General features: G+C 31.8%; 36 protein-coding genes, 3 long non-coding RNA genes and 2 other non-coding genes across 65 annotated transcripts; 19 read left to right on the top strand and 22 right to left on the bottom strand.

The window, feature by feature from the left end:
- Positions 1-14395: 14395 nt before the first annotated feature.
- GH9C2 (glycosyl hydrolase 9C2) lies at positions 14396-19284 on the top strand. The gene is made up of 9 exons (XM_028063446.2): positions 14396-14736; positions 14836-15048; positions 15209-15409; positions 16971-17060; positions 17215-17379; positions 17474-17758; positions 17889-18237; positions 18332-18403; positions 18485-19284. The coding sequence occupies exons 1-9, from the start codon at positions 14539-14541 to the stop codon at positions 18781-18783; spliced, it is 1872 nt and encodes a 623-aa protein (XP_027919247.1). The 5' UTR covers positions 14396-14538; the 3' UTR covers positions 18784-19284.
- A 1145-nt stretch (positions 19285-20429) lies between these two features.
- Positions 20430-26543, top strand: LOC114177662 (Leucine-rich repeat (LRR) family protein). Of its 6 annotated transcripts, XM_028063101.2 has the most exons (10): positions 20430-20762; positions 20844-20998; positions 21086-21303; positions 21856-22459; positions 24040-24543; positions 24629-24787; positions 24909-25033; positions 25152-25304; positions 25394-25659; positions 26310-26543. In XM_028063101.2, the coding sequence occupies exons 1-6, from the start codon at positions 20587-20589 to the stop codon at positions 24739-24741; spliced, it is 1770 nt and encodes a 589-aa protein (XP_027918902.1). In that variant the 5' UTR covers positions 20430-20586; the 3' UTR covers positions 24742-24787; positions 24909-25033; positions 25152-25304; positions 25394-25659; positions 26310-26543. The 6 variants fall into 6 exon arrangements, with proteins under 6 accessions (XP_027918902.1, XP_027918904.1, XP_027918901.1 ...); XM_028063103.2 differs by having other exon boundaries at positions 24629-24744; positions 25152-25659; XM_028063100.2 differs by having other exon boundaries at positions 25152-25659.
- Positions 26544-27560: 1017 nt separating this feature from the next.
- Positions 27561-34010, bottom strand: LOC114177661 (long chain acyl-CoA synthetase 4-like). Its single transcript, XM_028063098.2, has 19 exons — positions 33770-34010; positions 33178-33241; positions 32999-33088; positions 32715-32771; positions 32322-32370; positions 31883-31959; positions 31728-31767; positions 31548-31642; positions 31068-31235; positions 30834-30944; positions 30611-30698; positions 30366-30432; positions 30045-30120; positions 29829-29946; positions 28896-29141; positions 28667-28806; positions 28273-28455; positions 28055-28174; positions 27561-27863 (listed from the first exon to the last, which is right to left on the bottom strand). The coding sequence occupies exons 1-19, from the start codon at positions 33919-33921 to the stop codon at positions 27807-27809; spliced, it is 1998 nt and encodes a 665-aa protein (XP_027918899.1). The 5' UTR covers positions 33922-34010; the 3' UTR covers positions 27561-27806.
- Positions 34011-38101: 4091 nt separating this feature from the next.
- Positions 38102-47591, bottom strand: LOC114177663 (nucleoside diphosphate kinase III, chloroplastic/mitochondrial). 4 transcript variants are annotated; one of them, XM_085670668.1, is made up of 15 exons: positions 47442-47591; positions 46017-46364; positions 45807-45915; positions 45636-45718; positions 45151-45214; positions 44927-45044; positions 43486-43640; positions 43266-43311; positions 40646-40735; positions 40188-40328; positions 39413-39450; positions 39261-39311; positions 38758-38925; positions 38546-38658; positions 38102-38439 (listed from the first exon to the last, which is right to left on the bottom strand). In XM_085670668.1, the coding sequence occupies exons 2-15, from the start codon at positions 46139-46141 to the stop codon at positions 38316-38318; spliced, it is 1425 nt and encodes a 474-aa protein (XP_085526794.1). In that variant the 5' UTR covers positions 46142-46364; positions 47442-47591; the 3' UTR covers positions 38102-38315. The 4 variants fall into 4 exon arrangements, with proteins under 4 accessions (XP_085526794.1, XP_027918908.1, XP_027918909.1 ...); XM_028063107.2 differs by lacking the exons at positions 38102-38439; positions 38546-38658; positions 38758-38925; ... (2 more) ...; positions 40188-40328; positions 40646-40735 and adding an exon at positions 47026-47115 and having other exon boundaries at positions 43080-43311; positions 47442-47579; XM_028063108.2 differs by lacking the exons at positions 38102-38439; positions 38546-38658; positions 38758-38925; ... (3 more) ...; positions 40646-40735; positions 47442-47591 and adding an exon at positions 47360-47380 and having other exon boundaries at positions 43080-43311.
- A 2188-nt stretch (positions 47592-49779) lies between these two features.
- On the bottom strand, positions 49780-51966 carry LOC114178567 (uncharacterized). Its single transcript, XM_028064561.2, has 3 exons — positions 51806-51966; positions 50426-50577; positions 49780-49966 (listed from the first exon to the last, which is right to left on the bottom strand). The coding sequence occupies exons 1-3, from the start codon at positions 51873-51875 to the stop codon at positions 49949-49951; spliced, it is 240 nt and encodes a 79-aa protein (XP_027920362.1). The 5' UTR covers positions 51876-51966; the 3' UTR covers positions 49780-49948.
- Positions 51967-55460: 3494 nt separating this feature from the next.
- On the top strand, positions 55461-55937 carry LOC146887421 (uncharacterized). The gene has a single exon (XM_085670573.1). It carries the CDS (start codon positions 55542-55544, stop codon positions 55890-55892), a length of 351 nt encoding a protein of 116 aa, XP_085526699.1. The 5' UTR covers positions 55461-55541; the 3' UTR covers positions 55893-55937.
- A 1820-nt stretch (positions 55938-57757) lies between these two features.
- LOC114178565 (RING-H2 finger protein ATL20-like) lies at positions 57758-60460 on the top strand. The gene is made up of 2 exons (XM_028064560.2): positions 57758-58915; positions 59901-60460. The coding sequence occupies exons 1-2, from the start codon at positions 58159-58161 to the stop codon at positions 60359-60361; spliced, it is 1218 nt and encodes a 405-aa protein (XP_027920361.1). The 5' UTR covers positions 57758-58158; the 3' UTR covers positions 60362-60460.
- A 2276-nt stretch (positions 60461-62736) lies between these two features.
- TRNAA-CGC (transfer RNA alanine (anticodon CGC)) lies at positions 62737-62809 on the top strand. Its single transcript has one exon. It is a non-coding gene; the product is annotated as a tRNA-Ala (tRNA).
- Positions 62810-62967: 158 nt separating this feature from the next.
- Positions 62968-68853, top strand: LOC114174933 (Pentatricopeptide repeat (PPR) superfamily protein). Its single transcript, XM_028059666.2, has 12 exons — positions 62968-63498; positions 63580-63740; positions 63889-63966; positions 64731-64810; positions 65084-65168; positions 65696-66112; positions 66557-66664; positions 67358-67425; positions 67579-67666; positions 67799-67870; positions 67960-68013; positions 68356-68853. Exons 1-12 carry the CDS (start codon positions 63045-63047, stop codon positions 68434-68436), a joined length of 1746 nt encoding a protein of 581 aa, XP_027915467.1. The 5' UTR covers positions 62968-63044; the 3' UTR covers positions 68437-68853.
- A 10589-nt stretch (positions 68854-79442) lies between these two features.
- On the bottom strand, positions 79443-80006 carry LOC146887420 (uncharacterized). The gene is made up of 2 exons (XR_014993332.1): positions 79872-80006; positions 79443-79774 (listed from the first exon to the last, which is right to left on the bottom strand). It is a non-coding gene; the product is annotated as an uncharacterized LOC146887420 (long non-coding RNA).
- Positions 79888-84552, top strand: LOC114176233 (UDP-glucose 4-epimerase GEPI48-like). Its single transcript, XM_028061193.2, has 9 exons — positions 79888-80209; positions 80776-80825; positions 80971-81106; positions 81629-81730; positions 81915-82142; positions 82615-82693; positions 82982-83064; positions 83716-83807; positions 84119-84552. Exons 1-9 carry the CDS (start codon positions 80030-80032, stop codon positions 84213-84215), a joined length of 1047 nt encoding a protein of 348 aa, XP_027916994.1. The 5' UTR covers positions 79888-80029; the 3' UTR covers positions 84216-84552.
- Positions 84553-86204: 1652 nt separating this feature from the next.
- On the bottom strand, positions 86205-86988 carry LOC146887419 (uncharacterized). Its single transcript, XM_085670279.1, has one exon. The coding sequence runs from the start codon at positions 86692-86694 to the stop codon at positions 86344-86346; it is 351 nt and encodes a 116-aa protein (XP_085526405.1). The 5' UTR covers positions 86695-86988; the 3' UTR covers positions 86205-86343.
- A 6188-nt stretch (positions 86989-93176) lies between these two features.
- Positions 93177-100611, top strand: LOC114178066 (dynamin-related protein 5A). Of its 2 annotated transcripts, XM_028063755.2 has the most exons (16): positions 93180-93492; positions 93578-93641; positions 93725-93832; positions 94005-94106; positions 94201-94251; positions 94360-94421; positions 94690-94780; positions 96471-96535; positions 97022-97216; positions 97301-97420; positions 97653-97723; positions 97829-98054; positions 98385-98435; positions 99466-99694; positions 99806-99945; positions 100290-100611. In XM_028063755.2, the coding sequence occupies exons 1-16, from the start codon at positions 93364-93366 to the stop codon at positions 100416-100418; spliced, it is 1833 nt and encodes a 610-aa protein (XP_027919556.1). In that variant the 5' UTR covers positions 93180-93363; the 3' UTR covers positions 100419-100611. The 2 variants fall into 2 exon arrangements, with proteins under 2 accessions (XP_085527370.1, XP_027919556.1); XM_085671244.1 differs by having other exon boundaries at positions 93177-93492; positions 97653-98054.
- A 1646-nt stretch (positions 100612-102257) lies between these two features.
- LOC114176390 (GDSL esterase/lipase At4g10955) lies at positions 102258-104534 on the top strand. 2 transcript variants are annotated; one of them, XM_028061432.2, is made up of 3 exons: positions 102258-102342; positions 102633-102722; positions 103409-104534. In XM_028061432.2, exons 2-3 carry the CDS (start codon positions 102661-102663, stop codon positions 104376-104378), a joined length of 1032 nt encoding a protein of 343 aa, XP_027917233.1. In that variant the 5' UTR covers positions 102258-102342; positions 102633-102660; the 3' UTR covers positions 104379-104534. The 2 variants fall into 2 exon arrangements, with proteins under 2 accessions (XP_027917233.1, XP_027917232.1); XM_028061431.2 differs by lacking the exon at positions 102258-102342 and having other exon boundaries at positions 102349-102722.
- Positions 104535-106412: 1878 nt separating this feature from the next.
- On the bottom strand, positions 106413-107343 carry LOC114178281 (uncharacterized). The gene has a single exon (XM_028064100.2). It carries the CDS (start codon positions 107300-107302, stop codon positions 106574-106576), a length of 729 nt encoding a protein of 242 aa, XP_027919901.2. The 5' UTR covers positions 107303-107343; the 3' UTR covers positions 106413-106573.
- Positions 107344-109560: 2217 nt separating this feature from the next.
- On the bottom strand, positions 109561-112663 carry LOC114176095 (phosphatidylinositol 4-kinase gamma 4). The gene is made up of 2 exons (XM_028061020.2): positions 110821-112663; positions 109561-110407 (listed from the first exon to the last, which is right to left on the bottom strand). The coding sequence occupies exons 1-2, from the start codon at positions 112153-112155 to the stop codon at positions 110030-110032; spliced, it is 1713 nt and encodes a 570-aa protein (XP_027916821.1). The 5' UTR covers positions 112156-112663; the 3' UTR covers positions 109561-110029.
- Positions 112664-114581: 1918 nt separating this feature from the next.
- Positions 114582-116979, top strand: LOC114178269 (uncharacterized). Its single transcript, XM_028064083.2, has 4 exons — positions 114582-115505; positions 115679-115902; positions 115972-116103; positions 116316-116979. The coding sequence occupies exons 1-4, from the start codon at positions 114582-114584 to the stop codon at positions 116977-116979; spliced, it is 1944 nt and encodes a 647-aa protein (XP_027919884.2).
- A 4241-nt stretch (positions 116980-121220) lies between these two features.
- On the bottom strand, positions 121221-124390 carry CBL8 (calcineurin B-like protein 8). 2 transcript variants are annotated; one of them, XM_028062334.2, is made up of 9 exons: positions 124274-124390; positions 123620-123773; positions 123032-123105; positions 122827-122886; positions 122420-122528; positions 122231-122283; positions 122027-122107; positions 121815-121927; positions 121221-121408 (listed from the first exon to the last, which is right to left on the bottom strand). In XM_028062334.2, the coding sequence occupies exons 2-9, from the start codon at positions 123735-123737 to the stop codon at positions 121354-121356; spliced, it is 663 nt and encodes a 220-aa protein (XP_027918135.1). In that variant the 5' UTR covers positions 123738-123773; positions 124274-124390; the 3' UTR covers positions 121221-121353. The 2 variants fall into 2 exon arrangements, with proteins under 2 accessions (XP_027918135.1, XP_085526859.1); XM_085670733.1 differs by lacking the exon at positions 122027-122107.
- Positions 124391-128009: 3619 nt separating this feature from the next.
- On the top strand, positions 128010-144864 carry LOC114176821 (RING/U-box protein). Of its 8 annotated transcripts, XR_003603052.2 has the most exons (18): positions 128011-128417; positions 128675-128760; positions 130684-130774; positions 131001-131050; positions 131318-131390; positions 132982-133091; positions 134027-134092; positions 134470-134981; positions 135077-135157; positions 135294-135369; positions 136860-138117; positions 138222-138296; positions 138855-139916; positions 140065-140288; positions 141371-141520; positions 143009-143101; positions 143209-143278; positions 144579-144864. XR_003603052.2 is itself a non-coding variant. In XM_028061997.2 (15 exons), exons 1-14 carry the CDS (start codon positions 128349-128351, stop codon positions 140278-140280), a joined length of 3813 nt encoding a protein of 1270 aa, XP_027917798.1. In that variant the 5' UTR covers positions 128010-128348; the 3' UTR covers positions 140281-140288; positions 141371-141983. The 8 variants fall into 8 exon arrangements, 4 of the variants coding, with proteins under 4 accessions (XP_027917798.1, XP_027917797.1, XP_027917799.1 ...); XR_003603051.2 differs by lacking the exons at positions 143009-143101; positions 143209-143278; positions 144579-144864 and adding an exon at positions 142197-142407; XR_003603053.2 differs by lacking the exons at positions 143009-143101; positions 143209-143278; positions 144579-144864 and adding an exon at positions 142163-142407.
- Positions 144865-145374: 510 nt separating this feature from the next.
- On the top strand, positions 145375-150665 carry LOC146887418 (uncharacterized). Its single transcript, XM_085670519.1, has 3 exons — positions 145375-146547; positions 146615-147842; positions 150135-150665. Exons 2-3 carry the CDS (start codon positions 147299-147301, stop codon positions 150494-150496), a joined length of 906 nt encoding a protein of 301 aa, XP_085526645.1. The 5' UTR covers positions 145375-146547; positions 146615-147298; the 3' UTR covers positions 150497-150665.
- Positions 150666-151797: 1132 nt separating this feature from the next.
- FTSHI1 (FtsH extracellular protease family) lies at positions 151798-159470 on the top strand. The gene is made up of 15 exons (XM_085671489.1): positions 151798-152617; positions 152713-152800; positions 153338-153772; positions 153879-153932; positions 154064-154129; positions 154882-154977; positions 155061-155189; positions 155823-155875; positions 156742-156937; positions 157486-157600; positions 157667-157941; positions 158380-158457; positions 158543-158661; positions 158743-158992; positions 159059-159470. The coding sequence occupies exons 1-15, from the start codon at positions 151986-151988 to the stop codon at positions 159239-159241; spliced, it is 2769 nt and encodes a 922-aa protein (XP_085527615.1). The 5' UTR covers positions 151798-151985; the 3' UTR covers positions 159242-159470.
- Positions 159471-164155: 4685 nt separating this feature from the next.
- Positions 164156-168748, top strand: LOC114178607 (Nuclear transport factor 2 (NTF2) family protein). The gene is made up of 3 exons (XM_028064614.2): positions 164156-164903; positions 167163-167359; positions 168004-168748. Exons 1-3 carry the CDS (start codon positions 164484-164486, stop codon positions 168254-168256), a joined length of 870 nt encoding a protein of 289 aa, XP_027920415.1. The 5' UTR covers positions 164156-164483; the 3' UTR covers positions 168257-168748.
- Positions 168749-169125: 377 nt separating this feature from the next.
- Positions 169126-171946, top strand: LOC114178609 (uncharacterized). 2 transcript variants are annotated; one of them, XM_028064615.2, is made up of 3 exons: positions 169126-169453; positions 169544-169813; positions 171699-171946. In XM_028064615.2, exons 1-3 carry the CDS (start codon positions 169245-169247, stop codon positions 171733-171735), a joined length of 516 nt encoding a protein of 171 aa, XP_027920416.1. In that variant the 5' UTR covers positions 169126-169244; the 3' UTR covers positions 171736-171946. The 2 variants fall into 2 exon arrangements, with proteins under 2 accessions (XP_027920416.1, XP_027920417.1); XM_028064616.2 differs by having other exon boundaries at positions 169139-169453; positions 169574-169813.
- Positions 171947-173465: 1519 nt separating this feature from the next.
- On the top strand, positions 173466-175878 carry KELP (transcriptional coactivator p15 (PC4) family protein (KELP)). Its single transcript, XM_028061519.2, has 3 exons — positions 173466-173947; positions 174044-174149; positions 175541-175878. Exons 1-3 carry the CDS (start codon positions 173648-173650, stop codon positions 175627-175629), a joined length of 495 nt encoding a protein of 164 aa, XP_027917320.1. The 5' UTR covers positions 173466-173647; the 3' UTR covers positions 175630-175878.
- Positions 175879-176834: 956 nt separating this feature from the next.
- On the bottom strand, positions 176835-177743 carry LOC114179206 (uncharacterized). Its single transcript, XM_028065456.2, has one exon. It carries the CDS (start codon positions 177614-177616, stop codon positions 177002-177004), a length of 615 nt encoding a protein of 204 aa, XP_027921257.1. The 5' UTR covers positions 177617-177743; the 3' UTR covers positions 176835-177001.
- Positions 177744-180289: 2546 nt separating this feature from the next.
- Positions 180290-181718, top strand: LOC114176431 (Glutaredoxin family protein). The gene has a single exon (XM_028061474.2). It carries the CDS (start codon positions 180368-180370, stop codon positions 181403-181405), a length of 1038 nt encoding a protein of 345 aa, XP_027917275.1. The 5' UTR covers positions 180290-180367; the 3' UTR covers positions 181406-181718.
- A 199-nt stretch (positions 181719-181917) lies between these two features.
- TRNAC-GCA (transfer RNA cysteine (anticodon GCA)) lies at positions 181918-181989 on the bottom strand. The gene has a single exon. It is a non-coding gene; the product is annotated as a tRNA-Cys (tRNA).
- Positions 181990-185625: 3636 nt separating this feature from the next.
- Positions 185626-188308, bottom strand: LOC114177799 (DCD (Development and Cell Death) domain protein). Its single transcript, XM_028063337.2, has 5 exons — positions 187490-188308; positions 187058-187158; positions 186805-186888; positions 186183-186293; positions 185626-186091 (listed from the first exon to the last, which is right to left on the bottom strand). The coding sequence occupies exons 1-5, from the start codon at positions 188127-188129 to the stop codon at positions 186020-186022; spliced, it is 1008 nt and encodes a 335-aa protein (XP_027919138.1). The 5' UTR covers positions 188130-188308; the 3' UTR covers positions 185626-186019.
- Positions 188309-193313: 5005 nt separating this feature from the next.
- On the top strand, positions 193314-196975 carry LOC114176177 (3-oxoacyl-[acyl-carrier-protein] synthase I, chloroplastic-like). The gene is made up of 8 exons (XM_028061125.2): positions 193314-193897; positions 194694-195052; positions 195250-195681; positions 195779-195952; positions 196076-196189; positions 196306-196407; positions 196518-196584; positions 196667-196975. Exons 1-8 carry the CDS (start codon positions 193726-193728, stop codon positions 196732-196734), a joined length of 1488 nt encoding a protein of 495 aa, XP_027916926.1. The 5' UTR covers positions 193314-193725; the 3' UTR covers positions 196735-196975.
- Positions 196976-202047: 5072 nt separating this feature from the next.
- LOC114177442 (RING/U-box superfamily protein) lies at positions 202048-204387 on the bottom strand. The gene is made up of 3 exons (XM_028062780.2): positions 203838-204387; positions 203463-203548; positions 202048-202477 (listed from the first exon to the last, which is right to left on the bottom strand). Exons 1-3 carry the CDS (start codon positions 204066-204068, stop codon positions 202159-202161), a joined length of 636 nt encoding a protein of 211 aa, XP_027918581.1. The 5' UTR covers positions 204069-204387; the 3' UTR covers positions 202048-202158.
- A 1774-nt stretch (positions 204388-206161) lies between these two features.
- LOC114176088 (Translation elongation factor EF1B/ribosomal protein S6 family protein) lies at positions 206162-207935 on the bottom strand. The gene is made up of 2 exons (XM_028061001.2): positions 207424-207935; positions 206162-206612 (listed from the first exon to the last, which is right to left on the bottom strand). Exons 1-2 carry the CDS (start codon positions 207826-207828, stop codon positions 206373-206375), a joined length of 645 nt encoding a protein of 214 aa, XP_027916802.1. The 5' UTR covers positions 207829-207935; the 3' UTR covers positions 206162-206372.
- A 1006-nt stretch (positions 207936-208941) lies between these two features.
- LOC114177400 (DDE family endonuclease) lies at positions 208942-215428 on the bottom strand. 5 transcript variants are annotated; one of them, XM_085671450.1, is made up of 13 exons: positions 215210-215428; positions 214882-215077; positions 214709-214795; positions 214301-214375; positions 213985-214082; positions 213251-213494; positions 212462-212580; positions 211897-212131; positions 211161-211277; positions 210718-210780; positions 210474-210647; positions 210269-210321; positions 208942-209348 (listed from the first exon to the last, which is right to left on the bottom strand). In XM_085671450.1, the coding sequence occupies exons 1-13, from the start codon at positions 215312-215314 to the stop codon at positions 209208-209210; spliced, it is 1707 nt and encodes a 568-aa protein (XP_085527576.1). In that variant the 5' UTR covers positions 215315-215428; the 3' UTR covers positions 208942-209207. The 5 variants fall into 5 exon arrangements, with proteins under 5 accessions (XP_085527576.1, XP_027918527.1, XP_085527575.1 ...); XM_028062726.2 differs by having other exon boundaries at positions 212462-212559; positions 215210-215427; XM_085671449.1 differs by having other exon boundaries at positions 210269-210324; positions 215210-215426.
- A 1723-nt stretch (positions 215429-217151) lies between these two features.
- LOC114175686 (proline dehydrogenase 2, mitochondrial-like) lies at positions 217152-219597 on the bottom strand. The gene is made up of 4 exons (XM_028060468.2): positions 219037-219597; positions 218309-218954; positions 217975-218215; positions 217152-217191 (listed from the first exon to the last, which is right to left on the bottom strand). The coding sequence occupies exons 1-4, from the start codon at positions 219544-219546 to the stop codon at positions 217152-217154; spliced, it is 1437 nt and encodes a 478-aa protein (XP_027916269.2). The 5' UTR covers positions 219547-219597.
- Positions 219598-220665: 1068 nt separating this feature from the next.
- Positions 220666-223577, bottom strand: LOC114175982 (uncharacterized). The gene is made up of 3 exons (XR_003602950.2): positions 223439-223577; positions 223247-223318; positions 220666-220910 (listed from the first exon to the last, which is right to left on the bottom strand). It is a non-coding gene; the product is annotated as an uncharacterized LOC114175982 (long non-coding RNA).
- Positions 223578-224793: 1216 nt separating this feature from the next.
- On the bottom strand, positions 224794-227393 carry LOC114177265 (bidirectional sugar transporter SWEET4). The gene is made up of 5 exons (XM_028062538.2): positions 227137-227393; positions 226996-227032; positions 225560-225938; positions 225172-225291; positions 224794-225092 (listed from the first exon to the last, which is right to left on the bottom strand). Exons 1-5 carry the CDS (start codon positions 227177-227179, stop codon positions 224937-224939), a joined length of 735 nt encoding a protein of 244 aa, XP_027918339.1. The 5' UTR covers positions 227180-227393; the 3' UTR covers positions 224794-224936.
- An 8963-nt stretch (positions 227394-236356) lies between these two features.
- KLCR1 (Tetratricopeptide repeat (TPR)-like superfamily protein) lies at positions 236357-239790 on the bottom strand. The gene is made up of 3 exons (XM_028062994.2): positions 238925-239790; positions 237593-238501; positions 236357-236857 (listed from the first exon to the last, which is right to left on the bottom strand). Exons 1-3 carry the CDS (start codon positions 239557-239559, stop codon positions 236623-236625), a joined length of 1779 nt encoding a protein of 592 aa, XP_027918795.1. The 5' UTR covers positions 239560-239790; the 3' UTR covers positions 236357-236622.
- Positions 239791-244526: 4736 nt separating this feature from the next.
- LOC146887417 (uncharacterized) lies at positions 244527-245682 on the bottom strand. Its single transcript, XR_014993336.1, has 3 exons — positions 245491-245682; positions 245328-245383; positions 244527-244980 (listed from the first exon to the last, which is right to left on the bottom strand). It is a non-coding gene; the product is annotated as an uncharacterized LOC146887417 (long non-coding RNA).
- A 4198-nt stretch (positions 245683-249880) lies between these two features.
- On the bottom strand, positions 249881-252785 carry LOC114179228 (beta-amylase 3, chloroplastic-like). The gene is made up of 4 exons (XM_028065491.2): positions 252125-252785; positions 251311-251521; positions 251079-251192; positions 249881-250953 (listed from the first exon to the last, which is right to left on the bottom strand). The coding sequence occupies exons 1-4, from the start codon at positions 252643-252645 to the stop codon at positions 250150-250152; spliced, it is 1650 nt and encodes a 549-aa protein (XP_027921292.2). The 5' UTR covers positions 252646-252785; the 3' UTR covers positions 249881-250149.
- Positions 252786-256703: 3918 nt separating this feature from the next.
- LOC114175170 (importin subunit beta-1-like) lies at positions 256704-261133 on the bottom strand. Its single transcript, XM_028059939.2, has 3 exons — positions 260942-261133; positions 257535-259948; positions 256704-257425 (listed from the first exon to the last, which is right to left on the bottom strand). Exons 2-3 carry the CDS (start codon positions 259946-259948, stop codon positions 257227-257229), a joined length of 2613 nt encoding a protein of 870 aa, XP_027915740.1. The 5' UTR covers positions 260942-261133; the 3' UTR covers positions 256704-257226.
- Positions 261134-265858: 4725 nt separating this feature from the next.
- LOC114177248 (luminal-binding protein 5) lies at positions 265859-269596 on the top strand. Its single transcript, XM_028062522.2, has 8 exons — positions 265859-266100; positions 266857-267124; positions 267204-267418; positions 267525-267767; positions 267883-268362; positions 268453-268607; positions 268723-268805; positions 268901-269596. Exons 1-8 carry the CDS (start codon positions 266046-266048, stop codon positions 269403-269405), a joined length of 2004 nt encoding a protein of 667 aa, XP_027918323.1. The 5' UTR covers positions 265859-266045; the 3' UTR covers positions 269406-269596.
- Positions 269597-271357: 1761 nt separating this feature from the next.
- On the bottom strand, positions 271358-278264 carry LOC114179041 (carbon-nitrogen hydrolase family protein). Of its 2 annotated transcripts, XM_028065236.2 has the most exons (13): positions 277834-278262; positions 277416-277721; positions 276453-276676; positions 276180-276283; positions 275943-276077; positions 275640-275808; positions 275098-275233; positions 274296-274434; positions 273860-274036; positions 273372-273539; positions 272414-272509; positions 271881-272009; positions 271358-271767 (listed from the first exon to the last, which is right to left on the bottom strand). In XM_028065236.2, exons 1-13 carry the CDS (start codon positions 278025-278027, stop codon positions 271549-271551), a joined length of 2196 nt encoding a protein of 731 aa, XP_027921037.2. In that variant the 5' UTR covers positions 278028-278262; the 3' UTR covers positions 271358-271548. The 2 variants fall into 2 exon arrangements, with proteins under 2 accessions (XP_027921037.2, XP_027921038.2); XM_028065237.2 differs by lacking the exons at positions 271358-271767; positions 271881-272009; positions 272414-272509 and adding an exon at positions 272562-273142 and having other exon boundaries at positions 277834-278264.
- Between the last annotated feature and the right edge of the window lie 4180 nt (positions 278265-282444).

The raw sequence follows: 282444 nt of genomic DNA, 5'->3' as shown, positions 1-282444 counted from the left end.
TTTGTTGTATATTTTTTTTAATTATGCTAATTATCTTCGACGACCTCCCAAATGACCTAAAATTAGTGTCGAGATGGATGGGGAAACCCAGTCGAATAAAAATAATTGGATTGGAATTACATGTAAATTTATATTTAAAAAAAGTTTAAATGTTTATATATAGCAAATTTAAATAGTTGTATTGAATTCTAAATATTTTTCAAAAATTAAAGTCAGTTTGATATCAATTTTAAAATAAATTTTCTATAATCAATTTTAAATTCAAAATAGTTTAATATTACTTTTTTGAACAAAATTAGAATACAAATTTTTGAAATCATCCATACTTACTCAAATGTGCAATTAACTAATAATCTAAAAAACAAATCATATTTAAATATCTGTTACAGTTTAAAAAATGATTTAATATACGGCAATGTTTGGTACAAATCCTAGAATGTTAATAACGTTACTTCCTGATGAGAGTAAATAATATATTAATTAAAAGTTTATAATGAAAAGATATTCATTGCATATTTCAGTATAAGGGTGTACAAATAAATATAAAATTAACATATGTATTTACTATAAATATCAAGATAATTTTAGTTGGACTAACCTAACAACTTAAATATAATATAAACGGATTCACTTTTCTTTTTAAATATAATATAACTTACACAATTTGTTTGAAGCCCAAATGTTGCTCTCCTATCTTCTCTGGGCCAGTCCAAGTCCATAGTCTATACACTTTACGGGGGCTTTTCACTTGGGCTTGATCCATTTTGTAATTGCCCAAGTTAGGCTCCATTCCTAATATATATGTGTTTATGATTTTGATATTTTGAAATATATTAAAAGTTGAAAAAGATGATTGTGATGTAGAAGATGTAACATTAATGATGATATTTAAACAGAAACATGGAGCATGGGAGAGGATATGAGAGGGGACGAGGGAGCACGTGCACAGCCAGGGAGTGAGGTCGCATGAGACCCAACCATCACGTGGTGGGTCCCACCTCACATTGGAAGAAACGCACGAGCACTCACATGATTGGGCCACGATTATCATGTCCCCTCAAATCGCGGCCACCAAATCACCGTTGATCGCGATCACACTCTCCTCCATCAGCCCCGCCCTTTTGACGTTAATTGCGGATCAACGGACGGCTACGATTTCCCAACGAAAACTACATCATCACGCATTCTATTCTCCGTCTTACGATCTAATCACCGTTTTAACCTCTCCTCTCTACACGTAATTCATCATCACAATTACTGATTAAAGAGGGATTAAGAAACAGTTTAAAATGACACTGTTAGATTGTTTCATCTTTTTTTTATAATATAATTTTACACGTAATTCATCATTAATTAACGATATTATTTAATAAATGGGATTTCTAATAAAAAATAAATAAAACAAAAAACAATTAAAAATGTGTATTTAAAACTCCCCTTTAACTAGGACCATGTCCAAACTGCGATGATAATGAATTCACTAAAATGAATGTACGTGAAATCCCCTTTAAAACGTGGTTTTATTTTGTTTTGGTGGCACGATATGGGGGTTGTTTGGTTCTCTATTTAAGGCATACTTAGTTTTTTTTAGTGTTTGGTTTTGATTTTGCCACATGATGCAAGGGAATTATGTTAGGTTTGGGAACTTTTGGTTTTGTGGGCAGTGTCATGTTAATTTTGGTTGAGTTGGAAAATCGAGTATAAGTAATAATTGATTAATTTTCATTTAATATAGATTATTTATTTTTTTAATTAATTTTAAAGATTAAATTCATACTGATTTTATGTTAGAAAATCAATTTTAATTAATTTTACATTATTTTTATGCAAAATCACTTTGACAAAAAATCGTTCATAAATTTAAAGTGCTTATTATGTATTTTATGAATTTGAGTGGCTAGTTCGTTGATGATGGATGAGATATGTTTGAGACACATGTGATTGCACTTATTCATATCATTAATTTGTTGGGTTTCATTGTTAGCTAATTCCAAGACCTCTGATTTTGATAAATTTATGTAGTTCGTGATTATCGTATTCTCATCCTATGTAACATGTAATCATATTTTATTAACTTTTGTTTGTAAATTTAAAAACCTAATTGTGTGTCATGAAGTGAAAGTAAAATCATAAATATATAGTTTATCAATTGATTATATGATTCATTCTTTATATTTTTGTTTCACATATTTTTTCTTGATCAAAATAAAAACGTAGGATTTCATAGTATTTTTATGTTTATATTTGTACTAAAGATATTACCTTTTATTTTATTTTATTTTTCAAAATAGTTTTATATTTTTTAAAAAACTTAATGTGGTTATTTATAACATTTGAGTCTATTGTCCGATTCATAAAAATCAAATTGACTATAAATAATAAATATAGAACCAATATTAAATCATTACTACAAATATAGAAATTAAAAACGTTATTAAGTCAGGGATCATAATGGAGTGAGGAAATGCGAGTTTGAATATTTTATTCTCATTCTGGAAGGAGAAGTAAGAGATCATCTTGATTTTCATGTTTAAGTGTACAATTTTCATTTTTATGGTAAAAAATACAATAAATATTAAATAAAAAATATTATATTATCAAGTAAGTTACAAATAAATAATTACATTTTCTTGACTAGATAAATAAATTATAATTGTATAAATATTAAATAAAAATATTAAATAATAGTTAGATAAAGATTAAATTAGTTGTTTGATTTAGTAAAATAGTATAAGTAAACTTTTTTTTTCTTAATAATGTCTTTTTTTAAAAGATTAATGTAAAAGATCATTTATTTAGTATTGTATCAGCGACTTTAAAGACATGTCACATATTAATTCATATTTTTTTTAATTGAAAAAAGAAATTATCTACTTATTAAATTATTGTTATCACACATGAAATTATTAATGGGACCTAATACTAGATCAGTTGTCTTATATTCAATTTACTATTTATATTTGTTTTTTCTATCAAATTTAGTCTCAATTTTTTAAATATAAAACAATGTTAATTTTTTTCAAATTAATACTATTTATTTTTTTATATAAATATTATATTAATATTTTAATTAAAATTGATATTTTTATTAAATATTTATAAAATATTTTTAAACTAACCCTAACTATATTATTGGATTCAATTTAAATAAACCAACTTTAAACATGTTTTTATTTGTTACAAATTTGAAATTTTAAACATAAAATAGTTATATATATATATATATATATATATATATATATATATATATATATATATATATTCAAAATTTTGAGGAAGAAATTTAACAATTTAAGTAAAAAAATCTAAACGTTTATCTAAAAATAATTTTAAAAATATTTAGCAAAAATATTAATTTTAATAAAATTATCATATAGAAAGGTGAAATTGGTCGAGAGAAACATAATTGAAGGAAGATAAGTTATTCAACTATAAAGAAAAAATTAAGAAACATAAAAGACGGAGTGTTTAATCTTATTGAACCCAGTCTCATATTATTCGACAGAACATGCAAACATAGCTGTGTATTGGATTCTTAAAAAATATATCAAATTCCAATTTAAATTCCAACAATTTGGATTAACATTGAATTTCAATTCATATTTCAAGAAAAACTTACTTGATATGTCATAGATTCAAATTTAAGTAATTGGAATGGATTTTAAATCTAAAATCATATTTTCCAAAGAAAATAGTTAAAATGTTGGTAAATCAATTTGATATCAAGTTTGAAGTTTGTAGTTTTTTAGATAAGTTTTAAATATCAAATAATTCAAAATTGTTAAATATTCTCTGTAAATATCTACTAGAATATTTTATATTTTAAAGGTGAAATTAATCATCAATCCTAAAAACAAATCAATCTTTGTAATAATAGGTGTATAATATATTTTATGCAGTATACGTTTTCTCTGAAACTAGATACAATATTTAATATATGTCTTAAATTTATGGATGCAATATTTTTATTTAGTAAGGAGCAAATGTTGTATGTATCATGAGAAGTAAAAACAACGAATATCAATTATTACATTTTACTAAAAAAAATTATAAATAAATATAAAACTACGAACATTAATATGTTTTTAATTAGATTGATTAACAAATCATCTATACGTTTCTTTGAAAATATATTATACACCTATTATTAATTGGAAAAAGAAATACAACACGTGACCTCGTTTGAATAATACATACATACACACATAATTATTTTTATTCATATTAGTTTTTTTTATCTTCTTAATACTAGTAATTATACAATTAAATTAAATACACATAAAACATATATATTTCAAATCGTATTTTATTAATATTTGTTTAAACAGATTATATTTATTTATTCATATAAAAATGTTCATACTGAGTTTTATTAAAAAAAAATTATGAGTGATTGTGCAAAAGAAAAGTGGTAGTGGCAAGTTGATGAGAGTTTACAAAAATGGAGGTTGATTGCATAAAAGAGAAGAAGATGGAGCCAAAGTTGGATTAGGGTTAGTGGGGGAACCTTTGGACGTTAAGATTTTGGTGTCGGCTTTTGCAGATTCACTTTTCCAACTACAATCAATTTTTTTCCATTATTTCGTTCCTTTTAAACATTTCTTTATTTCTTCATCAATTTCTTAAACCTCATTCTTCCCCCACAAACCCACAAACTAAATGCTAATACTTCATGCTTCAAATGTTATGTCAAAATCTCAATCACATTGCTTGTCCTTTGTATTTCAAATTCTAAAAAAGTTCATGCTCATGACAATGTGTCAAGTTCATGCTCACTTTCATTATAAAACACTTCTAATAAAGCATCCTTAATATTGGGCTTTTCATAAAACATGGTTGTTTTGAATCAAAATTTATAAAATAGGGTAAGTAGATTTTACTTTTTCTTTTTCTTCGTATTTTTCTTTTTCTTCGTATCAAGAAGAATGTTGTCATTAAAATAAACAATATTTAAAGTAAGATTGTCGTAAGCATAACTGAATTTCCTTTTATAGTTAACGTTTGTGATATAAAAGTTAATAAAAAAATATATATAATTAAAATTGTTCATATACATAACTATCTCAGTTTTATGATATTCAAATTTGATTAAAATGATTAAATTCACGTTCAAAATAATCTTATTTTATAAATAAACCGGTATAAAGGACTAAAAGGACTAATTTTAATTTGACTAAAAGAACAGTGTAAAAGGATTAAATTCACGTTCAAAACAGTTCCCAACAATACTCCTAACAACTTCACTTTGAATATCATTATTAGCCTTGATGACTTTGTCCTAATCTGGAAAAAAAATATATTCATCCTATTTTATAAATTCACGTTCAAAACAATCCTCTTTTATAAATAAACTTCGATATCAAAAGCACTGGGTAAGATGATATACCTTTTCATAAATTTTGACTTCGTAAACTTCTATCCAAATTAGAATTTAAAATATAGAAGGAATAAAAGAATCTTAATCTATGCCACCATAGAAAAACAAAATTATTCTATGATACTATCTGGTTATACATTTTCGATAAAGAGACTTTCTTCTTATAATATTTTATTCCTAAAATTAAAAAAATTTACACAAATTTTTCTTACATAGTACAACACCTGTATACTTTGTGAACACCTGTATACTTTAGGAACTGCATGCACAACAACTAATTTACATGTTTTGCAGACAAACGCACACATCATCAACAAACAACATCAGACAATTTTGCCAAACCTCATATGTCGTTAGTATCTTCCTTCAAGTAAAAGAAAATTCACATTTTTCTTCTCAAATACAACTAATTTTATTTCATTGATATGAGAGATTAGTAAGATTTAATACGTTTAATGAAAAAAAATCACTTACTCAACGGAAAAAAGTTGTATTTAAATTAAGAAATCTACTAAGCATGCACTACCATTTATGCTAAGAACAGTACAAAATCTAAGGTCCCCTCCCAAATTTAGAATTCACTCAGCTAATTTGTTTCATCATCTTTTCCAAAGTGGGTTTTGCTTTGACGTCTGTTTGATTCTCTCCCATTAATTTATCAGATTTTCTTTCCTTTTAAATCACTTAGGATAAATTTATATATTTTTTTTCACAATTTTAAATTTCAAAATAACGTGTGATATTGGTTTTCAAAGATTCGCACACCACCAGAAACACTTTTCTAAATGTTACTTCTACTCATTGAGAAGGTACTTCTCAGCATTGTTGAAGTGCTTTTATTCGTATTTTTTACTATATATAATTATTTTTTATCCCTTACTTTTTTCACACATTTTAAAATATATATTATGTGTATATAGGAAGAAAAAAATTATATACTACTTAATCATTTGGCATGCACGTTCAACCAAGTTCTATCATTAAGGTAATAATCATAAACATAATCATACTAATAAGCAAGTTAAGAAACGACAGAGCAACTTATCATCACTTACAATAATGGAGGGAACATTATTCACGTAACTGGTCCAGTATTCAGACCCAAAAAATAACAATAGAATAAAACTAAATTCATTTTATAATTTAAGAGGTGGAACCATACACGTATGCAATTTTATTTTATATGAATACCCTATGACCTAAACAGACAAAAAATGAAATTTAGTTTACCCGGAATGTGTTACCAATATATAACTTTTTCAATTAAATAAAAAAATAATTATATACATCTAATAACTTTATTAATTGTAAATAATTATCTTAAAAATCCTAATATTATACTCTTTTATTTTGACGTATAATGTTTGTACATTGATTATATGATTTGTATTGCGGGTTGCACAATTGTCCCATAGCATAAGCTAGGTAGGCCAAGTTACAAGTCAAGTGATATTTCTAGTAGGACAACTCTTTAAGGGGAGATGGTTGAATGTGACATCAATTATCCCGGAGGCCAAGTGGACCGAATCACAATCAAATCGTGACGTTTGGATTGTTACACTCTTAAGTGAAAAAAGTTACATCCTAATTGAAGGATATATAGCTTCTGACCTAGTGATAATGGTCAATCCTAACAATTGGGTATTAGAGTTAAGGTCGTGAGTTTGATTCTTAATGAACAATTATTAAAGAAAATATTGTTGTATGTGGTATCAATTGTCCATGATTTCGACTAAGTGACACTTATTTTTTATGTCTATTTTACTCATAATCAAAACAAAAAAAATTGTTCAATAGAATGATCCCATAAATGGGTATGTTTGATTATTCCAGTGGGAGAAAAATAGTCAAAGTGAACAATATTTACCTAATCATTTTAGTTTCTTTCACAAGTAAAGTGTACCTTGTAATAATAAATATCTATCAACTTGTTTTACAAATAATTTATTATATAATTATTCAACGAGAGAATCTAATTCACTTGAGTTTATTAAATACAATATGTAGAGCTGTGTGTTTAAATAAACAACTATAAAATCTGTTTCTTTTTGTTTTTTTTTATTGTGTTGAAGACAAAATGACCCTTATAAACAAATATCTGTCAACTTAATTTTACAATCTATGATTTAGTTAACAGATTACAAAACTATCCATTAACGTAATTTTTTATGAATTTAGTAAGAAAAATGTTAACAATATTTAACTTATGATCAGTTGAAATTTATTGAAAACTTTATAATAATAAAAAATGAATAAAGTAAACTTACGTAAGTGTAAAAATCACTGTAAATTTATTATTTCTAGTGCATTTAGTTTAACACGTATGCTTACTATTCTCATTTAAACATTTTTGTGCTGAAATATATTAAAAATTTCAGAATGATGATTTCAATCCTTATTTAACCTGTGTTTCACTTGTAATTTTGGGTAAATTATAACGATAACGTGATAAAAAAATGACTTTCTAGCTCCCTGAATATATGAAGCATTCCCAATTTAGTCTTTAAGGAAAAAAAATATAATTCAGTCTTGAATATGTAAATAATATCACAATCACATCATGGAAAATAATTTTGTGAGCTAAATTTTATCTAAAGCTTTAATTTAGAGATCAATTTGATACTAAATCAGTGAATATTTTATCATTTACTTATAATATTTAATGGCTAAATAATCTTATTTCGTTATATATTTAGAGACTAAATCAAATGTGTTGTTTCTAGTTTCTTAATAATTCAATTAACAAAATCTCGTATCGAAGAACCGCGATTATATATATATATATATATATATATATATATATATATATATATATATATATATATATATATATATATATATATATATATATATATATATATATATATATATATATATATATTATAGAGTATGCTACTCACATTTTTTAATATACAAATCATTTACAATATATTTTCTATGTATAAGTTTTGATATTACATATAAATTCATATATTATGAAATATACGATGTACTTAAAATAACACCCCAAAAAATATTATCTATACAATAATAATCTTTTTCATTTGAAATTTAGTAGAAATTAATTCCAAACATCCTAAAATTCATCGAAAGGATTTTGATAAAAATGCTCTTTCGTATACTCAAACCTTTAAAGAATAAACCGTCTATCATACACTTACTCAAGAGGCATTATTATGGATCAAATATACCTTAAAATTTTATAATTATATATAATATTTAATTGATGATTTATTTTTTATATTTAGTTTTATAATTTATTTTTGTTTTTTATATATTTTTTATTCAATTGAGTTTTAATATTTTTTAATAGAGATATTTGGTTGTTTCATTAAATAATAAGTGTAACATATTAAAAGTAAAAAAATATTATGTGTTCAATCGTTTGAATGGTATTACATGTGGAAATCTAAAATTATGATTTATGAAATAAAAAGATCACAAAATTAAATTTGAACTCACGAAACTTTTCAAATACAATAATATCACTCTAAATTAAAAATGAAATTGAGTCTTTTTAGAAAAAAATAATAAGGATCATATTTGATAAACAAAATTTATTGAACTAGCCTTTAAACTATTTTTCTTTTAAGAAATTCTAACAAAAAATAATATGCTTTAAATAAATTGTTTTAATGTAAAAAAAAGAGAGAGATTTTATGGGATAAAAGAACGGAAGAAAAAAATTATAATTTTAGGAAAAATAAGAAGAGTTTTGATTAATGATAGAACCTTTTTAAACGTGTGGGGAGATTCATAAGGAAGGTTACTTCATTGTTTGGAAGGTAAGAGGATAAATGGGTCCCTTGTCTCCATAAAACCTCCCAACTTCTATCACTATTGTCTTCATATCGATTTTAGATCTTCTTGGACCCCCCCCCTTTTTTTTTTACACTTTTTATATAAATTTATTTTATTATATTGTTTATAGTTTTTTTTCTCTCTTACTAATTCAGATTGATTTATATTTGTTAATGTCTTGATTAGTACAATAAATAAATGTACTAGAGGACAATATATGGTTATAAGAGTGTGGTTAGTTAATCATCTACGAAATAAAGATATTTTAGTGAAAGTATATTGATTTGTGATGGAAATTTAAGATAGAGATAATAATTGTGATGGTAGTTTATAAATGCTGAAAAAGTTGTTTGTTCTCACACTTTAACCTTTATTATGCTGAAGGCCTCATTCAATTCAACCTTATATTACACGCCTCATAGCCTAAACACACAATAATTAATCATTAAGTTAATTCATCCACTCTTACTATTGTCTATAGTGAATGTTGTATTACTAATAATGAAGTATCTATAGAGAGATTTAGATAAATGAAACAAATGTTAAATTTTCATAAAATATATCTTCAAAATTTGGGTAGGTAAAAGTAGTTTTCTACACATGGTACTTCCACTTTTCACCTATATATGTAGATGCACCTACTCTTCCATGAACTCATGAGCTTTATATGCTCTGTTATGATCTGAAACTTTGAAGAAAACCAGAACAAGCCAAATACTCTGTTTTGCACCACATTTTCCCCTGCACTTGCCAACTAATCCCTCGCTAATATTGTCTTCAACTTAAAAACTACAACTACAACAAGGACATGATTCCGTGCACGTTGATCCAAAAGTTTTAGTTATGGTGCATAAAATTGTTGTTCATGTTATCAATCGGTCAACAACATAGAAAATTCTGGCTAGCCTCCATTATTATAAGTTCATAGACAGCACAGAAATAATACTAATACGCGACATCGAATCGTAAAATTTGTTAATTTGCCACTCTTGTTTAGACATTGTAGTGCATGTGTCACATATTAAGAATACAAGTGTGAGTTTAAGTATCACATTGGTTAAAAATAAGAGTGAAAAAATAGAGCATTATATAAGGATAAAGACCCATAAATCTATTGTTTTAAGATGTTGGATTGAGAGTTGTGTCAATGTCTTATGTAGTTGGACTCAAGTTTCATTAGTGTTGTATCTTCCTAGTGAAACCTCTCCATGTATAAACCTAACATCACACTATTACGATGTAATGTAAGTCTGTTCGAAAACATGTTATGATAACTAAATGTAAATCTCTCATGACATTAATAGTTCGTTTTGCATTGAGTTGGAGAAGCTCTTATCTAAATACCAAACATGTCTGAGAATTATAGACATCGATTCAAAACTCCATCGAGTACATTTTTGGGTGTTTGACCTAAACCTAAAGGTATATATATATCAAAGTATTCGCAATAAACTATGAATCTAGTTAGCAAAATTAAAATTTACTTTGAAAGGAATTTCAACAAAGAAAATGTATAAGAAGTGCAATGTTAACGCATTTGATTGTCCAAGTAGCTAACCTAGGCTTTTTCACCTATATATTTTGACTTTTGATGATATATAATTTCTGTAAGATCCAATACAGAAGAAGTCAGTGTAAAACAGCATGGGTACGTGAAAGACAGCAATATTTAAAAAATAAAAAAGAAAAAATATTTGGCGTGGTATTGTGCAAAGGCAAGTGCCAAAATTTTCAAAAGGTGACCTAACACACTAAACAAAAGGTAAAGAATGAAATACTCTAAGCCATAATTTGGGGACACAATGTTAGGGTATGAACCAGCAGAGAATTTTCAACCATCAAAAGAAGGAAGAATCTCTTCCTCCGGTTCACGAACTCAACTGAGTACTATGTATGAACACTTCAACGTGCAGCCACATAAAATTCAAACGTAAATCCTTGTTTGGTAAGGTTACTTTAGATGGAGAACCAGGTAACTAAAGTAACTGATTATGTTATGATTCTCAAACCCAGTTTAATGATAACTTGATTGGAAAAAGGTAGTTGTACGGAATAAACAGTAACTGCACTATCTTTCACACTCAACTAACAAAACTAATACAATGCATGAAATTATGCATTTCTCTTGGTCACATTATTAGTTTTTTTCAAGGATTTTAAAAATTAATTTTGGAAAGAGTAATAATAAAAAATTTTAAAAAAATGAAATCCCGATGAAACAGCATGGTCTTACTTGTTGCCTTGGACAACGGGCACTCAGCGGTGGGAAGTGTCTCGGCTCAGTCATTCCGGAAACTTGCCTCTTTGACTTACCTGTGACGTGTCCAATTTCTTTTTTTCTTATGTTAATTCAAACTTTTTAAAAAGTAGTAATAAATAAAAAATAAAGAGTGAGAAAAAAAAAAAAAGGTTAGAGAGAGAATGAGTGTGTGAAAGAGAGATTTTATATCATTTTCGGCGGAAGCCGTTGATTGCGGTTGGGAATAAAGCGCTCTGACATTGGGACAACACTTTTTTTTTTTGTGTGTGTTCTGTTTTGACTACAAAACTTTCCTTCTCCATTTCTTTTATGAATCAAATTACTACTAACAACTTTGGTTAACTTCTTCTTCTGATATTAAAAGAATATCAAATTTCAAAGTATGCATTTATCAAGAAAAGCAATCTCAGTGCCCACTGATTCAGCTCATCTCTTACGACGATAAAGTAAGTTTAAAGTAAAAAATTATTCTTTTAAACTCAAGTTGATTTGACAGAAAATCCATTTTGTTTATATGTAACTCGTAAATTCTCAAAACAAACCCAGTGATTACAATAACATCTGACACAGCTGCATTAAATCTGTTTACATCCCAGTTCTCTGTTCTTCACAATATTGGATGAGGGTTTTATAAAATATAAAATATACATTTTACCGAATATAGTAACAGAAAAAAAGGAGATGATGTTACTCGTGTGGAACATAATTATTGTTGTTTCTTTAGGCTGTGTTAACTTGGGATACTGTCGGTGGGAAGTTCAGATACGAAAAATAAATGACCATAAGTGTGGGTTGTCGGGTTGTCGGGCATCCGAATCCGGGGTACAGGGCTCCTCTGCCATGAGAAACCATATGAACAACTGATGAAGCTTCTTCATCGTTGCGTTGTGTGTCAATAATTTCTTTCACACAGTTGGTTTCGGTTGTACTGCAACTCAACAACTGCTTCAATTTTTGTTGTTAGTTGCTATGCAAGTACCTATTCCATGTGATTCAACTCTACCATTAATTCTCCACACACACCGTCATATTTCGACTCTCAATGCAACCACGTTTTTCTCAAGCACTGTACTAAAATGTAATATCAGATTATGGAAATTAATTATCATATGCATGTGTCAGGAACTTGATTTATGTGTTTTTTTTTTTTTCTCTTGTGAGTTTAGTAATGTATTAGTGAGGGAAGAAACAATTAAGAAAGGAGTAATAATGAATAAGACACGTAAATTACGGAAGTGTTGTTTTTCCACGCATGGAAGAAGGAACAATCAAATGGAAAGAACATGGGGTTTTTCCATTGAAACCGAACTTGATAACGCTGGGAAATGGAAATCATTACCAGTCAAACGTTGTTGAAACTTTTGCAGTAACTAAACCAATGCGCACCCACCACGTAAATCCTAGCTCATGTGCTCTTTCTGAGGACCATGTCAAACAAAGTTTTGTGTTATTCACCATCACCACAAATGTTACCATTAAAGTATTTGAGAAGGATTTGGAAATTGAAATATTGTAATCATCAATAGATTTGGAAATTTTGACTCTTAAATTGTATGCAAAATCTTATGTACAAAACAAATCTTCACGAGAACAAGTGTACTCTAAAACTTTATTATTTCTAGTTGAACTTACTATACAGTTTATAAAAGAATGTGCCTATGGAAGATTTTATTTACGACATGGTTTATAAAATAAGTAGTTGTATTTTCTACCAACACATATTTGGTTGGTCGGATTCAAAAATGTCTCAATTGCTAGGTTATTAGCAAGTATTATTATTATTGTGTACTATGAGGCATGTGGTGTGTGAACCTGTGATATGACTTTGAAATAAGCTTCCTCTAATCACTCTAATTTGTTCGCCATAAAACATTTCTTTTGACTGTTTCATTGTTGCTTGCCAGCATTTTAATCGCACAACATTTTCTATAAATGTTTTAAATAATTTGACTAGAAAATTGTCTTAAATTAGAAAAAAAAAAATGATGCCAGAGTCACAATTTATCACACACCATTATAGCCCAATCTAACAATCTCCCCTCAGTAAGTCAAACTATGATGTCTTTTGTGAAGTTACATGGGTTAACATGTTTTGTTATATTATACAGAGGTTGTGTTTTATTTTCTACCCAAATAAAGAACTATTGCTAATTTTTTTTTTAGGTTGAGAATGCGGTGTCAACTGCTTCGTTAAAAGCAAGTATTATTATTGGGTGTACTTTGAGACCTGTGTGGTGTGAATATCTGATGTGACTTTGAAAATGGGCACCTTCCTTCAATCACTCTAATATTTTCTCATAAAACAAACACTTTCTTTTAATTAAAATGTTTAATTGTAATCAATACTTCAATAACTCAACATTGTTACAGTAAGATGTTTTATTGAATTAAACTTACCCAAATGTTTACTTTTAAAACATTGTTATATTATATTATATTATATTTTCTCGTATGTATAATTTAAGTAGAAATGTTCTTAAAATTTGAAAAACATATAACATATTCTTTTTGGGTATAAAAGGACATGACAACTTTTATCTTTCACACAAACAGAGTCACTGATAACGAGGAATAACTGATATCAGGTCACAATTAACACATACCCATATTCTCACTGAATAAAACTGAGTAAATGAAAGGGTTTTCTATTTTTTTGTCCATATTTTATGACAGTAATTTCATTTGAAGCAGATACTTTTAAACCTCACCGACCTCCATCCTGTAAGGCCACATGCCATTGTCCCATTCTCATTTCTCATCACATCAAGGAACGTCTGCATTGCAATTTGCAGCCACTTCAAAATCCAAAAAACAGAATAAAAATAATACCTTTATACCAAATAGTAACTAAATTACACTTTTTATTTTTATTTTTATTGAATCACTGTCAATTTCTGGGTTCTTGATACCTTCCTTTTTCCCTCTCCTCCATAATATATAGCCCCTTCACCTCTCCACTTTCCAATCCCCGTACTCCCTCTCCCTCTCTCTTCTTCAAACTCTTTTCTTTTCCCAAGGATTCCCTCCTAACTTGGTGGGATTATCCGAAGCTTCAGTTGCTTCCACTCACCCACATTGCCATTTTCTCTTTCACTCCCACATGGAGAACCTTATTTGCATGTTCTCTCTCCTTCTTCTTCTTCTGGCTCCTCCTTTTGCCTCTGCTGGCCATGACTATGCTCAAGCTCTCAGCAAGAGCCTTCTCTTCTTTGAAGCTCAGAGATCTGGCTACCTTCCCCACAACCAGAGAGTCACATGGAGAGCACATTCTGGTCTGCAAGATGGCAAAGCCAGCGGGGTAACTTCAAAACATAAAAAAAGCTTAATCCTTTTTATCTTGGTTTTCGGTTTTTCTTGGAAAGTTCTGGTTTTTATTGTTTCTGCAACAAAATTGCAGGTGGATCTAGTTGGAGGGTACTATGATGCAGGGGACAATGTGAAGTTCGGATTACCCATGGCGTTCACCGTTACGATGATGTCGTGGAGCATAATTGAATACGGCAAACAGATGGCTGCGAGCGGTGAGCTTGGCCACGCCATGGAAGCAGTTAAGTGGGGTACAGACTACTTCATCAAAGCACACCCTCAGGCCAATGTTCTCTATGGAGAGGTATTGTTTTTAATTATTTTAATTGTTAAGGTTATTTTTCTCTTTTTATTAGGAGTTGAATTTTAATGTTACATCAAGGAATAATTGATTTACCACGACATCTTTTTCACGGTATTATAATTAAAAAATATTGGTGATGTTATGGCTTTTTGACTATTAGGTGGGAGACGGAAACACTGACCATTACTGCTGGCAAAGGCCAGAGGATATGACAACGGACCGTCACGCTTACAAGATCGATCCGAGCAATCCCGGGTCGGATCTTGCCGGAGAAACTGCCGCAGCTATGGCCGCTGCATCCATTGTTTTCCGCCGCTCTAACCCTGCTTATTCCCATGAACTTCTCACTCACGCCTACCAGGTTCACACTCTACCAACTAAATTTTATTTAATGTTATTTAGTTATTGTTGTGTGATGATGTAATGAGTGCATTGTAATGTAGAGGTAGAGAAACGGTGAAACGTGGTGCGCATGAGTTGTTGTTGAGAGCAGCGCTAGTTAGTGTGTAGTGAAGTGAAGCGGTTGGAGTTAATAGGCAGTTACACTTTTATGACTCTTTTGTCAGAGTCGTTATTGCGACCAAGTTGGGCCGCGTAGGTTAGGGCGGCTTTTGCACCAAAAAGTTACTAAAATTAAATCACAACATTGTTCCTTTATTTTCCTAATAACTCTACCTATTAATTAAATCTATCACACTTGGTATATGAAAAATATTTTTATTTCACGACTTCTTTTCTAAACCGACACTAGTTTTTTCTTTTTTTTGGAAAAAATATAAATATTATTTTAATGTTAGAAGGCATCTCCTAATTCTTTTGTTTTAAAAAAGCAATGGAATGAATATAGTATCTAGAATTTGTGTGTCCCACGAAAATGCTTTTTGTACACTTGTTAATTTTTTTTTCCACAGCTTTTTCTTCAGTCGTCCTTAATTTTCCTTTGTTGAGCTATTATTTTTTTTCTTATAATAACTAAAGAAGTGTGAACGGATTATTTTTTATGACAAAAGTAAAATTTGTTCATAGATGTTCACCTAAGTGATCCTTTCGATGCATTCCCATTTTATAGATAATATTTTTATTTTATTTTTTTTGGTTACCATATTGAGAATTAATAGTCAAGACTGTGGTCCAAAAATAAATTTGGTTGTTATGTCTAAATGGGAAGATGGAGAAGAAAGAAGAGTGGGGAGGTATCTAATGGGTTGGCCAAGGGACAGTCTTACCCATGTGTAGAATTGATCTTTGTGGAGGATCCTAACCTTCCCTTCAAAATGCTTTCACATCACACAAAAATCAAACTTTGTTATTGCTATTATACCCTCTCACGTGGTCACACTGTCGGTGCTATTTTTGGCTCAAATAACACTTTGGTACTTGTTTGGTGTGTATTTACTTTACCACCCAGGGGTCGTTCAGCAACCATCACTCTTATCGGGTCTTAAAATAAAAATAAACAAATCCGTATGTGTACCGGTTTTCTATACTGGTACTAGTTCTATTGGACCTCTATTTTCTGCTGCCTTTTACTTTACTCTTTCACCAACTTCTCGATTCCGTTTCTGTTTGCTGTCACTGTTCCTGATAGGTGAAAAATATGTTACATTTAATTATTCATTTATTAGAGTTAGAGTGATGAAGAGAGAAAGATGCTTCTGGTATTATGATCTTAAGTAAAAATAAAAAATATGCCATTTGGGTCACAGATCTGAATCTTATGACCCTCTGGTATCTGCTATTTTAGTTGTCTCTAATAAATGAGGATAAGCAATAGGTTGATTTAATAAATGTTTCACCAACTTAGGGTAAGGTCAATTAATTAATTCATTGAATGAGAATAGTGGAAGTTGATCCACTTTACTCCATTTCCACCAGGATCTGCTAAACTCACTCTCCTTGGATTTTGTTTTGTTCATTTTCAGTTGTTCGATTTTGCTGACAAATACAGAGGCAAATATGACAGCAGCATTACCGTTGCCCAGAAGTATTACAGATCAATCAGTGGCTACAATGTATGTTTATCAGTTTTAACTGTGTTCTCTCATCTGTATTAAATAACATGAAAGTGTAATTATTGGCTTGAATTAAAATTGAAACAAACAAGTAATTGGAAATAGGAGCAAACAAAGGTATTGGTTGATTGAGTGTTGGTCATTGTGGTTGCAGGATGAATTGCTTTGGGCTGCTGCTTGGTTGTATCAAGCATCTAACAATGAGTATTACTTGGATTACCTTGGAAGAAACGGTGATTCCATGGGTGGAACTGGTTGGACCATGACTGAATTTGGTTGGGATGTTAAGTATGCTGGGGTTCAGACATTGGTTGCCAAGGTAATAATAATACCATTAATTTTATTCTTAGACTTATCGTACAAAAACATCATTGGCAGCTAGCTAAGGAGCTTTGGTTGTTTTTTTCTTGCAGTTCTTGATGCAGGGCAAAGCTGGCCATCATGCACCAGTTTTCGAGAGATATCAGCAGAAGGCTGAATCTTTCATGTGTTCGTGCCTTGGAAAGGGTTCTCGCAATGTTCAGAAGACTCCTGGTGGCCTCATTTTCCGCCAGAGATGGAACAACATGCAGTTTGTCACAAGTGCCTCATTTTTAGCCACTGTCTATTCTGACTACCTTACTTCATCTGCTAGGAACTTGAGATGCAATTCAGGCAATGTTGCCCCTGCTGAACTTCTCTCCCTTGCAAAGTCTCAGGTAATTCCACCTCCTGCATTCCATTTCGTAGCTATATAAGAACTGGATGGATTTCTTAACCTACTTTCAATTCAACTTTGATGTTTCATGAATGAGTGTGATCTCAATGCTTGACATGTTTAATCTTCAGGTGGACTACCTTCTTGGAAACAACCCAAGAGCAACTAGTTACATGGTGGGCTATGGAAACAACTTCCCACAAAGGGTTCATCACCGAGGTTCATCCATTGTTTCAATCAAGGTTAACCCTTCATTTGTCAGCTGCCGTGGAGGTTATAATACTTGGTTTAGCAGCAAAAGGAGTGACCCCAACCTACTCACCGGTGCTCTTGTTGGTGGACCTGATGCGTATGATGACTTTGCTGATGAAAGAGATAACTATGAGCAGACAGAGCCAGCAACCTATAACAATGCTCCTCTCATTGGTATTCTAGCACGTCTGAATGGAGGTCATGGTGTCTATAACCAGCTTCTTCCAGGTATTGCCATCAATAATCTTGCTTTATATTATACCCTTTTCTGTTAACACTCTCGGTGATAATGTAGTAATCGGCTTTGGTTTCTTCCTTGCAGTTGTTCCTGCTCCTAACCCTGTTGTTATCAAGCCTCGACCATCCCCAAATACCAAGACAACTCCATCTCCAGGTACTGTTTGGCTAGTCACTTCACCAATTCACTTGCACACTGTATGTTGGGATCAACATCTAACGGGAATTTCTTTTTCAGCTTCATGGTCAGGCCCAATTTCTATTGAACAGAAAATGACCACCTCATGGGTTGCCAATGGAAAAACTTACTACAGATACTCAACAGTGGTGACAAACAAATCTAACAAGAGTCTCAATTCTCTCAATCTTTCAATCTCCAAGCTTTATGGTCCAATCTGGGGTCTCACAAAGTCTGGTGATTCCTACACATTCCCATCATGGCTCAGCTCACTAGCAGCAGGCAAAAGCCTTGAATTTGTCTACATCCATTCTACTTCACCAGCTGATGTCTCTGTGGCTAACTACGTGTTGGCCTGAGAGGATTGACCTTGGTTTGAAGTGAAATGGGAATGCTTTACTGCTTTGTTGTGTAAGACTGTGTAGCCATACAAATGTGCAGTGAGGAGAGGGTCTCTACGTTTTTACTTTTCTATTTTGGTGTCAAATCTTCTTCTTCTTCTTCTTCTCTTGTGTATTTTGCATTTCAGTAGGTTAGATCAAAGTAGGTAGATTATATAAGATGGAAGGACCGGAGCAGAAAGGAGTGAAGAGACAAAAATGGCAGAGCTCATCCTCTTTCTCTCCGCTTTACAACTTATATACAGTGAGTGATACAAGACAGACAACGAAACAGGCTTGTTGAGAAGTTTAAAAATAAAAATGAACTTCTCAATATTTGAGAGAAGAGTCATCACTTGTATTTTTCAACAGCTTTGGATGTCTTTTCTGTGTTTGATGTTGTAAGCTTTGCAGCATTTTGTACTCTCTACAAAGAAACAGTTTGTGCTATATATATTATTATGTCCTTGTGCTATCAAATTATAACTAGCATATTTGGCTATTTCAAAGCTTGTGATTTTTAATTCAATGGTCGAAAACTAACAAATACTGTTGTGTGATTCTAAATTTTAACTGTATATTATACTCAGCTATGTTAAATGTCAGTGTCACATTCAAAGCCCTCAAAATGAGAGGCCAATAAGAATTCTTGTGAGTGAACAATAATCACGCACATCTTATCTAATATCACACTCACAGTAAGGTTCTTCATTCCTTATGCAATCCAGGGATAGATTTAATTAGTGATCAATTATGAGGAAAAAAGGCACTTTTAAATAAAGATTGGTCTTTCAAAACCTTAGTGCTTGTTCGGTGAATTATGGATACAAGTTGACTAGATCTGATGCAGGATTAAATATACAGTTAAAAGGAGAGAAATCGAAACTTGAAAATTACAAGAACAGTTGAAAACCGATTTGTAACATATAATGACTAGAACATAACAACTTGAGGATTTAATAGAAAACCTGGCCGAAGTTTCATTAACTAGGAAACTTCTTTCTGTTCTCCGGAAGATGCTCTGATCTGAAGAAAATGTGAGGGACCATCTTTTATTGTAAGCCCATGTGAGCTTCAGAGACAGACACAAGAGACAACAGCTAAGCTTTTGTGTAATACGTAAAATAAAACAATCATAAAATTAGTAATGAAACGATTGAAATCTGAAAAATGTTTATGTAGTTCGTTAACGACATGAAGAGGGAAGACACATATGAAGATTTTTACGAATAACGTGTGCTTGCCAGTGAATTTAAAGGGAATAGTTAATTTCTTTTCTTGAATTATTAAGAACTTCGTCTATATTTAATATTAAAATTTTGAAAAAAGTGATTTCTATACTTTATTTCTAAATTATGATGGTCGTCTGACTTCACAAGAAATTAGTTTTTATTAAGAAAAATGAGTTCAGAAAATTGTCAAATCAATTAAGCTTGGCAATTTCAATTAATGTTGAACGCAATAGTTAATTTTTTTTTCCTAATAATTTTATTTGGTTCTGCTGTCAGCAGGCTGCAGATGAAAAGAAAACATGGGCTTTATAAACCGACACTGGTTCGGCCCGAAAGGCACGATGAGGCCCAACAGAGTGTTTTTTTTTTTCCTTCTTCTGGGAACTGGGAAAAGAAGAGAAGAAGAACGAAGCTTCGTCTTCAACATCCTGATCTCGTTCTGGTCAAATCGAAATCAAAGTGAAACTGGCGTAGTTTCAGTTCATTTCATTTCTATAATTTTGTATCTGCCTCCAACTTCAGAAGACAGAGAAGAGAGAGCGAACGGAGGATGAAGAGGGAAAGCGAGTTGGTTGGACTCTGCATAGAGGCAGCATGTGAGAGTAGAGAAAGCGTCGAAAAATGGCGGATGCAGAGGCGCAGTCTCGATCGCTTACCTTCTCCTGTCGCCGACGCTCTCCTCCGCCGCCTCATCGCCCGTCGTCTCCTCTACCCTTCCCTCCTCGAGTACCCTTACTCTCTCTATCCCTCATTTTCAACACAATCATGTTCCATTCACGTTTCTAATTTTTTTTCCTTTCTCGTTAGGGTTTTCAAACACAGCGCCGAAGAGGTTGACGTGAGGGACAACGGCTCCGTGGACGCGGAGTGGATGGCGTATTTGGGAGCTTTTCGTCACTTGCGCTACTTGAATCTCGCGGACTGTCATCGAATTACCACTTCAGCTCTTTGGCCAATTACAGGTGTCGTATCTATCTTCATTCTTCACACTTATTCTTACTGTCACTTTTTACGAGATGGCTCAGTGCGTCGTGCTTAATTGGTTTTAGGAATGACTACACTTCAGGAGTTGGATCTTTCTAGATGCTTCAAGGTCAATGATTCCGGGATCAGCCATCTTCTCTCCGTTCCTAATCTGGAGAAGCTGCGTATTTCAGAAACTGGCGTCACTGCCAAAGGAGTCAAGCTTCTTGCCTCTCTTCAAAACTTGTCTCTTCTTGACTTAGGTGGCTTGCCCGTAGATGACGTGTCGTTAACTTCGTTACAGGTATTTATTTTGCCCTTTGATGCTAGTGTATTCGATAATCAGCGCTATACCAGTCAGTGATTTTTACTCCATCAATTTATGTGGAAATTGTTGTTTTTTTCTTTGTAATTGTATAATTTTTATGGAATTTGTTATGCTGCTAGATGAACATGATAATTAGGCACACTTCAAGAGTTGGATTTTGTTAGATGGTGTAACTGTGACAATTCTGACGCTACTGTTAAAATCTTAAGAGTTTGCGTTCAGTTTAGCACTATTTTTCCATGATCTGGATTTTGGTTGTAGCTGTATGCAACATTTTGTTGGATGTCAGATGCTTGGAACACGCTTTTTTTCCGAATGACTTGCTTGAATTCGCTATTAGACATGTTTGTTTGTTTCAGTCGGGGGCCCACTGTATTGGCTTTCTGGAGTGTGCATGTGTTGACGTGTGTACACACTTTTGTGTGTTTGTTTGAGTTTGTGTTCTGTTCTCAAGTTGTAAAAACGTTCTTATAAATGTGTGTATATATTTGTTATGACCTTTACTGTTTCACTTCACCCTCCTCCTAGGTACTGAAAAGGCTACAATATATTGATCTTTGGGGTAGTAAAATATCAAATAAAGGTGCAGCTGTTCTCAATATGTTCCCAAAGTTGACCCATCTAAATCTTGCTTGGACTAGTGTCACAAAGTTGCCTACACTATCATCTCTTGAATTCCTGGACATGAGCAACTGTACTATTGATTCTATACTTGAAGACGATAAATCTCCTTTGGTAAAGCTTATTTTCTCTGGGGCTACATTCCTGAATGAAGCTGGAGCCTTCTCGTATGCAAATACAAATCTGGTATCCTTTTTGGATGTAGCCCATACCAGCCTGCATAAATTCTTCTTCTTAAGTAAAATGAAAGTAATAGAACACCTCAATCTCAGCTCATGCATGATGGGGGACGATTCAGTTGAGATGGTTGCATGTATTGGTGGTAATTTGAAAAGTCTGAATCTAAGTGGTACCAGGGTTAGTTCTGCTGGATTAGGAATTTTAGCTGGACATGTTCCCAATCTTGAAATTCTATCATTATCTAAGACACCAGTGGATGACACTGGCATCTCATTTATCAGTATGATGCCTTCATTAAAGGATGTTGACCTGAGCAATACAAACATTAAAGGTATTTGTTCAGTTGACATAGTTCTTACTAATATGATTTATAAATTTGTGTGCATCAACTGTGGTGGCAGATATAGGTTCTACACTGGTTAAATCCTACCATTTTTGCAGCCTGTTGATTGATCCCTTTTACTTTACCATTTGGCTGCTCCTTACCAGGAAACTTCTTTGCAAGTCTAACCTGTCTTTTTTAATTTATCATTCGTTTCCTTTACTGTATTTTTGGGAAGAACAAAGGGATTCGTGCTTGCAGTATGTAACCATCGCATAAGGCTGAAGATTCTTTCTTCTGCTTTAGTATGTTTTGGATGAACATTTATTTATTTTCTGATCTTGAAGTTGATTTGAAACCCTACTAAAAGTAAATCATATATTATGCCAGATATTCAACAAATCCTGTTTGGCTTCATCAATGTGTGTGGGACAACTGCTCAGTTTCCAATATTTTGTTCTTTAATCAAGTTACCTTCTAGAATAATGTGTCTTTTGTTGGTGCACTGCACACTAGATTTAAATAGCTATTTTATGTCCTAGAAATCAAGGGTTGATATTATTAAGGAGCCATTTGTTTGAGAAAATGTCCTAGAAATCGTATCTTTAATTACTTTGTTTTCATTTTACTTTCTATTTTTGGAAGTTTGTGTAAAGGAAGCAGTGTAAACAAAAAACCAATAAAAGGTTTTTCACAAATTTCTATAGAAACCTTTGAAAACAGGTTACAAGTTGAAAATACGGTTCCATTTTCATAATTAAACGTGAAAACAGAAAAACATTTTTTAAACCAAATGCTCCCTAAGAAGGTACGACTCTAGCAACAAGATGCATTTCGTATTAAGAAAATTAAGTGCTTGACTTATGCGGAATGATTTTACTCTATATTCTAATTCCAATGTCATACTGAGTCTGGAATATTTATTGGACTGTAAATGTGGGGTTTGGTAGTAGTAAAGCTTTGGCCAAAAGTGGCTATTCGGATAAGACCTCCCTTGTAATGGTGCAATTGGAATAGCTTCCCATTATTTGCTAGGTCTTAAGTTGTGGAGGGAAAATGTTGGGAGATGTATGGTTATTTGATACATAGAGAATATGTGACTTTGTTTTCACTATATTTCTGGTTTTTAGAGATTTTTAAAATAAACAGTGAAAATAAACAATATCGTTTTCATAATTTCCTAAACAAATATTTTAAAACGGGAAATAGAATGAAACTGATTTGACATTTTTGTAATTATTTGTGGAATCACAGAACTCAAAGCAAAAGTATTTCTTAAACTGAAATTGCCCTTAATTTCTCAAATAGAAAATGTCCTCAATTTGCTATATTTGGTAATGGCTTAAATAATTGTTCACTTTGTTTCCAAGACTTCATTTTTACTGATTAAGCATTTTTAGTTAATGCTATAGTGGATCATTTCGATATAGCAAATTGTGATTTTCTTGTTTATTTGTCCATTTTACTGTATGAAATGTCTACATTTTGATTGTATTATTGCGCCTCTCTCATTTCGTTTATATCTTCATTTTGTGCTTCTAGTTTTAAAGTTTTTGTCTTTCAGCTTACTAACTGTATTTACAACTTAGGTTTTCTACACCAAGGAAAGGTTGATGTGGACTCCTCACTATCCCTGATGGCTTTGCAAAATCTTAAATTAGAAAGGTTGAATTTGGAGCATACGCAAGTTAGGGATGAAGCTTTATACCCCTTGTCAAGCTTACTAGAGCTGAGATATCTATCACTTAAAAGTGCTTCACTTGCAGACGTCTCACTTTACTATTTATCGTCAATTCCAAAATTGACAAATCTTAGTGTTTGTGATGCGGTATTGACAAATTATGGGATTGATATATTTAAGGCTCCTGAAACCCTGAAACTGTTGGACCTCAGAGGTTGTTGGCTCTTAACTGAAGACAGTATCTTGTCATTCTGTAGACATCATCCACAAGTTGAAGTCCTACATGAACTTGGTACTGTATATCCTTTTAATCAAAATGGTCCTAATCATTCCTCTCCATCACGATCAACTTCTAGGACTGTGCAAATGGCTAAGAAGAAAGATCCAGTTCCGGTATTACCATATCTTGCAGGTAATTGCTATTTACCTTCTAATCTTTAAGTTTGTAGCTTTATATGACTATCTAATTTGATTTGTTTTCATTTATTTTTACATAGATCAAAGATTAAAGTATAGCAGGGATGAGTTACTTGCATTGCAGTTTGCATCCTTTCCTCTTGCATCTAGTAGTGAGAGTGGGAATTCAATATTTGAGAAACAATTGGACTGAATGGTGAAATCTCCTTTTATATAATTGTTTGCACTAATGCCATTTGGTAATTTTTGTTCATTTTTCTTAGTCGTTGCCAATTTTATATTATTACATGCTTTGATTTTATTTTATATTATGATATCCTACTATTTATGCTGGGTATGCGCATCTTTGTTGCTTTTCAGGCAAGGGTATGTGATATGATTAGAGAGAATTAATAGCCCAAGTCCGATGTAGTTCAATTGTTCATACTTCGAATGCACATGGTCAAAGAAGAATCATGTTTCTGTTAGACAAATCGAGTGTGATGGTGAGCCTTGGTTCCAACTTACCGTGGCTTACATGTAGATATGCAGCGTGGATTAAGAAAGGTTTAGTGATATTATTGTGTGTTTTGGCTGACACGTACCTTTTTTATTGAGGTGCAGCTGTGGACACGTGGGATGTTGTGAAGGATTGCTTCTACTTAGTAGTTTCCGCAGGCTCCCAAGTATAGGAGAGTGTAGTCATCAGGATAGTGTTGCTTCAGATAGATCATTAACACACTTCAGCACTAGATCAGTCCAAGACCCTTTGTGATGGTTTGTATTAATTTTGATTTCTCTGAAGGGTAGTCAATTTCAAGGTTTCTTTCTCCTGTTTGTGTTTGATTTCTCATTTAAATATGTAGAAGCAGCGTGTTCTCTCAGTGTCTGGTATTCCTAGGTAGGGTACTCGGATAGAAGTACTATATACTATGGGAGTTAGGTTGATGAGAAGGAACTATACAGAGAAACTGGTACTTAAGTTTGTGTTTTCATCGTACTCAGCCAACCACAGTTCACAAGTATATCGACAAGACTGATGATACCCGTTATGTGTAAAATTCTATGCTTCTATTATCAACCAGATCGAGGACAGGCGGCGAATGGTAGGAAGGGATCAAACGATACTATTGTAAGTTATACCATTTTCAATAACGCAATCGCTTTTTTTTATAGAATGTAATTTTTATAATTTTACTGTTGAGTTAAAATTACAGATTATCATATGATTCTGTGCTAAAATTTTGTAGAAATGAACAGCAATGTTTGTGTGTGTTAATTTTGATAGATATAATAAATAGTGTGTTAAATATTTTTATATTGACATAATTTTTTAAACATGATCTAGATAGGAACAATCTAATTGAGTTTTAAGAGTAGGATATCTAGTTAAAAGTTATTGAAGGTGTCATACTTAGCGTATAGTATATACTGGTGTCGTAACTGGTCTAGTTTATTTATATAATGACGAAAAATTATTATATTTCTTAAAAGTAATTTAAAATCACTTAAAGATTGTGTAATAAGATAAATCACTTGAGTTTTACGAAAATAAATATTTCACTTTGAAATTATTATATTATTGATTTTAAGGATAATTTGTTGACACAGATTTTCAAAGTAAATTTGTATACAAGTCTTTTTTGCCAATTCTTCTGAGATAAATATTAGCAATGAAGTGGAATGCCTGTGACCATAAGCTCAACATATACCGTTCTCGTGGTAGTCCACACTTCTATCTTTTTTTTAGTCTTAATGATACTTTTTTATTTTTTGCTGCAGCACTTGTGGATAGATATTGCATCAACACAAAAATGAATTGAATGAAATGGAATTTACAGACATGAAGTAGGAGTTTCCACGAAAATAGGAAACACAAGGTCAGGCGACTAAACCATCTCTATGTACAGTAGAGGAGACTTCGACCATTTTTACCATTTGATGAAAATTTAAGTTCAGAATTACAGTTGTAGCTAGTTTTTTTATTTATTTACTCAATGGGTAATTAATTTGCTAGTTATAATGTTTTTATATGTAATTTTTATACACGATGAACCCTAAAATTTTATCTTATTATCAAACACAAACATTGTAACCAGAAAAACAAGATAATATGTACAAATAAACACAAATCAACAAGAAATTAAAATATATGGGAGATGAAGAAAGCCATAGCTCTTAGAGGAATTGATTAGCTGAGCACATTGAACAAGAGCCAACGCAAACTGTAAGTAGTATCGACTTAAGTAAAGTTTTTAAAATTCTTACATAATGATTAATTTGAAAATTATTTTTTAATTCTTATAAAAACTAGTCTTTGGTTATAATAGTAATCTTATTATAACGCTGAACTATAAACAAAATGATTACATGTGTAAATTCAATATCAGGCAATAATAAAATAGTTGTACGGTACACAATAATAATGTATTGATTATTTTAATATTTATTGTTTTTTAATATTCTTTTAGAATGAAAAATATATATTAAAATATATATAAAGGTAGCATATAATCTATACACATCAATTGATACGACAAATAACCAAGTTTTGCAAAGCATACTAATACTTTTAAGTTTTTTTTTTTTTTACTCGAGTTACTTTTAATCAAATTTATCAGACATAACATTTTATGATTCGATCATTGAATTTACTTATTGTATTGAGTATAATAAATTTAGTTGATGATATGTTGATTTATTCATATTCATTATTTTGCATGTATTTTTTTTTTTTTAATTTGTGAATGCGTCTTATTTTAAATTTATATAAGATGTCACTTGAATATAATTTATACTACAATGGTAAAATATAACAAAATTCATTCATATCGTTGATGCTAAAAATCATACTATTAAATTAGAGATAATGTTCACACTAGAAGTTTAACAACATGACATAAATTCAGAATGGATAATTAAAATAAAAAACTTCAAAATGGATAATTAAAGTCAATGATTTATTTATCTTTTTTCTTTTAATATAAAATTAAAATATGCTCAATATTGTGTGATAGGACTCAATATGGAAAATTTTCATATTGAAAAAATCTAGTTTAATATTGTATTAGAGAAGCAATAACTATTATTCATGGTTAACAAGACAATAATTTAACAATTTCAAATATAAATTTATCTATCTAAACATATTTTTGCAACTATCCATGCATATTATTTGCAATCTATATGAATAATAATCTACACCACGAAAAGGGAAAGCAAGTGCAATCACATGAATAAACTAAATCGTCTTCGTCACGTTGGCTCCTAAAGCATATCTCAGGCACTGGATTTGTTGCTTGCGTTCAGTGCTTTATACATTTCGTCAATGGTATTCTGTGCACGAAAAATTATAGTCAATACTAAAACAAAAACCTAAAAGCATTAGCTCTGATAAACATAACAAAGTGAGAAATTAAACTCTTGTTTAGTCGTTGATAAACATAACAAAGTGAGAAGAAAAGAAAACCATTATGCATTCCATTTGAAGTTCTATGAAACTAAATTAAATCCATGAGAATTTGTACCTGATAGTATTTAAGCAGTTCTGGTCTTTTCTTCTTAAATGTCGGAGTCATAAGGCCACGTTCCATGTCAAATGGAACTGGGTCAAGATGAACACTTTTAATAAACTCAAAACCTTTTAACTGACAAAAAACAAATAATATCAGGATCGAATAATGCTTCAACAAATGTATGTACCAACAAACACATACATAGAATAAAGAATAGGAAATCAATAGACCTTCTTTTCCTTTGCAATCTTGGCGAGCTCTCCAATTACGTAAGTTTTTGTTCTAGAATCTTCACAGAGAGAATCAAAGTCTGCGGTTATACGATTTTCTTCGGCCCATTTTTCAATTGCTTGCTTGTTGGTGTTAACAATAGCAACTAAGTATGACTCAAAACTATTTCCATAAATCCATATCTGAGATAAAGCCGCGAAAGAATTAACATCTATGTGATTCTATATTCATGGAATGAAAAGAAACTGAAATAAAACTTCTATTTCTATATTTACACTAAACTAAACCTTTTAATATCATCATTCACAAATCCTGATGCTACAACAAATCAACAACAGTTTTTCAACACTTTTTTGGGAAAATGGTTTAACAAAAAGTGTTCAGAGGACATACAGAATCAACGACAGAAGCTTGAACATAAATGTTCTCCAGGTGTTCAACGGCAACATATTCTCCTTGTGAAAGCTTGAATATATTTTTTTTCCTATCAATAATTTTCATGGCTCCATTAGGTTGCCACTCTCCAATATCACCTGTTTAAATAGATCATTCATGAATAAAATGTGGCCATGCAACTCATATAGTAGCAAATATTAATTATCTGAAACAGGGACAAAAGAACCTGTGTGGAACCAGCCATTGGTCATAACCTCTGTGGTTAGGTCTTCACGTTTGTAGTACCCTTTGAACACAGTACTTCCCCTCACACATATTTCTCCTCTTGGTGGGTCTCCAAGCGCATCGTATCCCATTTCAGGAATAGATTCTAGGCACACATCCACATATGGTACAGGAGGCCCCACGGTGCCAAGCATGTCCTTTTCGTTCGGTAATGACACAAAGGTTCCCGCACAGGTTTCAGTTAGACCTATTTTTTTCAGCAGAAACGCATTAATATGTCCATGCTCTCACAACACATGCAGTCATGTAAACAGAAGACTAAATGCATCAATACTTGACATCAGAGTAACTTTCACAGTATTTATTCATAAATTTATGTCTACATTTGAATTAACAACATATGTTTTTCCTAAAGCTATAAGTGTTGTGAATAAGTGGGTATTACAAAGTCATTGTAGTATTAGTAGCACATGCTCTCAAGAGGTTTATATATCAATACACTGCTTACACTCCCAAAATAGGTGACAAAAAAGTGGGTCTTGTAAACATGAAGCTCTGGACCTTATTTAATAAGATAATCTCTTTTACCTTGATTGAAGTTAACCTATACTATTGAATTTGATCTTGAATTGCAAGTTAGGCTATTATTTTACATTATGTACACTATTCTTTACTATATGACTTGTGCATTTTGCAATTGATAATTCCACTTCGAGAAGTTTTGACTCTAGATTTGAGGACTGGACAAAGTTTGCTCCATTGATTATTACATTTTATTTTCCATTTGTTGATTAAAGAGGAACTATCTTCCTCCAATTTCCATGTATGTTTTATACTCTTCATCCAAATGAACTTTTTATTTTGTAAAAAATATTCAGAAAAATATAGTTTGTCACGAACAAGATCAATTGAAAGAAATCAAATAAAAGCATACCATATCCTTGTAGGATATGAGCACAAGTCACCACCCGCAGATAACCTTCAACATGTTTAGATAGAGGTGCTGCTCCAGACAAAATAATACGTACCCTTCCCCCTAAACCTTGCTTTACCTGATCAAGTTACAAAAATATAATATATTAATCAGAAATTTGGTTGCACTTGTTCATAAAAAAGGAGTGTGGAGTTAAACTTAATATTGTTACATCACCTTATTAAATACAATTTTATCAAATAGTGGAGATGCTTCCTCATGATTTCGCCCTTTACCTAAGCTATGCATCTTGCTACAAAAAGAAAAAAAAAAAGAGAATATTTATCATAATATTATGATTTAATACAACTTGCCAAAAAAAAAAATATTTATCATAATCTTATAATTTATGGCGCAAGTGATCACAGTAATTTTGATATTCAACCTAATGAAAATCCAAATGAGCTTTTCTGTGTGAAATGATTTAGGATAGGAACAGTCGTACATGTCATGTTTTGTTCAAGATAGCAGTGACATACAAAAAACATAGTTACTTACTATGAGTAGGCGAAATTGAACACTGTCTGTTTCATAAAGCCCCCTGTAGAAATCTTCTGATTCAAACCTGTTTATCAAATTGAGTATAGGAAATACTGTTCAAAAAGATTAACAGGAGAAAAAGGAATTAACGAAAAAGACTACTCCAATAACTAACAAATAATTTAGAAAGTATGTCCTTCCTGAATTCTACAACACATGATTTTAGAAGGATCACTAAATTGTTAACTACGGGAAAAACTTACCACTGTACACTCTATCAAGCACACGAGGAACTGCAACGAAAATGGTTGGCTTTAGCTCCGCAATGTCTTCTAGTAACAATTTGACATCCTGCAACCATTGCACAAATCGTGTTTACATATTGTCAAAGGCAAAGTTTGACTTTTCTCAGCATAAAGTTAAATCCAAAGCTCAACAATCATATCAAGCCTTCATTCAGTGATGAAATATTTGACATGTACTCACTCCACGCCAGAAACCTATTGAGGCACCATGCATTATCATTGCCTCCTCAATGACCCTGTCAAAGATATGTGCAAGAGGAAGGTATGATAGGTATACATCTTTGTCACTCAACTGCAAGCAGGAAAACGGATTACAGTTAGTAAGGACAAAGAAAGGATACATAAAAATATTGATTATCCTTTTAAATGAAGACATTTTTAGAGAACTCAAATTAAAAGGCCAACACTAGCTTACTTTCTCATGGCAACTGATCAGAACTTTATCAATCCCAGCTAAAAGTGTAATAATGCTTTCATTGGATATCAATACACCCTTAGGGTCACCAGTAGTTCCGCTGGTATACATTATTGTACATACATCACTTTTCTTTTTCTCAGGAAGCTCAAAAGTCTGATCATGACCCTGCTCTAGACATCAAAAATTTGCATGAGGATTGAGAAATACAACCGCTAAATATTCCTTGGCCTATGCAAGTGCACCTACATTTTTTGAACTGGATTTTACATTTACAAGAAAATATTCCTTGTTTTATCATTCAAAATAGTGACAGACACAGGAATATAATATTTTTGACTGTGTTTTAACAGTAATTCCAGATACTCCTTCTATAACTACTTGGCATTATCTGCAATCACTCTTGCATGCTATTTTCAATGAAATTTTACAGCTAAATAGTAAGAGAAAGATTAACTATGCGTCAAATGAGTAACGCACCACTTTCAAAAAGTCCTCCCATGAATACATGGTCAATCCAAACTGTTCAACTTGTTGCCTTTGTTCAGGGGTAACATCTCCAAAACTCACAATTGCTACAAATTAATAAATAAAGGTAATCATTTCTTTCCAAATATGTGAATATTTTAAGAATGAAAGTAGACAATCAATAAAACACACTCTTGACGAAGTTTGCTGCGTTTGGAAATGCCTTCAACAGCTGAAAAGTTTCAACAACAAGTATAAATTAGGCTGGCTAGCAATAGAAATTTTGATTAGACAATTCTTAATCCCTCGTAGCAATAATATAATAGATAATTTGAATAGGCATAAACCTCGGGTATCTTCTTTTCTTCAACAAAAGCAATTGAGACCTCTGCATGGCTTATAATAAATTCCACAGCCCCAGAACCTAATAAGTCATACATGTGTATCAAGCGTCAAAACCCATTACAATTACCATTTGAAAAATTCTAGATGATGGCAAATGTTTATGGTTAAAGAATCTATGGATATGGATTATTGATGTGTGTTCAATGATCAATGGGACATTCTAGTTTTCAATATAAACACTTCATCCCTAAAGGGCTGTTGTGTGAATAGTTGTGGATACAAACAGCTACTCATGTTCCTCCACCCAATAGTTAAATTGTTTTGATGATTTATCTTTGACAGTACTAAATTGGTGTACTAATACTAAAACAAATGTCAGTAACTGGATGAGTCAATGCATCATCATTGTGAAGAAACATGTTAAAGAAGCCTTGCACATACCCAAGGTATCATATAAAGGAACACAGTAAAGTCCATGAGCATTGCAGGCCTGCAATTATGTTGCAATGTGTCAGAAAATATTGCAAAGATATAAGCAAGTTTAGCAGCACTATAAACGGCACCTTGTAATTTAGAACACTAAATATTATAAACAGAAGAAAGTCGTGTTTCAATAAAGAAAAAATTGGCTTTTTCTCCTTCATATTCAAAATCATAATAAACCAACTACAGTAATCATATCAACAATACAATAAAAAGTATTCAATGAAGCAAACAAACAAATATCAAAGTACAAAGTCAATAGAAATCTCTCCATAAAAGTATTAGTAGAAAGAGAAATTTATATGGAGAAAAACACAACATAGAAGTAAAAAAAGTCAAAATAAATTGTACCTGCATGCTCATAATCCATTTTGGGCTATTGGCACCATAAATACCACATTTTACTCCCTGAAAATAGGCATGGTGTAAAGGTACTCAGTTGAGTAAAATAATAAAATATTCAAAGACTTCATGACCAAGCTATTAAAGACATAAAAGTGCATTATCAAACACATAAATATTGATCTCACATAAGTAAATAAGATAAATAGTTAGCTACACTGGTGAGAATCCAAAATATTAGAGTAAAGCATTAAAACAGTAAAACAAGTTAAAGCAAAACATATGTTACTCACCTCCCCATAACCACAAGCACGAATGGAATTTCCAACCTTGACCACCATGTCGTAAACCTCTTGGTAAGTTTGCCACTTATACTTGCCAGGCTACAAAAGAGTGTGACAGAAGTGATAACACATTTTCACAGACAAAAACAATAACAATGACAAAAGTGAAACAGAAAGACAGAGCTTACCTTCCCATCCACAATTTCACGAACACCAAGCATTGTCTTTGTAGGATATTTCTCCACCGACATCCTATACAAACACAAACAATTAAAAAATTAAAATAATCTCTCACTAAATGTAAGTCTCATCCCCTCCAACCAAAGTTGTATACATTAGAGAAAACTCCTCCATTCACCAATTGCTGTAGAAACATAGTACTGTAAAGATCTTTACGCAGTCAGTAAATTAAAAATCAAACTAAATATAATTATTACAAAACCAACAGATTTACTATATATTACATATATTACAATTTATCTTTCTTTCATGCTATCTTCTTTTTAACCTTAAAAAAACAAGCCATTGAAACATATGGGGAGTTGATTGTTGTTCTATTGTTTTAATGAATATCCTCCTCCAAATGTCACCTAAACGCTAATGTGACACATTGTTACACCGTGCTAGAAGGGACTACACTAGTCCTTTTCACTAGATTCAAATCCGAACTGGTATATGTATGTTAAATTATGCATAATTAAAGTGAAATAATAAAGTTAGTTAATTATGATTATGGACATTGTCTATGAAAAAAAAAGTTGCAATGGGATTTGTGTATACCTAAAAATATCCCAGCATGTATCAAGACCTTGTATGGCAGGAGGAGTTGGATCATTGCAGAAAACGCTACGATAGACAGGACCCATTGATGGCTTTTCTTCTGTGCCCTCTTTGGCTTTCTCCACTTCTACGATTAACCTTTTTTCTGCCATCCCTCAATCAACAAAGAGATGGTCTCTTCTCTCTTCTCTCTTCTCTTTTCTCTTTTCTCTTTTCTCTTTTCTCTCTTCAGCCTTCTCAATTTCTAACCTTAATTAAAACATGTTATTGGTCAACCATTTCAGATCACTACACACTTTTTTCTCGGTTACCTAGCTAGTTAGTTATTCATTTTCATCTATTTTCTCTTATTTAACCTTTTTTTTTATTTCTCAAGTAAGCTGAGTTTTAGTTTTTTTTTTTTACATTAATTGCAGAAAAGAAATTCACTGCAATGCGAAATAACTTTTACGTTTGAATGTGTTAGGTGAAAAGTGTTCTTTAAATGATCTATTATATTTTAATTATCTAAAGGAGTCCTTTTAATAACAAAAATATAAGTTATGAAGTTAACTACACAGTAATTAATTTTATGTATCTGGATTAATCAAATGCTGAAAATAAAATAAAAAACTATAATCCAGACAAACAATATCGTCCAAACTGTCCTTAAATATCAATTGTATGCATAATTTGTGAGTAGTGTTGTTTAATTTTGTCCTTTAATATAACTTTATAAAGAACTGTTATTTATAATTTAAATATTTTTATTTGCAGTATTACATGTCTCCTTTTATTAGATATTTAAACCGCTCCCACCATTATATAATACTTATTTTTTTATTCCATATATATTTGATTATTTATTGTATGTGTACCCAAAAACAATTTCCCATTTCATTAAATATTCTCTTGCAATCAAAGGATCTCAAATGTAATGAGAAATTACACTTATTTTTCCAATGAAATGAAACTCAACAATTATAGCTTTTATAAAATCACATTTACACTTTTTTTTAATTGTAAACATACGTTTATTTTCCTCCTATTTTTACTAAATAATGTTTATATATTTTATGTTTTTAATAAAGTGAGATCCATTTATTGCAGGATTAAATATGTTTTTATCCTTCAACTTTTAATGAAAATTATAATTAGTCCTTCCTGAAACCAATTTAATCTCTTCTCGGCTTTGTAAATGCATGAATTTAGTCATTTTGACCAAATTTTAATAAATTTATTTGACGTTTCAAGCATATCTCAGTATAGTATTTTAGTTTACACCATTTGACACATGTTCACTTCAATATTATTTGAAAAACGCGTTTGAAACATCAAATAAACTTTAAAAAAAAATGGTTTAAAGGTCTAAATCTATGCATTTATAAAGATAAGGCCTAAATTGGTTCAAAGTTTTCAGAAAAGACTAATTCTAATTTTCACTAAAAGTTGAAGGAGCAAAAACATATTTAATCCTTTATTTTACTTTTTTTTATAAAGTATGAAATTTTTATTTTAAAAATACTTCAATGTTTACATTTTAGAATTTTAATTTTCATAATTTTAATAACTTTTTAACAAATATGATATTTTTAAATAAAATAAAAAAGTGAATATCAATTTTCTAAAATTATAAAAAAGAGAAGGTAACTATCATTGTTACAAATAGAGGAATGATAAATATTTATTTTGAAATAATAAGTGCGTAAATTTGATTTTATAAATTATTTTAAAATTAGAAGAAATAAGAGTGTTAATACACAAACTAACGAAAAGGTAAATGTACTTTTTTTTCTTTTTATTCACAATTATTTTACAGAACTAAAATTAATAAAATGTTCTTTTGGATGGAATTAACAAAGAAAAATCACAATTTCATACAAATTCAAAAGAATTTAGACACTAACTACTTTAAAACTACTATTGTTATTTTTCAGTTTTGATCTTTTGGACAGCATAAAAAAAAGATTTTCAAACATTATTAAACATCTATCAACATAAAGTGAAATATAATCTAAATTTATCTTCAAAATTTATCAAGCCTAATTTAAAAAAAAAAAATCGTCAAAATCAATAATTTGACCATATTCGAAGAATGAATTAAGTGATAATCCATAAACTGTCTTAATTTTATTGCTGAATATTTATATCATTAAACATTTGTCAGACAAAAACTATATGGTAATTCTATAAATATATTCATTAATGATAACATAGATGATTTTTTTTCATTAATCAATAAATAAATTTTACATGAACAAAGTACAAATTAACGTATATAATCAAAATTAAATTAAATTACATTAAATACGAAAAAATTAAAATAATAGTAAAAAAATCTTTATAATATGTCTTTTCCCTATTCAAGGAAAATCTTAAAAGTATTAACATATCACCATGAACTTACAAATGAATATGACTTTATTCACGTTTTAAAAAAAATTGTTTGAAAAATTAATGTGTTAATAAAAAAAACTGATATTTTATATGATAACTTGTCTTTTAAGTATTATACAGTTTACAGATTAGTCATTGTATTATTGTATACAAGATGCTCTAATTAAATTGGGTTTTTTCTTTTTTCGTTTCGAGGAATTGTAATCTGAATACACATAGAATCTAAATTGATGAGTTTTTTTTTTTCAATATACTTGTTCTTCACTACTTAACATTAATAATTCTTTGGTAAACTAAAAAACAGTGGAATAGGATGATATTCTCACTATATTAATGAAACATGTTTTACATGTAAAATTTTATTCAGAGAATCATGTCAAATTGTCATTATTATTATGTAAATATAATCAGAAATCAACCTACAGATAATATTTGAATCTTATGCATATCGTTGTCTTACTCCAAATACTGATAAAGTTTGATTACGTCATAATTCAATATGAATATGTAAAATTTCGTACCTTTAATTAAAAGGATATTAGAAATGTTTATAAGCAAAAAATAAATAAAAATTCTTAACTAATAATAATAAATTAACATTTGAAAATAAATTTGTCTTGAAATTGAACTTTTTGCATACTGAAGAGGCCTAATTATTTGCTTAGATTTCTGGAGCAATACAAAGACAGATGATAAAACTCAAGTCATTTAGTGAAGTTACTTATGTTATAAAGAGTAAAATTTACTTAAAACATGTGATTAATCATAGACAATCCTTATATTCAATCAGATTAGTAGATTACACCAATTAAAACTAAATTTGCATGCAAAGGCTGTTTTGTCATTATGATGTAATTATGAAATAAAAAAATTGTGCATATTTTCAAAAGATGTAATTTCATTATGAATCACAAAAATTGTACAAATTTATAAAAGAATTGACAAGCTGTGAAATTAGCACGATTTTAAGAGGAAAATTTGTCATTTTAAAGTGATTTTTCTCTTAATGAACTAACGTCGTACAAAATTATGAGGATTTTTATGACAACTTCAATTTTATTTATTTTGTTACAGAATTGAAGTCATTAAATCATAGTACAAACTTATTTCGAAATCGTATCATCTTGACACCTTGTTCACGTCATTTGTTTTTTAAAAGTTATATCATTCTTGAAATTTTATTCTAAACTACACTACAATAGTAAAAAAACTGCATACAAAAGCAACTGCATTAAAAATTTATCTTCAGTGTAACCACGTTCCACCTCATTATGTAGTTGATTTAAGTGACGATGTGTTTCTAGAAGAGAAGATTTCTTTAAACAATATTAATTATAGCATCTTTAGTAAAATCTTATGATATTCTATGTTAACAGTAATTTTTTATCTCATTATACAATACTTTATAAAATTTCATCTAAAATTTACTTTAATAGTAAATCTCACTTTGAGCTCTTAAATAACTCTTTATTAATGTATACACGACCTTATTATAATTTAACTTTTAAGATGTAAGAGTAGAAAAAACATCCTCTAAGGACCATAAAAATATAGAAGATATTTTTGGAGATCTCCAGTTTTTTTTACAAGAACTCATCGTCCATACCACAGATCTTTAAGGTTATTTTAATTAAAAGCCTATATATATATATATATATATATATATATATATATATATATATATATATATATATTGATGCAAACTTTTATTTTAATGTTTATCATTAAAAAAATTAATAAATATTTTGTATTATATACATATATAACCTTATGTCCCTATTTTGAGCATAATAATGTTAAAAACAACTAAATTAAGAAATTAAAAGTAATTTCCTAAAAAATACACTGGTTCAATTAATAATACAACTTATTAATAGATTTTTAAAAGAAATTATTTATGAATTCATTAAAGATTTAAAGTCTCACACATGTTTTCTATTATGAGATGAACAAGTCTTTTAAAGAAAAGCCAATTGACCCATTTAGAACTATTGGCATAATTAATGTCACACATCTAATAAAATAATGCAATTCCTATTAAAATACAATAACGCTACGGATCTCAATCGCGCTTATTTGTGGCTTCTAGAGTTCAGTATAGCCGCTGAAAAATGACTTATTCCAAAAAACTCACTGAGCTTATAGAAAACCCAAGGCATGAGGGAAAAAATCAATTGGCACCATAAATCCACTTCTCTGCATTGCTAGTGAAACTAACTAACTCCTCTGGCTTAAACCACAACTTAATCTCATCCTTCGCAGTTTCGGGACCATCACTCCCATGAATGATATTTCTGTAGGCACAGGAAAGTTATAATCAAATTTGTGATGACCAAATAATGTACAAAAAAATTAAAGAGAAACAAAACTAGCACATTTATTTGCAGAACAAATAGTTACCTTCCAACAACAACAGCAAGATCACCCCTAATTGTTCCAGGTTCTGATTTTTGAGGATCTGTGGCTCCAATCAGCTTTCTGCCATAGGTAATAACTCCCTGTCCTTCCCACACCTGTAACATGAAATTTGGGGAAACAAAAAAATAAAAAACTAAGAACACTGATTTGTTTGATTCCTGCCATCAGAGGTTGAGTCATTTCTATTTTCTAACCATTGCAATAACAGGGCCAGAGCTTAGGAAATCACACAGCCCATCGAAGAAGGGTCTTTCTTTCAGGTCGTGATAGTGCTGTTTGGCAAAATCCTTTGAAGGAATCACTACTTTAATTCCCACAAGCTTGTACCCCTTCCGCTCAAAACGAGATATAATCTCAGAAATCTGAAAGGAAGAAAAACAAATATGGTGAGCAAAACCTGAACTAAGGTCAGAGAGGAAAGTGTGGAAGATATTATTAGATAGTCCTAAATTATCACGAATTCATGTTTCGACTAATGTGCGTGTGACACATTTAAATTAACGAATATAGAAAAAAGAATTCATAACATTTTAATAGAAATTAAGTAAAGATTAGTTGAGACTGTATTTCCATACTCGTCATCATTTCTCAAAGTGGGGACAATATTGCGACCCGTGCGGACAAAGTTGCACTTACTTGTTCACAGTGTTTCAGAAACAAATGATAAAGAAGTGCAAGAAATGAAATTTCACTTTACCAGCCCTCTCTGCACTCCATCAGGCTTGATGGCAATGAAAGTGCGCTCCAGCTGTGTAAGAAAAAAGTAGACACGTTATAATCGTGTCAGGGAAAACAGCACGCAACCAACGGTATCAGCGAAAAAGGTCGTTAAAGAAATGTCAGGTGTACCTCAGCTGCGTGCACCTCCTGATCTTGGAACATGTAAGCTTCACGACACAACGGAAGAAAAAGCAAATAGAATAAAATCAGTAGCAGAATACCAAGTTAAAGGAAGCCCGCACTAATGTTAAGATCACATCGACTAATTCAAAGCACAGAAGCAAACCGTTAAAACTTTGTTCAAACTCTAAAGCTAACAACAAGGTCTTAAAAAACTAGGATATTAAAATAATGTAGAGTGTGTATTACAATCAAAGAATGTCTTAGGAGGATTGATACACACGGAGAACGAAATAAAAAAAAATGGTAAATGTTTATTCACAGTTTTTCCAATTGATTAATCTATCACAGTGTTAAGTTTCAGTTCATGGCGGAGATCGAGGAATGTGTCAAAAATTGGTTAAATCTGAAAAGAATACGCAGGGATTTATTACTTCAAAGACAAGATTAAAGTTTTGAAATATTTTACAATGTAAGGGAATTAGAAGTCTATCACATCCAAAAACTTAACTTGATCTCACACAATTGTATTATATATATTTTTAAAATAATTACATTGTCTGTTGTATCAGATTCACATTTTTGTATATGTACATCTTAGATCTAAACCATCTATATTAATTGTATAGTGTAGATCTACTCACTGAAGACAAATATATATGATATAAACGACAGTGGCCCATTTGTAGCAATTAAAATATGTATCGGTTTGTCACTTTGCGATCACGAACACACAGTAGTCAAAAAGTAAATGCATTGTTTCAACAGTAATCGCTGACCAAACCTGCAGCGGGAAGAGCAATGGCTCCTGAAATCCATGATGATGCGGATCCACTTCCAGAACCACCCCTCCCATGGCTCGAGGACCAAAAAGGCACTTTGCTGCTCAATGAAACAGCCGCAGCAGCCCCAACCGCACGTCCTTCTGTAAAAGCGAATATTCATTTTTCGTCTCCGCGAAACACAAAAACATCTAAATTCAACCCATTCACATTTCCAATCGGTTCCTCACGAAAACCATAACAAAGTACACATGACAAAACAAAGTACACATTTCCAATCCAAAAAAAAAAACAGATGTTCGCGCAAATTATATAAAGAAATTAAAAAGAAAGCAGAGAATCATGGAGGTTTAATTTTAGCGCCACGATATACTGGTTAGGGTGTAAGAAAGGTTTAAATAAAAAAATTACAAAAAAAAATAGAGAATGATGATGAGAAAAAAGGATAGGAGGTAGTTACGAGAGTGAAAACGAGAGGCTTTGGAAGCAGAAAGAAGGGACCTCGCGGCTCTTGAAGCAGATTTGCAAACCTGTGAGGCCATCTTCTTGGCTTCGTTCGACTAGATTGTTCTCAGTGGCAGAGCAGAACAAGAGAACACAAGAATGCAACGGTGAAGAACGATCAAGGATTATCGCTTCTTTTATTTCGCCTACCTTTGCTATTTGGTCCCTGCTTTTTTCTTTCTTTTAACTTTTGGGTAGTTTTTGGTTGGATGTGTAAATTGGAAATGAGTGGTGTGTATGTGAGCACGTAGTGAAGGTTATGGTTAATTAAGTAACTTTACTACTGCGGTCAAACATGTTTGAGTCCACGTGCTAGGAATCGGATCCTCCCCCTATATATGTGCGCTTTCCTGCATTGGCCACTTCTTATTCTCACCTAACTACACTCACTTCTAAAATATTAGTTAAACAAACCGCATAAATTTTTACTTTTTTTTTATTTGGATTAACTAAATTTTAGGTTGATATTTTTATTAAATTATTCAAAAGGATTATACTTTTTCAACTTAATTTTTGTAGTTTACTTACTTTTAATTAGGTGAGAAGACTATATTATGTTGGTTACTTATCTTTATACATTAATAAATATGAAAGTATTTTTTATCAATATAAAATGACAAGCCAGTGACATGTTAAATAACTAGATTGTTACATGGGATTTCCTTATATCATCATATTTATTGATAAAGAAATTTTCATAAGATTGAATTAAAAAATATAAAAAATAAGCATCTTTTCCTACTATTCTCCAATTTAACTTTTCGGTGCATGAATCTCAACCGCTAATATACATTAAACTTAGATAAAGGCAGAAAAAATAATTAAAAAATGGATGGTGAGAGATTGAACTGCACATCCTAAAGTTATTTTCTATCCGCAGGGGATAGATATCCGCATTTATGTTACAGAATAACATTATTAACAGCAGATGAGACAGAGATTTTATTATGTAGAATGCACAATAGCAAAAGGAAATGATGGTTGAAAAGGATGATGAAGTAAGAATAAGATTGATGAATGATTGATTAGTTTAAAGGGTGAGAAAAGAGGGAACAATCCTCTTTTATAGATTCTTGTGTTCCTGGAAAATCATTACGAAACCCCCTCTCTTGTCAAATACTTTACGTGGTACTGTTTCATTTGGACAAAACGAACCGATTCCATTCCCTTTCTGGTGGAGCAAATATAAATGGTAATGTGTATCCAAAAAGAAACAAAAAAAGTTTCTTAGATGAGGCTGTTAAAGTTTGGTGGTTATGATTAGCATGTTAGATAAATTATTTGTGAATAATAAACCCACCAAAAGGGAAGGCACGGATCAATGTAACAACGCTTGTGAAGATAACAAATAAATTTAATGAATCCGCCACCTCTCAAGTCTCGATTGCAATTAAGGAAATTTAAGTTACAAAATACCTGGGGTCACCTTTTGAAATGTCTGAGTATAGTAGTTTTAACTACATAAATAGACTCACTTCATTTGGTTCAGTGTAACGGAGATGGAAAATTAAAAAGTTGTGGAACCCTCTCAATCAATTTCACTCTCAAGATTGTCCACCAAAACGTGGAAATTTTTCTTCAATACGGCTATGTTAGGCCAAAAAATGTATTTAAAATTTATTTTAACCTCAATCAATTAAGTAACTTAACTACCTGTCTGTCTATTTTATTAATCAAAATAATAAAAATAATACTAATGATAATATTAAATAAATACTTCCCTTATTTCTTTACGATCAAAAAAATATCTTTTTTTTTTCACTCATTTCTCACATCTTTTTTCACTGTCCATTTTTTTTTCTTACCAAACTAAATCGGAGAATGAACAAGTTCCGATGTGAAACACGAGCCATAAATATCTCTCCATTATAGCTAAAATTGGCGCTCCTTTAGTATTTGATTTTCACTTCTATTCCTATAATGACTTTTGGATAAGTCTCTCTAGTTTAGTATTTTAGGTCAAATAGAGCTTAATTCATACTCATTCTAAATACATTCACCCTAATCTTGACATTCACATTTTTCTAGATTATTATTTCAAGAATGAAAATCGTTTTGTAACCCAACTATCAACTATTTTATGCCTACAATATTATTTACAGCTTATAAAATCTCCCGAGGAAGATAATGAAAGTTGGACACTAACAACTCATAATGCAGTTGGTGAACAACAGAGATCGCAAGAGTATAACCACCAATCTTCATGCAGAGTTTTTATCCTTCTTTAAACCTCAAGATGCCAAAATAGTCACTATTCAGGTATAAGCATTCAATTTTATGCTTTTCTTCATAAAGATGTACCAACTCTAGTTTACACACATATAGAAAGGTCATTAAAATTGCAAGGTTTAAACCTAATGGATAGTTAAAGTCCTGGTTTGAGCCAAAAGTCACAAATAAATCACTAGTTTTTATTAAGTTACTTTCAAGATATCATCGTCATTTACAAAGTAGCCAAGATTTACAAAGCCACTTAAACTCACCAAACAAGGTGTACTTATATTACATCTCAGTCGAACCATTGGGAACTGAAGTATCAGATTCCAGTTTGCAGTCAGCTTTACAAAATGTATCACATTCCAACTTGCATTCGCTTTGTAAAGCTGATAACCAAGAGTCCACCTGAAAGAAGAAAATTGGAGCCAAACTACATCATTGACACGGTGACATTTGACTGACTTTAGATGGTGATCAAAATTATCAAGGATGAAAATTGCTTAATATCGGTTCAGAGTGTAAAACTAAAATACAATAATAACTATAAATAAGAATCAAATTATCTTAACGTGAACACACCTGTATCTTAGAACTGCTTGAGCATTCATATCGCAATCCATGACGAGTTAAAATATAAAAGGCATACTGAATTTCATCATCTTCTTGCTTAAAACATGGTAAACTTCCTACTTCAATGATATCAGATAGAAGGGTTGAGTCCTGGGGGCTTAGATCTGCAATGGTTTCCCTTCATCAGAAAGCATGTATTGATGCATTGTAAATGAAAGTCAATCATTTAAAAGCTTGAGAATAATTTATGTTTGATTGAGCTAACCATGTGCAGTTGTTCTTTTTCAAAGACAGGTTAAAACACAAATATAAGGCCTTTTCGAAATAGCTTAGTCATATGGGAGAGCTAGTTCTAAGCATGACATAAGGGTCTCCTTGACAAAGCTAAGAGCAAAGTCCCCGCTGCTGCTCCTGTTACTCTATTTAAATTAGGGTGGGTCTACGGCTTGTCCATCCTTTGACATAAAAGGGAATTTTTTAAATAATGATAAAGAGAATTCTTGGAGCTTCCAATAGCTCAAGCTTTTGGAGAGTTGATTCTTGACAGGTTGAAATCCAATCAAACATCATCTAGACGTCTTTAACTATATGGTGACGAAGCCTAAATACGAGCTTCTGATTTAAAAGAACACAATGGTCAATAACAAACTTCAAGATAGTAGAAGAGGTACTATCCAATGGAGAATGAATTTTTCCCTAACCGAGGAATTGATTGTAAAAGTTATTGAAAAGGCATTCCACACGTTGATTAAGAGGTTTCCAACACTTCCATTTCTCATCCACCCACATTTTAAAAGGCACAAATGTAATTTATCTGTAGAAAAAAATTGTGAAGCCCGGTAAATTTTGATGTTCTCATTACTCATATCATGCATTTAACTGAAAAATGAAAATAAGCTCATATTTGGTTGATAAAATCATTTGAAGACATGGATGTTCCAATGGAATATTCGTTCTCGGGTGGTGTTTCTTTATTTACATCTATGTTTCGGTACAATGAAACGGACATTCCATCACTTTTGTGACGAGATACCATTCCTACAGGCAGTCAAATCAAAAGAGTTATCCTGACTAAAACAGTTGAATTCCGGCATCATATGTATGTGAGCAAATTCATGTGACTAATATCAAGTATAATAACAAATACGATGACAAACAGAAAATTGCCGTTATCTATAGATTCTATATCCTACCGCTGGATCCATTTTCATGCATTCTAGCACTACCATAAATCGTTTAGGAGTAAACAAGAATATTCAAAAAGGAATAAAACATCTGCAAATGAATTGACATTTCTTTATATACTCAAAAAATAGATGGTGCGGGAGAACAATATGAAACAAAGAGCAGAGCTTTACTGCTCAGATTTAGCTGCATTAATATTAAAGCAAAGTAATTCTTGAAAATGAGAGCTACAACAAGCACGAAGGAACATGAATTACTGCATTACCTGTACACAACAGATATAAAAATATACATTCTCCGTGGAGAACAACAAAACGAGGAAGCCGGTCATCTACTTCTGTATCATCTATCGGTGCAGGTTCTCCTGGTAGTGCTGCCCATCTCTTTACAAGAAAGTGCAAAAGCAAATGAGTTCAGTTTGTCATGTGAAATAAATAATGAAGCTCAAACTAAAAAAACATAAACTGGTGTAGGGCTGGCAGTTAGTACAGTTCGAATGTATAAATATCCAGATAAACGAGCAGACCGCAAAACTTCATCAATATGTTCCAACCTGTGTTAATTGTTAAACAAAATTAATTTAATAAATCATTATACAAGAAAGCACAGCAGCCCAGCTCTTCTAAACCAATCAAGAATTCCCCACAGAAAGGGGAGGAATAGGTAGATAGGTATTAAACAGTTAACTTCTTTATTTTCTCAATGCAGCTATTTCAACTACAAATAAGACTAAAGAGTAACTGTGTCTAGCACACCAGGAAGAATCACTTGTGAGGAGTGAAATGAATAACAACGAAAGAAAAAGGATGTCCTCATTTTATTCTTAATACTCCAAAAAGTCACACGTATCTAGATTTTAATACTTATGCCAGCATCTACACTCTGCTGTGCAGCTTCTATGAATGAGATCAAGGCACCTAGAGGATACAAGAATTGTGACCGAAAGAATTCTGCTAATTAGTCACATCACTCACTGAGCTTTCAAGTGAGCTTCCCTCTCCTCTATATCAGCAAGTTCTGTTCGAAGTGATTCTACTTCCGCAGCTGTTAGCTCAACCTGCACAATATAAATTTAATTGGTAGGATATAATAGAACCTTGACCGATGACAAAATATGCACAGCATGAAAGCTTCTCAAACCACACCTTTTCCTGACCTCCAGTACTGGAACCCCATGACAGTCGCCGAGGAGAAAACAAGTTCAACATGAAAGCTGTCCTTAATTTCCTTCGAGTCCGTTGATGGCGTGAGGACCTAAACTAAGCTAGATTGAGTGACTCAAATAAATTGAAAGTCTCTTAATAACTGTTTCTAGTATTGCTTTCTTCTATTCATTTTTAACCAGGGAACCATACCTTGAAGATTGATCAGTTCCAGGCTCTGTAATAGATGATGTTCTGCTCTCAGGGGATTCTAAACTTGACGTTGGAACTTGAAAGTGATCAGGGATGATTTTTAGTTTCGGAGGACCATCATCCATTAAATTTACCTTCAACAAGAAGAAAGGACGGCAATCCTATTTTGAGGAGGACAGCATAAGCAGGGTTTATCCTCAAATAATAACCACACCAAGAGGTTAAATCGGCACAAAATTCATCACTTCCTTAGCTGATTCATAAGTTCTAATCAGTTTTTGACTTTCGCCCAGTATGCAGCCAAAGGTCATTTCAGGAAATAATAGGAATATGACATGGGTGCCAGCCCTGAAATGTACAAAAACAAAAGTTCAGCGACACACAAAACATCGACATCCAATCTTTACCACCACCACCAACCCCCCCCCCCCCCCCCCCCCCCCCAAAAAAAAAAAACATCTTGGACTAACACTGGCTAACAAGAAAACAACATAAGCAAATCTTTAGAACATCCAAAACAAGCAGTCCCAGAATAGTTGTGGTTAAACTACTACAACTGAAGAGAAAAGCCTGTTACTTTGCCTTCAATTAGAGTGGTGTGGAATACAAAATCCATTCGTCCAGAAAGATCGTTAGGAAAATGCAGACTACCAATCACATGGGACCATGGGACCAAAAACTCAAGCAAAACAGGCAAGTTCTAGAGAAGATATAAAACTGACTAGTCACGGCATTGGTTTTCCAGCTGCCATAACAAACCAAAGGTATCCCTTTTCCATTATTTCCCCCCTCTCGAGGTAAAAGAAGCAACTTTTTTACGCAGATCAAATTATAAAACATACTGAAAGAATAGCTCCAGCTTAGTATTTCACTATGGTTATGTATTACTCCAAAGTCCAAAGCGAACAGCATGCTGAATACTTAATTACAATGCTTCTTTAAAAGCAAAAAACCGATAACTCAAAAAGACTCGGATGCTCATCTAAATAGTGTGAGGAAAAGACTTCACCTATACAAACACTCCACGTGATCAACAAAAGTCTTCACCCACATTCATCAACTTAAACAACGGAACTCAGTCGAAAAAGTTCGGTAGTAGCTACAAAATACGGAACCAGAAACGTCTGAAAACAAAGAACAATAATAATACACTTCGAACCACGAATCAAGCAGAAACTCAGAACTACTAAACTAGATCAACACATGTTGCTGATATACCAACCCTAATACTCCAGACAAAGCGAAGATCGAAAGAAAACACACAACTTGAGAATAAATAAATAAAATAAAATAAAACAATGGGTCAAAGAAATAGAACATGTGGCACGACAGCTACAGCTTACAAGTTAGAAGTGCCAGAGTATATAGTAAACGACCTATTATTAAAAGTGAAATTTTGTATGAATAGAGTTTGAAGTAATATACCAGAGAAGGGTTTTGGTTCTTGGGGATGGACACTTTCCTCGCTGGAATGGAAAGAAACAGAAAGCGGCTCGAAGCCCAAGAAAATGGTGTTTGTTTCGTACAGAGAGCTACCGTTTGCTGTTGCGGTTATCGCGAAAAGACACTTTTGCCCATCAGTTTTCCCCACCCGCAATTCTTCACATATTAAGAAAATAATATAAAGTTTTAAAAGTTATTAGCTGTTTAAGTATCGTGATTATTAATTATTAATGTGTGTAAGTCATCTTCCATCATTGCAAAAAATAAATAATCAATATATTTTATTGAATTACAGAAGTTATCGTAAATTAATTGATAATAATTTGGTTAAAATATAATTAGGGTAAAATACAAAATGAAGTGAAAATTATAAAAAAAAAAATATGAATAACATTGTTGGGTTAATTGTAGAGTTTAGCGTTAAAAATTGGTTACAAACTCTTAATTTAGTTCATACACATGTAAATTTATTTAAGCAATCTATATGTGTATCTGACATTATCTATGTGATGATATATGTCATTACGATAATATTAATTGAGCTTTCGTACATGTATTCCATACTTAATTTAGTTTATAAAAGTGATGTAAATTCTTCATATTAATATATAATGTAGCACATCATTTGATTTTATATAAATTAACTTAACAATGCATTACACATGAATAGGTAAATCAAAAAATCAACTATAAACATATACTAAATAAAAAATGTGTAAGAGATGTCATGATGAAATGATGAAGGGGCGAAACTAATAATATTTACGTATATCAACTACTTTAAAAGCTTTTATGCAAGAAATAAATTAATAATTTGTAACATTTATATAAATTAAATTATTTTTGGAAAAACAAAAAGAGTGTTATATATATAGGATGGGAGTAATAAAAGAGTATCGTATAAACAGAAATATAAATTTTTTATTTTAGAATAAGAAGCATATTGTTATTTTGTTGCATAAATAATTGTTTATGCTATTTAGGTTTGAGGATATGATTCCATTAAAATGTCAAATATATTTTTGTATGATAAGTACAGTAATAGTTATTAATAAAAAAAAATCAATGAGTAACATTATGATTAATTTTCAGTTTATTAAAAATATTTTTTATCAGAATTTCAATAATTGATTTTCTAGTCAACCCTTGTAAGCACAATTTATCTTTTCCAGGAATTCTATCACCTTTGAGTCAAATCTTAAATTTGATATCAGTGGTGAGCTACTTTTTAAAAAAAATAAATGGCAATAAATTCAAATATTTCATAATAAATCCAACTGTTCGTGCTACATAAGCGGTAGTGGTGACAGTTTCTATAACTGACCCATAAGCATAAAACTCTGCTTGAATTTCTAACGGGTTATCCCTTATTTCTTGGTAATTAGGTAAATAAATGTTTTAAAGTTAAATTTAACAAACTCGAATAGGATATAAAACTGCACTCTACCAAGGAAAAAAAAAACTGCACACTCTGCCAAAATACATGTTTATGCTTACAAACATGTAGGAGATTCTATATCACTTTAACGATAGTGTGCCGAAATGCAGTGTTCTTATCAAATGTAACCTTCCCTAATTTAGATGGATGAAGAGGTGACAAAACGGATTTGGACTTTAAAGTTTGAGTTAAATCCCAATCTAATCATGGTCAAATACCGGTTTAGCGCACAAAAACCAGACTTCCACAGGGCTTGGACTTCATTTTCTAGGCCTCAGTTAAATTTGGGCTTTATGGCCCAGCCCAACAGGTCCGCCTACATTGAGCCAGGTTTTCGTTTTGCTACCGCTAAATGAAATGTAACAGTGGCAGATCAGTGTGAAAAAACATGGCTGCCTGTGGAGGTGAGTTCAGAGACTGCTTTGGTAATTGGTCATTTGGTTTTCAACGAAAAATAAGGTACACTCATACCCTAATGACGAGCCTTTGGGGGATTTTGATGGGCAATGGTAGGATGACATACGTACATTCATTTGACACGGTTTTTATAATGGGAGAGTGAAAAATAATGTGTCAAATGAATGTAGAATGTAGAAGTGTGTCAAAGTATATTTTTTCAAATTTGAAAGCTTTGAAAGTTGCATGGCACAAGGGAATCAAACAACTATATATTGAATGTGATTCAGACCTAGCAGTTCAGCTTTCCACTCATGGCTGCAACCAGCAACATCCTCGATGGAATATGGTCCATAACAAACACTCTTCTTCTCTTACTCTGCACATTTCCTTGCTAATTAAATGTATAACAAGCAACTGAGGCACCATGTGCCTAGGTAAATTGGCTAGTTATAGAAGTAATAGCATGGACAACACGGTTCTCAATTTCAAAGTTCAAACCTGGTCATTTTCCATTATTGACAATTTGAATCAGTAAACTGTGGACAGAAAACTCGAACAACAAAAAGGAAAAGGAAGCATCGTCAGAAGTTTGATGAATCAGAGTCACAGAAAGAAGTCCAAGATACAGGTGCGTTTTCCAGAACAGTTTTCATTAGAAGCAACCACCCAACTGCCAAAAGTCCACAACTTTAAATTAGTAATAGAAATAAACCAAGGGGCAAAAAAACTTGATTTGACTCCCAGTTATCAAGTAGTGATCAGTCAATTAAGCCAATACTTAGCAAGGCTAAAACCAAAGATGATTAGTATTTACAAAATATAAGTATAAAAGAAAAACACGGGAATATTCTGGGAGGAAGACTTCCTCCATGAAAATATTCACTTTTTGTACAGGTATGTAGGTTCCAGTGTGGGAACCATGCACACCCAACGGTTGGACTTCTCCTGGAGGAAGTTGTTAAGAAGCCTAACTAGTAGCAAAGTTCAATAGTTAGTTGCTCATGCAAGGCTAAGCAGGGTCCTAACCCAGTAAAACTTTGTCTCAGAAAATGTATTTCTTATGAAAAAAAGTAACAAGTTTAATCAGAAAAGGCGAAAAACCCAGCACCAAGAAGGAGATTTTCCATACCAAAACTGCTTCAATTTCTTCTTTGGACACTGGAGTTCTTCTGGGCTGAAGAGAGGCCTTCCCTCCCACTGCTGCGGAAGCATTTGAACTTGAAAAGAATGACAAATTAGCATCAGTAGCTGGAGATGCAGCTTGAGTCTCAGATGCAGAACCTGCAATGAAATTTTTCAATAGAATTGGTAATTTTACTCACAGTCAATCGACAGATAATTGAGAAAAAAATTCTGTCACTCGTCTAGAGGATCCAACTAGTACCAATAACAACCATAATTTTCAAAATACATCCGCTGCCCCAAACGGACCCAGTGGAACAAAAAATAGTTCAAAAACCAGATATGAACCCATCACGATCTCGAAGCAAATTTCCAAATTCTTTAACTATTTATTACAAATTTTCATCTTATAAAATACATAATATGATCTTTCTATGTTAATGTAAAATTTTAGTTAGAGTAAATAGTCTAAATATATGGAAGATGTAGAGAAGTTTTACAATGCGATAATTACGAAGGTTGGGCATGATAAGTTTCTTGATTTTATGATAATTACTTTAAAAGTCATATCAACCGTGAATTTTCATTGGTTGACGCAATGTAAAACCTTTTACAATAACAACATAAATATTTAGTTATCACTAATTCGACTACACTTTCAATCACGACCAAACAGGTATTCCAATTTTAAAAACATTTACCAAAACAACAACCACTTAGCCATATCCCATTGGATTGATCAGCTAGCGACACGGATCAAAATAGACTCCAACAAAAACCATATTTTCAATAAATCCATTTTGTACCCTCTCATCAATCACAACATAATCATCAAAATGAAAACCTAGATTGAACAAAAAAAACGCCAAAAAAATTAATTAAAGCATATTAATCCTTCCTAATATTGAATTTTCAACAAGTAAATGGTCTAATTTGGGACTTCAAACACAAGACTTCTTGAAGGGCAAGCGAGACACCTTAGAATCGTTGATGGGATGCAGATAGAAACACCATTTCGTAAACCATGAATCCTTATGTGCAATTAAAAAAAGTAATACTAATAGCCCCTTAAGCCGAAGTGAACGAAGTCCACTAAAACCATAGAGCTTGTATAGAATAATCGGCACAAAACAATATAGCATCACCCTACAATTTGAATATGGGAGTAGTTCAAGCTCACAAAATCAGCTTGGGAGATGAAGAGTAGATCTCACTTATACATATTACTTTGCCCTTGACTCTAATCAACTTTAGTATTTGACTTCATTCCGATTTTAGGCTCAGATTATTCATTGGTTGTGGCGGAAAATGGCAAGAAAGTGAATGAGAAACTCACAGAGAGTGGAAAACGGAGAAAAATTGAAGAGGAGAGAAAGTGTATACCGACCAGAAGCGTTGGCGCGTCTGTTGGGAAACTTTATGCGAGGGATTCGTTTCAACGCCTGAGTTCCACCCATCGTTCACGCTGAGCTGCTACAAACTCACTTTCTGATTCTCAATTCTCCGTTGTCTCGCCACACATGTAAAGCATGTCAATTGTCCACCCTCCATGTTTGGGCCTCACTATTTACACCCAATATCCAATCAACATTCTATAACTCATTTGCACTCTCTTTTTTTCTCTTCACACCCTCCCCACTTGATTTGTAAGGTGTTGTATTCGAATATGCAACCAATGACTATATGCTTATTCTCTGCTGAATACTATTTGTCCAATTTTTCTTTACTTTGTTTTTTCGCAGAGAAAACTTGATATATTTTTTTCCTTCTTATTTACTGTTTTTCATGTATATTTATTAATTTAATTTTTAGGTGGTTGACTAAAAACATGTCTAAAGCCTGTTTTCAAAAAAAGAAGAAGATCGTGGTAGTGTTATAATTAAAATAAAAATATGTAAAAATTTGGTAAGTAATTAGCCAAAGAAAAGAAAAAAACATTTTTTTTTTGTGTTAGAAATTATATACAATAACAATAAGCCACAATTTAACTGTACAAGACCATAATACAAAACAATAATGACAAACAGCTACCTCTATGTAAAGAAATACTGAAATTGGAAAAGATAATCGTATCGTTGTTACAGTTGAGATTAATAAAAATCGAAATGGAAATTTAAAATTTCACCTAAAACTATTTTATGAAAATTGCTTTCATACATAAAACAAAAAAACATATAAAATAATCAAAAAAATAATTCATTGAAATTTACAGACTTTCAATAATAAATAAGTATAATATTAAATGAATAATCTAAAAACAATAATCTAAAATTCATAATCATAAAAATATAGTATGGATATTTAATATCTATAACTATATATAAAGGGGATTCCCTCTTTTGTGTCCATATTTCAAAATATCAATTTTATCCTTTAAATATAATAATTTATTAAATTTTTAAAAATTGACTGTTATTTTTATAATTTTTTATAAATTCGGCTATTTTTTCTTTTTCTCTTCTTCTTTATTTATCAATGATTATTTTTTTCATCTGTTCTGACATATTTTTCTTTATTTTTAATAAATATAATTTTAATTTATATAACAACTTAATAATATTACATTATTATCACCTACTAATATAATATTACACATATTTAAAAAATATATGCACACAGGCACAAGCACGATAGCGCCTCGTGTCTGTGTTTATGCTAGTAAATGTAATTTGGATAGATTATTTTGAAATGTTAATATAAAAAAGTTAGTTTAAGATAGGTACTAATATTTGTATATTCATCGGATACACTTGCCTATATTGTAACCTAACTTTTCTTACAATAGTAGATTAACTTAGTTTATAAACATTTGCATTTTCTTTTCTTTTTTTCTAAATCTTTTGAAGATAAGAAATAAAGCAAAAATTAATTATATTTTACAACTATTTGTGAAAATTCAAAAAATCCAAAGTAAACGTGGTCTTAAAAATTTTAGAATGCTTTAAATCTTAACAAAACTTTCGCTTATAAGGGTTTCAGAAAGCTTATTATAGGCACAATAACATATATAGTTAACTCAAATTGATAGTAACAGAAGTGCATAACAAAAGCCAAGTATTAATTGGAAACATAATCACATGACTAATTCCAACTTAGTCTAATTTTAATCAAAAGCGCGTTGCATAATTTCTCTACGACCAGTTCTTCCAAACACTTTCTAAGATGCCATCATATAATATTCATCGTAGACCAAATAAGAAACCAATGGAAAAAGAGTGAATATGATTTATTTTTTATTTCAAGTACAAAACAGAAATTAATCCCAATGGTAAATTAAAAATAAAAAGTTTTTCAATTTCAACACGCCATTTCTTGAATTGTTTGACCAAGAAGAAGAAAAGGTATGGTGAAATAGTTTAATTTTCTCTGGATGCTGGTCAAAATAAATCGAGTAAAAGGCTTGATTTATTTCTGCCTTTAAACATTTTTGGATTTTAATTTTTAGTTTTTGATCAAAAATTTAATTGTATGTTTCCCCAAAAAGCCAACAATCAAATTATGTGTTTTTTCTTTTAAACTTATGGAAAAAACTTGTGGAAAAATATAAAATATTAATACAAATTTTATATTAAAATAAGAAAATAATTAAAATAAGAAAATAATTAAAATAAAAATATTGAAATAAAAAAAAATCGTATACTTATCATAAGTCTAAAAGTAAAAATAATTTGGAATGATATACGTTAAGTTGAAGAAAACTTTTAGTGGATAATATTTACCATAAGTCTAAAAGTAAAAATAAAAAAAAAATTAAAAGTATGAAAGAAATTGAATGAATATCAAGAGTCGAAATTTTAATACTAAGGAATGAAAAATTATGAGAAAAATATACTGGCATCCCATTCAAGAAAAATAAATAAAAAAGTGAGTGATAAATCATAAAATTGATGGCTATAAACAAATTATCTTAATAAAATCAAATAAAAAAATTTATAATTCAGAAGTCTGTAAAATAATTCTACCACATATATATATATATATATATATATATATATATATATATATATATTATTACATGTGTAACTTTCCTAATTGCAGTTTACTTGAAAAAAAGAAGACTAAACGTTACATTTGACATCTTCATGATTATATCATAAATCCTAATTTTCTTTTATAAACGTAATTTCGTAGCAATATATTAATAACATTCGACTAGTTTATAAATCCTAAAAGCATACTTTATTGAAAAATACACTTAATTGTTTAACTAAACTATTATGTCATTAATGTAGAGAATAAAACCAAAATATGGAGAACAAAATTAGCGGGTGAGATCCATAAAAATTAAAACATAATTGACAAACTTTAACAAATAACTATTTACAAATAAAACCTTAGAACTTTATTATTTTATCTTTGTAACTTTCATAAAAAAATAAAAAATTATTCTATTTGATAACTTTTTCAATTTCATTAAAAATTTATTTGTCAAAAAATTATTTTTCGAAGTAAAATAATGTTTAGGTCACTTTCTAAATCTTTACACAAGTTTTTGGAAATATATTCCACATGTCAATTAAGCAACATGAAAAATAATATTAAAGCCATCATCTCACATGTATACAAAATTATTTTTAACAACGTGATAATTTTCTTTTATAATCTAAAATAATATTTTTAAGTAACTTTCTATTTTTTATTTTTTTATTTATTTATATTTTAGAATCATTTAGAATATATCATTTCAGGTGATAAAAAAATTGTCAATTAATTGTTAAAATATCAGTGTTATATATATATATATATATATATATATATATATATATATATATATATATATATATATATATATATATATATCATTTCAACCATGAAAATAGTGTTTAGAGTTTCACCACAGAAGCAAAACTTGCATGGTTTAAGGAGAATAACAACAAAGGTTATGGGTCAATGACTTGGATCTTGACTAATAGATTTCTAATCACGACTACTTTCATCTCTGGGTCTCTCATTGGCTAAGAAAATTTCCAAGGAAACTAACCTTTTACTATTTTGCATGCCCGTTTGACGCTTCAAACTTGTGCAAGACCAATCCTAAATCATTGCTATAAATTCACTCTTCCATGCCCCTTTTGCTCAGCACTTAACACAGTTTGTTCCTTCGTAAAACTGATTAACTGAGAATGATTCGCACCATGTTTGCATGCTTCGGAGGAAAAGTGTCACATAAAAAGGCAAAAGTGGAGGCAGTGGAAGTGAGAAAAGGAGTTTACAGAGATGAGTCGAGAGAAAAAGAAAGAGTGAAGAAAAGTGTGCGGTTTGCAGAGGTAGAAGCTACGATAATGGGAGAAGAAAATGAAAATGAAAAGGTGGTGGGAGAAAAAGAAGGGGTGAGAGTGAGGGTTAGATTGACAAAGGAAGAAGCTGCAAGGTTGCTCTCTAAATGCAACGAAGGACCTCTTCAGTTCAAGGACATTGCGCATCAACTTCTCTTCGTCCCTGTTGATCGTCTCTGCATTCAAGAATCTCTCTAGCACTCACTGTACCTTCTGCAAATTTTTTCATCTCTTCATCACTGCAATCCTTCTCCTTCCACTGTAATTAATTAATTACTACAATTTTGTTTTTGTAAAAAATGGTTGTATATGTTAATATAATTTTTTTTTTTTGCGTGATTTTCATGTCTACAAAACGAAACACACTCATGAACAGGATCGGATCAGACAGCCGATCCGTGATTTATAACCCTATTCGTAATAAAAAAATTAATTAGTTTATATAAAATTATAAAAATAAAATATAAATTAAATTAAAATTAATATAATCTAATCTAATTAAATATAAATTAAATTTAACTTAATAAAATATAAATTAAATTTTAATTTTTTATGAACAACAAATATTCGTTGATATGAATAATATAATACATATAAACCAGACCTATTTATAAATAAATATTAAAATACATGTATCAATTATTTATCATGAATTTTATTTATAAATATCTGTCACAGACATGGATACTTTTGCAGCATTTTCTCGTGAACAACTTAACTTAATTTATAGAATATCAAAAATTGGTCACCTTATTTGTTTCATGTAATAAATCAGTAAATCAATAATAAAAAAGTAAAACAGTAATAATATAAATAATAAGCAATTCTCATATGATTATTAATATTTGCATAATAATAAATTTATATCTGCACAATACTAGAGTATAAATAGAGTTTACTTAATAAGTATGTACTTTTCAAAGAATTATTATTGCATGATTTTGATGTTTAGGAAACTAAAAATACGATCTTTTTTCAGTAAATTACACTTTCAAGCCATAAAAAGGAGGTTTCATGGGTTCCACATTTCTTACACCATTTCTTCGTGGGCTTTTTCTTGGCCTACTTCTATAATTTTTAACTGCAACCCCACAATTTTAAAATAATAATTTTATCTTTCTAAAAGGGAACTTCCGGAATAATCTTGAAAATTTTCAAAAATATGATTTCTGTAAATTTTTAAAATAAGATTTTCAAAACAGGTTTTTAGGAGGAAGCTTTTCATAACACATTAAATATATTTCAGAACGAGCTTTTCAGAACAATTTTTTTGACATATAAATCAAACCTTTTGAAACAAGTTTTCAAAATATAATTTCTGAAACGAACTTTTCAAAATATACTTTCTGAAACGAACTTTTCGAAATGAACTTTTTAAACAAATTTTTCAAAATACATGAAATGTATCCCAAAACACAAATGGTAGTTTCAAAATGAGTTTTTTATTTTTCAAAACGATTTCTCCCTCTTATTCTTCCTCTCAATGAGTGAATGCATTACAGAGAAGAAATGCAGTAAAACGGTGGAGCAGACAAAGATGTTAGTGACAAAGGCGGTGATGGTATGGTGACATGGAAAGTATTGTAGTCTTTTTCTATTCTATTAAGGAGGTGAAGTTAGTAGTAATGAGGTAGCATGAGGAAAAAGTCTATCGTCATTGTCGATATTTCTTGCACCATTCATTTCCTTCCTACGTCTTACCATTTTATTTAATTCCACTTTTACCTTAAGAATTTTATTACAAACTTAGTGTAATAAAGAAAATATTACACTAGAGAAATATTAACATTATTCGACCGTTCCTTTATTATTATTATTGAATTTAAAGAAGTTGGTGGAAGTGTGTGCCTAATAGGATTAGACCGATCCTTTAATTAGCTTAACTTTACTAGTGAAAAGGATCAATCAGACGAGTTGCCGTGTCAATTTTGGTGAATGCGAAGGGGATTCATGTTTCTTTTATAGACCATAAAAACATTATAAATTCAGTCCTTTTTTTCGATTTTGTGTGTGTAGTTTAAGTCGCAAGCAATTTGAACTTTTTTAACTCTCATCTTTCTAACCAACATGGAAATACTGATTTTCTTTCCCTTTTTTACAACTAAGACTGAACTTTGCCGTGAAAGTTTTTCCACACGACCATAGGAAACTGAAGGAAGCAGTGAATCCCGCTGCCACTTCAGCTGCATTCTTTGTTCTTTATATTTCTGTTTTGTCTCTTGCAATCGGTCATTTGTGGAACAGTTCAATGGGAGTGCCACGCGAGTGCCCTGAATTGACCATTGTTGACAATTACGTAAAAAAAAATTGACTTGGGAGGTTCCATTTTCTACTTCCCTCTCTTGGTGACTTGTTGGGAATGCACTCACCATTAAAGAAACCCCCCACACCCACCCTACCCTTTCCCAACTCAAAACACAACACTTTTCACTCTTAATTATCTCCCTCTCACCCTCTCAAATCAATGGCTACCTCACTCATACTATGTTCTTTCTGTCTCCTCCTTTTCCATCTCCAAACCACAAGAGCCAACAACAACCAACACCCTAACTGTGACACCTTCAGATGCGGCGGTGTAGACATTCTCTTCCCTTTCGGTTTGAAACAATCCAACCAAGATCCTCGCTGCAGCTATTTCCCAGTTCCAAGCTTCCAACTTTCTTGCATCAACCGCACACAAACAGTTATAGACATCCCAGGTTTCGGGAACCTCGTCGTCAAAAACATCGACTACGACTCCCAAAGCATCCAAGTCAACGACCCCAATGGATGTCTCCCAAAACGGTTCTTACACAACTGGAACCTTTCGGGTTCACCTTTTATTTTGAACCCCAGGATTTATGGATCGTCTCCCTTCAACCTCACTTTCATGCGTTGCCCCTCAAACGTCACGGGCTCGTCTCAGTTCCCTCCGTTAATGCCGATTTCGTGCCTTAGCGACAACAACCGAAACTATTCGGTGATAGCTTCGTGGTCGCAACCTATTGTGTCGTCAACGATGATGCCGGAACTGTGTCAAGTAATGTCTCATTCTCTTGTTCCTCTCCCTGTGTTGGACATGCCCATGTGGCCCTTCTGGCCCGATCTCAACACAGACATTGAATTGGTGTGGACCGAACCCAGGTGCGGCGATTGTGCACTCAGTGGTCAAGTTTGTGGGTTCTCTGATAAAAAAAATCAAAGTCTTCGAGTTGGGTGCTTCCCTGGGGACTCCGGCAAAGGTATGGTTTTGATTGATTACTTTGCTCTTCAATTTTCGTTTCGTGGTTGTGTTTGATTCACAACAACATGCGACACGTTGACGCTATAGTTTAGTTGGTTGAGGTTGTTTGTCAAATTTGTAGTTTGGTAGGTAAAGGGTCGATTGATTGAGAAATGAATAAATAAGCAATCAAGCAACTCTTTGTCAACTTCGGGTTTAATGCCGCCATCTTCAGAAATGGATGGCTGTGGTGGAAGTTGACAATATACGCGAAAGAGAAATAACGTCTTCTTATTTCGGAGAACATAGCTTAATTATTTCAAATGTTTCTTCTGAGGAAGAACAAACACATTGTTTATGTGGGATTCAGTAGAAAGATTAAATTTTCACAGCATGATGATAAACTATTTTATAGAACAAACCGTGTCGGAAATAAAAATGAAATTCAGTGAGAGCGACTGGATTTATTTTGTTGCCAAATTTCAAACGACTGAATTTATTTTGCTGCCGAACTTTGAATAAAGAATTTTTTTTCTCGAGGAAACCAGAACCAGTTTGATCACAGTGTAGGGTTCTTTGACTTTCGATTTATGAAAATGGATTATTGGCTCATAATTTCCATTAAAAAACAAATTGGAACACTAAGCATGATTGATGATGAGTTGAAAATATGACAATCAGGTAGGAAAGAATTAGAGATGAGTTGGTTTCTTTCAAGGCGTGAGTCATGCACTCCAACTATATATATCTTAGATTATAAAATAATATTAGGAAATTGTCAAGGTTCAGTTCGAGTATGTTCCACAAAGGAAGCAAGCCTTATGAATTGACATCTATAATTAAAAATAATTATATAGTATTAGTCAGCAATAGCCTATATTTTTCTGAATTCTTAAATCGATTTTTATTATTCAATTTTAATTAATACTTGTATGTAAATAGTAGAAGGTGAATAGAGATATAAAAGAAGGTTTATAAAATATTACTTAATTTGATGTACACAGGTCTTTCGAGGAGTGCAAAATACGGGTTAACCATTGGAGTGGGAATACCAGGTCTGTTATGCTTAATCGGGATTTCGTGCTTTGTCTGCGGCAAGTTTAGGAGGCTGAGCCACCGTCGACGTGGCACGCATCTTCCCATGAGCATTTCCCTGCAACCCGTTCCTTTTGCGGCGGGTCTTGACGGTGCCACCATTGAAAAGTACCCGAAAACTCTGATCGGAGAGAGTGGTCGGTTATTGAAGCCCAGCGACAACACCTGCTCAATCTGCCTCTCAGAATATGAACCCAAAGAGACGCTAAGGAGCATTCCGGAATGTGACCACTATTTTCACGCAGATTGCATCGACGAGTGGCTCAGGTTGAACGCCACCTGCCCCCTCTGCCGGAAATCCCCGGAAACATCCACGGCTTCCTTTTCTTCTTCCTCTCCCGCTTCCTCCTCCTTCTCCTCTCCACAATAGACACCCTTTGCTTCTCAATAAATTGTTACCAAAACCTTTTTCAATTCATTTTTTTTCTTTGAAAAAAGAGTTATTCAAAATCACAATTTGTTTTTTCAATTCTATTTTGTTACTGTTGTTTAACCACGACTTTGAACCAGGCCATGCCGCCGGTCAACGCATAATACAGAGAAAAAATATTGAATTTTCCTAATATTCAAAATGAAGGGTTAAATACGTTTCTTTCCTAATCGTAATCAGTTTTTTTTTCCTTAATTTTTACTTAATTTAGTTCTTAATTTTGAAATTAGAAAAATGTGTCGATTTAATTTTTTTTAACTAAATTTTATTAAATTTTTTTATTTTTCAAATATATTTTATAATAAATTTAACATTTAAATTATTAACATATTTTATCATTTCAATATTAGTTAAAAAATATTAAAAAACAAGGTTGAAATATAAATTTAACAAAATTTACTTAAAAAATTAAATTTATATAATTTTAAAATTGAAAAATTAAATTAAATCAGTAATCTTTAAAAATCGAGAATAAAAACATAATTAATCTAAAATAAATAATCACGACAAAACTTCGATGGTTTTCAACAGAATTTTTTTTTATTATTGCTGTAAAGTTAGGATGAAAGATTTCTTTTAGTTTTATTATGTGCCGGCTTGTATGTTAAACCATTTTGATAATGTTTTATTAGACACCGGAAAGTTTGTATAAATTTGACCGTTAAGTTTAGGTAATTCATCGTAGTCATTCTACTTTCCACAACATTTTTTAATTTTCGATCTATACTTATTAAATGTTTAAATTTTTTATTTTTTTTAAGATGTTTTCTTTTGAATAGATTGGTAGAAATAACAGATATTACTATGGTTGATATGTTAGTAAGTTTTAAGTGCAAACGCAAATAAGCCAACAAGCAGACCAACGATATCACTTAATAAGTGTCTCTTGATACATATATATATATAAGCACCCTATTTTTTATTCAACACCTATCCAGTATTAGTAAAATAACATTTTTACTTTAAAATATATAATAATTTAAAATTAATTAACTAAGAAAGAATAAAAAGTATTTTTTTATTAGGTGTTAGAAAGGGATATGAAGATTGATAGGTGTAAATTAACATTTTTCCTTTCATTTATTTGTCATGAGAAAATTGCCGCAACAAGAGTTTTGTTTTTCTTTTTTTTCCTTTTGGTAAATCATGGTTCTTTTTTATAGCTTTATAGCTTTATGGGATTTTAGATTTGTAAATTGATGTTTTGGTGGAGTGATTGATTTTGGGGTTTTCGGTAATCAGATACTATTATTTTAATACATACAAAACTTTTATTTACACCTTATATTTACTATTTTACTTTTTAATTTCTTAATATTTTTACAAATACAAAGGTTGTTTTTTTATTAATCAAAATATTTCTAAAATTAAATTGTCAAATGATACAAGTAGTGTAAAAAATCATTTTTTTTCTATAAATATAGTTAATAGCTGCATTTTCTAGATAGTTACCCTCACTTTAGGAACTCCTAAAAAATGAAATATTTTCTCAGTTAAATATATTTTTGATTTTTTAATTTTTAGTAAATTTTGAAAGTTTAGACCAATTTAGTCTTTCATTTATTGAAATACATAATTTTAGTCTTTTAATCAAATTTTATTAGGTTTATTTGATGTTTCGTATGCATTTCAAAAGTGTATATGAGTTGTTTATACTGTTAGACATATTCTTGCTGTAATGTTGAGTCAAATACTATTATGAAACGCACTTAAAATGTTAAATAAATTTAACAAAATTTGATTAAAATGATTAAATTTACGTATTTTGAAAAACAAATGACTAAATTGATAAAAATTTCAAAATAAACTAATTTTAAAATTTACTGAAAATGTAAATGTAGAGACGAATAACATATTTCATATTTCACCTGTATCAAAATTGTAGCAAATACAATGAATTCAAATTACTTAGTAAATAACCAATTCAGTAACAATAAAATAATCTCATAAGATTAACTAAAAAAAAGTTACAACTTAAAGAATATACAAGGAATCAAGTCAAACCAGCTTGCAAATAACACCACAAAGAAGTAACATACCAAAACCAATAGATTAAAGAAAAATATTTACCTTGAATTTCTATGTTAGTAAAAAGAGTCTCATCAATCATATGTCAGTCTTCTTTCATTAGATAATTAAATGAAGAAAATAAAAATATTAAATTAATTTAAAATAAAATATGATTAAATTAAAAGAAAAATTATGATGGTAGAATAAATAAAAATGCAGGACGAAGTAATTTATTCAGCCAATTTCAACAATTCAGTTATCATATTAAATAATATGACAATACATTATACATAACAGTCAAAATCGGGGATGTAGCTCATATGGTAGAGCGCTCGCTTCGCATGCGGGAGGCACGGGGTTCGATTCCCCGCATCTCCACATTTTTATGTTTATTTTCTTCACAATCCAAACCATTAGTGTTCTGATTATTTAAAATCTCGAAGCAAATCAACGGCCACAACGTACTAAGTTATCCAGTACATCGCAGACTACTCTGGAATTGGATTCACCCCTCTCTCTTAACCACCTCTCATTCCTAATCTTCCTTTCCCTCCCACAACAAACAATGTAAGAGCCATTCCCTGGCGCCACTGCCACCATTTCACAGCTTCGCATGCTTTCTGACGTTTCTGCTATGACTCTAAATCTCTGCACTCCATGCTTCTCTCGCGTACTCCATCACCCTTCTTCTTCTCTCCCCAAACTCTCCGAAACCTGCGTCAACCACGCCGCCAACACCAACTCGCCTTCTCCCTCTCTATTTTTCACCACTCCCTCTCTTTCCAACCTTTCGCGATTCCTTAATTCCAAAGCCTCCGTCAGCGAGAGCCACAATGAAACCTCCGACGATACCGCCAACATACTCGACCAACAGCTCCTCCTCCAAGTCGCTGCCAACGCCAAAGACGCCGACGAGGCCTTGCAGATTATCGCCGACAATTCCTCCCGGAACGGCGGCTTCGTTTCCACCTCTGACTGCTGCTCCGTCATATCCGCTGCGCTTAACCGCAACAATCCTGAACTCGCTCTTTCCATCTTCTACGCCATGCGCGCCAGTTTACATCCAGGTTATTTCTCTCTTCAGTTCGCGCTCGTTGTGTTAATCATCATTACGATTTGGTGACGCTGTGTTTGTGTGGTGTGCTTAGTTGACGATAGTGGCCCTCTGGCTGCGAGATGGAAGTGGTCGCGGCCAAATGCAAATGTTTATGCACTGTTGATTCAGGGTTTAGCGGCGGTGTTAAGGGTTTCTGACGCTCTTAGAGTGATTAAGTATATTTGTGAGGTCGGCGTTTCACCTGGTGAGGAGGTACCGTTCGAATTAATGACATTGCAGTGAATTGGATCGTCATGTGTATATGTTGTGGTGGATTTGGCTTTTAGATATGTCGTGGTCAATGTTGTTGCAGGATTGGACTTGTTTTTGACCCCAATGTTAACGGTCTTGATTGTTGCAGGTACGTTTTGGGAAGGTAGTGAAATGTCCTAGTTGTCGGATTGCTGTTGGTGTTGCACAGCCACAACAAGGTATTCAGGTATTCCTCCCATGCCCGTGCCGAACTTTAATTCTATTATTACTACTTTGATTTTTTTATGTAGTTTATTTCTCCTTCTCTGTGGATATCTTTTAATTTAATGGAACCATGAGTCATCGGGAAATGGTGTAAGCTTATCCTTCATCGATATCCATCTAGTGAGCAATTAACTGTGTACCCTTCCCTCTTGCTTTCGAACTTATTCCCTTGGGCATTATGGATCAAATAGTAACTCAACTACACCATTGCCAAGCTTTTATTCCATTCTTGGAATGCTAATATCGACACAAAATTTATTATAAGAGCACCTTGTAAACAAGATATATTAATGTTGAATTTTGCCGATTGGAAGCTTATTTTGAAAAAGATGTCTGGAGCTCTGTGGGCTCTAGCTCTATTCCATCACTAACTCTTTCATTTTGCTTCAATGTTTCTGGGTGTAATTTCTGACACGAGTATTGCTGATTTGTTTTTTTTTTTTTGTCTTATTCACAATTCCTTGATGGGTTGTTGACAATGAAGGTTAATCTTCTGGCGTGTACAAAACTAGAAATGACTTTTGTTGTTGTTAAGTGTGAAGTAATTTCCTGCTGTTGTCCATTGTTGAGATTCATAAAGCCATCCTTCTTATTGGTTATCTGCAACACCTTGTTTTTAATGAAACTCTGGATAAGTCTCTCATGATATTCTCAGACGTATTTACCTTTGTGAATTAATTGTGATTGTACGATAGTTTTAACTCAACTCAAACATTTGTACTGCAGATAGTATCATGTTCCAAGTGTCGCTACCAATACGAACTTGTTTCAGGTGACATAGTCAGTATTGAATCAGAAGAAATCAGGTTGGTTAGGCATATCATTCTATTCTTTTCTTACATCTGTTCACTTAACATAAAAAACATATTTAATGTTTGATTTTTGAATTTCCATAAATCCATAGATTTTCCGTTTTCCATGGGAAGCACCATACATAAGTTCTTCCAGTGTTGCTCTCCCCTCCCCCAGTTTATTTTTCTGTAACCAACGTTTGTCCTTTTGTTGATACATAATGAATGTGTATGGTGTTGATCATGGAGTATTCACTTTTTCTAAGGATCTCCTCCTGCCGAACGCAGCATGGACATATCGGCGTGGGAAAGGGGGTTAAGATACGTGAAACTGAGGAAGCAAAACATTCCCTCTGCTGTTCACTCTATTGTGGTAGGCACTCTACACTCACCTTCAACATGTGATAGTTAGGTTGTCTAATAGTTGTTGTTGGGACTCTATATAACTTGTACTGAAGTTGGTTAGTTGGCTGCCTGTGAACAAGGAATACCTTCTTAATGCATTAACCTTTTTTGATATCTACTTTTTTATTTCTGCAAATCATGCCCATCCTTATAGGGCTTTAACTCATTTAATATTTTTTTTTTTGTGTTTATATAGTGTATTCAATGTTGAAAGCCCGTTGGCAATTTCTATTTTTGTTTTGTGAGATTTGATTACCAGTTCTGGTTTCAGCTTGTTGATTTGTTGTACAGGTGAATACCTTTTAGCAGGTTATGTTTTCTTATAGATTTTGAGAGACTGGTGCTTAGTTTCTAAGTGTGTTTTTCCTTTTAATATTAATTTGTTACTGAAATCACCTCATGTCAATTACTGGTATCTTTACCTTATGGTTCATCTTTTTGAAGTCTCATACATATAACCTCTTGATATCTATCTTTCTTTCTCTTTCTGTTTAGGTGCGGACCCCTTCTGGTATGGCTCGCACTCATAGATTTGCAACTGAAACAGTTGATCTGCCAGCCCAAGAAGGAGAAAGGGTAACTGTTGCTGTGGCAGCTCCATCAAATGTATATAGAAAGGTGGGCCCCTTTAAATTCAGTCCAAGGAACCCTGATTTCTATCCCGGGGAAGCTATGTGCATAACAAAGCACAAAGATGGGCGGGAATCACTACTGTTAAGAGCCCCAAGAAAAGAAAATTCATCATTGCTGAAACCCTCATTCCTTTTTCCACTTATCGCTTTGTTGGCCACCGGGGATGCTGCCTCTGGACTTATTGACCCTGGCCTTCCCCAGTTACTATCAGTTGTTGCAGTTTCAACCCTTGTTGTTGGGTCTACGTTGAACACCGTTGTTCTTCCCCAGTTTAATCAGGTACTTTATTCATTATTTTTTTCTACGTTGAGGGAGGCTCATATATCTTTCCTCAACCCAATAAATTTTAATTCTCAAAAGTATCAATTTTCTGCTGGCGATACCATATAATTTTCTTTCTCCCATAAAAAAGTAACTTGAAAGAGATAGTTGTTTTTCAGTTGGTACTATAATATCTGTGATTTAAATTTCCTATTCATGGCCAAAAATAAAAAATGAAACTCTTGTTTTACAATGATTAAGAGGTTGTACTTTGTTTTATTACTGCAAATCCTTTCTTTGAGAATGCAAGAAATAGGAAAAAGTTAAGACTCTTAAAAATTATAATTCCTTTCCTACCCTATTATGACTAGCTGGCCCCTTGATTTATTGCTCACAATAAATCAATTATGAACGTTCTCAGGAAAGATTTAATAAGTAATCTGCTTTTATTCCTGGTTTCAGCTTCCACAGAAGTCAGTAGATGCAGTTGCGATCAAGCAACGACTATTATCTCAATATGATGTTCTTCTGTCTCGCATCAATGACCTCAAAGAAGCAGCTGAAAAAGAGGTTTGCTACTTCATGATTTGTGATTAGCAGGATGAACCGACCTTTATTTATTTTGAAGAGCAAAGGGATTCCAGCACTTATAATCACAACAATCTTTTGGAGAAACTGTCAAGTTCACATTCAAAGGAGGGAAAGCTGCATTGTACTTTGCCTCAAACATGAGCTTTCGTACTAGCAAATTCCCCCTTGGATTAAGTTTTCGTTTAATAAATGTTGCATTGTTTAAAACGAAAATTGAGAACTTTTACAGAATATTGTCTTTTAACTGACAACTAAAATATATTAATAGTAGATAATATTGATATCTAAGCCACTTGGAACCGTCCTTCATTGTCTTATAAATATTGCTCTATATACTTTCCATAATAAGAAGAAAGAAAGGAATGGCAGTGTGATATGATAGATATCTAACTCTGATTGGCATAAAAGTCTTGTGCAAAATGCTGCTTCGAGGAAAAGTCAGCGTGATTTAAAAGAATGCAAGAGAATGATAATTGATTGGAACATTTAGATTATATACTAGTAACTTCAGATGTTAGTATATTCTGAAAATCATTCGTACAAAGTTCCTTTGTTGTACTGTACATCTCATCCCAGAATGAGAGAGTAGCATAATAGTTTACTTTCCCTCCTGCTTCCTTGAAAATGTACCTGTAGCTTGAGTTATATAAATTTGATTTTTTACTTTTGTAGATTTGGATGCTAGCTCGAATGTGCCAACTTGAGAACAAAATTTCAGCTGTTGGAGAACCTGCTTATCGGTAAATTGCTATAGCATCACACATCTCTGATTGTAGAAATATTTGTTCACCCCCATGATCGATTTTGTTAAGGTCCCTTGAGATTATTTTTTGTGTCTTCACTCCTTTTTGTTCTAGTCTATAGTTGCCATTTATCTTTTTGTTTATGTCCAGGAATCGGAGAAGTAAAGTCAAGAGGGTGCGAGAGAGTCTGCAAAACTCCCTTAGAGGACGGATTGAACTGATTGACAGCTATGCTAGGGTATGTTTTCTTAAGAAGTTCGATATAATATCTGCTCTCCTGAGAATTACAAAAAAGCAAGTTCTTGTTGTTGCTTTTGTAATACTCAATGCAGTAAATGTATGTAATACTGTGATAGTACTCTTTGGTCAGATTTCCTCAATGATTGAAATCGAAGTGGAGATGGAGACTGATGTTCTTGCTGCTGAAACTGCTAGTAATATGGTAAAACTACTTAAACATATGTTCGTTTTGGGTGATGACATCTTAGTATAACAAGTTTTTTTACTTAGCTGAGGGTCCATGTATTGCAGGACAGTATCTCAGAACAGATAGAACAAATCATGGAGCTTGAAAATTTGGAGGAGGTTTGTTTTCTATTCCTCCCAGAATTATTATGAACTTCTTAGACTAGGAAGTAGAAAGCCTTGCAGTGATATCATTTCTATCGTAGATTTTTCTTTCTTCTAATATCTAGCGCAGCAATTAAGATGTCATTGTCCCTCGTTCCTGTGATTTGGATTAAAGGCCTCAGACATGTTGACCTGTATGGGAGATGAAAAACGTTACATATCTGTTGTGCCAATCTAATCTAGACTTAAAAGTGGGTTGGTCCTAATCAGGACATTTAATGTGATAGTAACAATTTGGTCCTTGTAGCATTGGGGGTCTTGGCTTTGTTTTGTAACAGTTTTTACTTTTCAACGCAGGGATGGAAAATTCAAGCAGAAGCCAATGATGAGGCTGAAAGACTTCTTAGTTCCCAGCCCATGCCTCTGGACGAAGTTTGACGCTGTATTGACGCATCTGATTTGTGTGCTGTATCATTGGTACAGCTTCAACGTCCAGCTCAATGATCTTTTCTTGACTGGGCAAAATATCAGCATCCACTCACCAGTGTCTTTCAGCAGACAAGTATTGAAATTTTGTATCTTATAACAAGCACCATTTTGTCACCGGAAGGATTGCATTGTATATGGGAATCTCTGGCATCTAATGCAAATATTTGGTGCAATTGAAAGCCGCTCTCACAGTTCTCGAAATCAAAGGGAGATGACTACCCAACGTGGTGTAAATTCATTGTTAATCATGGTTTTATTTTAAGGAACGTGTATATCTTGTATGAAATCATTATCTTTATTTGTTATTTTTGGTACTGGTTTTTGTTGATCGATTTCAAGTCAGGATTGGATGGCCAACATTTCTAACCGGTTATTGTCCATACTCTCCGAATTTATATTGTCTTTTAAAATCTTTTTTGAATTTCACATAGGTGGAATGTGATTATGATTGACAAAGGAGGGGTTTTAAGAGAGCAGTTTTTTTTTAATTTTTTTTTAATTTTTTTTTAATTTAATGATTATGATGTTAACTTTTAATTTTTATATTAAAAGAAATGAAGAACAAGGACGCATGATCAACTTTTTGGAGTAACATTTAATTAAAAAAGTCATATTGTATTGATTATTTTGCTTTTAAGTTTTATATTTAATAAATAGGGAAAGTCAAATAGTCAAAATGTTTTCGGTATATGTTTTGCTACGAGGATGCATGCTTTTTGTGGACGTGTACTTTAATTTGTAACAATCACCAATTCAACACTAATCGTATAATATTTTCTTTTAAAATATAAAATAATTAAGATATATAATTGTAGAAATAAAAATGTTATTCTTTTTATTAGGTGTTTTATAAGTATAGAAAAATTGAGGAGTGTATTTAACATTTTCCTTGTTATCCTTCTTGAAAAAGGGTAGAGGACGTAACTTGAAAGTAAAAGTTGATAATAAAAATAACATTATTTTATGATGTTGTCTCATAACAAAATTCATATTATAATCAAATATGATAGTTATCATATCTTATCGTATAATACCTTCAGCACTAAAGAGTTGAGGAGAGTTTTTTCATAAATACTGGTGAGCTAGTAAAATAAAAAGAAAATTAAATATTTTTTAATAGACTGATCTATAAATTTCTTTCATGAATTTTTAATTTTTTAACTTGTATATTTTAATTATAAAAAAATGATTTCCTTTTTTTTCTTTGGGTACTTAGGAAAGAACTGGTCCAAATAAATTGTTAGCCTGAAACTCGAACCCATCATAAAACAGCAGAAAATTAAAGATGCTGTAAACTTTATGAATCAAGCAGTACATAAAAAGGTGGAGGACACTTAGCAAACAGATTTATTTGCTTCCACATGAATACAAAGTATCCTCAGCTGCATGCATCACTGTTAGGAAGGTTTGATAAGTGGATATACTAAACTTACGGAACCAAAGACACAAAATTAAGTCAGGTTTTATAAAAAAAGAAATCTTAGTAGTTCCAGTCAAACGTAGCTTAATTGAAGAAGATCAAATGATTGATATCAGTATGTTAATGGTGTTTACAAATACGTTATGGTGTTTTGCAAATAATTTTTATTTTATGTTTATGGATAGATTTTATAAAAAAGTACTTAAAGGATAAACTTTCAAAAAGTAATTAAAACTAACTATTTTTAGAAAAAGTTAAATTGTGTTTTATGTAACATCCCAATTTATAGAATTACCTTGTTAACTAAAGCATTACATATTTCATATCAAATATAAACAAATATAAGTATATAATATGTATTTACAATGAGAACTCAAGTTAATAATTACCGTTCGATATTATATAATAAATCAAAGAAGAAATAAGCACACTTGCTGGCTCAATTGACTCTAATAGGTGTAATAATTCCAATTGTTCATACTAATATGCTCATTCTCAATTATTCCACAAATCAAACATCACTTTAACATAATATATGCCATGTTCTATAACAACTTCTCATTACAAAATTCACTTAGCAAGGTTCTTCACAAATTTAAATCCAATCAAGTAAAATCATGCTACTTAAATACCAAATTTAAATCAATAATGTTGAACACATTAAACTAAACCAAGCAATTTACGAACAAACAATTCAATCATTCTATCATGATTAACATACACATAGGTGAACAAGATAAATAAAATTGTACAAAATATTATTAGTTTCCTTTTACGTGGACAAGATAAATCAAATTACCACACGAGGATATAACTATCTATACACACATCAGATCACAAATTTAAATATATTATAATGATTACAACTAAATAGATATTCAATTTGAGTTATTTTGAATCATATAAATAAATCTTACAAGTACATGTGCTTCAAAATGTTAAACTAACTCAAATAAAACAGAAAATAAACTTATTCCGTTTTAAATTCTAATGGGTCAGAAATATAAATCTCTCTACTATTAAAAATAAATATATTTAACTGTTACAAAATAAATTATATCTCATCATATTATACATCAAATGCTACCTCACACAACCACAACTAATTCTTTTTATAAGAAATTACACACACACACACAAAAAGTTTTGAATTTTATAATAACTCAATGATTTGTCCATCTTAAAATTTCATATAGTACAGGAAAAAAAATTGAGTCTTTTTTCTTCTGAAAAATTAATCTATAAATATAAAAGACAAAACAAAATGGTAATTGGAATGGAGATATTTTCATAATGAAATCGTTAGTGAAATGATGATTTTCGATAATGAAGCCGTGGTATTAAAGATGAATTACTAGTTTTGTTTATTTTTTCTCCAAAATCATCGAAACCAATAAATAAATAATTGCAACATTTTAATGCAAAAATTGAGAAAATATCTCCTCTTAATGAACTTTTGAAAAAAAAAAACAAAAAACTAACAAGTAAAAATCACTTGGTTTGGTTTTTTAGTGCCTTTTCCTTGCAGAGTAATGCTAACTATAAACTCGTTAATAATGTTATGTTAATTATTTTGTGACCCTTCATGTGAGGGTAGAATAGGACTCTCCAAAATTAAAATATTATGAAAGGCTTCGTCAAAATTCCATACAATGATTGTTGACATGATTCCATGTGATATGAGTCTTCTTTACTACTATCCGTTAGAAAAAAACAACTATTCTACATATTTTTTAACAAAATATTATATCAAAATAAAATAATAATTTATTTTGTTTTATATTCCTTTTAGGTTGTTTTGTTCCTGCTTTTGTTTTGCTCTCCAAAGGCTGCATTGAGAAGGACTACTTCAGATTCCGATCCTTCTTCTATCTACCAAAACACCAATCAAGGACCATAGAAGGTCCTACGATCATAAACCTAAAAGCTTCAACTTTATTTAGATTACAATAACATTTTGAAACTGTACTTTATTTTACTATTATTTGATATTATTTCTCATAATTATTATCTTTTAAATATAAAAATTAATTTTTATTAAAACTATTTTATTTTTGTAAAAGTTTTCAAATAGTATCAAACAATTTATTTTCCTTACCAAAAGGCTTTATAACTTTATGTTGTAGTAGGCAAATAAAAAAAAGACACTTGTTCTAAGATAATCGTAGTGGGTGTCATTTCCAACAAAATATAGTCATGCACTAACTTTGTTAAAAGGCTTAAATTTACATTTGTTTCTTATTTTTGTTATTTTTATTTTTGTTTTGTGTTCAATTAGGTTCTCATTTTCGTCAATTTTTTGTTAATTTGGTCCTTTTTACAAACTGTGTTTAAACCGTTAACGTTTTTGAACAGTACATGCCACGTGTCAGCTTTTGTTTTTTTGTTTTATTTTTATTTTTTTAAAAATTAATTTTAAAAAAATTGTCCATGTGTCAAGTCATATTGTACCACATGTCAATGTCATTGTCACATGGCACAATTGTTAATTGACATGTCGATAATTTTTTGAAATTAAAAAAAAAAACAGTAGCTGACACGTGGTACTACTACTACTGTTCAAAAACATTAACTATTTAAACAACGTTAGCAAAAATAACCAAATTAACCAAAATTTGACGAAAATAAAAACCTAATTGAACATAAAACGAAAATAAGAATCAAATTAAATAAAAACAACGAAAATACAAATAAAATATATATTTAATCTTGTTCAAATCTGACAAAATCTAAACTATAAAAAGTATCATTAATCATTGTTTTGTTGATTATTTAAGATTATTATTATTATTTGTTTAATAATAAATTATACATCACATTAAATTTGTGTTTGTTAGGCTATCACCAAATTTGGCAGCTCAAAATTTGTCTCCTTCGCCTTTTCTTGTGATGGAATGTGTTGGGATGAGTATCATAATCATCAACTTGACATGTTGATTGCTATTGATATACACAAGTTTTGCTCCATAAAATAAAAGCATGATATATTCCTTAAAAAGTAATAGAATGTAAAAAAATAAAATATATTTATGTATATTTTAAATTGTCGTGAAATTTTAAAAAATGATGAGTATAAAAATTGTATAGTTTAATAAAAATGACTATATAACCTTAGTTTTTAGTTTTTATTTTTAGAATTGTGCCATTTTCCATACAAATTATTGAAATGATCAAAGTTTTATAAATATGGAAAGGTTGTATTTGAATGATATAAACTTATTGCGAGAAAATCGAACACGAATGATACAACTTTAGCTCCAATAATACATACAATTCAAATAAAAAAATGTTTAAATATTAATTTAGTTTCTATATTTTTTGAGTTCATTCATTGTAGTTTTTTGTTAATAACGTTTCAATTTTTTGTCTACGTTAAGATTGTGTCTTGTGTTACTAATAGTGTCATAGATGCAATGTCTTATGTTTAATTAAGTTCTTATATTTATTTTATAGTTTATTTCAGTTCCATTTCTTTTAAATATAAACAACTTTATTCAATCCAAGTGTTAGTTTCACATGTGCGGTGTTTTATATTCAATTAAATTCTTATATTTATTATTAATTTATTTCAATTTTATTTTTTTAAATATAAAATAATTTTATTTTCTCCAAATTAAGACAAAATTTAATTTATATATAAATGTTATATTGCTATTTTTATTAAAATAAAACAATTTTGTCAATCTCTGAATTAAAATCAAATTTATTTTTTATTAAAATTCACTACATTATTACAATATAATTATTATATTTATTTATGTAATTCTTCATTATGTAAAAGAAAAGTTAGAGTTAATATATAATTAGAAGAAATTTTTTTCATTGTTTTTAATCTAACTCCAATCTTATTTTCTACGTGTAGAAAAAATCATAATTATACTTTAATAATATAGTTAGAACCAATTTAAAAATTATTTTAAAAATATTTAATAAAAATATAAATTTTTATATTTGGTTTGAGATGTAAGCCTGCAAAATGTTGTTAAAGGTTGTTTCTATTTTATATAAAAATACAAACATGTTGATTTGAAGTATGAAACTTGCAACCTCTAAAGTCAATATCTAAAGTTCAAGGTAGACATTGATTACTGAATAAAATAGCATAACGTACGCACAGATAAAGGTATTAGAGAATGGGTATGCATAAATTTTAGTAAATTATAATAAAAGCAACCCATTATTTTTGTTAAAAAAACTTCTTCATTCTTTAAAACTTAAACATAAGAAATATTTCGATCTTGTTTATAATTTAACCTTTCTTTATTTTTTTGGTATAAGGACGTGAAAAGAAACATATATATGCTCGTTTTTTAGTTTCTATCATTTGATTTATTTGTTAGGAGATAATGCAAGAAAAAGTATAATAAGATTATACAAGATATCGGTAATATATTTGTCACATCAACACCTAATAAAACTTATCTAATAATGATACCAACTAAAAGTATATTTATAATAAACGCACCTACCGTTATTAAAACTTGATTCATTCCAAGATAAAGCATGATAAGATAAAATATAACAAATATTTATAATATTTAATGCTGGATAAACACTAAATTGTGTATATATAAGTTAACGTAAAATAAGTCTTGAGTATGAATTTTAGATATATAGTATATAATTATATTAACACTCCCTCTTTCTCTACATAATTATATATTTTACAATATAAAAGATACGCTAAATTAATGACTTGAATATAATTCCGATTATGGTCACCAGGAATAACTCTAAATTCATAAATATTTTAAAAAAAAATTATAAACAAAAATTATGACTATTGATGATTATTTCTTTATTCGTAAAAAAAATCACATAGTTCATATTGGAGTTAGTGAAGATAGTTCTGGTTGCAAAACTTTCCCTTTTTGCATTTTGTTTTCTTTCAATATACGAATGAGTTTATTGGGCATATTAAATAAATATTTGAGTGTAAATTATATACTTTATTTTTACATTTTTTACATTAGAAGGAAAGGAAAAGAGTCACAATCTGACGATATGATTTGTAGAGTATCCAGAAACATTGCACATCCCATCACATGTTCATGCCGTGAACACTTTGCCATACTTTTTTTTAAAATAAAATTTAAGAATATTTCATTCTCGTTCTGATATTGGGGTTTCCTAATTGAGTTAAATATGTTACGATCCTTAACCTTAGGAAGTTAATTTCTATTCTGGTGTTCTTAATTCTTGCTTCGGTAAAAGATTAAGTATTTTTTTATTAAAGATACAAATTTAAAAAACCCTCCTGATTTAATGTAAAATAAAGTGTACTAAGATTAGGAAATGGTTTCTCTTCATCTTGAGAGTTAAAATTTAATTTATAGAAAAAGTGTTTCGGGTGGAAGGACTAAGCGCCTACTAAGAACCACTTCAAATTTACTCTTTTCTTCTCTAAGTATCCTCTCTTCACAACCTGTAATAGCTTCCTTACCAAGAAATCTTCCTCCTCGCTCGATCTGTTCAACAGACGATCGGGGTACCTGTCTAAAAGGCTCTGATGCTTAAGTCAGTTGATGGACCGATCGGTGTATAGGTATAACTGCAGTAATAAATGCGAATTAAAGATGCTCACCAACCTACCTTTGGGCCTTATTTATAGTTTCCGGTGTGGGCCTGTGATTAGGGTTCCTTAATCACGGCCCAATGATCTTCTAATCAAAATTACTGACTTGTTTAATGTTAATTAATCCAGCTGATTGGCCTCGTTTGGCCGATTGACCGATGGTCGCTTGACTAGGCTGGTTATCTCCTGAGTTTAACAACCTTAGGTGAATAATTAATCTATATGGTCGATCGAATGATGGTCATACGTAAGGCACTACGCGAATCACCTATGAGACTGATTGACCGATGGATCTCCATGGGTTGATGCGTGATCGACCTGGGGACCGATCGACCGATGGTCCCTTACGAGGTAACGCGTGGTTCGTCTGTGGGACCGATCGACCGATGGTCCTTTACGAGGTAACGAGTGATTCGTTTGTGGGACCGAGCGACCGATGGTCCCTTTTGGGGTAGCGTGTGATTTATTTGTGGGGTCGATCGATCGATGGTACTTTATAGTTCATCTGTGGGGTCGTTCGACCGATGGTCCTGTTTTACAGGCAAACCCTCCCAGCCTTGTTCGATGGACCGGAGGACTGTGCGTTGTCGATGGCCCGATAAGACATACGGTACACAAAGTATTTGAAAAATAATAATCAACTAATAAAATATCTCATCACCCCTATACAATAATATCTTTTAATAAAATTTAATAAAATATCAACTAGTGGTAAGATAGATTTAAGTCCAATTTTTGGGACCATAAATTTTAGGTTGAGTTTGAGATGTCTTATCTATCTTTCGAAATCACACAACCCAGATTGTACAATTCTTTTTAAATTTTCAGCCTAATTTAGTCTCTCAGCATAAAAAATATATGAATTTAATCTTTTTAACTAAATTTTATTAAGTTTGTTTGACATTTTAAACACATTTTAGGATAACATTTGAATTGTTTATACCGTTTGATACATTTTCGTTTTAATGTTAGATGAGAAATGGAATTGAAATATCAAATAAACTTGACAAAAATTGGTTAAAAAAATTAAATTCACGTATTTATAAAAATATAAGTATAAAAAACTAAATTTGTCCAAAATCTCAAATGAAACTAATTTCAATTTTTACTTGATTTAATTTGATCTGGGTTTTTTTACTATGTCTTTACATACACTGATTTTAATATATTTTACAATATTGAAATCAATGTAAATTTATATATTTGAAAAATATAATACAAGAAAAATATACAAAAATCAATAATTGAAATTCAAATCAGACACTCTTAAATACTTTTAAATATACAAACTATATATTTTAGATTTATATCAAATCATTTATATTGTGGTACAAGACCATTTTGAACCGGAGATAATTTATGTTGAAAATATTAAAATGCAATTCAAGATACTGGAAATGATAGATTTAAAAAATATATATATAAGGAGTTCCAGCTCATAAAATAATTTTTACTAAAGATAATTACTCTATCGTATATAAATAAATATTTTGGGTTATATGATATAAAAATCTACAAAATAGTTTAAAAATATAAGTGAATTCAAGTGAACAATAAAGGTTTTATTACAAAAGAAAAATACAAAATAATTTAAGAGCATAGGTGATATATTTATGAATAATAAATATTTTATTATAAATGGAAATTTTAGAAATAGAAAAAGTGAGGTTTTCAAATTTTATTTTAGAATTATTATCATGTTTATAAAATTTTTTCCTAAATTTTTTAGAAATTTGTTTATCTTTTTATATATTACAATTGTCATAAAAATCGTAGTGGAGAATAAAATAACGTTGGTAAAATAATTTGATTTCACTAATATTTGAAGTCACATGGATAGAAAGACACGTGATGAAATTCGAAAGAGATTCTTATAACCTAGTCTAAGATGTGAAAATATGTTGGTAAGTCATAGAAATTTACCAAGTCATATATGAGTTTCTACGAATAACTTTGTTGTGACAATAACTCGTAAAGGTAAATATGACATGAATATTCGATTCTATTTCAATACATGAATTTTCTTGTAAAGTTAAATATTCATGATATATTAATGTCAATAATTTATAACAGGACAAATAATTAATTAGACCGAGAGATTATACACTTGATTTTTATTAAATGTAAAATAAATGATTATGAATAATATTACGTGTGTGTTTTGAATAATCAGTAATAATGTAAATTTGATAAGAAATGATAAACATTTTCTGCAGCTAAAAGTTATATTAAATAAAGTATATATATCATACTTAAAATTGATTATTTTAAGTATATATATCATAATTAAAATTCATGGTAAATAAGAACTCTCAAATATATAAATTACATTTACAATTCGTGATAAGTATTTCATATTTTATGACAATGTTATTTTTAACTCTTGATAGCTCTTACAAATATGTTACAATTCAATTTTATTAACAATGATTAAATAATATATTGAAAAAAAAAATTTAACAGGCCAAAAAAGAAATCTAGTCAATCCCATCGAAAAAAGAAATTCCAAAAATATTATAGTTGAATGATAATTTAAAAAAAAAATGTCATTGATTAAATATTGTTTATATATACAATACTAGTAGTCCATTTATTTTCTCAATTTTAAAAATATGTGAATTTAAATATTTTAACTTGATTTTGTTAAGTTTATTTACATTTTAATTTAAACGTATTTTATGATATTATAGAAATTGTTTATACTGTTTAATATATTATTGCTATAGTGTTAGCGAAAAACATATTTAAAATATTTAATAAATTTAATAAACTTTGATTAAAAAAATTAAATACACATATTTTTAAAGTTGAAAGATTAAATTAGACTAAAATTTAAAAAATTAACTAATTATAATTTTTAATTATTAAAAAATAGAAACATAATTAACCATTATTTTCACAAGTAAAAAATAATAGTTATCCTATTTTAAGTCCATCGTTTCATTTTTTTTTTTATTCCTTCTCGTCGGCTTAATGATTTGGTCCACCAATATAAATGTATTCCAATATAATTCAAAGCAATTTAAATTGAATTAATTTTCAATTTTAGTCATAATTTAGTTTTTGTTTGAAAAATTATTAAAAATGATAAACATATATTGAAAACAATGTTAGAGATCAAATGTATAAACAATTATATAATCAGTAGTAGTACAAGTCTTCACAAATTATATTATATTTTGTTTTACATAACTTAACAATTATATTTATTCAAATAGTTACTGAAAAACATGCGTTTAATTAAATACGATATGCCGTAGTTTTGACTTTCACAAAAAAATATATATAAAGATGAGTGATATATTACCGATAACTTTATTACATTTACAACTATTTTTTGGTATACACATTTTCATTTCTTAACCAACTTTTTAATTTTCGATGATTTAAAATATTAATAAAATTTAAAAAACATTCTTATTGTATAATTATAAACAATGAATAACTATTACGTTATTTTTTAACTGTTAGTTTTATGTATTTTATTATAATTTCTTTTGTTATGTTTTGAAAAGGACCTTATCGATTATTTGATTAGACTCATAAAAGCATCATGACAAATACTAAAGACTATATAATGCATTAACTCTAACAAAATCCTATACTTGTAAATAAATCGTACGTTCACTCTTAATTTACTATTTTTTTTAAAGGATTAATTTATAAATATCATCAATGCTATTAAACTCAATTTCTCATTCTTGTAAGGCCAACTATTAGTATAACTATTTTAAAGTTCATTCAGAGGTTGAGTCTCTAGTTAACACAGTAATTTTGATCTATTAACTAAATAAGTTGAATTAGAATCAAAATTTAAAGTAATTAAATAGTGGAGTTAATGCTAAGTAAAGTAGAAAAATTGAAGCCATTAAATAATGGAGTTGAACCTAAGTTAAGCGTACCTCCACTATTTTCGAAGCAAAAAAAGTCAAATATGAATGCTTATGGAAATAATCCTGATTTTTGTAATACAAGGAAAAAATCGCATTAGCTAATAATCATGTTTTATTACACAGAAAATCCATCTTTAATACAAACAACATAAAAAAAAATTACACTTTCAAAACGATATTAATCAGTTATTCGTTAAAGCACAATAATGGTGAAAATGGAAAGAATATTATCTTATTTGGAAAATAGTTAGCATAATCCCATAATTAAATTTTAAACTCATGGCCACTGAAGGAGAATAGTATGAAATGCGAAATTGTAGTGATTGGAGTGGGAGGAACAGGAAGCAGCAAAGACAAAATCCGAAGCAAAGACACAGTGGAGAGATCCACGTGGATGACCTGGAAATCCGCAGTATAAAAATTTGGAGAAAAAAAAATGGTGAAATTTTTGCAAAAAAAAAAACTCTTATAAATTTGTTGTGAACGTGTTACTCACAGAATTCTCGCCTTCACCGAAAAAGTCCTGGCGCGTAACAAACTCGTAACTTTTGCACTGCCATAACTCACCCTTTTCTCTCGCTATTAAGTTTACTCATTCTCTTGTATTCTTCTGTGTGTGTGTTTTTTTTTTCTCTCCTGTGAAACACTTTCGTTATGGCAACTATTATGGTTAGCGGTGGTGCCGGGTACATTGGCAGCCACACCGTCCTCCAGCTCCTCCACGCCGGTTACAAAGTATTGGCCGTCGACAACTTCGACAACTCCTCCCCAGTCGCCGTATCCAGAGTCAAGGAGCTCGCCGGAAATTTGGCAAAGAACTTTTCCTTTGTCGAGGTACCGGGCTTCGACCGTTTTATCTTCTATTTCAAACACAAAATCCCAATTAGGATTGTTGCATGGTCCTCGGAAAATGATGTTTGTGGTGTTTTCGTTGTTGATTTCGATTTCACGTTTTTATTTTTTCGATTTTTTGTCCCTGTATTGAGTTTGTGTGATTTTTGAGTTTTTCACCGAGCCTGTAAATTGTGGTGGGCCCCACTTACTTGTAAAAGAAAAAGTGTTGTGATGCGCTTTATTCCATAGTTTAGTAAATACTAAACAAACAGACGGTGACAAGTTCGAATTATGCTGATCTGTGTTTCATGACAATTTGGAACTAAATGTCTGTTTCACAATTAGTGCGACAAGTACACACTGTACTTTTGATGTGATGTGATTTGTGTTTAATTGTGATTTGTTGTATTGTTTTCCATGATTCCAATTTTATTAACTATAAGAATTGTATTCTCGATTTGTGTCTGTTTTGGTGCAGGCTCTTGTTTTTGTTTATCAGACGTTCTTATTTATTGATACTTTATTGTCGTGCTGATTGGCTCTAAGTTTTATTTTTCCTGCTGCAGTTAGACTTGCGGAACAAAGATGCGCTGGATAAAGTTTTTGCAAAACAAAAGTAAGTATTGCGCATAAATTTTTGTGATTGAGAAAAGGAAAATAGTGATTGCTCATTTTCTGTCGGTGCTTCACGTTCTATTGTAGTTCTATTCGGTAACTGATTGGTAAATAAAAGTTGTTTGCTATGTATCTTTTTCCTGCAGGTTTGATGCTGTCATACATTTTGCTGGGCTGAAAGCAGTCGGTGAAAGTGTGCACAAACCACTAATATACTTTGACAACAACTTGATTGGGACAATAATTCTATTTCAAGTCATGGCTGCCCATGGATGCAAGAAGGTATGCTCATTTTAGTTTTCATCTTATTGCTGATAAAACAAAAAAAAAAAAATTAGTTTTGATCTGTTGGGTCTGTTTTGATTGGCTTCAACTGCATGGACAAATGTAGCTATATTGATGAATAGTCACACTTCCATCGCATCAATCTGTGAGACCAGAATCAGCGGAAGTGTTCCCCATTAAAGACTGATGACTAGTAGACTCCTTTACAACCATACATTCCATCAACACTTATTTTTCCTTATTTCTGTTTCTATCAGATCATATCACCTGTTTAACCCCTCTGTTTCCTATCTAGGGTTAACTACATATCAATGTTCACCAATCCTCTTCCACACTAAATTACAGTTGTTTGTTAAAAAAATATTAATTAGAAGCAACATCTTAAGATGGAGTCTGAACCTTTTTCTTTTTATGGTCCCCTGCTATCTTGAAGTTTCTTGTGGAATTTGTTGCGCATATATTTTATTGATGCTGCAATCTGAATATTCGACTGATTTTATATTTCTTGAATGATGTCAGCTTGTGTTCTCATCTTCAGCAACTGTATATGGCTGGCCAAAGGAGGTTCCATGTACCGAAGAATTCCCTTTGAAAACGACAAACCCATATGGAAGGACCAAGGTATGACTAGGAGATTGTTAGACAGTAAAACTGAGGATGCTCTAATGATGGCTGCTTGCAAAATGAAAAAAAGAAGTGGTTTTTTATTTTAATTTTTAAAATTTTGAGTATTACTGATAGCAATGTACTATTGTTTTATCTTGGAAACTGACAATGATATCTGATGAGGGATTTGTTTTTTCAGCTTATCATCGAAGAGATGTGTCGTGATCTCCACGGTTCGGATTCAGATTGGAAAATTATACTGTTGAGATACTTTAATCCAGTTGGTGCGCATCCTAGTGGTTTTATTGGTGAGGACCCTCGTGGAATTCCGAACAATCTCATGCCCTTTGTTCAACAAGTGGCAGTTGGCAGACTCCCTGCACTGACAGTTTTTGGAAACGATTATAAAACATGTGACGGCACTGGAGTATGTTATCACTTTTTTGAATTGGTTTAGTGAATTTTTTCCTTGAAAGATTGCATGCAATCTTCACCCCCACTCCCTCCTATAAAAATTTGAGAAGAGATACAAGTGACCTTAGACAAGTCCACAGGCCATATTGCTCAAATAATAAGATAAAACTTCCATAGAAATATTCCCATTAATTTGATTGTCATGGGTAAAGAGACAAAGGGCTTATTAGAGATGTGATTAAGAACTAACAGACATTTCTAACAACCTAACTCACTAATAAATTCCATCTAGTTAATACAACTAACAGTTGATTAATATCCTGTAATGATACACCTTTTCCCGTTGGCTTGGAATGTTTTAATGATTTTGGATATCCTGAGCTTTCATAGTCTCAGTTTGCCAAATTCTTACAAGCATTCATTTTCATTTCCAAAAGCTGCCTTTGTTTTGTTCAAGGATATTACATAATAAATTTTTTTTTCAGGTTCGCGATTTCATTCATGTTGTTGACTTAGCAGATGGGCACATTGCTGCTTTGCGTAAACTGGATGATCCTAAAATAGGTATTATTCCCAATTTACTAGTGTGTTCAATTTGGTAAACCCTGAAAGATTGTGAATGTGAAATGATTTTTATCTGAAAAAGGCAATGATAACTTCTCCTGTTGGCCCATTTTGTTTTGGATTTTCCCTTTATACTATGTTACTTTGTTAAATAATGAGCTGAAACCTCGGTCTTTAACCAAGTCGAATACTGTTATATGGTCTGGGTTGCTCACTTAAGCGAATGGGATAAGGCTTTATTGTTGTCGTGATGTTACCTTGATAAAATTTCGTTGATTGTTTATACAGGTTGTGAAGTTTATAACTTGGGAACAGGAAAAGGAACATCAGTTTTGGAGATGGTAAAGGCTTTTGAAAAGGCCTCTGGAAAGGTAACATAGTGATAAACCTTGTCACAACCTTGTCATTTTTATATAAACGCAATTTTGTTTCTTTCTGTTGTCCCGGGACTTCAAATTTTGCAGTGTGAACATTCATTTGAAATGCCTAGCATCTCTTAATCAGTTGCATTCTGATAAGATACAATGAAATGGAAGAAATGTGAAGCAAGCTTCAACTGTGTAGTTATTGGACTGTCATTAATATGTCCTGGAGCATTCCTCTGTTTTTTTTTTTTTGAATCTCAAGTGCATATTTATCTCTTTCTGACTGTTACAAATTCATGGATCAAAGGAATAAAGATCAAACTCATAAAGAGAGATAGAGAGCATGCTTATGCTCAATAGCAAGAGATACATTTGAGGCTCTTATTTATTGAGAACTTATTCTGGCCTAATTCTATAAACTAACCAGTATTTCTAAACTGAAACTACAACGAACTCCACGATCTCAGTGACTGACTACTACAGATTCAATGAGCAACAAAAGTTTTAGAAATAAAACATCTACTCATTACATACAACAAATCTGTTTAATTTCTCGTGTTTAAGTAGATAAACTGTACCAACTTTTTCATAATATATGTGGATTAAGCTACTCTTCAGTACATGACTAATTAAAATTTTCAATTTATTACTGTTCAGAAAATTCCACTTTCAATGGGTGATCGTAGACCTGGAGATGCTGAAATTGTTTATGCTTCAACGAACAAAGCGGAAAAAGAACTTAATTGGAAGTAAGTATTGATTTGCATCAAAGTGAACAATAGCCACTTTTTTTGTCTCTCTTAAGGCTCAGTTTTTTTTTGCCTTAACAAGTTTATGATTTCTTTCATTTGTCATTACCGTCCTTGTGAATATCACCGCCGTGTTATTAAAAGACCGAATGATTTCACGTCTATTCAAAACTCTTTTTTGTCGTGTCAAGCTGCTACCAATTAATATACAAATGTTTTCATCTTTTGGTAAAAAACATTGGGCAAGGTTTCTCGAATTTTTATTTCCTCCCCTTTTTTATTTTTTTCTCACAAATTTATTGTCGTTGCAGGGCTAAACACGACATCCATGATATGTGTCGGGATCAATGGAACTGGGCTAGCAAAAACCCTTATGGCTATGGTAAATCTGGAGATTCCTCTAAGTGATGTTTTGATTTTTAGATTAAGTATAGATGTTTTCTTTTGGGGTCTTTTTGAACCGTTACCTTTAGCCCTTCTAAGATAGGAAATCCTTTCTTAATTATCAATTTCAATAATGTGATAATAAGTAGTGGTTTAGTTTTATTCTCTAGTTATCACAATTTCAATAATGTGGTAATAAGTAGTGGTTTAGTTTTACTCTAGTTATTCTTTTCGGTTCCGGCTTCCAGTTAGTTGTTGAATGAGGATTTTCATGATCTTCAAGAACGTATTTATAAATCTAAACCACACATCATAGATTCTTACTTAGCAATATATGTTTCGATTTTCATGTTTTTTTCTTTATCTTCTATTCGTGCCATTGGACCAGAACTCGCAAACATAGAAAGTTAAAATATTCACATAAAACTGCTTCTTACTCCAACAGCAAAAGAAATGTTTGGTCGTGTTAGTTCTGGATAAATAAACTTCCAAGATCTTCACTTTTAATTGCACAAAATTTGCATTGACATCTTGCTATGGGGTTGCAATTCAGCATTCTGAATATTTCTAAAAGATCTCTTCCATATTTAACCTCCAAGAAAATTTGCCCAAGCACTTTTATTTGAAACGTAACGTGTGGGATTTTTTTTTTAACATGACAAGTTTCACTTTGTCATTCTTGTATGGATAAAAATCATTAATATAAACTAGCACAATTTGTAAAATTTTCCTTTCAAATTTTAATTGATAAAGTCACATAATTCATTTCATTAGATTACTCAACAAGAATTTTAACAAGTGGGTTTATATTTAAATCATCTTTAAAATTTCAGTGTGTAAATGTATGTATCCCATTAATATTTTATAATTTAATTTTATATATCTAGTTGATTTGAAATATCTGAAAAAGAACTCTACATTTTTCTCATATTATGCTTGCAAGCACACTCATACATATAATTATTTCTGAATTTCTTCGTATAAAAATGCATTTACGACATAATCTATATCATATAATCAATGTTTTATGTGCTATTATTGTAAAAAAAAAAATGGTGATTTTTTTCAAAAAAATTTATATTTTGATTATCAATTTTTGACTTTCATAATTTACTCTCTATAATTGTTAAAAAAGAAAAATAATGATGGTTTTTTAAAGAAAATTATATTTTAATTTTAATTTTTTAACTTTTGTAATTTATTCTCTGATGTAACTTAATGTGAGCTCTGAATTAAAAATGAGAAGTCAAGAAAATGAAAATTATAATATCATTTGTCTTTTTTCAAATAGAGAAAACGTCCATCTCGTGATGAATCTTAATAGGGGTTGGGAGCTTCTTCCCCAAACCCTGTCATTGGATTTATCGCTTCCCACGCTTATTCCTTCGAGAACAGAAATATGGGTTGGTAATTAGTGATGGTATAATTGTTTTGTATCTTTTGCTCACATGCAATGTGATGGTAGTACAATACACGAGAGGGAGAAAGAGAAGTTCCCTCACACTAAAATTGAAATATTAAAATATAGAAGTGTTAGGATGATTCTTTCAATATCAAGGATACTAATCACACAATTAACAAGTAGTTAGTAAATATTGTTCTTTTAAAATACTTTTATATATAACAATAATCGTAAGTGATAACTAATTTAGAAAAAAGGAATTCCATGATTTTTAACTAAAATTTCGCAAATAAATATTTTTTATCCTAAAATTAACTAACAAAATTCATAAAAAATATAAATACTAAAACCGAATTTTGTCCCAGATTGATTATTCTTTTTCCAGAATTGAATTCACCACGATTCCTATCTGATCCGGAAAAAAATCCCAAAAGTAAAGGGATGAAGAAACGATAAAGCTCCATTGAAGTATGTCACAGAAGCAGGTGTATATATACACATAATACCATGTTAGACTAAGCAAGAGTATATGTTGCTGGTGACCAATTCCCGTTATTGTCAAAATCAAGCTAAGTTGTTCATGAGTGTGTTTTGTTTTGTAGACATGAAAATCACGGAAAAAAAAAAATCTATTAACATATGCAACCATTTTTTACAAAAACAAAATTGTAGTAATTAATTAATTACAGGGGAAGGAGAAGGATTGCAGTGATGAAGAGATGAAAAAATTTGCAGAAGGTGCAGTGAGTGCTAGAGAGATTCTTGAATGCAGAGACGATCAACAGGGACGAAGAGAAGTTGATGTGCAATGTCCTTGAAGTGAAGAGGTCCTTCGTTGCATTTAGAGAGCAACCTTGCAGCTTCTTCCTTTGTCAATCTAACCCTCACTCTCACCCCTTCTTTTTCTCCCACCACCTTTTCATTTTCATTTTCTTCTCCCATTATCGTAGCTTCTACCTCTGCAAACCGCACACTTTTCTTCACTCTTTCTTTTTCTCTCGACTCATCTCTGTAAACTCCTTTTCTCACTTCCACTGCCTCCACTTTTGCCTTTTTATGTGACACTTTTCCTCCGAAGCATGCAAACATGGTGCGAATCATTCTCAGTTAATCAGTTTTACGAAGGAACAAACTGTGTTAAGTGCTGAGCAAAAGGGGCATGGAAGAGTGAATTTATAGCAATGATTTAGGGTTGGTCTTGCACAAGTTTGAAGTGTCAAACGGGCACTCAAAGAAAATAATAGTAAAAGCTCTTAGTTAGTTTAGTTCCCTTGGAAATTTTCTTAGCCAATGAGAGAGAACTATGCATATCTTCCCAAGAAATTTAGTATCTATAGTATTACTAGTCAAGCTTCAGGTGATTGACTGTGAACTTGGATGTTTCTCTTTTGTGCATCTTCTGCATGCTGAACTTCAAAAGACTATACTCTCCTTGTTGAAAGGGTCAATAAGCATAGTTCAACAGAGGGTTTTTTGGAATTTGACAAGAAAGTGGCATTTTTTTTTCTGTCCACTGGAAACGAGACAAGCATCTTTTTCTTTTGTACTCTGTTTAAGACTGTAATGAACGTATAAAAGGTTTGAAATTTGAAGCTTCAAGTGTAATTGAATTGAAGAGCAACTCTCTTGAATCCCAGTGAAAAAGGTGCAGAGTCTGATTTATTATTTAAACAATTGATAGAGTGTATATTTACATTAAAATTAAGATGAAAAAAATAAATATAAAAGAGTGGGATCAATTGCAGAGTCTGATTTATAAAGCTGTTGTTTTTTGAAATGACAATGATATATTGTTATTGGTGTAAAACAAAATTCAAGTATTGAATATAAGAACTCATTGTTACTGTAATGGGGTTATGAACTAACTATATTTTTCTAGTACTGTATTATCAAAACCCAAGAAACACACTTGGTCAAACATTTTTAAGCAAACGCGTGATGAAAATTAAGAGGTATTACGTAATTTGGTGGGCTAAGTTCTGTTTTTTACTTGGAAAAATTTACATCATATTGACTCTTTTTCCTTAGCTTTCTTCTTCAGTCTCTGTCGAATACCATATCACGGTATCTTAGAAAGTGATAGGAAGAATGAGTCATGGAGAAATTAAGCAACGCGCTTTGGATTGAAATTAGACTAAGCTGGGACTAAGTCAATTTCATTATGTTTCTAAACTATAGTTAGTTTGTTTTAGGAAAATTATATTTTTACTCTCTTCATTTACTACGTGACCTAGTTTAGTGACCTAATTTAATGACCTGATTTAGTACAAATTATTGATTTTTTCAAAATAAAAAATAATGGTACATTGATCAATAGTCTACACTAAATTACGTTAAAAAGTAAAATAATAGAAATTAAAAAATATAGTCATAATATTATTATCCTTTATTTTATACTCGTGTTACTTTGTTAGTGTGCATGCAAAATTTGAACTTTTGGATAGTTTGCATTGTTAAAATATTATGATTCATGTTGTCTTAGGAATCTTTGCAAGTTAGTAGCGATATTGGGTCGCCTACAATGTGAACTTGATTATTAATGACAGGAGGGTTGTGTGTCTGTATTTATAACATGTAGAACTGTAGTGCTAATTCAGAAAATTACTCTCTTAAGTCAAACAAATTAAAAATAGCATAATAATTGTTGCTAGCTGATACACTGGAACAAAATTTTGTACTAATTTGAATTGGTGATCAATATTCTGTTAAAGGTGTTCTGTAGTGAGCACTGAAGCAGTGAGAAGAATTGATGGTTGTGTCCAATTATAGAAGTGGCATTTTTGTAGTGAGTGATTTATATTATGTTTGAATAAGATTGTCATCGTGTCATGTAACCGTTACACATAAATTCAAATCATTGCAACTTTTTTTCTCTCTTCTTTGAACCCTTCTTCTTTATTGTTAGATTCACCTTAGTTTCTCAGTTTTACCATACTCTTCTGCATCAAATTTATTTCTTATCATACGTGGCCACTGGGGACTATTTTCGGTGGCAGTGACACTTTACAAGTTTGAATGTTTCAAACGGATACTTATCATATCTGCAACCTCAAATCTCAATCCCTCACAACATTTGAATTAGGATCCTCCATTACAAACATCACAACATGTCAATACATTACTATTCGGCAAGTTTTTCGGTTACATTTTTACTCAAATGAAATATTTACTTTTAATTTTGTATTTTATTTATTCATTATCTTCAAAATATCTATTAATTTGTCTTTTCACCCATTTTAAATAAGACGGGATTTTATTATTCCTGAATTACAATCTTCTTCGATATTGATTTATATTTTACTGTTTATTTATGGTTTAAATATGTTTTTTATCTTTCAATTTTCAGTAAAACTGGAATTAGTCATTTTTCGAAATTTTGATCTAATTTAATCCCTTAACTTTAAAACTGTGTGAAATTAGTCCTTTCAAGCAAAGTTTGTTAAGTTTATTTAACGTTTTAAACACATATGCTAGTATTTGAGATGTTTATACGGTTTGATACATTTTTATTTCAATATTAGCTAAGAAACTATCATGAAAACGCATTTGAAACATCAAATAAACTTAACAAAATTTAGTTAAAATGATTAAATCCACGTAATTTTAAAGTTGAGAGATTAAATTGAACCAAAATTTCGAAAATAATTAATTCTAATTTTCACTAAAAGTTGAGAGACAAAAATATATTTAACCTCTGACAATTTTTGTTTTGTCAACAACATTCTCAAGAGTATATGAAATAAAATGGGGCGATTAAAATTTAAAATATACAAATTAAAATTAAACTATCAAGACAACCAGGTTAAAAGCGTCAATTTTTCAAATGTATGAATTGAGATTCAACCGTTTAAACTACGGTGACAAAATTGGTTCACGCACTAAACTAGAAAATTAGTCTAATTCTATGGATAAAGTTTTATTTTCTTAATATTTCTTATTTTTCCTCCACTGTCTCATGTAACTAAACAGATACAAATAAATTATGCTACATTACTATTAAAATTGTCCATTTTTAAAATATATGAAACAAAACTACTACACAAAAAATTGTTCACGCCACAAACTATAAAATGAATTCCATGATATGAATACAATTTTACTTCCTTAATATTTCTCATACAGATAAACTAATAAACAAAATTAATAATTGACCCATATTTACTCTGTCACTTCAATCATTAAATTATCATACTAAAAAAAATAATTAAAAAATATTGAAATAATAAATTAAAAATATAAAAAAAATAGTTAAAATATCGTTATTCTACTAAAATCATCTCACTTTATTATTATTTCATAATTTCAATTATTCAAACAGTTTCCACACAAAAAAAATGTTTCAATTAATATCTCTTTTATATATTTTTTATTTTATTTATCCTCCCAGTTTCACTTCATACCAAAATATATGGAAATAAGTTTTTATCTTAATATAAAATAAATAATGTATGATGGAAATTTAACCATCCCACCCTTTACGCAAACACTTTTGACATATTTTTACATAAGAAATTTTAAAACTTAAATATGTTATGAATTAATGGACGACCATTAATTCATAACACCCCCCTTGGGTGTCCATTGATAAAAGAATGTGTCTCGTTAAAACCTTATTAGGAAAAACCATTTGGGATAAAAACCTAGTGAAGGAAAAAGAGTACATCATTCTATATAATATTGTTCTTTGCATCTTCTATTTCTCCCCCTCATGTAAACTTACATCATTAAGATGGCGGAGTCCAATCCTGTGAACCAATTGCTCAAAAGTTTTCCTTGGCAAAGACTTTGTAAATAAATCTGTTAGATTTTCACATGAGCGAATCTTTTGGATCTCTACATCACCATTTCTTTGAAGATCATGAGTGAAAAAGAATTTTGGAAGAATATGTTTTGTTCTATCTCCTTTAATATATCCTTCTTTCAATTGAGCAATGCATGCACTATTGTCTTCATATATCGTTGTTGGTTTCATTTTTCCCAAGGATAAACCACAAGTTTGTCGCACATGTTGAATTATAGACCTTAACCAAACGCATTCACGACTTGCCTCATGTAATGCTAAAATTTCTGCATGATTTGACGATGTTACTGTTATTGTTTGTTTCACAGATCGCCATGAAATCGCTGTGCCACCACATGTGAACAAATATCCTGTTTGTGATCGACCATTATGAGGATCTGATAAATAACTTGCATCTGCATAACCCATTAGATCTAATTTTGAATCATTTGGGTAAAACAAGCCCATATTCATAGTGCCTTTAAGGTAACGGAGTATTTGTTTTACTCCATTCCAATGTCTTCTTGTAGGTGAAGAACTATATCTTGCTAACAAATTTACAGCAAATGCTATATCGGGTCGAGTATAATTAGCAAGATACATTAGTGCTCCTATAGCACTAAGATATGGTACTTCAGGACCAAGTAGTTCTTCATCTTTTTCTTGAGGTCTAAAAGGGTCTTTATCAACATCTAATGACCTCACCACCATTGGAGTGCATAGTGAATGTGATTTGTCCATATAGAACTTTTTAAGCACTTTCGTTATATAAGCTTCTTGATGTACAAGAACACCTTTGTTTAAATACTCAATTTGTAATCACAAACAAAACTTTGTCCTTCCAAGATCCTTAATCTCAAATTCTTTCTTTAAACAATAAATTGCCTTTGTGAGCTCATTAGGAGTTCCAACTATGTTTATGTCATCTACATAAACAGCAATTATGGCAAATTCATTCTCGGATCTTTTCATATAAATACAAGGACAAATAGGGTCATTTTTATACCCTTCCTTTAATAAGTACTCACTTAGACGATTATACCACATATGTCCTGATTGTTTCAATCCATAAAGGGACTTATTCAATTTTATTGAATAATCCTTTTTAGAATTTGCTTTGTTGGGCACATTAAATCCTTCAGGGAGTTTCATATAAATATCATTTTCCAAAGAGCCATACAAATAGGCTGTAACAACATCCATGAGGTGCAAATTCAAACCTTCTTGTGCAACAAGGCTAATTAAATGATGCAGCTCTTTGGATAATAAAATATCTTGAACCATCAACAGGTGACTTATTTACAGCTCGATTTGCTGATAGTCATTTTGATGAATCAATTTTTCCAACGTTAGGGGGAGAAAGAAAGAAACTGGAAAAGGATATTGGTTGGAATGAATTATCATTATCTCATCTTGATCCTCGTACAAAAGAGTGTGAACTAGAAGTTCAACGGATAATTCATTTACAAAAATTGGCCAACCAATTACCAGATGCTTTTACCGACACAAAAAGGGTAACTAAGTCGCATATACCCGCTGCTAATACTCCAATCGGAATTGATATTCCTGTTGGACAATCTAATATAGCAAATGAATCTCAAACACGCCTAAAGCGTGGTAGGCCTTTGGGTTCCAAAGATAAAAATCCTCGTGTGAGAAAAAGGGAAAAAAGGCAAGATGGCCTAATCGAGAGGGTAAAAGTCCCAAAAGATTCTTTTGACATAATCAATGATTCAGTTCCAGAAGAACCTCAGGTACCTGAAATTGTTGAAAATGATGAGATCTCAATAAATTATGTCATGAATCATAAAATATGGAATCGAAATAATGCAGAATTTATCCTTTAATTTTAAAAACAATAAATATATTTTCTTATAATTTTAAAAACAATGATGAAATTTTCTTCTCACCTTACCTTTTACATATAACAAAATCAAACATTAATTAATATTTATCTTCCAATAATATGGTGAGAGCTAATTTAAAAATAATGAAATAAATATTTAATATAAATGTGAATGTTAATAAAAAATTCAGTATAATATTTATATAAAAATTAAATTTGATCAATTTAAAAAAAATTAATAAAATTGAATTGAACAAAATTAAAATAAAATAAATTAAAATAATTAACAAAAAAAATTATAACTAAATTAAATGTAAGACACTAACATTTGACACTCACACTAATATTGTAACAATATTAACTTAACAAGTACACCATTTTTTCTTAAATTAAGAAAAAGAATAAAAAAGTTTAAAAAAAATTACGGAATGTCACCTGACATATTATTTAATTCTCATTAACGATTTAAATATCATTGTGAAGAATGATCAAATTAACAAAAATTAAGACCTTATTAATAAAACTAAATTTAATAAGGTAGAAAAATAGAAAATAAAATTGTATTTAAGCAAACTTAAATTGTTCTTCTGACATTTTCTCAAGGCTTCAGATATGTTTATTCACTCTTCTGGTATTGTATTATTTTATTTTAAAACAAAATAACAATTGTGTGAGAAAAACCAATGCGACACCAGATAGAATCGTCAAATTCACTTGTTAAAGTAGAATAGTCAATTGTGTAAGATTTAACAAGTGTAATTACATATGTTAAAATAGTAGAAACATTTCGTTTGTAAATGTGGATTAATTTCCTTAACAAGAAAGTAAAATTCCATTACAGAGAGAGGACAGCGGAACAAGAATCTAGCAGTGGAAACAGCGACCGACTAAGCAGTAAAATGCGTTTCCAATAAATTATTACAAGACTGTAAAAGATAGTATCCCGTTGGCATCGCGTCCCTTTTCAAACCAAGTTCCAGACCCACACACTCCATACAAAAGGACTCCGCGTTTCCCCTTTCGAACCCCTCAACCACAATCGACACAGCACCAATCGGGACCCTCGCTCTCTCTCTCTCTCTCCTCTCCGTAACCGTCACCGGCGATCTGAATCCGATCCACCGAACAGATCTCAGAAATCCGAATGGAGAATCTCATTTCTTTGGTGAACAAAATCCAGAGAGCTTGCACCGCCTTAGGTGACCACGGCGAAAACACTGCACTCCCCACACTGTGGGACTCTCTTCCCGCCATCGCCGTTGTCGGAGGCCAGGTCACACCTCCGATCCCTCTCTCTTATCCACTTCTCTTCTGATCTAGCAACGAATCATAACGAATCGTGTTTCTTTCCCTTTCAGAGCTCAGGAAAGTCCTCCGTCTTGGAGAGCGTGGTCGGCAAAGATTTCTTACCTCGTGGATCAGGTCATCGTTGCTCCATTTCTATATATGTATTTCTTTAATCGATGCTTCTGATTTGAAACTCACTCGTGCGAATCGTCTTGCAGGGATTGTTACGCGGCGACCGCTGGTTTTGCAGCTTCACAAGATTGAAGAGGGAAGCAGAGAGTACGCTGAGTTCCTGCACCTCCCGAGGAAGAGGTTCACCGATTTTGGTACTTTTTATTCTCAATTTACAATTCACAAGCTCTGTATTCTTTGCTATTGCTCGTAAATAAATGGATGGTTTATATGTATAAGCTTCTCTCCGTGGTTGATTTAATGTTGTTGGTGGATTTCAGTTTATGTATGACTGTTATTAGTGATGGTGATCTTTAATTTGTGTAGTTGCTGTGAGGAAGGAGATTCAAGATGAAACTGATAGAGAGACTGGACGAACCAAACAAATTTCTAGTGTTCCGATTCATCTTAGTATATACTCACCTAATGGTGCGTTTGAATTTTTTTCTTTTGTGACAATGTTTGGTAGATCAATCACACTATCCGTTTGTTTGACTTTGAGCGACCTCTTGGACTATTGCAGTTGTTAACTTGACGCTCATTGATCTTCCCGGGCTTACTAAAGTAGCTGTAGGTAAGCAACTAGTTGACATGTCTTTACTGTGGATGACTACAGGCTGTGGGAGTTCTTAAATTTTATGATGCATAAGATACTGACTGATCTTTTTTGCGAAAATTATAGAGGGGCAACCGGACAGTATTGTGAAAGACATCGAGGATATGGTTCGCTCCTACATTGAGAAGGTATGGTTCATGATCATGCTATAGGCTGTAATTGGAAATATCTCGTTTAAGGAAGTAAGGAACACTTCGTAAGCAAGCATAATTTATATATGATTTTTACAATCATAATTTACATATCTGAAAAACATAACTTGGAAAATTCGCCGAGTGTGCAAAAATCTTGCTATGTGTTTATTTTTTTTCTGATTATCAGCTTCACAGTAGGCATTTTTTAAAGAATGTTTCCATGTGGGAAATATTCTATGCTGAATTTGATGTTAATTTGCAGCCAAACTGTATAATTTTGGCTATCTCACCAGCCAATCAAGATCTCGCAACATCTGATGCAATTAAAATTTCCCGTGAAGTGGATCCTACCGGTAATTTCAAAATATTTCATTTTCTTTCATCTTTGAGTACTCTTGATGTTGCTTGTACTTGTTGAAGTTTTTCATTTGTTATTGAGTATTCATAACCAATGCGATAATTCGTTCATCATACAGCTATATGTGTGTATGTTGGAATATATTTTAAAAACAAAATATAAAAATATTGGAACTTGCAGAGAAAATAGACAGATTAAAATTGATGAGAAATAACCATTGAAATTTATAAATGAGGATGTCTATGTATAGACTTACAATCAATTTGAAATTCCAAAAATATTTAACTTGCCACTAAATTTATTTTAAATTTAAATTAACTAACTAAAATAAAACATCAAGGATTAAATCTGCAACAATAACAAAAAACTGTCTACACGTTATTCTAAAATATAATTAGATAAAGCCAAAATATCATAATTTTGATACTCAACTTTGTGATTTGACATAGAAATGCCAAGTTTGAGCTCTATGAATTTCTAACTTGATATCCTAAGTGCTTTAGACATTATGTTAGCAAGTTGCCCATCAAATCTCATCAATCTTGTCTAAATTCATGATCTTCAGCTAAATAACTCCAACTAAACACTATTTCTAGTCATTCAATATTTTCAATCATAGTTATGCTTTAACCAACGATAAAACAAAAAAGAAAAATTAAACTTTAAATCCATTTCTTAGCATTTATGGAATATTAAAAGTTTCTAGCATGTAGAGAACATTGTGACTTTTGTAGTTAAAATCGAGATTTCACTCGTAAAATTGTAAGATCCTACAATTTTACATAATATTTTCAATTTAGATCCTATGCATAGTTGTAAAATTAGTAGGGTCGTCGATCAAGATCAAGGTCGTAAAATCGTTTGAATTATCGTTTTCTCTAGATTGTACACTGCCGTTTTCTCTAGATTGTACGCTGCACCACCCGTTCACCTTTTTGGATAAATTGATTCAGTTTAAATAAATCTAAGTTTAATTAAAAATTAATGCAATTAAGAATAGGCCTTGTTACGTGTGTTGTTAGCTGCAACACCAACCAACTAATTAAAAATTAATGCAATTGAAGTTCACCTGTTTTTTTCACTTTCTTGGTGAATGGGTTTCAATTAAAACAAAATTCAATCCAATTAAAAATTAAAAGTTTTTTCCCTTTACCTTGGCTGAATTAGTCTCAATTAAAATAAAATCTAATTAAGGTGTACATATAACCTGAAACAAAACATGAAAGATCGAATTTGCAACGATTACAAACACTGTACTAACTTTATTCCAAAGTCAAATTTCAAATTAGTGAAGATAAATTTTGCAATGATAACAACACACCACTTTTCAAACTTCATTCCAAAATCAAATTTCAAATTAGGAAAAATATCATAACTCTAGCAGCATATATTTATCACATACTCAATTAAAAAATTAAATGATAATTATAAAATAGAGTTTGATTAGCAGTTTGGTACTTCGTTATACATATGCATAGCATATATTCATTACAGTTCAGTTAAGAAAATCAATAGTTTTAATAACACATTATTCTTGAAACGAGCTCCCTGACATCAGCAGGGCCAAATTCTCATCATGATTCTAATTGTTTTAATTGTTTATTGTTAAAAGCGTTTTATTGAAGTGATCAGCTTAAAGAAAGTAAGTTGTTCTAATTCTTGGATTATTCGTTTCAAATTTTTAGGGGAGAGGACCATTGGAGTTTTGACAAAGATTGATCTTATGGACAAGGGTACTGATGCTGTTGATGTAAGTTAAACAACTGAAATATCAATACCAATATAATGACACAGTGATAATTCATTGCAAGATTAGGGATTCTCATAACTATGGAAAAGGTGCATCAAGACATTTTTTTATGGTGTTATCATCTATATGAAATATTTAGGTTTTCATATCTCACTCCCTAAATGCTGCTCTGCTAGTTTCCTTCTTTTATTGGAACAGCAAGAATGCTACTTATCAATCAATCACCAGAATTGACTGAGCTTTCCTTAATTGACAAAAATGAGCTTGGTTTCAATTGAAACCGAATTCATGTTTATTCTTTTAACAGAATTATTTGATTTCAATGGACTCTAGTCATGGTTTCATATTGATTAGGAGGCTAATGCAGTGTCTACTAGGCTTATGATTTTACAAGTTGAAATATTCTTTCTACTACAGAATTGAACATAGTCTCATTACTTACAGTACTGATGTGTATGGCATATGTATATATATTTTTTTTCCCAGATGTTGGAAGGAAGAGCATATAGGTTAAAGTTTCCCTGGATTGGTGTCGTGAATAGATCCCAACAAGACATAAACAAGAATGTTGACATGATTGCTGCTAGACGTAGAGAACGTGAGTACTTCAATAGTACCCCTGAATATAAACACCTTGCACACAGAATGGGTTCTGAGCATCTGGCAAAGATGCTCTCAAAGGTATAAAGATAAGATTTGTAGCATTGTGTGTCTTAAATTAAATGTATTGCTTTTGTACTTAAAAATTCTTGTTTTATGTCTCAGCACTTGGAAACAGTAATCAAGTCCAAAATTCCTGGCATTCAATCTCTTATTAACAAAACAATAGCCGAACTTGAAGCTGAACTAACTCGTTTGGGAAAGCCTGTTGCAGCTGATGCTGGGGTAAGTTTTCTCTTTAAAATCCACTGTTATTTCGTTAGTTCATTGGTCAAAAGGCTTTGTCCTTCTAAACTTCTGCCATTGTGCACAAGCTGTAAATATCCATTCCCACGATATGCTGGTCGGTTTTTGATTTATTCATTCACTGTAGTAACGTGAAGAGCAGGACACTATTTTCCGGCATTTTAGCTTGGTGTTTGAAATTTTTTAATGACTCATTACCCATCACATGCAGGGCAAGTTGTACTCAATCATGGAAATATGCCGCTCATTTGATCAAATATTTAAAGATCATCTTGATGGCGTGTATGTGGTTAATTTTTGTAATCTAGTTTTGTTTCAAATTCATCTCCATGCTGCATTCGTTTTTGGTTTCAAACTAACTTCAATAATTTGTCCGATCTACTACAGGCGGCCTGGAGGTGATAAAATTTATAATGTCTTTGACAATCAGCTCCCTGCTGCTTTAAAAAGGTTGCAGTTTGATAAGCAGCTTTCGATGGAAAATATAAGGAAGCTTATTACTGAAGCTGATGGGTACCAGCCTCATCTAATAGCTCCAGAACAAGGATATCGCCGTCTCATTGAATCTTCTCTAATAACTATAAGGGGCCCTGCTGAGGCAGCTGTTGATGCTGTATGATTTCATTTGTGAATCATCTAATTTTCATAGGAGACAGTCACTCCTGAATGGAAGTTTATTTGGCTGCAAAAAGTTTTATTGATTGATGGCCCTCCTTTTACTTAATGTTCTTAGCTGACAAATTAGCCTCTTTATTGATTAAATCATTAAAAAACCTTGAATTGAATTTCAATCTTGTCAAAAGTTTATTAGTTGATGAATTTTTCAAAATTAATATTTTGTTGTATTGTGTGCTTTTTTCTTGATTGATTTATTTACACATTCCACTTGAATCTTATTCTAATTGGTTCATGCTCATTGAAGTGTCATTTTAAATGCTTCCAGGTTCATGCCCTGTTAAAGGACCTGGTTCACAAAGCTATCAGTGAGACTGTGGTACGTTCCTGGCTGTATATGTTTAACATTTCTGGAGTATTTCTTATAACTTTATTTGATGTTCACAAAGCTATTGTAAACTTTAGCATGTTCCTAGCAGTACCTATTTAACTTTTCTGCTGCATTTGTTAGTGACAAGTTGTCGTACTTGTTAGTGCTCTGATATTTTTCACTAGCATTCCAGTGACAAAGTTCATGTTTTAATATCATTTCAACAATTACAATAGCTATATGTGTCAGACGACGCTTTTGGGTTCGTCTAAAAAACAAATTTCTATGATATTATACACTTGGTAATACTTAATAATTTCTTTCTTATACTCACTCTGCCATCCTGTTTCTTTCTTATACTCTTCTCACACGTGTCTTTAGTAGCTTTCTTTACACTAGTTCAAACCACCTTAATTGATTTTTTGACATCTTTTTTTTTTTTTTTCAATAGTTCACAGTAACAATCGTCAATTTTTGTGTATACATTGTCTTAACATACTATTTTCTACTATTCCACCCTTCCCCCTCTTTTTCCCTTGTTGTCCCTTTAACGACCAATATTTACTACCGTAGAGTATGATAACCGAATTGTAACATAATAGAACTTTCCTTTTAGTGCTTCACTTTAGAAGTTGAAAGCATGCATTGATATCTAACCCTTTCTATATTTTTCTTTGCCAATTCTCAAAATGATTTGGTGAAAAAAATTAACCTGCAAAACATAGTGAAGAGGGCTTAAAGAAGAGACTTGGCCATAATTTTATGGTGAGTTGTGACGTAATAATAGACATGCCTTTCATTATTAGATGAAATTTGGGTTTTGTGAATGTTGATGCATCTATTTTGGAATTTCCAAAGTAATGGGGACAGGCTTCAATGTGGGAACTGATAACCCTTGTCCTTTTTTCATGCCTTTTATGATTATCTATGATCAAACTATGATCTGGAATGATCTGAAATTTTATCCGCTTTTACTTTACATATACTGTAGTTTGAATCTTTTCTTTCCCAGCTAATACATAACCTGGCTGATTTACAGGACTTGAAGCAGTATCCTGGTCTCCGGGTTGAGGTTGGGGCTGCAGCTGTTGATTCACTTGAAAGAATGAGAGACGAAAGCAAAAGAGCAACACTGCAGCTAGTTGATATGGAATGTGGCTACCTGACTGTTGATTTCTTTCGGAAGCTTCCTCAAGATGTTGATAAGGGCGGCAATCCCACACATTCAATTTTTGATAGATATAATGATTCATATCTAAGGCGAATTGGTAAGTCTTACTCTTTGCATTCCACTTGTTATGTTACTTCTTTGTTCTTGTAGTTTGACGTGTATGTTCCTCATTATGTTTGAAATGGACCACTCACTCACTTGTAAACAGGAACAACAATTTTGTCGTATGTCAATATGGTCTGTGCTACACTGCGGCATTCAATTCCCAAGTCCATTGTCTATTGTCAAGTGCGGGAGGCTAAACGAAGTTTACTTGATCACTTTTTCACAGACCTAGGCAAAATGGAGGTAAGAAAAAAATGTTTTTCTTCAAAGTTTGAGTTACATTTCTCTTTTAATCTTGATTTTTTCCGAATATAATGATATATATTTATTCTTGTTTAAAACCATGTGCATTTATAATTTAATTTTAATCATTAATGTTTAGAGTTCTTATTTCGTGCAATAGTCAATAGTTCTCACTAACGGTTCCGTGATCATTGATTTTTAATTTTGATCATTTATAGTGTTTATTTGATTTCTTGATGAAGAGTTATCATTTGATACAATATATATTAGCCTTTATTTCATTTGGCTTTGATATTGGGTAAATAAATTTAAGTATTGACGACTTGCATAAATCGTTTTGGAAGACCAAGCGTTTGTCCTCCTTGCTGAATGAGGATCCTGCAATTATGGAACGACGGAGTGCTCTTGCAAAGAGACTAGAGTTGTACCGGAGTGCACAAGCTGAAATAGATGCAGTTGCTTGGTCCAAGTAGATATGTATGTTCATCACGTTTGTACGAAAGCTAGAGTTAGTGGTATTGCTATTTCCAGTTCAATATTCATTTGTTATTGTCATCTGATCCATTTATATTGTCATCTTAGATAGATGAGACGATTATGAAAAGGGAGAAAATTGATTTTTTTGGGCTATATATGGCGTGATTATATATCTTTCATTTTTCAGTCTTCCCGGATCTTGACTGCCCAATTTTTGTTTGTTCAAAAATGATTTGAGCATGTACGTAGCATAAAACATTGAATCCAAAGTGTGTGAGAAGTTAGTGTAGTCTATGCGAAGGTTGAATCTGAGCACTTTCCTCGGTCACTGTTATTTGTTGGAGATCCACACTCACTAAAAATATATTATCTATATTATCTGACCTTCAAAATGAATAACTTGTCCTTTCCTTTTAGAGCGACCGAGTCTTCCCATGCTTCAAATTGTCGTCTCCGAACTACAATTTTGCTGACACTATTGAGTTCATATACTTGCTTTTTTTGTTAACGGTAAATTTCTTATATGAATTTTATATATAAAAGTTATATTGACTTGAAATTATGTAATATTTCATTTATATAATTCAAAATTATTTTTTTTGTCTTTTTTCTTAAAATATTAAAGTATAAATCATATTATTTCTTTTATTTTTACATAAAATTTTATACATACAAAAAATGTAATATATATTTATAATTCCGTGGACCATCAATTAAAATTACAGCTTATATAAAGTTATTGAATGTTGTGATATTTTAAAATAATGATGTATTAATGGTTTTAATGAATAATTAATCTTTGCAATTGGATTAAGGAATATGAGTTATTTATCAGAATGATCATATTAGGAAAGAATGAAAAGAAAAAAAATAGGTGTTATTAGTTTTTAATTTCAGTTATTTATTGTGAAATGAATATTCTTTTACTTCTTGATTTATAAAAGGGATAATATTTAAAATAAATTAATAATTAAAGTAAGAAAGTTAAATAAACGTAGACAGAATAATTATATATAAAGAACTATAACAAATGGACCAATATATCACTACAAATACATTAAATTACAAAAATATAAATAAATACATTAAATACTAAAAATATAAATAAATACATTAAATACCAAAAATATAAATGAAATAAAAGTAAAAATTATTGAATAATAAAACATGAAATAATAAAAGAATAAGTATATTACAGAAAATAAATCAAATAAAAGTAATAGTATATAATCAGAAGAAATACAAAATATTAAGAAAAATAAAAACACCAAGAGTGAATTAAATAATATAAATGAGTTAAATATGAGGATAAATTAAATAATAGAATAAAATAAATATACATTAATAAAAAAATGTCTGAAATTAAATTACATTACATAAGTACAGTTTAATAAAAGATATATAAAAAATAATAGTTTATTTTCAAAATTTATGAAAGTAATTATATTACAAAGGATAAAATTAAAATTATAAAATAAGAATACTTTATTTATATATATATATATATATTTATAAATTATATAATTATATATAGTTAAATAGTTGAAAATTTATATATAGTCATAGATAAAAAAATGTTTTTATAATATTTTTGATTATGTAAAATAACAATTTTTTTTTATTTATAGACTAGAAAAAGCATACACTCTTTTTCTTATTATAACATAAAATGTATCATTATAATAATTATTAAAATAAAACTATTATTAAATTAATTTTTATAAAAAAGTAATCATGAAAAAATATAGATATTGTGGAAACTTTTATTAATAGAAGAAGATATATATATTTTATGCATACGGTTATTGTTCTAAAATTGTCGAAAAATCCAATTCTCACATCGTGAAGCCAACTGTACTAAATAAATAGTTGGTTGGGCCCCAACTGCGATTGAAGCGGAATTCCTCAGATTCGCTTAACGTCAGTAACAATCACTTTTCCCAATTCAGTTTTCTTCCCTTTGATGCGAATATGCTTCCTGTTTGATATGAATTTAAATCTTCATTTCTAGAATCTTCAGTGCGCCGCAGTTTTCCTGTAAAATGGAATTGTTTTTTCTTCTCCAACATTAAACTGTTCTTATCCCTATAGACCATATTCTCAAAAATACCATGGATTTGATTTTATTGAGTATCATGATGCAGGGCAATTAATTGCTTGAATTGCTGTCAGATATTTGGTACTCATCCAATTTCTCTCTTTTCTGATAGTTTCTTGAGTTGCAATTCGAAGGAATCCATGACATCTGAGAGGGAATCTTTTGACCTCTCAGGACCTTTGCATCTGACTAATGTCCTCTGGTAAGATCTCATCAAACGAAATATTCTGCTTTAATTATTTTTTCGTGGTTTCTGTCTACATTTAGATTATACTGTTTCTTTCTTACTCACCACTGGTTTCTGATGTCTAATATGATTATCAATTGCGAGATTATACTTAATGGCAGAGACGGGATTTTGGTGGAACAATTCACAGAATTTGAATTTCGTTTATCTTAATAATAAACACGTGTAATTGTAAATTACCCCCTATGATTTGAAATACAACCTACCTAATAGATAAATTTTTAATATGAGGATGACCCACTGTGGTGAAACTAATACAATATGGTTTTGAAGTTTAGGCCTGAGATTGTGGTTTGGTTGGGTCCTTTATGCAGCAAAAAATCTAACACAAATATGGTTGATGCTGCCACAGTCACGGTCTTGGAACCCGAAAAGTCTTGGCCATTTATTCCCTGTCTCCATCAAGAAGATTTGTCATGAAATTTTTCAGATACCTGTTTTTCTTTATTAGACTGCATGTATTTTACCAAGACACTCTGGATATTAAAAGCCTAATGCACATAGGATATTCCTTTTTTATGCAGCTTCAATATTGAAAATTCTCATGAATTGAGTAGTTGTATGCTAGGATTTGTGTTGTTTTGGTCCTGTATTTGAAATATGTGGCTTATACAAAATAGTGTACCATCTATCTAACTCAGGGATAACTCGAATCATCGGAAGGCTGTTGCTGCTAGTTTGGTCCAAGGTGTTTACATTCTGGAAAGGGACAGACAAGAAAAACGTGAAGGTTCAAAGGCTCTTGCACCTCCTTGGTGGACATTCTTCCAATTTAAGCTGCTCCGTCCGCTTGTAGATGATGTTGATTCGTCTCTCTTTGGAGCAATTTATGAGTTCAGGCCTTCAAATTCTCAGCAGAATGATACTATATATAAAAGTCCACGTTATGTGATTGCCTTTAGAGGAACTCTAAACAAATCACACTCAGTTTCACGTGATATTGAGTTGGATATCCACTTGATCAAACAGGGCCTTCATCAAACTTCTCGCTCTGAAATAGCTATTCAGGCTGTTCGAAACATGGTAGAAACGGTTGGTGATTCAAATGTTTGGTTGGCCGGACACTCCCTGGGATCAGCAATGGCAATGCTCACTGGGAAAACAATGGCCAAGAATGGGATATTTATTGAATCTTTTCTTTTCAACCCGCCATTTGTATCTGCTCCAATCGAGAGAATCAAGGATGAGAGGGTGAAACATGGGATTCGATTTGCGGGCAGTGTGATAACTGCTGGACTCGCCTTTGCCTTGCAAGCCAAGCAGTCCAAGGATTTAGCTGTTGATCCATTTGCTGCTTTGGCTGCATGGGTTCCATGTTTGTTTGTGAATCCCTGTGATCATATCTGCTCAGAATACATTGGCTACTTTGAACACAGAAGAAAAATGAATGACATTGGAGCAGGAGTCATTGAAAAGTTAGCAACTCAAAATTCGCTTGGTGGCCTATTGATGAGTGCATTTGGGAAGGAATCTGAACCCCTCCACCTCATTCCTTCAGCTTCTCTCACAGTAAATGTTACCCCTTCACGCGATTTTAAAGAAGCTCATGGTATTCACCAATGGTGGAAAGCTGACTTGCGGCTAGAACACAAGCTCTACAATTACACCTAGCTCCTGTACATATCTACTGTCATACATGTCAGTTAATTCTCTAACCCCATTCAGATATCTCAGTATTGTTTATCTGTTATCAGTCCTCTCGCTCCCTCTTCTGTATAAAGAGTTTAATGAATTAACCATCTTCTGGAAAACCTTTCTCTCATTCAATTATTTTTCTTGTTTTCGTTCCTCATGTTGTGATCATATCAGGAACCACTGATTTCTGCTAAAAAAATGTTCGAACTTACATACTCATATTCAGATAAAATATTGAACAAAATAAGATTAAAGATAAAAAATTAATTTCATTAAACGAGCATTAAAGCAAACCATTGAGTTTAAAAATCTACTTAGTGAAATAATTTCACTAAAAGAATTATTTTTATATTTAGTAATATCTTGAACTAAACTTTACTAATTATGAAATTTTATATTATGATAAATAGAGTTATCAAACTTCAAAATAATAATGTTTCATATGATGTTACCATAATAGTGATAGCAACTTTTAAGATCAAGACGTTGATATCATAATGAGGGTTTAGGTCATACTTGTCTTTTAGCCTTAATTGTTGTCCTTTGATTCGGTATGTTTAAAATATCTCAAATACTTACTATCCAAACTAAAAATGATTTACATACATTTTTCTTTTTTTACCTTACCACCAAACAACAAAATAAATGGTATTTCAAGTGTGACAATATGTTAAGTGAGTTAAGTTATACTTACTAATTGTTAATTTTATTCTATACTTTTAATTTATTATGTATTTAAGGAAACACTAAGATATTTATGATGTTACAAGTCAATACACATTAATATTGCAAGTAACATTTAAAAAAAAAATTATTCCTCGAATTATTGAATAATGCAATTAAATATAATTATTGCTTATATAATATTTTTTCCTTAAATATGATTTTCTTTTTTAATTTTGAAGTCTTTTTTTAGTCTTTATAATTATTTTTCCTAAATTTGGTCCTTAACCTTTTGAACATTTTTTATCGTCAATATTGTTAAAAAATAAATGCTTTCAATATGTGTCACATTAATGAAAAAAAAAAAATTCTACCGTCAAGGATGGTTAAAAAATGTTTAGGAGACAATGTGATCAAAATAATATACATCATACATATCATATCGTTATTCAAAGTATGTCACTAATGATACATCCATTCAAATGGTCTCATAACCAAAAAAAATAAAAAAGTTATAAAAGCTTATTATTTGAAAATAATAATAATAAATATATATTTTTTTACAGAATATATTTTTTTAATGATAGCGTTACGAACACATTATACAAATCATCGTAAAAGTTGTAAAGAGACGGGACGTCATTATCGCAACACACATTAACAAAAGAAAATGACTAATTTTTAATTTTAAACTATCCCGATATCTCTAATAATTTTTAACTGTTAAGAAAAGATTGTCAGAATAGTAATATATGAAGCAATTCGAGAATTTAAGTGTAAGGGAATTCACTGAATTCGAAAATTTAAAGAAAGAAATTAAAATCCAAACATAGTAATACAAGTAGAATTATTATCAGTAAAAAATTACGAGACCCAAAAGAAAAATAAGCAAATAAAGTAGTTAACCCATTATTAAGGTTCGCCGTTTCAATAGAGTAATGTCAAAATCACATAAACTAACGAATTAAATAACTAACAGCATTGCTGTTTCGATCGAAATAAAGGGAAATATACAATTACTTGCTATCAAACAAGACAAATCAAGTTCCCTAAAAAGAGAGCCCAATTTCTCACCAAAACCTCATTCAATTCATTCCAATTTTCACACCAATAGTCAAATTACTATCACTATCAACAATGGTATCTAACTTTGCTTAACCAACAATTAATTACCAACAAAAAAGCCAAAGAAAAAAAAAAAGCTTCTCTCTCCATTTTCCTTTCAAACTCATCATTCCCCTTCACTTTTTTTGCATCTTTACTTAAGCTTTAACTTATCCCAATAAAGCAACAAACACCCATTCACATTCCCGCATAATCCTCACACTTCAATGAAAACTTCCGCAATTCGAGGACCAAAATGGCGAAACTTTGCATTGGGGAAGGAAAATTGAAAAAAAGGTCTTTACTTTACAATTTTAACCCATGGTTACTCAAGGTCACTAACAATTACAGTGACTATATAGTTAATTTACTGATGAAGTCCAAAAAGAAAAAGAAAAAAAAAATTAGCAGTGAAAACCTAACACGGATCCATCGGTTACGGCAATGGCGACCCTGCAACCGGCTTTGGCGTAAACATGATGGGTGAAGAAGTGTAAGACTTTCACGCGGCCCGCCATCTCCAACTTGGACTCGATTTCCATAGTGGGCTCAATCCTAAGCCCATAGTTGAAGCCCACTCCGTCGCCGTTGGCGAGAGTGGGGCCCACCCTCGGGGGCGCGGAGAGGGGGAAGGACTGCACGGAGAAGGTGGCGGCCATGTACTGCGTCCGGCCGGCGTCGATCTCGCCGGCCGGGATGAACATGAAGCCGACCTGGCTGCCGGAGTAGAGGAGCTGGAGGGAGCTGTCGTAGTGGGAGAAGGCGGCGCGGTTAGGGTTCCGGACGGCGGCGTATTGGGAGAACGTGAAGTTGACGGTGCCGTTAACGACGGAGAACGAGGGGAGCTGGACGGCGTTGACGGCGATCTTGGGATCCTGGGGTTTGAACACGGTGAAGTACACGATGAGGATGACGATGATGATGAAGATTAGGAAGATGGAGGCCACCACGCAGGAAGCGAGGTTGGTGCGCCCCGACGGCGGACGCGGCCGTTTCGGCCTCGGTGCGACATGGGGCGGAGCAGCTCCGGCCGCCGCGGCCTGCGGTGGTGGAGGGAGAGCCAGAGTGAAAGTGTGTGTGTTGTCTACGTGAAAGAAGCAGAAAAAAAGATATGGAAGTGGATGTGTGTGCATAATTTAAGGATGTGACCAAAACGAAACCCACATGGTTTAAGAAAAAATGAAAAGAAATTGTTGCAAAATAAAAAAACAAAAATGGCTTTTCTTTACTCTTTCTCAACACTACTTTTCAATTTTTCTGTAGTGCTCTGTTACTGGTATTTCCACCAATTTTTCCCCAGCTAGTTTTTGTGGTAGAGTGTAGGGTGTAATTTAATTACTTCTTATAGAAAACAAAAATAATAATTTTTTTCAAATATTAATTAACTTCATTTCATTTAAAAACATTTTCTAAACAATTGAATTTTGATTACATTGAATAATTTTTTTAAAGAATATTAAGATCATTTAGTAATATTAGTAAAAATGAATAGAATTTTGTCTTGTAGTGAGGAGTGTTGTTGACTGTGTTGGAGTGAGGAAGTGTGGACTACATGGAGTAATGGCCGTGGTCCCTTTGCCGCACTAACATTCTTTTCAATTAACAACCAACTGCGTCTTTCTGCAATCTCTGTCACAAATTTTCACAGTTACTGTTTCAAATTTAAAAGAAAAAACATAAAATAAATTAAAATAAGATATTTTTTAAATATTATCAACCACGGATTCACATAAGTATTGTAGATATATAATGTTAAAATAATGTTTAATTAATTCTTAATGAGGTCAGTTTCTAGATGGTGGTGTATAAATATTAGGAGTGTAAAAATGAGTTTGAATTCACATTTAATAAAAATAAATTTATCTTAAGATTTTTTAGATTGAGATTTGTGTTAATTTGTTTATGTGAGTATATTTTAAAATATAGAGAATTTTGTAACAGTATGGTCATTGTTGGTAAGTCTGGAAGTGTCAGATGTTGGTTTGACAAATGGAGAGCAGTCGTACCAAAATAATTCAGGCAATCGAGCTCCGTGATAAAATGCTAGCTGTTATACATTACTTTACTCTAATATCATTTTTTTTATCGTAAAACGTGTGTTTTTATATTATATACTCTTTATTTATTTTTTTAAATGGATAATTTTCCGTTTTTGAAAGAATTTTATTTAACTTTTTATCACCGAAAAGTGGATTGGTTGAACGAACTTGACTTTTTTTAATTAAAATTAGAGGTATCAAAATCCGGTCCAGTCCGGTTCCATGCAATGTTTGAAGGGGAAATGGAGAGTTGTTCTGTTTTGAATTTTTGATCTCAAATTATAAAAATAAATAAATATAAATTTTTAACTCAATTATTTTAGACTGTTTTGACATATTAAATGTATTTGTGTGTTGGATTGTTTATATCCGACACATTTTTCTTTAATATTTATTAAAACATGTAAAAGAATTTTAAGATACTTGAATTAAAAAATTATATTACTTATGTTTAAAATTTGAAAACTAAAATAAAATATATAAATTATAATTTCGCGTTAAAATTCAAGACTAAAAAGATATTTCCCTTATTTTAATTATTACATTTCCAATACCGTTTTTCTAATAAAATGTTTAATATTTAAAAGCCAAAGGTTTAAAATTGACATAGAAAAAACAATATAACTAGCTTAACATATTTTATCTATGAAATACAAACTATATTCACGTACCCTTTTACATTATTTAATTAAACTTATCAACTAATTTAACAGCTAAGTTATTAAAAGAAATAATACCCATAACAAGTAAAATATTTAGCAAAAACCTTATCGTGTTCATGCTGTGAGATGCAATTATCAGAATTTTGTTATCACCAACGAGAAAAGACATTCTCAATGAAATAGCAAGTACACTTCTTTCTATCTACTTCACTTTCTTCGATGTCCAACCAAAGAACTTTGCATTCCAATCGCCAAGCAACGACTAATTTTGTGAATGGATTGCGAGACAAAAAGCGTTAATTATTAAATTTTAAGTCTAATTCAATTTAAAAAAAAAATTGCGTTAGAATCAATTTTACAACATGAAAATAAGTCGTTATAAATAAGTTTTAAGTTATTGAAATTTACACTTTATTTATATATTATAAAAAAAATTATTTTTAGTCGATGATGTGATTTTATTAACCAAAACTTTCATTGGTGTCTCTTAGTTCCTATGCACAACCAATGGTATAATGAATCATAATCAGACCACATGGTTGTCATTGTCTTTTTCACTTTTTTGACTACTACTACAATCATTTTGCTTTCTTCTTGAATCAATGTCATATCATAATGCCAAATTGCCAATGCGTAGCACCACACAATCATCAAGAGAAAAGAAATACTCTAGATGTTGTTCAAAACACATACAAAAATGTCTGCTTTATGATTAAGATTTAAATTACACAATCATTCCAATACTTGCATGTTTTTCTTTGTTCCCTTCTCATAGAAACAAGTCCAACTAAGATGCGGGCAAAGAGTAAAAAACCCATTTCATAAACCCCCTAAGATGTTAAATGTTTAGGGGGTGACACCTAACATGTAACATTTATTATGTACATGTGACAGATCCAGTTCTTTGTCACACCTCGTACAATTCTACTATGATATATGAAACCTTAGTATAATACATCTTATTTAGACCCTTACTTCTGTTCAGCACGGCATTACAATCCTGAAAAACAGTTGAAAGAATCATCCAAAAATAGACAAGAACATGATGATGAGGCCTATGTTTAGAACACATGAAGCCATATCACAGTTTATGCAACCTGCAGAGTCCATCACAAAATGGACTCATGCACTGAATACACCTATAACGCAGAAAAAGAGTCTACTTTGCAAGCTTGTCAAGGTGGGAATCCATGCTTTGCGAAATGGCTTCAAGAAATTCTGCTTCCTCCATGCCTGGAAGCAAGGAATCTTGGGCTTCCCCAATAATCTGTTCAATCACAGATTCCTTGTTCAAATTTTCCCGACACATTATGCTTCCTATTTCGTAGGGAGTAAGGCCTCTCTCAACACCTTTCTTCAGCAACATTGTGGAAATGCGAAGTGTTCTAGCACACTCAAGTGGCATATCCCAGCCATAACATTTCAAAAGTTCCAAGTCTTTTTCAGCATCCAGAGAATTTATGTATTCAATTGTCTCAGGAGAGTAAGGCTGACGAGCTTGCGGCCAGTAAAGCCAGTCAAATGTGCAATCTTCAAACTGCACAAACAATAATCAACTTACTCCATATTCAATCAATATCAGAATATGAACTTTAGTAGTACTATGTGTACTATGTATGAATGCAACTATTGTTTCAGTTATTCCACACAGTTTGCATAAAAAATTAGTTACAAACAGCTAGTAGATTATGCTCCTCCATATCTTTCAATGAATTAATCAAGTCACAAGAAGTAAATAGTTTCTCTGCATTAGGATCACATATGGGATATGATCTGCTCTGTGTATGCCAAAAGGGATGCAAAATTAGAACATGTGTTTGATGATGTTGTTTCGGTTTAAATCTGATGTTGGACCCAGAATTAATTCCTCGACCTAGCACTAAACATGTAGTATTAATCTAAAATGATATTGAGCATGATTTTGGATGATTGGGAAAAAAAAATGCTTACTTTATCTGGTAGACAGTAGCCATGATCAATAGGAATGAGCTTTATCTTGCCACCTGCTTCCTTTCTGATCAATATATTCCCACCATGCCTATCTGCATTGGCCAATCTTATATCAAGCACAGTAATCTTATGCACTTCCTCCACTGGGAAAGCCCAGGGTCCGAAGTCCTCACAGTTACCATCATTACTAGTGAATTTCTGCAGTGATCCGATCTTAACATCTTTTGCGGAGCAAGAAAACCCATTTGGATGGTTAAACTTTTGGTGCAGACACTGCACCATAACAGTAGGGGGAACACCAGAAAAGCCTGCTTCTTCACCTGTCAACATACGTGATCCACTCTTTGGATGATCCAACAAGTATGCTGCAACTTCCCTCAAGGCTCCTTCACCAACCTTTGTCCCTATTTTCAAACCTTCGCCATTGGGTGAACTTGGAAGACCTCTTGGGTTGTTCACAGCCATGGGTTCCTCATCCATTGGCTTAAAAACAGAAACATACTCCTGACCTGTTGAATCTTGCATGAAGTAAGTCCCTCCAGTGCCCTCAGAGGACCTCATAGGATCGTTTCCTCTCTCCAAACCTTCAAATGTGGAGTTTATCATATCCCAAAGGAAAGGAAAAAAATTGATCTTGGGATTCACAACAATTGGTTCCAACCAGAAACATACGTCAGGTGGCACATTTGCTATGTGAACATGGTTGTCCCTGTTATGTTTCACTGTTTCGCCTGGTGCCTCCACGGAGAGCTTCAAATCCTTCTGAATCGGTGTGGTCCTAATCTTGGCCGATTTCTTAACTATCAAATGAATCACATCGTCCTCACTCTTGCATATGTCATGGAACACTCTCTGATCGTCGAGCTTCTCATCATTGCAGAAAAACTCTTGGTCATCCTCCAGATCAATGAAACCTTCCCCTTTTTTTCTAATGCGTTGTTTCAGATAACCCACATTTCGGTGTCTGTCGATGTGGAACTCGAACTCCTTCCCTGAAACGGTCCTCACAACAATGAAAAGAAGATCAGAGAGGCGAAGAACCATGTGAAGAACATTTCCGTCAGCGACACCATACTCCTTGATAAGTGTGCCACTCCGAGCTAGCTCTCTGCCACCGAAAACCAACTTCTGCTTTTTCACCACGAAGCCTTTGCACTGCTGAATCCTCAGTTTCACGGAAGCAATGGAATCAGACTCCAACACGCGCATTGGGGTCACAGCGCCATCCACAGTGAGGTAAATCAAGATTGGCTCACCAGAACAATGTCCCGGTTGCCCTTCCCATTGCCCCTTCTCTTTGAAAACTGAACCCAAAGCAAACTCAGCAATTGACATCTCTCAAAGTCAATCACTTTTTTTCCCCTTTTGCTTGTCCCGGGTTCCCAATTGGCCTCACCTTATCTTACCCGTTTTCTTCTTTACTCCGAAATTTGTTTTCCGATGATACAACTCAATGGGACCCAAATAAACCCGACAAAGAACCTGTTTTTGAGGTGCCCAGAAGGGAATTTTGATTGTGCTTGGATGATGGAATGAAGAATAACAACGGTAATAACAAAAACAATAACTCTCGAACGAATGGTGGAAGAGAAGCAAGCGAGAGGGGACTCTTACCAAAAGGAAAGAACCAAAGGAAAAAATGAGAGAACGAAGAACTTAAAAGGAAAGGGTGGTTGCAGAGAGGGTGATGAATTGCGGAAGAATTGAGAGGAATAATGGGATTGTAGCATCTTCCGATATCGATGTGTGTGGTGTGTTATGTGTTATCACCACACCACAACAGTGAGTGAGAGACCGAACTTTTTGGTCCGATAAACCAGTGACGATGTAGAACAAAGGAAGAGTGTGTGAGATAAACGGTATTGTAGCCGTTGCCTTTTTATACAGTTTTGACCCAGCTACTATAACGGTGACTTAACACCCTATTCTTCCCTTTTTGTTTTTTTTTAATTTGTTTTTTATTTCTTAACTTTGAATAAAAATTAAAATTATTTTTTTTCAAAACTTTGACCTTATTTAATTCATTATTTTTAAAATAATGTGGATTTAATTTTTTTAACCAAATTTTGTTAAGTTTATTTGACATTTTAAACATATTTTTTAACTAATATTAAATTAACATTAAAGAGAAATTGTATCAAATGGTGTAAACAATTCAAATGATATCATGAGACAAAACATCAAATAAACTTAATAAAATTATATTTGAAAAGACTAAATTCATTTACTTCTAAAATTGATAAACTAAATTGGATCAAATTTTTGAAAAGGAGTTAATTTCAATTTTGGCTTAATTACTGTTTTAGTCCTCTTATTTGTTACCAAATTTCAAAATGGTCCTTCTATTATTCAGAGTCTCAATTTAGTCCTCAAGTTTTCAAAAGTGACTCAATTTAGTCCTCAAAGTTAACAGTGTTAAAAATCAATAACGGAACAGTGACATGGCTGTTTTACTCTAGCTGACTTAGAATTACGTGGCCCGTTAGAATTATGTGGAAGGTGAATTGGGGGAAATGAAATTAGGGTTAGTATATTGGAATTGGGATCAGAGGTGAAATAATTTGTTCTTCGAAATTTGGTGTGAGGAATTTGTCGCTTCGTTGGTGTGAGGAATTTGGAGCTGCGGAAATTGCGTTCTTGGGTTTATCATCTGTAATCGCCATCGTGGAGCATATTCCAGGTGAGTTGTTCTTCGAAATTTCGTTCTTCCGTTTTAGGGCTTTGTGTATTTTGGGTATAGGGTTTTCAGTTGGCGGGTTTGGGTGTAGGGTTTTGATTTGCACACTTGATTGTCGGTTTTGGGTGAAGCTTTGTTTAATTTTTGCGATGTTTTCGTGTTGTCCCACCACTTTGACATTAATATGTAGTTTGTGGTCCCCCTTTAACGGGGTTTGTGTATCCTGTCGGTTTGTTGGTGGTATATGTTGTAATAATTGTATATTGGTATGGGTAACTGGTAATTTCACAGGTTTATGATGGAAGATGACAAGTTTAAAGTTGTTATTCACCATGGAGGATATTTCGTGAATGAGGGTGGAATCAAGTACGTCAATGGCCATAGAAGCGAATTATGGTGTGATGAAGACAGGTGGTCTTACTTCGAGGTGCTTTCCATATTGAGAGAAATGGGTTATATTAATGTCAAGGATCTGTGTTATTCAGTAGGAGGTTGTCCAGTGTTGGAGGAAAGGTTGCGTCAATTTGTTGATGATGTTGGTGCACTGCATATGGTCCAAATCGCGAAGCAGCGTGGTGAAGTCCATATGTATGTCATTCACTCAGTATGTGTAGCAGAGGAGGTTCATATGTTGGAATATTATCCAGCTGGGGATAATGGTGAAAACAATATTGGTGTGGAGAACGACACTGAGGCTGAACCCGTAGAGGAAGTCCAGTGTACTGATGCAGAACAAGTTGAACCCGCAATTGGTGAGGCTGAGGTACAGTGTGAGGCACAAGTAGTAGTAGATGAGGGTGATGTGCAGTGTGAGGCAGATGTTTTAGAAGAGGTGCAGTGTGAGGCAACAACAGAACAGGTGCAGTGTGAGGCAACAGAACAGGTGCAGCCTGAAACTGTTGAGGTTGAGGTTGAAATTCAGCATGTTGGTGAATCACAGGCACAACCTTAGAGTGGTGTGTCGCAGGTGCTACCTCAAACACAGAATGTGGAAGAGGTTCAGATTGAAGATGGTTCCTCCACTGATTCCATACATGAAGAAAGTGATGGTTTGTATGATGTGGATATAGATTGTGACCCAGGGATGGGTGGGTCAGATTGGACTTCCTATGGACAGAGGAAAAGAAGTAATAAGGCTAAGAATAATGTAGAAATCAACAAACATGCTAGGGGACTATCTGATGATGAATGGGAATCTGATGAGCTGTTGAGTTTGGTAGGCACTGATTGTGATTGTGATAGTGAGGAGGAAGACACTTGTGGAAAGTTTGCCACATTTTCTATGCCCAAAAGTATGGCTGACTATGAATGGGAAGTGGGCACATATTTTGTAAGTAAAGAAGAATTTATAGAAGCCATTAGAACATATGGGTTGCAAAACGGGAGGAACTTGAAAATTGAGAAGAATGACAAAAAAAGAGTAAGGGTGACCTGTTTGGGTTCAAAAGGAAAATGTGGTTGGATTGCATATTGTGCATATATACCTGTTATTCAGACTTGGCAATTAAGAAAGATAGTTGATAAACATACTTGTTGCAGAGAGTTTAACAACAAGCTAATGAATGCCAAGTGGTTAAGTGGAAGAATAGAAAACACTGTGAGAGAAAATCCTACTGTGAAGGCTGTCCACATTCGTGAAAAGGGCTTAAGAAAGTGGAACGTTTGTATATCTCGTGCAATGTCTTTTCGTGCAAGATCATTGGCTTCAAGCAAGATTGATGGGTCCTTTACAGATCAATACAAACGCATGTATGATTATGCTCATGAGCTGCGCAGATCAAATCTTGGTTCAACAATCAAATTAAAGGTTGAAGATCATGATGGTGCAAAGATATTCCAAAGATTTTATGTCTGTTTAAAAGCATGTAAGGACAGCTTTGTATCATGTAGGTCTATAATAGGATTAGATGGATGTTTTTTAAAGGGGAGGTTTAGTGGTGAGTTATTGACAGTTGTGGCACGAGATGCAAATGATCAGATGTTGCCATTAGCATACACAGTTGTGGAGGTTGAAAATAAGGACACGTGATCGTGGTTCTTAGACCTTCTAATTGATGATCTTGGTGGGGTTGAATGTTGTGCCTCATGCACCTTTATATCAGACCAGCAAAAGGTAATTCATTGTGTTAAATATGTGTACTGCTAGCTTTTTGTCAGAATCTAATGTATCTATTTTTATAGGGTCTCCTGCCAGCTTTGAATGAACTCATCCCAGGAGTTGATCAAAGGTTTTGTATGCGCCACCTGTATGAGAATTTCAGGAAGAAATTTCCAGGGAAAATGCTCAAACGCTTAATGTGGAGGGCTGCTTACTGCACATATCCACAAGCATGGGAAAAGGTTATGTTAGAGCTTAAAGAAGTTGACGAGGATGCATTCAAACATTTAATAGCTATTCCTCCAAGGCAAGTTCCTCCACTTATTACTTAGTTTTTTATATGCCACAATATGTTGACATGCTGCAAATTTAATAGGTATTGGTCAAGATCAAGGTTCAATACCAATGTCAAGTGTGACACACTAGTTAACAACATGTCAGAGGTATTCAACAGCGTCATTGTGGATGCAAGGAGTAAGCCAATAATTACCATGCTTGAAGACATAAGGTTGTACGTGATGAATAGATGGGCAAGTAATAGGTTGAAGGTTAGTTCCTTCGAAGGTTCAATATGCCCCAGGATTCGTGATTGACTAGATAAGGAGCTGAAGTTAACGAAATATTGGGTTCCCAGGTATTCTTCACATTTGATTGGATTGTTTTATATATTCAAGACTGTGACTGGTTTAATAACCTGTGTACTTTTTTTAATGAATATAGTTGGTCAGTAGACAAGCTTTTCAAGGTCAGACATGTGTCTACTATTGGTGAGAAGTTTGTGGTTAATGTGGACAACATGGACTGTAGCTGCAGGAAATGGGGTATTACTGGCGTCCCATGCTCACATTCTCTGGCTGCAATGAAATTCTTAAATCTAAGTGTAGATCCATTTGTAGCACACTGGTTTACCAAGTCCACATATGAAGAAATATATTGCTCAATCATATATCCTGTAAATGGCCAAGATGTCTGGGAAATCACTCCCTTCCCTGATGTGCTGCCTCCATTAAAGTGCATACTGCCTGGACGACCTAAGAAGAAAAGAAGATTACAAGCCTCTGAGATGAAGAAAGATGACACCCAAGTTAGAAGATGGGGGATAAGGAAGAAATGCTCAACATGTAAGCAACTTGGACACAACAGAATAACTTGCCCACAAGCTCCACCATCTCCACCAACTCCACCACCAACAACTACTTCTGATGAACAATCCGTGCCTCCAAACCAGGGACCAACTGCTGATGAAGGCCAAAACATTTCCAATCAACAAGTTGTGCCTCCAAACCAGGGACCAACTGCTGCAGAAGGGCAAAATATTTGCAGTCAACAAACTGTGACTCCATCCCAGCCTCCTACTTCTGCTCAATATGTGCCTCCAACCTAACCACCTATTTCTGGTCAATCTGTCCTTGGAAATATGCCACCAGCTGTTAATTGTACACAAGGTTCAACTTCAACTTCAACTCCACCACTTACAACACATCCCACTGCAACACCAATTCCACCATCACGTGGCAGACCCAATATAAGGCCAAAGCTTCAGCATAGGCGAGGCCGTGTTTGGAAACCATGAAAATATGATGTTATATGTATTTTGTATTTTGTTACTGGACAACAGATAAGCTGAATTTGATGTTCTATGAATGTTGGACAAATCTGAATCTGAATCATGAAACAACACTGTATTTTGGAGAAACTATGATGTACTATTTTGGAGAAACTTATTGTGGTTGATATAAATATATCTAAAGTTTCCTTTTTTAATTGAAATCTTTTTTTGTGTTATTATTTTCCACTGTGTAATAGCCAACAAAACATATAAATGAACATGTACATAAATAAAAGGCAAATCACAGAATTCACTAATTTTTCAAGTTTATATATCATAGCAAAACCAAATACAACTTTGGTGCAGTATACAACATCGCACCATACCAGAACAAAACATAATACAAACAACCCCTTCACAACAATTTAGGGGCTTTTGATCACTACTGAAACTAAGAATACATTGAATACAACAAGAATACAAACAATTCCTATTAACCTCTTTATCCATTTCTCATACAACTTATTACTTTTCTCTAAACTAACAATCTTTCTCCTCTGTCTCATGATAACACCATCTCTATCATCAACATCATCTTCTCCACACCACCTGAAATAATTACAGCCAACAGAACCTTCATTTCCTCTCTGTTCATCAAATCAAGCACAACAAAAATTACATTATTCACAATCACGAATTCTGAATAATCAAAAAATAAAACTCAACAAGCTAACCTTGAAATTTGGACAACCCCAGAATTTCTTCCCAGCATTCCTACTTGTTCTGGCAGTTCTCATTACAGCAACCTCTCCACATTGACAAATGGGAGACACACCCAACCCCTTCCACCCACCACCAAGACAAGACACACCACGAATTTCATTGTGTGAACATGAGCAAGACTTACAAGAGTTGGCTTCATACATCTCTGATAACAACAAAATCATGGGCGAAATTAATTACAACAATCTTCTGCAGCACCGTATCAGTACAATTGTGCCACCTCACTACTGTTTGAACGGCGTTTGTTTAAATTAAACGGTGAGGACTAAATTGAGTCACTTTTGAAAACTTGAGGACTAAATTGAGACTCTAAAGAGAAATTGTATCAAATGGTGTAAACAATTCAAATGATATCATGAGACAAAACATCAAATAAACTTAATAAAATTATATTTGAAAAGACTAAATTCATTTACTTCTAAAATTGATAAACTAAATTGGATCAAATTTTTGAAAAGGAGTTAATTTCAATTTTTATTAAAAATTAAATGACTAAAAACATATTTAACTTTTTTTTTTTTCTTTTAACCTACCTCTTGCCGTCAACCTTGACAGCGATCCGTTTACTTCTTAACCATCATCATGGATTAAGAGTTTAATCACCACTGTTAATTCACCTCCCAAACTTTGTATAGTGTAAATCCATGAAAATTAAGAGTGGTATTATCACTTGCTCTGTTTCAATTTTTTTTTTTTTTGTATTTAAGATTATTACATATAGATTACTAATAAATAGTATTTCATTTGAGTCTCCTTCGTCTTAATGATACTGTACTACTTCTTAATGAAATTTAAATGTATTGGAAAATTATGTTATATGTACAATAATGACATTGAAGATTTTCTATTTTGAATTCATTGTGTGTTTACCTTTTAGTGGTCAATTTTAGTAATTGAAAAAATAATATAATTTTTCAAGAATAGGTAATGTTATTAATCAAATAATTAACTTTCGTAAATTTTCTAAATTAGTTAAAAGAATTTTGAAATTCACAATAGCCATTAGTTGTTGCAAAAGAGTGATAAGAGGGTATAATTGTCGTCATAAATAATTGTGTGATATAAAATATTTTATATGATTATATCCAAAATGCTTAATTACAATAATTAAAAAAAAGCATGGTATAGGGAATGAAAGGATAAATGTATCAAAATATGATAGCAATTATACGAGACGAATATATATCATACTATAAGGTTTTGAACTTTATAGACTAAAATCTCTTCTCAACAATTCGTTTTTTATTTTGTTTTTTATTTTAAAATTGACAGTGTTTCCATTTGGGTCTTATAAAAAAAGATTTACCATTAACAAAATATAAATTGTTTATATAAAAGTATTTATTATTTTTTATAAATAGGTTGTTTATGAAAGAGACTATAATATTATCTTATTGAATGTTCGTAAATTTTTTGTATATGTTATTTTATTTTTTTATTTTTTTACTTCACACGATATTCTAACTTATATTTGTAATATTATTTTATTACAAGACTTTTCGTGAATTCCAAAAACAATTAGAAATCAAAAGTGCACCAGCTTCATTTCTCAATCAACTTTGTTTAGTTACAAAACTATATTAAAGCGAGTTAAAAAAAAACAAAGTTTATACTTAGATAACTCCCTTTAATGGGTAAACTTACTATGATAATAATTTAAAACATACTAATTAAAATTATTAAAATATTATATCAATAAAAATATTATTTACTTTTTCATATCATGATTATAAAAAATTATTAACATCATAAAAGAAAATAGTTATTTTTCAAAATATAACATTGTTTAAAGACAATTTTAAAATTATTTGATTTCCTTTTATTAAAATATATGTAATAGTATATTTTATGATACTTATTATAAAATTAATAAATTTATTCTATATCAAAAGGGCGTAAATTCATGTATTCTTTATTAGTAAAAAAATATTGGATATGTGTTATAAGTAGTTTAGTTTTTATATTATCTTTTTAAAATTTATGTTAAATATAAGTTATTACAAGAATTATGAATAATGTTGTCGGAATCTTGAACATTGCAATGCAATGAAGATTCGATGGTAATCAATGGTCCTTCATTAATTCCTAGAATTAAAGTTCTAGTGCTTTAGCAAACACCTTCACATTCACAAAAGCACTTGGCAAAAACATATAGATACTTGCTTTATTATGTCTCATGATCCTCAATTTCAGATTCATTCATTTCGGGTTACTTTTTGCTCCCTAAATATCCCTATTCATTGAACAACACCTTCAACTTGTAAAAGAAAACTTAGGTTTAGCTTTTGTTGTAAGCAAATTAATGTTGTGAAAATTATGGGAATGTGGGATTTGGTGTCCCATGACTTTGAGATCTGCATTAGTACTAATAATGCACTCTAGTAATGAGAAAAGAGGTGAATGAATTTTATTTGACCCAAAATAATTCAACTTTTCCAATATCATGATTCTTCCTCACATGCTCCTTCACCCAAATGTGTTCCTCATGTGTCAATTACTCTTTTTTGAATTTCAACCCAGTTAGAACAAACTCTATACAAGTACCCAAACATGTTTTCAATCTATATTAAAATGAAAAAATATCAAAACAATATAAACAAATCAAATATTATTCTAAAATACGTTTAATACACAAAAAAATTTAACGTTATTAGATAAAAAAGTACTATAGTCATTTATTTTTAAAATTTTGAAATCAAAATGTATCAAAATTTATTATGCGAACGAATTTCAATTTTATATTAAAATTCAAAAATTAAAAATATATTTAACCATTTATTAACACATATTTTGGCATAAATTTACCATTTAACCTTCTTTTTATCATTTTATCTGTGTCATAATATACTATAAACTTAATATTTTGAAGGGGGCTTAGGAAATGTGTGTGCCCTTGTTCTTTGAGTGCCAAACAAATCTTCTGAATCCTCAACTATGATGCATTGTCAAGCATGGTCAGCAACTGCTGTTCAATTTCAATTGAATTAAATTGCTATTGAATTGAATCTTAGAAAAAAAAAAGAATTGTATTTAAAAAAAAATAAACTTGTCTTTTTTGAAAATTTAACTAAATTGTTACAGTAATTTAATTTTCAAAACTAAGTGACTAGCCAAGTTTTTACTCTGTACTTTAAATATACTGCATTCTACCAAATCATGATAGTTTTTATTAACAAATTAAACGTAACTCACTAAATTTTTTGTTTTTTTATGAATAATTAAAACAATATCCAAAAATTAGTATAGGGATTTAGATATAGTTGTTTTGTGGCCACACTGAGAGTGTTTCTGGATATCAGTATGAAAGTGTTTCCGAGTGCTATATAATTTTTCTGTCTTTGAAGCAGCCAACACTGGACTGGTTAATGGTGTTTTGAACATATTATACAATGTATTCAGGTAGCAACTGTGTGCTACCTAGTGTAGCTAGTCTTCCATCTCAGAGTGCAAAATAAAGCTGGGAAATGCCAGAGTTATATCCCTGATAAACAGAACCATCCAAGTAAGATTTTGTAAACAGACTTGAAGAATAAAAGAATAAGTGCTAAAGTTTCACTGGCAAGTAATCTGCACAATTTAACAATGAAATTATCAACTTGGTGCAAGTTTGAAAAATAATTATAACTTAAAAGTAAATCGTACTGGTGTGACACAACTTCAATACAAAGAAATCGAGCAAAGGTGGCACAACTATAATACAAATAAGTCGTACCACCAGGATTGGACTCGGTCTAATCAGGGTAAAATTGTTTCACGTTGGTACGATATTTTTGAACTGAAGTTGTGTTAACATTACACGATTTATGTAACTTTTTCAAAACTTGCAAAAGTCATTAATTTGAGTGTAAAATTGTACTAGATTGGAAAAAGGCCGAAAAGAAACTCACTTTAGATAAGGTAGAGTCATGATCTTCAGAAGAGAAGGATTTTTTGTCACATAATCTCTCCACTCTTCATTATCTATCTTACCATCTCCTTTTGAATCAACCTCCAGCATTGTCTAAGTGAAGAAGAAAACAACCAATAAGGGAAAACAATTTGTATAGTGGATTGGGGAAAAAAGAAAAGTTGAAGAGCAGATTTGTGCTCGGTTCACAACCCTGTCCACAATTGCTTCAACAACATCATCGGGAACTGTAACATCTGATTCAGTGAGAGTAGCCAACACCATTTCCTTCAACTTGAGTGCACCATTAACCACAGAAGGGAATGCTCAAATAATAAGAACGAAGCATAAACTATAAAAGTGGTTATAGGTGAAAATGTAAACGAACGAAAGACCACAGAATTCTAGGGTACTCACCTCGTGATGCTCAATGTATCCACTCTGTGTAAGGTCAAACAATCTAAATGCAACTGTCAGAAAGAAAAATTGGCACAATCAAGTCCTGGTCTACTTAACTAGTACAACACTCTGCTCAATTTACATAACCAAAAAAAACATAACAGACAAATAACGTTTGATTTATGTAACAAACAAATGATGTCCTACATTCAATTTTCTTCTCTTCAGAGGCATTTGGATGAAAGATACTGAGTGAGCGAACAAACTCCCCAAAGCTAATTACTCCATCACGCTTGATGTCAAACATATCAAATACCTGCATTTTGCCAACAAAAATCATGACATCAGCATTGATTGATGTCTACTTTCTCATTTCTAGTCAATGTGGGACTTAGACTCACACTTAAATTCCTAACAATATACTGATTAAATTTTAAGATATTTGGTGAAGTAACTTTCTGGTACTATTCACATTTTTTCACACTGTAAGCAACACTAGGCATAACATAATAGTACAATTTGGTGAAGTAACTTTCTGGTACTATTCGCATTTTTTCTTGGATACATGGTGCACTTGACAGGATGTAAGAAAAAAAAAATGTACAAGGACGCACCCTATCTGCAAATAGATTCTGCTTGTTACCATTATCAAAAAGTGCAAGATGGAACTCCTCCTGCAGATAAAAATTTTCAAGAATTTAGCACCTTTAACTTTCGTTATATCGAAATGCTCAGAAAATTATGATGACTATTCAGCAATGTAAAAAGATCGTGGGTAAATGGAATCCTTATTACTAGTACAAGCTAAAATGGAAATACCTTGTGAAGGAAGTCATCATCACTACTTAATTTCTTAAACGTGCAAAGCAAAGCCTCAATCTCATTCACAGTAACTGTCAAAGAATAAAGGACATCTGAGAGTTAAGCTATAAGAAAACACACATGTACACGTTTGGCAAACATAACACATGCTGCCAAAGTTATGTTCTATCATCTACAAGTTTTGGATTTGGAACAAGAATGTTTGTGACAACTTTAGAACTAACACCTCAAATGGAATCCTACATGTGTTGGGTATTTTGAGAGTGGATTACCGGAAAGATACAATACTAATAAGACATGAGTCCAACTGACACATAAGGAATTGACACCACACTCGTAACCCAAAACCTTAAGGTAATGAGTTTATGGGTTTTCATCCTTATATTTAACTTTTTCAGTTTTACTTAACATGGACTTAGACTCACGTTTGGATTATTAACGATATGTTAACTTGGTCTATTGACAAGTGGCATTCCAAAAACAACAACACAAAAGTAATGGCCAGATTGATAATGATAGTGAAGTCATGGTTCATTTCATGAAAAGACCAAGAAATAGCGCGTGAATGAAGTTTTTTCTACTTACAGGATGTTTCCGAAGCAAGAACGGTGGATAGTCCTAGCTTAGTCTTTGGTCTCGTTTTCTTCAAGCAAAAGCAGCTCATAGACATCGACATAGTTTCAGTTAAAGGATTATAGGACATGATTCTGTCAGAGATAGCACTGTTAAACAGATGGCCCTGCCCACATCAAAGAGAAAAATGTTTAAGTTCACGATTAATCTCTAGAAGATTTTGCTAGAGTACCATTATTAAGTCTCTTTCATCCAATTGATGCAAACTCTAGTGGGAGTTTGTGCAATTTAGGAAAGATTTCAAGTTCAAATATTGTTCAGAGCATAAATACTATGACAGGACCTTCACTATCAATGGTTCAGCAAAGATACAATGAAGTCAGAATGTTAGCCAGTATTTCAATTGAATTCCAGAATTAGAAAAATTCTGACTTGTCAATGAATCGAACTTCTTTAATATTACTTTGATTATTGAACACCAATGAATGAATAATCATCCCAAAGAAAGAAAGAAAAAAGTCAACAAAACCAGTAAATCTTTGTTATGACATGATGATCCTGTATTGGTTGTAACCGTCCTCAGATATGGGAGCAAACATCTTTTAGAGATTAAAGAGAGATAAGAATAAAAAACATGGAACATTACATGGCATAAAAACCACTTACAGAAACCAGAAGAAGATGGTTAACCCTTCAAAGGTACAGAGATATTCACAGGTGTGTCTTTAGTTTGTCTTTATTTATTTATGACTATGAATGTATTATCATATTTATAAGTCAATCACTTACACAAAGTCATATATACTCTATAAACTACACTATGAAATATATTAATTCATTTAATATATTTTACTATATCTTCCAACCACTCCTATCTGAAAGTGTCATGTCCATATATAAATATTAATAAACAAGACTAAAACAATGCTTATGTAGTTGAAACAAGACTTATGAAAAAGTATCATTTTTATTTTAAATGTTTTGCTTAAGCATGAGCTTCATCTTAATATTCATCTGCCTAAAAACTACATTCCTCAACATCTTTATGGTGTAAAAGTCAAAGTAGCTACTAAAAAATACTTGAAAATGTTGATTAGAGAAACAAATAAAAAATAATATTAAAGTGTTTGGCCACTGGTGGTGTTAAAGAATGCTTCTTGGTGGCAATAATCCTTACAGTTTAAAATGTCATCAGAAAGAAAAAATATTCTAGAAAATACAAATCAACCCCTTTGTGGTTTGTTATTCTAATAATTGGCATCTGAATGACAAAATAAATAGATGTGTATGTAAAATTCTCACATTATGATATGTGATAAATATCTACTTGTAATAATACTCTGCAGAACTAAGCCAAAATAAAAAATACACTAAAAAATAATATAACATTTTTCAACAAAATGTTAAAGTAAGAAATATCATTAATTATGCTTTAACTAAATCAGAATACTACAGTGCGAGTACAATTTGCCAACAAAAATCATGCAAGGTTATTATCATTAACTAGAGAGGAACAAATTAGTACGCTAAACATTCATTTAAGTTTACATTTTGATCTTGAGCGTTTAATTAAATTTAATTGGGATGCAGACTTATAAAAGATTGATAGTCATATTACAATATGAAATATTATAAATATAATAAATTATATAATTACATTATAAAATAGTATGAGTGTTGAAAATTTGTAAAAAATTGTGAAGAGATGAGAAATATAAAATATATGATAAATACAAGAAATATGTTATAAGAGAAACTTTTTATTTTATTTTATTCATACATATAATAAAATATAAAGTCAAATTACTTTTACAAGATATATTTTTTAAAATAAATCATCAAATTATTGATTTGAGAATTTTTCCTTTTCACATGCGAATTTAGACGACATAGGAACTTCAATAAGTGCATACTTAAGCAAATATTTATTGTACTATGTACTATAAGGTAAGAATGCAACTCTCCTAAAACCATATGAAATGTTCCAAAATGAGGGAAATCCTCCTATAATCATACAAAAATTTTCCAAACAAAAGAAACATGATTATTGGTAATGTGGCTGTTACTGATAGGGATGGCAATGGGGCGGGGCGGGGACGGGTTTCACTATCTCATACCCATTCCCGTAAAAAAAATCATCCCCATCCCCATACCCAAACCCAACGGGTATCAAACTTTTATCTCATCCCCATCCCCACCGGGTAACGGGTATAATCTCGTATTCATACCCGTACCCATTTACTTACTACTTTAATATTAATTTTAACTAATTTTTATAAAATAATAAAAATTACTGTAAAAGAAAACATAATATTATCAAATATTCAATATTAGGAGTATGGTTGTTTCTTTGATATCAAATACTTTGAAATAAATTATAATTGTTTACATTTTAGATTAGAATACCAAATAAAATTTAATGAGAACCAAAACATTTATTAAATTTGCAAACATTAATGAAACCTAGTTGATAAACTTTAAAAATATTTTTTTTTAAAACTATAAAAGGAAAAAATATTTTTAAAAAATAATAAAAGGAAAAAAATATTTAAATTAAAATATATTTTAAATGTTTGTTTACTTCAATTTTTTAAATTATAATGAATCTATAGTTTATACACTAATAAAAGTTATAATACATCACTTGATCAAAATGATGTAAAGAACAAATAATAAACATAATAATAAAATTTTAACATATATCTTGTATCTTTTGAACCACAATATATGTTGGATGGTGGTAAAAAAATATTCATGGCAATTACATAAAATTTTTATATTATAGTAAATAAAAATTATTTATACAATTATATTGAAAAAATTAAAGTATGATTGTAATGAGTTAAAAAATAAAAAATAATTAGATAAAATTTATCAAAATAGTATTCTACATGATGAAAATAAACAAAAAATAAAAATATTAAGAAATTATCAAATGTGTGTCTTATAAACAATTTGGAGACTATTGGAAGGAATCACACAAAAGAAAACAAATATATAATTATGGGTATGATAAGATGAAAAATATCTTAAAGATCTAAGAAAAATTTTCAAATATCAACATATATACTCAATGGTTGATAAAAAAAATGACGCAAAGAACAAATAATAAACATAATAGAATTTTATCATAGATATTGTATCTTTTAAACTCCAATATATGTTGGATAGTGATAAAAAAATATTCATGACAATTACATTAAAATTTTATATTGTAGTAAATAAAAATTATTTATACAATTATAGTGAAAAAATTAAAGTATGATTGTAATGAGTTAGAAAATAAAAAATAATTAGATAAAAATTATCGAAATAGTATTCTACATGATGAAAATAAACAAAAATAAAAATATTGAAAAATTAACAAATGTGTGTCTTATAAACAATCTGGAGACTATTGGAAAAAATTGCACAAAAAAAAACAAATGTATAATTAAGGGTATGATAAGACAAAAAATATCTTAGAGATCTAAGAAGACTTTTCAAATATCAACATATATACTCAATGGTTGAGAAATAACAAAAATTATTTTAACGAAATAAAAGAGTTCTTGAAATGAAATAAAAATTAATAATAATAAGTAAAGATTTTTTTTATATTACCAAGTAAATGAAATGTTTATGCTATTAAACACTTAAATTAAGAGTATTAAACATTCTCATGTGAAAGGAAAATATACAATAAATAAAAATATTAAAAAATAATAGAAATATTCAAATGTTAGACATAATTTTTTTTAATTGACATACATCATTTTAACATAATTACATAAAGATTATGATAAGATGAAAAATATATTGGAGATGCGAATGAGTTTCATGACAAACCAAATATTTAGAAAAAATAAAAAATAAAAAGAATATATATGGTTACTTAATTAATTATAAATATTTTAATAATTTAAACGATAATGGAAATATGGTGGGGACGAGTATTATGGCGGGGATATATTCATTCCCATACCCATACCCAGTCAATGCGGGAATTCTCCGTCAAAACGGGAACGGGTTCGAGTAATACCCACGGAGACGGGTTCGAGTAATACCTACAGAGACGAGTTTATTTGCCATCTCTAGTTACTAAGGACTTTGCTTCTTTACAACCATGACTACATTTTGTATTTAATCATATATCTCTTCACTATAACTTTAAGACGTATTTGATATTTTTGCTTTTGATTTTTATATGATACTTTTATATTAATCTTGAATTAAAGTAATTTATGAGTGTAAACATTAGATTACACGGTCAAACTATTTTATGCAGTTAGTAATGATTGGGGTGCAGGAAGCAAAAGCCTAATCAAAATTATTAATGGCCCATGAGTGAAAAAAAATCCGCTAGGCTGAGAGCGCTAATTGCTCGCTCACGTTGCACACGTGATGTCAAAGACGTCGTCCACAACGTATCGAAAAGTTTTTAATTTTCAACGCGAAACGTTTCGAGCCAGATCGGATGAATTGAACCCGGACTGAGTTACATACCGCGGTTTCTCTTCGCCCGATTCCATTAGTCGATAATTTCACGAGCAATTGATTAATTCATTGATGCTTTAGCACTCTACCATGTTATCGTGTGATTGTTTGTTCTCATCGCATTATTTTTCCTCATACGCTTTCAATTTCCGTGTCTCTATCCTATTGGCGCTTCTTCAAGGTTCTGCAACTTTCACAAATTGAATAGTGCCGAGGTTTGGTTCTAAAGTCTTGTGGCCGTTTCTGTCTTCGAGTTAGCTTATCAATGGAGGCGGATTTTGTGACGAATGATATGCTCGCACTCACACACGATGCTTTTGATGCCAACGATAATGTAAGCTTGTCGATTTTCGCCTTCACTTGTAGTTACTGTATTGTTGGAGGTTTTCGCTTTTTATATGAAGTGTTGCTTAAACCCTCGCTTACGCTTATTTTTGTGGTTTTGATAATTTCAAGTTATCTTACAATTTAATTTCATTTATGTTGTTTGGATGATTCTCATGTTTGCCTAAGATAGAGTCGTGTATAGCAACTGGTTGGTTTCTTATGGTATTTCTTTCACCGGAACACTCGGTATTTCTTAATTAACAGGATGATGTAGCTATTGAAGGGGAAAGATGTGGAATATGTATGGATATGGTTATTGACAGGGGAGTTCTGGATTGCTGTCAGCACTGGTATGTATTTTCTTTACGTACTTCTTAAATGCTTAAATTATATGTTTTCTCTCTTTTAAAAATTGTCGTATCGTAATCTCGTTGGTTTGATAGTGTCAATTTGTTTTATGGATTGTGCCTTGCGCCTTATCTGCAGAGTTTACAGAAGTAGGTTTCACTATTCATTGTGCATGGTGAAGAAATAAGAGTATGACTTATATGGAAAAAATAGTGATTGATGATATGTACTGGTAAAAGTCTAATAGTACATCGCTGTTTGATTCAACTTATTGAGAGCTTTAAACAAAATATTCCTCTGAAATTATCCAAAATATTCATGCTAATGGGTGCAAGTCTTTGTTGGACTGGGTTTTGATTGAATTGTGAAGCTGAATCTAATATTATTCATAATAACATCAAAAGCTTTTTACCGCTTGGTAAACTTTTATGTTAAAGAATGATAAAAGGATAGCTTACAATCTTCTCCTCTAAGAGATGCTCACTCTGCCTTCCTCTTTGATTTTAAGAATTACACTTCCTGCTCTTGGGAGATGAATGTACCACGCTTTGTTTCAATGTAAATGAACTCTTTCGTGGTGGTCACTGCTACACCTGCAACTACGGGGTTGTGCAATTATGTAAAGGCCCAAAGAGGGTTAATAAGGACAGAGTCTTTGAATGGAACCAAGTAGGCTTTTGGAAAAAGGTAGTTCATGAAGTGAAGTCGGCAAAGTAACTTCATTGTTATGCCTAATCATTCTAATGTTTCTTTCTTGGTGTTGTTCCATTGTGTTATGCAACAGAATATCCACATTTCTCTCTATGATTGTGTGGTTCCTTTTTGAGACCTGCGCCTCTTTATATACAACAACAATGCCTTATCCCTTTAGGTGAGATTAGCTATATGGATCATATGGCGTCATTCTAATCACTTAAAGACCACCTTGAGCAATTCCTCAGGTGTCCTTCTTAGCCCCCCTCTCCTCTTCACCGGGTTAAAAGCCACGCAGTCTACTCTTCTCATCAATGCCTCCCTTGGCATTCTTAATACATGGGCAAATCACCTTAATCTACTCTATCAGTCCTACCCAATCACTTGATGAGATCTACCCTAGGACTTAGAGGATCTATCAATTTATAACCAATAACTTACCCAAAAACACACTTGGAGCTCTTGGCCATGGCTTGGAAAAACAAGAAACAAAGAGTAAAGTAAAAGTCAAATAGATAAGGTGAGAAGATGTAAAGAACATGTCACCTTTGGTGACTAAAGGATAAGTCATTGTTGGTTTAATTCTCACGATTCATGAAACCTAACTAATTTGGTTCTGTTCAATAGAATTATGGAATTATATGTCCAGTTCAATTTGATTCAGGCCTAGTTGGGTAAACTGTGTTAAATTGTTAATACTCACTCACCAGAATTGTTTTTGTTTTGCTATGCTTGCTTTTTGCTTTGGTGGAAAGTTATGAATGTGGTACTGTAATATGAGGATTATCATGGGCAACAGTTCCCTCATGAAAGGGATTTCTTAGATCCCCATACCTTCTTTCTGTACTATCTTATAGAATGTATTGTTTTTCTACCTTATCATCTTACTCTTTTTGTGATAATTTTTCTTTAGTGTAAACTTCAGCTTCTTTTCTTCATGTATTATGTATTTGTAATGGTATACTATCTTAGTAAAGACAAAGGCTACTGGTGTATCTTTATCCCCTCCAATTTACTCAGTACAATTTTTCCTTATATTGAAATGTATCATATGACCTTGGGGAAGAAAAATCTTCTGGATGGATGCGCAAGGTTAAAAGGATTGTTTTCATGCCTTTAGGGGAGCATCTATTAGTTTTCACAATAATTTTGTCATGTTGAATTTTTATTCTTTACCTCCACTTACTCCCATTAAATGTCTGAAGTTTTAGCTTGGTTTATTTGATTCACAGGTTCTGCTTTGTATGCATTGACAACTGGGCTACCATCACTAATCTTTGCCCACTTTGCCAGAATGAATTTCAGTTAATCACTTGTGTTCCAGTGAGTGATATAAAATTGCGGAATGCTGCTTTTTCTTCATTGCTTTAGTATAACTCTTCAGGTTACAATTGAATTTGCCCACCTTATTAATTCTCTTCTAGACCGTGTACTTTGTTGCTTTGAGTAATATTATTACGAAAATCTATGTTTTTAATGCATATAATACCTTAAAAATACAATTAAAATTTGGTGTGTGGCTAAACATGCGAAACTCATGATTGTGAAGGTATATGATACCATTGGAAACAACAAAGTTGAAGATGATTCACTCCTCAGGTAAGTTTCCATCCATATGTATCTGATTGACAGCCTTATTTTCATTGTTTGTTTATATCTAGATACATCAAGCCTAGGGTTTTCTGAATTGGATTTCGAGCTGAAAGTCATGAATTTTGCATAATTCTAGCCATGCATCATTATCACTGAATTTTAAGGAAACTCTTAACAGTTCAGCACTAAATTTTGACTAAATAACATGTTTATCATGTTTCTGCTTTAAAAAAAATTATATAATGTTTTCACTGTTTTTCTTCATGATTACAGAGATGATGATGACTGGTCCATCGAAGGGAAGAATAACACACTGCAATTTCCCTCATACTACATTGATGAAAATGTAATTGTTTTCCATATAATATAATTTTAGAATTACGTGCTAGAAATCTTGTCGTCTGGTTAGTTAATATTAATGGCAACCTTGGTTCTAGTTTTTCTTATATAAATGTCACTACTTTATCTAGAGTCATATGTACATATAAATTGTGGCATTTATATTCTTAGCGGTCACTGTGTTTACCTGTGGTTTATTTCAGTATATACATTGGCCTTATAGCTAACTTTAACTACAACAAAAGCCTTTTTCCTACTAGGTTAGATAAGCTACATGTATTACATGACACTGTTCAATGATAAATACACAACAAACACTTGGAGAACTCACCCTCAAAAGCTAGTTATTAAGGGAGGAGAACCAAACGCTTAAATACTCCATCTAGCATTCCATACTACTCACTGTGGGATTTAAGCACCACATAATACCCAAGTTCCTATCACAGCACCACCCCTAAGAGCTGACATTTCAGCAGCTTTCACTCCATCACACTTCACTGAACTTCTTATTGGTTAGAACCGTCCACTGGTAGCAGTGTTTTTCAATATTGGAAGTCAAAACAGGTGATGGCAGAAGCATTGCATACCAAAAAGTAAAACCTCTAGATAAATAAAAAAAACACAGAAATGTAATTCTAATGCAAAAGTAATGGAAGACAATCACGTAATTAATAATAATAAGTCTAGAAATTCAAATAATATTATGAAAGCAACAAAACACTACCAAGTTCAAGACTTTAAAATAACAACAAAATAAGAAAAGTGTCCTAAATTTTAAATTATTTATTTTCTGGTTCTTTCTCAATTCCAACATCAATGTTATCATATCCCTCCTCTTACCCTCCTTTGGAAATAAACTTGTCAAACTTAAGTAATTTTTCAGTTTCTTCATACTCATACTTGGAACTATCAAATTCCAGTTCATCATCTATCCCAAATTGAAAATTCTCTTTGCACCTTCCTCCTGTTGAGGCTGAAGTTGCACCTAGACCTTTCTTGGAAGCATGGGAAGATCAAGTAACAACCACCACTTGATGATTGCCTTTTTTAATGTTTTCTTTTTCTCCTTGTGTAAATTCTTGGCTCCCCAACGCTTATAGGTGCCCAATTAAGAGTGGGATCATCATAAAAACCAAATCATTTCCCTCACTTCATTATCATTATCATTATCATCCACTTGTCCCTCTAATTGCTCGGTGCACTCATCAATAGGATCAATTTCATCTCTAATCTTGCATCTTGGAGCAAGTTGTTGGTTATACATTATGTAATCCGAATCATGCATTTTTTTTTATGGTGAAGCCTATTTCTCTTTTTTGAATGAATCTACATTATGAATAAGTAAAATGCTAATTAGATTCTTCCTACTTTCTACAAAAAAAAAAAAATTAAAATAATAATAATAATGAAATTAGCCATGGACAATAATTATTACCCACTCAAATATGTGCCATTTGCATTCACATCCTGATGAGATACATGTCAAGTTTAAAATACAAGATTTTGCAAGTCTGGCGTTCCATAATTTTCAACAGAACTTGTCCTTTTAAAAAAATTAATGCACAACACTAATCCTCATGTATTTTATCATTTTGTAGGCAGTTATTTGCTTGGATGGCGATGACTGCAAGGTTCGTAATGGGTTGGCTACTGTTGAAGGAGATTCTGATCTTGATACATCAATAGCATGTGATTCTTGTGACATATGGTAACTTCAAATCAACACATTAGGTTAATAAGTTTAAGATATACTGTTTGAAATGAGTTTTTGTTGTTTAAGATGTCATTGAGTAAAATTTTATCAGGTTATTGTCTTATGGAACTATGAAGTTGGGGTTGGATTGGTCAGCTCTGTAATAGCATGTTTGCCTTGGGTTTAAACTTCACCTTTTAAGGTGTTTTGGCAGAAAAAAAGTGTTTCTCTTAGAAAGTGGATTTAGGGCTAACTCAATCCAATAAAATTGGATTATAAGGTGAGGTTTCCGGTCACTTACATACTATAATTTAACTATATCTATAATTGATATGAGATTTCCAGCATATCCTCATGTCCAACACTATTGGGCTTGGTACATGAATAACACGGGCGAGTGACATATTAATGAATCTAGGATAGACTCTAATATCATCTTACAAAATAATTTAAGTTTAACTCAATTTTACAAAATTGACTTTTAAGGTGCAGATTGGTCCCATTTATATACTTGACGTTATCTTTAATCGATGTGACACATGGGTTTTTCTTATAATTTTACTACATATATAGTCTCGGTCTGAAAATTTGAGCAGTTTCTTAGTTTGTCATAATATTTATGGATATGTTCATAATAAACAGTAATAGAAGCTTAGTTAAGCCTAATAGATGAATTAGAAATTTGAGGAAATCAAGGGTGTAGTCAGGCCTGAACTTACATGGTTTATATGTCTGCCTTATCGAAGCATGATCATCAATGATGTACAAGCTAGATAATGATTATAATTATAACTTTTAAAGAGGCGATGAAAATAATTTAGAGAAGAGCTTGTGTAAGTGTTTTTGTCACTCTCTTTAATGGGTAGCTAATGAAATCCATTCATGAATATATTATTACTGAATTTTACAAACTGTACCACATTATTTTTTCTTCAATTGCATTGTGACAGGTATCATGCATTCTGTGTGGGATTTGATACCGAAAGTACATCAGACAGTACATGGTTATGCCCCAGGTAAATTGACTTTACTGGTTATTCTGTTTTATATTTTCGTTCTTCTAATTACTTTTTCTCTTACTTTAATCTCAAAGCTCGATCTGGTTTGTATTTGTTAAGATGCATGTACATGTTGGCTACTAGCTTATAAATAATAATATAGAATTTGATATAATCTAGCTATCATAAATCAGATCGATAGAAAACATAGGTAGATAATTAATAATATAAACAAAAATTAGAAGTTATTTATGATGTGATTAACTATGAAAATAATGTATTTATCCGTTGACAAAATTGAACTATCAAAGAATATCTTTAACAAAACCCCTTGCTGACAGTATTTGATATCTTCTTTCCATCCTTTAGTATTCTAATTCAGGGTTTTGTTTTAGATGTGTAGCAGATTATGTTTCTAAGGGAGCATCTAATTCAATGGAGAGGACAACCGTGGAATGTAATGCAGACAATAGTAACAGTGAATGTCATGCTAAGGATTCCTTTTCAGGAAAAGTGTCTGTCTCTGTTGCTGATACAGGAGAAACAGCTGTTGTTGTCTCGATGGTTGACAGAACAAAATGGGTTCCAGCAACAAGTGAGAAAAGCCTATTGCCTTTAGAAGTTGATGCGGATCCAATGAGTGAATCATGTATTTTAATGTCTGACATAAATGATCAGCAAAGTGGCGAAATGAAGACAATTTCATTACCGATCATGGAAGAAGAACTGGAACTGTCTTTATCAAACAATAGTGATTTAAAGAAAATTGCCAGTGGAACAATGAATGAACCCGGTGGCTTGGATGGAACCAAGTTATTTGATGAGTCCCATACCAAAACTAGTCCATCCAGAATTGAATCTGATATGGGTCTTGATCTTGGTTTGTCAGTGGGCACTTTTTTACCTGGTAAACCATATTATTATATATCAATAGCTTTATTTTGAGCTTGAAAAGTATCTATTGTAATCAGACTGATCGTCATCATCTTAATGTGCTTATAGTTGATAATGCAGAAAAGAGTGAACCAAAAGATCAAGAACCTGGTGTCCCAGGCTTGACTTCTGAAGAATGTTTTTCGAGAGGTACTCAACCATTCTTAGAAATGTGATTTCTTTGTTTCAGTCCAAACTTGGACTGTGGGAAACCATTTATGGATGGTATTTGTGGCATTTAAACCAGTTCTTAAACCATATAATGTTGATAATAAAATATTCTCAGGAGATGAAATTGAAGTCAATGCTTGTAAGGACAATGCCAGAGTGGTTGGTGGAAAGAGAAAGCATGCTGATTACAGGTAATCATTCATTTAAACTTGTATCATATGAAATGAGTTGTGTTCCTTGGTCATTGTACTGGAGAGAGGCAGAGACAGGATGTAAAAATGCTGTAGGAGAAAGCACACTTTGCCATAGTCCTCCTGTGTGTAGTGTTGCTGTATTACTCCAACATGGACAGTGAACCAAACACTGACACAGACATTTCATATCACATACACGAGCAACATAAGAGATCTAAAATAAATAAAAAAATGTCTGTATATTCTTGTATATGCAGCTTTCTATGAGAGTAAGTCACAAAAGCATACTAAGAGACATTATTTTTTAATACTTAATATTACATTTTGAAGTAACATTTTCGGAATGTTAAAGAAATATATTTTTTTATATACTAGTTTCCTTAAAATGCCCATCCATAAAGGTGTCAGATTAAGTGCGGGTCAATAAAATCTTTGGCAAACATTGAATGAGTAGCATCTGACATGTGGCATATTGTAGTTGGTATGGGAAATGTGTTTTGCACTCTTATAACGCCTCAAGAAAGGTGTCCCTATTTTGATAGGTTATTCTAGAAGGATGTGTTAAGGATATAACTCTGTTTAGTTGTCAGTCTATCATCTTGTAATCAACTCCTAATTAATGGAATCAGTCACCCAGAATCAAGCTTCCGGTTAAGCACCATTGATTTAGGAATTGATGCTTCCTTTTAGCCATTAAGATTTTCGTTAATGCTCACTTATTTTCTAAACAGATACCAATATTAACTACTTCCAGTTTCTCACTACTCCTTGCTTTTGGGGGTGAGTGAATGGTTACAAATGGCCTGGTTGTTTGGTTACACATCTTCTGGTGTCTGGATAATATGATTCCACTAAAGCAGCTATGCTATGTGGTTGTAAGGCCATTTAGAGCCCCCCTCCTCTCCCCCATCTTGTGAAGGAACACTTTAGATCTTTGATGGTATTTGGGGGACCTAATGGGGTAACAGATTGTCATGGTAACAGACATCATGCCATAAATATTAGAAAGGACTGATCCTAAGCTGTAAAAGCTAGCTTTGGAGTGGAGGATTGCTCAAATCTTACAAGGACTATTTTCTTTATATTCGGAGCTAATGTGGGACTTATTAACAATATAGATAGAAAGTTGTATATTATTCTAAAACCTGTGTTAGGGGCTGCTAATGATGCTCACTTCACCTTTGGAAGTATGTAGTCGATGAAAAAAATGTCATCATAAAAGTGGTGCTGCTGGTTGCAAACCCATTAATGAACCAGAACACTTTGAATCTTGATGAATTCTTATATTCACAAACCAGAAGAAACAGGAGCAGTTGCCTAGATAATTTTCATACTCATGTAGTATTAAAACTGCCTTAGTTGTCTATGATCTTTAAATGCATATTCTGTTGAAATAAAGGTTTTAATTGTTTTATGCTCACCACATGAGTAGTTCAAACCTTGACCCTTTTTCTCTTTTTCCCTTGATTTTGCCCTTGATGTGACAGTAATGGGCAAGTTCATATAAAGGCTGAGGATGGAGATGCCAAGCCTGAACTTCCTGAGGAAGTTGTGCCAAAGAAAAGTAAAGCTACTGACAGCCAAATGAGTAACACTGATGACACAGCCAATGATCATCTTTCAGAAAACGGTCCGAAGCACCCTGCTTTAAACGATTCTCCGACAAAGGCAACTGTTACACCAGATATAATGAATATAGTTAAAGGGACAGTCCGAAGGCTTTCCAAGGGACATACTAGTACTAATGCTTGTGACCAGTCATCTGAAAACAAAGGAAATATGGCTGGGTTGAGGGTTAAAAAGATCATGAAGAGAAATTCTGAGGATAGAGAATCATCCTTGTTAGTTCAAAATCTAAGGAAGGAAATTAGAGAAGCTGTCCGTAACAAATCCTCTATAAACTTCGAGGATAACCATTTTGATCCCAAGCTTCTTGAAGCATTTAGGACTGCTATAACAGGGCCTAAAACTGAACTTGTAAACAAGTTATCCCCTGCAGCTATAAAGGCAAAGAAGTCAATGTTGCAGAAAGGCAAAGTGCGTGAAAATTTAACAAAGAAAATTTTTGGGAATTCCAATGGAAGAAGAAAGCGTGCATGGGATAGGGACTGTGAAATTGAGTTCTGGAAATATCGTTGCATGAGAGCTACGAAGCCTGAAAAGATTGAAACATTAAAATCAGTTCTTGATTTACTAAGAAAAGGTTCGGATGGTACAGAATCAAAGCAAGCTTCTGAATGTCAAACCAAGGATCCTATACTTTCTAGGTTGTATTTAGCGGATACATCTGTTTTCCCCCGCAAAGAGGATGTAAAACCTCTCTCTGTCCTTAAAACTGTGGCTAACTCTGAGCAAACCAAACAAAACAATCCATCAGAGAAAGTACCAAATCCATCCGGTAACAATACTATTAAAGCAACAGATGTAAACAATCTCTTATCAAAGATGAGTTTTGTGTCATCTGAAAAAAACGTAGACAAGAAGATTGTACATGGCCCAGTTGGCGATAATTCAACTTCTGGTAAAATACGTTTAAACAATTACTCAGAAAGGACGCCAGTCTCGTCAGTTGGTTCGAAAACTGGCACCAAGGAGTTAGGCCAAAAATCTGGTTGCATGAAGAATGATAAAAAGAAATGGGCCTTGGAGGTCCTTGCGAGGAAAACAGCTACAACCAGCGGGGGAAACACAGCAAATGGAAATCAGGAAGACAATGCAGTTTTTAAAGGAAATTATCCTTTACTTGTATGTAAATGATCTTATCTGACTAGTTTTTATCTGCAATTGCTTTATTTACCTTTGATATTTTATGGCTGTTAACTGTTACTTCTTTCTGTTATTGTGAGTAGGCCCAACTGCCAAGTGATATGAGACCGGTATTGGCACCTTCTCGACATAATAAAATTCCTATATCAGTTAGGCAGGTATGCAGTACCTTGCGTTTCCACCATTTGAAGTTACACACGTTAGATTGATACATTTTTAATGAAGGAACAGATTACTAATGACATTGGGATCAGAAAATATGTTCCAATTCTTTAGGAGGGTCATTCTTGTTTCCTCACTGTAGAACTACAATTTATTATTTGGTTTATCTTGTGTTTTCAAATGTTAAACAAAACATCTGATTGCCAGTGGTTTTCCCATATATCCCATCCTTCTTTCTTTTTATCCCTGTTCCTTTGCTTAACATCACGTTATGAGCCATATAATATAACCCGAAGTTTCCCACCCGAGAAAGTGATAGAATCTTAAACTTTTTTAGTTGCTAGATTTTAGTGTTGGAATTAAAACTGGTGCATACCAATACAAATTTGGAATAATTTATTCTTGTTCCCCTTTTGGCATGTTAATGGAGTTGAATCTTATTTAAGTAATGGCGCAGGACTATTTCCAAATGATCAATTCAAGCTGCTTTATTTGTGTATTATACAACTCTGATAGTTAGATTTCTTCTCTCTTAAACTTCGTTCTTTGTGCAGACGCAGCTTTACCGCCTAACCGAGCGCTTATTGAGGAACACAAATCTGTCCGTGATCCGCAGGACTGGCATTACAGAATTAGCTGTTGCAGATGCAATTAATATTGAAAAAGAGGTTGCTGACAGATCAAATAGCAAGCTTGTGTATTTGAACCTTTGTTCACAGGAGCTCTTGCATCGCACAAATAACACAAAATCTGATGTAGCCACAGATACAACTCCAACAGCCTCATCAGCAATGCTTACTGATCAACAATCGGAAATAAATACGGAAGATCTTTCAACTGACCCTGCAGTTGAAACGGCCTTGAAAAATGCTGGTCTGCTGTCTGACTCCCCACCTAGCAGTCCACATGAGAACATAGAAACATGTAATGGTGACATGTCGGGGCCCGATAATATACTTGAACTGGATTCGAATCCTGATCTGGATATTTATGGTGATTTTGAGTATGATTTAGGAGACGAAGATTATATTGGTGCTAGTGTTACACAGGTTTCAAAACCAAAACAAGAGCAAAATGAGTCAAAAGTGAAACTTGTTTTCTCCACCACGAACTTGAAAAAGTCAGATATCGCTTTGGATTGTGCTGACTGTGAGGGACCTGAAAGAAATGAAGTGCCAGGAGAGGCCTCCTGCTCGCCGAATTGTCACAATGATGCAGATCATAGGGATAGGGCTTCTGTTTCTTCAGAGCTCCTACCCTCTGAGAGTGCTATTGAGCCACTTGACAAAGAATTTGAAGAATTATTATACGGCCCAGACAAAGAACCCCTCATAAAAAAATTTCCAGCTGGTGAATCAATATCATTACATGGAGATGGCAAGACAGAAACTCTAAGCGTGGCCAATGACTACCATATTGATAAACAGCATGCTTTGGATAATAAAGTAAAAGCTTCAGAACAGGGGAATGAGAATCTCACAGAAAAAGTTTATGATACTACCATCACCGACCAGTCTTCCAATATATCTGAAGCCGGTGAAAGTTTCCAACGGAAGGAAGAGAAATCTGATGTCACTGCTAAGCAGATTGACTCTGTAAATCATATAACTAAAAAGGTATTGTAAAATTAATTTTTTAATATAACTTATTTCTCTAGTTTTTCTTAAAAAGTAATGCAATGTGCCTATCATTTATGTTTTCTTCCATTTTTATATTTACCTTCATGATTTTCATATTTCTGTAATAATGCTGGAATTTGTACAGGTAGAAGCTTACATCAAGGAGCACATCAGACCACTGTGCAAGAGTGGAGTAATCACGGCTGACCAATACAGGTGGGCTGTTGCAAAAACAACTGAGAAGGTAATGAAGTATCATTGCAAAGCAAAGAATGCGAATTTTCTCATAAAGGAAGGTGAGAAAGTAAAGAAACTTGCAGAGCAGTATGCCGAAGCAGCCCAACAGAACAAAAAAAATTGATTCATACGGTATCATTTCATCCTCAACTAGTTTTTTCTTTAGTTTTTGCCCGTTATCAGCCTTTGTTTTATTATGGTGCTATACTTGCTTATTATGAAACTTGCTTTATGGAGCAGCAGCAATTATACGTCAGATTTAGTCTTCACCTTGTCAAATATGTGAATTGAGCACACGGATGAAATTGATTTTAAAAACATAATTTTGTTAAAATTGATTTTGACATAAAGTGATATATGATGATTTTTTTTAATCTAAATTTACAATATTTTGTTTAACACACTTATTTAAAATTACTTTAATTCAAAGTTTAATTTGAATTAAAATCAATTCTTCAACGTGGGATTGAAAATACTAATAATTTCATAAAATTGTATGAATTGGTATTTTAACCTAATTTAGAATATTATAACATGAATCTTAACACATTTTTAGTTGGATATTCTGAACTAAGAATCTGAGTTACAGAGTACATTTTCAAATATTAACGTTTGATTTGATTACTAATTGGGAATTCGGTTCCACTCCATTGTATTATATCTGCTTCTGCACCATTTTCGTATAACAGTGACTACCCACTCCATCGAGTTTCCATACCTAAGAATTTCACATTTGCTCTTTTCTTACGTAAAGTCAATTATTAGAATGTAATTATTTTTTTAAAATTTTATCTTTAAGTAATTTAAATATGACGCAGTACGTAAAATTGGTAGATACAACATAGCTATAATATAGTTATAAAAATTTAAATGTAATATATCTTGAATTAGTTTAAAACTTGACATAATATAAAAAAATTCATAAATTAATTATAACTAATAATAATAATCAGTTACTGAAATATAGTTGATTATTGCTATATTTTTTCAAATATGATGTAACTATGTACTACGTTTATTTTAGTGCACAGGAGTGAGTTTCTTCATTTGGAACTCTTAAAATTATCGTATAGTTGTGTGGGTCTTACGCAGACATGACATTAATCTTCTGTAATTATTTACTCTATGCTCAAAAGCTATTAGAATGTGGCTAATGTTTCGGGCATGAAAAGATAGATAACATTCATCTTTTTCAATTATTTTAATATATACAGGTCAAAGCTTACAAATGATCAAAACATAGAGTACATTCGCCAATCCAGGGAGTACATTCGTCGATAAGATGAACCCATAGGCGCAAAGATGTAGATCTGAACGGAAAGTTATAAAGGTTGCAATACAATTGAAACGGAGGAAGAACAAAGGTACGACATAAATCCAAAGAATATGAGAACGGTTTGCCTTTAAATCATAATGAGAGGTTTCTTATTGTCATATAACAGCAATACAGTATGTCTGGATTGTCGTACTTGTTTATGGACGTTAAAAGAGATGTGGGTCAACGTGTAATCAGTGAGTTGGATTTTGATTCTCACCGCCATGGATTCTCAGAGAAGTCAAAACACACCTCCATTGGGTTTCGTTTGAGAAATTCCATGTTGAGTACTTGATTAAGTTTTCGAATTATTCGATCTGTAAATCCTAAACCCTAGATACATTACGACTAATTAGAACTCAAAAATAGGTCTCATGTTCCAACTAGAGTAATCCAGAGTTTTTATGGATTATATTATCTAAAAAGTGTTCTGAGTAAACAATTCGTATTTAGAATGGAATAGATTCTGAATTGCTAATACAAAATAATACATTAGAAAAATTTTAGATTTAGTAATCTTGAATAATATTTTTTACGTTTTAAATTGGAAAATTTGTAAGTCATGTTTTGGACACATAATGCCCAATTGTAATTACGAATTTTTAGATTCTGCAATTTGAATGCTTTTTTTATTCACTTTTGGATTGATTAATTTAACAGTTTTTTTTTTCTCTATATGCATATTTGGAAGTATGTTAAATCCCCACAATGTGGTATTCTTGCAGCTGCATGACCTCGTCAGAAGTAGCTGTGGATTGTCATTCGAAAGTGAAAATATATATCCAGGATTGTCATATCTGAAATTTGTAATTCCATTTCTAAAATGGATTTTCCGGAAATGACTTATGTATTTTTCCAATTTCAAATTTTAAAAAACAACTCTAAGTTGTTAAAATTATTCTTATGAAATGTTTTTCTATCTTGTGCAAATTCAAATTTATAAGTTGAAATATCTATAGATTTTATTTGAATCATATATTTCTATAATTTCAAGAAGTTATTAATTTGTATTAGATTTGAAATTTTCGTAATTGAATTGTTTTTGTTTCACAAATATTTGTTTAGATAAAGTAGTTAAAACATTATATATTTTCCTAGTGAAAAGACACATGTGTATTATTTTTTTCATCATAACAAAATGTGGTAAATTTATTATAATTATTTATCTTAAAATAACTTTAATTGTAATTTTATAATTTCTTAATTTTACATTATATTAGAATTAACATGTCATGTTAGAGAATCAGTTTGTCTCAATTTACTTTTTACAACGTGAATTTACGTTACATTCACATTCATACAAATAATGCAACCATTAACCAATGTGGTAAAACTAACCCTTTCACTCCAATTTTTATATATTTTTTTAAATCAAATTGACAAATTGTGTATTTATAGTTTGTAAGGTCCCTTTAAAAATCTTTTAATTCTTTTTTGCTCTAAAAATAGTGGGCTGCCCTTGTAAGTGGGTCTAAGGCCGGTCTAACAGATAAGGTCCCCAAGTCTGCCTTAAATCTAACATTTTTCTCATTCTCAGAAACTGTCCCTAATCCTAAAGAGTTGCAGCCGCACTTCTGCTAGGGTTTACGTCTTCATCGTTCCAAGTTCGATCAAGTTGTTCTCACTCCACGTAAGTTATCTTTCAGCTCACACTTCTTCTCCATGAGTGCCTATTCGTTTTACAGTAGGGTTTCACCGTGAGCTTAGTTCCTAACTCTGTTCCATTGTCTTGTTCAGCTCGCAAGTCCCCTCCTTGAGCTGTCGTGCTCCGTTGGTCAGAGTCGAGGCACCTTCTAGCTACTTCCAGGTAAGGGAAGCTAGACCCTCTTCGTTTGGTGTATTTTGTCTTGTATCGTTGTGGTTTGTGGATTCCTTGAGATTGTGTATTGCTATGGGTGGTTGAACTGGCTGGAAATCTTTGTTGGGTGTGTGTATGCGTTGTGCAGGTGCGAACAGTGGCGGACACTGATAGTCTCGCTCAGGCGAGATGTGCAGGGGCTCGCCCAGGGTTTCTTGCGCGAGTGGTTGCCCAGGCGACCAGAGTGTGATTTTGAGCGAGCAGACAACTCGCCCAGGCGAGAGGGGTCTCGCCTAAGCGAGATCCCATGTTGTTCCTGTTCCTGTTTTGTGCCCTCGCCTAGGCAGAGGGGAAACTCGCCTGAGCGAGGTGCTGGGCGAGACAGTGTTGTGTTTGGACGATTGCTTATTTCTGAATGATCTATTTTTGGTTGGGCATTAATGTTATGATGAGGGACATGTATATAATGGAGTGTGATGCATACATATCATGATTCATGAATTATAAATGATGGGTTTGGTATATGAGTATTGGCATGTGAACTAAATGAGTTTGGTGTTGTTAAAGTGACATGATAATGAGATGAGTTGGATTCTATGTACGTGGATGGATTTTGATGAGTTGGAATGGGTTGGATCTGGAAATGTGAAAGGTAACGGCTTTAAAGGTTGATATAATGAGGGTATCTTTGCATGGTGAATATTGTTTGATTGTATGATCGTATCTGGCCTGTGTCAATGCATAAATCCTTGGGGTCTCTAGGTGAGACTTTCAGGTTCACGCTTCAGTGGTCGAGACGTAATTCCATGGTCCCTGTTAGTGGGTGTTCATGGTGGTGCCCCATCTGTATAGTTAGGTAAGGATTCAATGTGAGGTTGCATCCTGACACTCTGAGGAGTCAGTTAGTCTCACCTAGAGCGGACTGACTCCTGTGGTAAGAGTAGCAAGAGGTCCGAAATTCATTAAGGGCTAACATTGTGGTGAGGGAAATTTGATTCATTGTAACACTTGTAACACATAGCTCGGGGCTGAGCAGCTCGGGGGTGAGCAGAGGTATCCACCACAAGTGCAAGCATCCGCTGAATTCGACCAGGCTATACGTATCCGGATGAGTCGAGTCGAGTCGTAGTGTATTGAATGAAGAGTCATAACATGCTTGGTTGTTGTATGGATATGGGATTGTGGAAATATAATTGACTGTATGATGAACATGTTATTGGCTCTAGCTTACCCTTTCTGTTATTTGTTGTATGTTCTGTGGTGTGGCTTTTTCTTTTGCGATGATCATCAATTTGATTGATGGGAGCAGATGGGCAAGGTTCTCGTGGCCAACAAGGGAATGGTGATTTCGCTGCTTAGCCATCTGAGCTGAAGTTATTTTCTTCATGTTTTCTTTAGGGCTATGGCCCATGTATTGCTTTATGCATTTCTATTCTACACTCTTTGTTAGACTTGTATCTGGTTTCCGTTGGCATCATGGTGTGCCCAGGTTGTAGGGGTTGGGTTAAGGATCCCAAGACTACGCTACTGTACTATCGTTTGTGTGACGTTTCCTTTAATTTCGTTTAATAATTAAATGGGACGTTACATAGTTTACCTGAGCTATTTCTAAAATTATTTAGTTTAAAATCGAATAAATTAATTTAAAATGAAATTACTTCTAATAAAATTTAACAAATTTAGTATAATCCGTACTGATAAATTTAAAAACGTCATACTTAATTTAGAAAAAAAAAATTGTTATATGTCTTTTTTATATTCGTTACAGTCTTCACTTGTATGTTTTTACTCTTTTCTTTATTCTTTTAGTTAATTTTTTTTAATCTCGATATTTTAATTGGTTTTAATTTTTTCTTTTACATGTTTTTAAATTGTCATTATTTATAAGCACGCATAAAAGTATATAAAAGTTTGCAACACAAAGGAATTATAATTTTGTATTTAAATTTAGTGACTACAAAAGTATTTAAGTTTTTTTTTTCTATTACAACACTTATCGGTCTTTTTCTTGTTTTTTTAGTTGTTTTTCTTTTTTTTGGCCCTGACCTATTATTATTTTTCTTTACACTGTGTTCGTTTTATGGAGAGAAAATTTGCGAGGAAAGAAATTAGAATGACTAGACTGTTCGTTTTAAGGGTATGTGTGCAGAAGGGAGAGCGAGCATATGAAGGATCCATTAGATTTGTAATCGCGGGTTATATGTGAAGATATGGGGGATTGGGTTGGGGTATTACATATTTACCCTTGGCATCTCTCTCACATGCCATGCATTGTGGGATAGTACGTAAGTCATTCACCGTTCAACAGCCATGCACTATGTAATATTCCCGAAAAAAGCACATTAGATCGCTTATGACCATACATACAAAGCGTTTGAATCTGTTTGACTGGAAAAAAAAGCCATTAAATACGTATTGAATAAGTTAGACAGGTTGGTAGCTGATATTGGTGGAGTGTCATAATTATAAGAGGGGAGAAGGCAACTTGGGTTTTTAGTTTTGATGGACATCTCCGTTTCGCTGTGCTGCCATTTCAGGTGAGTGTGGTGTTTTTTTTAAATGTGTGTGTGTAAGTTGGGGTTTTTACTGGTGTGTGTTATTGTTTGATGTGAGTTGTGAAATGGTGAGGAACCCATCCATCCAAGCTATGCCCCCATTTACCACCTCTCCACCTCTCCGCTACAATGCAAACACACTGCTGCAACCAAAACTCTTTGCAAGAAGTTGTAACCATGGCACGGAAAACCAGATCCTGTGTGAAGGATTCAATCTTGTGCTGTTGGATCGGATACGGTGGGTAGCTGGATCGGATATGCTCTAAAGTGGATCGAATCCGTGCTCACATGGAACGGATACGTGATCATGGGATCGAATACGCAACTGGATCGGATACGGGCTTAAGGGATCGAATACGCATGGAGGTGGATCGAATACACTGGTTGGACGTTGGCGGGATTGAATCCGGTTTGGTAGATGGGATACGAGTGTGTGGATCGGATATAGCTATGGTGGATCGGATACACGTGTTTTAAGCGTTTTAGATCTGATCTTCTTCCTTCCGCAATGGCTGCCATGGGTGCTTGGTTTCGTAATGTTTGATTTTTGTTTTTATGCAAGAGGTGGTCGAATACGGAAGTGCAGGGGATTCAGCAGTGTAGGGAATTCTTTGCACGTCTTGTAACTGTGGTGGCTGACCTATTGTTAATATTTACTTGCAGGTGGTGAATAATTATGGATTGTGCTTAAGGCGGGTTTGCGTCTCCTTCTAAGTGGTGGAGGTTAGTTGTTTCATGGTCCGGGGTTTATTTTGAGTTACAAGTTTCCATAATATGTTTGTTGGTGTAGGTTTGTTGTGGTGTGGTGTGTTCGTGGTTTTGTGTTGTGGTGGTATGCGTACTTGGTGGATCTGAGTTGTGCTCTGTGTGTTCGTGGAAGTGGTCAAGTTGTGAGTGTGACGAACCTTGAGATATGTTTGTAGTTATGAGAAGAACTTATTCTGTGTGATTTGAAGATTCTAATATGATTCGGTTGGTGTAGGTTTTTGACATTTGTGGAAATTTGTTTGAAGTCTTGAAAAGCTAAAATAGAGGTATATAACATGTTCAAGTGTGTTATTTGTGTTACTTATGAAATGTGTTATGGTATGAAATGTGTTATTTGTATTTTTTTTTTTGGATATATTGTATGTTTAATTTATGGATACATAATGGATTGATTGCATGGTTAATTGTAAGTGTTATTATTGAAGGAAATACTTGTATTTTGTTAATGGGAATTTATTGTTGGGGTTTTTTAAAGTAGGATGTTTATAATAGTTCATTATTATGTGTATTATGTGGAGGCCATAGTTTTTACATTTGTTAAAGGTGACATACATGGAAGAAGAATTAGAACTTTCTTATTTGGATGGTGATGATGTAGTTGATGATGTTGTGGGTGTGGACTTCAATATAGTCACACTTTTACACCAAAAGGACATACGTCGGAGATGTTTTAGATCAACGACATTTCTTTAGCGACATCCGTCAGATGGAACACTATGCACATGAATTTTATATCAGAAAAATTGTGGAGCCAAAAGTTATGAATTATGATTCATTCACTACATTTGGGCTTTATTTCCATCATCATCTTATCTATCAAGGGCTCATCGACTTTGTGTCTCTGGATCGTCCTTTCTATCCGGGTTTGATCAAAGTTTTCTATTCAAACCTAAGGATCTCCGGCAATGGATACCTATTAAGTGAGGTAAACAGAAGAAAAATTAAACTAAAACATGATGACTTGTTTAATATTTGTCATTTAAAGTATGAAGGTCGAACTGTGAGCTTTACGGATATACCAGAGGACCTCCCTTTAGATCGTGATATGGCATTATCTTCTATGTTGACTCCAAAGATGCAGGGTCAACGTGTGAGATCAATCGGCTCTATGAACGTTAATGACAGACTACTACACTATGTCCTTGTGCATATTTTGACACCACGCTTAACTAATTTTGCAAAGTTGTTGCACGAAGACATTTTCATGTTGTGGTTGCTTAAAAATAACATATCAATTAATTGGTCATATCATATAATTAGAGATGGCAAATAAACCCGTCCCCGTGGGTATTGCCCGAATCCGTCCCCGTTTTGACGGGGAATCCCCGCATTGACTGGGTATGGGTATGGGTATGGGGAATCCTCGACTTTTTCAGTTGGGTATGGGGATGGGTATGGGGATGTACATATACCCGCCATAATACCCGTCCCCGCCATATCTCCATTCTCGTTTAAATTATTAAAATATTCACAATTAATCAAGTAACCCCTATATATATATATTTTTTTTCTATTTTTTATTTCTTTTAATTATTTCATTTGTCATGAAACTCATTCTCATCTCCAATATATTTTTTATCTTATCATAACCTTTATGTAATTATGTTAAAATGATGTATGTTAATTAAAAAAAATTATGCCTCTCACATTTGAATATTTATATTATTTTTTAATATTTTTATTTATTATAAATTTTTCTTTCACATGAGAATGTTTATACTCTCAATTTAAGATAATATAAAAAAAAAATCTTTACTTATTATTATTATTAATTTTTGTTTAATTTGAAGAACTCTTTTGTTTCATTAAAATAATTTTCGTTATTTTTCAACCATTAATTATATGTTAATATTTGAAAAGTTTTCTTAATTCTCTAAGATATTTTTCGTCTTATCATACCTTAGTTATATATTTGATTTCCTTTGTGTGATTTTTTTCGATAGTCTCTCAAATTATTTCTAAAACACACATTTGTTAGTTTTTTAATATTTTTATTTATTTTTTTTATTTTCATCATGTAGAATAATATTTCGATATATTCTATCTAATTATTTTTTATTTTATAACTCATTATTAATCATAATGTAATTTTTTCACTTTAAATTCTGTTTGAAGTGGTTAAAATTTTATATATATATATATATATATATATATATATATATATATATATAATGATATTTAGGAATAGTATATGATAATTCACTACAAGAAAAACATGAAATGGTGACTGATTTAGTCAGTAACCCATATCAGTCACTATTTTTCGTCATTGGTGGTAGTAGTTGATTTATTGTCTGAATCAATGACTAAATTAGTGACCGATTCAATGATCGAATCTGTACTTGATTTAGTGACCAATTTAATTACTAATTTATATGTAATTTAATGACAAATTTTTTGGTCACTAATGATATTTCTATTTAATTTTAACCACTTCAAACATAATTTAATAATTAGTTCTGTAAGGTATTTTTCATTTTATCATACCTTAATTATACATTTGATTTCCTTTGTGCGATTTCTTTCGATAGTCTCTCAAATTATTTCTAAAACACACATTTGTTAGTCTTTTAATATTTTTATTTATTGTTTATTTTCATCATGTAGAATAATATTTCGATATATTCTATCTAATTATTTGTTATTTTATAACTCACTATTAATCATACTGTAATTTTTTCCACTTTATTTGTATAAATAACTTTTATTTACTACAATATAAAAATTTAATGTAATTGCTATGAATATTTTTTTGTCACTATCCAACATATATTGAAGTTCAAAAGATACAAAATCTATTTCAAAATTTTATTATTATGTTTATTATTTGTTCTTTGTGTCATTTTGATCAAGTGATGTATTATAACTTTTATTAGTGTATAAAAAAGAGATTCATTATAATTTAAAAAATTGAAGTAAACAAACATTTAAAATATATTTTAATTTGAATATTTGTTTTCCTTTTATTATTATGTTTATTATTTATTCTTTGTGTCATTTTGATCAAGTGATATATTATAACTTTTATTAGTGTATAAAAAAGATATTCATTAGAATTTAAAAAATTGAAGTAAACAAACATTTAAAATATATTTTAATTTAAATATTTGTTTTCCTTTTATATTTTTTTGAAATATTTTTTAATTTTATCAACTAAGTTCATCAATGTTGTAGTTTGCAAATTTAACAAATGTTTTGGTTCACATGAAATTTTATTTGGTATTCTAATATAAAATGTAAACAATTATAATTTATTTTAAGGTATTTGGCATCGAAGAAAATCCTCCTAATATTGAATATTTCATAATATTATGTTTTCTTTACCGTAATTTTTTTTCTTTTATAAAAATTAATATTGAAGTAGTTAGAACACGGGTACGGGTATGGGTACGAGATTATACCCGTTACCCGGTGGGGATGGGGATGGGAAAAAAGTGTGATACCCGTTGGGTTTGGGTATGGGGATGGGGATGAATTTTTTATGCGGGGATGGGTATGGGATAGCGAAACCCGTCCCCGCCCCGCCCCGTTGCCATCCCTACATATAATGCAACACATGCTTAAGTGCAAGGCCAGTGACACTCCTCTTCCATATGGTATATTGATAACCCAGATTATGCAATATTGTGGAATGGATGTTTCTGCAGATGCAAGAACAACTATTGGGAAGAGACATCATTTTTCCACGAGTTCTTTGAAAAGGTTGAATATCATTAATGTCGACGGTGTATGGCAGCATGATCGTGCCGTCAATGATGATGAAGTGCAAGGTCAACCACAAAATCCGTTGCATGGCGAGGACGGTATGCAGCCTGACCATTCTATTGGTAATCATGAAGAACCTCCCTTCCAGTTACAGTCTCATATGCTTAATCGAGTGTGGGATGGTGTGCAAGACTTGTAAAATAGAATGCAAGGAATAGAAGATTTGCAAGGACGCGTTCACCGAATAGAAGAAAATTTATCCAGTTTGACTCTTGATGTCAACAGACAGATGGCAAAAGTTAATTTCAATGTGAACTTAATTCTCCATAAATTAAAGGATTAAGAATGTTCTACTCCATTACATGTATGGGAACACTCTTTGGTTGTATTTATTTTAAGAACTTTATTTATATTTCATGACGTCAAACTTTTTAGTTCCATTTAATTGGATTTATAACATTATTGCAACTAAAACAAAATCAATTCTACAATATTGTTTGATGTTTTTGGAAATTATAAATGAAAAAAAAATGCATTTGAAGATCAATAAGCAGTTCATTACACATTAGTATTGAAAAAAGAAAAAAATAATATATATATATATATATTTATTTATTTATTTATTTTCCTTTTATTAGTTTTTTTTAGTTTCATTTGTTGTGTTTAAAAAAATTAAGAAATTCATTTACAACACTGATTTAATTAAGAGCTAAATGGTAATTTGATTATTATTTTTACTAAAACATATTTTTTAATCTATCACATTAATCAAATCTTTCCCAAACTTTTACAAAAATTACTTCTAAATTTACTCACCATAACTTCTAAATCCCTTAAAAAATACAACACAAATTTCACTCTTAAATCAACTCAAACCCTTCTATTCACTTTAAGAGCTAAATGGTAATTTGATTATTATTTTTACTAAAACATATTTTTTAATCTATCACATCAATCAAATCTTTCCCAAACTTTTACAAAAATTACTTCTAAATTTACTCACCATAACTTCTAAATTCCTTAAAAAATACAACACAAATTTCACTCTTAAATCAACTCAAACCCTTCTATTCACTCTCTCTATCACTCTTCTTCAAGTGAACAGAAGATTGGTGAAACATGTCAACATTTTATAAGCAAAAGAAGGTTGAGAAATGATGAAAGTGTTGGTGCCTGGAAGGAAAAGAGATGTATGTATCTACCTTTCTCAACAAAAAGAAACAATAAATACATGTATTTACATTCATTCCATTACATTGCTAAGATGAAAAGAAAAAACCTCCCGTAATTAATTATGAAATATCATAATCAATTACGAGTATTTTTTTTTCTATTATAATAATAAATAATTAGTTAGATAAAATTTTTAATACCAAGTGAAATATATTTTTTCACTCATTTACTTTTAACTAGATTATCTCTCTCTCTCTCTCTTTCTTTTTTTTTTTTTTTTGTATCTTACCTTTTAGCTTAAGCTTCTCTTCCTCTTCTATCTGAATACAAGAGTAGAGTGATTAAAAGCTTTATCCGATTGGGTGAAAAATTCAAAACAAAACAGAACGAGTTGTAGATTCCACTCTCGTTTCAAGCTCATCTCCTTTCACTTGCAGTTCTCAAGTTGCACCAAACCCTAATTCAATAAACCATTTTCATGCATTCCTCTGTCCATTTATGAATTCATCTTAACGATGAACATTCTCTCCTCGCCCCACTTTCACATAACCAAGTCCCACTACCACCACCGCAATGGGCCACCGAAGCAAACTCCGAGGCGCCTTCCGACCCACCTTCTTCTACGTAGGTCACCTACAGTGCTCTGCAATTCCTCCTCCGCGAGTGGCGAACCCGGTTCAGATGATTTCGTGAGCCGGGTTCTGAAGGAAAACCCGAGCCAAGTGCAACCCAAGTACCTGATTGGCGACAAGTTATATACTTTGAAAGAAAAGGAGAGTTTGGGGAAAGTATCCATTTTTGGTATTCTCGATGTGCTGAAGAGGTTGAACCCGACAAAGCCTCAGAGCAAGAGTGAGAGTGAGGTTTCGGGAGAGAGAAACTCTGTATATTTGAAAGACTTACTGAAGGAGTATAGAGGGAAACTTTATGTTCCCGAGCAAATTTTTGGGTCGGAGTTATCAGAGGAAGAAGAGTTTAACAGGAATGTAAACGAGTTGCCCGGAATGAGCATTGAGGAATTCAGGAAGGCTTGGAGTAACGACAAAGTCAGGCTAATAACTTCAAAAGGAGGAAGAGGAGGTAATAGGGATTTTGTGGTGGATTTGAAGGAAATTCCTGGTGATAAAAGCTTGCACACAACCAAATGGTAGAAAATAATGGAATTATATTGTTAGTTATGCAGCTTGTTTAAACTGAGCACTGCAGTGTTGTGCCAGAATTTGATTAAGTGTGGTTTTGCAGGGTTCTTAGGCTGGATAAAGGAGAAGCTCGAGCGGTTTTGGCTGACTACAATGGACCGCGATACGAAATAGAGAGAAGGCATGCTATGGTTGTTAATCCTTTTCTTGTTCACATATGAATGATTCTCTTGAGATTAAACTATTCATAGAGCCCTAGTCTCTATTGTAAGTTTTACTGCTGATAAGAGAAAACTATTTAAGTTTTAGTTCCTTCACTTGCATAAAAGTTATTTTTTGACCCATGTTAACATTGAAGAAGACTTTCTGGCGATAAACTGCTACAAAAGAATTTGTGGTCATATACCACTACAGAAAAAGCTGTGTAGGAACTAATGCTTATAATTTTCTCATATAGAGACTAGAACATGAAATAAGAACAACTACAGGGCGCTGATGTATAGTTTAACCTTTTGCTTATATTATTAGTGTTAGTGTTAGTGCTAAGAGAGGATGGCCAATTACCTCAGTTTGTTTTACATTTCGTTGTCTTTTTTCTTAGTTATGTATGCTTTCTTATCTAGTTTGTAGTCAGACTCAGATTTGGCAAGTTGCATGAATGGGATAGATACTTTTTATGGTGATCATAGTGTCATTGTTCTTTTAACTCTTAATTTATTTTGCCGCAGTCTTGGGTGGGTAAAACGCCAGAGTACCCTCATCCAGTTGCATCCTCCATATCTAGCAGAGTGATGGTTGAGCTTGCGGTGGTGTCAATCTTCATGGCTTTAGCAGCTACTCTAGTTGGAGGCTTCCTTGCAGCAGCATTGTTTGCTGCCACAAGTTTTGTATTTGTGGTGGCTGTCTATGTTGTGTGGCCTATAGCCAAACCGTTCCTCAAGCTCTTTCTTGGTCTTGCACTAGCAATTTTGGAGAAGATTTGGGATAATTTTGTTGATTTTTTCAGTGATGGTGGAATTTTCTCTAAGATATTTGAGTTTTACACTTTTGGTGGAATATCTGCCAGCCTTGAGGCATTGAAACCAATTATGATTGTAGTTTTGACTATGGTCCTTCTTGTTCGTTTCACTCTTTCAAGAAGGCCTAAAAACTTCAGAAAGTGGGTAGGTGACTGAGTGATCCACTAATTATGCATGAATCATTGAACCAATCTTGTTCTGTGGATTAATTTCATTAGTATGGTCTAATGGATGTTTCTTTGATAAACAGGATCTTTGGCAGGGAATAGACTTCTCACGATCTAAAGCTGAAGCCCGTGTTGATGTGTGTTAAAACCTACATTTATTTTAGTTTCTATTCTTAAGAAAATTGATGTTATTTTAAGTTTTTTAGTCCTAATTTTCTTTATGGATTCTCTTATTCATATTTCTGGCTTTGGAAAACCGTTGCTTCAGGGTTCAACGGGAGTCATGTTTGGTGATGTGGCAGGAATTGATGAGGCAGTTGAGGAACTTCAAGAGGTTATCTTTTTTTTCACATGTTTGATTGTATTTATGGGAGTGAAAATAAGTTTATTGTTTTCTGGTTCACAAACTGAAGCCATTTGCTGTGAGACAACAATAAAGGAAGAGTTAAAAACAAAAATAAGTATATGAATTAAATTTTTGTGGAAAATTTGATACATTTTTCTCCATGGTCTTTTTCATAGACATCTTTTGTCACTTCTACAAATATTAGTAGTTTAAGTATTTTTCCTTGAGCATGAAGTAAAACTTTTTTCACCCCTTAAACTTTTTTGCTTGCAATTTGCTGCATGTTTTTGTTAAACTTTTTAAAACATAATTCAATTTAGACTAACATATTCCAAAATTTTCCCTTTAGCTCATTTAACTCTTCTAGACGAATAAAATTTATCACTTTAACATTCTGGATGGCTCCACAAATATTAAGAGTTTCAACTAGTTTATGCTGCTGTGCCCAACTGCAAAACAGCCCATAATGCATTAATGCATACGCAACTGCATTAAGAAGACGAGAGAGAAATTATGCCTGTCATTCACATTAATTATTAGACAATTTTTCCTTTAACTATTTTGAATAATATAACTTTATCCTTCTCAATAGTTATTTGCTTAACTATTACTATGCATGTCTCTTCTAATTTATTTTTATTTTTATTTTCTGCATTATATTCTTATGTCTTATTTTAATTGTCTTTGTAGTCTATTATATTGAATGAAAACTTATGAAAGTTATTTATGATTTTGTTTAGTTGGTGAGATACCTAAAGAACCCTGAGTTGTTTGATAAAATGGGGATCAAACCTCCTCATGGTGTTCTTCTTGAGGGTCCTCCTGGATGTGGAAAGGTCAGATTCTTGTTCTCCAGTAATGTTTGATGTAAGATTCTGTCTCGTCTGGCAGATGCTTAAGTTTTGTCATGCTTTTGCAGACCTTGGTAGCCAAGGCTATAGCTGGTGAAGCTGGTGTTCCATTTTACCAAATGGCTGGATCAGAATTTGTGGAAGTTTTAGTTGGTGTTGGTTCTGCACGTGTTAGGGATTTATTTAAAAGAGCCAAGGTAATCCTACTTCTTTTATTCCTGATATTTCATTTTAAAATCACGTATTTGCTGCTAATTTACTCAGGTTCTTGAGTCCTTCTTTCATGTTCCTCCTCATGATTTAATGTGAACTTAATGTACATGTCAATCATGAGGTGACTGGTTAAGGGTATTGATCATTTGATGAAACAGTATATCTTCATGTGTTTTGCTTTGTTCAATCAATTCTGTTGAAGTTTTCAAGGACTACGGATTCTTATGACAATTTTCAATTATTATCTCCTTTATAATTTGTTCATTTGTTCACTAAAAGTTCGTAAACTTTCATGTGTTTCAGTTCCTTGCTCTCTAAAGTAGAAATAATGTTAAGAAGAATATCCATTAAGTATACTTCTTATGTTTTATTTGGTAAATTCATTATTTCTGCTTTGCTTGTTGCAAACAATGTGTGGATGCCTTGTGTCATGAAGAACCAATATATCGCTCAATATGAGATATGATTGAGTATAGAGCTGTTTCTCAGTTAATTTTTTAAAATACAGATATAGATTGTAGAAATATCTAAAATACAGATATAGATTGTAGAAATATCATGTTTCTATTGGAGAGCTAGTGATTGGTGGATGCTTAAATGTTTGTTTCTCTTTTCAGGTGAACAAACCGTCAGTTGTATTCATAGATGAAATTGATGCATTGGCAACCAAGTAAGGCTATGTGCATTTATGTTGAGTTTATAACTTGACAAATTGTATGAAGTTGTGGATTGTTTGTATGTCCATGGTATGTTCACTTATTTGTTAGAGAGAATGGATTTACGTTGTCCATTTATACAACTTAAGCCAAAGGAAAATGTTGATTTAGTAATTTAGCTGGCCTAGAATCGTATTGGAATGTATTATATATTGAATTCACAGTCAATTGTGACTAATGAGCTTCCTGATAAGTCTGTACAAGTGCATATTAAGTAGTTATTATTAGTGGTACCATATTGTGTGCATTGTTGATCCATTGGTTGGTCTAATCTAGGTATTGATTTTCACATACGCTATTCTTACAAATGAGAATGCATAGGGGAAAGCAGCATTCGGTTTCTTCTGTTGTAATATTTTTAAGTCCATACTGCCAGGCATTACCATAATATTTTTGGCACATACCATAATTATTGATGGGAACTTCTTGGAAGTTCTATTTAGTTCATGAATGGTGATTGGTTCTTGAATAATGACATTTCTTTATGTGGTCTTAATTTTAGCTTTTTTAAGTGTTAAATAAGCACATTCTAATTGAAAAAAGACGTTTAAAAAAATTATGATGATTATTTACGTTTTTTGAGAAAAAAATATAAATACTTCAAAAATTCCTTTTCAGTGGTTCTCTTAGAAACTAAGGATTATATATTTAAAAAAAAAAAAAATCAGTTTTTTTCTTTTTTAATATTTACACAAATAGATCTTACTATAGAAACAATTGAGATGCTGGCGATGTTGCTTGGTTCCATCTGTCAGCTGACATCTGGAGTCCCCTAAGCATGCACCCTACCTGATTGTGAAATCCCTGCTTGATTGATTAGGCGACAAGGTATCTTCAAGGAGTCCACAGATCACCTGTATAATGCAGCCACGCAGGAAAGGGAAACTACATTGAACCAATTGTTGATAGAGCTTGATGGTTTTGATACTGGAAAGGGTGTCATATTTCTAGCTGCCACAAATCGCAAGGATTTGTTAGATCCAGCACTTCTTCGTCCAGGTCGCTTTGATCGCAAGGTTCCTTCTTAACCTGAGTTAGTAAATTTTTTTCTAACTTTTGTTTGGGTTCAGTGTAAAGTATTTTGTTTTTGTGATGGGCAAATTAAGAAAGAATAAGTATAAAGGTTTGCTTATTTCCTGATTTCAAACTGTTTGGTGTTTTTAGAAGTTAAAAAACAAGAAACTTGTATAACAAGGGCAGTTTTTTAAAGATTGTTTAAATAAAAGTCTGTTTTTCAATCTTTAAATTAAAAAATAGAACATTCGAGTTATTTTGATATTTTACTGTCATTTCCATTGCTCATATTCTTCCTTGGAACTTATATCTTTCACCACTTAAACTGTGTAATAGCTAGTTTTTGAAAATTGTTTTAAGACAATTTTTAAAATGTAGAATAAAAAACAAAATTAAGCACACCCTAAACTCTTTTGGTTTTGCTATTAAATGCTTTGATTAAAACACAATCTTCTGTTGCAAACAATGGCTTTCCTGTCCACCACATTTATTAGTAGTTCTTTCTAGTTTCAATGGTATGCTGTTAATGTTTTTAATTTTTCTTCTGTAGATCAGGATTCGCCCTCCTGGTGCGAAAGGAAGGCATGATATCTTGAAAATCCATGCTAGCAAAGTAAAAATGTCAGAGTCTGTTGATTTATCGAGCTATGCTCAGAACCTGCCTGGTATGAACTCCTGTCTTACTGAATGAATTTTGCACTCTGATATCCGAACACACGTCTTAATTTCAGGATGGTCTGGAGCAAGATTGGCTCAATTGGTCCAAGAGGCCGCCCTTGTGGCTGTGAGGAAACGGCACAACTCAATTCTTCAGTCAGATCTGGATGATGCAGTTGACAGACTTACAGTAGGACCTAAACGTGTTGGAATAGACTTAGGTTATCAGGGACAGTGTCGTAGAGCTACTACTGAAGTGGGAGTTGCATTAACTTCTCATCTGCTCCGTCGATATGAGCATGCAATAGTTGAATGCTGTGATCGCATCTCAATAGTACCTCGTGGTCAGGTCCTTGTTCAGCTTCCTTCACTATATTATCCTCTACTATCTTCTACAAGTATTCTCTCAATCTTTTCCCGTTCTCTAGTTTGAGGTATTACCAGTACCATATCTGATACAATCTGCAACACGGGTAACCTGGTAAAAAAGTATTAAAACTCAAGCATGTGAAGTTTAAAGAACAAATAACTGTATAGAGTTAATTTGTGTTTAAAAGATGTGAGATCAAGGTGTTGGTAGAAAATGTAGCTCTAGATAGAAATAAAAGTAGAAGAAATATCTGTATGGAGCCTATCTGATGTACGTGCTACTTTATTTTCATTTGTATAAGGCTATGCCATACTCTATATACAATTCCTGTTTGATTGGTAGGTTTACTTAAAAGGTTGCTATATTTAAAGGGTGTTTCTATAATTTTATCTTACAAAGACCACTTTCTTCTGACAGACATTATCTCAATTGGTATTTCATCGACTTGATGATGAATCATATATGTTCGAACGTCGTCCTCAATTGCTTCATCGCCTTCAGGCATGTAAATGTACTCTTGAGTATATTAGTTTCCTTTTTCTTGTTCAAATTATTTGTTTGAGTTTGAGCCCTTGTTGACGAACAGATTCTGCTTGGAGGTAGAGCTGCTGAGGAGGTCATCTATGGCCGTGACACGTCAAAAGCCTCAGTTGATTACCTTGCTGATGCATCGTGGCTTGCACGCAAAATATTGACAATGTTAGCATGATTACTATTTTTTTATACATTCGACTTTCTGCTTATTTTCTTGTTCTACATAAGCTCCTTTTCTACTTGCAGATGGAATTTGGAGAATCCAATGGTGATACATGGAGAACCACCACCTTGGAAGAAGTCGGTTAAATTTGTGGGACCAAGGCTGGATTTTGAAGGGTCTCTTTATGATGACTACAACTTGATTGAACCACCTCTGAACTTTAAGATGGATGATCAAGTTGCACAAAGGACTGAAGAGTTAATAGGTGACATGTACCGAAAGACTGTGTCTCTCCTTAAGAGGCACCATGCAGCTTTGCTTAAAACCATTAAGGTAACTTCGAGTAACACCACTGCAATGATTTAGTATTCTGTGCCTTACTTTTGTGTGCCACTGCAGGTACTTCTTGATCAGGAGGAGATCAGTGGTGAAGAAATAGAGTTCATTTTAAACAAATACCCTCCACAAACCCCTTTATATCTTTTGGAGGAGGAATATGCTGCCAACCTTCCATTCAACAAAGAACAAGTTCAAGATTTGGAGTATGCCTTAAAACCTCAGTCAAACGAAGAAACCCTGTGACTTCTTCCTCGTCCAAGACCAAGAATTTGTTCCTGGATTCCTGGCCAGTCACTGTTTCAGCAACATTCATTCCTGGAAAAGGCTACTTCAAAGCTTACATTTTTTCACTGAGAATGAACAACGGTATATGTGTTTTGTTGAGCCATAAATTTTGATCATGCAGTTTGTATGAAACTCGATTCATTATAACTTGTTTTAGAGGCCTTTTCTTCCATCTTCACAACGAAAATCTGAATGCTTTGTCTTGAAATTTGACATAACTTACCATGTGCTGCTTATGCTTCGGTATGTTTTCGGGGAAGAATATGATAAGTTATAGAAGAATCAATCAGTAGTACATATTTGTCAACCCAAAATTTTTATTAGCATTATTTAATAAAAGTATATAAATAGTAGAAATAATATTTTAAGATATAATTATTTATAATTAGTCTAAATAATTTATTTATAAAATATGATTCATTTAAAGTTATAGAAGCCAACGGGTATAGTTCAATTCCTGTTCCTGATTCTTATACATGAGTTGTTAGTAAATTCAGATGTCTGTTTTCCATTTATTGAATCAAAATTAATTGTAGGAAGACTTAAATTACATAATTAATATAAAACTCAAGGATATAGTATTTGATTGTTTAAAGTTTTTTATATTCATTTTTAAAATTAAGGATATATATTAAGCTTGTATCGCTACAATATTAAAAATAAGATTATTACTCTTGTGGTACTACAGATTCTTTGCTTTGAAATATATAATTCACTGTAAAATAAATGTTGTTGTCATAACTTTCAATTTAATTATAATTATTATTATATTAATGTATAATGTTTTTTATGTAACACCTATATGTATGTAATGAGTTATTATATTAATCTATATGTATAATGTTGTCGTAGTATGATTTGAAGGTTTTGACACGTATTTTATATAAGTTTCTCATCAGTTCTAAAATATAAATGAGTATTAATCATAATAACTAAAAAATAAAACAACCATAATGGGTTTGCATCAAGTTTGACATTGTATAAAGTTTAGAAATACTACGACAACTTTAAAATGTTACTTTTGATATATCTAAAAATATTTTAGCTAATATTCAGTATCAACTAAAATAATTTTAATTTTTTTATTTAAAAATTAAAGAGATGCAAGAAAAACTATGGTTGAAGAATTTGAAAAATATGAATGTTTGGTTGAATTTATTTTCTGTTTTGTACGAGAACAAGTGAAAGAAGTAGAAGTAGATTTCTCAACAACAACAAAATCTCAAATTTATTTCTTTTAATTTTGGTTTCCAATCCAAATTTTGATTTTTTTTTTTCTGCTTCTCTTTCACTGTTCGGGGTGCATATCGGATAAATATAGATAAACTTTTTACAAGTATACTATTTGTGTTCTTCTTTAATACAATTGAACTTTCATGTTAACAGTCTGTATATAATTTTTTTATTCCAAATGTTTACTATTTGAATTATTAGAATAAAAATTTAAATTTCTTAAGTTTAGAATGGAATAAGATTTGAATTATTATTTTCTTGGTGACTCCTCCTATTAATTAGAATGGAATTTTGGTATAACCCAACAGAACATAAGATTTCAATGAAAAGCATATGATGCGATCAAAATTAGAATAACGTCTAAATTTAGTGTTATTGATAATCAATAATGATTGATGTTCCACTGTCTCATTTCTTATATTCAAAACAAAAACTGTATAATATCTATTTAAAATTAATTCATTTCTATTGTTTTCATATTATTTGCATTGGCATGAGTGGAGTTAAGTTCTTTCTTACAACAAAAGTCAAATTCTATGCAAAAATGATTATACCAATCTTGATATAATAGGATTATGTGGTAATGCTTAATTCTACCTACAAATTTTCTATATTGTATTTAATGTTACATTAATAGTGATGTCTCCATTAACATTTTTGCAAGAAATTGTATTACTAACTTCTTTAGGTTTTGATTTTCTTATATTGTATTAATGTTACATTAATAGTATCTTCTCAATTAGTAGTCTTACAAAGTCTATGATTGTGGTCCACTAATAACATCTTTAGCTCTGTGTTTTCAAGTATAATTTATAATTAAGTATTTATATAAACCAAACTTCATTAACTCATACTATAAGATATTTTACTGGTTTTGTTAGTGTTGTTTTCTGCTGAATATTAAAAATACATTATATTTTAATATATTTTAAAACGTCAAAGTTAGTGATAATCAATATATTATGGAAATACAATAAAAAACAAAACAAAATATCCAAATTCATACCAAAACCATAGTATATAATTTGATAATAATAATAAAATTATACTTTTTCGACACAAATTGATTAAGAACATTTTTTTTATGCTTGTACACATGAACAATCATACTGAAATTTTAAAAAAAAATAATAATAATTTAATGTTGTTGATATTCAATTATTTTATTCATGTTTTACTTGCTCATTTCATGTTTAAAATGGATTATCCATTCTTCTTGCTAAGGTGCATTTTTTTTTTCTCTTCACAAAAAAAGTCAACCTCCATATAATTATTATTTCACTAATTTTTGGCTTAATATGATGCAAGGTTAACGTTGGATTCTTTCCCTAGTTTTAATGATGTTTATCTTAATGTTGCATTAATGTTAGTAATCCTCCATTAATTTGACCATTCAATGTTTGTGGTCCAACATTAACCTCTTTTGGTTTAGATTTTGTAGAACAATTAATGGTCAAATGTCCATAGTAACCACAATTAACACAAATGAAAAACAAACTTTTATCTTAATAAATCAAAGGCTTAATATATTTCCTTAATACAGTTGTAGTAATTGTGTAATATTTTTTTCTCAATTTTTTTTAATCAATGTAATTTCAATATTTATTAGAAAGAGTAGATGTGATATTAATACTAGCGTTGTTAGAGAATAATCACTTAACATAATGATACAATTGTATTTTTGTAAGAGGAAAAATCTCCATATTATCATTCTCTAACTAATCTAATAGAAGAGACATCCATTTAATAAAAAATTAGGACCACATTGACTAAAAACAAATTGAGAAAAAAATATTAAATTATTATTACAAATAATGGAACCATAGTATGTATTAAGTTTATATTAAATTTAATGTTATATAGAATAGATAAATTATATATAGTAAGAAATAAATTTACTTTCGCCTTTGTTTCTTTATATTATTTGCATAGTTTGGTTTATATTTTTCCTCCTAATTTAATAACATCCATGTGAAATTTATTCCACCACTCTTTTTTTTTTTTTGATAGGATGAAAGTGCCTTTAATTCTTTTTATTAAATTTGTTGTTATTGAATTTAATATTGTATTAATGGTGGACGTGTTATTGGCTAGAAAATAGGTTACCTTATGTTTGCGGTTCATCGTCAATATATGTGAAGATATATTTTTTTAATTAGGGTTTCTCTGGTAAAAGGAAAACTTTTCACTTTTTAACTTACTGAAAACTATTAATTTAAATACAATACAAAATTGTTTGATAAAATTAGGTGATAAATATTAAGTAATGAAACAATATATTATTATATAAATGTTATTATACAAATAATTTGTTTTTTATTTTTTTTTTCAAACAAAAAGTGTATTGTATAAATATTTTTTATAGAAAAGTATTATTACATAAGTATAATCTTATAATTTTTTAAAAATAATTATTTTTTATTAAAAGATTGGATTTTTCCATTTCTTTTAATTTGTATATTTTTTTATTTGAATAAATCATTTATCTAAAATAGTTTATCTAATGAGAGTATTAATTAAATTTATTTATTTATTCATTCTATTTATCAAATTAAAATATTTTCATGTTAAGTTTTTTTACCATAATTTGGATATAACATCATATAATAAAGCATAAATTACGTTGATATGTAATGTTAACTTTGTTCATTTAAACTACATAAAAAATAAAAAATAAAATAACTCAACAAATATTTAAAATAGTGTACTAGTTAATTATTTTATCAAAATTAAAAGTATAGAATAAAAGATAAAAAAAATGAAGAATGATAAGAAAAATTATTTAAATATAAAAAGAACAAATAAGTTATTATATAAACTAAGAAAAATATAGTGTAATGTAACTTATCTAACATTAAGTTACTTTGAATTACTTACAAACAAACAGGTAGAATAAGTTAAAAAATAACTTAATTAATCTTATATACTGGTTTAGGGTGCAGGTAAACCAAAATTGCAAACTAAATATTTCAGTATATATTAAATAAAATTTAAATCAGTCAACCAGATATAAATTGCGACTTCCCCCATTCTTCAAAAATATTCTTTATTATACAAACATTTTTTTTTTTCTGATAATACCTAAGAATCATAATTTCTGGATAAAAATTTATCTTATGCCCAACGGTTTCTGATTGTCTTTGTACGGTGGTCGTGGAATTTTCCTTCATTGTTCTCAAAGATTTTGAAATTCGCACTTCCATTTTTTTGAAGGCAATGAAATGACAAACAAATTTTATTGGCATATTTAATGACTATACAAATTTTATTTAATAAAAATAAATATTTTCAAAAAGAGCATATATATATATATAATTTCATAAACCAATTCCTAAGTATTATACGTATTTCAAAGAACTGAGATGAATGAAGAAATGTTGGCACAAACATTTAATTTTGTTGACAGGTCTCTCTAAAAGCTATAGAAAGAGAATTCAGAGCAATAACATGCATCAATAAAAGCTCACACATGCATGAAAAAGAAAACACAAAAAAATATGCAGAATTGAATTGAATTTGATCCCAGGAACCCAAGTCAAATAACCTATAAAAACATGCGTATATTATTAACAAAAAAAAAAAAGAGTGATGTTATTGGTAATAAATGAAAAAGAAAATATAATTGAAATTAATTTGAAACGAAACAGTTAATTGATGAGCAATGAGGAGAGCACAGCAGAAGAGAGGTTGGGTGGTTCTGTTTGGAACGAAGGAGTGAGTGAGTCTGAGTCTGAGTCTGAGACCGAGTCAGGTTAACAGCGGCAGTAACCTCTTTAACGTTCACGGGTTTGGCTCTTTCTTCCAACACACCAAACCTTATTCCTTCTCTCTTCAAATCCTCCAAACTTAACTAGGGTTTGGGAATCAAGGTCACTCGCCACTCTCTACAACCAAAACGGACTATATATATAAACACTTCAATTAGGGTTTTGATGTTCTTCAAATGCCGAGTTTTGATGACTTATGAATGGAGATTTTCTCTGTTTTGTCCGAGCCCTCCTACGTCGCCGTTGCAGTGACCGCTCTCTGTTTTCTTCTCGCGCTCTACTCTCTCCTCCGATCCTTTTCCCTTCCTCGGAGATTCACTCCGCCGAGGAAGCACCACTGCGATTGCGCCTCCGATTCACCGTCCGTCGCCGCCGCTGCAGGCGCCGTGCCCTACCTCAACGGCGCCGCCGAAATGCTTGAGCCCAGTCCCGTCCCGGCGCCTGTCGTCTTGGGGGAGCGGTTGACGGGGTCGTCCATGATGGAGGAACTGGTGCCGGAGATTACGACGCACGCGCTCAGTTACTTGGATTATCCCAGTCTCTGTCGTCTCTCCATGACCAATTCTTTGATGCGAAAGGCCGCCAACGATGATAACGCTTGGAAGGCCTTGTATCACAAGGTGAATTACTGAATTCTAATTCTTGTGCTGCTTTTTTTGTTCGATTGTTATCTCATGCTGAGAAGTAAATGATGTTAGGACTTTATAGTTCTTTTAGGCTTTGAATTGGTTTTTGAGAGTAGTTATGAATGATGTTCAAGAATTTCTACTGGTTTATTTAAAATGCTTTCCGGCATTTTCTTGGTGTTTCTTGGGACATTTTCTTGCCTTTTTGGCCTTAGTTTTATGTTTTTGTGGTTATTGGAGGAAGAGATTGAGTTGAATCATGTTAGGAGTGCTCTTTCAGAGGTTTGTATTCCAAACAAGGTTATCAATGGTGGATGGCAGAATATGGCGATATGCCAAAATTCCACTATACAAACATTCCACTGTGGCCTTATGTGCCACCATAGTTGCCGTCACTTCACAAATCTTAGAGGAGGGTTTTGAGAAAACGTCACTCGTTTTAGACTATAACAGCGGCACTATAACTGTTATTTACAACATGGATGCAAAACTTTAAGCCCTAGAAGATTTGCATATAAAACTATAACAGCAGCCCTGTGTTGGTTATTTAACATGGATGAAGGGTTCCTAGAAGACACAAGGTGGCAGCAATATAACCGTTTTAACAACATGCATGTAAAGCTTTAAGGTGGTGACACTATAACGTTTATTTAACAACATGGATGCAAAGCTTCAGGGCTTTGTAGAAAACTAGAAGGCAGCGACAGTATAATGGTTATTTAATAACGTTTATGCGAAGCTTTAAGGCCTAGAAAACAAGTAGGTGGTGGCACTACAATAGCTATCTAAAATCTTCGTTGCAAAATTGTAAGGCTTCCTAGAAATCAAGACAGTGACACTCAACAGTTATCTAACAACATAGATGAAAAACTTTAAGGCCTCCTAGAAAACAAGAAGGAGGCAGCACTATAACGGCTTTAACAACATACATGCCAAAGCTTTAAGGTTTTCCTAGAAAACAAGAAGGTGATGGCATTATGACGATTATATAACAACACGGATGCAAAGCTTTAAGGCTTCCTAGAAAACAAGAAGGCAAGCACAGTAATGGTTATTTAGCAACATTGAAGCAAAGCTTTAATGCCTACAAGAAAACAAGTTGGTGACGGCTACAACAGTTATCTAACAACAGCACATGGATGCAAAATTTTAAGGCTTCCAAGAAATCAAGAAGGCAGAGACACTAAAACTGTTATTTAACGCATCAATGCAAAACATTTAGGCTTCCTAGAAAACAAGAAGGTGCGTTAAGGTTCGTCCAGTCATACATCTGTTTGGAACAATTGCTGATGGAAGAAATAATTGTTATGTAATTAAAGATGCTATTAATGATGTTCGGTTGGACATGCAAAGAAACTGTCCTTGAATTTTTCTAGGGTAATATACGGGATAGATTTAACTTAATGAAACATGCTTGTCGCTGTTTTGGCACTGACACCATTATTAGGATTTTCTAGGGTGAGCCTGTTACCTAGATAAGTAATTAGCTCTGACACTATTATTAGGATTTTTCTAGGGAGAATACACTAAGGAGATTTAACACCATATAAAAGATTATGACATTACTTCTAACCCAAAACCTTAAGACATTATGTTTGTGGATTTTTTCCTTATATGTTGTTTGACTTTTTCATTTTTATTGTGAGAATTTCGATTCATATTTGGATTTAGATTCCTAACAAATTGAACTTTTGGGTTAATATTATGACAATTTGGTGCATTTTAATTTTGTCTGCGTACAACTTAATTTTCTATAACTAGATAATTTTGTGTGTGTGTCACAATTTTCTGTCCGTTAAATGACATAGCAGTTTATTGGCTTTCTATATTTTCTACTATCCGCAGTTGTTAACAACAATGGTATTGGGATTTCATCCCGCCAATATCTCCTTCGTATATCCAAATCATTCTCCCTTTAAATTTTGGGGTTTACCTGGAGAGAGAAATGGAATTGTCTGTAATTTTTTGTGTTACTTCTTTGTGTAAGTAGACTGCTAGGAACAACCATCCAAATAAGTTCTGTTTCTTCTCTTCGTATGCCCAGTTTTGAAATGTCAGATTAAAGATGAGATAATGTAGGGGGAAATGATTATGTTGTAGGATAAACCATAAAGGTGTAAATTAAATTGGTAGGAACAATAACTATGCTTTAATTTGTCCTATCTGAGAATGTATGCGATTACTTTCATTGGATTCTTTAGTGAGTTCCATCATTCTGATTTTGTTATAACCTTTCTAAATTTGTGGTTTTAGGACTTCACATTGGAACAAGATAGTATCACACCCACTAATGGGTGGAAGGCGTACTATGCTGCAACAAGAGCAATTGTGAATATTAATACAGAATTCTTCAATATTGTAAGAGATAAGTCTCTTCCAGCAATGAGTCGTTTTTGGCTGAATGCAGATTATGTGAAGTGCATTCATGCCTCAGGAGAACTCTTTTCCGGGTATGAGTTTTGCTTCTATCCATTTAAAGAGTATTTTCGTTTTGGACTAGCTGTTCATATTGATTTCATATTGATTTCTTATATAGGTTGTTGTGATAATTTTAAAGATTGTTTATATGATACGAATGGTATATATATCAAACTGCCAAAACTTCATGGATGCCTATATTTGTCATAGGTCGTTGAATTTCATTTTTAATGATAATAATTTAAATCTTGACCAGTGATATCGTATTTCGATCAGAAAATTAGAGGATGTATTATGTTATACCTTTGCAAAATTTTACTCCTTACCACTCGTTTATGGGATAAGTACCGGAGAGATCTAGTGTAGAATGTGGCAATATTGTAGTGGGAATTTCTGTTACTGTTCATTTATCTTGGATACTTTAACTGAATTCTCGAGGAATAGTAGTTTCAAGAATACAGGTTATCATATTACTGTAGAGCTTGATAATCCAGATATACATGCATTTTGAACAAAATTAGAATATTTAGTCCTTATGTAAAAGTCCTGTTCATTCCGTATATAATTCTTTCTGAAGTTCTTGCAAGCCTGTAAAATTATGTATCCAATTTTTATTTTTTTTTGACATAATCAATTTTCTGCACTGCATTCAGTAACACAATTGTCCATGCTACAGGTTTAATGCAGTAATGCAGAGTTGGCAACTAGTATTCAACTGGGAGCAAGGATTGAATTTTCAGGTTCGAGATGTGCGCGCTCGCGTCTTGGCAGACATGGCTTGGGTTACCATGAGAACATATGTTGACATGGATACAGGGCCATTCAATGTGACCAATGTTTTTGAGTTCCATAATGGACGATGGTATATGGTTCATCATCACAGTTCTATGATGAATGGGGATGTGGACCATCAGATAGTGCATGGATAATAGTGAGAGATGATACATTTTATGTCTGATACTGGTTACAAAAGGTGGTTTTATTTGCAGAAGCAAGATGCTTGAAATTTTCGTGATTTCTTTGGAAGATCCTTTTGTAGTTTCCAATTTTAGTTTCATTTTTATACTGTATATAAGACAGGAAGTGGCAATGGCGCCAGAAAAGAGTTATAAGTACAGTAAATGGATTAAAGTAAACGCAAAAAAGATGGGCAGAAAGTGGTTACTGTGAATGATACGTTGGATCAGGACGACGTTCATACTTTGCAGGCATCCAATCTACTTGTGAAAAGCAAGGCTCAGCAGTCGTCGGGGGGAAGAAAAATGCACAAGCATTCTCTATTTTTGTCGTGCATCCTAGTCTTATTGTGCATCTTTTTCCTGTGAGTTGATTTTTGAATCCTATGCTAACAAAATCATGATTTTATTGTAAAGCATGATTACGAGAGATTCAGAATTGGTAGTTCCAGAAGTTCTCTTTTTTCTTAAACCCCGACGATAGATTCAGAATTGGCGTTGAAAGCATATAACCCAATTCGGATGTCAAAGAGTATAATTTGCGAACGTACTAAAAATTTTCCCAAGTAATCTTATCAGAATATAACAATCGTAAGATCACGGGCTAAAATGTACCTATGAATTTTAATTTGCTAATATGTTAAGGATTCTATTGTTTGTAAATTGCTAATAATTAATTCGAACACTAAATGATTAAGTATAGAAAAATATTGAGTACGATCTATGAGTCTGTTTCGGAAACACTTTGATATATAAATTTTGCAGCCAAACTTGAATATTACTTGTCAGAGCCTGCCCACGTCACTTTATTAATGGTGAGAGAAGTGAGTAGTAAAGCAGTTACATCGTTGCGTTAGCGCTTAGCAGCCTCACATTTGACAGAGGGGTGGCTTTGGAGAGGTTAGTCAAATAAAAGGAGTGGTGCACGTTATCCACCCCCGAGAGTGCGAGAGGAGAGAGAATGACAATCTCTGTTTTCTCAGTTCCGACGCCTCAGTTGTGCGGCTACAAAAACTCGTGGCCAACTCCAACCTACCCTTCTCTTTCTTTTTCTTCTTCGAAGTTAACTGTTACACTGTGCTCTCCTTCGCCTCCAACTTCTGTTATCGATGAGGGTACTTCTCCTGCTCCAGACGATATTCCCCTTGTTGATCGCTCAGAATTCGTGAGGTATAATGGTTTCGCATTATACGTAATTCCCGTGCCATATTGTCTTCTCTCTTGCATGGAAAATAGTGTGTAGATCTTTTTTCTTGACAGAGAGCAACTAATTCGAGGTGTTTTTCACAGCGGTTGTAAGGCATGTGGAAGAGAAGAAATAGAGCAAGGATGCAATGGTGAAGGAAGGATTCAGGGTGGAATTGCAACAGTACCAGGGTTTGGGTGGTGGCCTATAAAGGCTTACAGGCCATGCCCTGCATTTGTGGCATCGGGTGGTAGGTATAGGCGGCAAGGACAAAGCATGGACGAGGTTGTCTCTGGAAGTGGTAAAACATCCACAATAGGAACTGCCAGCGACTCCAAGAAAAGGTACGTGTAATTTTTCTTTTCATGAGCTTCTTATTCTCTAATATCTGGCTGCGTGTAATGTGTGTGCTCTACAGATCATAAATGGACTACTAATCTCCTATCTTAGATGCTTTAGTCTTTCGTACCTCTTCTGATTCATGAAACTTTCAACAAGACTATAATACGTGCTTTAAATAAATTTTCAGCATTCATCTCTAAAGTTAGGAACTCACTCTGTTTTACGCTTCCCGGGATTCTGATATCACTTTTTGATGGCTCTTTCATGAGTACCCCTTTGGTTTTGTAAGGATCTCATAGGTCCCCATTACTCTCCTTTCATCCTAATATGAAGTGAAAATGTTTTCATGGATTTAAGGTACTTGTTGAGGAAAAGATGACTCCATCAACTAAGGTGGTTTGAACACACATAAGATCGATATAAGCCCCCATAAGAAGAGTAGATCTTATCGTTTGCATCCTTCTGAAAAAGGGATCTCGTGGTGAATATTATTGTTAAAGATTTCGTTTTTGAACAAATCCAATGATATTGTGTGCTCATCTAGTGCGATAAAATATTGTTTATGAGAAGTGTATTAGCCACTAGGAAGGACAAAAAGTCTTCTCCCACAAGGTAAATACTACTGTGTTTTATCCGAAACTGATTCATCAGAGATGCCCATTTGATTATAAATTCTTTTTCAGTCTCACTTTGAATCTCTCATGGTCTACCTCTTACTCTAACCAGCTTCCCTACACCTGATCAGTTCTCTAATTGGGACTTCTATTGAACTTGTTAAAAGAGATACAATTATATTCATTTTCTGTTATCTTTCCCGTCTGCATGCTTGTACATGCATGGCCTCTTCTCTCCTATATATTGATTCTCTCTCTCTCTCTCTCTCTCTCTCTTGTATTATATACACTTATTCAATATAATAACCATTACTCTTTTCCTTTCTCTGTTTTCGTTCCCTGACATGGTATCAAGAGCTTAATCTCTTTTGTCCACCCTCTCCTCATGATCAAACCTCTTTTGTCCCCCACACTTTCTCCGCCCCCATCAACCTTGTTTTCGTTCTCTAACAGGACTTTCTCTCGTTTCTCCATAGTCCAAACCAACAGCGGTGTGATTTTATTTAGTTTGAGTCCAAGAATCCTAACTATATGGTTTAATTTCCTATTTTCACCGTCAAGACTGTGCTAGCCCACTTCTTACTTAACTTTCCTTCCTTCTTGTACTCCATTTTATGCCTAACTAAACACAAACCATGTGATTTGAAAGCTTCTTCACATAGCTCCAGTTTACATTTTATTTCTTCTTCGGACCTTCCTAATAGAACTGTACCACTGTACTGTTTGCAAAACATTCATTGAAGTACTGGCTCCTAGGTATGCCGAATACGAAAGTCCAAAACCTAAGGTAAAAGAATCAGGGCCTGAGGTTCACCCTTTTGAGAAGAGTATCACTTCAACAAGCACAAACATGTTTTGATGCAGGTTTGATTATCGAATGCCTCAAGTATTGATTTGGCATGTCTGGTTGGAACTGGGTCGCGGGTGCTTGGCTGAGTTGAGTGGAAGTATTTTCCACTTTTATTCTGGTTGATTGTGCACACTTTGAAGTTCATGCAGATAATTGAAAAGCTTGGGAACAACTATTTGTTTCCAAGTGCCTTCTTTTGCTTTGTTTCCAGAAAATTAGTATTCCAGAAGAGAAATTAGAGTATCTGAATTAGCTAACCTAAATTACCGTTCAAACTTGTGTATTAATCATGTAGAGAAAGGTGAAGTGAGGTGGCGCATTCAGTTTGAAAATCTGAGTTCCATAGTTTACCATGATTTTCTGATCTTTCACTTGCCTCTGTATCTTCTAACTGGTGCTGTAAAATGATGTTAAATTTTACAGTAACAAAAAGGAAAGTGCGAAGAAATCTAATAGGTAAAGTGGTTGGGAGGACTATTCAACTTTGAGGTGACAAAAGCAAAAGCTACAAAGAAGAAGGTATAAAGAAAATGTTGATGTTCTGGTCTGCTACAAATGGTAAATTCAATATTGTGTAAGGATTGTGGAAATCTGTGTACGTCTTATAAATGCATTGGTAAATATGGTGATGTCATGAAATCATGCATGCATTGGTAAATAATTTCTCTGAATCTCGTTAGCTTTTTCCATTCATCTCCGGCATTCTGCCATTAGAATTACCTTAGGCTTGAATAGGTCAAAGAGGATTTAACACAGGAGAAAGGAATATAAGAAGTTAACAATATCATATTTCTGAAATTGCAACATTAAGGTGAGAAATAATAAAATTAATCTTATAATGTTGTTTGTCTTTATTTTTCTTTTCCTCCAAAAGAAACGAGAATTTTGTTTTATTTAGCTTAATACTAGTTAAATAACTCGTCTGGCCTGGTTAATAAACTTATTATTGTTTAGTTCTATATATGTCCACGTATAAATAGTCATAGTAAGGGTATTAATATTAATTAATATTAATATTAATATACATATGCAAATATCATTAAAAAAAACCAGTTCGTAAACATCTTTGCACTTGCATGAAAATTAAATATATACACAACTTTGTAAGAAATGCTAATACAACATGTTTTAAATTAAAACATATATATAAATAGGATTTTGATAAAATAAAAAATAAACAAAATATTGAGTTAAAGTATGGTTGAGAAAAAGTTTTGTCTTTTGATTTGTTGCTTTTAAACACTTTTATTTAACATGTTTCAAAAGTGCTTTTAGGTGTTGTTTCCGTCATCTTTATTACATTTATTACTGGAAGAATAAATTTACTTTTAATGAAAAAAAAATAAAAACGGAGATGGGATGTGGGATGTGGGATTGAAATAAGGGAAGATGAAAATCAAATTATAATATTGACTTATTTATGGGCTAACTCGTATTTTTCTTTATTTTATTTATATGTTTCAATTTTAACTTTTTTTAAAATTATTTTAGGCATTTACTTTTAAAATTTGATCAATATTATTCTTTTGAAATAGTTATCGTTTTCTATTTTAGAAAAAATAAAATAAAATCAGTTTTTAACTTATTCAAAAGGTGAAATGGTTTTATTAGATTCGTTTACATGAAACCGGATAATCCAACTTATTCTATTTGATCAACTTATAGAAGATCTTTTAATAATAAATTAAATTTTGGAGACAACCATTAAAAATTATTAAAATATTTTTTACTTTTAATTTTTTCCATTTCCGAAAGTCAATTAAGTAAAATAAAAAAGCTTACTTTAAAATAACGCAAACAACATAAATTATCCTAAGTTTTATTTACTAAACGTAATAAAAACAGGGTTAAAAAAGTAATAAACTACAGAACTTTCTTTAGGTAATAAACAAAGACAATAATTAAGTGAATATGATTAATTATTTTCTTTTATTCTCTTGCTAAATAATTTATAATTAATTATTAAAAATGTTTCTTATTTACGACTTTTGAACAGAGGTGCTTTGGTTGTTATTTTTTGTTTCTGGATAGAATTAAAATGTTTTCGACAGGAAAAATTGGTTTAATCTATGTTAAAGCGGATTGGATTAGGTCAATTTTTTTACCTTATTTCCTCTTCAAATGTATTATATTAAATATCTGGATTGATTTAAACAATTTTACAAGTATTCTAGCAGTTCAATTATGATATTTTAACCTAGTTTTTCGATTCACAGTAATTTGGATCGATTTCAACGTGTGAATAAACACCCTAATTTGCACGCTTTACTACACTCACACCTACTCAACACAACCGAACCCGTTTCAATTTCTCTCCGAAATCAATCTCTATAAGATTGCTTCTGTGTCTGAGAAATCAGCGAGACTTCAAAATGGACGATACTGAAACAAAACAGCGAATCGAGGAAACAGTTCGCCGGATTTTGCAAGAGTCGAACATGGACGAGGTTACGGAGTCTAAGATTCGAAAGCAGGCCTCCGAGGAACTCGGTCTCAACCTGTCTCAGCCCCATTTCAAAGCCTTCGTGAAACAGGTCGTGGGGGCTTTTCTGCAAGAAATAGAAGAACAGCAGCAACAACAAGAAGAAAATGATGAGGAAGAAGGTGAAGAAGAACAAGGAGTTTCCCAGGGCAAGGAGTACGATGATGAAGGCAATCTCATCATCTGCAAGGTTTGTTTGGTCTTTCTTTCCTCTGAACCACTTTTTGCATTTTACAGGTGGCAATGGGAAAAGGGTTCCTCGGTTAATTTTGTTTTTGGATTTCAGCTTTCAGATAAGAGAAGGGTGACCGTTCAGGATTTCAGAGGGAAAACATTGGTCTCCATTCGCGAGTACTATAAAAAAGATGGCAAGGAACTTCCTTCCTCCAAAGGTAGCTTGTGTTATTTATGTTGTTTAAGCCTTTTTTCGATTCTCCTGCTTCCTTTGGTAAAGGAATTTTGGTTTTGGATTGTGGGGACCCCGAAAGTTTTGATTTTTCTTTTGTGTGTGGAATGGAGAATGATACACGCCTCACATTTTGTAAACACTTGTTAAACAATTTTGTATACACCTGTTAAAGACTTCATTTTTCTTTCTATTTCTCTTTTTGTGAAATCATATATTCTATAAACCTGTGACTTTTATTCTCTCTACTTGAATATCAAGTGTTAATCAATATCTTGGGTGGACATGAATCATTTTACCTTTAGAAATGGGGGAGGTTGGCGGTTTTGTTTTAACTTCTTTAATCACGATCAAGTCCTTGTCCTTAACATTAAGCTAATTACCAGAGAAGGGGACCGGAAAAAACGTTCCTTTCTGATATTCAGTGGTTTCTTAACACATCTTTGCAGACATCATATGATATTTGAGGCCATTTATTTGGGATTGTTTGTGGTGTGTGTTGACTTTGTGTGTAATGTTCCATGCACTACTTCCGTATACATCGCATTGAAAATCAAATGCATTAGCCATGTCTTTAGAATATTATATATGGCTGCCATTCTGTTTCACATAAACATCAAGTTGAGCTCATAAAAAAAGGTTGGGGACTTGGTTATGGAATTAGATTAGTCTTGAAATAGTAACAGTGTAGGATCGAAATGCGTTATATTTAAGAAATAGTTGAACCGAAAGGGGTTTTGGCTTCCTCTCTCATTGGACTGGTGTATCTATATTCCTTGCGCAGATCATGAAAGTGTCTTGATTTGAAACTACGTGTCTTCAGTATCATATTTTGTTGGGCTACACATATCAACTCCATGTTGCTAATTTGCCTAGATAGAAGCCTCAGTGTTTCAGCTGGCATGCCAAAATTCTTCTAGTCAAGAGATCCCTGTACAATAGCACGAAAGTGCCTATGCATATTTGAGCCTCACTAGTCTTGCATTATGTGATGTGAAACCAATTGTGTGTTGAGATCAGTACTATTCTGCATTTGGTTTTGTCAACTTGATACTTGCTAGTTGCTATGCCGATGTGTGGATTGATAAATAGGACCTTTTACTAAGAAACATGGCAGCTTTTATTAAAAAGGAAAATTCTGTATCTGCATTGATGATATGTTCATAGTTCTTCATTAAGTTTATCTTTTCTTATCTAATCCAGAACTAGAACTAAGAAAATAAAATAAGATTTGTGGTTACTGTTTCGGACAAGTGGTGCTGAGTGTATCAATTTGGCCCTTATTTTATAATCTTTGTTTTCTTGTATAACACATGATGCTGATCATGATCCATAACTGAAGGTTGTTTCCTAATTCTGACTTCCTTTGTCTTTCAGGAATAAGTTTGAGTGAGGAGCAGTGGTTTGCCTTTAAAAAAAATCTTCCTGCCATAGAAAAAGCTATTAAGAAAATGGAATCTCGTTGATACAAGGGTGTGAGGATTTACATACATACCTCACTCATCAAGGACATACTAGTAGCTTTGCTTCTTTCTTTTTGGTGAATATCGTGCACCATGGTGCCCTTTTGATGCTATGGACCATTGACTTGGAGCCACTGTGAATCATGTACTATTTAATTGTTTTGCAACCTGAATTGGTAGAGCCATTTCAGGAAGGACTCTGGAGCAAAGTTATCATGAAAGTCACTTTAAACTGAACACATTTTTCTGTTATTCCCTTCATTATCGTTTTTACTCTGTTCTTTTACTTCCAAAATTACTCCCAACCCAAAAGTAACAAAAAACGTTTTTTTCCTAACGTAACTTTAAACCAAAAGGTATGAAAAAACACGTTCCACCTTATGCACTTCCAATATACGTTAAACACCTTCAAATTCTAATCTTAAATATAGACGAACTCGTCTCAGCATTTTCTAGACACGGACATGTTTCCTGTTGGTAATTATATTTTTGCGATGGATTTGGGTTTAGTTTGACAAGATGCAGAAGAAAGTTGGATAATGATAAAAACTGCGGATTGTCATGGATACTGATATCTTATTGTATCCCCCAGGAAAAAAACATTGTAATTTAGGTAGTAGTAGGTGGATTCTTAGCTTTTAGATCGAGAGAGTTTAAAACTTTGTTTTAGTTTTTCAAACTTCACAAGGTTAAGGGAATTTTACATACGAAATTAAAATTGAGCGGTGGGATTATGATAAAGCAAGGTTGCTTGTAGGAAGTTGAATCAGAGAATTGAGATTCCTACATCGTATTGTTGATGGACCATGTCGTCTACACTGCATTCAAACATATATGACCCAACTGGTCTTGTCAACCAGCACGTGGACCCGAAACACCTCAAATATGTATTCAAACCAGATTATTATAAAAATATAAAAATAAATACTTCTTGTTCTGGGTGGGGAGATGGGAAAAATGGTTCTGCAGAAAAGTTTTTTTATGGAAAATTGAACTTATTCTCGTGAAACAATAAATGTACAGCTGCTTTTAGGATAAAACTTAACCACTTTTCAGGCCATGCTCAGAAAAACATGGATACGTATCCATCTGATTCCTTAAAAAACATTAAAACATTAGTGATTTAGTTTCTGGTGTTTTAGTCCTGACCATGATTGATCAGTGTCTTGTGACCCATTCCTGCGATAAATAAACATGATGCAGAAACAGAAATCTGGAAATACTATCAAACTGGAAAATGTTTTAACAATCCTTACATCGATATCATTCATTAAAATTGGACAGGTTGTCCAAATATGCAGTTGATGGACCTATTTGTCATGGAAAACCTAACACACTTCCTAAGTGCTTATACTTGTATCTAGAAACCCTTTCCCTAACAAGACCCCAGATACAAATTAGACCCTGCAGTAGTAGCAGTGGCAGTGTCTTTGGCAATTTTGCCACTAAAAAGTGTTGTCTTCCACCCCACTTTCCAAGTGTTCATAGATGGAGTCCTTGAAGGACTTGTGGTAGAGCATCCATTTGCAGCCATTCTCATCTTCTCAATCAGAGCTTCAGTATTCACCTGCTCTGACAAAATCTCCTCCAGTTGCCTCTGCTCAATCACCAACTTCACTCTCCACACGCCGTTCTTAGCCGCCGGCAACACTTCAAGCGCCGACCCATTTGACAAATTCTCAACATAATCACACGCTGCAGACTTAAACACTTCCTCTGATCTCCGAACACCTCCAACTTTTTCACTGCAACTTTTCTGCCCCTCCTTCAACGGAAGAAGATAATAGAAAAGACCATAGCTTAACCTCTCTTGCTCTGGCAAAGGTTCCGAAGCATGACCCTGGCGGAAAATGCCATAACCAGGGTAATGTCGAAGCACTTGAGCCACAGTCTTGGGAGCTCTGAACTGCAAAATGGCACCACTGTCACACATAACCCGAATGGTGTGGTGACACTCTCCGGTGGTACCCTTCATGGAACAATTCCCCATTTTGGTTGATTTCAGTGTTGTGTGGTTCAGATTCAATGTTCAATGTTTCTACATTCCAAGCTTATATATTTATGTTTGAAAATTGGTGTGTGGAAACTTGTCCTCACAGTGTCACCCCCACGTTACTGTCTTATTTGGACTTTGTTTATTTTGATTGGTGAAGTTATCTCAGCGGCGCGCATGTGAATTTGGACCGTTGGGAACTGTTATGACCCATCCAAACGGAAAACAACAGAATGAGAGGAGATTCTCAATTTTAATACTATTCACAATCAAACACTTCACAAACACATTTATTTCAAATATCCGCTCCAGAGGCTCTGCATGTGTTGCTCCTTCTACACATTCATTTTATCAGTTATATTCTTTTTTCTATCATTAAGTTTAACTCAATTTCATTTTTTTAACTAAAATCCAAACAGTTATTACATTACTTTGTAATATCGTTTTTAACCCCATGAAAAAAAGAAGTAAAACATAACTGCCTTAAGTGATCACGTTTTTTTTACATTACTTTTTAATATCGTTTTTTTACTATTTAAATAAAAATATAGAAAAAATCTAAAGATTAATTTTTTTTATTAAATAGCTATTTCTTACTTATCATATATAATAAAGAAGTAAATATTTAATATAAGTGACAACAAAGTATAATTTTTCAATAATCAGATTAAACTTTGCATAACATATTACATAAATTATTATTAAAATTTGTGATTATTGACTATCTTTCACACAAAATATAAGTATCAGTTTTTCTTCATTTCTCTATACACTCATTTTTTATTTTCTTCATTCCAACTACAATATTCTTTAAGTTATAAGTAGCTCTGAATTTTGTAAATCTTTTAAATATACAAACAATTCAATCTTATTTTATATTATTTAAAAAAAACAAACAACTACTTTATAATTTCATAAAAAGAGTGTACTTTGGATAACTTTTTAAGAGTTGTTTGAAAAAAAATATCAGAAATTTAAAAACAGAAAATTTAGGCTAAATATATGGAAAAACTTAAAAAACCTTTTTTTTTTTAAATTGCTATAGTAATCCAAATTGTCTTTGGTTTGTGAGAAGAGAGAAGAAATGATGTTAATTTGGTGCAAAGGGACAAAAGTTGTCTGTTAAAAAAATATTGAATTATTTACATCAGGTTCGGATCTTAAGGGATGATTAGTTGAATTTTTAGTTGGAACTGAAGAAAATTCCTACACAATATTGTCTCCACTTGAAGCACTTTTTTTCTTAAATCATCATAATTTTACTAAGAAATCAAATATTAGAAGATGCCTTCACTTCACGGGACCATACTTTTTTTGTCTACTTGGTCCGTGACATTGCTCCAGTTTGCCAGTTTTTTCAGCCATGTCAAACCCATTGGGATCATAACTTCTTTTTTTATGTTCAAAATATTATCTTTCAATATCTTTTCTAATTGTTTCCTAAAAAAAAAAATATTCCCACAAACATTCTATGGAACTGGTGCAGGAGTGCATGAACCTTCATCAACTACTGGCTAACAAGGTTCGGATTTATTAATGCAAGAATATACTTTGTCTTAATAAAACACTGTGTCACTGTTTTCCATAAAGCTTACTTACACAAGTTAATAAGTGTAACACAATAATAGTAAGTTATTAATGATCGATCTTGTTATCACTACAGCTCTATGGGAAAGAGTAAATTGAACAGAGAAAGAAAAACAGTGACTACGTTTTATGCAGAAACCAAATTTAGCATCGTCATATGAAAACATAAATTTTAATTTAGAGTAAGCGATCAAATAGGAGCAATTATTGTCGCAGAATCCTTTAACAACGTAAAGTTACAAAACATGAAATTAAATTAAAAACGAGCAAGATTCAGAAAAATGGAGAGTTCAATTTCAATTATGAGAACGAACATGGTGCCAAAAGTAAAACAACAATGGTTAGCTTGTAGCTAAGTCGAAATACGTCATTGATGGTGTGTATGGGCTTTGGGCTGGGCTTTAACAATCATTAAAAAAAGGCATTTCTTCGTGCACCTCCCTTTGTTCTTCATGTATCCCATAAAATTGAAAAACCTCACTTTAACCTTGCATGGTGTATGAGGATACTTTGGGACTTACAGGTTTTATGGGGGCATGAAGGAAAAAAGGGAGGTCCATTAAGAAAGCCAAAAAAAAAAAGTTTGAATGGGGAAGGAAAATATCGTAAAAGCTTAGCATGATGCGGGGTATGAAGTTATATAGAAGTTGTGGTGGAAATGAGAAGCATGGAATGCATGGTGGAGAGGCAGAGAGAAGAAGAAAGGGACCAAACTAAAATTGATTGTTTGTGGTGGCGATTTCTCGCAGCTCCACGTAAAATCACACACACTCACACATTTCTCTTATCTCTCGCTTTCCATAATTTTGTCCATTATAATCTTAACCACACGGATAATCCCTCCACAAAAGCCACATAAATATTATGCCACACTCCAACCACGCCTCTATCAACCTAAACATTATCATTATCTCTATTTCCTCTTTCTTTTTCATATTTTAACCATTTTTTCCATGCTGCTATTCGTATATACAAAATACATCGAATGAATAATTAATTTGAAAATACGGGAAAAAAAAGAAGGTAAAAAAAGTGGTGAAAAAGATTTACATGTAGTAGTTGGTGTTATATATGTGTGTATATAAGTTATTTGTATATGTAGCTTAGCGTATCGAGACACAAAGTGAGTGAGTGAGTAAAAAAGAAAGAAAAGGAAGGGAAATGGGGTGTGCTTCCTCTAAGGGTGTGGATGTGGCGGCGGTCCCTTACCGGCCGGCGCCGACGAGCTTCGCGGTGTTCGACATAAACGCGATCGAGGAGCCATGGCTGAAGCACCTGAACGAGAGCACCACCCAAGTCCACCAAGACAAAACCCCTCTCCCGGCCCCTATCCTCCACAAACTCAACATGCTCGACGCCACCGACGCTCCTCAATCATGGGACGAGGTCAGCAAAACACTCCAAGACCTCAAACCCGTCATCACCAAACCACCACAAACCTCACCACCCCAACCACCCCCACAACAACCTCAACCTCAACCTCCGCAAAAAACTAACTCCTTCCACACACTCGAAGAGTTAGACGCCAAGACAAAGCCCAAGCCCGAACCAACAAAGCCCGACTCAGTAAAGCCCGAAGCAGTAAAGCCCGCTGTGGCTGTCGTGAACGTGGCGCGAGGGAGCAAGTTGAAGGACAACGTGTTCATAATGCGGGACAGGATGGAGAGAGAGAAGGAGGAGAAGGAGTCGGCGTTCGAGCGGCTGCGGCGGGATCCGCTGAGCGCGTTTCCGGAGAAGTGTCCGCCGGGGGGGAGCGAGACGGTGGTGGTGTACACGACGTCGTTGCGGGGCGTGAGGAAGACGTTCGAGGACTGCAACAGGGTGCGCGACGTGCTGGAGACGCACCGCGTGGTGTTCGACGAGCGCGACGTGTCGTTGCACGGGGAGTTTCTCCGGGAGGTGAAGGAGCTGGTGGGCGAGGCGGTGGCCCTGCCGCGGGTGTTCGTGAAGGGGAGGTACGTCGGGGGTTTGGAGGAGTTGGTGGAGCTGAACGAGACGGGTCGACTCGGGAGGATACTGAGAGCCACACGTGTGGAGAGGGGGATTGGGAGGCAAACGTGTGGAGGATGTGGTGGGGCCCGCTTTGTGCCTTGTTTGGATTGTGGTGGGAGTTGCAAGATTGTTGTGGATGGAGTTGAGAAACAGAGGTGTCCCAAGTGTAATGAGAATGGCTTGGTTCATTGCCCTTCTTGCATTTGATTTTACTCTAATTCTGCTCTTTTATATATTTTCTTCAACCAATTCCTACCTTTCTACACTTCTTGCAACTTCGAACCAATGCTTCTTTTCCATTCCGACAAAGATTACAAACGCTGGGTGACGGAACATGACAAAAACGGTTGTGTCTGTTGATGTCACAGGGAATGGATACGGTTAGTTTAAGTTTTTATGTTACTGTTAGATTTGATGATGTGAACATGTTGTTTATAATTTTTTTTTTCTTTGTAAAAAACAGACATATGTGGTTGTGATTTAGGCACTATTAATGCCAGACTTTCGTAGAAATTTCTGACACTGTGAGTCACTGGTGATGAAAGAAAACTTAAACCGTAGTTTTATCTTGTAGTATTAATAAGGTTTATGTGCTGCACCTACGATGTATCATTATAAAACAAAAGATTATAGATTTTACGAATTACATTAACGTTTTACGTGCTCCTTCAAGAAGAAAGATTATAAGAAGAAAAAAAATCAAAAACTTGAAAGAGGGAAGGGCCCAACCGGGTTCGAACCGGTGACCTCTTGATCTGCAGTCAAATGCTCTACCACTGAGCTATGGACCCGCTTCGAGAAATGTCTGCCAAACTTTTATTATAATTATTTTTATCACTGCTATACGTTAAACTTTTTTATGCGTCCATCCAACGATATTTATTTATGCACTCATAAACTATTTTCTTCTACGTAGACAACTATGAAAGACTATGTCCATTTATGCATTATGAATTTCAATATCCATTGATCAATTAAAATTTAATAATACACTCTGTGTGTATATTAAAAAAATACAGGTCACATTTTTATCGTTGATTGCCCCTAATTAAAATATATTTTTCAGTAAATTTTATCATACATTTTAGGATATTTTTTAATTTTTATTGGAAACTAAAATTAGTTTGTATTTGAAATTTTGATCCAATTAAATCGTTCAATTTTAGAAATATTTGGATTTAATTTTTTTAACTAAATTTTGTTAAATTTATTTTATATTTTAAATGTGTTTAATGATACTATTTAAATTATTTACACTGTTTGACACGTCTCACCTTTAATGTTAATTGAAACATTATTATGAAACGTATTTGAAATATAAAATAAACTTAAAATAATTTAGTTAAAAGAACTAAATAAATACCTTCTAAAATTTGGAGACTAAATTAGATTAAAATTTTGAAGTAATACTAACTTCGATTTTACTAAATAAACATGCTTGTTTGTATCTTCTTATTCATCGTCCTCTTTTCCAAGGTCACATAAAATCAATTAATATTTTTATAATTTAATATATAGAGAGTTATTTTTATTATGTTCATATGAATAGTAAAATTATAATACTGTTATTGTTGACGCACTTTTAATTTATCTATACAATTAAATTATAATTTTATTCTAATAAAAAATTAAATAATTTTACATTATAAATTGAAGTTAATTTATATATACAAGAAGTAATAATTAAGTGTGAGTTGTATTAAAAAATAAATATTTTAAAACTATATAAACTTAGAATAATAGATAAATATAATAGTTTGAAATGTTGCTACCAGGCCCAATTCGAGTGAAGGGTCAGCATGCACATATTATTATATAAAGCCTCTTTTACTTCCTTCACTTCATCAATTTCTTCGCAGACCCTCTCCAATTATTTAATTGACCATTTTATCAAGTGACTTCACGACTACATATTTTGGAATTTTTTTGAAACTTTCAGAATAATAGTTCCAAAATAAAATTTTGAGAACAAAATTTTCAAAATGTAGTTTCCAGAATAAAATTTCTAAAACACATGATATAAACGAGTTTTCTCTCTTTTTCCTCCTCTATAGTGTTTTCTCTCTCTTTCTCTCTGCAGTAGCGGTGAAGCGGTGACAATAGTAGTGTAGTGTGGTGCACATAGTAGTGTACTGTGAGGTAAAGTTAGTAATCGTAGGGGTGTTGGAAACGATTGCCTTATATTAAAGGTGTAATCCACATATTATTATAGGCTATTCAAGTTAAACAAGGCTTTATCCAAGTGAACATGTTTAATACTTGAAGGATTTGTTACAAAAATTATTATCGTCTCTACAGATTTTAAATATTAATATAATAATTTATTTTAGTATGAAATAGATCTAATTAAAATGTCATAACCTAAGACAAATAATCGGTAAATATTATTAATATTATATGTAAAAACTTAGAAAATTAACTCAATTAATTTAATATTAAAAGGTTCAGTATAAATAAAATTGATATAAACCAATTTGATTATTTTAAAACATAATCTTTTTTTTATAAACTATTTTTATAACTTTTCTAGAGTTCTCTAGACTTGTTTTCAAGAATTCTTCTTCTTTGTTTGTCTGATTGAAAAATTTAGATTGTAGGATTGATTTTTTGATATTTCTGATTTGGAGACAGAAAATATAATGTAATTAGCAATAAAGACACAAGCAAACATTTCAATAAATTTTTTGATAAGTGTAACTTTTTTAATAAATTATATTTTATTAAGACAATATTTAATTGAAATAAATTAAAGAAAAGAAGAATGACAAAAATAACGGAATTAAAAAAATTTGAAGCAAAACTTAATATATGATCTTGTTATTTATTTCAAGTTAATTAATATTAATATAAGTATAATATCTTGTTATAAGTTAAAACAATCTTTGTGGTGGCATAAATGTCAGAATAACTCATACTTAAGAAGAAAAAAAAATAGAACAATAAGTGATATAGAAGAAGTCAACAAACTCAAAACATATCATATATTAATCTTCAAAATATAATGAATCTAATTTTTGAAATACACTAAATGATACTTAATGTAGGACCAACTTAGTACAGCATACAAATAGGTTATGTATGAGCACCATTCAATGTTATTTAGACATTCTAAATTATTTTAACTTAATAACATAGTTGAATTAGAAAAATTAATTGGATTAAAACTAAACCTGAATAAATTGTATAGACTAGTTTAATCCAAATGCAAATTGTGTCTTGATAAATATTTAATATCGTACAAATCCTTAAAAAATTAGACCATATTGATCTAAAATAAAAAGTAATTATATGCGTACATATATATATATATATATATATATATATATATATATATATTTATTTATTTATTTATTTTCCACCTATTATTGTTTTTAGAAAAAGTAAAAAGAATTATATATTTATATTATCTTTATCACGCTCTTTACAAGATATTCTTAAAGTTCTTGTTCCCTCATGTTGACATAATTTATTTATCTTCTTCCTTTTTAGAGACAGTTAAAAAAATAAAAAATTGAATTTATTAAGAATAGTCGCGAGAAAAAGGTGAAGGGATAGGTGACACGGCACCGCCATTGGCGTCGGCGTAAGAATCCAAAGTAACAGTTGTGGCCAGCTACAAATCACACATAAATTAAATAATATATTATCAAAATAACTTTTATTTATAGTTGACTACACCATTTTCAATTAAGAAAGAAGAAGTTTCGACTTAGTCCAACACTTTGTTTTTCTTTTAATTCAAAATTTCTGGACATGGCACAGTATATGTGGTATCAGATAAATCTTTTATCAGTTTCTATTTACGAACATATGATAAATATATTTTTGTAATAAAAATAAATATTGTTGTATAAAATTAATAAATAAATTTTCATTCTTTTATTCTATAAAAGCAATAGCTTCTTCTTCTTTTTTTCTCGCGAGATCACTGATTGATTGAATAAAAAATATCTTGACACGTAACTCTCTTACTTATTCTTTTCATACATAAATAAAACACAAGATATTTCGCACCTTCAAAGTTTATCTATTACTTTATACACAGTTGGCCTTTCGTTTGAACCATGATGCCCGTGAGTTTCTCACTTACTGACATGTGTTAGGAAACGAAGCATATTCATATTCTATACACACAATAGAGGTGTCATGCCATTTTATCTCCCAAAAAACATTACCTACAATATTTTGTAAAATCGAGATTCCAAAGACAATTTCTAATCCCGAAATACACGGCACAAAATCTTGAAGATATTACTAGTTCAATTCTATGGTCAATGTCAAAGCTCGACCAAGCCTCGGGTATTAAGCAATCGTTGATTAGAAGACAAAGAAGACAAATTGAATATCTCATTTTTAACAGTTAAGATTTGAGTTGAGATTTATGAATGTTGAAAGAACGTTAACGTTAAAAGCACACACCACACATGTTTGATGTATAAATAATAATAGATAACAGTGATGAAGCAGCATGGCCTCACACACTTTTCCACTGTTATGTTCCTTCTCAACTCAACAACACAACACAAGCTACAACATATAGGCTTCCATTTGTCGCCAATTTGTAGTTCTGTACAACACCCTAATGCAAAAATACTTCATTCTTATTCTATTCTCTTAATATGTATGTATGATCATGAACCATCCTCTCTTTACAAAAAGAGGAGTAGTAATACACAATTACATATATATATAATTGTTTTATCTTTGGAACTTTTTTCTTAAGTCCATTACACTTAATAACTTCCAAACCAACCCAAATCTATAATATTATCTATTGTCTCTGTGAGTGATGTTCTTGTATTCTTTGCTATTTTTGTCCTTTTATGCATCCAAAGCCTTGAAAGTTTCGTTGAAAGTGTCTTGTTCAGCAAAAATATCGAGCAGAGACAAGGCCTATAAACAAAAAATGAGTGACTGTGTTATCTTCTTCTTCCAAAGGGTACCAATATGAAGTAAGATAAAGATAAAGATAAAAAGAAAATACCTCAGGCACGTTCAGCTCAAGACGAAACTTGGGACCATCATAGTGGTGAAGGATTGGTCTGAAGGAGTCCTCCTCCAGTGGTTCACATGTTTTCCTTGTAATCACTCTCACCTGTAATCATCATTTATCAAGAGTATTAAGCATTAAGCCTCCAAACATTATTGAATCATAGATATGTAAGAACACTAAGCTATAATCATTGGTATCACTAATTATAACTTTTGTGTTAATACTCAATAAACTTAACATTTTAAGCAGAGTTAAGTAATTAGCATTCTTTATTTGAAGTAGAGTTAAGTAATTAATATATCTTAATAAACTTTAAACCTAATTCAACAGCACAAAACCTAATTCAACCTTCAAAAACCAAAACCCTTCCAAAACCAAAACCTAGTTCAACCTCACAAACCTAACCAAAACCCTTCCAAAACCAAAACCTAGTTCAACCTCACAAACCTAACCAAAACCCTTCCAAAACCAAAACCTAGTTTAACCTCACAAAACCTAGTTCAACCTCACAAAACCACCGAGGTATATCTCTGAAAACTGACTTATATCGTATGTTTTATCTCCGATGTGGGACTTCCAACCGTGTTATACATAGTTGGATTAGAGATGTTACCTGAGCAGGGAAACGAGATTCACCGGGGCATTTCTTATCCTCCCAAGCCGTTGGATCAATGTTTGTTCCTCCAAAACCTGCAGCCTGAACAAATCCCACCACATGTTATGATTCTTAAACTCAAAATTCCTCAAAATATGAAGCTATTAAATGTTAATCCAATGCTCAGATTCTTAATTTAATGCAAATTGGGCTCCAGAACAAGGTGTCTCATTAGATTAAAAAGAATGTGAATTGATAACAGTTAACACACCTCAAAGATTCCATGGAGTTGGTGAGTGGAATAGTTGTAAAGGAAAAGGGGCAACCCTGGAGTAATGGCCCGAACAGAATCTCTGTATCGTGGTGGCAGACCTAAAAGCACAAAAAAATTTCAGATAAAACGAATTTAATCAGCATCAATCATGTGTCAAAGAATAATACACGGTCCTCACTTTAACAGCTACCGGCACAAACTTTATTTTTCACAAAAATGATTCATCGACAACATTTATTTACTAAGGTGTTAAAAAGAGAAAAAAGGGACGGGATCAAATTCTCGGCATAATGATAATTTATCAGTTCAATGATTCAATTCCAGTGCACGACCATGTCAATAGAAAAAAAAATGTGAAGTATGTAACATCACACACAGCATAAAATCTGCATAATCGAGAAACAAGAGAAAAAAAAAAACAGAACATACCGAAGAGTTGCCGCTTGAGATTTTCAGCCATGGTGTCATTGTTGCAAACGAAGATGTAGCCTCCAATGGTTTCATTCCTGGGAAGAGACTCCGACGGTGGCAGTGTTTTGAATCTCTTGTCGGCAGCAGCCTTGGAATCCTTGCCGTTATCATTGTTGTTGGTGCCGCTGTTGTTACTGTCGTGTTTCTTGTTAGGGTTGTTGTTTTTCTTGGAAGATTTGGGGAGGTGAAGAAGGTCATCTTCAAGCTTGCCCTTGTGCCCCTTGGGATTGATATTGAGGTTAATGTTGGTGTTAAGATTGGCAAAGGAAGGTTTGGAGTAAATCCCCTTGTTGAAGCCTCCATTGAGACCCACCCCAGAATCCAAACCAACACCCAGAATGTTGTTGTTGTTGTTGTTGTTGTAAGTCATGGCAAGAAAAGATCCATTGAGGTTATCGTTGTAATCAGAAGCATGTTCCTTTGACTTGAACGAGTTGATCTCACCACCCACTTTGATGTCAAAATTAATCCGTTCATCACGCCTCTTGGACACGTAACTGTTGCTCCAAATCGAATCATTCAGAGAGAGGTTCGCCAAATTGGATGTCTGCAAACGCAGTTGGTCACTGAATTGCCAAAAAGATTGATTATTTTCCATGATTTGCAGCAGAAAAAGAAAAAACGAGTTGAAAGCTAGCTACTTTGTGGAACAAAAATGTGGTACTAATTCCCTAATCGGAAACAGGAAGTGGAAGAAGCGGTGGTTGAGGTTGGAATGAGAAAATTTTTTGCAGGGGTGAGTAGTGTTGGCATAAATAAGATGGGAGAGGAGGGTGGAGATTGGAAAATGAAAAAGGTTAATGGGATGAAATGAAACTTCGTGGAAAGTTACGGGGTTGCGTGTGTAATTGTCAAATGTGAAAGGAAAATTGTTTTCGGTGTTTTATTTATTTATTTATTTAATTTAAATTAGGTGGGGGTGGTATTTGTGAGTGATGAATGATGATGATGCCAAAACGCGTACACGTGACAAGAGAGAGTGTGGAAGGTGGCAGTTGGGTTTGATTTTCTAGAAGGTTGTGTTAGAGTCGTGTTTACTTTAGTTTGAGTTCACACCAAGAAATTGTTTTTTTTTTACTAGGAAAATGATTTTAGGTAAAATTGTTATGAAAAATGAGAAAACTTAAACTACGTTATCTGATTGGTAGAAAAGTTGAAGAGTTAATGGTGGGAGAAGAATAAGAATTAGTTATAGTTTTGATTTAATAAAGTGGAGGAAGTTCCTTATGAGCTAAGAGTGTGGGAGTGAGAGAAGAAGAGTGTGTCCGTTTATGGCACGTTCAATGGATCTTTATGGGACACCTGTGTTTTGTTTTGCTGCCTCTTTCCATTTATCACATTTTTTTTCTTTTTTCTTTTTTTTCATCACACTTGCAATTACCATTTCAGCCCTTCAACTCATACTAACTTCATTATTGTATTTTAAGGAAGGAATAATAATAATAATAATAATAATAATAATAATTCATTTTTAGTAAATCCAAAATCATATTCTTATCTTAGATATAATTAAAACATGTTTAGTTCATCATAAATATTTATTTAATTGATAAGATCAAGTACTTTCATGTTTCATGTTGACTTTTAATGTAACGTTTTTTCACACATTTTTAGGAGGCAGATTAATTGTTTTTTTTTTTGTTTCCTTAAGTGTTCAACTTCTAGTTAAAAAAATTGTAATGTTATTCTCAACGTTTTTCTTTCTTTTTTTTTCTTTCAAAAAGTTGTAATGGAAAAACTTATAATATTTATTATCAGTTTCCTGTAGACAACTTTGGGAAACAAAGACTAAATTAATTAATGTCAGTATTGTAATTGAATATGAAAAAAAAAAAAGCTCATCTCAATTATTTATATTTACAGTAAAGCTTTACTTTTTCAAACTTAAAAAAAAAAAAACAGATTTTCACTTTTTGCTAAAAAAAAAACTTTTATGGAAAACATAGCTAATAATACTTTTGGTATTTCTTAAAATTTTGTGGGGTGTGAACTTAACATTGGAGAGATGAGAACAAACTCTCATGAAAATTTGAAATTTTACTAAATTTATGGGCCTGGATGAATAAGAAAGAAAAAAAAAACCCAACAAAACAATTGAACTTCGTTATTTCATATGAACACCTTATTAATGTGATTAGTTCATAGTGCACCTGGAGCAAAGATTAGGACAAGACTCATTGTTAATGTAAAAAGTAAATTTGCATTAAATTAAACCAATGAAATTATACAACTAATCCTTAGAATATTAAAAAATAACATATTACATTGCATGGTTTCTTGAGTTTTGAAAAATTATTCAAATTAGTCTCTTAATGTTAAAAATATATATGAAGTTATGAATTAAATTGATCGATGTTCAATGCTTTAAGAACTAATTACATAATTTCACTTTTGTTTATTCATACAACAATGCACGTATTCTTCAATTAGTTTAGTTAGATTTTCTGATATATAATTTTATAAATTTAATAACCATTTAGAAAGATTACATACTTTATAAACTATACTATTAGTTCATTTGCTATATTGATGTTTATCCTGAATCTAAATTTAGCCTTAAGTTCATTTACCATTTTGTAAATGTACAATTTTAGTCTCAATAAAATTTTAATACAAATTTAGCTTCCGATTTTTAAAAAGTACACAATTTTAATACAGTGTTAATGTATCACCTAAATGTTAAAAACATGTAATATATTTACTATAGCAACATGCATTAAAATGCATTGTTAAACTCTGCAAATAAATAATTGTCACAATTATCACTTATAGCTGTATAATTTTTCTAATTAGTAATGAAATGACATATTAACATACACTAAAAATTACTTAATTTTACAGTTTTAAATGATAAAAACTATAATTAAATATGCATTGAAACTAAAGGAGGATTTAAGTTCAAATTTAATACGCATTATTTCCAAAATCTATACAGAAAATATATTTTAAATGTAATACGACAGCCACATTTGTTTTATAGTGCATTGAGGTGAAAATTTCTATTCTATGCTTCATATATACACACTTACTTTATAAAGTTTTACTTGTAATATTGATATATCTTGTTTTGGAGTAAGGACACGTTTTAAATTGAAATTAGCAGTGTTTTAGACGCTTGGCTCATCAAACTCTTCCTTAATTAACAATATATTCAAGTTCTATTTTACGTTTTTTTTTTAGTTTATTAGTTTTACTATTTGAAAGTTTATTTTAATATTATTTTTTCAGCTGAGAATGTAAGGTCATAACACATGTTTGAATCTTATAACGGAATATTGATGATCTTAATGTTGCTTTTTCATCAGGTCAATAGAAGTTGCATCTCATTAAACTTCAATTTTCCTTTTCCTATTTGTTTTCTTCTTTTTTAACTCATTTAAGCTATTAATGGTGGGATATATATAAAGAGGGAGAGATATCAAGTTATTTCAGTATAACTTCATGTGTTAAATACTTAAATATAAATTACTTCAATGGCACTAGAATAAAATATTATTTTTTCATTACGTATACATTCATTCCTTATCTGTTTATTTGGTCCAAACGGTGAATTAATAACTGAGTTATGATAAATTATCCATCACATTATTATTTGAATTTAAAATTTGAAAAATGTATAAATCGGGATAAGACGGGACTAGGGATAACAATCAAATAGTACACCGATGAATTTCATTATTATATATTAATTTTTAAAGAAATAATTCATCTCGTACTCACACTTCAATTTAAAAAATATAAAATTTTTATTTCTTTGTTGACCGGTAAGGATAGCAAAACATGTTCATTTTGACTTCCTCGTCTTTGGTTTACAAAAAAAAAAATGGTCACATCCGACCAACCCATTATACTATTTGATCGGTCATTCACTTTTTTTTTCAAATGTTTATTTATAAAATTTGTTTATATATATATATATATATATATATATATATATAAAATTAAATATTTATAATATATTTAATTATGTAAATATCTTTTAAATTTTTAATTCATCAATTAATATTTTTAATTGAATAAATTAAAATAATTATTATATTTAAATGTTAAATTATTATATTATAACTACAAATTAAAATGTAATTTTTAAATGTTAATGGTTTAAATTATAATAATATTTTTATATTTATTTCTTTAAGAAAATATAATACAGAAAAAATATTCATTTTAATAATTATTAATTTAAAAAAAAAAATTAGTAAATTAGGAGTGGGTTGACCTACCAGTTTAATGAGCTAGATGGGCGGACCAAATAGAATTAGAATTGACAGGTTAAAAATTTCAACTCGGCACACATCCTGTTTTAGTAGGCTAGTGGACTGGTCAATCGGGTTCAAGATACTTTATCATTCATATTTATAAAAAATCAATATATTGTACCCGTATTTTTATCTATTTTTAGTAATATTTTAATATTAATTAATTATCTTTTATATAATAAATTAACAGTAATAAAAACATTTAACATTTTTTAATATCAAATATTTATGAATAAACTATAATTTTATATGTTTCAGAATTAGAATAGCAAATTAGATATCAACCCAAACATTTATTAACCTAAAAAAATTCATAAAATCAAAACAAAAGAAATATTAAGAATTATAAAAAAAAATCAAATACTCAAGTTTAAAAACATTTGAAATGTAACCTTTAGTTATTCTTTATAAATTGTAACTAAATTTTTTTACATACTAATAAAAATTATAATATAACTCATCAAATAAAATGAAATAAATAACAACAAATATTAAATTAATAATATTTTAGTTATAATATATATATATATATATATATATATATATATATATATATATATATTATCTTTTCAAATTCGATAAATGTGGAATGATACTAAACAACAATAATATTAAATTATCATATTATAATAAATAAAATACTTTTATATTTTTGTGATGATAAAATTAAACTTATAATAATGAATTATAAAATAAAAATAATTATATAAAAATCATAAAAAATATTATACACAATTAAAATTAAAACAAATAAAAATATTAGAAAAATCAAATGTTTATTTCATAAATAATTTGATAAATTATTAAACGAAATTGAATATATATATATATATATATAATTAATTCAATAATAAAATGAAAAATACTTTGAATATCTAAAAAAAATTCATATTAAATTAGCCAAATTATTTAGAGATAATAAAAGTTGTTTTAAAAAAATAAAAATATTCAATTAAAAAAGATCAAAGATCATAAAAAGACAATTTTTATATTACCTGCTAAAAAAAGTATATACGCAATTGAACAATTGAAATTGAGACACGATCATTTTTATGTGAAAAAAAAATAAAAATATTCAAATAAATAATCAAATATAAAAACATAAAATATAATTAATAACACATTTAACATTTATTTACTTTCACGATATGGACTTTCTTTCTTATTTACAAAATCCAAATTAAAAGTTAAAAATGACATTTATTTACTGTTTATTAGATTTAATCTATAGTGCTTTTGTGATAATTATTTTTAACTAAAGAGAGAAAAATTATACTAGCAAACAATTAAAAATAAATAAGAATTAAACGTAAGAATAATATAAAAACATACAAACATAAACATATTTACGGCTGCCAATCGAGTAAATCAATTATTTTTCTTAATTTAATGAGTTAAATAACAGAGTATTATAAGTAGCGACTAACACTATTATAACAGAGTATCAAATTACATGTGTTGAGGAGTTATTATATGTAGTAAGTATTGAAGTTACATTGACACCAAAATAAAAAAAGAGAGAAGAAAGAAAGTATTGAAGTTTGATTCCAGAAAGGTCTGAATTCTGAGGGTTCACCTAAACCGAAGCCGCATGAGTAGTTAGGACAATAAAGATCCACCAACAAAAGTGCCATGGACGACCATTTTTCTTTATTGAAGGTCCAATGGGGTTGTTTAGGTAGTTAAGCGATTAAAAGAGAGTGCAAGAGAACACAACATTTCGGAAACTTTCACTGTTTTTTTCGCCAAACCCATTGGTTACATACACACACACACAACAATGGCGGACTTACCAAACCAAACGTTGGACAATGCTTCTTTTGTTTTACTTTAATTTTTTTTTCTTCCCCATTTGCTCTTTCTCCCCCTGACAATCCAAAGTTCCTTCCTTTACTTTAAAACTCAACACACACAGAGAAACAGAGAGAGAAAGAGATGGCGACCATTGCTGGAACATGTCCTTTAGGAACATTGCTCAGAAACAGTGTCTCAGAAAACAATAGGAAGAACTCTGTGGTTCATTATGAGGGGCTTAGGTTGCCACAGAGAACGCAAATTCCTTCTTCACTTACAACTAGTCCAAGCCACTACATTTCAGCTTCTTCATGTAAGATCCTTGAACTTTTACTACCAACTACTTGCACTGATCCTGTACTTGTTTCTTGGGTTTCAGTTACTGTTTGTTTAAATCGTTTTCACTTTCACTTCATGTGATGTTCTTGCAGAGGTGTGTGTTGTAAAGGGCTCTGCATAAAAATTAGAATCTCAAATGCAGATAATTTATCATCAGAGTTTTTCTGTGTTCTCTTTTTGTTGTATTGATAATCGGAGAATTTAAAGCATACTGATTCTAATTGTTGGATCAAGATCGGATGTATCATAGGAAATCAGACTTAAAATATGCATTCCAAATTTGAACTGTCAAATCTTCATCTAACACAGAGATTGCATGGATGTGTACATGCACCAAACCCGATTCCCTGTTTAAATGGTTTTGCACTTTCTTTACTTTCACTTTATCACCAATAGAATTTGGATTATGGAATTTCTTAAATATGCAAATCAACTATAATAATGTTCACTTAGGTGTGTCTAGCAACTTGTTTTTGTTCTGTATGAAGCAGTACTTCAACTGGTTGTCATACCAATATTCACTATTTGATGTCGTTAATGTCACTATGGTTATACCTTATATCAAGTAATCATAATTTATTAGGAAAGCACCCAAGAATAAAGGTGGACTCTTTCATCAAATCACTTACTTTATTCTTCTAAAAACTGAATTACCCACTTCAGAATACCTAGATATGTGATTGGTAACGTATTAGATATTAGGATGTAACCTAGAATGTGTTTTATCTTATCCTTAATTGTTAATTTAAGCTTCACAATTGCACTTGCAGCTCCAAGATGCAGGACAATCAAGGCCATGGCTTCCTCAAGCGTTGCAGCACCAAAGAGAGAAAAGGATCCAAAAAAGAGGGTAGTTATAACAGGAATGGGTCTTGTGTCAGTCTTTGGCAGTGACATTGAGACCTTTTACAACAAACTTCTTGAGGGAGAAAGTGGGATAAGCCTAATAGATAGGTTTGATGCCTCAAGTTTCTCTGTCCGATTTGGAGGTCAGATACGTGATTTCTCTTCAGAAGGTTACATTGATGGCAAGAATGATCGGCGCCTTGATGATTGCTGGAGGTATTGCATTGTAGCAGGCAAAAGGGCACTCGATGATGCCAACCTTGGACAACAAGTCCTTGACACTGTAAGTCATAATGTCTGATCAGAATTAGAGTTTCTTCTTGTTAACATGCACATTACATGTTTGCATTAAAGGTCATGCAGATTATCAAGATGAAATCTAACTCTAATCGAAGAACAAGAGTGTCCTTGTTGTAATCATTACTTTTCACTAGGAGGTTACATTGATAACAAGTTACAGATTCATTTTCTTTCTATCAGATGGACAAAACAAGAATAGGAGTTCTGGTGGGAACAGGAATGGGAGGTTTAACGGCTTTCTCTTCTGGTGTGGAATCTCTTATCCAGAAGGGATATAAGAAAATTACACCATTTTTCATTCCCTACTCCATCACCAACATGGGTTCTGCTTTGTTGGCTATAGACACAGGCCTAATGGGTCCAAATTATTCCATTTCCACTGCTTGTGCAACAGCAAATTACTGCTTTTATGCGGCTGCTAATCACATCAGAAGAGGTGAAGCAGATATCATGGTGGTTGGTGGGACTGAGGCTGCAATCATGCCTACTGGTGTTGGGGGTTTCATTGCTTGCAGGGCTTTGTCTCAGAGGAATGAACACCCCAAGAAGGCTTCACGACCATGGGACAAAGATCGTGATGGCTTTGTAATGGGTGAAGGATCTGGTGTGCTGGTACAACCTTAAACCCAACATATGGCTTAACAAGTTTTTGTTTTAACTGACTTTTGTTCGCCTAATGAAAACTTGATTCTTTATCACTGGAAAAAAGATAATGGAGAGCTTGGAGAGTGCAACGAAGAGGGGAGCCACGATAATAGCAGAATATTTGGGAGGTGCCATAACATGTGATGCTCATCACATGACTGATCCAAGATCTGATGGACTAGGAGTTTCATCTTGCATAACCAAGAGTTTAGAAGATGCTGGAGTTTCTCCCGAAGAGGTAAGGAATAGAAAAATCAGTACCAAAGCTGAACTCAAACATGTAACACTGAATGTTCCTTTTGACAACATTTCAGAGTTCAGACTCTCATGTTCAACTGTTTGTGTAAACTAAAATGTGTAGGTGAACTATGTGAATGCTCATGCCACATCAACATTGGCTGGTGATCTGGCTGAAGTTAATGCAATCAAAAAGGTTTTTAAGGATACATCAGAGTTAAAAATGAATGCAACTAAGGTAAGAAACTTCTCTTTTCTTTTGTTTTTTTTCTAAACTTCAAAACATTTTCAGAATCCTAACTGTATACTACTGTTAACCTTGAAGCTTATGGTTATATTTTGTAATAATTTCAGTCAATGATTGGACATGGTCTTGGGGCTGCTGGTGGTTTGGAAGCCATAGCAACTATCAAAGCCATAACAACTGGTTGGGTGCATCCAACCATTAACCAAGATGTAACGTTCTGAACCACAAATTCGTCCTATTAATCAAACCAAACATGTTACATTTGTAACTTTTTGTTGATTCTCAGTGTTTTAATTACAATTGTCTAACTTTTCCGCAGAACTTGGAGCCTAGTGTTACAATTGACACAGTCCCTAACGTTAAGAAGCAGCATGAAGTTAATGTTGGTATGTATGATCTCTTGGATCGAATAGAGTAATAATGTAAAATTCGATGTTTCTGATGTTTAAGTGTACTCACTTCCTGCAGGTATATCCAACTCTTTTGGTTTCGGTGGACACAATTCAGTAGTTGTCTTTGCCCCATTCAGGCCATAAAGTAGAATTGAAACTTTCTTTTTCTTTTCACATTTTGAAAACCAATGATTTTTGGACAGAGCATAGTTGTTTTATATGTACTGAAATCATAGCAGGGGGTATGAGAGTGACTAGTCATTATGACAATGTGTGGTTAAGTGTGATGAGCAATGAAGACAATAAAATGTTATTTTCAGCAATTATACTGTTTTTTTTTTTTTTAATTTATATTAAAATGAAAATTCAGCTTGGTTAGTGTGCTTATGAGGTGTTTACATTTTTCCCCTTATTTGATCTTCTCATGTTTCATACTGTGTTGGTTGCATTAAACTTTTAGAAGAAGAAGATAAAACAAAATAAGTATCTCTAAATCTTTTTCTTATTCTCTTTTTGAAATACATTTTTATACAAAAAGTACTCTTTGAGATTAAAGAGAATGAAAAATAATCTCAATTTAAATATAAAAAAAAAGTGATATCAAGACTTAAATATATACCAAAACACAATTAAGATAAATTAAAAATTTTACTAATGAATAAAATGTTGAAAGATCTTAAATGTAGTTTTGATATTGACTAAAATTAAAATTTTGGTCGTCCTTTAATTTTATAAAATTAAGAAATTATAGTTATCATTAAATAGCCTACCCCATATCTGCAATAGGAAGCTACTTACTAATTTTTTGACCGAGACAAAATACATGGGCCATAATTTATAAATAAATGTAAACCCAAACCTACTTTTGTTATCTCATTACTATTATCATGATGCGGACCATACTGTTTGTCCACTTTCAAAGACTAATATCATCTTACGGCTCGTGATATTTTGAGAAGTAATTAATAAATTAATGATAGTTAATTGGTTGTATTATTAATATTGATGAGGAATATATTAGGATTATAATTTTAAAACAATTATTATAAAAATAAAAAAAGTAATATGTATGATGATTTATTGTTTGATTACAGTATATTTGTCAGTAAGTAATCTTTATTCACCTTGATTTATCATATGTGAGAATCTATTTCAGATTAATCCTTGTCCTGATAATAATAGGCTTGAAAGCCCAAAATTGTAAAAGGGATATAGGGCTCATGATGTCATCGACAAGGTCAATTCTTCCTGCACCCTCGTAATTTCATTCTGCACCTTCATGTATTTAAAAATTCTAATTTTATCTTTTATTTTAAAAAATTTTATTTTGAGTTTTGGAATGTATAATTCGGTGATGCTCTTAAATAAATAATTGAAAATAAAAAATTTATATTTCAAAATAAATAATTTGAAGGAGATGCATGCATGTACGTGTGTGTCTGTTGTTCGGAATCGTTGACTTTTATGGCATCTGGAAAGCCACAACCTCGACCACAGAAGCTTCATCTGAGATTGAATTGAATTGAAGTAACAACTCTCGCTTTATTCCAATGCCTTTTATAGCTTTTGCAGGGAAACTTTCATTTTCTCACATCAAATGTTTCTCAGTTATCTTCTACTGTTTGTTACTTGGTCTTACGTTTATGGTGGGTTCGTGTGTGTGGATGAGTTATTTTAGAGCGTTTATAGTAAATAATAGTGATTTAAAATAAAAATCTTAACAATATAATAAAAAAATAAATCATATTAACAGCAATAATAATAATAAAAAAAAGCTTGATCAACATGACTGAAAAATAGTGTTTTTAATATGACTAAGAAATTCTAACTAGTGTTAATTGAGAAATAACGTTGAATCAGTTATGTTATCTAGAAAAAAAAAATCTGTAATTGATATTGTTTGAAAAAATACATCCACTCAAAATAATCTAGCATAAAACTTGCCCAACAATTATAAAAAAGAGTATTAGTAAGGTTATGATACTCAAACGTTTTTTAATCCCACATTATTTCATGCCTTCGCTGATATATACATAGATTTAAGATGAAAGTTTTTCAAATTTAAAGTTTCTAAATTATTTTATTTTAAATAATCTAATTATTATTTATTCGTGAAAACACATGTGTTGTGATGTATGTGAATTACATCTTTCTAATTTTCATAAAAATTCAGGATGAATAATATCTATTTTTGAAATACATAATTAATTTTTAAAATAATTATTAAATAAAATAACTGTTAAAAATAAGAAAGATTTTTATAATAATGGTTAAAGATAAATTATTTATAAAATAATTAATTTTTAAAATAATAAATAAAATTGGAAAAATAATATATGTACACAAAAGAGATTTTTAAAATAATAATTAAAGACAAAAAAGTTTTTAAAATTACGGTTAAAGATAAATTATTTATAAAATAATTAATTTTTAAAATTAGAATTAAGGATAAAATTGAAAAAACAAAATTTGGATAAAAAAATTTCTCTTTATATATTGTTATAAATAAAAGCTTATAAAATGATAATTTTATATTTTTTTTATTTGTATATATATTTTAGATAATATTATTGTGTAAATACTAAACACAAAATTGAAATATTACATAATCTTTAGAAAAGTGACCTCTTGATCTAAGATTTGACCCAATTTTATTTCTTTACTTTGTGTAGATGAAAATTTTCAACAATTTTAACAAATTAAAATATATAATTGAAATATTTTAAATTTAATTTTTTTTTGAGAAAATAATTTATTTTTTATTTTAAGACAAACTCAACATTATCTTTAATTCAAAGTTGAGTTAACTTGATATTTGATATGAATGACTCATTTCAATTTTCGGTGTAGACCGATCACAAAAAATTTGAACAAGACCAATCAAACTTGACCATTTCCCCAATTAAAATTCTTCTACTTTATTTATTTAAAATACCTTCCAAATTTATTTAAATTTAAATTTTTTTATAATTACTTTATCCAAATAAATTATTTTAAAATAAAATTTTAATTTTTTCAAATAAATGAATTAGTCTTGTTCAAACCCATGGAACTTTTCATCGAATGGATTGACGGTTGATGTTTCGACATTATCAAATTTATGTTGCTTTGATCAATTAAAGCCTTTTAAGAGGATCAAATCCTTTATAATCATCTCTAGTAGGAACAATTTTTAGTCATTAGTGATAGACCGAATCAAAAACTTCAAATTATTGAGGAAAAGATAACATCTATTACTTTACAAAAATATGAAGAATATTCTTAAACCAACTATTTTTTTCAAATACGTAGATAATATTTTATATTTTAATTGTTACATATAGAAAATCATCCTTTTTAACACAACTAAAGTTTGGGTATGATTAGAAAAAAAAAATATTTGTTTTTCAAGTTAACTTTTATTTTCCTAATTTATCTACACTAAATAATTTTTCAAATAAAGAACGGTTATAGCAAATTATTCCACTTTTTAATTTTAATATACAAATAGTTCTAAACAATTTAAATTAAATAAATTAGTTTAAAATAATCTTTTACTTAAAATATCCAACAAATATATATTAAATTATTTAACCAGACTACGTTTTCAGTTGTATAAAAGTTTATTTTCATCAGAAAAAACTTATTAGTTTACTAACTTGACTGATAATTATTTTTAAAATTATATATTAAAACAGTTTCTGACTAATTATCAACATAACAGTCTTCTTAGTGCATAACAAATTCACAGTTAATTACAGTAATACTAATGATAAAAACTATAAACACAATCATTAAACTAATCTCTTTTTAATCAGTCATTTGATTATTTTCTTTGGTGCACAAAACTATTACTTATTATTCTACTCTCCTAACTTCTACATCTACTCCAACCAAACTCACTCGTATACTTTCACCACTTTCTTCCTAATAATGCACATTACCATGATTGCCCAATGTACCATCATTCAGACTCCATCCAATGATATGGTACTAAATTTTTTTTCCAAATACAAATCATAGTTGTGCTTTGGAAAATGAAAATCGATGTTCTTGAGGAATCAAACATTGGTGTGTTACGTGGGAGACACTAACACAAAAAAGATATATTACGTCTGCGATTTTACGTCTGACCCACTAGAATCAGACATAAGAAATGACCGATAGCAAACTTGTAAATAAATTATCAATTGTTTAGTTTGATGCTCTAAGATCAGACGTAAATCTGGTTTTTTATGTCTAATTTCATAGGCCGCACGTAAATTTACGTTTGACGCTCTATAGGTATTGATTGGAAACTTGTTTTAGTACACTAATAGTCTCACATCATCTAGAAATTGAGGTCAATAACAATTTAAATACATTTTATTCTTTCAATTTCCTTATATTAATAAAAGGTATAAATACACATTTGGTACCCAAACTTTTTCGGAAAGTTCAATGTGGTACCCGAACTTTAGGAATGTTCAATTTGGTACCCCAATTTTCTAAAGAGGTTCAATTTGGTCATCTTCGTTAAGTTGGAGTTAACACCGTGTCCGTACAGGACACGTGTCAAGCCATGAAATTTTTATTTTTTTTTAATTTTTTTTCAAAAAATTAATTTTTTTTTCAAAAAATTTAAAAAACTGCCACGTGTCAGTTTATCATCGTGCCACGTGGCAGCTTACAAGCATGACACGTGGCAGTGTAATAGTTATTTTCAATTTAGTACCCCAATTTAAATTTTTGGTTCAATTTAGTACCCAAATTTTTTAAAATGATCCAATTTCGTCCTTTCCTAATTGAGACCAAATTAGTAAATAAGCTTAATTATAATTTATATAAACATGTTAAAATAATTGTTTTGAATTTATACATCAAATCACTACACCTAAATATTCAAATTATTTTATTTTTTACAAGTGTAAAAAATTTCATGTATAAAAAATTACAAAGGTTAAAATGAAAAAAATAAAATAATTTAAGTATTTAGGTGAAATGATTTGATGTATATATATTATAAAAAATTATTGTAACATGTATATATAGGTTGTAATTAAGCTTATTTACTAATTTGGTCTCAAATGGAAGATGACGAAATTGAATGATTTTAAAAAATTGGGGTACTAAATTGAACCAAAAATTTAAATTAGGGTACTAAATTGAAAACAACTATTACACTACCACGTGTCATGCTTGTAAGCTGCCACGTGGCACGATGATAAACTGACACGTGGCAGTTTTTTAAATTTTTTGAAAAAAAAAAATTTGAAAAAAAAATTAATTTTTTGAAAAAATTAAAAAAAATAAAAATTTCATGGCTTGACACGTGTCCTGTACGGACACAGTGTTAACTCCAACTTAACGAAGAGGACCAAATTGAAACTCTTTAGAAAATGATTGGGGTACCAAATGTATATTTATACCTTAATAAAACTATGACATGAGTTCCTGACTTCAAAACAGGCGCCACTTTAAGAATGTTATATCAATACCTTAAAAAGAAGCTGCTAGAGTTTATTTCATAAATTATTGATTTTGAATTTACAGAACTCTTAACTCATCATGAGGGCAAGTTGAATCTCTTCTTTGAATTCAAAAATATGATCATCTAAGTAATACACCATTATTTCCTTGGGAAATGGTAGTGTTTGTGGAATTACCAACTTCATCTTCTTGTTGCTGAGGCATTGATATGATGTGTGATGAAGAGCCTGAAATTGCACCCTGCTGTGGTGAGTCTGATACAATAGGTGAGGGTGTATTAAGGAACTTAGTGGAGGGTGTGATGCAGCATCTACAAAGTGGACACGTGGAGTTTGATTGCAACCAGTTGCATATGCAGCTTATGTGAAACACATGCTTGCAATAAGGAATTTGTAGCAGCTCTTCCTTCACCTCAAATTCTCCAAGGCAAACACAACATCTGGTTTTTACAGAAAAAAATAAAAATAAAAAATCAACAACCTTTTACCCTTAATTTCATGAATTTATAGTTATTAGAATGTTAGTACAATCATATATCCTGTTGGGTTATATTTTCTTTGATATGAGTTATGATTATAGTCATTTGAGAGATTGTGATTTCATATGATTATATGACATTAGTCTTACATATATAAGACATTTGACATCATTTTTACAACAAAACCTTAAGGCAATGGTCTTATGATTCTTTATTCTTATATAGTGTTTAACTCTGTCTATTTTATCCAATGTGAGACTTTGACTCACACTTGGACTATTTTAAACAGAGGTTTGGAGTATTGATGTTCAACACTGCTAAATCAAATCAAAAAAGGAGAAGAATTCTGATGCATTGGAACAATAAAAGAATACAAAGGATCAGCATAAGAAACCAAGACTTTCTAAAGTGCAATCCACCACTTGCCCAGTAGAAATTCTCAAGCAGACATAACCAATATCTATCTATCTTTGAAATTTGTCTTTTTACTATCCATTTGAGTTACACGTGTAGGAAGAATTAGATATCTTTTTCTTTTTTTTTTCTCATTATTTCTGGTGAGTCACCTCACATTCAAATGTGCAAGTTATGCATAAAAGGGGACCATTCTTCATATATATTTCACATCTTTTGCCTCCTTTTTTTCCGAATAACTTTTTTATGAAAATAATGGATGTCATGAAAGGTTCTAAGAACTCTGGAAACCGAATATTCTGCTAAAAAAGACTTTAGCTTTTGAAGAACAACAATCATTTGAGTATAGTAAACTAACAATTTAGCTCTAAAGATAGAGATTAAAACACATCAAGCAAAGTTCAAAAAATGATCAAAAAAAAACCAATAAATAACTTACACAGCTACCATTCAAAGATAATGCAAACAAAAGGGTAAGTTAATCTCAGGCATAAGAAAGACGCAAGGAGAATATAGACAAGAAAAAGCTTACACAGAATCTCTTGTTCCAAAATCCTCATCAAATAAAACTCTTGGAAGTTTGTCAAGAAATTGCACAGTCAGATCTAATCGGCAAGGCTGTAATATTAGCAGTACAGAGGCTATTATTAGTTTTTCAATTCAATTACTGATAACAGATGCATGATGGTTCAGTGCAGATAAGTTTAGCTCTTAAAATTTGAGTTTTACCTTAGTCAATTCCAATCCAAAAAACTAGTTCTTGAAGTAAGAAGAACACATCATTTATATATTCCATTGCTCATATGCTAATGATGCATGAATTTTAACACTAACCATAGCATCTAAATCTCACTAGTGTGTTATGCAGTAATGACTTCAAATTACAGAAAAAGTAAATTATACTTACTTGTGAAGGGTAAGGATATGTTGTTTGAGGATTGGAACTGTTGGTAAGTATGTGAAGGGGTGGTGATGAGAGAGAGGAAGCTCTCCTTTTGAGGTAGAACAAGTAAAACAAGAGAACAAGAATGATGGAAAAGAGTATGGGAATGGAGAAGATGAAGGCTTGGTAAAGTTTAAGTTGAAGTTCTTGTGGATACAAATGTGGAGAGGGGGTTGGAGTTTGTGGCACATCCATCACCAATTTGTAAAAACTGACGAAATCACAAAAAAAAGTGTAGATTCACTATTCTTAAGGACTTATCCGTGATGAGGCGTGTAGATTCAACATTCATCACACACTCTCTTCTTCCCTAACACTCAAACCTTCTGCCACTGTCACATATTCAACACAGATACAAAAGTGTGGAACATATTAATAGAAAGTTTGTTGAATAAGAGTAGACTGAGAGGGTTGAAAATGTTGAGCATGCACTGGTTGTGATATGTTGATGGAAAAAATAAATGTGTATTGGAATTGGTGAATAGGGTAAGGAAGATATATACCAAAATGTTTAAAATTGTTCTTTTATAGTCATTGATAAAGTTGAGATGTTGCATTAGCAAGTTTGAGATATATAATTATTATCTGTGATGCGTGTGAAAATGATAATGGCATTAGTACATATTCTGTGTTTTGCAGAGGTGGAACAAGCCCATATGATCCTCCACTACTTCTCAGATATGGACCCCAATGCAATGTATACTTGTAAGGGTGTGTTTGGTTCACCATTTTAGACCTTCAAAATGTCGTTTTACAGATTTTGAAGAGACTTGATTTTGTAAACAATGGTTATGTATTTGATAAGGAAGAAAAAGAAAATCTTTTTATAAGGACAAAAATTCAAACTCACTATTTTAAAGTCTCAAACTGTTTAGAATTTTATTGTGTTTTCTAAAATTAATATATCTAATATCTGGGGTAGATTTTTTTTTTTTTTCATGAATTTCTACAAAGTTCATCTGTTCTGAAATAGAAACCTATCTCATCCTATGAACGAGCATAATGCATTTTGACTATGACTATGACACAATATCTGCACTCTTCGTGGAACGTGATAAATTGAAGAAATTAAGCTATTTTGTATGAGTGGGTTTAGAATCAGATCTGAATGTGAAAATCATAGCAGATTCTCTGTTTCAGTGGATACAAAGAACAGATGTCGCTGCTTTATCATTTTAGTCATTTGCTTTAATTATCAAAACAAAGTGCAACCACTTATGTTGCTGATTATGCAATAACCGGAAGTAGAATCTTAGAGATATATATAAATCCTTTAGTATAGATTCAACATCATTAGATTAAAAGAAAAATAAATGTCTGGTTGGCTGGTGATTGAGTTCAAGTGAAAAGAAAAACGTGCAAAAACATGATTATGACCCACTTGAAACAAATTAACTTTAACATGACATGACATTTATTTTCCTAGTTAACATAACATCACTACTTCATACGATAAACGTTTGGTCGCATGTAATTCAACAACGTAATCACGAGATCTAAAACCAAAAAACATGAAATATTGGAAAGTAATAAAGATTCTACAATGCGAATATCACGATTAGGTAATAATCAAATAGAAAGGAGACTAAACAAACCAGATCCGATAACTATGATATTATTGACTTTCTATCTACAATCTGATACATTACAACACCACATTCGCGTCGTAAAACAATGGTAAGTAACTCGAGAAAAAGGTGTTTTGAATTAAATGAGTCCTTCTGTAAATGAACTTATACAGAAATTAATAACGTTTGAAGAAGTTTATTTAATTCTTTTCTGCTTATTTGTCACTGTAAACACCAACACTGCTACAGTAGAGGCTGGAGTGAAAGACTTGGCGTCTGGGGTGATAACGATGAATACAAATGGTTTCATAGAGGTTGCACATGGAAGGGAGTTTCATCACATTTTGGGAAGAAAAGTTGGTTCGGGAGGAAAGTTTATTATATAAGTATCTTAAAATGTACAATGATTCAGAACAAAAGTGTAGGGAGTTTTATATTAGGTAGCAACATACAAAGAAAAAAACTACAAAAAAAATACTGTTTGGAATGAAGGTAACGTGGAAGATTCTTAGTTGTGTTTTTCATTACTTGTATGTTTCAGTAAACTTAAATATTGAAATTTAGTTTAGATATTACATATTTCTTATATGTTTCAGTAACACTTAGGCCTGTTTTTTTTTTTAAGAAATTCAAGTAAATGAACTGTATGTCTAAACAGGTAATGTTAAATTTATTAGTTGCATATAAATTTGTAGACTAGTTGGCATAAGAATTTACAACTTAAATGTCAACATATAGCAAACTGCATTGGGCATGGTAATTCTGCAGAACGCAAGTGATAGATAGCACCTACATCTCTCTTTAAATCATGTTACAAAAATACTTGAATCGAAATGACACTGAAAAAGGAAAAACAATAATAAATGGTAAATACAACATTACTTTTTATGGACCATCTCTTTGAAGGAGGTACCTGAGACCTGAAAAGAAACTAATATTTCCTCTTCCTAACTTTGAAACTCATTGATCGAATAACATTATCATCCGCCAACACTGTCTCCTCGAGAGGCTTTACGGATTCAGGCTTGGTGAAGTAGGTGAAGAGCAGGTAGATGCCATCCAAATAAGTGTTGGTCTCCCCAGCTTTGTTTTTCTTCTTGATGCCATATGCTAGGGGAATAACTCCTCTGTTAAAAACCTCTACATACATGCCACCTCCAGCAACAAGAATCTGCAAGGAAAATCATTGGAGTAAAAAATCCAGTTCACACACACTTCAATAACACCACTGCAAATTTATCAGCACTTCAGATCAGCAAACATTGCCGTTTGAGTCCACAATTAATTGCTATTATTACTACATAAATTTGCCAGGGGACTGTCAACTCCAATAAAGCATAAACACAACAACACACTTATCAAACTTCAACTTAATCAAACCACGGTTATCAAATTGAGATTCAAATAATGAATCATGATTTGTATCAAACCAAAGGAGTCAGTGGAAAAATATAGTTTTCAAACATATTTTATATGTAGACGATATAAAGTGCGCAGTACGATAATTTCAAACTAAATATATAAAACCATTTAACCACAAGGCTCGTGAACAAAATTATTACTCATATCTGAGTTTGTAAAACCTCTATTTAAGAAATCTGGGAATTGAAACAATAAAATAGCTGAAGAGTGCATGCAATAAGTAGTGAGAAATGTTCCTTCAGTTCCTTTTCATTAAGCTTATATGCCTTTTCAAATTCTTTCTCAAGAATCGGTGAAAGAAAACTAAAACAAAATGTAAAGTTGAATCGTGTGATTTGTATCGACCATACGAAATTGTCCATGGTCATTTGAAATACTAATTGAAGAAAAATCATGAACTTAAGATATAAATTGTCACTGCAGCAGAAACAGAGTCGCGGCACACGAAACTAAAAACAAATTGTAGACCTAACTATTGCATATATAATAAAGTTCAATTTGATTATCTTAATGCATCTTATCTTAAGTATGAAAACCAAGTAAAAGTCACAGAATTTGACCTCCTCGTACTTCTGGGTGAGTGCAAGTCGCTCATCCTCGGTCATGTCGGGCCTCAAAACCATCATTGTCTCGTACTGTCGAAGGCCGGGTGGGCAAGGGGGCTCCTCCTTTTCCTCGACGGCCGTGAACCCGGTTCCGCCTGGTGAATTGGGGTCGTCTTCGGAGCCAAAACCCCCTTCGAAGAACGAATCGGAGAAGTCTAGGGTTTGCGCAGCGATGGAAAATTTAGAACCGTTTCCCTTTGGGTGAAAATGGTATCTTGGTTCTGCAAAGAGAAATGTGGGACCACGAGAGAATGCGCCAATGGGAGAAGATAGAAAATTGGAAGGGAGTTTGGAAGGAGAATGAGGAACATTGAGAGAAGAAGAAGAGAGAGGAACCGAAGTGAGTGCAGACGAAGCCATTGCTTTGCCCTGCTAAGATTAGAGGGCTTTGCAGATGAAGCTGTTCTATCCTATGCGGATAAGGCGAACTCAGCGCACACAAGCGCAGGTTAGAAGTTCTGTTTATAAAACTTTTTCTTTTCTGTTCTTTCATTCTCTACTAGAATTCTTTATCAAAAAAAGTTATCTTTTTTTAAACAATTAAATATGTTTTTCGTATTTAAATTATTTCTAAAAATTATGCTTTATCATAAAAAAATTATATATTTATTTTAATTCTTTTTCTTTTTGCAAATGATATATGAAATTTGAAAACATAATCGAAAAATAAAAACATTTAATTCTTTTTAGTTACTTAAGTTATATAAAAATTATGAGTATGAAAATGTTGGTGTCATATTTTTTTTTCAATTTAATTCTTTTTCTAACATTAAGAGGAAAGAAAAACCTTCTTCTATATAGACTCATTCATGATTTATGAATATTTCCACATTTTATCAATATTATTTAGATAAATCATAGATAAATCAGAGTTAATAGCTTTAATTTATCTAATTTGTTTTCATAATATTAAAAAAAATATTCTTTACATTTTCAAATTCTATATTCTTATAAAATTAAAAAAATTTGATTCTAAAATCAAACAGAAAAGAAAACAAGTTTTTTTTAGTTATTTTAAACAATGAATCGAAAAACTTTAAAAAGTTTATTCAAATAAAATAAAAAGAAGTGTATACGTAAGCTCGACCAAATTAATATAAAAAATTTATACTTACATATATAATACTGACTTGAAATATGTACATTTATTTTTTATATTAAAAAAATATATATAAAAATTATAAGAAATGATATGTAACAACTCTTATCCATCATTCATTAATTATTTAAATGATATTAATAAAAATGACTAAAATAAACAAAATTATCAAATATTAAAATTAAATTTAAAAAATATTATTACTAAATTGATAAAATTGATCGAACATTAATATCAAATCCATATTTAAATCTTAATAATATAAGTGTTGTTGGAATTTTTACTTTAACTTTAACCTTTAAAATAATTTTGTTGTATATTTAAAAAGAAAAAACTCATTTAAACTCGGTTTCATTCAACACAAATTCGTCAGATTGAACATTGGCAATGAATATACTACATAGATATAAAAAAAACTAATATGTTCCGGATAAAAAAAACATGAGATATATAACAAGGCATGTGCAAATAACAATAATGCATGCAATAGACCCACCATGACATACCCATTACGTTCCTTAAAAATAGACATACCCAGCTACCCAAGGGTTGCAGCAAGAATATACATGTCTACGATCGCGACTTACCAGAAGTAATATGAGGAAATTAAGCATAGCATGCCTTTAAGATGCATTACCGGTTAAAATCCAAGCTCAAAGCTCGGGATTGTTTCCCTTTCACACGAAAACTCCTCATCACTCTTTTCTTCATTGGTAATGGTGCAGGATTGATAACCAGAATCTTTCTCATTCGTATTTGTCTGAGCATCCTTCTGAGAGGACTACAAATTGAAAAGACAAAATTTAAGGCAGATGAGGATTTCTCTAACATGAAATATGACCCACCGTGTTATATTTCAGGAAATTTCGAGTAATGTTTTAGTTAGCACAGTTTTGACTGATTATGGAAATACCATGAATTAAGGAATTATAGTCTCTAAAGTAGAATGGAGATATATTCTATGTTCTAAAATCGATGTACCTTGCACAATTATTCCGTCTTAATGCAATGAAATCAAATTCATTTAATCATAATTTTGCAAATATATAGTACAAAAAAATACCAACCTAGCAAAAAAAGGAGGACAAAGAATAGTTCATGAAAATACAAACATAACACATCATACAAAATAATATAATATAATGAACTTATAGAACCAACCCCCAAATAGTGTATTATTTTAACATCTTACAAACCCCTATACGATATATTCGTTATAACACCGAAGAATTATTAGAAATGATAAATATTCACTTCAGAAGAGAGACGCCTACTCAAATTATCACTCACTTGTGGATATTTATCTCTTTGATGATAGGACGGTCCACGTGTATCAACGATATTCATTGATTGGTTCAAGTTCTAAGAATGTAGTGAAGATATATTTTCAATGCAAACAATTTTATCTACCCGAAATGACATAGAAATACATGTTCTTCATTCGTTCTCTTTTCTTTCATTTTACGATTGAAGTTCGCAACAACACCAATGTATACAAATACAATCAAAATTCTTCGAATAATGACCTTTTTATCCGGGTGCCAAACAACGGGTGAGAAAAGTTCGTAATTGTATCAACACTAATACTTCAAACATAACAAGAATCATCCGCAAGTAATCTCTAAATGATATCTAATCATCAAAAGACTCACTTACGAAATATAAGTCACTTTTAGCAAATGCAAACAAAGAGGGAGATACCTGGTGGGTCAAGTTGACATTCTCGGTAGATTGGAAACTGTCACCGCTACAAGCTGCTGCAAAACCCATATCAAGTAGAGTCAACCAAAAATTACAAATATCTCAATCTCAACCAGCAAAACAAGGAACAGCTACTGAGAAATATCTCCGAAAATCACAATTTATTGTAATAGAAATCCAGTAAGTCCACCAATTCTAGAATTACCTCCAGACAATGTAATATCAAGGAATTTCGTCGCAGCTGATTCCTTATCCCCAATATTTTGACAGGATTTCGCAGCCGCAGCTGATTCCTTAGCCCCAAAATTTTGAGAGGATTTCGCAGCAGTAGCTGATACGTTGTCCCCAATATTTTGACCCCCATTGGGCGATTGGCCTCCTATGGAAATCCCATATAATCACGTCATCAGACCATAAACCTCTGTACCTAGTTAGGTTACATGGCTAACCTGTTATATAACTCTCCCGAGGCTTCAGGTTAGGATTCTGTAAAATGGACAGGATTTGATCGACTGCAAAGTAGCAGGAATCAGTTGCAAAGTAGAAATGGTGAAGCAATATATTGAAATCAGCAATCAAACGTCGCATCCTAGGTTATGTCATGACGGGGTTTCTAGTGGCCATTCAGTTTTACAGATATCAATAGGACCTCTTGACTATTTTACAAAGTCCACACGATAATTTTAACTACTTATCTGTTCCCATAATTCAAAGTCAGGGATGCCAATTCTAGTATACAATGATGGAAAAATTATCAATCAAGTACATTGGATGATTTGAAAGTCGTTCAGTGAACCAGCTTCCGATTGAAGACGGGAGGCAAAAGTGATGCAGATGAAACATGAAGCTGGGTGTTAAGACTAAAGACTGCAGGAAATTAATAAGTACTAACCATCACGTATAGGCTTGATTGGTGGCGTTATCCTGTTTGGTTTTATATCTTCTAGTTCCGTAACCAGACAATCCAATCCAGATCCTAACACCGGACAAAGTTCACTCGGAGGTTTTCCTGCATGGCATGGCATAACCATAAACTTTTGAGAATGAGAAAACGACAGCTCATTCCAGACATACTTTCAGCTTACTTTCTACGAGTCTGTTTATGGACTTTTTTCGTCATTCATTCTCAATTATCTCCCCATTCCTAGCTTTTCTTTTGTCTTACAATTTTACTTATTTTAAGGTTTGCATTTACGCTTTTCCCTTTATAAAGGCCTTTGGAAGAACTTATGTCGAGTTTATCAGAGCTTTCTGAAAATAGCTTACCACTCCCGTAAATTCCTTCAACTCTTATTTCAATAAGCTTCTTGACATTGAAATAAGATCTTGTTGCAGTAAGTTGTATAGTCGAATGAGCACTAAAAGTTATTCATCCAAACAATCATATAAGCAAAAGAATATCTTCTCTGCTCCTAAATCATTCTTATTCTACATTTAAATTTTGAAATAAACTTCTGATATAAATGGAAGTCGTAAATTCATAAAAATTAAGACCAGATATAAGCTTAAAAGTCAAACTAAATGTGCAAGGATAATAATATCTTTAGATTCAAATGGCATGCACAGAACTAAATAGCATACAACTACATGGATTAAAAAATATACATTTTAATTAGTCAAGGAATAACCTTTAGCAAAAGATGGATTGACCTTGCAGCAGCCATTTTGTCCATTTCCTCTCCTCTCAACATTATTACCATTCCCTCTTTCATTTAACTTCGCCGGAGAGTGATGACTTCCTTCAGGTTCTCCTACATCAACAAAATGTCCATCAAAATATACCGATTCACCTGTCGTTATAATTTCATCTTTCTTTAGAAACCTCCGTTCTAAAGGTCTTTTGCTCAAATCATACAGAACAACCTGAAAAGAGAACATTAAAGTGAACAAAGCATAATTAATCATGTAACTCTGTCACACTCACACACATATATAAAGTAAGGGTGTATTTAAGTGAACAGCTTAGTTAAGCGCTTAATTTTAAGCTTTTACTACATCAACATGAAAACTAATATTAGAATCTTGGCGATTAAACTCATTGAAATAAAAAGAGCTCATAGGAATAAAAAAAAACAAATAAACTCTACAGAAGATCATCCAAGGATTCAGTTTCGAAGTAAAAGAGATGTACAAAGGAAAGATTGAAAAGGTAAAAAATAAAATTATAGCATGCGTGAAAAGCCAAAAATTAACCTGCTTCCCAAAGGATCCATAAAGTTCAATGTGTAAAAAGCCATCGTGGTACTTCTTGGCCTTTTTAGTTAAGTCGGTAGTGTAAAGGACCTGCCATGCTAAATTGAAAGGAAAGATATCTACAAGTGAAAACTAAATGAAGGTGAAAACAATGACGATGATCAAAACAGAAAACAAATGCAACCTCTGACACAATGGACTATGGATGAAATTGATCATATTATTCAAGAAAGGATGAGCTCACGATTCTCTAATTGTTTTCAGTGAATTGATAGCAAATTATATAAGTAATAGTTGCCAGGCAGGCATGTATACATGTGAATGACGTGCCTCACATCAGAGCTCATGAATTCTTACAATATATTAAATTTAGATTTGCTTTTCTTACAATTTCCTGTTCTGTTAATCGAAAGCATAAATTATGTACTCTATATTCAGTTATCCACTATATTAGATTAACATGGTCGACTAAATAGAATAGTTGTATTCATCACTGTGATTTGATTTGAGAATAATTATCAGTTCATTAGAGCAAATCATGTGACGCATTGGCATGTACAGACTGCAGATTCTACATCTCCCTCTTTCTCTTTTACCCTCTCTTTCTTCAATTTAAAACAGATATAATAAGAACATTTAACTATAAGCATTGGTTGAGGATATAAAAGGCAAACGATAAATAAGCATCCAATATTAAAAAATAAATTAATCAACAGGAAAAGTAACCAAAGTGCCAAAAAACAACAGGCCGTATGTAACCTTTTCATATCACAATAATTGTGTGCTTACCCCTTTTTCCAACAGTTACATGGGTATCGGTTTGGAAATAAGTTTTCTGTATGTCCGTCTGCGTTCCCTCAACATTAGTAAATTTGTCTCCAGGAACTTTGGAATCTGGTGAGCAACCACCTTGATGCTCACCAATGTCAATCAAATATGAATCAAATGCAATTGATTCACCGGGTTTTATTACATCATCTTTCTTAAGGAATCTGCTATCTAAGACTTTCTTACTTGTGTCAAACAGCGTAATCTGTAATATATTCACAGAAAGAGGTAATAAGAATTCATTAAAACAATTCTTACATGAGCAGAAGGTTTAGGGACAACAACTCAGAAGGTTAAGATATATTAAAATAATAATAAAGCCGGTTGTGCACTTGTGTTAAAGATATTTTCGTATCATCTGAGTTTTTATTTAGCTGTGCCTTTTGCCTGTAGAAACCATGTTCATTTAATAATTGCTCCATTCGCTGTGTCCTTCATTGAATCTTGACAATAACTAATACGAGACTACTCATAGGAATATTTGCTGATTACTTTGATTAGATTATTTTTGTTCAAAACAACTTGCAATCAAAATCTTATGGAATGCAGGGGGGAATTAATTGCTAAAAATCATATTATCAGAACGAAAACGAATGACGGGTTAGAAAACGTGTCTATTAAAATGGCTTTACCAATCATACGCTCAGAAGAACATAAGTTGAGTTTTTGATAAATGAAATATGTCTAAAGCTCACCTGTGCCCCACAGGATCCACGAAGAACTAATCGTAAAAAACCATCATGGTACTTCTTTGCCTTTTGAGTCACTTGTGTGGTGTATACAACATGCCACTCTAATTGGAAATTGAAAATTATAACATATTTAGAAGATTAAAAAAATGGAAATTGCTTAACAAAATTATAATGTCCTGCCATTAGTTGTCAGATTGACTATGTATCACAGCTTTGAAAAAGCTGCATTATCATGTTCTACACAAGGACGATAAATCGAAAGAAGCAACGCAGAATGAGCCCAGCATTTTCAATTAAAATTTTACTAAATGACACTAACCTTCAATACTAGGATTTTGTGCCTGCTGACTGATCTTTGGTGATTCATACTTAATCAGTTCTCTCCTCTTAAATTCTGCAATTTTTACGACTACAATACATAACCAACTACACCGTAGTGCAAAACATACAAACAACTACAGCTAATAAACCGTCAACATTACTTGTAGGTTGTAGCGCTCTAGATCAATGGCACGACATTGAATAAGTAAAAGCACACAAAATGAGACTTGATAATTATAGGTATGATGAATAAATGCCTCCACTAGTCCTTTACAATATAGAAGCCAAATTGTGACAATTTGAACTTTCAGATAGTTTAAGTTTAAATTTAAAAGGATACTCTGAAGGCATAAACATACACTCACAAAGTCTTAGATGCCAAAACCTGTAAAATTAAGTCACTCACCTCTGATAACTTTTTGTGACGGACTGAGAGGACTCCTCACACGTCCGACGTTTTCCTTCTCACTCATTCTTGTATGTTTTGCACAATCTTGTAAACAAACACATAAGCAGCAAATAAGATTGAGGACATGAAATGAATCACAAGAAAAATAATGTATATCAGAGAGTTCAAACCAGGAGTCCTGAATCTTGAAAAACTCCTGCTTCTCCTGTCAACATTCAAATCACATTCAGATTTTTTGTCTCCCTCCAGATCGCCTATGTCCACAAGGTAACCGTTGAAAACTAACGATTCACCAGAAATTACAGTTTCATCGTTTTTCAAGAGTCGACACTCCAACAATTTTTCGCACTCATCGTACAGACAAACCTGCGCAGCGATTGAGCGAAGAGATTATATATCCCGTCCAAAATTGATTTCCATGTCCGCACTTAGCGATAATTTCGAACTTCTGATTTCGAAAACCTTCGATAATTTGCGGAGAAAGAGTTGATACAATACCTTGCTGGTGGAAGTGTGGTGCTCCAGGAATCCATCTTGATACACCTTCCGTTTCTGCTTTATGTGTTTTGTGTAGGTCACCGTCCAACGTTTCGAGTCCCCCATTGACGCCGATGGAGCTGAGTTTAGATGCAAAGCAAGTAGAAAAAAATGACGGTGTTCTTCATTCTTTGCTCTCTAAAGACCCTAACCCCTTCAATAGTTCATCGCAGGAATTCGCGGGGTGGGAGCGCGGGAAAAAGAAGATTGAACATCTATCTTTACTTTTCAAAAATGTATTAATACTAAATTGTTTAATAATTAAAATTAAAAGTAGTAGTTTATTATTCATCTGTCAGTTCTGTAAATTTATTCAATACGACAATATTTTTTTATTCAAAAATTAATTATATTTAGTATAAATATATCAACAGTCATAATTTCCAAAACTATCATAATAATCAAAGTGAAGTGTTAATAATAATAATAATTTTATTATTATTATACTTTTAAGTGGCATGATTTTTTAAGATTATTAAAATTTTGCCTAATTTCACATGTTTATAAAATCGTACTTTTTGGTCATCATATAAACTAGTTTAATTTTAACAAAAAAAATGAGGAACCATATTGAATTTTGGTATTGGATAAATTTTAATGTTTATTCTTAAGTTCATCTCCCTCTTCATCACAATTTTTATTATAATGTTGTCATTTGAATAATTATAATAGATAATGAAAAAAAATTATATCTTAATTGATTTTTTTTTTAAATTAAGTGACATGACTTGTTTTATTTCGTAGATTTTTGTTTTCATGTATTAAGAAATGTAAAATTTGGTGGTTAATAAAAAAATATTACAATTAATGTATAATAATACATTTAGTCATCACTTTTTCAATGACATCCATATTTGTTATCACCATTGATAAAAATAAATAAACTGCAAAAACTTAATGAAAAATATACAATCTTTACGTCTTCAGCGGAACAAAATTTAATGAACACGCTGTTAAAAACATTTAAATCTAAAATAAAAAATAAAAACAAGTTATACCTTCAATCAAAGGTCTTTTTTACTAAAATTAAGGGTTCAATATCTTTTTATCCCTTAACTTTTAATTTTTAACGAATTTTAGAATTAGTTTATTTTAAAATTTTTGACCAATTTAGTCTTTCATCTTTCGAAATACGTATATTTAGTCATTTTAATCAAATTTTGTTAGGTTTATTTAATGTATTATACGTATTTCAGAATTGTATTTGAATTGTTTATACAATTTGACATATTTTCACTCTAATGTTAAATTAAATACTATTATGAAACGCGTTTGAATTGTTAAACAAATTTAATAAAATCTTATTAAAATGATTAAATTTACAGATTTTAAAAGATAAAGAACTAAATTGATCCAAAATTTTAAAATAAACTAATTCTAAAATTTACTGAAAGTTAAGGGACCAAAATGATATTTAAAATTAAATTAATAGTCCAAGATTTAAAACTATATTGAGAAATTTTTCTTATATATAATATTTTATCTCGTATTCTACGTGAAATTTAATGCTAAACTAACCCTGCACTTCATCACTATTAGTCACTTATTGTAAATTTTAATTAAAATATTAATCATCGAACAGTGTTATTCAATACGAATTGAGTAGGGCATTGTATCCCTTCCAAAGAAGGTTTTTTAAAACGTACAAGTATCCATTCAAATATATTTTAATCATTATAATTAACAAATTAAATTTATTTATTTGACATAACCAAATAACAATTTTATTTCCTTACACATTTGAAAAATAGTTATTTGGTTATGTAAAAACGATTAGTTACATTTCCAACAAAAATATCAATACAATGCATATATTTCATATCATTGAATGCACAATTCAATCAAATTACAAAACTTTATAATTCGTACAAAGTCAATGAATCTTGCAACATGGCTTCATGCATTAGAACACTAAAGCTTTGAGTCTCCTTGCCAACTCCTTTCTGTTCACGAAGAAATTATCATTATTGTCCGTGTAACATCAAACAAAATATTTCCCATCATTTTAGGAGATAAGAAATTTGAATTTTTTCCAAATGTTTTTTTTTGTCCTTTCAAAATATGTTGATGATATTTTTTTAATATTATAAATATATTAAAAAATATTTTAAAATACTAATATCAGACCATTTAAATGTTCAATGAAAAACATAAAAAAAAATTGGACTCCCAAGAAAAGATAAAAAGTTATATTTTAACAAAATTTTATCAACCAATTTTGAACCATGCACATATAATAATATCTTCATGGTGAAAGAAAGTTTTGGTGTGATTTAAAAAAATATATTTGATGTGTGTTAAAAAGTAAATTTTGTAAAAAAAATAATAATATTATAACTCTTATCTTTTATTACATGATGTAGTTTAGTGTAATTTATTGATTAACATATGAAAAATGATTTTTTGATTACTAAATTTTGACAATTTTCTCTTACAACTTTAGGTGTCATCTTTTAAATGGTTTATTAATTTTCTATTTTTTCATTCTTAATATTTCAAAATCATTTAGAAGATGACACCTCATCATATTATAAGAGAAAATTGTTAAAATTTAGTACTTAAAATATCATTGTTCGTAATGTACCATTATATTTTATTTTGAAAGTGTCAATGAATCACACCAAACGACGTCAAAAAAGAAGGAAGAGATCCGAAAAATAGAATCATATTATAATTTTTCAAAAAGAAATTTGAAAGTATAATCGTCCATACACGATTCAGCTTACCTAGTCAATTGCCTATCAAAACCTGAAGCAGTGAAGACCCCTCTGTTTTCTTCAGCTCTTCTAATGAGGTAAGGCATAGTCATTTCTACTGCCCCAAATGGCATATACTTGCTAACCCGAAACCCTGCATTGCTCAACCCGTAGGAAAGTGCCTCTGACATTCCATATAACTGTGCAAATTCTACCTTCTCATTCACCTTTTCAACTCCCAATTCATGCGCTTTTGCCACAGCCAATTTACCTGCAAACCATTGTCACATACTCTCTCTCAAACGCTTCAATCAGGATACTAAGATTTTCTTATAGCTAAAACAAACAGTTCAAGGAGTAATACCAGATTCAATATTGTGGGTTGCAAGAACAACCGAACCATGTCCATTGGCAACCTTCTCAAGCATAAACGACGAGCAATGATTGAAGCAATGGTGTGTGTCTTGAATGGTACTGTGAATCGGGGATGCAAATCCAAGAGACTCGGCAAGTTTACTCTCTCTGGACATGTAAGCACCCCTCACCAATTTCACCCCCATTGGAACTCCCATTTTTTGTGCTGCCTCTGTTGTCAGCAACAACCTCTCCTTGGCATCTTTAAGGTATGTTTGAACGGTTCCAAACACAATGGGGTTGTTATCCTTGTTGTGCATGATCGCAGAAGAGTATGTGAAGTAATCAATGGCTGGCTGAACAGTGGTGTCTTCAGCATCGACCAACAAACGCACATTTGCTTCCTCACATTTTTCGCAAAGTTTAAGGAGTCTTAGGTTGGCAAGTTGAAGATCACTCTCTTCTTCTGGGGTTAGAGGCTCCGGTCTTTTCTGTGTGTGGTACAAAGGGCTAGATTCTGCAAAAATTGTGAAGCAATCTTGCTTCCATGGCAAAACGAATGAAGGGTCCTTCTCTTGCCATCGTAGAAGGTCACTGAGTCTTTCTAGCAACGCCATGGGGCATATTGCGGTGATTTTCACAACAACAAAGCTCACCTTTTTGAAAATATTGAGTTGTAAAATTGGCTAAAAATTATAATTATTTAGTAGTGCAATGCAGAATAAAGGCACTACTTACAGAGGATGGTGGAAGGGATTTGGTAACCTCAACACTGTGAAGGAACCCTTGAAGGTTTTCATCACACCCTTCATTGTCGAGTGCATCTTCCGCCCCATAAGCCAGCATGCTACGCAGCCCGGTATCGTTCAGCGCCAGTATACTCCTCCCGGCGGCGGCGGCATCCTCGCCGGCGCAATAATTGGCGTATAACGTGTGGCGCATGGTGTTCATCACGAGATCTCTCAGCATTCCACTCTCAAACACCTTCAACTTCGTCACCCATATTCCCAAGTCCACCACGGACTCCACCGCCATTGCATGTTGTATGGCAGAGGATCGGAGCAACTGTTTCGTCGACACCGACCCAAAGAGCTGCTCTACGTCCTCTAAGTTTAGTGTCGTCGCCGCCGCATGCGGCGATGACACAGCGGCGGTGGAGAGGGAGGAACGGCTAGTATTCCGGGGCTTCATTGCGGTGCTGCAGTGAATGTTGCTGATGATTCTTCGAGAGAGCACCCGGAATGCCATTTTTGATGAAGGTGTTATAAATCTGTTGTTGCTGAAGAGATTAACGTGTGTGTTTTGTTTGTTGGGTCGTGTCTCTCTTCTTCTCAGGTGTGGAAATGATGGAACAAACGGTGTGGTGTTTTATGAGTGCGATTAAAGGAAACTACAACGCTGAAACGATAAGTTGGGTAAGTTGCACGTGTGCACGCGATAAGATTAGGGTAGTCAACTTGGTTTATGTCTTCATTATTAGTAAACTAATAATTTCTTCTTTCCAAACCTTTAATAGGTAATGCCAACAAAATTCGATGTCGTCACTTCTTAAAATATATGGAGTACTATAAATAAATGTATTTATTAACACATTTTTTCACATTTTCAATACAGAATAGAGAGAGTGTGAATTAAAAAACAGTTTTAAAAATATATAAAAAAAATAGAAGAAGATTCGAACAGAGAAATAAATAAATAAAGAGAAATATGAAAAATCGAAAGTTGAAATTAAGAGGATTTTTTTTATAATCTTTTATCTGTTAATTGTTTGATAGTGGAAGATTCAACTCATAACTTCTCTTACATTCTTTTTTTCTAAATCTTACCGAATTAATTTTGTTTCTCCAAATTGTTAACAGGAGAGATCTCAAGATATTTTTTTATATAAATTATTTTTATATATTCATCGACGAATTCATATTTTAAGTTTGACTACTGGGATAAAAATATGAGTGTTGTAAACTCTTATACTAAATGCACAATTTCAAACTGATATAAGGAACCTATATGTTTATTCTTGCGTAATTAAAATTTTGTACTCGTTATGTCTCATCTTATCATTTATGAAGTTAAATTGCAAATTATTACCCTTTGGTATTTACTATATGAATCCAATTCATTTGGTAGTAAAAAGTTAAAAATTTATTACTGAAGTTTAGTATTTACTGTTTTAAAAGAATTTCAAAATTGATTTAGCTGTGGTATATATATATATATATATATATATATATATATATATATATATATATATATATATATATATATATATATATTTATTTATTTATTTATTGCGACATCCCATTTAAATAGATTAACCTACTAAACAAAACATCGCATAGTTATAATATTAAGGAGCAAAGCTGACAAAAGAAACCAGAGTTGAGGAATGTACTTTAACAGTCATTCATAGAAGTACTTAGAGGGAAACCTGGGCATACAACCATGCCATAATCAAAACCAAATCTAAAGTTTAACAGTTGTGCAAAAGAAATGCTCTAAGAGCATGGAATTACAAGGCACTAGGGCCATAGAACTTCTTCGAAGGCCATATCCACGGGCTCACTAGGCTGTACTGCTACCACCATCAGGCCTACCTCCAGAAGTATTCCCATCTGCTCCCACCAATGGTGATCATACAAAAGAGAAAACACAACAGAAACATACACAAAATGCAAGGGTAAGCTAGTGTAATTTGAAACTTATCATAGTGTAAAAGAACAAGTACATAAACATTCACAGGCATACAACACAGAGACACATAAGTCATGTTATGGCAAACAAGCAAGACACTATGACTCAATTATCCGGATACATATACTAAGATCGGATTCACTGGACGCTTGCACTTGTAGTGGCCTCTATTGCTCTGCATAGCCATTGCCAATGGGTTTCACCCTACCATGCACAAGGTTAGCCTTTAAGCATCTAAGGTCATTATCCTGCCAAAGACTAGGGCCTACCGCTACTCTCACCACTTGGGTCAGTTTGCTCTACTTGAGACTCACTAACCCTTTAGAGCTTCGGGATGCAATCCTTACTTGAATCCATATCTTAATATATACACTACACACCACCATGAGATCTCCCCACGAGACTCATGGAATTACGCCTATCACATGCAAATTTCATGTTTATCATATCCCAACCACCCCTTTCATATCATACATTCAATTCTCATTTCACCTAACCATAACGTAAGAATTCCATGTCATTACTCATACCAAACATACCAATCCCAGTGCATATAACCACTACAAGAAAAATAATTATTACCGACGGTCAAATCCGTCGGTAATGGCCAAAATCCGTCGCTAAATCAACATTACCGACGGATCATCGACGGTCAAAAATTCGTCAGTAAAATGCTTGTCTGTAAAATTTTACCGACGAAAATCATGTTCCGTCGGTAATTACCGACGGAAAAATCCGTCAGTAAATCTGTCGATAATTACCGACGGAAAAATTCGTCGGTAAAATCCGTCGGTAATTACCGACCTAAATATCCGTCGGTAATTACCAAAAATCCGTCGGTAAATTAATTACACTATTCATCTTCTTCCTCCTCCCTCTTTCAATTTTTTTTTCGTTTTTTTTTTCGTGGTCGCCGTCAATGTCGCCGCCGTCGTCGCCGTCGCCACTGCCACCATCGTCGCCGCCACCGTCGCCGCCGCCGCCGTCGTCGCCGCCGTTGTCATCTTCTTCCTCTTTCTTCTTCTTCTTCTCCTTCTTCTCCTTCATCTTCTCCTTCTTCCTCTTCTTCTTCTCCTTCTTCCTCTCTTCTTCTTCTTCTTCTCCTTCTTTTCTTCTCCTTCTTCTTCTCTTTCTCCTTCTTTTTCTTCTTCTTCTCCTTCTTCTCTTCTTCTTCTTCTCTTCTTCTTCTCTTCTTCTTCTTCTTCTTCTCCTTCTTTTTCTTCTTTTCTTCTTCTCCTCGTCTTCTTATAAGGTGAGATTTGGGCGGGAAAATTCCCGCTTCTTTTACCGACGGATAAATCCGTCGGTAATTCAAATTAGGACAAAAAATTTCTCGCTTCTTTTACCGACGGATTTTTTCGTCGGTAAATCCGTCGGTAATTCAAATTTGGGCGGGAAATTTCCCGCTTCTTTTACCGACGGAAAAATCTGTCGTTAAATTTGTCGGTAAAAAAAATTTGAATTATCGACGGATTTTACCGACAGATTTTTCTATCGGTAAATGAAATTTTTTTTACCGACGGATTTTTCCGTCGGTAATTAAAATTTGAGAATCTGTCGGTAATTCAAATTTACCGACAAAAGTATATCCGTCGGTAAAATTCCGTCGGTAATTTCAATTTTTTTTGTAGTGAACTCATACAGTTACACCATAATCGTACATGTTCGAGACAAATAGCCACACACAATGTAAATGGAGATGTAACACATAAATCTGCACGATTCTCGCCTAGGCTAGAAGTCCTCGCCTAAGCTACAACAACTGTCTCGCTTAGGCTAGGCCTTCTCGCCTAGGCAGGGCCTGGAACATTGGCACTCTGCGAGCATCTCGCTTGGGCGAGACCAGCTCGCCTGGGCGAGATCGCCCTTCGCCCAACAATGAAACACCTCGCCTGGACGAGGTTGTGAGCAGAGCAAACCAGATTTTCCTCGAGAACTCGCTTGGGTGAGTCACTCTCGCCTGAGCGAGACAACGCGTCGCTCAAGACCAGAGCCCTCCGCCTGGGCGAGTTGCTCTAGCAAAACCTGCGCGAGTTTCTGAGACTCTCGCCTAGGCGAGACAAGCTCGCTTGGGCGAGAATGACAGTTCTCGCCATTGTTCGCGTACATGCAACAGAACTACAGTTCAAACCAACATCCAAACACGCATGCAACTCAGTTTCATTCGATTAAACATATTTCTCAAGCTCATAAACATGGAACAACCAACAAGACACCCAATCAACAAAAATGAATGGTTAAATCTAGCTTCCCTTACCTCTGTTTGAGCACCAAAAGCAACCAGACCCTAACTATATAGTACCACAGCTCCAGGAACTCTGACAGTGAGCTGAAACGTGGAAAAAGAGGACAAAACGAAGTTAAGAGACTTAACCCCAACTTGACCCACGTGTTTTAAACAATGTGAAGAGGAGAAGGAACGGACCAGGAGTTCTAAAGCTCAGCTTACCTGGAAAAAGAGGGAGTTTTGCTAGCTCGGAGACGTGAGAATGGAGAGCCTTGGCAAAGAACCTTGCTGAAGAACAAAGCGTTTAAGGGAGGGGAACCTGCTTCTATAAAGGAGACAAGCTACCGAATGAGCTGAAAAGGGGATATAGGGGTCCTACTGTAGGGCTGGCCTTGGGCCTTCGAAAAGGCCAGGCCCAAAACTTTATAACACTGAAAAAGGGACTTACATATATATATATATATATATATATATATATATATATATATATATATATATATATATATGATTGATTGATGGTAAAAGTTATTAAACTATTCAAATATTAAAATGAAAACGAGGTTCAAAGCTCCAGCAAAATAAATACCCTAATCTCTTTAGTCCATTACGCAGGGGAATGAGAAAGCGATTTTAAAGATGAGACTTCGTTTTTTCTTAGATATTGACCGAATAACTGGTTTAAACATGTTTAATACTGTTATATTATTTAGATGTTAAAGTCAAATAATTTAAATATATTTTGCTCTTTCAAATTTTAAGATTTTAAAAATTAAATTGTGACGAAGTTTTAAATTCTTGGAATAATAACTAAGATGTATTAATTGACTCAAAAGATATTAGCTCAGTGAACTTCAATTCAAAAAACTTACCATGTCATATTATATGACACTATAATAATAAATATATTTACATCAATTATAAAAAGGAGTTAAAATAGTTAAAATAATTGAAATAAAAGATTATGTTACTAGTAAAATCATAACTCTTTAAATTTATAATTAGACAAATAATCTCTGCTCTTATCAAACTTATTTGAGTAAAATGTAAATTCAATTCCTCCGATTGATAAAAAAAATAAAAGTTTCATAAATTTATTAACTTAAAAGATTTGAGTTAGAAATAAGAGTAATTTTTTATATAATTTTTCTTGTCTTCTATAATTGATAATTTAGCTCACTTTTATTGACATTATATCTATATACAGTTCCAAATTGAAAGACCCATAACAAAGTGTTCATATTATTCTCGTTTCCCAAGCGTTTAAATATTGGAATATGATAAATTAACAAAGTTTTCTTTTACACACTTTAATAAATTATCTATTTAGGCAAAAAAAATACTATTTTATTATTTCATTTTGGTTAAAAAATAAAAATTAATTTTATTTTAATTATATTTACAGAAAATTTATCAAATTTATTAAAAATAAAATTTGTCAAAAACATAATTTCCTTAAATATTTCATGAGGATGAAAAAATAACTTTAATACTGTATCGACACCTGGGCTCGTGGGTGGTGGATTAAAATTTTCATAGTTGCTACTAATTAATACTAAGAAATAAATTAAGAAGACATATTTAGAATTTAAAATCTTCTGAATTATAGGAAGTCCAATCCACTACAAGAAATGTTGAACCAACTTGCATCAGATGAAACCTCTTATTGGGAGAGAACAGAGTGTACAAAAGAGATCTTAATAATGATAAGAATAAACGATGATCAGTGATTTGGCTTGCTATTAGCCACCATAACATGTGACAAATTCACCTCTTTTGTGGCATTTCTTGCTGCTATCTGCCTCTGAGTCGACTTGTAATAGGTGGCATACAGAACCAGCTGAGCCACCGCAAGCAATGTTCCAAACCCATTTGGTATCTGAAAATCAACAATTTATTATTCATTGCATTTTAAATTAAAACGATAATGTAAATAATTAAAATTAATTTATATGTACGGTCATGAATGGGTCGAAACGGATGAGAGAATAAGTGGTCCAAGCCACGCCATTCCCAAAAGATGCCAGTGAGATGAAAAAGGGCATGTACTCCACACTCTTCGTCTTGATCACCAGTTTCTGCATCAATAATGAACACGATCAACCATCTAATCTTTTAATCCAGTGAAAATCATGTCAAAATCACGTGAAAGACAAAAAAGAAAATAATTTTCAAACTGAACATTAAGTGACACTTTTGTCGTACAAATACGTAGACATGTCGGTATCCGATATTTTTCAGACATCGTACACACGCCATTTCCAGCTTCATAGCATGTAATATATTACTTCATAGCATGAAATATATTAATGCGTGAAAAAAAAAAGGAGATAGAAAGAAAATTACCATGACAGATAAGGGTGAAGCATACATCATGATATTGAAGAGAATGCAAACTGAACCCACAATTTCAGAGCGTTTCTTGAAGGTGTGGACTTGAGTTAATGTGAAAAAGGTGAGAGCGGCAATAAGAAGAAGTTCCAACGAAAGGCAGAGGAAAACCTTGAGCCTCTTTTTTCCATCGGAATAGATCAAAAAGAGTGTGACGAATATGAGTGCAAGAACAGAACCAGATCCATTAATGGTTACGACCAGAATGCTGTGAGGGTGCACCATGGGTAGACCGTAGAGGGTCCAAAACATGCAGTTCACCACCATAGCTAGGTATGGGATCGGTGAGAACTGTTCCACTGATCGCTTCTTCCATATCTCGATAAAAGTTGGCCTGAGTCAATTTGTAGAAGATATTCATCAATAAAATTGCGCTATTTCGTGTTCATAATGATCATTATAAGTAACTTTTGATGCTTTTCATCTGTACTATAATACCTACTTTTGTTCCTATGTAATATAATTAATCAAAATTTTCTTTTCTTTAAATTAAGATATTTTATTTTTCTTTTTTATATAATTTTGAATAAATACTTATTAAATATCTTTTAGTTTTCTCTCTCTGCAAATAATTTTCAATGTATAATAGAAATGGAAATGAAAACGTTATCAAAAAATATATTATCTAAAAGGAACAGATTTTCCTTGAAAGGAAATACGTGGAATCTTTGTAAAGTATAGACTATGGTCTTACTTTCTGGTATGCAATTTTCATGTTACATACTCAATCATGTGATGCGAGTATGGTCAGCCTTGGGATTGCGATTCTCGTCGGTGTAATTGGACTACCTTAATTATAAAAACATTAATATAAGAAACGGTGAATTATATAGAAAAAAAAATTGTGTATATCATTTTTAATACATTAAGGGTAGTATTTTTCATTAAAAAAAAAGTTACGCAATTAAATAGCACTATAACTATTTTTAGAATTTGACAATTTGGCATAAATATTATACCATGAGAGGGAATAAAAAAAACATAAATACTTTTTTTTTTCAGATCAAAATAAAAATTAATTAACGTGAAATGATCTCTTCTTTCCTTTATGAGATTACTAAAGATCAAAGAATTGTTTTCTTCCCAGGAGAAGCAACACTATATAAAAAGAACCCGTGGGCCACAAAGGTTCTTCAATATGGAAAAATGACATATTATGTATTAAAAAAAAAAACAAAACTCCATAATTATATTTCACAGGCAGCTACTGCATGTTTTGGAAAGACTAATAAAATACAGTTTTGTTTTTTTTTATTTATCAGCATTAAAAAATCATCAAATTATGTGCTGTAAATGACTCTTCGTTGAACGAGAGGGGAGTAATTTGCATGAGTTCATTTCTTGTATATAAAAAGGTAAAGAAAAAGGTAAGACAGAAAAATGAAGCTTACACTGGGGAGAGAAACAGGGCACCAGAAATGATGTTTCCTGAAGTTAAGAAAAAAGATTAATTCATTAGAGAAATGAAAAAAAAAAAAAAAAAAAAAAAACATGTAAAAGGAAGTTAAAGTAGTTAAAGTTGAAGCAGACACCTATGATGCCAACCACTGTTCGAGCAATATCTGCTGTTGTCATGGTTCCAGTAATTAGCTGAAGAGAATTGCAGGAGAAAACAAAGTACAAGTGGTGTTTGGTTACTGAAACATGTTCCGAGGAATAAATTGCAAGAAATGAGTGAAGAGGAATCGGTGAAAGACGATGAATACGATAACAGTGAAATTAGGGTATGTGGATGAAGAAGTGCATGACATGTTGCAACACCTGTGAGTTTTCTGCTCCTTAAATAGAGCCAGGAATGAGAGACAAGTATGTGTGATTTGCTTAAAATCATAATACAAAACACCAACGTAACTGTTTTGCCTTTTTACTTTAAATGAATCCTGTAACATGGTTTTTGTTTCCAAATATTATATAATGAAAATACACAAATATTAGTGCACATGTAATGAATAAAAATTATAAATGGAGAATTTTAAACAATTAATGAGACAAAAAAGCATCTATATATATTAGCATGGCAAATATCTAACCATTCTTTAAAATGCGTAAGCATCTAGCGTGCATCTACATGGCTACGGGTATTGTAAAAGTATAAATGAAAAAAAAAAATGTTTGTATAAGTTCACAAAAATTTCAAAAATATTAATGTAATTTACTAATCTAAATAATATAAATAATATATATATATATATATAAATTAATATTAAAATGTCATTAAATAAAAAACAAAGTAACTGAAGTACCTATTAAATTCATTAGTCTTCTGATGAAATACGATCGTTTGGAAGTATTTAATACTTTTTAGATTTTTTTATTCAATGAAATGTAGACTTGACTTTATTAGATATAAATAGGAGTACGTTTTTAATTAATATTTTCACAAGTAATTTTATATAATAGCAATACGCTAAAAGTCATAAATAGTAAAATGTTAATATTTGTTCTCATAAAAATTTTCCGCCCACGTATTTGCATCTATGATTTATTGACAAATACTTCAGATTTGAATATAAGACAAAACTTTTTAATATGTAATACGTTAGAAATTTCGTAGTGTTTAAATATATTAAAATCATCTCAAAATAATCTTTGAAAAAAATATCCTTTTTAAGAACAGGAAATATGACTAAAAGATAATTATTACAAATAATTATTACATTATGTTAAACTTCTAAATGGATAAGTAAAAACAAATATTCCTTTTAAACGTGGTACGGATAAGAAAAAAGCAAGAGTATTTACTATGATATAGGACGATTTAGGACCCGTTGAAAATAGAGTAAGATGATATATGATCATGTAGAAAAAAGACCCCTTTTTTTAACACTATGTATTCCCACTAATTATATTTAATAAAAATTGTCTCTTTCTGTATCTCTATTGATTGTATTCATATCAATTAATAATAAACCACTATATATTGGTAATTTCACAACCTTGAAGACTCATTTGGTAAATATATTGTTAGACAATGAAATTTGCCAACTATTTGAACTTAATTGCAATCTTTAAACAGGCAAAAGTATGAATAATTTTGAAGATTGGTTAAGAAGACGATCGGAAATAGAAAGATACCTAATATAAAGTCTTCTTTCTGAAACCGAGAGACCCATCTGAAATAATTTGGAAAGGACCTGTTTCTTTTTGCAATTTTTCACACCTCCGTCATTAATTTTCAAACCTCATAATTTTGTAACTAAGAGTGGCAATTAAGCAACGTTCTTAAACAGATTTTAAACATAATTATTTCTTCCTTTATAATCAATCAACGATAGTTATTGCGTAGCTGAAACTGAAAGTAACACTATAGAGTGTGAACAGAAAGTGAATTTTTCGTCTAACTCAACCTCACAAAAACAGTTTGTAAGGTGTGATTTATATATTATGAAATTGTTTTATCTCTAATCGATGTTAGACTTCCAACACACATCTCTTACGCCGAGATATATACATGTCGTAAGTTAGATTAGACATTAATGAGTGGTTAACCATGACATTCTATACACACCCATTCTATAACGACCCAATAACGGATGAAACTATATGTCCAACAAACACAAATCTCGTTAAGATAAGTTTTAACCATAACATAATGTACAAAACAAAGAAATATAGGAAGAAAGGGATCGTATATTATAAAGTATATATAAATTGTTACAAGATGTATGATATATATACACACAAAGCTAATCCTAAGAGTAAAAAATAAATGAACCTATGCTAACACAGTGAAGTTATAGATGTTGATGAATTTGATAGGTTCCAGTAGGTAAATGCATTGATAGAGATATCGATGTGTTTTTGCCTATAAAATAAAAGGGGGGTGTGTGCAGCATGTTGTTGATGCATGATGTTGTGTTTGTGTTGATTTAGTATGAGACACTGACGTCTAATTCCACCTCTGCAAGTAGAAAATTCCTTTGCAACAATTCCACCTGCAAACAGAAATTCCTTAGGCTCCACTAACCAAAGTATCGATGCTTCGCTCCATCTTGTCTTCGACCCTAAAATTTACTCCATTAATTCTTTCATATATAAAAAATTAAAATGGAAGAGGACAAAACAGAATCACATCTATTCATCTTACTCTATTATCCATTCATATTGATTCCTTTTTTTCTTTCTTTTTTTTTTCTCAAAATTGTGTGAATTTTTTAACTTGGTTCATATCCGTAAATTTAACGTACGAAGTTTTGGACCTTGGTTATTGTCCACCAATTTGTCTTGTAGTGGTGTTCTTGGAGAGTGTTGTTTTACCATTATTCCCTTTAGATCATGTACATATCATAGTCATTTAATGCGTTCTCAATATTATGAGAAATATAAGGGAATCATTCTCACATTAGTTTGAAAAAAATATTAACATTGGGAAAGAGAGGAGAATGTAAATATTAAGTTATGGAATTAATCATACAAACTATAATTATTCTTAAAAGATTAAATTTAGGTTCTTATATGTCGTAATTCCAAAGGTTTTCTAAAATACAATTTTCTATTGAATTTATACTTATCTCTATATATTACAAGGGGGCTTGATATAAGGATTTCGTAATTTCACAACAATCTCAATAAATAATTTTTAATATCCACTAATATTGTCTTTCATTTTTATTATATGAATTATTATTTTTTATATTTAATTAAAAAAAAATTACCATCTAAAATTATATATATATTACAAGATTATAGACCTAGTATGAGATCTTCGAGTATTAGTGTATATTAACCTAATCCATAGTTTTCTAAATTCTTTGAATAGATATAGATCACAATATTCCAAAGGTTGATCTTCTTAAGTATATAAGATTTGAGTCATATCTTTCTTTTAGTTGACTTAGTGTTCAAAAGAGCCATAATCAATCGGATAAAAATACTTTTATGAATTACACGACTAAATGGATTCAAAGTGTTGGAAATTTAGGTGAAAAATTGAATAATATATGAGAGAATTGTTTATGAATTTATTATTTTAAAATTTTAGATAATAGGTTCTTTTTATAATAAACAATATAACAGATGACGTCATAATTTCTAACAAGTTATTTATTGATATTGAATCTTCTGTAATTTTCTTAAGAAGATCCAACAAATAGTAATTATTATTTTGAAATAAAATTTCTCAAAAATAAAATCTTTTTTATTTTATTAACAGGACATCAAAAACCTATAGAAAAATTAAGTATATTTTATTATTACTAATTAATCTAAGTTATTAATTTAAAAGTAAATAAAAAATAGATTTTGAAATAAAAAGATTTCATATTATATATAACTATATATATATATATATATATATATATATATATATATATATATATATATATATATATATATACATGACAACAAATATTAACAAGAATCTAAAACAGTATTTTCATTTGAAAAATCAAAAGAACTATATAAATCAAATCGATCTGTCAAAAAATGTATAAATTAAATAAAAATTGAAATCTCTCCTAGCTATAAGGAATGCACTTGAAAAGCTGAATGCTACAAACAAAAGTGATGAATGTCTTAAAAATATTTTATTAATAATATTGATAGGGATGTGTATTTTTATTTTTATTTTTTTAAAGAAGAAAATAAGAGGATGATTACATAGGTTAGTGGAAAAGATGTGAAATTGCAGAAGCTATGTATTAGGCACATTCGGTGTCCCATCTCATTTATTTGTTAATCCAAACAAATAAAACCTAACTCTACTATTTAGTGCATGCATTAACTTTTATTCTCGTATATAGACACTTTCACTGTGATGCCCAAAATCAAAAAGAGATTCGTTAATTGTTTCTATAAAATCTAAAAAATGCGTTAATAGTATATTCGTAAATAAATTAATTAGTGTTTTAGTTGGAATTTATCTAACGCATTTTCAGATTAAATTCCATACTTTAATAACTTACAAAAATATCAGTTTAAGTATTGTTTAAATAAATATTATAAGTCATTAGGCATCTGCGGTGAAAAAAAAACGTTTTGTAAGAACAAAGTGCTCATTAATGTCCGAAATTAAAAACAGGGTTAAACTATTTTTTATTTTAAAAATGTGTTTCACAAGTTACTTTTGCAATTTATTGAATCAGCAAAAAATAATTAATACTTCAAACTCCACACAAACCAAAATTCTCAGGTAACTCTAACCATACAAGAAAAAATCAAATTAATAATTTGAATTATAATTACAAACGAGTACAAAATCAATTACAACCATCTAAAGCCACGTGCAAACCTCTTAAAAGATCATACAACAGAATCAATAATTGACTTAAGAAAAAAGAAAAAGAGAACTTACTTTAATGACACACCTAAACAGATAAATTTGTTTTCTTTAACACTAAAAGTACTGAATAGCATTGGATCTTCAAAAAGATGAAAAAGAGGTTAAAACTTAAATGAAATGTAAAGAAGATTAGACAAAAAAAAAATAATAAAAGAGATGAAATTTTTATAAAATAAAACTCCTTTTAGTTAAATTTTATTTATATTTTTTTAATAATAAAATATTGTAGTATCGTTTCTTAACCATTTTTTCAAGTATTCACACATTTTATTTAAATAAATTGATACAATAAATATTGTTTAACTAAATTTTTATTTTGTTTTTCTATTTCTGAATTTAAACTACTGTGGTATTCAGTGTATTTTTTTTAATTCTCATTCTGTGAAATTTTTACATTCCATTGTAATGAAATGTTAGTTAAGTAAATTTATATTGTTAAATTATTTTAATTTAATTTTTAATTGAAAAATATAAATAACCTAACAAATACCAATAGTCGTGTAGTAATTAAGCATCTTTAAGAAATTGAAATAAATTATAATAAGTAAAAGAATAATGATAGTATAAAAATAATTAAATAAGTTATAATAAGATAGGTTTTATAAGTTAACTGAAGTAGTTTGTAGAAACTATCTTAATAATAAGTTGCTATGATATTCTTATGAAACAAATTCTTAAGTTTGTTAAATAAGTTAGTAGCCTTACTAAATATATTATTAGTTTTAACTTTGATTCCATAATTTCCATCATTTAAAATCTGAGATCATGCTTCTTCTTTTTATAAAATATATAAATTTTGATTTTAGTCCAATTATGTTTTTTTTTATCGTCTCCATTCTAAATTTTTCGGTATTTTCAGTTTTTATTATTCATTTCAAGACAAATGAATAACACTTAAAAATGTGTGACCCATATCGATATTATACTAAATTAGCACACATAGAGGTAATATTGTACTTATGTTTACGTATTTTTGAAATATGTATAATATTATATTAATAGATAATGATATTGTAATGTTTTTAAATTAATATATAAAATAAAATTATATTTATTAAAAATAAAATGAAATATATAAGAAAAGATGAGAAAATAATGATTGATAAATAGATAATCAAAGAAAAAATAAAGATAGACGATTTTTTAAAAAAATTTATAAAAATATAATAAATAATTATATTTTCTAAAATATAATAAATAATTATATTTTAAAAAATAAAATTGATATTTTAAAATATAGATACATAAATAATTATATTCACGACTTTAAATAATAATGTATATAACAATACAAATAAATAAATAGCAATTCTTTGTTTTATACGAATAAAATATAAAATGAACGATAGAAAACAAGTTATAATTCATTCATCTTATAGAGACTAAAAAATATAGTTAAATACGTACACACACACACATATATATATATATATATATATATATATATATATATATATATATATTAAGAAATAAAAAATAAAAAAATATTATTCTTAAGATTATATGCTTTAATTTAATGTAGAGACAAGTAATTTGTCTCTAGAATACTGGTGCAAGAATATATTGACTTTTACTTTAATTTAGAGATAAAAATAAGTTACAAAATATTATATTAACCCAATAACGATTTGGTGGCACAAATCAAAGAGGAGATAACGTTAGGTGAAATTGTCGAAGAAAAATATAATTAAGAAAAAAGTGGTGATTGCGATTTTCCATGGTCGTGAAATAGTAAGAGGATAACTTTTCTAATTATTGATAATAATATTTAAAAAAGGAACATCTTATGTGCTTAATGCATGCACATGACAAATTAAGAGAAAAATTACTTTTGTAACTATTGATTAAAAAAAAAAAAGTAGACAAAATCAAAATGACTTTTCATTGAAGCATCTATTATTTTAATTTTGAAGCTTCCGTTATCCTTTAGAAGTTAACGAAGTGGTAACACAACAACAGCATATAAGAATATAAGAATAAAATCTAACCGTTTATTTTGTAGCAGAAAATCGAAAATTACAGGCACTACCAAGATTAATTATAATTTCATTACTTAAATAATTATGGCAGATTTTATTCCATTCTATTTCATTCTTTTACGTATTTTATTATCCTTTTTTGTGTACAGCGACTTCCTCTTCGAATATTCTTCAATGAATTTTACTTTTTTTTTTTGACTTTGCACTGAGTAAATAATTAGCATGGCCCCATAAGTATTCAATTCGAGTAAACGATAATCATAGTCAAAATAAAGGCATGAGCATAGATTTTAGGATGAGATGAAATGTGATTTAGATACGTGGCATGATTATACCAATATTCAAATGAGAAAATAAGAAAAAAAACTATTTAAAAATATTTATAGCATCACGTATGTAAAAATACTTATTTTCTTTCTTTTTATTGAAGGTTTTAGATTTTGTTAAGATTAGGATTTAAGGTTGGTATTAACAAAAAATATTTCTCTTATAATCTATTCACATAAATTAACCTATCAGAAATATGGAGTTTTATTTATGACTGTCATATCATTAAAATTGTCACAAAATACGTCGCCACAGTTTAATTTGACGGCCTAAAAAACATTATAAGATCATAATATTATTTTTCCTTAAAAAATATTTAACTTTAATTCACACTTTAATCCAAAAAAAAAAAAGATCATAATTTTTTTTCCTGAAAAACTCTTTAAATTTAATTGACGTTTTAATCCTACCTTTGTTGTATTTGTAAAATGAAAAACATAGCCGTTGTACATACCTAGCCCAAAATTTAGGAGTCCAAAACCCAATTATATAGAGTACTCAACTCCAATAAATATGGGCTCGAGATATATGGACAAAAACCCAAATTTTGTATATATCATTATTTTGTCATTGTTTCTTCTCTATATCTCTTGTATCCCCATAAAATCCATAAACTCTAAATTGTCTTTACTAAAATTGTAATAAAGCAAATAAAATTTATCAACATAAATGTAAGTAAATTGTGTAGATTACTCAAATGATATCATTAAAAATGTTTTAAACGTCAAATAAACTTAACAAAATTTGGTTTAAATGACTAAATTTATGCATTTATAAAATTGAATGACTAAATTGGGTCAAAATGTCAAAAATTACAATTTTCATTTAAAGTTAAGAAATCAAAAACATATTTACATCTCAACAAAATAGGAACTCAATTAAATATAAAAAAACATATAGAAAGCAAAACGAATCATAAATCTAAATATATGAATTAAATTAACAATTAAACCTTAATTAATTAGTAATATTCTCACTACAATAAGTGTCTCCATTAATTGATTTTTTAATTAATCAATGTCATGGTGGTCGAACATGTTCACCACTCCTTGGTTCAATAATCTATCCCGAAGCATTTTGAGGTGTCCAAATACAAAAGTATAAGCACTTCAATAGGGTGAGGAGGCCCAATAAAATGTTAGTTACATATTGAATGCCGTTGATAGAGCAATGTAGCCAGAAAAGAAATATGAAAAAAATGGACAAGTTAAGGTGGTGGAAACCACTTATCTCAATAATGATGCCAACCCTTTTCAGGCAAAAATCTAGTGTTGTGAAAATTGCTTCACATCTCACCTCACTTGTCTCCCTGCTCTTCTTAAGATCACTTAATAAATTCTTTTAGTCACAAGACCTTTTCTATCTTACATTTAAGATATTATTTCCTTAAAAAAAATTACTCTATCAACCTACAAAATATAGTCCAAATGTGTATATTAAATTATCTTTAGAAAAATCAATGAATTTCATCTTATAGCAATTTAGGATTTTTGGGAAATTTTATAGTATCTGGATATTTTATTTGAAATTGACTTTCTTTTAATCTTGTTATTCGTATGCATTATTCATCATCAAATACAAAGGTTTTGAACTTTTTATCTCGAATTATTTTGGTGCTTCAACGTTATAAGAAACTGTGTTTGAAAAGCTTGTATTATGATTAGACTAAATTATCCATGACTAAAATTCATTTTTATTTTCCTTCCCCACATGTGTGAACTGCATGGAGTCTTTTTTCGTTACTATGAGAGGAGAAAATGAGGAAAAAAAAATGTTTGATGCATGCTAGATAAAGTAGTAACAAATTAAAAATAAAATAAATATAAACAGATAAAGGAGGTTGATTTAAAAAAAAAAACGAAAAACAGATTGCTCTATCCGTCGATCACTTTATTGAAATCTGACTTTTCTTAGCAAACTGATACCGTTGGACACATGCAATCTGAGGCAAAAGAAAAAAGTGTATGGGCGCAACAAGAATCTAAAGAAACTATATCAGAATCACGGTTCGTTTAAGCGGTCTTTCACATGTTGAAGTAGTTCATAATCACCAGAAAGAAATCACGAGAATTTCGCACGCCTCTGACTCTTAGATCAGGCACCGACATTGACGTAATTCGGGAAACAAAAAAGGTAAAATTTTGTTAGCTCGGACTGAAAGATAAATAAAACACAACTGCATCAAAATTTATTCACTCGAATAAAAATTTGCTTTCAACATTTTCCGGAAACGGATGGAATTTGGTGGTACAACTAAAAATATCACAACACAATTGATAAAGCAATTAACCAAAAGAAACAAATGCATAAACAAATATGAAGAAACAGGGAAGCTCCCTCCCAAATTACAAATTCAACCCTATACAAGATATCCTATGTTACAGAATGTGCATGTGCATTCAATATATATTTATATTTGAGTAAAAATATGGTTAAATTCTAAACCCCAAACCAGGCCACCTCTTTGTTCCCTCCTTCTTTGTCCTCTTTGAACCAGGATCAATCAGGTTTTCCAGAGATTTTGCTTTTCTGTCCCGTGTCTTGCCTGCTTCTTTCAGAAGCTCAGCCAGACGACGCTTCTCATCTTCAAAATCAGGATTTGCTATTCCAAGCTTCTCCTCCCTCAACTTAAGCACATATTCTAAGATCTCAATCGCATCTCCCACTCTGAAGCATGCAATGAAAATACAATCTTACTTCAAACATACACAAGTGCTACGGCTATGTACAACATAAATACGCATTTGATTATTTTATAACATTACATCCGAACAAGAAATAGCAGACTCTCAGACCTATATACAACTAGGAATCATACAAAAGAATTTTCAGACCAATGGGCAACTCATGCTGGGCTGAAGCCAGAAATACATATTCGGTAGCCAAGTTATATGGTCAATGGATGTCCAAAAGAATGAAGAAATAACAATGCTAATGTTCTGGTGTAGCCAAACATATTTCTCCTTGCTTTTCAAAAAATTTTAAAAAGCGTTTAGATCCATCCCCGAAGCAAAGGTTAGGGAGTGGCGAAGCTTGATTGAAAATTAGCCAAAATATAGTGTAATGTATATATATATTTAGTTCAAAATTTAGAGAAAAAATTTTTGGGGAGCCATGTTGCCCCCTTTGGCCCCTTAAATGATCCGTGGGTGGAGGATTTATAGTAAAGTTGAATTAAACACAGCTTAGCCAAAACAGCTTCAATCAAGCAGCCCAACATATAACCACTGTGATAACTATACTAAGGTTCCAGTTGGTCACAGTTAATCTTTAAGTAGCATCTTTGATTTTATAGCTGCTTCATAAGGGAACAAATACGATGAATGGACTCAGGGTACAAAGCAAAATATCTACTAAATGAGTCATAATAAGTAATCAAGGGTGATGAGAAAAGAATTTTACCTTCCCATAGCATCATATGTAGCTGCAAGATTGCTGTACACTCCAAGAGTATCTTGATGACACGGACCACACTCCTGTTCAAGAATTCCCCTAGCTTCTTCAAACAATTCAGCAGCCTCATCTATCTTGAAAAGTTGAACACACGCCAACCCCATCTGGTTCAGAACAACTCCAAAGAAGGCACTCTTCCGCTCCCCACTGGCCCTGAGTTTAGCAACAGCACTCTCAAATGAGTTCCTTGAGTCTTCATACCTACCAATCATGTAATACATCACTCCCATCCGTGCCTCAATCCCTGCAATAGTGCTCTGCTGCCCTGGCTTATCCTCCAACAACTTCATGGCCCGGGTTAACAGCTTCAGCGCCTCCTCTGGCTCATCCACAGATTCAAAAACCGCTGAAACCTCTGTCAAGCCACCTGCAATCTCCTCTGCAGTGGTACCCGGCACCGGCTTTGAGTAAATCCTGAGTGCATTCTCACAGTACGATTTCGACTCACGAAGCTTCCCAGTCCGGTGGTACAAATCAGCCAGCCGTACAAAAACAGAAGCAACGGAAGGGTGGTTCTCACCCTTGGCAGATTTAAACACAGTAAGCGCCTTCTGATACGAGAAAATCGCCTCATCAAAACGACAAAGTGACATGTAAATGTTCCCAATGCTAACATCAATCGACGCCACCTCATTATCCTGACCATTTGCAATCATAGCCATGCTAGCAAGCACAAGATGCTCCAATGCCGCTTCATAGTCTCCCTTCGCCTCGCAAATCAGTGCCATAAGCCTCCTATCAGCAGCTTCCTCGAGTGAAGCCGGTTCACTATGCACGCGATGAATCTCCAGAGTCTTCTTACACAGCTCCTCCGCCTTGTCGAACTGCATCGCTTGCACATTCGCCTCCGCCAAGTATCTACCACGCACAACACCAACTCAAAAAAGAGTGGTTCTATTCATTCAACAATTTAAGCACACCACATTTTTTCTCTCTACCTTCCTACGTAACTTCATTAATTACACACATACTTTTCTCTCTTTGTTCTTCAAAAACACAAATAAAACTCCTCGTTAAAAAACACAATCATCCAACTACAGTTAAGAAAAAACCTAGACGTATTTTATAGATGCTCCTATTTTTATCCTCAATTAGAATTATAATTTGGCCAATTTTCCATATATTTCCCTATTTCGATTAGAGTTTCTCCTCATTAATTCGTACAGACAGTTAACGAAATATTTTATTATTAAGAAAAAAAAAAAAACGAAGCGAAACTCCAATAATTCTGATTGCCTGCATCTAGTTTTTGCATCAAACAACGATAGATCGATACCGTACCGGCAAGTTTCACCGACGCGAGGATCCGTTTCGCCCAGGGCTTGGATCTGGATCTGGAGGCCCTGGTCGTAGCAGGAGATGGATCGGTCGACCTGGCCGAGCATGGAGAAGGTGTCGCCGAGCTGCATATAGCCGGAGAAAGCGGCGAGGGCGTGATCAGCTCCACGCGCAACGTCGGGGACCTGTATGGCGCGTTCGAGGACGGGGACGGCTTCCTCGAAGCGGGCGAGGCTGCAGTAGATAGCAGCAAGCACGTGGAGGCTCATGGCGAGGTCGAGGCTGGGCTCGCCCTCGACGGCGCAACGCTCGAAGGACTTGGAGGCCCGCACGGCGAAGTCAAGGGCCTTGGCGGGCCCATCGCCGGAGGCGATGGTATCGCGCGCCAGTTTAAGTAGAAACGGGCCGAGATCGGGGTTGTCGAGAGAGGCATCGGAGAGAACCGGGTTGGGAGGGGTTTCGGGAGTTTTCTTCTTGGAGGAGCGAGAAGGTGACGGCGAGGGTGGTTTTTTGGGAAGTGGAGAAGGCGTTTTGCTGTTGACGTTGTTCGTTTCGGATCTCTGCGTGGGTGTGTTTGGTACGGATATTCGGAGCGGTTGAGCTTCGGGTGGGGTTTTTACCGAAACAAGACCCGGCATGGTGGTGGAATCAGGATTCAGCGAGAAAAAGAGAGAGAGAAAATTATTGAGTGATTCGGTGTTGCGAAGAGAAATTTGTATTGATTGAGAGAAGGATAAGAACTGGGCACCACTCTCAACTAGAATTGGGAGAAGAAGGTTTGTTTTTAGGGTGTGCAGATCAAATGTCTCTTCTATCTTCTGTTTTTTTCAAAGTGTGTGTGTGTGTGTATGAGCTGTGATAGAGGTTTCATTCTTTTCACTTTCATTACTTTCTTTCTTCTTCTTCTTCTCCATCTTTCTCTCGGGGTCATTATTGTAATTCAACAACTCACCTCCGTTAGATTCACCCAACGCCCGTCATCTCTGATTATTAATTATTAGTCATTAATATTTATTAACCACAGTAATCAATTTCTCGCCACCTCACCACGTTTTAAATTATATTTTCTCTAATTATATATGCATCCAAAACAAATCACGCAATTAAACTAATCTTCTTTTATAATATAAGACAAATTATGAAATTAAGCTTATGTTTTGTTTTACATTTTTAAATTAGGTTTGGTTCTATAATTACTTTTTAATGAAAAAGTAGAAAATTTTAAATTAGAATCTACTCTGAAGATTGTTTTAATATTTGGTCCCACGTAAACTTTATTATTCTGCATTCATTTATTAGTCAAACGGAAAATTTTCATTTGTTTTTTTCCTTTTTTTTTTGCTTTTCCTATTATTTTTCTCATTTTCTAAATATGGTCTGATAAATATTATTCGAGGAAGTGCAATGACTGTACACATTCCAATTGTCGAAACTTGATTGTTTATTTGGTAATAAAAGACAACCGCGAGGAATTAAAAAACAGGCAAAATAAATAAAAGTGGGAATATACACCATAAAATTGGACATGAATTTTTTAATTGTTTATCTATTTTAAGTATTAAATAATTTGATATACTAAAATATAAAAAAAAAATTAAATTAAAAAAACTGTAATGAATGTTTGGTTTTGTTTTTGTTGAATTAGTTATTGAAGTCTTACGAAATAAATATAGCTCATTTATTTCTCTTTATATATTTTTTTTCTTTTTTTCTTTGCTAAGTTTTCTTTGTCTTTTTATCAATTATGAAGGAAAGTTATGGCATTTGGAGGGGGTATATAGAGTAATATAATTTACAAAAAACTTGATTACTAAGTATGTAATTTATCAAATTTTCGATCTCAGGTTTGTATAGATGAAAAAGAGCTTCTTCTTTTTTTGAATAAAAATAATAATACAGATATTACGATATATTTTTTATGTAACTATTATTTATGTATATAACTAATAGATATGTATCCATAAAACTTGTTAAAATTATTCTACATCTATTTTTGTCTATTTAAATTAGAAATGATGAAATAATTCATTTCATTTAGTTAATCTAAGCTAAACTCATTTATGAAGAAAATATATAAGGAACGAATTAAATTCACCAATTTAATTTTATAAACATTTAGGTTTTATTCTACTAATACTTAAATATTGAAATTAACGCAACTAATTTTTATAATTAAATCTCTTAAATTTAGTTTTTCATAAAGTTTTAAGAATATATTTTAAATTTTCTTACAATTATTTTTTGAAATATAATTTAACTTTTAAAAAATATATTATTTTATGGATGAAATAAATATTCAATCGTGAAAAAAAATGGTTAATGGGTGGATTCAATGAAACTTTTATTAAAATAATTCGGGAAAAAAAATTAATGAATCCAAATTTATTGATAACTATTTTTATTTAATTGCTTATAATTTAAAATAAAAATTACCTTATTTATTTGGTTCGTCTCCCGTAATTTATTAATTATATATGTTTCATGAGGGAATAGTAAAATTGCTGTTTTCACTAATTTTTAGTATTCATAAAGTAAAAACCAACCATAGTAGCACTGCAATAATAGAATTTGCAGTGTGCCTTATATGTTCTGACAATTTACATGATGAAGTAGGTGAAACTATTATTTCACCTATTTATTTCTGCCTCTACCTTCTGATGAAGAAATGAAGGATAAGTCATAATTTGATTGAGGATATATGAAGAAAGCAAAAAGAAACAAAAAAAAAATGAGATAATAACAAAGATTTATATGGCATTCATAGTTAATTATAGATACGATAATTAAAAGAAAGATGATGAACTCTTTTATTAAAATATTCAATTGTGTTATTTCTTTATTAGTAGTTTTGTTTATAATGGAATATTCTTTTAAATTTATAACTTTTATTAAAATATAGGTTTGCATAATTTATTTTCTGTATCAAATATTATCATTTACTTTTTTATTCATAATTATTTTGTCTTATTTACTTTTTTTAGTCTTATTTATTTACCCAGCAGCAAATTTGTTTTAGATAGGATATTTATTCTAACATGATTCTAATAATATTTTCTAAGGTTTAAATATATATATATATATATATATATATTAATTTATTAATATTTGTATCATGATATTTAATTCGATTTTCGTTAACAAGACTATATATATAGGTTAGTATTATATATTATGTTAATTATATTTTTAGTTCTTACATTTTGATTTTAAATTAGAGTTTGTTTATGTTTTAAACGATAAAAAAAATTGATCTTCAAACTTTTGAAGTAAATAAATACATTTATTTTAATTAAATGATGTTTAAATTTTGTTTTTCATGTGTCCAATAATCTTTTAGTAGCGTTTGAATTGTTTATGTTTAAATGTAATTTGAAATATTTTTTAATACATGAAAACTTAAAATGAATTTTAATTTTACATATAAATTTTAAAACTATAAACATATTTAATTGATATATTTATTACTTCACAATTTTTAGATTTTTAAAGATAAAATCCTCTATTGGATAAGCTGGATGTTCCTATCACGGATTAAATATATTTTTTCTCTTAACATTCATCGAAAACATTTATTGAAATTAGTCATTTGTTGTAAACTTTGGCTCACTTCTTTAAACATATTTAACTCATTTAACACTTCACGATCTTTAAATTTTTAAATACATAAGAATTACTTCACTATCTTTAGATTTTTAAATACATAAGAGTCTATTAAATAAGTTGTGATTAATTAAACATGTTTTTGATTTTTTAATTTTCAGTAAAAATTAGATATTATCTAAAGTCAACTGAGCTAAAGTAATGATAAGTTATTAGCTTGATTTTAGTTTCTATCATGGATGCTGTCACAGGTGAATCTACCTCTACCTGCTAAATAAAGGTAAAGTATAGGGTCGTTAATTTTGTGCACATTATTTGTGGTTGTTAGAGATTGGATTTTGTGTACCATCTCAAATATTAAGAGTTTATAATTTTTCAATTAAAAAATGTGGCATCTACCCTTGACTTTATTTATGGTTACCACCATTTGTTAGTTAGTGAGTTTGATCCCTGCACACAGTAATCAACAGTAGATTAAAAGCCAAAAAAAACATCAATAATTATCGCTCAACTAATAATATCTTGCAGATGAACTCTATAGGTTGAACTGTCAAATGTCAATTAATTAATTAATTATTATATCATACTGTAAGTATACAAGTAGGTGTGTTGTTATTGCAAAACATTTAATTAGTAAAACTAAATCTCAATTAATTAGTGTCAGACCTGGAAAATCACACACTAATCAAATTAACAAGTATTTACAATAACTCTACGCAAAAGTCAAACATTCTTATTTCAATGATTTAATTTTTATGTTTGAATTTTTACACCAAATTCCGGATATATACTTCATTTTTATGAAATCAAATTATGTTTAATTTAGCTTTTCAATAACTTGTTTATCCTTTTTTTTTTCTTTGTTTAATAACATCTGAGCTTTTTCTAAGAAAAATACCAAAACATACCCATGAATCAGAATCGAATTTATATAAAATATCAGAACATTATTTTAAATATAAAATCTCAAGTTAATAAATTTATAATCTTCTTATTTATATATCATGAAGTATATTAATTAATAATGAAAACATAAAATTTGAGATGTAGAGAACTTTGAGGGTCACATCATTGAAACCACTGCACTAGCTATGAAGTTGACTTCCTATCTTTGCTCCAATTCTATACTCATCATCATTGCATTTTTCAAGTACAAGATAAATTACTACTTAAATCTATTCGATACTATATAAATTTTTTAATACACTTAACCTAAGCTAAATTAATCTTATAAACATATAAAATTATCATTTGCATATAATTTTTTATATATTTTGTTTCTCTTTTATCTCTCTTTCACTATATGTTAAACAACATTTGTTGAATTTTCAATTCAATGTTATATTTCTATTGTCTTTAGAATTAGCTATTAGTTTCTCATTCACTCTACGTACTTCAGTATCTCTTATATATCATGTTATTGGATCTAAAAGAGGAGACAAAAATTATAATATTAATTTTAAATTTAATTATATTTTTAATCTTTGAATTATGGAATCTCTCAAATTAAAAAAAAAAAAACTAGTTCCGAAATATTTAATCAATTTGAAGAACAGAAATGAGTTTTAAAGGAATTATATATTTCAAGATTTAGGGTTTATAAAGTATACGTTGTGGAGTTTAAAACTTTGTTTTGTTCCTCAAATATATTGTTCGAGATTAAAATCATAACTTTTTTCCAATTTCGAGAGAATAATTTCTTTTTAAATTTTTGGAATATGAACATAAATAATTATTCTAAATTTTATAGATTAAAAACCTAATTAAATCTTAATGGTATCCGTCCTGTAATATTTAATATAAGAGTTAATTTATAAATGAGTGTATCCAAAGTAGTATTAAGTAAATAATATATTTAACCAATTTTAACACACGTCATTACCACTTACCAGTTAGAATCTCACCACAAAAACACAGATTATGTCTGCTAATAGTAATGTATATGAAGCTGTGAAACCAAACAAGCCATTCATCAACAATCATCAAAGATCAATTAAACAAGAAATGAAGAAAAAGCATAAATTTTTCTTGATACAAATTTTAACAGTTTCTGGTATTTAAATATATTTCAGCATTTCCTTTTAACATTACAGAAACATAAAACTCTTATAGAAGAAGGAAATCTTCTGCTGTCAACTTTTATAAATACCTATATATATATATATATATATATATATATATATATATATATATATATATATATATATATATATATATATATTGTATGTATTGCTACATATATATTTTCTTGTGCTTTTCAGAAACCAGAAATGTGAACTGGCTTGAATTATTCATTCCATGCAAATATATATAATATGGTATTAAAAATGCAGCATAAGAGGTTAACTTCAAGCGTGAGGCTTGGTTTTTCCTTGATCATTCCGTGGATTAGCACCATATTCTTTGTAGTCATCAGTGTCAAGCTTCAAAACCCTTCTTCCCTTCATCTCAAAAGAAACCTTCAACAATAAAAAGGTATTTAATTAATAATTTGAGTAATGTTAATTAGGCTCACATTTCCAAATACAATGATTTCATTTTAGTTTAACTTAACTCTACAAAATCAACTTATAAAACGATATTTACATCTATTTATATACGGTAAATCTGTCTTATTTTCGGTATTAGTCTTTTTTTTTTATCTCTCTAATCGGTGTTCATTGTGTATGCACTGATTAAAAGATGGTTAAACTTGTGATTATTGATTGATTAAGCAATAGTAAAGCACAATTACGTACTTTGTAAGGAATAAATGAATTGTTAATCTGATATTTAAAAATTTGTTTGCATGTGATGAATACTTTACCTTGTTGGTTGGTGATTTTACCACATCCACTCTCATCCTCAAGCTGTTTACTCTAGCTGCAAGAAATTCACAGAAAATGAATACTTGGTTGAATAATTAATTAGTTGTGATTTATTCTGACAGCATATATAATATAATATATGTTTGTGCAGAAGATGCTTACCTGGAGACAGTTCAACAAAGAGCAAAAGGAAGATGACAACAGAGAATCTGAGCTTAGGATCCATAAAGTTGTAGGAAGAGTTTGAACTTTGAAGATGACAGAAAATGAGAGAATACGGATCTTTTTTTATATGAGAAAGTGAATGAGAATTGATGAATGAACCCTTTTTTCTTTTGAAGGGAGAGAGAGGGAGGTTAGAATGGGAAAATTGGCCTTGTAAGTTGAAACTAAAGTAAAAAAAAAAAAAGTAATCTCAGGATACATGTGGATTGTGGACTTTCATGTGGGTAAAGTCAACTTTATTCACTGTCTCTTAACTTTATAGTTTTATGGAACTTAATTAACTTGTTTTCATCAAATTGGTTTTAAACAATTACTATGTGTATTTAATTTCATTTTAACTATTTTTTGAGATCATGTAAAGTGAACCTAAAGGAAGTAAAAATATCTCTATACATGTCTTTTGATGATTTTCTGCATCAATGATGAGGTTACTATCAGGTAATTTTAGAAGGGGTTTCATCATGGAGATACAACACATCTGAGTACATTTATACAAGAAATTGATATTACTCTCAACTTAAAATATTAAGACGATGATGGGCCTTCATCTTTATATAGTATTCAACTTTCTTATTTTTACTCAATGAAAAACTTTGACTTACACTTAGATTTTTAACCGCTACTATGTGAAACTTTCGCACATTTTCCAATTTGATATAAAAATAACGATATACATAAATTGTAAATGCAAGTCCAAACATTAGTTAGAAATTCAACATTACTTTTTATATACATGCTTGTTGGTTATTGATTTTTTTTAGGATAATAATATTTTGACTCACTCTTTTTTATTGATTCTTAACCCACCATTCCAATCACCCTCAAATTATCACATCACACTACTAAAAAAAATAAAAAAAAAATAATTAAAAGATAATTGAAATGGTAAGTTAAAAATGGACCAAAAATATTTTTTTGAATAGGAAAAATATTCATTCTACATGCCAAAAGTAACTCACAAATTAGCACTTTACATGTGTGTTGCACTAGCTACCTCTGCTTGGCTTTTCTCGGCTCATATTGACCCTTCTATTGTGTACTCAATCAGTATAGATTAATAAACAATCTTGTCCAATCTAAATCTTTGTTATTGATAAGAAGTAATCTCATTCAACATTGTCAACCTTTTGCTTATACATTATCATGATGTGTAATTTTCATGCTGGTTTTTCTTTTCCAGCTGTGTCATTGTAAGAATATTATTTACTTTAATTTTTTTAAGATTAAATAGAAAAAAACAGAGAATAGGTACAACATATTGTTTCTGGGCAACAAAAGAATATTTCATCAGAACAGAAAATTGTAGTTCAATCTCAGCCTATATTGTTCGGATATGGATACGGATACAGACACGGATATAGAGATACGGCTAAATTGAAAAAACATAGGACACGGAACACGATATGTATATACATGTTAAGTTTGAAACTGTCAATTAACACAAAAATGAATTCAATCTATCTATCTAATATCTAATATGCAAAAAGTAGTGATAGAATCAGATTTATTCCTTATTTTAATAATAAAAATCATGCCAAAAATAAAAAATATCTTTCAAATTGAACATATTGTATCCTACAAATATCGTATAAGTATCGGGTATCCGATACATATGAAACACGTCATTTATAAGGCATGTCGGAGCATCATCTCAGCATGTACAAACAATGGAAACCATCAATTTTACAAACTAATCATGCTACATGAGAAAAATAAAACGAATGATAAATTTTAACATGCTTATTAATTTGTAGAGAATATTTCTGCTAAAGTCAATATGACGAATGATTTGAAGGTCGAAATGAGGTGGCACGCACTAAATAGTACCCACAGACACTATACCACAACGGCTAATATTGGAATTGGAGATATCAATATATCTAAATAGACACGTCCCAGAAAAAAAAAAAAAAAAAAGTTGACTAAGTGTGTGACAATTCCCTCTGTGGCTGAAACCTATCAGAAATAATATAGTGTTTTTTTTTTTCTTTCATGCAGAGGTATGCAATGTCATAAGAAGATGAGGGTGTTTTGGTTTCAAAGGGAACATGATTACCGAGTTGAACTAGGGTTGCTGAAAATCCAAATCAATATTGATGGATCAACAATATCCATGGGATTTTCAGAATACATGCAACAACCACTGTGTTACGGATCGTTGAAATTTTCTTTTCTTTTATATTTGTGGTTTTCCTGTTGACTAAGATTCTTTTTCAAGAATCATTACTTTATAAAAAAAAAATATCTAATTACTCATGTCATCTCAATTTTGATTAAAAACTTGGTAATAAGTTTTTATTTTTGTTTTAATTAATTCTTAACTTTTGAGATATTGATTTAATTAGATTCTTTTCATCAGTATATCAAAAATGTTAAAAACATGTTATATCTCGGTTTGTGTTGTTTTTATTTATATTATATATATATATATATAATTAAGTCCGCAATCTTTTTAAAACTCAAGAATGTTGTCGTTGTTCTTATCATATTTATTATTTATGTAAAAGTTGGATTCTATTCAAATACCTATTTTTTTTATTAGAACTTATTTCAATCTTTTAGCGTAAGGAATAAGTGCTTAGAGAGGCAACCTATGGTGAAAAAAAAGAAAAAAAGTTATTTTGCAACAGCTGTTTGAGTAGGCAGTACTGTACTCATGCTCAAAGGCACACAATGACAGTCATTCAGCCATAATAACTTCACAGTCATAGAGACATGACCTAAAATAATAAAAACTTAATCTCATATGTTAAATGTTTTACAATGATTATTTTATTGCAATCATTTTAAAAAATAAGTATTATTTATTAATGTTTTGTCAACTGAACAAGCTTATAAGTATACGAAATTAACAAATTAAATTTGTAAATACACCAATAAACATTATTTCGCAATATTGTTATGTGTACACCCGGTTTAGGGAATTTGAACTTTCTCTGTACACTGGTTCAAATGTGGGATCCCTGGGTGCATTTGGTATTTATCCTTCTTATCATTGATTATGATGTAACATAAATGCTGACTTAAAAACCAATATATAAATTAATATATAGAAAAAATAATTATACAGATACCACCACTTGAGAAAATGTTGACAAGAAATAATTAATATAATTGAGACTCATATAACACCGCAAAATACAAAAGAATAAACTCTACGGATTTAGTTCACAAATGAGAGACTAAAAATATTGTCAAAGAGAATCTCATAATTAGCTTCGTGAATATAAAATTTTTATTCTATAATTATTTGATGTTATAAAATTTAAAATTTGCAGATGATCTTTAATTTTCCAAAATAAAGTAATTTTGATACTTTATTAGTATATTATTTAATTGTTAATAAAAACATTTATATATTTATTAAAATAATACTTAATAAAAATTATTGTTAACTTTCATTATTAAATATCTTGCGCCGTTGAGTACTCATCATTATAATCACTTCAAATACATTTAACATCTATTAACATTTAGATTACATACTAACCATGGACTAAATTGAAGTAAAAAATCAAGTGAAAGAATAATATAGCTTGATCTTATAAAAAAATATTTTTATGCTGTGATAATTTGATCGAATGCATATAATATGATAGCATATACTAATATAAGACATGACTACAAAATTCAGCACTGATAAGATCCTGTTATTTAACAATTTCATGATCTGGGTTAGTTAATGTTACAGTAGCTCCAAGCCTGGTGGGAGTGTAGTTTTAGTTTACATAATTTATTCTAAACTAACTACCCATACTCCACGTAGTTCAAAACTTTTTGACAAATTTGTCACACTATGCAATTTATTTTCTTGAAAATTAAAAAACAATGGATGATACATAATACTTGCTTCACAGTATGATTTTAAACGTATATAAAAAGTACAAAAATATAAGCCGGAAATTGGACAAGTTGTTAACTTAACACCTAAAAGTGAAAGGTATTCATGGAAATGGACAAACCCTTAATTCATGACAAGGGAAACCCCAAGAAGTGTCATTGGTCCTCAAGGTTCAACCCCCCAGCACCAAATCCAAAATTGCCTATGTTGTGCATCTAAACACTAAACATCAACAAAAAATGTTACATTATGTTTTTCTACATATTTTGCCACCCATCGTGCACGCACTGACATTTTCCATAGAAAATAAGTTCCAGAGATCAATGACTATTTACCATCACCATTGTAACAAGAGTGGTGGTCAATGTGCACAAGTTAGAGAAAGGAGATCAGCAGTCAATTGATATTAAGATGCATATCACAGCTATATAAAACCAGCATACCAGGAGTTCATGTCAACAGAACATTAGAAAGAAGGGCTCAAAATTTCAGCAGTAACTAGTTTTAAATTATATCTCTGTCCACTCCAAATACAGTTAAGTATATAACATGCCACCCATCTAAAAAAACTGGAAGGCAAATATAATGTGTTTACCTTAGGGGAAGTAACTTCTTGCCGGAAAGCAATAAAAGAATCATTTGAAGAATCAGCAGTTACTACACATTTCACAACATTAGACCAGAGGTCATCAGATTTTCTTGCAACGAATGCAGTGATATTAAATAGGCCTAAAGAACAAAGGTCAAGACTGGTTTCAAGAGTACTGATATAGGTGGTACAACAATCTCGCCTCTGGCATCACTGGTGCGGTCTTAAACCGTGTGTCACCAACAGAATATAATCTGGCTCGAAAAATATTTCCATTAGACATTTGTCTTACAAAACGAGTAAACCGATCCCAATTTCGGGATTCAAACAATCTTTTATCCATTCTTACAAAGTTGAACGAGAAAGGCCGCTTCTCTATCCCATTCGAGTAAAATTTTGACATCTTCAGCACCTGGGTAAATGCACCATCATCCAAATTAGTTGAAAAATTTTGACCTTCAAGTGCTAGGTCACAGAGTCTAGCAGCCAACAAAAGCTGTCTAAGAAAACCTTCAGGGCTACCATCTGGATTGATCTTCTGCATTACTGCATCTTGCATTTCAAAACAGGAGCAGCACATTGAGAATCCATACTTACTAAACATGCGAGCAATGGATAAGTATCCATCCCGGTTAAAAGTATTATAATAGCCAGCAGTTAACTCTGATGGATGGGATTGTGTGACATAGTGCCAGTGAATGACAGCCAATTTTGCTGATATATGGACCTCTGTACCCCTAAATATAGTTTCAGCTTCCCTACAAATCCTTTCCCCATGCAGCAGCAACATACCTGAGTACCATTCAAGGAAAAATTTACCATATGGTGTGTCCCAAGAACCACCATCATTTTTGAAAAAATCAGTATGCTCAAGATTTTGCATCAAACTTCCAGCACCAAATGGGCCACCATTTCCCCATTCACGCATTCCAATATTTCTTGCAGAGGCATTCAGAGAAGCAAGCATATACTGGCAAGTGGCAAGCAAGACAGAAGGAAAGTCAAGCACAATACTAACCCCACTTAAGTTTCTCATAATACAGAGCAACAATAACACAACAAACACTAGTGCCTAAATCTGAATCTTCTACCTACCTTATCATAGCATTGAAATTCTCCAAGTTCTTGAGACCATGCCAAATTCGGCTCTTGTGGAGAGAAGGAAGGATATCTTAGTTCACCACCAGGACCCATGCCAATCTGTACACCCTGCAACACGAACAGAATGACATAAATAATTACAACAAATCTAACAATAATAATAATAATATCTGGAATTTGAACCCTTGTGGGATTGTAACAAACCAAATTCATCATAGAACCTTACTGTAATTATAACACCAAGCAAAGACCTGAAAGTGTCCCTAAAATTCCTCATAAAATCAGCATACACTTGAATAGGAGAACGCCCACACAGCACAGGAAGAATATCACATCCAAGGGAAATATATTCGATATTTCTTCTTCCAAACCGGTCACAATATGCTAACTCGACATCTTTCTTTATCTCATCAAGCACCCATAGAGGAAGCGGTATCCTACACAAGGGGGACAAACTTCCAGAGTATGAGGCTCATGACTAGGAAACAATTCCTACCTACAAAAATAGTAATAATAATTCAAAATAAACCAAATCAACTCTACTTCGATCAACACAAAACCCAGGGCAAATGTCAATACAGTATTGAATAAAAAAATTACACAACCAGAATTATTATTTCCACATACTATTAAATCACATAATAAGAAAAAGAAATTACTCCTACAATTTGTACTTGGACATTGACTCAACTCCAAAAGCTAAGGTAAGGGTTGTTTCCTGTTTATATACACTATTCTAGTCATATCACTAGTCAAAGATAAAGTTCCCACACTCCCTCACAGGACTAAACATAACGAAGGTTGTAGCACTAGATAACCATAGGTAGTCCTATATGTACAACAACAATATCAGGATAGGTCTTGACATCATCTAAGAATGTGTGAAAACAACAACATCCATATGTTCAGATATCATCTAAGTATTTGAGTGTAAAACTAGTTCGGTAACAAGAGCTAGCTTGTAAATTATAGATTATCCTCAGGTTTATACACTGTTTTGGTCATTTTATGGCTAACGTGGGGATCCAATTTCCACATACCAATTGGGATCATCAGGTCCCGCGCCATGCTGATGAAACGCGAGAACCGCTCGAACTTTGAGGCCGCACTTGCATGCCATCGCAACAAGTTCCTCGTACCCTCTCCAGTCGTAAACCCTAGGTTTGTTCTTCTCAACCAAGCCCCACCAAATCTCGACCACGACACCTTCGACGCCGGCCGAGGCGAGCGCCTTGAGCGAGAACATCATCGCCTTGGGCCTCAAGACTCGGCCGCCCTCCCGGCTGACGGAATTCACCGGCAGCGTAACGAACACCGGCGAGCCACTTCGGCGGCGTTGCGGCGAGAAGTCGTGGTGCAGCTCGTATGAGACTTCGCCGCCGTTGTCCGGCGAGAGGAACCCCCCGGCGCCAGGGGACTTGGAGGAGTTGAAGCAGGAGGAGACGGCGAGGCCGCGGCGGAAGGTGACGCGGCAGGGGAAGCGAGTGAGGCGAGTGAAATCGGAGCGAGTGGAGACGAAGGAAGGTGAGAAACTGGCAGTGGATTGAGAGAGGATGGCCATTGATTGGGAATTGAAGGGTTAGGGTTTGGGAGAGAGTGAGAATGTGTTGTTGTGAGTGCGAGTCACATAGAGAAGAGAGGGAACACAGTGATGAGGTGAGGAATGCATACTACACTCAACTCTTCAACAACCAGGATGTGGAGGAGAGATTATATGTCATTTTTCACTTTCTCATTTTCAAAATTCCCTTTTTCTTCCTTCTTCAACCTCTTCAAAAATAGTAATAATTTTATTAGATAAATAATAATATTTTGATGACTAAATTTTTACAATTTTTATTATTATTATAATTTGAGATAAGATCTTTTAAACAATTTTAAAGTATAAAAAATTAAAAAATGAAAAATCAATTAAAATATATCATCTCGAATGAAAAAGAAACTTGTCTAAATTTTACAGGTTAAAATATCATTTTTCTCTATTAAATAACTTAGGTTTTAATTTTTTTTACATAAATAAAAGCGCCTTTGACATCTTTTAATTTGTTAAATTTTTATTAATAAATTAGATTTATTACTGTGACATTTAGAACAGAGTGGATTTTTAATAAATAATTTATTTAATTTTTCTATTTTTTTTATTAAATATGGAGGTTAAATCTGGAGGGAAGGTTAATGGGTTTTAATAGGATCATTTCCAACTTTTAAATGTGTGCATTAATTTATTAGAGTCCTCTTCCATTATTTTAACTATACTAGAATTAAAAATAGTGTTTAGTATTCTATAAGAACAAATTTAAAATATTCTGTGTACTAATAGTTGAATAAGTAGTAGCCAATTTTCCTCACTTCCATTTTTTCTGTGTTCTGTCACCCAGTACGCAACCAAACATCTTCAACATCTTCGAAACCTTTAATTAATCTACTGTTAAGAATCAAGTTCCACTTGTATAGAAACTTAACTATTACATATCATAATATCATTGAAGTTTTATTTTAGAAAATAAAAAGACCTTGGTGTATTAAACCAGATCGAAAAACAATATATTCATTCCTTTACCCTTACATATTTCTAAAATATCTGATGCACCATATAAAATCACTGAAATATACAACTAAAATATAGAGATTAAGGGTGTGTTCACTTGGGGGAATGAATTTGGGAGAGAGTGTGAAGATGAATTTGTATAGATTTGGGTAGATGAATTTGTGTGTTTTTTTGAGTGGATTTAGAGGGTAAAGTGAGTAGATTTGGAGATAAATTTTATGGAAGTTAGTGAAAGATTTGATTGATATGATGGATAAAATAAATTGTAAAAATAAATAGATTTAAAAAATTACCAAAATACCCTTAATGAAAAAAGAGAATAATTTTGTAATTTAATGTTATAAAAATAGTTATAAATAATTAATACGAATTAAAAGAAATATTAAAATTATATAAATTTTAAAATAAAATAAAATTTTTATGAATATAAAAAAAATATACAAATATATATATATATATATATATATATATATATATATATATATATATATATATATATATATATATATATATATACACGAAACTCTGTTTTTCATCATCACGGATTTAAATTTCTTTTTTTATCACGAATCATGAATTTGAATCAGTTTTATTATTATACAAAGAGGGATATAAAGGTAAAATGATGAATAATGCACGCAAATCTTCACAGTTTGAAGCGGATGGAACTTTGGTATTATCTCGCAAATTCATCGCTGCAATCAATCGCAAATCATCTCTATCGAACACAAAATAAATTTTATATCCATCTCTCCAAATCAGCTTATTTATTGAATCTCTTCAAACGAACACACCCTAAAAATATATTAAAAAATATTAGGGACAGTTAAGTTTTTTAATTCAGATAAGTTTCTAATTCTTATAATTACAACTAATTTTTTATTTTATTTTACGCTATTTTAAATAAATTAGTCTTCAACTTTTTTAAATTATGTAACATAAAGTATTCTTCTAACTCAATGACAATTGTTTTGTCATCAGAAAGATTGAATTGTATTTTAAAGTTTGATTGTTAGTTTATTAATCTAGTATTATAGTAATCAAAAGTAAGTTTATCTAATAATTATAAAATATAAAAACATGTTTTTTTAAATTAATAAAGTGAAATTACATTATATAATATCAGTATTTCTTTTTTGCTCTATTAAACAGTACATTCCGTCTCGTAAAACCAATACAATAAAAGTATCCTTAAAATGATTAGGAAATTTTTTAGTATAATTCAGTTAGCACAAGTCATATCATATGCAAGTAATAAGTAGTAATTTTGAATCAAGACTCAATCATTAATTTTATTTTAGAAAACAGTGTAGTACAAAATAATACACCACTAATTTTCTTTCTTGAGATAAGGGTTTGCGTCAGAGAAAAGGACACCCTAAAGCTTAATCATAGCAAGCTACGTGTGCAGAGACACCTAAGTTTTTTTCTTTCCTACAAAATTTTGGTTAAAAAAGATAATTAAATATTTCGGTGACTACATGAATCGATTATTAAGAAATAAAATTATATACGGTTAATAAATATAAAGTAATATAAAGTAATAGGTATATTTAAAAAAAAAAAAACTTTTTTCTAATGTAACTATTACTTCATATTTATTAACTATACAAAATTTTGATTAACAAAAATAATTAGGTATTTCAATGATAACATGAATCAATTATTAAGAAATGAAAAAATATAAAGTAATAGTTATATTCCTAGCTCCTAAATAAGAAATTTTCGTTGCGAATATAACTATTACTTTATATTTATTAACCGTATAAAATTTTGGTTAAGAGAAATAATTATGTATTTTAGTGACAACATGAATCGATTATTAAGAAATAAAATTTTGTACGGTTAAATATAAAGTAATATTATATTCACCAATAAAATTTGTTTGTGAATATAATATTATTTTATATAAAGTAATATTATATTCACAAATAAAATTTGTTTGTGAATATAATATTATTTTATATTTATCAACCGGTTAAAAGAAATAATTAGATGTTTCAGTGACAACATTAATTCATTACTAAAAAATGAAATCGTGTATAGTTAATAAATATAAAATAATAATTATATTTTCAAACTAAAATCTTAATATAACTATTACTTCATATTTATTACCTGTACTAAATTTTGATTAAGAAAAATAATTGTGTTTTAGTGACAATATGAATAGATTTTGATTAAGAAAAATAATTAAGTGTTTTAGTGACAACATAAATAGATTACTAGAAAATGAAGTTGTATACAGTTAATAAATATAAAGTAATAATTATATTCACAAATAATTATTTGTGAATATAAGTATTACTTTATATTTATTAACTATACTTAGTCACTGAAACACGTAATTATTTTTCTTAACCAAAACACAAAATAAAATTTTCAATGCTACTTTTAGTATTTCCATAGAAAATTAAAACAATTATGACCAATGATTAAAATGTCAATTAGATGTTGCCTGTACAATTGTAAAATTGAGACAAAACTAAGCAACAACCAATAATTTATAAAATGTTAGAATTTAATGTCTTGCCAAACAATTGTTCCTATTTTTTATCAAATAAAACCATCACAGATCAGAGCTTAGATAAAATTTTAATTTCATTGCAATGAAAATACAAATTTGTTTATACCGTCGGCTAAACAAATATCACCTAAATACAATTAAAACAAGTATTATATGGACAATTAATTTATCATATTGAAAAACTATACACGCTCATTTCACAACATCCTAAGACACGAAAACATGACAGTTGTGTCTTGAGGGACTAAATTACAATACCAAATCAGAACTAACTTCAAATTGATCGATGGTGTTTGAACCATAGAACCACATTTTAATCATATAATGATCATTCAAACAACCACATCAAAGTGAATGTCCGCCACTGACAACAAGGACATATGCTCCTACCCCGTAAAATTTGGAAATAACTCACTGACATAAAAAACCATGCATATATGTAAGCAGTGAACCTATGACCACAACAGGCCCGTGTAGTAGATGCGATGCAGCGACATTAATCATATAAATGTAAAATACTCAAGAATCAAAACTTTGATGCGGGTGACAAAAAATTATTTGAATAATTTCAAGGAACCGCTAAGATATGTTGCATTATCTATCCCAAACACATGGACGGACTAAAATGATTGTTTCAACTCTACAGCCAATAAAAGTAAAAGGAAAAGATAAAAAAGTAAAGGACATAATATCTAAGCCACCATAGACTCCAAAACATTCAATAACTCATGCAACTCCAATATTGGTATTGGCAGACATCTATCTCTTTTCTTGCTCTCATTTCAACCTGTTTCTTCTCCTGTACGTAAAAACCACATCTTCTCTGCCAAGGTAGCAGAAAGATTGGTCATCACCCACCGACTTCCTCCATAGCAATGCAGAACAATAAATTTAAGAAAATAAAAATGAAAACGCAGACTCCATGTTGCTGACATGTAATGCAGACAGCCATAGGACCGAACACCTGTGCCCAAAAATGGTGATGACCCGACTCATGTATGCAGTTGAGACCCCCACGCAACAAATGCAGATGTATGCAAGACGAACTAGAAGCCTTAGCAATATCCTCAAAATGAAATTGCTCGACTAATTGCCAACTTGGCCCATTCAGCAGATTCCTTAATCAAATGATCATCAGATGATAAACACTCTTTGAGGAAGTCTTTGCTAGACACAGACTGCTGAATCAAGTGGCCAGCATTACTACCCAAAGTATCAGCTAAATCTCCAAGCACACCAATTGCTGTCTTCGTCACAACATCATCCCTGAGAAGACAAGAAGCACCAATAAGTACATAAATTACAAACAATACATAAAATTGAAGAAGCAAAATTCACAATGGGACAGGAACAGAATATACAAAAATTTACTCACATGTCCTTCTCCATGTACAAACTATCCAAGAATTGCAGCACATGAGGAGCATAAGGCATCAAAAGCTGGGTTTTTGGTGAACCTTTAAACCCTTGGAAGATCCCCGAGTATGCTTCTAGGATTCCATTTCTCAAAGAATTTGTGTATTCTGTCATATCGTCATCAGCACCCGCTGTGTGAGCAGAGAGCTCAGCAGCACTTTGAAGCATAGGCATTGCATATAACAGGTACTTCTCAAAGTTTTCTCCAATTGCCAGGGCAATATCTCCAAAACATGAAAAGATAGGAGGCTTAACAGACCTATGCAACTGATTGCTGGACAAATCCTTAAGAAGTTGGGTCATTATCCCATCACAATAAGGCAGTATTTTCTCCTCCAAGGCTCTGCACACATCACCAACCACACCCACAGTGATAGCACAAACCTGGTAGTCTTCAAAATTTTGGAGACCCATCTCCAAATACTTGTAAAATTCTGTCATGTATTTTGCAAAATCAGCTCCAGTTGCATAGGCCAAAGCTCCAATGGCAAGCATGGCCTCCTCATGAGCTGTTGCACTTCGTGATGCAAAAACTCTCAAAAACAAACCCATTATTTGGTCAGCATACTGCATGAAATGATATTTCGTTGGTTCAGAAGATCCCAACTTCTGTATGATAACCTGCAAGCAACCACATAGAAGTCCTTGTAACTCATTCTGCCTCTCGTCGGATGACACCTTCTGATTCTCAAGAGTCTGATGGAGCTCCAACATGATGACAGGAACAAGCTGTACTACCATCGGAGCTGTTTCATCATTAGAACACCTCACCACTTCATTTAAGGCTTCATAGGCTGCTGTTCTAAGGCGAGATTCTCCAGCATCCTCTCTGTGAGTTACATTGAGGAGAGCTTGAACAATTTCTTGAAAGAAAGGGGTCAACGGAGAGGATGAAGATCCGGCATCCTCATAGCCTTGGGCAAGAAAGTAAAGAGCACCACAAGCCTTCTCAGCAACATTTGGAACATCTTTCATACTCTGAACCAGCACAGTAATGATCTGTTGGCAGTTAGCCGGAGTGATGATAGGAGTATCCAGTGCCGATCCATGCAAAAATTCAAACATTCGTCCAAGAGTCCATGCAGTTGTGTCTTTTACATGGTTATTTGGATCTTTCATCAATGCAGAGAGCATGAAATTCAAAGCCATATTCACCAGCGGCACAAGTTTATCAGGGGATGGACCTTCTAAAATAGAGCCAAAGGCATAAGTTGCAGCTTCCCTTTGCCTCCAATCTGGTTTGGTTATATTCTCTTCAATAAACGGCATGACCAAAGCTACTATATCATCGCCCACTGTCCGTGCAACCAATCCCAGACATGTACCTCCAGCCATAGCAATGTTCCACGCTCCCTCATCCTGATCTTGGTCTTCTTCTTGCTTCAAAAGTGTCTCCAGTAACATGGGGACCAAAAATGAAAGTGCCTGTTTAATAAAATAAAAGCAGGGAACATCTGAATCCCCACTAAAATCACCTCCATATTCTTCTAGTATGTCAATTTCTTCATCACATATTGAACTCCAGAACTCAATTGCCTGGAGTGCAACTGGCTCTTCATCTTCCTTCACAGCCTTGGCAGTGATATTGAAGATTTCTTGGATGTAATGAGCCAACTTCTCATAGTATGTTGAAGAAATGGCTACCAAGCACTCAAATGCTGCACGTCTAATCTTCAATTCAGGTGATTGGGTGGCCTCACAAACAATTCTCATGATGTAATCCCGCTCCATGTCATTAGAAAAATTTGCCTGTGCAAAACCCAAAGCATTATACAATGCTTTTATGGCAGCAAGCCTGACATCATTGTTTTCTTCGGTGGAATTCATTCCCTGAACAACTGCAGTGAGTATCTTATTTACATGTTCCTGGTCTACTACATCTGGGGAAACTTCTTCACAAATGTACCCAAGGGTCTCAAGGGTTGCCTGCCTTGTAGGTGCAGGAAGCTGGTGAACATTAGACAAAAGGGATCCTATCAATTCTGGCCACTGTTTATGAGGCAGCTCGATGCCAGCAACCTTAGCAATAACTTGTGAAGCAGTTGATCGTGCATCAAGAGAAGGAGAAGAAAGTGTCCTCAACAAGAATGCCTTAATCTGGGCTTTCAAAGTTGGGTCCAACGCCAACCATCTTTGCACAAATTCTATTTTCCGGTGTTGCTCTTTAGCGTCCAGAGCATTCTTGAGAATTAAACCTGCAAGCTTCCGACTCTCTGCAGGTTTCTCATCATTTGCCAATTCACCAGCAAGAGAAAACAAGAAACTTGGAAGGTTTTGTTCCTGAAACTGTTTCAAGTTTTCCTCTGCTTGTTTCCTTAATGCACCATCCACAGCTTGTGCATTTAAAAGGATCTGAGTAACCTCCATGGCCATCTAAAGATCAAACATGTAAAAAAGAATTAAATACATGAAAAGAATGCCCAACCAAACTCTCAGTAATAAAAAATATAACTTAACAAGATAACAAAATACATAATGAATGAAGAAAAATAGCCAACTTATGTTTAGAATTCATTATTCATTGCAAAGGGTGTAGCACAAAGAAGAAATGGAAAAGAATAATAAAAAAGAATACAGTGTCAATACAAAAGATAAATCAACCATGTGAAAATATATATATATATATATATATATATGTATATATATTTAATGGTACAGTATTGTCATAAAAAAAAAAGCAATACAAGGTGCAGCAACGTTCAAGGTTTGTTTCAGAGAGATAAATAAACATTAAAAAAATCACAACTATATAATGAATAGACTTTGTCTATAATCATGTGACCATAATGCAGACAAAATTTTACTCCTAAAATATAATCTTATAATTTCATAATCCCAGTCCAAAATTATAAAAGCATATCCTCCGCTGATAAGAAATTGACCTAACTTTCCCACAAACCCTATGTCACACCACATATAATGAAAGTAACAATAAGAAACAAGTGAAAGGCAACAAACCTAATCCTCACTACTTGAAAAAATGGAGAAAAAAACATTAGTAGTTCAGAAAACACACATTGACACATTAAAATAACATTTGCAAAAATCCCAACAGATTGAAAATGCAAGCAAAAATAATAATCTCACATTCATTTTCCACATTTCCATAACAGTGAAACTAAACAGTGTATCAAGAATCCCGATTTAAATAAAAACCAGTTCAAATAAAACCCTGACAGAATACAATACTGACAAAGAAATCAAAGAACTGGTTCTGATAGAAACAAAACAAAGGAAAACCTAAATATGCCTAATAAAGTGAAAGCCCAAATAAACTATTACACTGGATCAACACTGATGTAAAAAAACAGAAAGTTTCAATTGGGAATAAGCAAGTAAGAGAAAATGGAGGAAGGGACAACTCACCGCAACGAGTTGGCGAGTTGAATCGGCGATGGAGAGTGAGATGAATGAGTTGGGGCAAGTTGAAAGGAGAGAGTGAGGGAAGGAGCGCGGCGACTCTGAAACCCTAGCAGAGTGTGGGAAAAAGCAGAGACGCCAATGTTTTAAGTTTTTTGGGTGTTCAATACTTGCTTTTTTATATTCGCTGTACGACACACTTTGAGAGATGTGAGACAATATCAGCCGCTGATTCAAACAGGGTTGATCTGGACTCTACGATCCCTTCATCAACGTCTCTATTTTGAACTGCCTCCATGATCTGGATTTTCATCTGGGTCACGCGACTCTTCCCGCGCGTGTTTAATGTCTCCAGGTTTGAATCAATGGCATGTGATGAAATGGGTCGATCCTCTATTACGCGCTTTGACATGGTGTCGGAATATGAGAATATAATAACATCTATCATGATATCTTATTTGATCAAATTAAATATACATTATTATAATTTTTATATTTAAATTATTTAATTTTATAATTTATATAAATTTAAGTAATTTTGTAAAAAGAAAATGGGTTGAATTTTATTAACAGACCACTATCTTATATAAATTTGAATACAAGTATGTAAGAAAAATAATATATATATATATGATAATTTTTTATTATTTTTACACTAAATTTTATTTTTTAAATACATTTTTTTTGTTATATTCTTTATTTTTATTTGTTATTATTTTTTTATTAAACCTATTAATTTATAACATGTGATCTAACATAATTTATATATTGCAATGGAAAACAAACAATCATAAGTTAAAAACAAAATAATTGTACTTTCTTATATTTAAATTATTAAAGAAAGTTGTTTTAGTTTCAAAATATATATATATATATATATATATATATATATTTAAATATATATATATATATATATATATATATATATATTTAAATATATATATTGTTTAGGTGTTTGAATATAAGTATGTAAGAAATAAATTAAAAGATTATAATTAAATTTAATTTGTGTTAAATCTTTAATTTACTTAATCATTTATCTAAAGCTTAAGTTAGTTCTAGTTCCAAAGGTGATGTTTGTAACCTACACTTAGACTTTGTTTTTTATTTCTAAAAAATATATATATTTAAAAGGTGGTCAATTATTTCTCATATTTTCAAATTCAAAATCAAAGTTTTATTTATTTATTTTGGTGATTTGAAGTAATAAGCTAGTAAAGAAAAAAATTTGAAAATATTTAAAAAATAATAATTTTCTTTGTTTCAATTTATTCCACACCTTCCTCTATCAATATCATGCTATTCAAATATTATATATTTTTAATATACATGAAAGTTCATGGTAAAAAAACAAAAAACAAATAGTTATGTTCTAAAATTTGATTTAAATTTAAAATAATAGTTTGAGTTTCGATAATTTTTGTCATTAATTTGACGAGATATGACTTGATTTTTTCTGTTTTATAATATATTTTGAAATTTACTTGTCTTAATGGTTGAGAAGTTATGTGATGTAATGTGAATAAAGGTAGTTTGTTTGATGAATTGCAATGAAATACTCATTTAGAAACATAGGGTATCGAGTAATAACCATTTAGACCAGATTCTTAGTTAAACATGAATGACTTTTTTATAAATTCAATAGATGAATTAGAGGATGAATATTGAAAAATGATTTCTATGAAGATGTATCATGTTTTTTAAATTCACTTATTAAATTTGTATTACGATAACTACTTAAAAATTTTCCAAAATTTTTTTAGTTGATTATAACTTATAAACCAACTTATAGATGTAATAATAATAATAATAATAATAATAATAATAATAATAATAATAATATTATTATTATTATTATTATTATAAAATTGGTCATGAAAAACAAAACAGAACAAATTAAATTGTTTCAATTTATTTTTCAATGAAAAAATAAAAATTTTCTGGCTGCTTTGTTTAAAAAATAAATTTAAAAATTTGTGAAACAAGTACGTTATAACGGAAAATAAGATCGAAATTAACATGTGAAACAAACAACTCATTTTAACATAGAAGATTACAGTATATTAATTTAAACAAAAAAATATTAGAGTATGAATATGATTCATATCAATTTATATAGTTTTAAAGCTTCGTTACTTGCGTTGGATATTTTTTATAAAGCATTATTGGATTTGAAAAAAAAAATTATAATTTTCTTTTTTCACCAAATTTGTTTTAAATCTAGAAGGAAAAAACAATTCCTATTTAACAAATAAAGTAATATTGATATAAAGAGTGCATGAACAATAAATGTTTTTATTAGTAAACAAATGAATTGTTTTTACATATTATAATTTATTATAGTTGTATTTTTTTTATTTGTAGTCTATATTGTTATTTTTAGGAATTAATTACTGTATTTTTTATGTACAAATAGTAATGTTTATAATGGAACTTAGTTAGACTTCTTTGAGTCTCAATATGTCTAGATGATAAGAAGAAAGATGTAAAAATAAAATTACTAAACAAATAAATGTGTTATGTCTTCTTATCACGAGTGAACATAAGATAAAAAGAGAACAAAATAAGATTATTGTGAACCAAAGAAGTGATACAAGCATGAGAGTATAATATTGATCATTTATCTAAATTCATTGACTTTTGAAATTATATTTTGTCCTTTTTTTTTTCATCAAACACTCAAAAATACATATGTTTAGTGTTTATATGACTTCTTAGATACATTTAGGTGTTATCTTCTAATGATAAATTTCATGTGGTGTGAACTATAAATAATCATCACCTCTTTTACATGTCACTCTTTATATATATATATATATATATATATATATATATATATATATATATATATATATATATATATATATATATATATATATATATAAAAGTCTCACATGCAAAGGGTATTTAGACCCAACATAACCCATCATCTCAATATCTTATTATCATTATCCACAATCCAATTTCAATTAAAACAAGTTCAAACTAACCAATAATTTAAATGACAGATATTTAAGTCAGTTGACAAATATATATATATATATATATATATATATATATATATATATATATATATTCCAATATTTAAATTCAAAAATATAACTTTAAAATCTATAAGAAATTTAGCTCCTTTCGCCTCATATAATATATTATATTACTTCTTTAAAATTTATAAGAAATTTAACTCCTTCGCCTCATATAATATATTATATTACTTTTTTTCATACACTGCTTCACCACTTAAGGCAAGATTTTAAAATCATATCGAAAACTGCTCCACCACGTAAGATTGCTATAGCTACACAGTAAAAAGCCTTATCAAGATTAGATTTTTGATTCACAAAGATGAAATTTCAGAAAACGGAAAAATTACATACAATACAAAAAACTGCATGTACTATAAAATATTCTACAAAAATGATGATATGACAAAAACTTGAACTTATTATGATGAAGTCGAATTATATAGTACTAATGGAGCATCTTCAAGAAACAAGGAGAGAGAATGGGAGAATTAGTTTTCTACTAAGTGAGAGAATAACAAGTTTTCAAAACGGTTTCTGAATTAACCTATTAAACCATCAACCTTTTAAAATAAAAATATATATAAAGTTTTTAATTTTAATTTTATCATTATTTTAACTTTTTTGTCGTGTTCTCACATTTCTTTTCCTTGATAAGTCTTTACAAATTTTGACAAACATATCTCTTTAAATATCGAAGGCAATGAGTGTATAAATGAAACAAAATTATCCGTAGATAAAATAAGTTAGTTGTATTTCTATAATAACATTTATTTATTTTTGTAATTTTTTATACTATTATATTTAAAATATCAAAATGAATAAAAAATAATTATTCAATCATCTTGCTGTTATTTTTCTCATAGATTTTTGTTAATTTTAAAATGTTTTAGTTGACTTTATATTTTTTATTTGACTTTTTATTCAAAATAAAATTTCTAAGTGATAAATTACCATTACCTTAATTTTCAATTCTGGAAAAAGTGTCATGTTCTCTCTATATCATTTGTTTCATAACTTTCTCTTTTAACAGTGGTCTCATCTACTTCATCTATTTCCCACTTCAAAATTTTAAGTATATTTTATCAAATAATTTAATGCTTAAATATTATATTTTTCATGCATGTTCATCGTTTTTGACAATTATCTTTGTGAAATTTTATTTATAAGAATTTATTCTAATTCAACATAAGTATCATCCCAAGGAAAAGTTTAAGCAAACATAGAGAAAAATAATTATATCACTAGTACATGTATCATTTTTAAAATTTGATGAGACTTGTACTGTAATGTACTGTGACCAACATATAGATTAGTAATATACTTTTAAAATTTATATTATATTGTATTATTATAAAATTACCATCTAAATGCTGACATTATATTTATTATTTTCTCTTTCATATTTCACATAGAATCTCATTACTGTCACATATTAATTTTAATGATATGTATAATTTGATGTGCGTTACACTTTTTAATTTTAAAAAATTATTATAGTTATTTTATTTTTTAAATTGAATTTAACTGAATGTCATTTATATAATTTTAATTTCACAAAAAATAAACAAATAAAGTATTTAAATTCAATACTATACTATTAAGTCATAATTAAATAAAAGAAATGTTTAGCACCAAATTAACTCAATCTAATAATATCAACAATTATAGAATAACTAATAGTCATAGTACATGGAAGAACATACTAGAATATAAGGGGGATTGAGAAGGTTGACCTTGATAAGTAAGTTGAGGTCATCAAGATGAACGGCAGATATGTTCCCAACACCATAACGAATGCTATTGGCTGGAGCAACCAATTCACGAATCCTCATTGGTCCACGTCACCATCTATGACATGTTTTAGCGTCAAGCTTTAGTTAGGTTCAGGAAAAGACCAGGCTTCGCTCGAGTCTCCCTTCATCACACTACATAAAAGGCTTGTTGCTCTCGTGCCATTTCCAAACACTGAAACCATTTAAACTTTCTGTAACCTTCAATTTCTACTCTGCAATTCCAACTGAAACCGTTTTGCTTTTCTTCCAAAGAAGAGTAAGAGAGAGGAAGAGTGATTGCGAGAGACAGCAATGGCTGGCTCGTTGGCAAGCCGTTCTCTGATTGTTCTTGCCATTATATCCTTAGGTATTTCTCCTGACCTAATTACAGATCTGTTTGTTTTGCTTTAATTTTTAGCTTTTCAGCTGTTTTTGTTTCAATGCGGGAGTGAAAGCAATGCAATCAGATCTCGCTTTGTTCACATATTTTTGGATTTGTTTTGCATGATTTGCTGTGTTAACTATTGCCTACTGCCAGATCAGTGAGTGTAGTGAGATCTTAGATAATAGTTGTTTGTGATTTTGTAAGTCATTTTGTCGATTGATGCTGAAGTTTTGCATTTCAGTGACAGTTTTGCATTTCAGTGACGTTTTATGTTGAGAAGTATGTTGAGAAGTTACGTGTGAGTGATGTAATATGCCTTTATCTGCATCTGAAAGTTTCGTTAAAAGTTGTTAGTTACCTTTGCCATCGTATTCTTTTATTTAGATTGTTGATAAGGATTTTTATTGTTAAGCCAAGTGATTAGTAGTCTCCATGGGAAGAAGTTTTGTTCTGCCGCGATGCTTAAGAATTTTGCTGTCTTGTGTATTTTCAAGGTGTTGGTGTTTTTGTATTTTTTGTGTTTTTAATTTGAGTATGACAACAACATCATCATGTAGTTTCCCTTCGTAGATAGTTAGATACACTAAAAGAATAAAATAAGGAGCCGTTATGGTAGTTTTTGTGAATGGATTCATATATTATTGTATCATATAGTTTATTTTGTTTAATTTGACTCTGTTTAACGGGCATGTTATCACAATGAGTATCAGTAACTAATATTGAGAAATTCATACATAGGATGTCTATTTGCAATTTCCATTGCAAAGGAGGAAGCTACCAAGTTGGGGACGGTCATTGGGATTGATCTTGGAACGACCTATTCATGTGTTGGTGTTTATAAGAATGGCCATGTTGAAATCATAGCCAATGACCAAGGTAACCGTATCACTCCATCGTGGGTTGCCTTCACCGACAGTGAGAGACTCATTGGGGAGGCTGCCAAGAATCAGGCAGCTGTCAACCCCGAAAGGACCATCTTCGATGTTAAGAGACTTATTGGAAGAAAGTAAGACATTCTCAAGCTTTTGATTCAGGTCTATAAAATTTGATGAGAACAAAGGTGTCTGACTCGTATTATTTATTAGGTTTGAAGATAAGGAAGTTCAAAGAGACATGAAGCTCGTTCCTTACAAAATTGTCAACAAGGACGGAAAACCTTACATCCAGGTAAAAATTAAGGATGGTGAGACTAAGGTGTTCAGCCCTGAGGAAATCAGTGCCATGGTTCTGATTAAGATGAAAGAAACCGCGGAAGCATTCCTTGGGAAGAAAATTAATGATGCTGTGGTCACTGTCCCAGGTAATTGGAACAAATCATGATATCAATCTTGTAATATTGATTGTTTTCAATTCATCCTGTTTTTGTTTTTATTATAAGTTATGACATTTGTTCTGTCAATACACAGCTTACTTCAATGATGCTCAGAGGCAGGCCACCAAGGACGCTGGTGTCATTGCTGGTCTCAATGTTGCTAGAATTATTAACGAACCCACTGCTGCTGCCATTGCTTATGGATTGGACAAGAAAGGTGGCGAGAAGAACATTCTAGTCTTTGATCTTGGAGGCGGGACATTTGATGTCAGTATCTTGACAATTGATAATGGTGTTTTTGAGGTTCTTGCAACAAATGGAGATACTCATCTTGGAGGTAATTATTTTAATAAGTCTTGATATGATGAAATTATTATACAGAAGAAAGAAGATTTATACCATGAAGGTTTCCTATGATGTTATCGCTTACTGTATCTGCTTCCACTTACCAGGTGAGGACTTTGATCAGAGAATAATGGAGTACTTCATTAAATTGATCAAGAAGAAGCATGGAAAGGATATTAGCAAGGACAACAGAGCACTTGGCAAGCTGAGGAGAGAGGCAGAGCGTGCAAAGAGAGCTCTCAGTAGCCAGCACCAGGTCCGCGTGGAAATTGAATCACTTTTTGATGGTGTTGATTTCTCTGAGCCACTCACCCGAGCTCGGTTTGAGGAGTTGAACAATGACTTGTTCCGGAAGACAATGGGACCAGTGAAGAAGGCTATGGAAGATGCTGGATTACAGAAGAATCAGATCGATGAGATTGTTCTTGTGGGTGGAAGCACAAGGATTCCGAAGGTTCAACAGCTTTTGAAGGACTACTTTGACGGAAAGGAGCCAAACAAGGGTGTCAACCCTGATGAAGCAGTTGCCTATGGTGCTGCAGTGCAAGGAAGCATTTTGAGCGGAGAGGGCGGTGAAGAAACCAAAGGTACCATAGTCCAGAAGTCATAAAAATTATTTATACAAGTAGATGGCTTAGCATTACATTCTCTAATTGTTTGTGGCACCGTGGATTCAGATATCCTTCTCCTGGATGTGGCTCCCCTCACCCTTGGAATTGAAACTGTTGGTGGAGTGATGACAAAGTTGATTCCCAGAAACACTGTTATCCCTACCAAGAAATCTCAGGTGTTTACCACCTACCAGGACCAGCAGACCACTGTCTCCATTCAGGTATGATTCCCTTGTTCGACTGCATTAAAGTGCACGATGCTCGTGTTTTTCTGAATCCAAGATGCATGTCTGTACAGGCAACCTTAATAATTCAATTCCTTTTCTTAATAAATAGGTTTTCGAAGGTGAGAGGAGTCTCACAAAGGACTGCCGTCTGCTTGGGAAATTTGATCTTTCAGGAATTCCTCCAGCCCCAAGGTTAGTTTCGTGCTTTCACGATGATCCTGTGCTCTAAAAATATTGCTTCAATTGCTATTTGTAACTCACTGGTATGTTATGTGGTAATTGAAAAGGGGTACCCCTCAAATTGAAGTGACCTTCGAAGTTGACGCAAACGGCATCCTGAATGTGAAAGCAGAAGACAAAGGCACTGGGAAATCAGAGAAGATCACCATTACAAATGAGAAGGGACGTCTGAGCCAGGAGGAGATCGAGAGAATGGTCCGTGAGGCGGAGGAGTTTGCGGAGGAAGACAAAAAGGTGAAAGAGAGGATCGATGCTCGTAACAGTCTTGAAACCTACGTCTACAACATGAAAAACCAGATCAACGACAAGGACAAGCTTGCTGACAAGTTGGAGTCAGATGAAAAGGAGAAAATAGAGGCTGCAGTGAAGGAAGCATTGGAATGGCTCGATGACAACCAGAGTGTGGAGAAAGAAGAGTACGAGGAGAAGCTGAAGGAGGTGGAAGCCGTTTGCAACCCAATAATCAGTGCTGTGTATCAGAGATCAGGAGGAGGCCCAGGTGGTGCATCAGGCGAGGGCGAGGACGAGGACGACTCTCACGACGAGCTCTAGAGATGTTTGTTATGCTTTAGATATGATGAGAAACAATAGATTAGTCCGGAGTCTGTTAATTTTTATGATAGCTGGGAATTAAGAAATTCCCCTGCGCTTGCTTTTTTGGTGGCGATGATAAGATACTTGTGAAATTACTTGTATTTTCCTTTTTTTTTACTAGTTTTTACGACGAATCTTTTTCATCTGTATGATGACCCTGCTTCATTTCTGGTTTCCTTCTGCTTGTTTTTGTTACGTTCCTCCCTGTTCCCGTGTTGCGTTCTTGACAACAAAGTGTTCCGGTGCTAACACTTAGTTTTCGGTTTGAAGTAGTCTTAATAATTTTAATAATTCTTAAAAAATTAGCCTAGGTAATATTTTTCAAAAGCCATATTGTGAAAACTAGCGACTATCAAATCTCTGTTGGTTATTGAATTTGTCATTGAATCTTTTTCTCGAAGTTAAACAAAGGGTGCTATTATTGAGTAGGGTCAGAACATGAAATGTTTATATGGTGTCTACTACTTCTCTTCCAGCGCTTTTTGTATGTTTACTGTTAACTGTATTAATACGTCGTTGTCGATTATTTTACAAGAGAATAGATTGATTTTGTCAATTATGTTAATGCGTGTTTGATTCTGCCTAAAACTAAAAAGGAAACTGGACGTGAATTTACTTGCACAACAAACATGTTATTACTCTATGATTCGTGGGAGTCCATAATGAGATTCAAATAAGTAGAAGTTAAGGATTTATAGTTGTAAATTAATTGATTTATGTCTTTGAGAAAAATGAGGGTCAAATTTTGCACTTCTATACATCAAAATTTACTTCTGTGGATCTTGTTTGTGTTTCTTGTGTTTTACCACAATTACACAAATTTGTGTTTCCATCACCGATTTTACCTTAACATAGATTTAGGAAAATGGATTTGAGAGAAAATAGAGTTGGAGGTGAGATTATTTAAATTAAGAAAAAAGATCGAAAAAAAAAATGAGAATAAAATTTAGAAAAATGAATGATTTGACAGGTCTGATAAATTGAAAAATATTTTAACTGATAAAATTAGATAGATATTATTTTACTTCGGTTATAAAATTATTTAAAATAAAATATTATTATTATAATATAATAATAATATTATCATTACTATAATAATAATAATAATAATTATTATTATTATTAATATTGCTTCGTCTTCTTGTCCATGTTTTGGCTGAGGACAGCCATTACACCGACCGTGAACACACAACGGAGTGACAAAACACCACCAGCAACCACCTCCAACCACCCTCACTCAGTAGCATAATACTAAACGCAAAATCACTACCACCACCGCAAAGAGGATCATCACCACCACATCAGTCAGAACAATTCTATACTTTTATAGAAGTTTGACGTGTCTTTCTTCACATATCTCTTAATCATAGGGAGGACCATTTCCACTTCCTCTCCCCCAAATCGCCACTTGCAAACTCACTCTCATCGTTGGAAACAAACATAATTCAAATAAACATAGGCTTAACGATAGAATTGAAGAAAAAGAAACTAGAATTAGCATCTTATAGTAATACTTCCGAAAATAAAAAATAACTTTAATTTCTTAAGGTTTATTATGAACTTCTAAAATTACAAGAATGTTTGTTAAAAGTTCTTAAACATGAAATAATCAATGTAGAATTGTTCAGTAGGACATGTACATAACTAATCATATTTCTTCTTACATTTTTTAGGATAAACAAACCGGATATTAACTTTAGACTCCATTTGGTTACATTACAGATAGAAATCACAAAATTTTGTTTATCAACATTAACTGCCACTTGCTATTTAAGTTGCACAACACTCAAAAAAGCTTAAAGTGCGTTTTTTCTTGATTAATGGCATGATGCCTTCAATTTATAAGAATGTGATCATCATCCCTTCATTTTTTTTAATAATCATAGTTGATTTTTTACGCCACACTACTCTTAAAAAAATCTTCCTCTCATTAATCATTATTTTCCTCCAATTCGGTGAGGAAACAAGATTACTAATTAAAAATATTTTTACACTGACAGAATAAAGCTAGGTTGAAAATGTAAAATGAATTTCATCAATCCTCCTTGCGGAAATCTATAATTTATATATTTATTACATTAGGGAGAGGGGTTGAATATGATTAGAATCCAGCTTTAGGATTTCCAGAACCAGCTGCGGCGACTCCCATCCCACTAACACCATGTGATGTAGCTGCCATTGTGTCATTGGCTGCATAGTCTTTAACATCTTTAACATCCAATTCACTCACAAGTTCATCAATTTTCTTAAATTGATATGGCCATCTTGCATTGTAGAGAAACTGGCGAAGATCAAACCTATTATCATCTGGTGAATAACTCTGCGATTGATTGAAACATTAACTTTCATTAACCAACAAAAGACATAAGAATAAGCCAAAATAATGGGAACATCGGAGAGCTATCCTGATTTGAAGTGATAACAGCTACATACCTCAGCATGGTAGGAAGGTGTCAAGACAGTCATTTTGTGTCGATTGATGGAATGATACTTGAAGAAGTATTTTACTTTTTCAGCTACTTGTGATGGAGTCAATTTTGCGCCCCATCTGTAGCATAGGTTCTACAATAGTATATTACAAAACAAGTTATGATTGGCAAGTAAAATTAGACAAAATATGAATTGCAAAATTCACTCAGACTGCTAGCTTTGGATGCCAAAACTTTATTTCGCTTGAGTTCACAATATCAAGTTCAGTGATTATTCTTTCTGGTAAGGTTTTGAAAACGTGGTAGTTTGGAGGTACATGCTATGCTTTCACCTTTTGTTATAGACAGAGATTCTTTTTATTACTACAACCATATATGATACTTTGACCCTCACAGGTATTTAGATTACAGGATGTTTACGCATCCTACTACCACCCGTTTGACATCTTCTGTTCAACCACTATCATATAACAGAAAAAAGAAGAAGTGAAAGTTTAAAGACATAATTAGGACAGAATGGAGAAGAGAGAGATAAACCTGGAACATGGAAACTGGACCACAACGGAAAATTTTTCGTAGTCTTCCATAAACTGATAGTTCCTCGTAAGTCATTCCCATATCGACTTCATCAAGCTGTTCAACAAAGAATGAAGTATCTGAATACATAATTTTAAAATTTGACCATAAACAGTTTACTAATGCATATAGATAAAAGCAGCCATATACTTAAATTATATTTTATTAAGATGGTATTTGAATTTTATATTGTTTCTTCGCATTAGCAGGCTCTGCAACACAATTTTGGTGTACAAACAAATTCTTGAAAAAACTATATTCAGTAGAGATAATGTCAAATTATAAGTAGATGCAAACTTCACTTCAAACCATTTTGTTAAGGTCGAATTATACTTAAATCATATTTTATTAAGATGGTATTAGAATCATTTAGAATCTATCATATCACAGTAAAGTTTGTTGGGTCTCAAGTCACCTACTATCAGGTTCCTCTTTAGTCCCACACTTTGAGATGTCCAATCCTGAGCTTAAGAGGGTGCGCCAAAGAGTTCAAACCGACTAGAGATAAGACTAAATTATAGTATATAATCGAATACAAACCTCACCTTATAAATTAGTTTTGTAATGCTGGATTAGGCTTATATTCCACTTTCTTAAGACCAAAAACCTAATGGCCAACTTACATAATGTCAATATATTTGCACAGCATCATTGTGATCTGAGGTTGCTGCAATTAAATTGTCTTTTGACCTGTCAGGAGTATTGTTGACAATAGTCACTCACTCTCGCGCAAAAATAAAAAATTTGAATTTCGTATTGTTATAGTTACCCTCTGGTCCACTTTAAGCTAATTCCTACGTAAGGATACACAAATACCGAATATGGTATTGCATGTATAAGCATTAATTTAAGCAACACAATCAAAATCAAAGTGTGATTCCAGATAAGTCTTAAATGGTGTAACAAAACAGAATATTACCTGACTGTAATTAGAACGTTGAGGCTCCAGTTCAGCTGTGGGTGGAGCTTCTTCAATATCTTTCAAAGATGGGTAACCAAGGTGGATGGCTGCCCATCGCAGGAATGCCCGAAGGTCCTGCTTACTTATACTACCAATAGGATTTATATCTGCTGAGCTGCAATCATACTGTAAAAAGATATAAGCTGTGATCAAAACGGTGAAATGGACCACAGATTATAGAAGGTGGAGAAAATAATTGGTAAACAGAGGGTCTATTTTAAGAAAATATTTTATGAATAGTTACAAAATCAATTCAGTTCCCTGTTTTCAAAGATTCAAGTGTTATTATAAATTTTTTGTATAGATCTATGTAATTGGGAGAAAAAGTGAAAAAGAAAAAAGTTGAAATTTTGTAATTAGGGTAAGGAAAAATGGTAGAAAGACATTTTCTTCAACCAAATTATCCCTAATAAAGAAAGGTGTAATCCAAAGCTAAATAGAGGTACCTTGGTCAAGTAACCGCGTAACCCTTCATCCACATTAGAGCTCCCTAAGACAAGGTAAAATCCAGGTTTGCCATGAACCCAAGGCAAGAGTGACGCTAACATGAAAGCTAGCACCATTCTGATTCGAGCCTGAATGTTCTGCAAGCTTAAATTCTCAACATTAGATCCACCATCAACCTGCAGAAACAAAATCATAAAAAAAATATGAGGCTTCCATGAAATAGAAACAAAAGATGCTTCAATCTTTAATAGAAAAGTGAGATTCCCCATAAAGATGCTACGAAAATACTTTAATAGCCTGTCATTCTGATATTGAGATACATTACAATACGAACATACTGTTTTGTACAAACATAACGTGAGTGACAACTTTATGGATTACAAGTTCTAGCTGTTGTCATTTATGATTGAGAGAACTCCTTCACGCTTCATTTACCTTGTACTGTGGTCGTTTTCCTGTAAGTGTCTGGAATAACGACAAAAAAGCAGACACAACTACATCAATGCTAACATCAAGATGCCATGAACCTATTTCATCAGCCAGCACCTTGGCTCGGGACTTCGTCATTTCTGAACTGAAACAAAAAGAAATTTCAGTCATCCATCACATCTGAGTGATATGAACTGATTGATGCAATAAAATGATTTCTTAGTACAGGCAAAGTGAAAAACAAATCCTAGCACTCAAGGGCTTTAGTCTTCCAGTGTTTATGTTTTACACTGCACAATAGTGTAACTACTATTGTGATTGCTAGTAGTTCCAAATGTCCTCTTTCTTTCTCACAAGAGAGCGCATGGGATTTAATAAATACTAGCAATAGATCAGGTAGCCAGGATTACAGAAAGCATGTATACGCATTCAAATTTCAAGATAGTAGTTTTAGAAAGGGAAATCTATGAGCATACTGGTCAAACTTATGTTATATCATCATTATGTTTTAATGACAAAATAATCAACTTTGTTCAAAACCACCAATATGTGACTTTAATGGGGGATTTGAAAACACAATGGAGTGAAAATAAATTAGAACCAAAACCATAATTATCGGTCCAAAAAATATATATAATAAAATTAAAAAAAAAAAAAAAGAATGAGGGACACCTCTTATACAAATGTGGATGGAATATCAATGGAATGTAGTGGATGGAATATCAATGGAATGTAGCAGATAGAAACTTATAGAGATACAGCTAAATATTGTACAACAATAAAACCGGAATGGAAATTTATCACTTACCTGTTTTCAGATCCCATAAACACAGTATAGAATATTCTTTTAGCAAATTCTCTGCTGTCTGTAGGATACTGGCCATCCTTATAGTTTCCAATTCGTATTGCATCAGCTTTAACTTGCTCATCCCCATTTGCAATTTCTGCAAGCAAATATGACCCATGAGCCATTGATATCCAAACTACATATGTCATTGTCTTTTCCACCTTTGCCACATGAAAATATGAAATGAAAAATAAACAGGAGGCATTTGTCTTTCTCAATCTTATTTTGAGCCACCATATTTGAAGGATTTTCAAGAAGGAACTATGAATACTCATCTCTACTTTTACTCCTAGTTCAGCCATCAATCAAATATACATTACCTCTTAATCCTTCCCTTAGATCTTTATACATAAGCTAGATTAGTGATCATTTTAAGCATTTCTATATTCCTAAATAAAGCAGGATGATAAATGGAATAGTGTTAATTCCAAATGCTGTCACAAGTATCTGAAAAAGAGGGTACACATAAATCTAACCACACTTCTCATTGCACTTGAACTTACCTTTCACAACCAGCTGGCACATGCATCCAACAATTGCAGCAACTGAAGAACTGTCTGCTCCCCCAGAAAGTGGAAGCAGAAAACCAGATGCTCCACTTCTTCTTAAGTAGTCCCATAACCAGCAACCAGGTCCAAATGCTATTTCCTCCTCAGGAGAGTGGTACTTTATCTATAATGAATAAATCACAATCAACTTAGCAGCTTGGATGCCTGAGTGATCGCAGTAATGTGGTGAAATAAGAATCCAAGATGTCATAAATTTTGACTATCTTCAAATTTGCAATTAAACGAAAATAAACTAACCTCGAGTGGAAGAGAAAGGCTTATTTTAAGGTTAAAAGGACGACAGAGACTGTAAGGTACATCCACTGAAGGAACCTTCGTTTTACAACTTGCTTGCTCTTGGAAGCTACTTAAAGATCCTCTAAGGCTAGCAACCTACCAATGGAAAACATGACTAAAAGAATCAAATCCAACATCAGTTATTGATACTCGTAATGATTGTGTAAATTGATATATGGAATATAATGCAATACATACCACATCTAGATCTATCTGAGCAACCACAACCTCAACATCCTTCAAAGAAAATTGAGAACCCTGAGCGACAACATCTCCATTAACCACAACACATGCACATCCATCTGTTGCAAACACGATAAATTGTAGACAAATGAGAAAAAAAAAACATAAATGAAATTTGAACAAGCTAAATGAAAGTTAAATTGTCCTTATACAGACTGCAAGAATATGTACTTGGCACAAATGTGAAAAGTACAAATATCATTCCATTAAGACAGAAGGTTTTTCTACCATAGTAAAGGCGACTTCCATCACAGCCTTGTTGATTACTATACATGTAAACCCCTCCACGAGTATCAGTGGCGCCTATAAGAGCATGAACACGATAATCAAGCTTTCTAAGTTGGTGGTGACTTCCACTTGCATTCATAATCACTTCAACCCCGTTCAATGCAAGCTCAGAATGAGGAGGATTTGAAGTAAAAAGCTCTTCACAAACTTCAGCAGCTATAGCTCTAATAATGGGAAAATGATTCATATTTAGCAATTGATAAATCTGACTAAAACATGCAAGCACTCAATAAACAAATAAAATGCATGCAAACACGCAACGCAACAGTTGAAACACAATAATTGTTAAGTGCATGAAAGAAAGGAAATGTAAATAAATCAACTGCCTACAGCATGAATGTAACGCTGATGGTTGTATCAGCCGTAAAACAGAAGAGAATACACAGTATCTGGTAACAGTATGCTTAGTACACAAAATATAAATAAAACCTATGATTTGTTTAATTTTAGGACTTATCACTAACCATCTATTATCACAACTTAGGAACCATATATGTGATTTTACTGGAAGTGGAAAGGACAACTTTTTTAGGTGAACCCATGGTATCTCTCAATCAAGGATTAATTTCTCCAGGCTTTAAAACTCATTTAAGGGATTAACCTCTTTCTACATGCCGTTTTAGACCTATGAGACGGAGGATCAAATCCTTGACCACGTGTTTAAGAGATAAAATTATATATCAACTATCTCACACCATGTTGGTGACACAACTTCTATGTAACAATAAAAATGAAACAGAAAACTAAGTGAGTAAATCGCGTATACAATGCAATGAAAAGGGATTTTACAGTTTCACCAGATCAACGTAGACTTTTAAACAATCACCTTTAAAAACAATATAACAGTAGAGTGCATGGATATTAAACTCAAACTAAATTAAGTAAAACATATTTACAACTTACGTGTCTTGAAACTTCATGAACCCATAACCGAATGGAACCGATTTCTGGCCTAAAGCCTGAGAAATTTCAAAGGGCAACTGAAAATCCTCAAGCTGGTCCCTCTGCTTCCAAGCCGTGAACCATCGAAGTTCTCTGTAATTGCCATCATTTGCAAGACTCATCTTCGGTCGTATCATAACAATCTTCCGGTTCAAACAGAAAACCTGACAATTGTAGCGCTCCGAACCTTTGATAACCGGCATGCCGAAGCTACACAGAATGCCATCAGTCCAGTCTCCAAGCAGCAAATCTTTCAAACACTCCCATCTGCAAGCAACAAAGCCAATTCACAGTTTCCTTAGAATCAAAAACACTTACCATGTTCCTACGTGAAACACAGAGAGAGAGAGAGAGAAAAAAACAAAGAAACATCACATACGAATGGTTAACTGTGTCGAGTTCTAGGAAGTGGTCTTCGCAGCCATAACCAGGAATCTCGAGTTCGGGACCGAGCCTAATGGAGGCGCCGGCTTCTTTGGCCTTGGCTATAGACTCCTTGATTTGCTTTGCGTTGCAATCGAAGTCCATCGCCCATTGATTGAGACTGCATGTAGCAACCTTCAAGAGCCTCATCGCGTAACAGAAGCGGTTTTGGTTCGCAATTTGGGGTTCCTCAATGCCGCAGATTACAATTGCAGCGATAATCGCAAGGGGCTTTTTAAAATGTGTTGTGTGCTCAGAACTTAGCTTCGATTCCACGACGCTACTTTGAAGATTATGGGTCGCATTCGTTGTTCTCTCCTGGACCCTTGGACGGGTTCTTTTGTCTCGCTTCCCTCTTCGCACGTAACTCACTTCACCAACTCAGTTTTCAAGTCAACTCACTATTCATGTTTAAGTGTACAAAAAGTTTCTGATTAAAATTTTTAAGTAAATAATTCATTTCTTTGCTGTATATTGTCTATCAAATATTTAATTAATAAAGTTTCATGCAGATTTTTTTGTGTAATAAATATAGTTTATCAATATTTTGTGAAATCATATATTTAATGTGATCTATTATTGATAACATATGACTTTGTTTATAAATCTTATCTGCAACTAATTTTAATTAAAAACCTTTATTTAAATATTCTTTGGTTTTAGAATGGTAACAAAAATTAGGACCTAATTAAATAAAAATAATAAATATAGGGACCAAATTGAATATAGAATATTGACTTTGACACGTGACACACTATTGAGTTAACACATGGACATTAAAAAAAAGCAAAAAAAATTCAAACAAATAAAATAAAAAATTCAAAAAAAACACGAAAGGACACGTAGCACGCTCTTAGGTTGACACGTGTACATTTAAAAAAATATTAAAAAAATTTAAAAAAATATAAAATAAAATAAAATAAAAAAAAAACAAAATTCAAAAAAACCATGAAGTGACTCGTGGCAGTCACGGTTCATGGTTGTTAATGATTTAAACGGTGTTAGCAAAAAAATACCCAATTAAACAAAATTGACGAAAATTGGGACCTATTTGAATACAAAACCAAAATTATGACTTTTTTGAAAAAACTTGACGAAAATTGGGACAAAAAAGATATTTTAACTTATTTCTATTGTGTGAAAAGGTTGCAATATTCAATCGTTGAGCATGAGATTAGGAGGACCACTTGATCTTTTTAATTATGTTTGCTAATACCAGTTGGAAAAAAAAAGTTAAATATGTTTTTGGTCACTTAACTTTTAATGAATTTTAAAATTAGTTTATCTTAACACTTTAGACCAATTTAGTCCTTTATCTTTCGAAATATGTGGATTTAGTTGTAACGTCCCAAAAACTGAATAACCTCAATTAATAAAACATCACGTACATGAATAATCAGAGAGTACAAGGATTAGGGTAAGAATGTATACAATACGTCAAATATCCCCGAATTTCAAGAAAAGGGCCCCACATGGCCCAACCAGAACTAAACTGAAAATAACACAATTAAGAATGCTAGGTCTTGTTCGTACAAGACACATAAATAACAGAATCTACTAGTAATGGGCCCCACAGTGGGCCCAACACCTATCCAAAGCGTCAAGCTGCAGCATCCCTATTTCTATCACCACTGCCAGGAGTCCTTACATCTGCTCACATCAACAAGGTTGATGATCATTGCAAAGAAAGGGGCCACACATGACACACAAGCAAGCAAAAGGGTAAGCTAGCGAAAAGTCATCATACAGACTCACAACACACCATTCATATTCAATCATACATGACAGTCCTCCCATGTGAAATACCCATCTATATAAACCCTACGATTAAACTATCCGGATACTTAATTGAGGCACCACCACGTGACAGTGGAATTAGGTCCTAGCAATGAGGCGTCACCGCGAGGCCTTCACGGAATTATACCCTTATAGGAGGCACCACTACGTGGCCATCCGTGGAATTACGCCCTGGCCCTGAGGCACAACCACGACCCCCTGTGGAATTACGTCCTTTTGTCGAGGCACCACCAGGGACTCCCCTTAAGAGGATCCATGGAATTACGTCCAACCTATGAGGCGCCACCAAGATCCCTCACCACAAGGGTCATGGAATTATGCCCTACTCATCCTTTAAACATGTTCCACCCACTAATCAAGAATCTCTCATAATATAAATATCATGTAAAATCAACAATTCATACAACTCATGCTCTTCAATTCATACCCAAACAACTAACATGTCATTTCCATTTCAAATGTAACATATTAATCATACCATCAATATGCAACACTTGTAGTAAAGCATTTGAGTCAGATAACAACCACACATCAGTGAACCACTCAACCACAACATCAAAAACCTGTTCGCTGCCTCACCCAAGCTAACAGGGCTCGCTCAGGCGAGGGGACCCTCTCGCCCAGGCGGATTCCATCTCGCCTAGGTGAGAGCGCGACAAGGGCACATGCGACTCAATGGGGTCTCGCCCAGGCGAGAGCACACCTCGCTCAAAAGAACGCAAGTCGCCTAGGCGACAATTGAGCGACAACGTCCTGGGCGAGCCTCTGATAATCTCGCTTAGGCGAGACTAGCTCGCCTGGGCGAGAAAGCCAGCACCCGCCACTGTTTCCTCGAGTAACAACCACCCACACACAACCAGCAGTTCAAAAATGCATTCCCAACCACTGATATTCTCATACAGACCATTAAATCATCACAAGCTCATAAAATAGGCATATTCCAAGGGAAAAACATAAGGGCCTAGCTTCCCTTACCTGAAAGAGTTAAGCGGAACCCCTAATATGCACACAACGAGCACGACTGTCCTAAGGTGGCCAAAGAGCTGGGAAATAAACGATAATACATAATAAGCACGAGTTACTACTAACCCTAACGATAAAAGTTTGCCTAACGGTGACGTAAGAGATCGAAGTTGACTTACGTGGTTGGAATCTGGCTTGGGCTAGCTCGAAGAATGTTGGCGGCAAAACCCTAGCAGAGCGTCGTAGCTGCTCAAGGAGGCAAGAAGTGTACTGTTTCTGAGAGTGAAGGAAAGTGAGACTGTTAGGGCAGATTAGGGTACGTTTTTACTCCTTGGGCCAGCCTTTAGGCCCATTAGTTTAAGGGCAGCCCTTAAAACACTAAGGCAGAAAACAAGGCCTTACATTAGTCATTTTAATCAAATTTTGTTAAGTTTATTTGACATTTCAAGCACATTTCATAATAGTATTTGACTTAACATTAAAGTAAAAATATAATATATAATTAACATTCACTAGGAGTTAAGGGACAAAAATATATTTAACTAAAAAAAGAGTAATATATTTAAGGTAATAAAGGATATTTTAAACTAAGATAACTACTTTTTTTCTATGTATGTAATTTTTATTAAGTAATATATTTATTATTCTACGATATTTATTTATTATTGTTACTTTAATTTGTTTATAAAATTGCGCTTTATTTAAATTGTTTAGCTATTGATATCACTAATTTTTTATATTTATTTGTGTTTCTTTAAAGTACATTGATCTCATGTGGTCTATTTCTTTGTTTATACTAAAACTGCAATCAATACTTAATATACTCGAAGTTTCTTAGTTATTCTTTGTGTATTACACACATGTTAATAAAATTAAGGCATTTTGACCCTTTCAAATGAGAAGGTCGTGAATAAGACTCTCAATGTATTATTTAACTTCTCTAAGCTATCTATTATGAAGTCAAGATAAATCATCTCAAACTAAGTTTTTTTTTTTTTTTCTTTTCAAATTAACACATCTCATCAAATGTGGCATCATTGTTTATGAAACATATTATATTTAGCAATACCATATTATATATTAACAAAGTATTTGCAACTGTTTTACATCTCTTTATTTATTTTTCCCTAAATCCGAAACAAAACTCAAAATTCAAACATTGTCAATTCTAAGCACTTTTAACTTGATTACTTAGGTACACCGATCTTTTTAACCTTTGAAAAGTTTTATATTTACCTTTTAACTTAAGTTTTTTTGTATGATATACATAATTTGTTTTATTTTATTAGATATTTTATTATGACTAACTTGCAAAAGGGTTGGGCATATCTATCGATATCCATGTAACCTTTTGTTATGTTCATAAAAAATGAACCCTATTTTTAAAAATTATATAATTATAGACATAGACAATTTGCAAGTCCAATACGTTAAATTCACATACTTTACCAGTTTATTTGTGGAGTAGTATGTAAACTCCAAAACCACGATTTAGAAAAGAAAAGTCACATAGCTAACCAACTAATTTTGCATATTATTGTTTAACAGATTTTATCATAATAAACAAAAGTAAAAAAATTAAATTCAACTGACTTTATAATTTTTTCATTTTTATTAATATTTATATCTATTAAATAGTTTCTTACCCTCGAGTTTTTGAAGAAAAAATACGACCACAAAAACATTATTTATTCATAGACCAAACTTAATTGTCTCGTTTAAAAGACGGGCTTCACGGATTCTATCCACGTGTCCCCTTCTAATTTGTCTAAGATAACAACTTACACGTTAGAATTCCAAATGTCCA

The sequence above is a fragment of the Vigna unguiculata genome, chromosome 3, assembly GCF_037176805.1.
Source record: "Vigna unguiculata cultivar grain cowpea cultivar isolate G323 ecotype 2 chromosome 3, ASM3717680v1, whole genome shotgun sequence".
In the NCBI taxonomy this organism is placed as follows: Eukaryota; Viridiplantae; Streptophyta; class Magnoliopsida; order Fabales; family Fabaceae; genus Vigna; species Vigna unguiculata.
The sequence above is the reverse complement of the archived record's forward strand: the minus strand, read 5'-3'. Positions and strand labels throughout refer to the sequence as shown.

Coding starts and splice junctions, on each gene's coding strand:
- GH9C2 (XM_028063446.2), top strand. CDS start 14,539: ATGGAGAACCTTATTTGCATGTTCTCTCTCCTTCTTCTTCTTCTGGCT. Junction 15,049..15,208: donor CCAATGTTCTCTATGGAGAG/GTATTGTTTTTA, acceptor TTTGACTATTAG/GTGGGAGACGGAAACACTGA. Junction 17,061..17,214: donor GATCAATCAGTGGCTACAAT/GTATGTTTATCA, acceptor TTGTGGTTGCAG/GATGAATTGCTTTGGGCTGC.
- LOC114177662 (XM_028063103.2), top strand. CDS start 20,587: ATGAAGAGGGAAAGCGAGTTGGTTGGACTCTGCATAGAGGCAGCATGT. Junction 20,763..20,843: donor CTCTACCCTTCCCTCCTCGA/GTACCCTTACTC, acceptor CTTTCTCGTTAG/GGTTTTCAAACACAGCGCCG. Junction 22,460..24,039: donor GAGCAATACAAACATTAAAG/GTATTTGTTCAG, acceptor TTTACAACTTAG/GTTTTCTACACCAAGGAAAG.
- LOC114177661 (XM_028063098.2), bottom strand. CDS start 33,921: ATGGCAGAAAAAAGGTTAATCGTAGAAGTGGAGAAAGCCAAAGAGGGC. Junction 30,433..30,610: donor GCTTGATAGAGTGTACAGTG/GTAAGTTTTTCC, acceptor TTTGATAAACAG/GTTTGAATCAGAAGATTTCT. Junction 28,175..28,272: donor AGATTGCAAAGGAAAAGAAG/GTCTATTGATTT, acceptor GTTTTTTGTCAG/TTAAAAGGTTTTGAGTTTAT.
- LOC114177663 (XM_085670668.1), bottom strand. CDS start 46,141: ATGGATGATGGTCCTCCGAAACTAAAAATCATCCCTGATCACTTTCAA. Junction 40,329..40,645: donor AGCCTCTCGTTTTCACTCTC/GTAACTACCTCC, acceptor TCGCTTTTACAG/AAGGACGTGCGGTTGGGGCT. Junction 39,451..40,187: donor CATTGCTCTTCCCGCTGCAG/GTTTGGTCAGCG, acceptor TGTGTCGTGAAG/CTTACATGTTCCAAGATCAG.
- LOC114178567 (XM_028064561.2), bottom strand. CDS start 51,875: ATGGGTGGAACTCAGGCGTTGAAACGAATCCCTCGCATAAAGTTTCCC. Junction 50,578..51,805: donor CAGACGCGCCAACGCTTCTG/GTCGGTATACAC, acceptor ATTTCATTGCAG/GTTCTGCATCTGAGACTCAA.
- LOC146887421 (XM_085670573.1), top strand. CDS start 55,542: ATGATTCGCACCATGTTTGCATGCTTCGGAGGAAAAGTGTCACATAAA.
- LOC114178565 (XM_028064560.2), top strand. CDS start 58,159: ATGGCTACCTCACTCATACTATGTTCTTTCTGTCTCCTCCTTTTCCAT. Junction 58,916..59,900: donor CCCTGGGGACTCCGGCAAAG/GTATGGTTTTGA, acceptor TGATGTACACAG/GTCTTTCGAGGAGTGCAAAA.
- LOC114174933 (XM_028059666.2), top strand. CDS start 63,045: ATGCTTTCTGACGTTTCTGCTATGACTCTAAATCTCTGCACTCCATGC. Junction 66,113..66,556: donor TTCTTCCCCAGTTTAATCAG/GTACTTTATTCA, acceptor TCCTGGTTTCAG/CTTCCACAGAAGTCAGTAGA. Junction 68,014..68,355: donor AGCTTGAAAATTTGGAGGAG/GTTTGTTTTCTA, acceptor TTTTCAACGCAG/GGATGGAAAATTCAAGCAGA.
- LOC114176233 (XM_028061193.2), top strand. CDS start 80,030: ATGGCAACTATTATGGTTAGCGGTGGTGCCGGGTACATTGGCAGCCAC. Junction 80,210..80,775: donor AGAACTTTTCCTTTGTCGAG/GTACCGGGCTTC, acceptor TTCCTGCTGCAG/TTAGACTTGCGGAACAAAGA. Junction 81,107..81,628: donor CTGCCCATGGATGCAAGAAG/GTATGCTCATTT, acceptor GAATGATGTCAG/CTTGTGTTCTCATCTTCAGC.
- LOC146887419 (XM_085670279.1), bottom strand. CDS start 86,694: ATGATTCGCACCATGTTTGCATGCTTCGGAGGAAAAGTGTCACATAAA.
- LOC114178066 (XM_085671244.1), top strand. CDS start 93,364: ATGGAGAATCTCATTTCTTTGGTGAACAAAATCCAGAGAGCTTGCACC. Junction 93,833..94,004: donor GAAGAGGTTCACCGATTTTG/GTACTTTTTATT, acceptor TAATTTGTGTAG/TTGCTGTGAGGAAGGAGATT. Junction 98,055..98,384: donor CTGAGGCAGCTGTTGATGCT/GTATGATTTCAT, acceptor AAATGCTTCCAG/GTTCATGCCCTGTTAAAGGA.
- LOC114176390 (XM_028061432.2), top strand. CDS start 102,661: ATGACATCTGAGAGGGAATCTTTTGACCTCTCAGGACCTTTGCATCTG. Junction 102,723..103,408: donor CATCTGACTAATGTCCTCTG/GTAAGATCTCAT, acceptor TATCTAACTCAG/GGATAACTCGAATCATCGGA.
- LOC114178281 (XM_028064100.2), bottom strand. CDS start 107,302: ATGCACACACATCCACTTCCATATCTTTTTTTCTGCTTCTTTCACGTA.
- LOC114176095 (XM_028061020.2), bottom strand. CDS start 112,155: ATGTCAATTGCTGAGTTTGCTTTGGGTTCAGTTTTCAAAGAGAAGGGG. Junction 110,408..110,820: donor GCTACTGTCTACCAGATAAA/GTAAGCATTTTT, acceptor TTGTTTGTGCAG/TTTGAAGATTGCACATTTGA.
- LOC114178269 (XM_028064083.2), top strand. CDS start 114,582: ATGGGTGGGTCAGATTGGACTTCCTATGGACAGAGGAAAAGAAGTAAT. Junction 115,903..115,971: donor TTAATAGCTATTCCTCCAAG/GCAAGTTCCTCC, acceptor CAAATTTAATAG/GTATTGGTCAAGATCAAGGT. Junction 116,104..116,315: donor ACCATGCTTGAAGACATAAG/GTTGTACGTGAT, acceptor TAATGAATATAG/TTGGTCAGTAGACAAGCTTT.
- CBL8 (XM_028062334.2), bottom strand. CDS start 123,737: ATGTCCTATAATCCTTTAACTGAAACTATGTCGATGTCTATGAGCTGC. Junction 123,106..123,619: donor TCTTGCTTCGGAAACATCCT/GTAAGTAGAAAA, acceptor ATTCTTTGACAG/TTACTGTGAATGAGATTGAG. Junction 121,928..122,026: donor TTGAAGCAATTGTGGACAGG/GTTGTGAACCGA, acceptor TTCTTCACTTAG/ACAATGCTGGAGGTTGATTC.
- LOC114176821 (XM_028061996.2), top strand. CDS start 128,349: ATGGAGGCGGATTTTGTGACGAATGATATGCTCGCACTCACACACGAT. Junction 138,118..138,221: donor AAGGAAATTATCCTTTACTT/GTATGTAAATGA, acceptor TATTGTGAGTAG/GCCCAACTGCCAAGTGATAT. Junction 138,297..138,854: donor TTCCTATATCAGTTAGGCAG/GTATGCAGTACC, acceptor TTCTTTGTGCAG/ACGCAGCTTTACCGCCTAAC.
- LOC146887418 (XM_085670519.1), top strand. CDS start 147,299: ATGGAACACTATGCACATGAATTTTATATCAGAAAAATTGTGGAGCCA. Junction 147,843..150,134: donor ATCAATTAATTGGTCATATC/ATATAATTAGAG, acceptor TGCCATCCCTAC/ATATAATGCAACACATGCTT.
- FTSHI1 (XM_085671489.1), top strand. CDS start 151,986: ATGAACATTCTCTCCTCGCCCCACTTTCACATAACCAAGTCCCACTAC. Junction 154,130..154,881: donor CAGTTGAGGAACTTCAAGAG/GTTATCTTTTTT, acceptor GATTTTGTTTAG/TTGGTGAGATACCTAAAGAA. Junction 156,938..157,485: donor CAGGTCGCTTTGATCGCAAG/GTTCCTTCTTAA, acceptor TTTCTTCTGTAG/ATCAGGATTCGCCCTCCTGG.
- LOC114178607 (XM_028064614.2), top strand. CDS start 164,484: ATGGAGATTTTCTCTGTTTTGTCCGAGCCCTCCTACGTCGCCGTTGCA. Junction 164,904..167,162: donor GGAAGGCCTTGTATCACAAG/GTGAATTACTGA, acceptor TTGTGGTTTTAG/GACTTCACATTGGAACAAGA. Junction 167,360..168,003: donor TCAGGAGAACTCTTTTCCGG/GTATGAGTTTTG, acceptor TCCATGCTACAG/GTTTAATGCAGTAATGCAGA.
- LOC114178609 (XM_028064615.2), top strand. CDS start 169,245: ATGACAATCTCTGTTTTCTCAGTTCCGACGCCTCAGTTGTGCGGCTAC. Junction 169,454..169,543: donor GATCGCTCAGAATTCGTGAG/GTATAATGGTTT, acceptor TTTTCTTGACAG/AGAGCAACTAATTCGAGGTG. Junction 169,814..171,698: donor GCCAGCGACTCCAAGAAAAG/GTACGTGTAATT, acceptor TAAATTTTACAG/TAACAAAAAGGAAAGTGCGA.
- KELP (XM_028061519.2), top strand. CDS start 173,648: ATGGACGATACTGAAACAAAACAGCGAATCGAGGAAACAGTTCGCCGG. Junction 173,948..174,043: donor GCAATCTCATCATCTGCAAG/GTTTGTTTGGTC, acceptor TTTGGATTTCAG/CTTTCAGATAAGAGAAGGGT. Junction 174,150..175,540: donor GGAACTTCCTTCCTCCAAAG/GTAGCTTGTGTT, acceptor TTTGTCTTTCAG/GAATAAGTTTGAGTGAGGAG.
- LOC114179206 (XM_028065456.2), bottom strand. CDS start 177,616: ATGGGGAATTGTTCCATGAAGGGTACCACCGGAGAGTGTCACCACACC.
- LOC114176431 (XM_028061474.2), top strand. CDS start 180,368: ATGGGGTGTGCTTCCTCTAAGGGTGTGGATGTGGCGGCGGTCCCTTAC.
- LOC114177799 (XM_028063337.2), bottom strand. CDS start 188,129: ATGGAAAATAATCAATCTTTTTGGCAATTCAGTGACCAACTGCGTTTG. Junction 187,159..187,489: donor TCTCAAGCGGCAACTCTTCG/GTATGTTCTGTT, acceptor TTGTGCTTTTAG/GTCTGCCACCACGATACAGA. Junction 186,294..186,804: donor AATCTCGTTTCCCTGCTCAG/GTAACATCTCTA, acceptor TGATGATTACAG/GTGAGAGTGATTACAAGGAA.
- LOC114176177 (XM_028061125.2), top strand. CDS start 193,726: ATGGCGACCATTGCTGGAACATGTCCTTTAGGAACATTGCTCAGAAAC. Junction 196,190..196,305: donor TAAAAATGAATGCAACTAAG/GTAAGAAACTTC, acceptor TAATAATTTCAG/TCAATGATTGGACATGGTCT. Junction 196,408..196,517: donor ATCCAACCATTAACCAAGAT/GTAACGTTCTGA, acceptor ACTTTTCCGCAG/AACTTGGAGCCTAGTGTTAC.
- LOC114177442 (XM_028062780.2), bottom strand. CDS start 204,068: ATGGATGTGCCACAAACTCCAACCCCCTCTCCACATTTGTATCCACAA. Junction 203,549..203,837: donor CATATCCTTACCCTTCACAA/GTAAGTATAATT, acceptor CTAATATTACAG/CCTTGCCGATTAGATCTGAC. Junction 202,478..203,462: donor TTTGGAACAAGAGATTCTGT/GTAAGCTTTTTC, acceptor TGTAAAAACCAG/ATGTTGTGTTTGCCTTGGAG.
- LOC114176088 (XM_028061001.2), bottom strand. CDS start 207,828: ATGGCTTCGTCTGCACTCACTTCGGTTCCTCTCTCTTCTTCTTCTCTC. Junction 206,613..207,423: donor TCACCCAGAAGTACGAGGAG/GTCAAATTCTGT, acceptor TTTTCCTTGCAG/ATTCTTGTTGCTGGAGGTGG.
- LOC114177400 (XM_085671449.1), bottom strand. CDS start 215,314: ATGGGGGACTCGAAACGTTGGACGGTGACCTACACAAAACACATAAAG. Junction 214,796..214,881: donor TTCAAGATTCAGGACTCCTG/GTTTGAACTCTC, acceptor TTTGTTTACAAG/ATTGTGCAAAACATACAAGA. Junction 210,781..211,160: donor AATCAAGCCTATACGTGATG/GTTAGTACTTAT, acceptor GCTACTTTGCAG/TCGATCAAATCCTGTCCATT.
- LOC114175686 (XM_028060468.2), bottom strand. CDS start 219,546: ATGGCATTCCGGGTGCTCTCTCGAAGAATCATCAGCAACATTCACTGC. Junction 218,216..218,308: donor AACCCACAATATTGAATCTG/GTATTACTCCTT, acceptor AATGGTTTGCAG/GTAAATTGGCTGTGGCAAAA. Junction 217,192..217,974: donor TTTGATAGGCAATTGACTAG/GTAAGCTGAATC, acceptor CTTCGTGAACAG/AAAGGAGTTGGCAAGGAGAC.
- LOC114177265 (XM_028062538.2), bottom strand. CDS start 227,179: ATGACAACAGCAGATATTGCTCGAACAGTGGTTGGCATCATAG. Junction 225,939..226,995: donor GCCCTGTTTCTCTCCCCAGT/GTAAGCTTCATT, acceptor AAATTGACTCAG/GCCAACTTTTATCGAGATAT. Junction 225,093..225,171: donor GTTTCGACCCATTCATGACC/GTACATATAAAT, acceptor GTTGATTTTCAG/ATACCAAATGGGTTTGGAAC.
- KLCR1 (XM_028062994.2), bottom strand. CDS start 239,559: ATGCCGGGTCTTGTTTCGGTAAAAACCCCACCCGAAGCTCAACCGCTC. Junction 238,502..238,924: donor CGCGTCGGTGAAACTTGCCG/GTACGGTATCGA, acceptor TGTGCGTGGTAG/ATACTTGGCGGAGGCGAATG. Junction 236,858..237,592: donor ACATATGATGCTATGGGAAG/GTAAAATTCTTT, acceptor TGCATGCTTCAG/AGTGGGAGATGCGATTGAGA.
- LOC114179228 (XM_028065491.2), bottom strand. CDS start 252,645: ATGGCCATCCTCTCTCAATCCACTGCCAGTTTCTCACCTTCCTTCGTC. Junction 251,193..251,310: donor TGCTTGGTGTTATAATTACA/GTAAGGTTCTAT, acceptor TTCGTGTTGCAG/GGTGTACAGATTGGCATGGG. Junction 250,954..251,078: donor AATTTCAATGCTATGATAAG/GTAGGTAGAAGA, acceptor GCCACTTGCCAG/TATATGCTTGCTTCTCTGAA.
- LOC114175170 (XM_028059939.2), bottom strand. CDS start 259,948: ATGGCCATGGAGGTTACTCAGATCCTTTTAAATGCACAAGCTGTGGAT. Junction 257,426..257,534: donor TTGTACATGGAGAAGGACAT/GTGAGTAAATTT, acceptor TTGTCTTCTCAG/GGATGATGTTGTGACGAAGA.
- LOC114177248 (XM_028062522.2), top strand. CDS start 266,046: ATGGCTGGCTCGTTGGCAAGCCGTTCTCTGATTGTTCTTGCCATTATA. Junction 268,363..268,452: donor GGGCGGTGAAGAAACCAAAG/GTACCATAGTCC, acceptor CCGTGGATTCAG/ATATCCTTCTCCTGGATGTG. Junction 268,806..268,900: donor GGAATTCCTCCAGCCCCAAG/GTTAGTTTCGTG, acceptor GTAATTGAAAAG/GGGTACCCCTCAAATTGAAG.
- LOC114179041 (XM_028065236.2), bottom strand. CDS start 278,027: ATGAGGCTCTTGAAGGTTGCTACATGCAGTCTCAATCAATGGGCGATG. Junction 276,078..276,179: donor CTCAGATAGATCTAGATGTG/GTATGTATTGCA, acceptor TTCCATTGGTAG/GTTGCTAGCCTTAGAGGATC. Junction 274,435..275,097: donor TTTATGGGATCTGAAAACAG/GTAAGTGATAAA, acceptor TTTTTGTTTCAG/TTCAGAAATGACGAAGTCCC.